This window comes from Ochotona curzoniae, unplaced genomic scaffold (genome assembly GCF_017591425.1).
Source record: "Ochotona curzoniae isolate NIBS_2020 unplaced genomic scaffold, NIBS_Ocur_1.0 contig_1302, whole genome shotgun sequence".
In the NCBI taxonomy this organism is placed as follows: Eukaryota; Metazoa; Chordata; class Mammalia; order Lagomorpha; family Ochotonidae; genus Ochotona; species Ochotona curzoniae.
The window spans coordinates 11,938,992-12,181,576 of NW_024465035.1; the positions used below are offsets into that span (position 1 = coordinate 11,938,992).

Consider the following 242,585-nt stretch of genomic DNA (forward strand, 5'->3'; position numbering starts at 1 on the left):
CCCACAATGGCCAGTCCTACATGATCTGGAGCCAGGAACCTGGAACTTCCTCCAGGTCTCCCATGCGTGTGCAGGATCCCAAGATTTTGGGCTGTCCTCAACTGCTTTCCCAGGCCACACGCAGCAAGCTGGATGGGAAGTGGGGCTGCAGGGATTAAAACCAGAACACTTATGGGAACTTGGCCCATTCAAGGCAAGGATTTTAGCCACTAGGCTACCACACCGGCCCCTGTGCTCTCAACTTCTATGAGATCATTTTTCTACAGTCCATGTGCTAATTAGATAATGTAGTATTTGTCTCTTCTGTGCCTGATCAAAATACTTTAAAACTACTATTTTTATGTCAACAATCAAACACAAGCTCAAAGAATAGATGGATTCTCAGAACTATTGCATTCAAGGTGAGAAAACAGCGATTCAAGGGTATTAAGATATATGCCTAAAGTTGTATGGATAAAAGGTGGTCTTATCTGTGTGATAAACCAAGTGCTCTTAGTTGTAGCTTAGATGGCCACACACACACACACACACACACACACACACACACACACCCCATCATCCTATATGGCTGATCATGTTAGAGAAATAAAAAACTGGAATTAGGTTGCATGCAGAACAATTGAGTTTAGGAAAAAGACTTTTAAGTTGCTTTGTTGGTGATGACGTTGTTGTTTTGTTTAGCAGCTCAGGCAATTTTAGCGTGTAAGTAGAGCTGAGAATCACTGCTGTGAACAATATTTTTAACATAGGAAAACATCCCTACGGAATATACCACAGTGAGCTGTTGAAAGTACAGACATAATTTTTGTGTGTTTTCTGTTTAAATGCCACCCTGTTCCAATATGGACTTGGATTGAAAAGTGCCAACTCTACAAAAGATAACAGTTTGGGAAGATGAGGTTTGAGGTTGCTAGGGGTGATTCAATTTACCAAGGAAACCAGCTGAGCAGAGGAACAATGTCAAGTGAGCAGCCCACGGCTAGAACGTGCTCTGTGGAAGGGCATGCTTTCTTTATTCCTTTAAGCAGAAATTAGAACAGTATTCCCTGGTCACTGGAAAAAGAGCGTTTCACTCTTTGTTGGAAGATGCATTTGTGTAACTAAGGCTTCTCTGATTCTTCCCGGTGTCCCTTAGCCCACGGAGTGTTACAGTGCTTTTTTGTTTTTTTTCTTGAGGAATGTGAACCACTGGGAACTTTCTAAGAGAAATGAACTAGTCGAAGATTCAAATAACAGAGCTAATACGATGGAGGTTAAAGATGTCTTCTCAAATAGATGCTCGACAATGTGAGAAAACTTGTGAACTCACTGTAGTGTGGAGTAAGTTTTTGCCACTCCATTTTTAATTCTTCTACAAAATTAGTCTAAATGTGTGCTAATTTTGCATCTGTTCTTTCAGGGTTGGTATTTGTTGTTTAACAATCAATGTTATTAACAAGTAATTTAAGCAAAAAAGATTTAGAAAAATCTGTGATTTTTATCTGAATCTGATTTTCTAACCTGTGCTTCAGACTGCATGCCAGCATGGCAGATTACATAAATTATATTGTGCAATAAAGAGATGGAATCTTGCAAGCGATGGATTTGTTCATTGAACCCAAGGAAAGACAAAGGGAAATTTTATGAACTCGTATCTCAGACCTGAGTTGCTGTCACCATCTCATTTGTATGAACATTACCATTGAAGGAATGTAAACGTCATCTCTCACCATAACTCAAAAGTTGCCTTCCAGCTTTTTATTTTTAGTTTTTATTTTATTTTATTGGAAATTCAGATTTATAGAGAGGAGAGACAGAGAGAAACTGTTTCAATCACTGGTTCACTCCCCACATGGCCACTATGGCCAGAGCTGAGCCAACCGAAAGCCAGGAACCAGGAGCTTCTTCTGGGTCTCCCATGTGGGTACAGGGTTTCAAGTTCTCAACTGCTTTCCCAGGCCACAAGCAGGGAGCTGGATGGAAAGTGGAGCAGCCGGCACACAAACCAGTGCCAACATTAATTTCAGCACATGCAAGGCAAAGATTTAGCTGCTGAGGCATCATACCAGATCCTAGTTTTTTATTTTTTTATGTGTGCTTTATTAAAGCCATTGTTCTAAAATTTTCAATTTAATTAATATCTTTGTTGTTTGGCCTGGCTAATTTCTAGTCAGTATTTGGGCACTGGCTTAGTAGCAACTCCTGGCTATGCTCTCTGCATCAAAAAAACCTTCGCTTGTGCCTCCTTCCCATACCTTTACATAGCATGGATTATACTACAGACATTCCTAGTTTAGACTGCAAGTTATTTAATGCAGATATTGATTTGAATCACTAATTTATGGTAGATTACTGTTTGTTACGTGTCATGCATTGAAGATACAAACAGAATCTCTTATTCAGCCTCTAGGAAGCTTATATTAGCAAAGAAGAGTCCAATGAGAATGGAATTTCAAATGGCATATCCAGAGAAGCTCTCAGTGGGAAGGTGATATTGGAAAAATTACCGGAAAGAAGTGAGGAGTTGAACAAAATAAGATTTTGGAGAAAGAGGGTGCAGGCCTTGCTGAAGCTCCAGCCTTAGGAGAATGCACACCTAACATTCCCCAAAGAGTAAGGTGGAACAGAACAAGATGGGATTATTTCAGTGGTGCTATTCCCGAGATAGTGAAAGTACCAGGTAGTTATTTGCTGAATGCTTTTAAAATTAGTAATGAATGTGCCAAGAACACAGACAATTTGTAAACTACTGGGCTATTCTCTCTGCAAAATGAAGAAATGATCACATGTTTCTGGAAGATTTGGAATTTAATGAACCAGAGTATCTGAGAATAAATGGGCCCTGTTCAATGATAATCCAGTTATTAGACCAAGATTCTAGCATAGAAGGTTAAGCCAATATGTCATGTGAGCTCCGGTTTGAATCCTGGCTGTTCCACTATTGATCAGCTCTCTACTAAGGCACCTGGGGAAGCAGTGGAAGGTACTCCCAAGTACTTGAGCCACACACACAGGTGGGAGAGCAGGATGGAGTGCCAGGGTCTTAGATCTATTCTAGCTTTTAACTTAAAGGTTAAAAGCTCATCTTTTTTGTCACACATCTGTATTACCAACAGCACTCATCGTTTTGCAGCTGTATTGTATAAAATGTGGATTGCTTGAACTGATGCAGAGAGATGATACTTTAATACGCAATGAGATGACATGACCACTAAGCGATGGATAAGTGTGATGAGTCACATCCCAGACAGGGCAGGGAATGGCAACGCTTTCATCACATGATGCAAAACATTGCAAACTTAAAACATCTTTTTAAAATTTCTTGAATGTTCTATTTAATATTTTGAAGTCATGGGTTACTGGAACTGTTGAGAAGAAGGGCTACTCTATGAAACTGTATTTTTGTATCATGAGCTCAGCCAATCTTATTTGTGGCATATGAAAAATTCAGTCTGCTCATTCATTATTTCCTCCACAATTTGTCCAATGAATTTGCTGTGGCATAAAACAAAGAATGATTTGGTAGATTATTTCCTTACGTAATATGCGATTACAATGATGTTTGTGTAAGTAGTGTTGAATATCTAGCACTCACCATAAATATATTATTATTTTATTAGTGACTGATAAAACAGATCTACAAGTGCTGGTCTGGATTTAAGTTATAAGACATAAATCTTTCTCCCACATAAAAGACAAGATGGAATTGCATTCTTTTCTATGAAAGCTTTGATCATTTTCTCAGGTATCTGGGCCCTGGGTAGTTTAGAGTACATCAGTTATAGTTTTGCAAGGCAAAAATGCCTAGTAACATGGCAGAGTTAAAAGCTGTTATGTAACAAGACGCATGTAGACCAATCTGGACACTAGGATCTGATTATCCGTCTCAAGGCAGCTCAGCAAGGACTCCTTTCCACAGCTCGGCTTACTTGGAGCTGATTTAATTGGCCTGCCTTGTCAAAAGCAGTCAGCTTTGACTTAAGCTTCTCTGAAGATGTTTAACCAAAGGAAAACCTCTGACCAGGCTGCTTTAATGTTTCCTTTGCTGCTTGCCTGGACTTCAGATGCATTTCTGCCTGACTGTAGGCCCCTGGCCTCCGCTGCCTTAGAGCATTTGCTATTCAAAACCTGTAATTGCAAATTCTTTCTCTGTTCTTTTGAAATCAGTCTCCTTAGAAGTTGTTCAGTTTTAAGATAAAGAAAATATCTTTCTGAAAACCTTGGAACTATTTATTTAAAATATAAACATTTGAAGGAACTCCTCTCTGCCAGTCTGTGACACAAGAGGAGCCCAGCCTCAGCAGGTTCCTTATTCCAAGTGGTAAACTAAGTCCTGATGTGAAGACACAAGAGATTTGCCTGTACTGTGGGTAAAGCCAATTAATAAATAGAGATGGCTAAGGAGTTCCCTATCAACACTTGAAAACCTCTCAGTGAGAAAGGTTTACCAATTCATATTGGACACCTGCAACAACCTCTTCACAGTTGTGTTCAATTTTAATCCTGCAGTGCCATATTTTTTTCATATTGCCATATTCTTAAAAGAAACCTTGTTTAACTTTTTCAACTGTTATTCTTATCTAGATATCTTCCTTTTTTTGTTGGATCCATCCATTATTTATGAAGCAGTATTAAAAAAAAAGCAAATAGGAATCTGAATTGACTCCCTCGTCTCTCCAAAAAGCTGAGGAGGCCTCTGATGTACGCGCTGGGAAGGGTCTTCTGTAAAGTGGCTTTGTAAACCAACCTTCCTTTGCTCTCCAAAGACCTCCTATTGATACACATAATGTTGGGCTCTATCCCCTCTTCTCTCTTCTATTCTCTCTCTCTCTCTCTCTCTCTCTCTCAAACACACGCAATCTATCCACTCACTTCAGTGAATTTCATACCTTTCTCATTTCTTGAGGAAAGATACCCCATGCCTGGAATACTCCCCACAGCCAGATCTCCTGCAGCAAAGGAGTCGTCACCCGGCTTCTGAGTGATTGGGAGATTCCCTGTGTATAGTCTTTTGTTGTCAGCCCTAGCCACAACCCTCTCACTGCAGAAAGTGCCCTTGCTTAAGACTCCTGGACCATCAGATTTAGCAAGGTGCCCTCTCCTGAGGGTACACTGACTACAACGGGCAGTGGGTATAAAAATCTAACTCAAGATGATTCTTCATAAGGTCCTTCCAGCTCCCAAGGAATGAACCAATGCTTTCATTGTTCCTACATACTCATTCAGCTTCTTACTCCTTCCCCCTCATTCCTATGTATTGATTCCAAGAACACTTTATAATAAGCACCCTGTCCACTAAAACTGAGTCTACTTCCCAGACAATGCAACCTGCAACAGGTGATTTTGAGAAGCAAATTAAATGCATGTCCAAATGCTGTGGAACCTTTGGAAGCATAGGTAGCTGAAGAATTAAAATATTGTTGTCCATACACAGAGCAATGTGTCAAGTGTTAAATAAATATTATTTAATTCTCAGATATTATATTTTGAAATGAGAAGGTTAAAGTTCACAGAGGCCAGTTTGGGAGTGGGAAGAGAGCAGCCAAGGTTTCCCAGCTAGCCGCTAGGCAGTTGTGATTGGCATTAAACCTCACAGTAACTGACATAGCTTCCAAGTTAGGTGCCATTTATGGACTAGAAAGATGTGACTAAGAGTACTAAGAAGAATACAGAAGAAACTCAAGGTGAGGAAAGTAAATTGGAGAGCAGCCAGAAAAAAAGCCCAGCTGCCTCCTCCCCAGCGGTTTGGGTATGCTACCTTCTGGGAACAGCCAAAGGTTGTCAGATCTATTAACCTCAGAAATGTCAATGGGAATCCAGATGCTCTAGTCCAAAACCAAATCCTCCCTAACAGACGGCCAGGGTTAACAAGTTGGTGTAGACACTAAGGCTTCCAAACATCCCAGCTGCACAAGGGCAGATTCAGATCAAGGAAAAACATTAACCCATGTATTTTGCATGCTTTAGATACTGGACCACAAAATGGCCAGCAGTTAAAGCAGTGTCAGCATTTACCCAACAGAGCAGGTTATTTCATCTGCTTAAAGGGGAATCCTGGTTTGGTGATGAGAGGAGCCATCAGAACAGTCTGCAGAAAGAAATCTTTCACCCAACCCTTGAGCATCATGTGGTTAGCAATTATCACGTGCCAAATGCTGACTTCCTGACTGGAGATGGAATTGAGGAAGAGGCAGGATTTGCCACTAAGAAGGGCATGGGCCTGGGAGGATAAATAGCCATGGAAAGAGGCAATTTTGCTTCAGGTAAATAAAGTGGTAAGGGAGATGGACAATGGGTAATGATAGAGAACAGAAAGAAACATTTACTATGCAATACCTCTAAGTCAAAGCCTGCTTGTCTAGGTGGTGGTCTGAGAGTCTGAGACTAGGACAATGGGTAGAATTTAGGGAGGAAATGTTTGGAAGGGTAAAGATAAAATTAATGATAAGTAGAGGCAACTGGTTTTCAAAGTTTAAAATAAAAAATAACATGACCATGGCTTATCTGGGTAGATTCGATAAAAATAAAGTGTTCAAATATTCTTCAGGGTTTTTTCAAGGTTTATTTATTTGAAAGGCAGGGTTGCGGAAAGGGAGAGAAAAACATAAGAGACTAAGAGATCTTACATCTGCTGGTTCACTTCCCAAATGCTCGCAAGAGTTTGGACTGTGCCAGGTCAAACTAGGAGCCTGGAATTCCATCTGGGAGTCCTACTTGGGTGGCAGGAGGCCCAAGCACTTGGGACACCTTCCACTACCTTCCTCAGTGCATTACTGGAGAGATGGATCAGAAGTGGAGCAGCGGGCCTTTAAACCGGTATATACATGAGGATGTTAGAATCGCAGAGAGCAGCTTAACATGCTGTACCTGACACGGGCCCTTGAATAGTCTGAAAAATGTCAACATTATGTTGTTGTTATGTCTTATTTTACACACTTTATGAAGCATGACAATATGATACAAAACCCCCTCATTCCACATGTATTTACCAAGTGCCCAGTATTCTTTAATTTCTGAAGTTATAGTCAGAAGACAGTATTGGCTTCTCACTAATTGAGTCTAAATCTAGTGCCTGCAAGAAGGCAGAAATCCTAAACATTAGAGTTTTGTAGTGGCGCTCACTCAGAATGGAACATTTCAGTCACCAAAAGAGCTTTTACAACTTTCTATGCTGAGAACACACCTTAGCATTGAAATCTGAAAACCTGGGTGAAGATCATTTCCCAAAACCTGGTGATTTCAATTTGCAGCCACGTTTCAGAACCAGTCGCCTACAACAGTGGTTCCCAGAACTGAGCTGCACCAAAGACACCTGGAGAACACGTGAAAGCACAGTTTAGTAGGGCCTTCCCTAGAGTTTGCAATTCAGGTCGGTTTGTGGTGAAACACGAGGAACTGCGCTTTTAATAAGTTCACTGGTGAAGGGACCAGGCTTTTGGAATCAGTTCCCCAGAGGATTGAAACTTGTTTGTGTTTAATTATCTTGCCAGAAAGTATGTTTTTCCTAAACATCTACACATTAAAGTACATTTCCCCAGAAGAGGGAGAGAAGAAAAACTTGCCAAGGATGGATGACTATTATCTTTAGTCTTCTTGGACGGTTTCCAGGCAGGAGGGAAGTACCTGGGAGAGCTTTGCTTGCCTTGAGCATACAATGCAGGGGATAAAGCCAAGGACCTGGGAGGTTCAGTTGCTATAGGGAGCACAGCTCTGCCACCTAGCCATGTAGCAGTCTTCAATAAGCTATACATTCTCCCTGTCTACCAGTTTGTTCTTACATAATCAGAGTTAAGAAATACTGGTATAGAGCCTGGCACTTGCAAGAGTTACATAAATATTGGCTGTTAGTACTCTTCTGTCACCTGCCCAACACCCATCTTGATTGCTTGATAATAATATAACAAACTATGAACATCTTCCAGTATGTTTTTTTTTTCACTTTTGATATTCCCAGGTTCAGATACCTACCCAAAGATACCAATAGAACAGTATTCCAGGGTATCATGTGACAGTTCTACAAAGAAATTCATGCAGAATTCAAGGCGAAAAATGTTAACTGTTCTTTTATAGTTTCGAAAGAAGTTATGTGGATAGAAAGGCATAGAGTCTATTCTCAAGGTACCTAATACCTGTTAGAGAAAATACCATGTTTGCAAATAACGACACATCAAAGCAAGACAAAGAACACAAAGAAGAATAAGAACACAGATGTGTATTCCAGAGAGGAGAGAGTGTACATCTGAACAGCAGGATAATGGCTCATGACGGTGGCTTCAAAGAGAGAATAGTTGACTGAGCCACAAAGGATGAAAGAACCTAACACAGAGAAGTAGTCATAGGAAGCACACACCAAGGAGAAGAAGCGGCATGCACACAAGAACACAACATTCAATTTTGCTCAGAGAAATGAGGAGCCAGGAGAAAGACCTAGCCATGACCTCAACGTTAATCTTACTCAACGCAGCACTGGCCCCGCCTTGCCTCCTGTTCTGGCAGGGGAATGAGATTCCTAAGTAATAACATTTTAGGGTGTATGGGTGCATAGAATTTTTACTCCTGTGATGAGAAATCAACCAAACAAGCCAAATCTATAATCTCCCATACAAAGCTAAATGTCCAACTGAGATATCCTGGAAATCGGCTTCACCGTGTTCTATTTTGTGTGTAGAAGGGTTCTGGAATTTCTTCCAAAGTCAATGTTCATTGTGTTTTCCCATCCCCCGAATGTATTTATTCAGCAGATTGACAGCAAATGTTTGGGTGGGACAAAATCAAATCAGGAGGTTTTATAATTGTTGACCATCCGAAAATTCTGACATGCTCCAGACACAAGCAATAAGGTTCTAATATACTTCTTTTTTTAAAAGATTTATTTATTTTTTATTGGAAAGACAGATTTACAGAGAAGACAGATAGAAAAATCTTGCATCTGCTGGGTTCACTCCAGAAGTGATCACAATGGTCAAAGCTGAACCAATCTGAAGCCAGGAGCCAGGAACTTCTTCTGGGTCTCTCACATGGGTGCAGGGTCCCAAGCCTTTGGGCCGACCCTGACTGCATTCCCAGGCCATATGCAAGGAACTGGAAGGGAAGTGGAGCAGCCAGAGTATGAACTGATACCCGTATGGGATTAAGGAGATGAGAACCTCAGCCACTTGGCTATTGTGTTGGGCCCCAGTATACTACTTTTTCTGGTGCCCACAAACCCTGGTCAGATTGTCCATAATAGATATGACTTAAACAAGAAAGGAAGGGATAGACTCTCATAAAATTCATCATCTGTCTGGAATTTGAAAGAGATGGTTGTTCAGAGCTTCAAAACAGGCAACCATCTGTGAAGGAGGTGTACTCTGAAGAAGGACTGGGGAATGGCCAAGAGCAGGAGAAAATTCTATCTCTAGTCCCTAGCAAAAGAGGAGATCTCCCGTATTATAACTATATGGCAAGCTAAAAACACTCTCCTTTCTTTTTCTGTGTTCCATGGTTCAGATATCAGTCATATTTTGTGAATAGTATAGCAAGGTCTCTGTAGTCTGTGGCAGTTTTATGAAGAAACAAATTTATGGCAAAATGCTCGGCTACAAATGCTAATAACCTTTCTACAGCTTCAAAAGGAGTTATGTGGGTAAATAAGATTTAGTATTTCTGAGAAACAGAAAGTGCACCCAGTCTATAAGAACCTTTCCTCACCAGCCCCCTAAGGTCTAGAATTTTATTCCAGGAAGCACCAACACTTTCACCCCTTAGAAAAATAATTCAATCTTAGTTTCTTTGACATCTCCACTTAGATTCATTTGCCAGTGTGGTTGGTTTGATAGGCATTGATTGGCTTGCCCAGTCAATGGAATCATTAAGTGCACACCATGCACCAGGCAGTGTGAGAGGGGCCAAGATGCTGAGGACACACATGGCTCCCTCACTCCCACTGGTTGAGTAGCAGAGTCCACTCTGATCACAGATTTGCATAGTTGAAGAGGGCAGCCACTCTCAGGTTCCTTTACAGAGTCCTTACTGACGCATGTCTTGTAATGTTTGATAATGTTTAACCAGTTGGGATAAAATACTCATACAAATAGGGGACCTGGAGGAAAACCTTTGGTTTGCTTAGTATGACCCTTCATTTTGCATTTTACAAATGAGTGAAGTAGAGGTATAGACCAGTTGGTGACTTGCCTAAGGCCACACAGCTTGAACTCTAGCTTGGTTCTTCATGATCTATGTCCAAGATTTTTCTTTGCTTTAGCTCATCCAAGGGCAAGAAAATACAATTTATCTGGATGTGGAAAAGTTGGGAACACACTTCCCTCCCCTTAAGTATGGACTGCCCTTGATGACTCCCCTCTGGAGGTAATGTGGATGAAGAGGATGTGCCTGATCCCAAGACTAGGCCATGAAATAGATTGCTTCTCCCTCTCTCAGTCTCTGATGGCATTCCCTGAGGACAATCAACTGCCACAGAGGACAACGGTGCCTGCCAACTGACACCTAAGTGAGTCATCATGGGATCGTGTCTGCCCCAGCAATCCTTCAGGTGACAAGAGATTTGTCTAATCTCTTGAGCACAATCAAGAGAACCCTTGAGCCAAATCACCCAATAAAACCAGTTCCAGATTGCCAACCCATCAAAACTGAATTAAAACAAACAAAAATAAAACCCAAAATTGTTACCTGGGGATATATATAGCACATATCTTTCTCTCCACTAAATTTGTTTGGTAACTCTTATCAAATACTAGCATGCTATTGAGTTTTTATAAGCTAAAAATCACAACTTTGCATGTTTTAGCAGAGTTATGATTATTGAACACAGCAAAAGGAAGCAGCAGGTAAATATGTTGGGCTGATGTTGACGACTGCTGCCTGTTTTTGCTTTTTAAAATCAGTAGCATCCTAACTACTTTTACTAGTTCCATTGACTATCACCTAATCCTGGTAACACCAAGTTCCACCACTCTTGCTTCAAAAATATTCATTGATCTGGGCCCAAATGGCCCCAACAGTGTCCCATCTGAATATCACAGAGACCTGTGACTGCTATCCCCTCTTTCACTTGCCTCTGGAAAGTAGATGGTATGAGACTGTCCCTCCTAGATCAAGGTATGAGATGTGACTGCTACTCTCCATCAAGAGTATATCAGTCACATGACTCAGCTGCCTAGATTTTTACTTCAATGCATGAGCAGGTGCTTGCGCGCGCACACACACACACGTTCATGCAGTGAAAGCCCTGGACCCATTTTAAACAATGACATGTACTCTCTACTCTTTATTCTCTAAAGATTCTTGATGGATCCCAATTTTCATCTCTTTTTTGGAACTAAGCCTTGAATTTATTAATTTCCTTTTCCTTTATTGTTCTTTTTATCAGGCAGATTTTTACTTTTAAAAAACATTCAACTATTATAAGCCATACAGTCTAAGAGCACCTAAATTCATTCACATTTTAAAAGTTGTCTGTATTATTCGCAATACTGACTGAACAGCAAAAATGAATGAAAATTAAGAGCAATTCTGTTCATCTGAAGCTTGACTTCGGTAAGTGCTTCGTTCTGAAGGTTACTGTTGAGAGTATAGTAAGATTACAGGATAGGAAATCAACACACAGAACTCAATAGCCTTTCTTTTTACTTTAAAAAAAAAATGTATTAATGCACTATATTTTCAGGGTCACAGCAAATGCATGGTAATTACTATCACGATTCTCAGAAATTCTCTTTGAATTAACAGTTTCAATGTAGTTCATATCTAGGTTTAAAAGAATAGTCTGTCTCCCTTCCTCTCTCCTTTATTTCTCATTTCCTCCCTCCCTTCCTTTCTTCCTTTCTCTGGTAGTTTTTGAGATAATATTTTTAATTTGCCTTGCAGTCAAAGGCTTAATGCTCCACTAAACCAGGACTCTGAGTCCTTGTAAAATGTAAAAGTCCTCCAAGTAAGTGTTAAAAGACTTTAATTCAGCTGCAAATCCATAGGCAAGTATTATAAACTTAGAAAAACTAGTCCAATGAAAAGATGTTCTTTTCATTCATATATATCAGATATATATAATTTATTATCACTGGTAATTAAAGTTAGAATAGTGTATCATTCTCAAAAGTTGGTTTGACAACAAAATAAAACAAAGTTTGAACTATATTTGCAGCAATACTGACACAAACAGGCATTTCTGTATTTTTTGTTTTTCTTTTTTGGTTTTTCTTTACTAATATTAGCGCAAACATATATGCAACAACAGGCAGCATTGTCTTTCTGCATCTGGCCTATTTCAGTCAGTATGATGCTTTCCAGGTTCATTTTGTTTTTATAGCTAAGTACAAGTCCAATCATACTGCCTTATCCATTCATCTAATGATGGACATCTCGACTGATTTCAGATTCTGTTTACTGTGACCAGTTCTGCCCTTATCATGATGGCACAGGTATCTTCTTTTTTTAATTTTGCTTTTGATGATGTTTACACAGTTGATCAGGGTGGGAAGGACTGATGGTTAGGGAAAAGTGAGTGTGATTTCTCGAGGTGGTATTTTAGGAGCCCAAGACCACCCTAAGATTAAATATTGCCTGTTTTCTTTTAAATTAGCATCTTTTCATAAAAGAAAACATTCATTTTCATTATTAGAAAGTATATATGAAGATTACAGTAGGAATTGATAAAGGAGTGATAATCTAATTCTGAAATTGTTAAATAATTAATCACGACATGTTCTTATTATAGGTCAGTGTCAAAAATATCTTTCAGAAACGTGATCAAGACCATTGGTCAGAATTAAATTAATTTCCCCAAGAAATAAGAAGCCTATTTTATCAATGTACAGTAATTTTATCTTTTCATTAAACTTTCACCAGCAGTAAAAATAAGTGTATCAGCGCTAATGTTCAACTTTTGCATAAGAATTGAATAGAAAATTCACATTTTATGCAATTGTTCCTGCGTAGGATGTCCTGAACAACTCGTCAATGCATTGTAAATTTATCTTCTACATTTTTTTTACCATAATAAAGATAATGTACAAAATGCCTAGCATTCACTACTTGACTGAGAACTGCATAATTACTTCCTAAATTATACAATTGTTCTATTTCACAAGTTTATTTATAACTCAAAGTTCACAAGGTAAAAATATATATACATACTTTAAACACGTAACAAATCTATGACAGAGTGTGAAGGCTTAGAAAACTGAAAGAGAATAACCTCTCCAGGGATCCCAAGATGTTCAGCAAAGTGTAGGAGGAGTCTTAGGCAATCACGATTCCTTCCTTTAACAAGGAGAAGGGCTATTGAGCAGCAAGAGAGAAGCCAAGGGGTTCGCTTGCCAGCCTCATCTATCTTTCCCTAGACCTGTCTTAACTTGGAGCCAGACATCATCAACACAGACTTGGGGTTTAAAAATTGCCAGTGGGGCCCGGCACGATGGCGCAGTGGTTAAGGTCCTCGCCTTGCCCACCCAGGATCCCATATGGGCGCCGGTTCTAATCCCGGCAGCCCCGCTTCCCTTCCAGCTCCCTGCCTGTGGCCTGGGAAAGCAGTCGAGGACGGCCCAAGGCTTTGGGAACCTGCACCCGCGTGGGAGACCCAGAAGAGGCTCCTGGCCGTTGCACATAGCATCCGCCGTTGCGCTCACTTGGGGAGTGAATCATCAAACAGAAGATCTTCCTCTCTGTCTCTCCTTTCTATATATCCACCTTTCCAATAAAAATAAAATAAATCTTTAAAAAAAAAATTGCCAGTGACTGGGCATAAAATGCCTTTGCTTACAATCTCACTTTAAAATATTACTTCGTACAACTGATAATTTAGATGTTCTCTACATAAAATTATTGTCTGCCTCTAAAATTTAATGAGCCCTACGTGATAAATTGTACAGTGTCTTATGTGCAAGATTTTCACGACACAAGGAACATTAATTTATCCTTCAGAATCAGTACAATTCAAAATACATGCCTAAGCATAATGTAAGAAAAAGTTTTTAACTTTCTATTTGCATGAAAATTGTATATTGTAGTTAGTATTGTTTTCAAATGAATCTACAAAACATAAGAAGAAAGGCATTTTTATAAAACCATGTTGATTGTTTAAACTTTTGAGCTTTATGAAGAATGCTTTTGAACCTGTTATCAATTGTTAAATATGTATTTATAAATACCCACTGAAAGATACACTACAACTTGACAACTTGATGTGTGAAAATTATTTGCACTTTCCAGTTTAGTCAAAAAAGACAGCTAATAAATTAAATACTTCTCCTTGTCTCAATTGAGAGCTTTACTATTTTCTTGATACTAAAATGATTCTATCTTCTTTTGCTAATGGGACTAATGTTCATACAAGCATAAAAATAACTGAACATGCTGTATGTTCTTTATTTTTATGATTATGTATTTCAGATACATGTATATAAAAATTGCATGCCATTTAGTTGTCGCTCAGAGTAACAATTGAAACTGGTGTTGTCAACTTTGATCTAAGGTTATATATCAATATCAGCATACATTTTAATCTATACTTTGTTACAGAGATAGTTCAAAAAATTTGTAGGAAAGGAAATTAAAAGATAAGTTAATTTCTCCCCAATAATCTTAAAATCTAGGCATAATTCTTTCATAATGCTCATTTTCCATTACCTTTTTTTTATTGTTGATTTTCCATTACCTTTATGAAGACCCCTTCATACATTTTCACTTGTCTGAAAATATTCAGAAAAAAGTGAAAAACAGGAAGCTAGCCTTGTGTCTTATCCGGTAAAGCCATCAGCTTCAATTAAAATCCCATATGAGCACTGGTTGGAGTCCCAGGTGCTCCAGTTCCAGTCCAGCTCCCTGCTGAAATGACTAGAAAAGCAACAGAAAAGATGGTACGTGTACTTGGGACACTAGCACCTGTGTGAGAGACCCAGATGGAATTCCAGGCTTAAACCTTCCCTAGGTCTTGCCATTGCCACTCTATGGGAAGTGGGGAAGTTGATGAAACACCCTCACTCTAAATCTGCCTAGATAGATAGATAATGCAAAAACATATTGATGTAGATATATATATACCATAGAAGGTACAAAATTGAACACTGAAGCCAGTTTAGATTATGCTACTTCTTACCAAACAGAGTTCCCAAGTGGTTCCAGGCCAACATGGGCCATAATCTTAGGTGGGAGCTCTTCTTCCAACTACCTTATACTGAAAACTCCAATTTCTGGTGTATCAAAAAAAAAAAAATGATCTACATCCCATGCCAAACAGGGACATAGAAGCAAAAGTTGCAGTATGGTGATCTAATGAGCACCAATTTAAATGACCAACAAAAGCTGGCACTAACTGACAACACCAAACACTGAGAGGATGTGAAGCCAAGAAATTTTCATTTATTTCTGGTAAGAACATAAAATGTTACAGCCACTTTGGAGACAATATGATAATCTGTTTAAAACTTAGTCTTATACAGCAATTGTGCTTCTTTGGTATTTTCCGAGATGGAAACCTATAATTACAGAAAATCTGCACTAAGAGGAGTGATGTTTGAAAGGGAAAGACACAACTTGGAATGCACCACATTATGTTTTAAAGATGCTGGATTCAACTCCTGGCTACTCTATTCCTCATCCAGCTTCCTGCTGATGTACAACCTGGCTGGGAGACAGCAGGTGATGGTTCAGGGGTCTTCAGTTGACTTCCTGACTCCTGACTTCAGTTTGGACCACTCCTGGTGGATATGGTCATCAGGCAGTGAACCAGTGAATGGAAGACTTTTTTTTTCCTTTTCAAATAAATTTAAACAGACACAGAGAATGAGAGAGAATGAGAGAGAGATGTTTCTAGCAGCCTTACTCATGTCAAGCAAAATGTCTGTCCATAAGTAAATAGCTAAACAAACTTTCATATACTCAGACAGTAGTAACAAGAGTGATTGCCAGAAGTTTGGGGGCAGAGAGATGAGCAGATGAAGCAAAGAGAACTTTCAGGACATCGAAACTATTCTGTATGTCACTTTAATGATATTTGACACTACACATGTGTTCCAAGCTGTGGGACATGGAACACTGAGAGTGAACCTAAGGTAAACTGTGGACTATCAGGGATGATGTGTCAGCGTGGATTCATCAGTTTTAACCCATGCACCATTCTAGTGCAAATTTTGATAAGAGGTGAGGAAGGGGTGGCTGTGAATGAAGATAGAGGAGCTTTCTATAACATCAAATTTTCCTGCAAATCTAAAACTTCTCCCAAAGACAACTTCAGTTTAAAAGAAAAACAACCTGGAAGTGCTCTTTTAATACCCAGAGCCATTTTCTCTTCATTTGAACCACAGTCAAATGAGCTTGGAATCTTATGTAGCAGAAAATCTGCAAGGCAGGAATATCATTCGAGGACCAACATATTCTAAAATAAGCCCATATAAAGAGATGATCTCTCCATTAGTGGTTACCTACTCTGAGGCCCAAGGGCCATCATTACTGGCTTTAAGGACTTCTGGTTTAAGTGTCCAAATTATCCTACAATGTTTTATCTGTAGACACCTGGAAGAGAGTATTAATGTTGTTTAATTTCTTTTTTCTTGAAGATTTATTCATTATTTTTTATTGCAAAATCAGATAGAGAGGAGCATTTTCTATCTGATGATTCACTCCCCAAGTGACCATAACAGCTGGAGCCACACTAATCCAAACCCAGGAGCCCAGAGCTTCTTCTCGGTCTCCCATGCATGTTCAGGGTCCCAAGGCTTTGGGCCGACCCTGACTGCTTTCCCAGGCCACAAGTAGGAAACTGGATAAGAAGCAGGGCCACCAGGATTAGAACTGGTGCCCATATGGATTCCCGGCACATTCAAGGTGAGGACTTTAGCCATTAGGCCACTGCGCTGGGCCCTGTTGTTTAATTTCATTCCCCTATTTAACAGCAGCAACACTGAAAGTGGCTGTACAACCAGTTTTTATTCTCTTTACAAGAAATGCTTTATCAAAAATCTTAGTGTTTTTCTGATACATAAGGATGTAAGTCTATAAATTTGCAACACACCTGAATTGAGCTTTATAAGGAATAGTAATAAAAAGTTAAATATAAAGGTCTGAGGCCAAACCAAAAAAAGAATAAAAAGACACTTCTTGTTTGATATCAATGTCTACCACATGCTGCTTTTAATAGAAATCAGATTTCATTTGTCAAACTTTGCTTTTCAATGATTATTATCAGTGACCAAGATGGTAGCAATAAAGAAAGGTCAAGAACCTAATTTCAATGGAAAAGGGGGAAAAAGCAGAAGCCAGAAGCCAAGGGAAATTAATAATACCATTCACACCTCATGTCCAAATATAAAATGCCTCCTAAGGACTGAACATGAAGTCATTTGTTCTTTATAGCAAATAATAAGAACTATGAAGTTTATGTATATATCAGGCTTTCATTTATTCAGTTAAATAGTCACTCTAAAATGTTTATTGCAAGAAATTTTGCTAAGTTGGGTGGGACATAAAAATTTGTGGGCAGCTTTTAGACTTGCAATGCCAGCATACTATGCTGGAATGCCAAGGTTAAAATCCTGGAAGGCAAGGAATGATAGCGCGGGACTTTTAATCCCTGCCATCCATGTAGGAAAGATGGATTGAATTCTTTCCCCAACGCAAGCTCTTGCAGACAATCAGGTTGTGAGCCAGCAGATGGAAGATCTCTCTCTGTCCGCTTAGCTCAGTCTCTGTCCCTATACCTGTTGATCTCTCTGGCTCTCAAAATACACAAGAACTTAAAAATAAAATTGCATAGGTGCATTTAGAATTAGTCTCCAACACCTTAGACTGTTCTCCAGGGAACATAAAGCCAACGCACACATTTCTGAATATATGTGGATCAATTACATGTGAATGATGGAAAATGCTAACTTGAGACGATGCACCTCGTGATGAGCTATACAGAGCCAAGCTAATGCAGGTAATGTTTTTCACTTGTCAATGTGGAGACTTACTATGTGTAAACTTTGACAACATTTGGCATTGTCACTTGTCATGTAATCAGTGTTGCTGAAAGATAAATGTAAATAATAAAAAACACTTTGTGAAATGTGTTAGAAACATGGACAATGGGGACCACAGCAAGGTTGTGCTGAAGACTGAGAGGATGGACGCAGAAGCAGGTGATGGAGAAGCCATTTAAAAAGGAAAGCCAATGACTGAGTGGGGATGGGTGCCAGAAGTGGGAAGAAGCGAAAAGGAAAACACTCAAGGGAACAAGCACGTCGTGGGCAACAAGGACGAGGAGTATGTTTCTGAGACAAGATGTACGAAAGGAGATATAGCGACCTTCTGTAACCCGGAAAATTCTAAGGAAAGCAGAACCTTTGACAGTCGTTGTTAAAAGAGGTTGCATTGAAGTTAAGGCTCAATCTGGCTAATACATGTCAGGTTACACCTGCTTTTAGGACATCCACCAGCTAGAGTCGGGACAGGGTTTAAAGGGACAAGGATAGAGCAATTGAGCGGCTGTCCCTGCTGTACAGGCATAAGAGACAGTTAACGTTAACTAGAACTTTGAATTAGGCATTTATTTCTGTTCTTCTGTTTCTTACAAACAGTCCCTTCAAACACAACAGTGGTGTTTTTGTTTTGTTTGTTTGTTTGGTTTTTAAGAACTATTCTTGTGAACCTTGCAAATTACCAGCTAGCCAAAGTTCATGGAGCTGGGGAACTTGATAGAAAAAGAAAGGGCACAGATCTAAAGCAAAGGGAAACTTAAGAGACCTTCTTTTCACTTCTTTGTTTCTTGGGCTTCTTTCTTATTCTCTCAGCTACCAACTTTAATCATAATGATTGGCATAAGTGAGCTGAAGTCATCATTTTCTTGAATACCCTCTCTGTTCAGCCATCCCGTATCTCACATATCTCTTCAAGAAACACATACCCGTACATCCCCTTGACAAGGACAGCATGATAAAAACATCATTCAGTGTCCACTGCCAAAAAAAAAAAGAAGCTTAAATCCCAGCTCTGCAGTTACAGGTTATATAATTTTGGACTAAGAAATTAACTTCTCTGAAGCCAATTTTCTTTCATTGTCAAAATGAGGAACATAGCACCCTTTATTATAGTATAAAAATTAAATGAAAGAATTCAGGAAAATTCCTTGTTGCATTCTATGGATCACTAGAGAAAAGCCAGCCAGAATTACTGCAGCAGATACGTGGTTCCTCTCTCATGTCAATCTCTGCTGCGGCTCTATCGTTATTAGAGATAAGGTTCACTTGACATGTGTAAGCACAAGTGTGTCCAGCCTTGGAATCAACTACACACAAGTCTGAAAGAAGGTCAGCAACTTCCTGTTCAGCAACAGGAGAGAGGGAGTTGGCCACTGCCTTCGTGGTATCACATCATCAAAAGTGAGCAGTCCCATCGATATGTCACCATTCCCTCTCCACCGCATCCCAGGGCATGGCTGATAATTCTCCCAGCTAGCCCCACCCCTTCCAGCGTTTTCACTCCTTCATTCCCCCAAACACTCCCATTTTTAATATTTCTCTTTTCTCAAGATAGGTTCCTCTGCCTCCAGACTGTCATGGACACCTATAACCCTCAACCACACTGCCCAAACTGAACTGCATACCAGTCCCTCAAGGTCAATTAACACACATGTCTTGGGTATCTGCTGCATGTGTACCATACGTATCTCCAAGGTAGCACATGAAGGCTTCGCTGTGGGAAGCTGAGGTCTCTGTAGTCACTCACATCACGTTCTGCACTGTGTTCCCTTATTCCCCTGCCCGACTCAGCACGCTGGAGGACAGTGATACACATGTACTTACCAGACACACACCCCCAAGCAATCTAAACGGATGACTGTCACCATGCAGATGGAGACTGTTCGCAGGGCCACCCTCATTCCATTGCAGGCTTTCATGTTGGTATGTTTGACCCAGATGTGCCCCAGAGGAATCTTAACTCTGACATCAGCACTTGACAACAGAGCAGAATTATCACCACACAAGGTCCTCCTGAGTAAGGACTGAGACGCTCAATCACTAGCATCCCAAAGCATGGAAGCTCAAGTTCAGGAAGGGGTACCCTCTGTCACTTGCACCACTTTCTGTTTTCACAATTCTCTCTTTATCCACATGATCAAATTCAAAGGTTACAAATCAAGCAGGTGCCTCAGGTGGTAAATCTATTCAGCAGAGGGACAAATGCTATGATAATGTGTTCTGGGGTTAGTTGCTAGAAAGGAAGATTAAACATGAAAATCTCAAACTCCAGATTCATTTGATCTTGCCTCAGGATTCATGGAACCTTGAAACTCTAGTGCCACATTAAGATACTTCATAAAGAGAGCAACTCCTCCTTAGGTACCTTCATGAGGGGCTTGGAATCCTGAACGAAGTCCCTTCCCAGCAGTCCAGAGCTCTCGTCTCTCTGACAACTTGATGTTAAACATTTATCAGGCAAAATTCTCTGCTTTCCGTGAATCTCGCAGACTCACAGCACCCCTTTTTGTCAGAGCCTGACGATGAGGGCACAACGCGGCCACCTGGGCTTTTTCAGGAAATGAGAGCCAGAGGGAGCCAAGCCTTCTTGCACCAAACTGCTTCATTAAATAATTCATTGAACAACTTCTGCCAAGACCCCATAGCTGCTTAATTACTTGCTTGCTCTCGTCTCTGTCTCTCAACTTTCTTTTAATTGAAAATCCAAGCCAGACTTGTCACAGACTGGGAACTCAAATCACTTGAAGTCATCGCCTTGACTCCATCTTGTTAGGTATCCAGCCACTGAAAAATGTATGATGGGTGAAAAAAAAAAAAAGAAGAAGAAGAGATGCAAGAAAAGCAAATTTGCCAACAATGTCTAATGAGGGAAACAACACTTGGAAGCACAATTCCATTTTCTCTTTAACAAGCAAAGCAATAAACTGCAGTCATACAAATGAACAGGGAGACTCAGAATCATTTCTGCTAAATGAAGGTTGCACCACTAGGAGCAGTCAGTAAGAGAACAGGGGTAGACAGCCAGCAGAAGCAAGAGTGTCTACAAGCAGTGCCTTAAGAACAGGGAGAGAGGACCCAGATGAGCAATTTAAATCCAAGATGGGAACTCAGTGTTGGGCTTGTGGAAAGAAGACTTTGAATTATGTCCAAGTTCATGGAATTCAGGCTGGGTCTTCAAGATGCCTGGAGTCAGTGGGTTCCCTAGGAGTGACTAAACAGGTTTACTTTGAATCTCACAGTCTTATTCATACTTCTTATCCGGAGTTTCACAAGAGATTTTCTGCAAAAGAAATGGCCCATTCTGAAAACATATTAAAAAAAAAATAAGAACACTTGGAAACAAATAAAAGCATTTGGATATATGTCCATGCGGAATCTGAAACCCTGGTTCTAGTCCTCTGGTTAACTGGTTTGTTTGTTTGGTTTTTGTTTGTTGTTTGAGTTATGAAGCTATATGATCAACCCATGTGACAGTTGTTCTCTCAGGGCCAGTCTCACCAGATTGTACAGATTGGCACAATTACCGAGTAGCCATTATTTCCAGGCTGAGAGGTGCCGGTGGGGAGCTGTCCAGCCCTGTTGCTGTGGGAGAGAGCAGTGAGTTTGCTCCACTGTCACGGCACCCTTTAACCACTATCTGGTAGCATCCCCTTCATCCCCACCCAGCTCAATATTACCAATGGGTGACCCAGGCAAAGCTCTGAGACAACTTTCCTCCCTGCCCCCACTAACAAAATGTGAGAACAATCTTCAGGGGCAACGTTGTAGTGCAATGCATGCACACGTCAAAAAAGGAAATAGAGCAGAATGTTGTACTTCAAAAGGCAACAGTCAAACCTTCCTTTAACCTATATCTTCCTAGATTTTTTTTTTTTGCTCGTAATTGCCCTCTCTATAAATGGTTTGTTGATCCCTACTATAAAAAAAAAAAGGTGCTGTACTTATGTCTCCGGCTTCCCTCTTTTTGCCTTTTATAGTAATTTTATTATTATAACTATTCCATGGGGTTTTTTCGATATTCTATTTCTCATTCTAATGTTAAATGTTTTGATCTTCAAGACACAGAATTTCTTAATTTCCTCTAACAAAACTGTGTGACAGGAACCATTGTGGAAAAATAAAAACTGAAGCCTCAATTTAGCTCCATCTCCAGGTCCTGCTGCGGAAATCAGTGAACCAAAACTTAAGTCACTCTGATAGCTTTGCAATGCTAAATAAAAATGTAAGGCTAATTGAAATTCAAAACATCAGCTTCTTGTTCTTGTCATCAGGATTCAGAGAAATTAAACCAATTGGCTGTAAACAAATAGCCTTGAACAGCTCTACTTGCTCTAAAAAGAATGTTCACGTAAAGCAGGCAGCTATGAGAAAAGGTCAAAATACATCCTCCTTTGTGCTTTATAAACTGTGCTCTAACTCCTGCAGCCAGGGCTTCTTAGCATTTGGTCTGTGGTCTCTAAGTTTCTGAACTATTCTTTTGTTTGCATAATAAAACTTCGACCACTTAATCCCATCGGTTGTTTTTGTGGCAATGCCTTCATCTTCCCACCACTTACCTGCTTTTTCCAAAATCACCCAACCTGTATGCAAACTTTTACATCGTCAAATATGACAGCAAAAATTCTCTATACCATCATCATAAATGAGACCACTGAGTGTTGCCCGTAAGTGCATGAACACTGTTGGCACTGCTCCCTTGGTTGAAATACAGAATTTGGATTATGGTTTGTTTCTGCACAGTCCAACATTACAATTCTTATCGAATGGAAGGGAGAATGTTCTTTGTGAAAAGATCTATTATATTTCCATTTCTCCTGCTCTTCAATTTACAGAAAACCATGCCACATCCTCCATTATTTTTTTCATCATCCAACTCTGACCCACTATTATCAGTTACTTTTTTAAGTGATTCCTGGAGTGCGTCAGTTCTTGGATTTCCTTTTGAGAAAGAAAAGGACTTCCACAGGCCCATCATGGTGGCCTAGTGGCTAAAGTCCTCACCTTTCATGTACTGGGATCCCATATGGACAGAGGTATGTGGCCTGGTGGCCTTGGTTCTCAGCCAACTCCCTGCTTGTGGCCTGGGAAAGCGGTTGAGGACGGCCTAAAGCCTTGGGACCTGAAACCGTGTGAGAGACCTAGAAAAAACTCCTGCTTTTGGATTGGCTCAGCTGTGGCCCTTGCAGCCACTTAGGGAATAAATCAGAGGACGGCAGATCTTTCTCTCTGTCTCTCCTCTTCTCTGTCTCTCCTCCTCTCTGTCTCTCCTCTTCTCTGTCTCTCGTCCTCTCTGTATATCTGACTTTCCAATGAAAACAAATAATTCTTAAAAAAGAAGAAACAGAAATACCACTTCCACGTTCCAGCAGAAATATCTCCCATATATTTGAACCTGTGTTTCTATTTCTAACTTATATGCGTATTTGGTGCATTTTGGGATTTCCACTAGGTCAAGTTCTGTCTTAATTTCATAGGGTTTTATTATTATTATTTTAACCATGTCTTTCTATGTTGGGGTTTTGATGCTAATTTTGGAGAAGTACATGATGCAACTTTCTTAGAAATGATTCTTGGAAGTGTTAGATATAAAATCTCACCAAAGCAGCAGGACTACCAAGACCAGAATGGTGATAAAACCAGAATTTATTGAAGTCTGCTCCTGGGTAAGGTGGTGCTGACCAAAGGTAAAGGTATGTGTTGTCTTCTGATTGGTCAGCTCCATTTAGATGAGTCCAGGTAGTCCATTCTCAGCTGGAACATTCAGCGCCACATAGTGGCTTTCTGCCTGCCCCGGGCCCTCTGGGTTAACAGGGAGTAATTTTCCTGAAAATTTACAGTATCTGAAAATGCCATTAATATCCTATTCTTCATTAATAGAACAGCAAATTATGAACTAAAGAAATGATTTTTCTACAACTTTGAATGTATAGTTGCGTTTTCTACTCACATCTGGAATAACTAAGAAGAAAATTTAATGTTTGTGTAATTGTATTCCTTTTTTTAAGATCTCCGTAGTTTTAATACCATTCCTTTATGATTGGAATGTTTGGACTTCAAAAACCAGTATTTCTGTAACTTCAATTACTTTGTTTATTTATTTATTTACTTATTTATTTATATTGGAAAGTCAGATATACAGAGAGGAGGAAAGACAGAGAGGAAGATCTTCCATCTGCTGGCTCACTCCCCAAGCAGCTGCAATGACCAGAGCCAGTGCCAATCCAAAGCCAGGAGCTTCTTCCCGGTCTCCCACTTTCCCAGCAGGTGTGTGTGTCGGGGGGGGGGGGACACCTCAGTTTATATGGGAGAATTACCAATACCCTCCATGAAAAAAAATTGCCTTATTTACAATTAGATGTCCTTTTCTGTTATCTTAATTTAGGAGAAAGCTCTGTGCATTCACTGTTTCTTCTTGAACCAGTAGTTGCTTAACATTGCTTTGTAAAACTTTGATCTTACCCAGGGGACAATGTCCTTCAATAATGTGAATAAACCATTGCATCAGAAAAGAAGGTCTAAATTTCAAAGTATTCCAATTTTTCTAAAAGAGAACTTAGTTGCAGTAAGTAATCAATACGTAATGCCTACTGACAATGGTATTAGTCATTTAATCCCACACTATCTTATTTTTTTTCTTTTTCAGATATGGCTACATTAAAACAAAAAGCGTCTTGTTTGAGGTTTTGTTGAACGTAGAAGGATTGAACTGGGATTTCTCATTCTGTCCTTTTATCCTATTTGACACAACACAAACTGCTTCTCCAACGGCCCCTTGATTTACTAGCAGTTGTGTAATCTGACATTCTAAAAGCGAGAAGCTGTCTCTTTGATCAAACTGTAAAAAGCCTCCATGATCTCACCGTGCCTTAAAAGGAAAATAAAATGTACTATGCAATTATATCATTCATATAAACCTTCATTGGATTCTCTAAACTTGTGAATTATCAATTATTATGTTACAAGGATTGGGATTTTGGAAGATTAAATATTTTGTCTAGAGTAAGACATGGAATAAATATTGAAGCAAGTGTTTAAATGTCAGTCCTTGTAATTCTGAACTAATTCTGTTTACTAATGATCCATGGGCACTAACTAAAGAGTTTGCAACTCTCCCTTGGTGTTCATTGAATCTAATTAGGCCCAGACACAACACCAAATTCAGTCAGTTCATTAAATTTGTTTATTTCAACTTTCATAATTGACAGAATAATGCCCCATCACAACACTATTGAAGTCTAACTAGTTTAATGATTCATGGAAGTCATGAGGGCACTGTTCCTGACAGCGATAAACCAGAGGGAAATCAGAAACAAATCCTACCACTGCGATCCATCTTCCACAAGACTGACAGCGGAGCAAATAGTAACATTTCCTATTTATTTTCTGTATCCATTTTCCTACCGGCGAACAAAATCAACCTTTCCTCAAGATACCTCTTTCAGTGTTAGGTAGATCAATCTATCCAAAGTGTGTGTTAATCTCTCATCACCTGAGAGATATCACCATGTCAGTGTGAAAAGCTTGTTTCTGACACTGTCGTCGGTGGAGTATATTTTGATAATTCTTTTAGGAATTACCCATGTAAGATGATGGCCCAAAATCTCACACTTGCATCTTGAATCTAAAGAAATTCAGTGTAAAAAGAAAATAAAAGGGGAAAAGGCTATCTTTTCCCATTTAGATGTGAAATGTTTTAGAATTTATTGATAAATCCGTAAGAGTTTAAACCTTCTTCTATTCTTCTTGATTAATATGTTTGCTGTAGGACTAGGCTTCTACCTGAGTTTTTAAATCCCAGAGGAAGATAAGAAACCTAAACTAATAGTTCCTGAGTTTGAGTACCCCAGAAAATTGATTCAAAGGAAAGACATTCATAAAATGCTATGCCTCAGTAAATTTCAGCATAGCCATCAGGAGAAGTATAAAAACTGACTCCAATCTATTAGTGTGCTAAGTGTAGTTTCATCTAATTGAGAGAGTGCTATTGCCCGTCCCAGGGGAATTCAGGGAGGGGTGTGAACTCAGCCTTTCACGAGAAGAAAGAACTGACTGTCCTAAGATATTTTGGGGGTTTCTCAGAAACTTCTGTAGTCATTTTCTTTTATAAGGAAGCTGCAAGAACATGCATGAGGACTATCAGTTATATTTGCTAAGTTAAAACAAAAAAGAGCCATCAGTAGTAAACTGTCGTTAGAAGAGACGGCACAGTCACTCAGTACTTGCTAAGTGAGGTACTGTTTTCTGCAGGAACAATTTCTACAGCTATATTCATTTTGTACATTTAAAAGTAAGTCGTGCTAATAATAATAATTGAAGTAACCTGTTAGGTCCTCCGAATCCCTTGTCTCTGTGCAAACGATACTTGGACTGCACATAACTCCTGGACTCTATGTCCAGTAATACTGTGACCAGGCATAAATGGACAGTCACTTGCTTCAGGAAATACTCAAGGTGGAGGTCAAGACTAAGAGACAAACAGCTAATTCATCAAACTAACAGTCGGCTCATAGGACTTGCTCTTACATCTTTATCTCACAAGCTCTGTCATCAACTTGGCTCAACAGTTCCTGCCTGTCTAGACTCATCTTGAATCACTCCTTATCTCCACACAACCTTAGTCTCTGAAGAAGTCTTTACATGATTCCTTACAGCTCTGTCAAAGCAGTATTCTTCCTTCATGGAGTCTGTTATGACAGTTTAGCTTTGCAATTCAATACGTTTTTCTGATGATTAGTGGTTAACAGTAGCTGCATTCTTTGTTAGCAAGAAGATTGATTTTATTTCTGTAAAATGTAAAGTTACTAAAAGAGGGAGAGAGACAGAGAAATTTTTCATCTCTTGGTTCACTCCCCAAATGGACTAACAGTCAGAATCAAGAACATTGGACCCTGGCAAAAAAAAAAAAAAAAAAAAAAAAAGTAAACCACAGGTACACAAGTACAGCATTGTAAAATAGGTAAGGATGAAGAAAATGGTCAAAACTGCCAAAGGAAAAGAATTTGAGTGCTTCAAAATAGAGAAAGTAAGGTTGACTTCTGATTTCTGTTGACTTCTCTACAAATACAAAGATAAGGCAATGAAGCAATGATTTTGTAAATTCATAAAAAAATAGATGTAAATCTTAAACTGTTTATCAAGTATTTACATGAAAGCCATTAAAGCAAAATATAACAATCTTCAAACACAAAAGTGGAAAGGAATGGTAAAGAAAACACTTAATGTTTACTCGTTGCTTCTGAGCTGTTCCATTCTTTGTTTTTTCCACTATATGGCCCAGGAATTTTACACATTCATACTTTCTATCCTTTCCTTTATTTTCTCACCTTGAATGCTTTATTTTGATTTGTCTGCCAGTCAACTAATTTTTGTGCTGTTTATTAAGCTCCTTTCAAATCATAGCTTGAGTTTGTAATGTTCATTGTTGCCTTTCTTATTCCTAGGATTCCTATTATCACAACTGTTCCACAGCCAACACAGTTTCTTGCTAATCGCCTGGGAAAGGAGCAGAAAGTGGCTCAATGCTCAGCCCCTGCACCCATGTGGGAGACCTGCATGGTGTTTCCAGCTCCTGGCTCTGTAACATGACCTTCCAAATACAGCAGCAACAGCAACAACAGTATTTTAAAAGAAAAATCAGACTCTTCTCTCTCTCTCTCTCTCTCTCTCTCTCTCTCTATATATATATATATATATATATATATATATATGCGTGTGTGTGTGTGTGTGAGCAAATATGAAAAACAGATGCATTATTCCAGTTACTACAAGACTAGATTCTTAAAAACCGTGTTCTAATTTTATGAAATTCTGGAAGAAGCAAGAGCAGTAATTCAAAATAGATCAATGTTTGGCTGCATTTGAGGTAGGGGAAGCAATCGTTGTGACACATTTTCCCAAAGCAAATAAAATTTATTTAAATTTTCAATTTTTCCCCAGATGTTTACTAATGCATCCTAAAGGTTCTGAATTAAACCAGCATATGTTTTGTTTTCTGGGGGAATAAAGGGAAAGGAAATTTCTAGTGACTCATGTCATCTCCCCTGTGTGTCACGTTCAAGCCCATTGCGGGAGGGGCAGGCGCTTGGGATTCCCTCTTCCGTATGGGTGGCTGAAGAATTGGTCCTGAGCCATTCTTGATCAATCCACGGATCTCTCTCCAGACCAGCAAGTATGGTTTCCAGGTGGCTGCCTGTGCTAAAACATAAATGTTTGCTCCAAAAGGACGTTGCAATCCTGAACAGATGCTCCAAACAAAATTATATTCTGTGGGAACATTTTCTTCTCTAACATGCACAAAATTTTTTTTTTTGCCAAGAAGTCAAAACAAAAGCTATGTAGTAATTCACCTTTCCTATGTACTCTACCCCAAGAGAGCAAAATAGTGAACAAGGGGAAAAAATTCTTCTATAAAATACATAATGTAGAAGGAAAGATGAATTAGAATATCCCCATATTACAACATCTAAGAAGACTGTAGGGTAATTTCAGCTATTTATCAAGGACTTGTGAAACCATGGAATATAAGATTATAGCAAATTTTATAATGAATTGATCAGGTTGAAAACAGCTAACCTCAGGAATTGATGCTAAGATCAACATCACCGGACCAAAAAAAAAAAAAAAACAGGGTTATGTGTCTTAGAATGATGTAACAAGAAAAATAAACCCATCTCTCTAAATAGATTGTTCTAGTGCCAGATTAAGAAAAAGCATGTTTGAACACAAGCACATTGTGTCCAGGAATTGCTTCAGAATAATTCAGTGGTAAGAATGGGAAAGAGTGAAAGAGTGAAAAAGATACAGCTAGAAGAGCCACGTGTGAGAAAAGTTGAACGTAGGGAATGGACAAGGATTCGTCACCCAAATTCTGTGTATATGTGCACATGTTCAAAAAGCTTAAAATGGTTTTTGAAAACTTCTAACAAGACTAAAGATGCAATTAGTGTGGATTTGCTTCTGATTATTTGAGAGCAAATGTAGAGAGCTAATGTTAAGTGTTGCCAGAACATTGACAATAAAAGGATTCCCTGAAGCCTTGTCTGATAGACTATGCTTGAACCTTTTATTTGGCCTACGTAGCAATTGAAGTCATCATTCTCAGACAAAAATATCAGTTAAAGAAGATACTCCCCAAAGAAAATTCTCAGCAACATGTTAGTGTCTACATCTTCTCTTTTAAATGTTCACCCCCATTTTTTATTGCCTAAGATCTCAACTGTCTTATAAATTGCAATTCACTCTCTGTCCTTTTAGGGTGAGATGACATTGAGTTTTATAAACTTAGACATTAAACCTACTCAGTCACAACTCCAAGCAGACACAGACGGCTCATGATTCATTCCATAGGGGAAAGAATACAGTTCCTGACTGCTTCGACTGGTGTATACAACAAATCTTTTTCTTGAGAGGTTTGGTCCACATTTAGGGATCAGCTAATTGCCACAGCTTGATGAGTTCTGTCTCTTCAACTTGAGCTGAGGATGCTCATTCTCTCCTGGCAATTAGATGGGTGAAAGCTCTCTGTAGGCATTCATTCAATACAGCACGGATTTCAGCTCAGCAGGCCTGAGACTATAAATAAAACACTCCACTTGATTCCTTCTTACTGTGATCTACCATACCAACCTGTTAGGACCAGTGCTTTGTACCAAAGCTCTTTCACTGTAAGGATCATTCAATCAGTACTAGACAGGAAGAAACATCATGGAATGTCTTTTGAAAATATAAAAGCCATGCAATCTAGCCTTTCCCCCAAAAGGTTTTTCATGAGATATTTTGGCCTTCAGAAGAAAAGAAAGACTGGAAAATCACAAATTCAAGTCAATTTAGGAATCTTAATTAGACTAGCATAAACAAATCTAACACACTGCTGGGCTTCTCCAAACATTGATTAGGTTAATGTGCCTAAGAGATTGCTAAAAAGAAGCGCTGCTCACATGCTCTCTTAGTTTTACTTTTCCACATATTTCTTTCTAACTCAGTTCCTTATTTTTTGAGGGCCAAAAGACTACGGCCTGGGAAAGTTGTGTCTCTTCGGGCGCAGTGGCTTAGCAGCTAAAGTCATCACCTTGAACACACTGGGATCCCATATGTGCGCTGGTTCTAATCCCAGGGACCCCACTTCCCATCCAGCTCCTATCTTCTCTTCTTCACTACTTATCCCTTGACATCTTAATATAGTTATTATTCTAATTGTTTTAGTTTTTAGTTGACACACCATCTTTACAATGTTAGAGCATACTTACTTGCCTTTATAGTGATTCTTCACAGTGAGTCTTCTGCTTTTTGATATCTTTTTCTTACTCTTTGTGCTCTTTCTTTCAGCTTCAAGAATTCCCTTAGCATTTCCTGTAAGACAGGTCTAGTAGTGATGAATTCTCTCAGCTTCTGTTTGGTAATGTCTTTTTGTCTCCCTCATGCATGAAGGATTATTCTGTGGGATGTATTATTCTTGCCTGATGGTTGATTTGTTTTCCCTTCAGCCCTATGAAGCCTCACCCTACTCCATCCTAGCCTGTGATATTTCTGCTGAGCCATCTGCAGGCAGCAGGATTGGGACCCTTTACACGTTACGCACTTCTTTCTCCTGCAGCGTTGAGAGCCCTCTGTCTTTACCCTTGGGGTGCTTGGTGATAATATGTCTTGGGAAAGGCTCAGTTGGGTTGAATCTGACTGGTGCTCATTGGCCTCCCTGGATGGTTATGACTTTCTGCGGAGTCCTGTCATTATCTCTTTGAACAAGCTTTTTGTCCTTTTCATGTTCTCAATTCTCTGTTGAACACACAGGTATTTTCTCTTTCTTACTATCCTTCAGTTTCACAAAGATTGATTATTTTTTTTCTTTTTCTTATGCAACTGCATTTTTCAAATAACCTGACTTTGAACACATCGAGGCTTTCTGCAGCTTCTTCTGTCTAGGATATTTTCAACTGTATTTTTAGTTTTGCTAAGTGTATTTAGTAGTGGATGAATTTGCACTATTTCATGAGTGTTCAATAATGTCCCTGTGTTCTCTTGAAGTTCATTAGATTTTCTTTAAAATCTATTTTGAAATCTTCCTCCAAGTGTTTGAAACTTCAATTCCTTAATGACTGGTTTCTTACACCTTCTTATTTTTTTTCCTTTGGGTTAAATACTGGTTTCCTGGAAGCTCCTCATGTCTGTTGTTGTGCCACACACACTGTGCACTGAAAGATCAGTAACATCAATCAGGCCACAGTTCTGGCTGTCCTTCCAGAAAATCTTAGAAACGTGTTTCCTTTCTGAGTCTGTGAAACTTCTATTTCAGCAATGGACTGTGCCTTAAATCAAGGCTTGCTACAGTTTTGTTAATGGCATAACTACTGCTTCGATATCTTTTTTGAAGGTTTATTTATTTTGATTTGAAAGGCGTGTTTTGCTGTGAAAGTGTTTAAAAGGAGGATACTGGTTCATCCTTATGAGCCATTTCCTGGGACTGGGGTAAGGCCAGACACCCAGGCCGATGGTTATCTAGGCCAGTGCTAGATCACATCCAGAACTCACAGCTCACAAATCCCAGAACAGCATAGGTGGTAAAACTAAAGCCCTCTGCATTGATGCCTGTCTGCTTCAGAGGTGGACGCACAGCCAAAGACAGACAACTCTTTCCTTTCTTTAATGTAACTTTTCTTGTTGTTTTAATAAAGCCACGTTGGTCTCTTTTCTGAATTCCGTAGCTTTTGTGAAAGGGGCTTGGTGCATGAATAGCTATGCATGTTGTCTTCCCTCTAGGAAGGGGATCACTGGAGCAGCTGTGTTGCTCTAGTCCCCAAAGATTACTGTGAAAATGGTCCAAGGCATTATAGAAATAGAGAGATGTCTCCAACAACAAGATCTGAAAGTATCTGAAAGTTAAGCAGAAGAAGACTTTTCTTTTGAAAGTAAGAGTGTTTCGGGCTAGAAGGGATCTGTGTGGGAAAGTGGAAACAATGGGATGAGAGTGAAAGGAGCAGCCAAATGACTGTGGCACAGCATGAGGTCGATCTCCAAGGTGTTAAAAGAGGATCTTTCGGGCACTTAAGGTTGATACAAACTTGAGAAATGTGAAGGAGAGGGACATTATCCAAGTTTGGTTAATAAGCATTTGTGTTCTGATTAATCAGTGGGGATAAAACAGTTGGCCAGTCATGAAGCCAAGTATGGGAATTTGAAGGGCCAGTGTTTGGTCTTGTTGCATGTAAACAATGGGGCATTTGAGAGTCTCAACTGAGCTATATAGGTGGAAGGGTGTTTCTTCGCAATAAGTCATTTACCAGGACACCAATGGTGGGTGGAATTCTCACTGCTTTACTGAAGCAAAGTCTTTCAAACTTTTACCAAGTTAGTGACCTCTTCTTTCTGAGCGTGTGCATACTAACATTTCTGCCTTGTGACTGTGGTAGGAGACAACAGGATGTGAATGCCAATGATATGTAACCATTTCTCAGGCTCTCCCATAAAATCCTCCCAGGCATCATTTTTTTCTCTGTAAGTCAGCAAGCTTGGAAGTAAATTGTCACAGATCACAAACCCACAAAACAAGAAAAGTCAAGTTCCCAAATTCTTCACCGTGTCTGCTTTACGGGAATACTGAGTCTCTACATAGTGGAGGAATAAAGTTCAGTTTTGGTAAACTGCTGAAATTGTTTTTGTTTTGTTTGTTACAGAATGTCACATCACTTAACTTTTCTAAACCTTGCAAAATTTTGGTTTAAACACATGCCAAAAAATGTGTTAGTACTGTGACTGGTACATAACAAACAGTTAATAAATGCTACCTATCATAAATATCATTGTGTGTTAGCACAGAAGGGTTAGGCTGAAGAAAGGGCATTTGATTTATGCCTTGATATACTGGTAGTATTTCAACCAGCAACGGGCTTAAGGGACAGCATTTCAAATGGGATTTATGATGTGTGAAAGGCTCAGAAAGGACAGGTTCAAGAAATGAGACTGGTCCAGTTTCATTGGAGAGTTGGGAACCTGTTAATTATCAGGGGATGGAGAAGTGCAATAAGAATCAGCATCAATAAAAAACATGATGCATGATCATTGGAATCTCCCGTGGGGAATCCCTGGGAATCTGTAGAACACACACTTCAGGGTTACCCCATCTTAACAGCAAATGACCTGAAGTTATGGTCCCCCCCCCATGGCACTGGTTAAGAAGTGTAGGCTACCCTCCTAGAACTATTGCCCCTGAGAGAACATAGTTTAAATCTTGGTGCTACGGCTGGCATTATGGTGCAGCACCTAAGCCACTGCCTGCAATACTAGTATTCCATATGAGCACTGGTTTGAATCCTGACAGCTCTACTTCTCATTCAGCTCTGTGATGATCCACCTGGGAAGGGAGCAGATGATGGGTTAAGTACTTGGAATCCTAAATTCCACATGGAGACTCAAGTGAAGTTCCTGGCTCCTGGTCTTAGCTTGGCCCAGCTCCAGCCACTGAAGTCATTTGAGAAATGAAGCAGCAGGCAGAAGGCTCTTTCTTTCTCTTTTTCTTTCTCTCTAAAATGGTGCTGAAACCTGGAAATGAGAGAAGTGAGAAAACACCAGTGGTTTTTTTTTTTTTTTTTGCTTTCCAACCAAAGAGTCCCCAGGAATACAACCTTTCTGTTCAAACCTCTGTTTACCTGGAAGAGATTAGAAGCTGAATACAACCTTCACTTGTAAAGAACAAGTCCCAGGTAACATTCCCTCCTCAAGGTCACCATCTACCACAAGCATTTCAGCACCCTGGGAGGGCCTTCCCCCTCCTTCACCTTCTTACTTCCTTCCACCCTCGAGAACCTAAGAGAAACCGACAATTTTCTCCAAGTAAATAGAAGGCAATAAAAACGCACTCACCACAGTCCTTATACTAACTCTTTCAGTATCATCTTCACATCTCCTCATCCACTAATTCAGTGAGGTTCTATTCACATTTTTCAGACATAATTTTAGGTATAGTTTGAGTTTGCTTTTATTTGTCTGAAGTTATTCTAAGAATTTTCACAAAATAGCCTTTGAAAGAGGTCAGAACCTCTTCCACCAGGCCTCTTAAAAAAAAAAAACCCATCTAACCTTTTAGAGAAGAGCAGTAAGAATGCATAATGTTGTGGATAAGAATAAAAACTTCATAAATTCTTTTTGTGAGTGAAAAACAGATCTGAAATTGAAGTTCTGAGTGTGTTACTTTCCAGGTTAATTGCTTTGATTTTAGACAGACACATTTAGATGGTTTCATCTGAGTGCCTCCCTTGGAGAGAGTGTATGCTTAGATTATTAATCAAGTGTGCATTATGCTGGAGTAGTGTTTCAATCCTTTAAGAATCTGCAGTGAGAGGATAGCAGCAGAGGGGAGCCCAGGGCAATATGCCCCATGCGGCGTCGTAAATGTTGCTTTCTGTGTACTTGTAATATAGAGAAAAGTTGAGAAGTCCTCCTTGTCCCCTAGGGTTCCTACCTCCCTCTAGGAGCATCCTGAAAATTCTTTCCTCTCCCACAGTGGCAGGAAGGGCAGACTAGTCCAGATGAATGCTCGCAGCTGCCACTTTCTCTAAAAAGAAAAAAACCTCATCTGCAAATGTATACACCTTGATAAGACAGCATCACCTGACACTAGGATGAAAAATGTCCTGCCTTTGCTTCTTGACCTTTATTTTCAGACAGAATTATCCTAGACTCTTGCCTATCATAACGCTGGAGGTGTAATTAATGTCCAGTATGGGCAGATGCAAAGACAGGTGGATTCATGAGTGAATGTAAATATAAATGATTGAATGAATGAATGAACCAAAAGCTATGCTCCCTTCCTCATCAAGATCTGTATAAAGCACTAAGTCAAATTCTGCATCCTATTTTCTAGCCTAGGAATTATAGTATTTTAGACTGGCCCAAAGATTGTTCTGGAATATTCTAATTGACTGAACAAACTCAAAACGGCAATACTTGTCATGGTTCAGACAACACTGAAAAACTAGATTAAACAGTCTGAACTATGAAGGAAAATGTCAGTCTACATAGGGGAAAGGTCTGAGATGTTTGCTTATGGCTCAAATTGTGAAGCAATTGATTGCAATTTTTTTTTCTGTAATTTATCAGTTACTTTCCCCCCCATCCCAACTGCCTCTTCTAACAATTACCAAAACTTCTACTAGTAAAGAATCAGTGTACTGATGAATGTAAGTAACCATCAAATTCATCAACAATACATATAGTTCCTATATTGCTGCTAATTCAGACAGATCCAATGTGGAGGCCTGCTTTTCTTTTTCTTTTTCCTTGAAGAATGAAAGAGTCATGTTTTTCCTGTACCTCAAAGGAAGATTTGAAAAGTAAACAGCAAGTTATTTAGTTGTACCTGTTCTAGGTCGGAGTTAAATTAGCTGTTGAGCTTTATTGGACAAAATGGAGAAGACTCTTAAGAAGAGTTCATATAGGAGAAAGCAAACTTCCACATTAGGGCTGTCTGAACCGGCAGCAATAGGAACTATCCTAGATCCTGTCTATTGTCTCATTCAAGGCTAACATGCTATAAACTGGAAGCCAGGAGCAAGACAATGTTGTTTTTCTCTTTGGTGTCAGTAATTACACTAAGAAAATCCCAGACCCTTTGGGATCTGGATCTATTAAAGCTTTCAGACTCCAGGGCACAGAACTCATGTGATTCTCATCTTCATCATATATATAATTGCTGCACTGCAGAGTGCCCAAGCTAAGTTGGTTCTTTTTTATTGAGCATAACCTAAGACAGGTTCAGGATAATCAAACCCCAAACTAGTGGGGGTTTGTTTGTGCACAGACTCTGGCGATATACAGCTCTCCTGTATGATGAAGCTCTAAGTGGACCTTGTTGCCTCACCCTGCCCAGGATCAGTTTCTTAGATTCTGCAAGTAGATCCAATCTGCTTCTCACAACATCTCCAGGGTGACAAATACATGTATTAATTACTGTCCAGCTGTATATTTTAAACTGAATCTTGCCAATCGAAATCCAGGTCCCATGTTCAAATAAAGCAAACGTTTCTCTTTGGCACTTAATTTTATGATGGCTGCTGGTTTTCCTACCCCCATTCCACCAGTCTCAATATTTCCTTCCAGTTTCTTCTTCAAGTCACCTCAACTCTGGATCTTCCCAAGAATATATTCCTTCCTTGTAGACTTTGGTTTGTCTGGTATAGGGTTGCTAGTTATTTATATAGCAGAAGAACGAAAGAAGGAAAGACAAGAATGCAAGAATGGAAGGAGGGAGAAAGGAAAGTGATAGGGAAGGAAGAGGTCATTAAATTAGACATTAGACTTCTCAGTCCTTGGGTATCTTTCCGGCTCCCACTGGCCTCCAAAGCTTTTCCAGTTTGCATTTCTACATCATATGATTTTGTTTCTTTCTCACTTCTGTCCTGTCTCAAATTCTTGGTTTATTTCTCAGGCAAAATATTTACATAAGAGTTTTTTTCCCCTTTATGCTACTATTGGCTTTTTAATCATCTCCTCTAGAGTTTCAACTTCTAGATCATACATTGCAAATCTTTTGCCCATACACTTGTCTAAATCAATATGGTTTACTCCCTGAGACACTGTGCTTCCCATCCAGCTCCTTGCTTGTGGCCTGGAAAAGCAGTTGAGGATGGCCCAAAGCCTTGGGACCCTGCACCCGTGTGGGAGACCTAGAAGAACTCCTGGCTCCTGGATTAGGATCGGCTCAGCTCCAGCCATTGTGGTCATTTGGGGAGTGAACCATCGGATGGAAGATCTTCCTCTCTGTCTCTCCTCCTCTCTGTATACCTGCCTTTCCAATAAAACTAAATAAATCTTTTTAAAAAATAAATAAAATTTCCATTTCCAGGGTGAATCATTATTTGTTTTGTTTTGAAAGAAAAGTTTGAGAAGCACTCTTGCTAGTAGAAGGAGATGCTATTTTATTCTCCTCAAATTCAGTTTGGAGTACAACAATCATTGACTTTACCCAGGCAACAATGTCACATGGCCAATCCCTTGCGATCTCTCCATACTCAACCAGTGTACATATAAAGATCTGCCTTATAAGTCCTTTAGGAATTTTTTCCACCCCTCTTGCTTTTCGTCTTTCAAGCATTCCTTCATCTTTCACCTGAATTCCTTCAAAAATCTCAATACTGACTGCCTTGCCTCAGTTCTTAGGCGTCTCTCCTACCCACTGACATATCAATTCCCTCATAGTCTTTAAAATGCAAATACGTCTCACCAGTCTGCTGCTTAGAATCCCAGGGTGGCCCTCCATCATCTATAATTCATCTGTGTCACTTAGTAGCAAAGGTGAATCCTGACATGAAAGGGGAGCTAAGTGATCACAGAGTTGGTGCCTAACTTCACGGTACAGCCTTAGTTCAGAAACAGCTCAGGAGGAAAATGATTTTGTGGAGTTCCTGGCATCTAGGTACTGCCACTTAGCAATTAAAGTTTTTTTGTGAGAACTGAGCAAAAATAATAGGCGCTTCTGTGGACTTGGTTTCTTTTCCCTTCTAATTAGAAGTTGATCCCAGAACTTAGTAGATGAAAGAGCTAGCAGCGATGTGTCAAGTACCTGAATTTACACATGTAGGCAAATATCTTACTGTCAGAGACACCTGTCTGAAATGGATACACACATAAGATATACACGCTGATTACTTTGGAGCTATCAGAAATTCAGAGGCCGCTTCTTCAGGCAGTTTGGCCTACGCCAGTTATTGCAGACTCCAGTTCATACTATCTCTCAATTATTCATTATTCCAAAATTCTTATCTTACAGTAAAACAATCCCAAATTATCTGCTGTGCTTTTATGAAAACATTACTTTTTTTTTCCTGACTGTGTGTGCTTTCTGCTTCCTGAAATATGAATTATATAAGTCCAATTGACATAGCTTGTGCCCTAGCCTTAAAAAAAATGCATTTTGCAGATCTCCAATTATCGGGACCACTATAGTTTGAATATTAGTTTGAATGTCTGCCACAAAGACCCCATGTGTTGAAGGTTTAGTCCCAAAAATATTACATAAGTGCTTAATGTTAATGGTTAAGAGATTAATGATGAAAAGTTGATCTAATCATGGTGTCTGGGAGTTGGGAATAATGGACGGTCTGTAGGTCACTGGTGACATGTCCCCCAGAAGACCATTCTCCCAAAAAGGTAGATTATAGAAGCAGAGAACACGGTCTTGTGATCCTTTCCCTCCATAATGTCTGACATCCATCACCCTGCTCAGACACCAAAAAAGAAGTCACTCACTCCTGGTTTGTTGACTTCCAAAACCATGAGCCAGATTAAACCTGCCCTGCTAAGTAGCTTGTCTTAGGTATTGATTGATAGGTGTGAAAAGTTGATGAATACAGGGACCTCACCTACACGGCCCCAGCTGTTGAATTCTGAAACACACAGCACTGAACTCATGTTTCCCAAGCTGCCCCACCGTGGCAACGACTCTAAGAGTTCCTTAGACACGCAGACTCCTCTGACAGCCAATGTGGACTTAGGGACTCCTTGATGAACCTGCTGAGCTCTCCGTTAACTGGATGAAACTCCAGGACTCTTTCACCACCCTACCTTCCTTTCTTCTCTCCTTCGGTTGACGTCAGATTTACATCCACGTTAGCTTCCCTGCCTCATTTCCTTTCACAGGCATTTCTCCCAATATGAAGCTTGCATATTTTATTTTGTTTTGGTATCTGATTCTCAGAAAACATCACCATGGGCTCTTGTGCCACCATCTTGTGCAACTCATGAAATCTTCATGAAGTCTGAAACAGGTGTTTCACAAACCTCTAGACTGAGCCTTGTGAACTACCGAGTCACAAGTCCTCAGCTCCCATCTTTACATCCCCTTTGACTGGGAGAACTCCATATACAGGGTTCTTTAACAAGTTTCTTTGGGAAATTAAAAATCTGTTAATTTTGTTGCAGAACATTTTGAAATCTATGTATAATTTTTTTCGTAGTATTCATATCCCTTGACCTTGTAAACTCATTCTTTCATTATCTGTCACCATGTGGGTTAAGCCACATTTCTTTCTGTGTGACTCATCTTTGTTGTTTATAATTTTTATATGACTTTCTTCCCTACTGTGAAAATCTTGGTGTAAAGGTTTATACATTTCTGTATTTGCATTAGCCATGTTATCACACATGCCTGGAATACATTCAGTATTAGCATTCAAGTGAAATGCATTTAGTTTAGCTGAGTTAGTGTTAAATAAGGTAATATAGCTAAACGTTGGAAAATTAATTTTGGCAGATGGATTGAACCCAATGAATAGAAGACTAAAATTGAAGTTTTAGGAAGGATATTTGTCTAGCAAATAGGCTACCTATTGGAATGCTCATACAAGTTCCATCTCTCTCTCTCCCTTTCTTCTTTTTCCTCATCTTCTCTCTTTCACACATTTTTAAAAATTTAACTATTATCATTACAGCAGTGTTTCCTTAATGATTAATTACACAAAGTTGCACAAAGCTGCACAAATTTGCAAAAAAACATAGAACCAGTTCTATGACCTTTGGACCTACCAGTCAGGTCAAAGAGTCTGAATATGGAAGAAAAAGATTTGCAAAGATTTCTTTTACAGAAAATTGTTACTCTCTGTGGGTCTACCATCTAACTACCCTCATGGAAGGATAGTTAGTCCTGCTGCCTTGGAAAAAATTTCTCTGGAACTATTTGGGAAAATCTTCTCTCGCTGGAGAATTAGTGCACTGAGATTTTCCAGGGGAACTGATCATATGAGGAAGTAATTAATTTACTCAATAATACTGGAAGAGAGCTGTTTCCATGGGAGCCCTGTGCTTTTTGAGTTCAGTGGACAGTGATGCCTGAATTCATCCCATGATCCAAAAGTGGGTTGTGTAGAGAAAGAGACAGCTATTGAGAATTCTAACGGGATCCCCAACGTGATTACGCTGCCCAACAAGAACAGCAGAGGTAAGTTTCCATTTCCCAAGGGTGGTTAAGGAAGGAAGGAATCCCATAGAACACCCTGTAATCAAATGTACCATCCAACTTCAAGCAACTGTGAGAGCAGGACTCCACAGAAAGCCTCCAGTAAATCAATCAAAGTGGCACACAGGGGATTTATAGACCGTCTTCTTGACCCAAGAGCCAACTGATGGACTTTCCAGTTTGAGACAAATGTTCCTGTTCTACTCCACACTGGAATCCCAAACAGCAAGGGGTGAGGAAAAGAGAGAAGCACTGGGAAAAGAGAGGCAGATGAAACCTTCCCACCTCACTTTCCCATCCACAGGCTCAACACCAAAGCCAGGCAGGGAAGATTCAAGTTTTGATGGCAAGCTTTAATCAAGCATTTTAATTACCAAAGGCAAAAAAAAAAATTATGTTTGTACCTGCCTGTTGGTTAGAATGAATAAGAACATAACAGACCTAACAGAGTATTCATATGGCAAAAGTGTATCCTCTAAATGGTGTAAGACTGGTAAGAATGAAAATAGATAAATCATGGACTACAAGTCAAAAAAGGAAATGAAATCCTGGCATTTTGAAACAAAATTGATAGAACCGGAGATCATTATGCTAAGTGAGAAAAGCCAGTGTTTTCTCTAATTTGTGGTAGTTAATACATATAGTGTATAAAAATTGACTTTAAAAAACCATTTGGTAGCTCATCACAAATATTGCTTCACTGAATTCTACCACATACATAACAGGACAGCTTTCTTTCTCCACAAGCAAACAGACAGAAGAAAGTATGGAGGCCAACCTGGACATAGACTGTTCCAGATATTGCTGCACTTTTCTCTTCCCTGCTAAAAATCGAGCCTGTTGGAGAGCAAGGATGCTTCCAAACGCCCAATATTTCTGATCATTAAGTAGAAGTGGATAAAAGTTTTGTGTAGCACAATGGATCGCATACTGTGATCTTTGGACCTGAAATGTTGGTACCACCTAAAATCCGGTTGGAAATGCAAATGACTGGTGCCGCTCCAGGGATTTCTTTACATCACAAACTTGTGAAGACCAGCCGTATCCAAGTCTATGCTTAACAGCCATGCCTGCTGATTCTGATATAGCTAATGTTTGGGATCCACAGATGTAGAATACTTTGACATGAACTCTTCAATTAAAATGCAGCAATTTTACATAATTTCAGCTCTTTTATTTATTTATAATTCAGACAGTAGAAAGCATACTGTCTGAATAGGGAAAATATACCAAAATGCAGCTGGGGGTCACAAGGGCACCACTAATGAGCAGAGAAGTATAAGGGCAGGAAAACATGCAAACAATTATGTCAACCTCCTTTGACAAGTGTTTTATTTCATAATAAGCAGTCAGAGGAAAATAAACATAGTACCAATGCATCCATTCACACAGATCAGCAAAATGTCACGACTGACAATTCTTCATGTACAGTTGCTTTTAAAAAGTAGTTAAATTCTCCAACAGACATTTCACTGCCCATGTAAAACTCAGAAAGGGTTTTCTATAAAATCCACACAACTGAATTACTTACTAAATGACCCGGAAATTCACAACTTGTTAAATGCATTATTTCCCCTACATACATTCTCTCTCTCTCTCTCTCTCTCTCTCTCTCTCTCTCTCTCACACACACACACACACACACACACACACACACACACATTATACATCCACTTGCTTGCTCACTCTACAAATGGCAACAACAGCTAGGACTGGGCCAGGATGAGATCAAAAGCTTCATCCAAACCCCAAAAATAGATTCTAGGGCCCCAGAATTTTGACCATCATTGGCACTTTTTTCAGGCATACTAACAATGAGTTACATCAGAAGTATAATATAGGGAACAACGGGGAGGAGAAAAGTGGCAGGGAGAAATGGAAGGGAAGGGGGAAAGCTCTGTACCTACAAAGCTATGTAACAGAAAATAAGAATTGAAGGAAAGGAAAAGACGGAGGGAAGGAAGGAAGGAAGGAAGGAAGGAAGGAAGGAAGGAAGGAAGGAAGGAAGGAAGGAAGGAAGGAAGGAAGGAAGGAAGGAAAAATGGGAAGAAGAAAAACAGGAGAAAGAGGAGAGGAAGGAAGGGAAGTCAAAGGAAGGAAAGACAAGGGAAATTTGGACTGGAACTGGCACTCATGCTGGATGCTAACATCGCAGGTTGTGGCGTAATCCTTGAGACTCTAATACTGCCCTGAACTCAGATTCAAAAAAATAATACGGCCCAGCATACTACTCTAGCAGCTAAAGTCTTCACCTTACAGGTGCCAGGATCTTATATGGGCACCAGTTCTAATCCCAGCTGTCCCACTTCCCATCCAACTCCCTGCTTGTGGCCTGGGAAAGCAGGCAAGAATGACCCAGAGCCTTGGGACCTTACAACCCGCGTGGGAGACCCACAAGAAGCTCTTGTCACCTGACTTCAGATTGATTTAGCTCAAACCATTGTTGGACAGAAGATCTTCCTCTCTGTATCTCCTCCTCTGTATATCTGACTTTTCAATGAGAATAAATATTTAAATAAATATTTAAACAATAATAGTAATAATAATATATTTACCTACACAGTGTCATTCATTGGTTAATCTGAATTTTCAGACATCTAGTTACTTGCACCAGCATAATTATAGCATTAATAACCAGCATGCAATGTCCATTTTTACATGACAAATACATTGTGCCTATAGGGATTTTCTCAATAAATCCTTATTATAATTTGTTGAGCGAGTACTATTATTATTCCTATTTCAAAGGGCAAACTGACATTAATTAATACTCAAAGTCACCTAGCTGATAAAGTGGCGAGCCACATTTTCAATCTAGGTAGCATCTTGTCTGTTTCCGTAACCATTACACTATATCATTTCCTGTAATAGCCAAGGCCTTTTCACAGATTAGTTTGTAATAATATGTAGTCTTCCAGTTGCACACAGATGGTCCCCCATTCTCTGTCTAAATTATATCAAGCCCTACATTTACTATCTACTCCTTTTGACACTTAGACAAGATGCTCAACCTCATTGAGACTAAGTTTTTTGGCACCATACCTGGCACAGAAGAGTTCTCCAGGATCCTTAGAAAGATTTAGCTGAAACTGTCTACTGAAAAAAAATTGGAACAATTGTATATACTCCAGAAGGAGCACCATTCAGTAGGTGATTTAAAGCTAGCTAATGCTGTGTCCAGGTACCAATCATCTCATCTGGCCCTGAGGAGCATTGCCTGTGGCCTCTTGGGCAGCTCTACCACACTGTAAGGAATAATGAGCCAGAATACTTTGTATTTCTTTCTGTACTGTGTGTATACACACACACACCCATGTATATACATAGTGTGTGTGTGTGTGTTTCTTCTTAATCTACCTACTTCCCAAAGGAATGCACTTCCAGGAAGTAATCAGCAGCACATTGTTTTGATTAAACTTGGTATGGAGAAACAATATATTTGAAGATACACTAATGGTCAGCATACAACCAAGCAAGTCTCCCAATTCCCTTGTAACTTCAACAGCTGCCTGAAGCTGAATTTACTTCCACTGACTAAGAACAAACAGTGGAGGGGGAAAAAAATCTGCCTGTCAAAGCAGAGCACAGCTCACATCAGTTCAACATAGTGGGAGGAAATTGTCCCAGCTCTTCTCTACCTAGCAAACTGTGCTATCAATTCACATTGAGAGTTTATCTGTAATTGCTTTCCAAATGTTCCTTTCGGCTCTGTAAAATATTTTATTTATATGAAGAGATAAGATAGACAATTCCTAGGAAGACGCAAAAAACTCTTCAAAAAGAGAATGAACACATCTGTTTGCATCCTGCTGGCATTACTCAAACCATAAACATTAAAACAATGAATTATGTATGGGGAAATAGCAGATGACTGCTTGATCAGACTGCTTGGTAAGAATCCTGAAGACCTGTTTCCGGTTGTTCGACTTCACTACAGTCAGGCAAAAGCTTCCCAGCTATGCAAATGCTGATGGTTTCTAAACTAAAATATTCTTCTTCGGGTTAGCTAACTGATTGGGAAATTTCATTGGAAAAATTTACCACATAAAATTACCACCCCCTAAATGTTGTGCTGTCCTTTTCAGAAGCTTGAGAGTCAGCGGAGAGTAAAAACAAATCATCTAATTCAGCAAGGGACAAAGCACCTTGTTCAGTTTGAGTTCTATCTGATGATGTCAGAGAAGTAGCAGATGTTAACAGAAGTTCAAGAGAAGAATCTCTGACAGGGGGTCTCTAGTGTGAGTGTGCAGTAGCCAAACTGGCATGTGTTCGTGCAATGAAGAGGGATTGCATCAGTTACAACTTGCTGTGACACAACCCAGCCCCAATTCAGTGGCTTAAACAAAGCAATCGTTATTTCCCTGGAGTGCTTCCATTGGCTGGCAGTGGGCTACTCAAAGTTGAGCTTGTCTGGGAATAGCTGTGTACTGTATGCCATCTTGACAATCAAGACAACAGGCTGAGCTGGACGTGTCCTTTCCACAGTCAAAGCAGGCATTTGAAAGTGCAAACGTGACCAGCCATTGCCCAGGTTGATATGATGTACCCCAATTGGTTAAGCCTCCACCTGCAATGTTATCCTGTGTTAGAGAAGAGTAACATTTCACATTCTGGCTAGATACAGTTCTGTGCTAATGAGCCTGGGAAAGCATCAGACAATAGTCCAAGTGCTTGGGCTCCTGTCAGTCACATGGGAGACTGACATGGAATTCTTGGCTCCTAACTCTGGCCTGGCTCAACGCTTGCTCTTTTGGTCATTTAGAGAGCCAATAGAAGATAGTGTTCTCTATTTCTCTCTCTTTTTCTCTCTCTCTCTCCTCTCTGCCACCCTCCCTTTGAAACAAATAAAAATAAATATTTAAATAAAATCCAACCTTTTCCTCTTTCCTCTCTTCCCTACTGCCACAAACCCTGATGGAACTGAATAAGATTCTCCTCTAAGTAAGCAAGATCATTGAGCCCGAAATCGAATGAGAAGATCTGAGGGAAGTATGTGTCTTGAAATGCCTTCTTGGAAGGACTTGCCACCAGCCCATAAATTGAATATGTAAGAAGAAGTCTTGTGGCTTATTCTCTCATCCTCTCCTTCTGTCCAGTTACCTTTCTGGACTCAGCCATATGAGTTACAGTAGTCATTTCCCATCAATGAGCCAACAAAACCAGCACACTGAAGACAACAGAATAAATGAACACTAAAGAACTTCAGTCATTGGTAAGTTCAACCTCTAGATGACCTTTTCTTGACTTCCTGTTGCAAGAAACAATAAATATCCTGTTATGTATGCTATTTTTGTTTCATGATTTAAAAATACAGTGGCCCACTGGGGAAAAAAAAATCATAGATCCTAAACCATAATCTTACTTACATCTTGTGTGAATTGCTAGGGAAACTGGCTGAAATGCAGATTGCTGATACGGCAGCTCTGCAGTGGGGCCTAAAAATCCGCATGTTCAACAGGCAAGTGATGTGGATGCTGCTGGTGCGGTGTGCATGCAATCTACCTCTACACCTTGAATAGCAATTTCCTGCAAAAATCTTGACCTTTTCATGGCATTAAGTCACATCATTTCCCTACACTTCTGTTTCCTCAGAGTTCTACCTCTGATGATTCAAAGAATCGTCAAAAAGAAATGCATTTAGTTCCTCCACAGATGAATATATGTATGAGAGATAAACTGAAGTAGTATGAATATTGTGATTTATGTCAAACTTCCTGCCAAATGGTTGTGAATCTCATTATTTGATACAAATTGCATCTAGGATGAGGGCAGAGTCTAGCGCTTATTTTCATGACTATTCAATTACTCAACCTACAAAGAAATATCCTGGGAGTGGAATATTAAACTTAGCTGCATTTGCAGCTGTTCCTTGAAACCTCATTATGTAATATACATGCTAAGAAGAAATTCAATTAACACAGACTAAAAAAGATTCAGAGCAACGCATCCTCATCCACATACCATCCTCTTTTGATGAGATTTAACAACGATTGTGCTTACTTTTTCAAACATTCCATATGCTTGCAAGGATTGCTGCAATGTGTTACCTCCTACCCCAGGTGCTCCAGGCAATCTGCAGGCATCTTAGTTCACCATTAAGAATGGTCTGCTTTCATGTTCAAATGTTCTTCTATCCTTCCCTGCCATCACTGCCCTTCAGTTATCAACTGATAGAAAATAAACTACAGGGCCCAGCATGACGGCCTGATGGCTAAATCTTTTCCTCCCATATGAGTGCTAATTTATAACCCAGATGCTCCACTTCCCATCCAGCTCCCTGTCTGTGGTTTGAGAAAGCAGTGAATGAAGTCCCAAAGCATTGGGCCCCTACATCTGTCGGAGACCCCTAGGAGGCTCTTGGCTTCAGGTCAGCTCAGCTCCGTCCACAGTGGCCACTTGTGGAGTGAAACAGCAGATGGAAGGTTTTTCTCTCTGTCTCTCCTTTCTCTGTAGGGCTGCCTTTACAATGAAAATAAATAAATCTTAAAAAGGAAAGAAGGGAGGGAGGGAGGGACGAGGGAAGGAAGGAAGGAAGGAAGGAAGGGAGGAAGGAAGGAAGAAAGGAAGGAAGGAAGGAAGGAAGGAAGGAAGGAAGGAAGGAAGGAAGGAAGGAAGGAAGGAAGGAAGGAAGGAAGGAAGGAAGGAAGGAAGGAAAAGGAAAGTACAGATGCAAATTTCAGTTTGCCAAGCTTTGTGATTTTATATAGTGTGCTTGCAATGCAAGGCATTTAACTGTTCCTCTTATCCTTAAGAGCTTTGATGGCTACTCTACCATAAAGTGGTCACTCTTGGAGTAGATTCTAAGTATCTCCCATCTGATATGGTTTTCTTCTTGCATCTTCTGAAAGAGAAGGTAAAGAACTGAGTCTTTATATCAACAGTGCTCGAAGACCCCTGGATCTGATGGGTCATAGAAGTAGCTCTGGCACTCCCTCCCCTTAGAACTCTTCCTGATTTGTCTCTCAGGCTTACAGTATCTTTCCTCAGCATTTCTACCTTTGTAACAACATCTTTTGTCATTAGACTGTGAGCTCTTCAGCCCTGGGAACATGTCATTCACCTCAGCTCCTTCTATGTGGCAAGGTTCATAAAATTAATATTGTTTAAACACCTGATACAAAATAGATGGACAGGGCCCGGCGCGGTGGCGCAAGTGGTTAAAGGTCCTCGCCTTGCACCCCCGGGATCCCATATGGGCGCCGGTTCTAATCCCGGCAGCCCCGCTTCCCTTCCAGCTCCCTGCTTGTGGCCTGGGAAAGCAGTCGAGGACGGCCCAAAGCTTTGGGAACCTGCACCCGCGTGGGAGACCCGGAAGAGGCTCCTGGCTTCGGATCGGCATAGTATCGGCCCGTTGCGCTCACTTGGGGAGTGAATCATCGGACGGAAGATCTTCCTCTCTGTCTCTCCTCTCTGTATATCCGCCTTTCCAATGAAAAAATAATAAAAATAAATCTTTAAAAAAAAAAAAAAAATAGATGGACATCCTAGTTGAAAGATGGAAATAGGAGTAGGCTAGGGCAAAGAGAAGGCTATCACCAGGAGTGATAACAACAAATGGGTTTTAAATATAATAATAGGGTGAAGTTTCCTTATCAAAGGAGAGTAAGCACAAAAAGAATTCAGGCTTCCTAGAGAGAAATTCTTACACTTTTCAGAGTATACATATGGGACACTCAAATAGATGCAATTTCCAGAATACTTGCCTATATCCTGAGATATAGCTCTAAATAAGTAATCCTCGTTGGCACTAACATCATCACTATAATAACTACTGTCACAACAACAGTCACTACAACTTCTCCAACATTTATTATTTACTGAATATTATACCAGGGCTGTATCCAGTGGCGGTGATTATTAGCATTGTTAGAAGTCACTCAGGAACATCAGAAGGTGATGGGATTCCATCTTTTCAACATTGTCCTCCGCTGTAGACAATGTGTATGAACAAACTTAAAGGCAGGGAAAAGGGACAATGATTTCCCCTGAGTCTTGTGCATTCTCCCATGAATAAAGCGAGGCAACAAAGGCAACTGGCTGCAATAAAGAGAAAAATAAAGGCTGGTATTTATACAATTGCCCAATCAATCCTCTGAGAGATGTTTCTTAGCCTTCAATGTCTAGGGCCTTGTATTGAGCTAGAGATTAGTTTTATAAACGATTTCTTCTCACATTCAGACAGGAACTCCTGGGGGTGTCTGCAGAGTGGGGACTGCATTTCTCAGTCACTACACTTCTGAGTAAATGGTAACTATGTCTTCTAATGAACAGAAGAGCACAGAGCTGCTTTTTTTTTTTTTAATTCATGAATATACTGCAGGAGCATTAATTACTATGGCCCTTAGGATCTAAGGCACTTGTGCAATCTCTTCATAGTCATTATCAAGACTGCATGATATTTAATTGTGTATTAGGCCTCTACAGAAACTGCAGAAACGTGCCAGCCTAGCTGGAGGAGTTTTCATCCAAAACAAATGAGCATAGTTCAACCTATTCCACATTAAGCTCGACATGCCTGTGTTAATCTTAAGTTCACGGTCATATCCTTGGGATTTTTTTTTATGGGGACTTATACAGATAACCACTCCTCACAGCCACCATCTGGAGAGGGCTGTGCTGCCATCTGTTCTAGGCCATGGTCTTTAGTAGTAGGCAGGTTAGTCTGGTGAGGAAATAACGAAGAGTACAGGTTAGGATCTTTTCTGTCACTGGGCAGAAATAATTGGAAACTACTGCAAGATGGACTCTTGTTATGTTAAAACATAAAACACATGGAAAGACAAAGAGCAAAGAGGTAACTATTAATTAATTAAGCAAAGAGGTAACTATTTAAGTTTGTTTCTGACATGTCTAGAAGTTAGGGAAATTCTATGTCCAGGATTTTGGTGGCCATGCCATCCCATCAAAGTGGACATAGAGATACAGATTTTTTTTAAGAGGGGAGAGCAGTGAAATAGAGCAAATACTTACTTCTGTCAGTAACTGGTTTGGGGGTTATTGCTGTTTTTGTAGCAAGTGGGATTTACTTCCCAAATCAGAAAACATGAGGACCAAGTGAAGTTATTCTGTGAGAATGGAGACTAAGCAAATGGCAAGGGATGGTAAGTAAGTCATTAAAATAAAAGGCAGTCAGTGACATTCAGCGTAGAAGTTAAGACACTAATTCAGACACTTGTGCCACACGTGTTAGGATCTAAGTTCAACTCTTGGCCTTGGCTGCTAGTGCCAGCTTGTGGTTAATACAGACTCTGCAATGCATTAACCCAGGTAGCTGGCTTCCTGTCACCCACACAGTAAGCACTAGAACAGGACCCATAAGCCCTTCAATTTGTATAGTTTGTCCTTCCAGTCTGTCCTTCCAGTCAGGTGTGGCCCACGTTACCTGCCTGCCTACCTTGTATTCATGACCCACAGCATACCTGCCAGCAGTGAGCGTTGTGCATGACCTATGACATGATTGGGGGATCTAGCCAATTACAATGCTGTTATTGAGTGGGAGGACTGCTGGGAAATGCCACACCCTGCTCCTTCCCCTTTCTTAGTCTACGTAAGTTTGTGCTTGCTTTACAATAAGCACACATGCTCAATCAGGATGTCTCTGGTGGTTCTTGCTGTGATTAAACATTATCACCTCACCCCCTCGGTGGTCATGGAGTTCTGATGGGTTCCGCAAACCCCAAGATGGAAGTTTCAGAAAGCTTGAATTACATGTCAAAAATATCAAGCACACCTACCCTCAGAACACCTCTTGTTGATATCTTCAGAAAACTAATTCCTGGGGCAGGTATTGTCTTATAGTAGCTAAAGGTGCCACCTGTGACACGAGCATCCTATATGAGCACCAGTTTGAATCCCAACTGCTCCAAGTCTGAAACAGCTCTCTGCACATGGACTTGCAAAAATCAGTAGGAGATAGCCCATTGGATTTCATTCACCTACATGAGCAACCCAGATGAAACTCCAGGCTCCTGGCTTCAACCTGATCCAGCCCTGGCTATTATAGCCACCTAGGGAATGAACCAGAAGATGGAAGTTTGTTCTCTCTCTCCCTCCTTCCCTCTATATATATTTCTGATGATCACAGAAATAAATAAATCTTAAAACTAAATTCTTGTGTTATATTATGATTTCTGGCCACACAAAAGAATAAGAGAGAAGAATGCTTTTTTTTCCTTCAAAATGTTTTTTTTATCTAAGATACAGCTACTTGCAATGCTATGATGCTTGTTTGTGGCAAAATATGAATGAAATTTGCTTTTGTGCAGTAGTTATAATCATTGCAAGCGTTATGATTAAAAATCAGAAGCAAATGCCCTTGAGAACAATGTTCAGAGGTTTCATTGGCCCTTGCTCATACAAACTAGAGTATGAATGCTGGCCCCTAGAGATCTCTGCTTCACTCTGCAAATGCAAAGCTGAAAATAGAGCAGCATGGAAAGCTATGGAAGGAGATATAAAAAAAGAGCAAAGAAAGAAGAAAATAAATTGACAGTTGTATTCATGATGGTCTATTGTCAGCCTATATTTTAAGGGAGATTTTGGAAGGAAAAATGAACTGTCCTATCCACTACATGCACTGGAGCCAAAGAGTTAAATCCAAACAATGGAATTAGGCACTGCAAGTACAGCCAGTTTGAAAGTTTCAGGTGTTCTGCATGCTGCCATGGCAGTTATGGGACCAGAGCAATATATTTAGGGCATTTTTCCAAGCATGACCCTTTTCCAGGCAATTGGAAAATCATTTATTTAAATTCTGCCTATGTCTTGAATCAAAACTGGATTCAAAGTGGGTGCTTGGCCTAATAGTTACCATGCTGGCTGCGATGCCCTTGTAATATCAGGGAATACCTGGATTTGATACCTCATCCCAGCTCCTAATGCCAGCTTCCCGTCCTTGGAAGGCAATTCGGTCCTTGGGAGGCAGCAGTAATGACCTCAGTCCTTCTGTTATTGCTATGAATGTGCAAGATCTCATTTGCATTCTTGGATCTTGATTCCAGGCTGGCCCCTGGTAGGGATTTGAGCAGAACCAACAGATGATAGCACTATCTTTAGCTCTAGCTCTATGTCATCTGTACCTGTATCTATCACCTATCACTAAATCTATAACTTTATTGTGCCTTAAACAATATATTTTTAAAAATAGAATAGCCACAACTCGGTGGAATAAAAAGCAGACCCTGGACCTTACATTGCTTTAGCATTCTGCTGCCTAATAATCTACTCCAAAACGTGGCGGCATAAAACAGCACTGACATCACTTTTCATCATTCCAAGGACATCATTCCAGGTGGAACCCCACTTTGTAACCACCTCCAATAGTGTGAACATGGCAGAAGCTCACCCATGTAGCCACATTCAGCTGGGAAGCCCCAGATAGCTTCTCATCCTCCAGGGTCTCATTCCTCATTCAGCAGCATTATCAGCATTATTATTACACATGGTGACTGGCTTGAGAGTGGGGGTTTCCTAAGAAACTGAGATCTGTTCTAAAAACGGACCCATGATTTATTTCAATCAAGTCTAATGAGATCCACAGACCAGGACACAACTGTCAAGAGAAGAAAGCTTTGAATGACTGTCTCTGAAATGCCTCAAATGAGAGCCTCTGGCCACAACCATATACTTCAAATATGCTGCCCAAACAGAAAACGAACCACAAGTAACAGACCTCAGAGGAATGAGCAGTAGCTAGGTAGAATGCAGCGTGACTTCTCCAAATCTTTATGTATTTATCACAGATGCTTAAAAATAACCCCGAGGAGTGTGAGTCCGGGGGTTATGTCAGAATGCTATGGATAAAGCATCATTCTTTTCCCTTTGAATAACTCGATCACTCTGATGATAAGGCAGATTTTGCTAAACTTTCACAAAAATTCTTCTCCAGGCTAAAATCATGCATGGGGAATTTCAAATGGGGAAGGCTCATTTTTCCTAAAAGGTTACAGGTCTAAATTATAAACTCAAGTCAATAAGTTAGACGGCTAAAGATTCTAAAAATAGAAGTGGATAATAAGAATGCTTCCTCAACCAAAACCACAACCTTCCCTCTGCTGCACTCGGAGAAAGCATGGGAAACTAATCTTTCTCCTCAAGTGGAAAAATGGATAATAGAAATCTACAAGACGCCTAGGATCTTGTGCTCTGAAAATGCACTCCCATCAATATCATTTATTTTTGTCTGAAGTCTTATTTTCAGGTCATTACATTCAAATACTGAATCAGGCCATATCAACCAAGACGTTCTTGAAACAAAAAAGGAGAAGGAAATGCGTTTATTAGCGCTCAGATTTATTTTTTTGCTTCTATCAGCAATGATGATCATATACACTGAAGGAGGCAAGAGAAAGACTCATGGAATTTTAGGTAAGCAATTCAATAGAGGTTCTTCAAAAGATGAGAGGTCAGGAATTTTCTCAAGCCAACTGTGGACAGGACCGAAAAACACAAACGTCTTCATCAAAAGTGTTCTAACCGGTAAAATAGACATTAAAAGGTTTCCAGTTTTGCCCAACTTCAGTGACTAACCTATATGACTTGGTCATTTTACTGATAGAAATAACTGCATCCAGAATGAGGAGTAAAAAGCTCACAACTCTGTGGCTAGCTCTGGGGAGAATGTAGAATGCAGCAATCTTTGCCAATCATTGTTCAGTCATTAGTTAAATATAATTTCATTCCTTTTAGTCTAGGTGGCCAGTATCAGATTTTTTTAGGATTTTCCATATGAATAAATTCATGAAACAGAGAATACATAAATGTTTCTTGTTTGGGGTTTGCTAGTAGGCCTCATTCCTACGTAAGGTGGTAATGGAGACACATCTAGACACCTACTTTTCTTCCTAGAAGCTTTAATTCCAGTCCTCTCTCAATCTCTTCATCCTCCACTTTCCTTTCTTTTCCCTTTTCCTCTTCCCATCGGCCCCTCTCTCTTTATTTCTCATGCTTGCACAAAGAACTGGCAGATTGACTTCTTCCCCTTCTCCCCAGGACTCCCCACAGGCCACCTAGTCATGAGATGGCCAGCGGATGGCCAGTCACACCACAGAGCCCCACAGGACACAGTTGTCCTTTGAAGATGCCAGCTGCCCTTCTGTTTCCTGCAAAGTTGACGCAGAGAGACCCACATGCTGACACTCCATGCTCCCTGAGAATCTAGCTTTGGAAAAGGATCTAGTTCAGCAGGGGCTCTCTGATGTTGCCTGGGAGTTGACTGCAGTAGGCAAGGGTCAGGAAAGGGAATGTATTCAAATTTCCCAGGTCTCCTCCCCTTGGTATTGCCCATCCTCAACTGGCAGAACTAAGCAGCTATCAATAGAGAGAAAAACTGCCTGAATTCTGTGCTAAAACCAGAAATTTGGAGCCAATTTTAGTTATTCCACATTGAGTCTATTAGATGAAATCTCATACAATTGCCAATGTTTGACCTCCTACACCTTAAAAATGGTCAAAGTCAACTATCATGCAACTTATTCTGTGTTGCGTGGCGTAACTGAAGGACAAAAAGGAGAAAGAAAACCTTTGACGGTCTATTCACCGTGCTGAGGGCATCATTCCTATACTCAAAAACATTCAGTGGCTCTCTGTTCACAGTAAAGTTTACATTCTCAGCCTGTCAATAGCACCTATCCTGTCCTCTCAATCGCCGAACCTTTCTCTGCTCTGTTTCTGAAGCTTTGCATAAATCACAAGCATTTGCCACTCTCCTCCAAATAATTTACACATTCAATGTAGCATTTGTTTTCCTTAAAAGCAGACAATAACAGAAATAGTGCTAGAGAAATTGACATACTATTCACAAATTCTGAAAGACAATTCTGAATAACTGTTCAAGGCATAGTCTCGATAGCAGATCATTGGATCTGCAATCAATAGAAGGAAAGCTACGTCAAAGCCTCAAAGCAAAGGACACATCCAGGGGTTGAGGAAACTGCCCAAAGTACCTTGGTTTGAAGAAAACATTTCTCCATGCCTTAGAGGAAGGTATTCATGTTGGAGCTTTCTCCAGGAGTTGCTCCATCATAACTGGTTTCATAGAAAACTGGTCTTTCTCACACCAGGACCCTTCAGAATAATGGTGAGTTACCTGAACGACAGGCAAAATACAGATTATCCAAATTGACTCAATATCATCCAAAAAACCCTTAAGAGATGCAAGAAGGGAACTGTAGAGTCAGAGCTGAGTGCTACATTTGGAGTCAGAAGAGACCACCAGCTAAGGAATTGTGGGTGGCCTCCAAAAGTTTGAAAACAAGGGAATAGAATTTCCCCAAGAGCCTAATGACACTTTAATTTTAATCCACTGGCACCTGTTTTGGATTTTTGAATTTCAGAACTGTAACAAAACATTTCTGTGTGGTTCTAAACCACTAAGCTTAAGGTAATTTGTCACATCAATGAAAGGAGTGAGTGTGGTAGCTTTAACGTCACACTCCTCAGCAATCTGAATTTCTCAAGACCCCATAGATTCAACCAAGGTAAAACCACACGAATGAGAGCTGCAACGCACAAGTCTGTATCAAATTTCATTTCAATGACACATTTACCCTCAAATATAGGTTGACATGTGCTACCTTTAATTTAAAAATACAGTCACACTAGATGAAATTCATAAATAAGAAGTCATACGAGGGCAGGGTGAGCCGTAAATTCTATTTGACTAACTCTTTTGTGAGAAAAGGATTAGATATACAAGGAGAATATCGTTTGACAACAGAGGAATGGCTTGAAGTAATGTATCAATGAGAGCTCTTTAAAAACTTCAGGAAAAATGCATATTATATAAAAGCTATGCATAGATTTTTTAAAAATTGTTTGCACCAAAAATACACTTATTGTTAAATTTTATTCTCCATAAACTTTCCAGGTATCATGTACAAGCCAAGGAACATCCCAGGGATTATAGAGGACACTCCAGAAGCTAAGAAAGAGAGATATGGATTAGATGCTATAGTGGGACCTTCAAAAGAAGCATGATTCTGCCGGCAACCTCACTCTGGACTGCCAGGCTCCAGAATTATGAGAAATTTCTTTTGCTGTATGAGATGTTCTACCTTTGTCTATACCCACCATAGCATGATACACTTAAAAGCAGAATGTTAAATGTGTACCTGTTACTGAAGGACTACATGACTGTGATAAAACAGGAGGGTGGGGGAGGCAGGGTGCAGGAATGAGAAGGGAAGAGGAATTCCTATAAACACAAAACTGTATCATGCAAAACAATAGCAAAAAAATTTAAAAAGAAACTTCCCTTGTGTAAAACCAGTTATTTCACTCTTTCGTTAATTAAGAGCAATGCTAGGAGACCACCAATGTGCTATCTGTGGAGTTGTTCAGACTGTTGGTTCACCCAGTTAGACCCTCACCCGATAGTCATTGGTTTGTGTCCCAGCTGCCCCACTTTCCCATCCAGCCCCCTGCTTGTGGTCTGGAAAAGCAGTATAAGATAACCCAAGGTCTTGGGACCCTGAATCCATGTGGGAGACCTGGAAGAAGCTCCTGGCTCCTGGCTTCAGATCAGCTCACCTCTGACCATTGCAGCCACTTTGGAAGTGAAACAGCGGATGAAAGATCATTTTTTCTGTCTCTCCTCTCTGTAAATCTGGCTTTCCAATATAAATAAAGATTTTTCAATATTAAATGTATTAATAGTATGTGCAAAATGTTTACACCACGTTCCAGCATATTAGAAGTGCTAACTATGGGTTATCAATATTGGCTCATGAGCATTACCCTGTCTAATTCATGTGTAGATTGGTAAGTGAGCAGAGTTGGGGAAGGGGCTGGGAGATTGGGGGTGGGATTCTCAGGTGAAATGCCTGATTGTTGGACGCCTGGACTGGCGTGAATTTCATGAGCTGTGAGGAAAAGGAAATGGCAGTGGGTCCAGGGTGGGACATTCAAATAACTCCTTACAAGTACAGCTGTGAAAGTGACCCGGGTTAGTGCAACAAAAGCCAGATGAATGGTACTAACTTCTAAGGAGAACATCAAATACCTCCAGGCGTGTTGTGCTGAGCAGAACATTTTGCTGTTGTCAGACTTGGTTTAATCCCTTTGCCTCTAATACCCACAAGCAGTCGATTTAAAAAAAAAAAATTTTTCCAGTGCCACTGCCAGCTGTGCACTAACATTTCAGGAAATTAAAAAGTAATTACCTCAATAATGGATTAGCTACTGAGTTTAATCACTGAAAAAGTATTTGGCTTTCCCATTTATGGAATAATAAAAATGTTGCATGTCTATGGAGCCCATCATTTAGAGGTCTCCATGAATGTCAGGTCTTTGTGAAAATAGAACAAAAATAGCAACAGAAACGGAGTGGTTCAATGGAGTCACAGGATATGTGCTATAGGAAAATAAAACTGATTGCTGATGCAGAGCTAATTCTGCAATTATTTGGGTATGGGTGGGTAATAACAAACAAGTCTGACATCCTGGAGCTCTCAGTAGATTGAATCAACTTATTAGGATATAGATAGTAATTTTTGAAATCAAATATGCATTAGATAAATAAATCTTTACAAAAATTTTAACAGACAGTGCAATGGTTCAATTGGCCATATGGGTTCCAGTTTGTGTCCAGGCAGTTCCACTGCCCATCCAGCTCTCTGCTTTGGCCTCTATTTAAGAAAACAATTCCTATGACAAAACCCAGTCAAGAGGCAAAGAGACGCTGTTAGTCAACATTAGGAAGATGTTATAAATCTGTGATGCAGAGGATGCCAACAAGCAGAGAGTGAATCACTAGGACCAACAGTAGAGGCTACCTATAGCAAGGCTGTAGGAGCTCTAACTGAGGATGCTTCCCATTCTGTCTCAGGGCTTTGAGGTTCAAATTCTTTGTTCTCATTTTTACTCTAATGATTTCTCTTATTTGCTCACTTCCACTTAAGCCCTTCTCTGTTCTTCCAGAGTAGTCTTACCTAAGCCTCTGCGAGGACTGATACAGGGGACATTTACACAGGTATCAACGCAAGCACTTGGAGCTTTCATTTGTAGCTCATTAACTGAGCAGAATAGCAAAGCATCTGACTAGGTCCGATGGACATAGGCTTCTATTTTCCTCTACCGTGCCGGCTCTGCTTCTCTCCATGTAGCTTTATCCTTCAGGCCGATTCCTCCTATGCTAGAAGGAAGACAGTCATCAGGAGTTCCAAATTGGCATTGTTTAAACTCAGTTTGCTCTCTGTCTCCAAGGGCATCGATCAACCTGGCAACATCTCACTGTGGCAAAGGATCAGTGACCATCTTATCAGTCCTCCATACGGTGTGCACCCCCTTTTAAGAGGTGCTAGGCCCTGTGATTTGACTCTAGGAAGGTTTGAAGGAGCGGAGGGAGAATTTCTCAAACGATCCAAAAGAAGGATAATAGGAAAATAAGCTGTGGCAATAAGAATGCTACCTACTATAAACTAAAGGCTTGCATTTCCTTAGCTTGGATTTCCAGAACTCTCAACCTAAATATGATTGTTGATGGATAGTTGCTACAAATGCAGAAAATACCCCCATCCCATTCTTAGAATCATATATTCTGGTCCAAACTTTTTATGCATGAAAGCTTTGATTATTGTAAAAGAAGTAAGAAAATCGGGCCCAGTGCAATAGTGTAGTGGTTAAAGACCTCACCTTTGCACGGGCCAGGATCCCATATGGGCACCAATTCTAATCCCTGCAGCCCTATTTCCCATCCAGCTCCCTGCTTGTGGCCTGGGAAAGCAGTCGAGGATGGCCCAAAGCCTTGGGACCCTGTACCCACGTGGGAGATCAGGAAAAGTTCCTGGCTCCTAGCTTCGGATTGGCTCAGCTCCAGCTGTTGCGCTCACTTGGGGAGTAAACCATCAGATGGAAGATCTCCTCTGCTTCTCTTCCTCTCTGTATATCCACCTTTCCAGTAGAAATAAATAAATCTTAAAAAAAAAAAGAAATAAGAAAATCATGGTGGAAAGAGAGGAAATTTTTTTTAAAAAAATGAAAATGTAGACAGATTTCTCTGCACCGCTGATTTCTTGATTCATTTGACTTTAGGGTCCCTCTATTGAGGGATCAATAAAAGAGAAACATGATGGGCCTAGCACAGTAGCCTAGAAGCTGAAGTCCTCACCTTGCACATGCCAGGACCCTCTATGAGTGCTGGTTCATGTCCCCGTGGTACTGCTTCCCATCCAGCTCCCTGCTTGTGGCCTGGGAAGACAAAGATGGCCCAAAGTCTTGGGAGACCCAGAAGAAGCTCTTGTCTCTTGGCTTTGGGTCGGTCCAGCTCCGGCCATTGCAGCCACTTGGAGAGTGAATCATCGGATGGTAGATCTTCCTCTCTGTCTCTCCTCCTCTGTAGATCAGACTTTGCAACAAAAAAGAAAAAGAAAAAAAGAAGAAAAAGAGCACATCATTTACAGTCTGGTCAGAGACAGTGAACTGAAGTCTTATAAAACTTCATTCCATTGTAAATTTTAAGGGAACACAAGAGGAACATAGTTGCATTAGCTCATGATTCTGCAAACAATAAGGTCTAGAATGTACAAAACTACATAGGTTTAGCAGATTTTTTTACATATAAATCATGAAAGGAAAAAGAAAAGGACAAAAGGAGAAGCTATAGATGTAAATTGGGACTTTCATATAAATCCTGGGCCAAAGCAAAAATGTGCCAATTCAAGCCTTGCCTTAGAAGGGTCACGTGCTTCCTTTTGCCTCCCTGCACTTCTGCTTTCATCATGAGGAGTTTCTCACAGATGGTCTCTCCAGGCAAACTACAATAGCAATAGACATGAAAGCCATCTGACCCCAACGTGCAGTGAGGAACAGCTCAGAGAAACGTGCAACTTGGACCCACAGCAATGGCTCAGGGTTAAATACTCACCATGCAAGTGTCAGGATCCCAAACGGGTACTCTTCATGCCCCTCCTGCTCCACTTCCCATCCAGCTCTCTGCTTCTAGCCGAGGAAAGCAGTAGAGGACGGCCCAAACACTTGGGACCCTGTATTCACATGGGAGACCCAGCAAAAGTTCGTGACTCCTGGCTTCAGATCAGCTCAGCTCTTGTTGTGGTCACTTGAGAAACAAACCAGAGACTGGAAGATCTCTCTCCCTGTCTGTCCTTCTCTCCATAAATCCAATCTGCCCTGCAAATAAATATAAATCTTAAAAAAAAAAATCTCTCACAACTTGAAGCAAAGCTGACTGCCAAGCACAGTATAAGCAATTTGAGCAAGGGATATATAAACAAGAAATATTAATTATTGCTTTTAGCCTGCACATGTGAGGGGTGATTTTGCTGTGTAGCAATAACTGATTGATAAAGCTTTTTAGTACAATGTATGATCTATCAGTCACTCTGCCTTAGAACTGAAGCTTTGGCATGACTTGTTATAACGATAAACTGCAAGTGTGCCACTTTCCAAATCACACTCGCATCCCTGTTCTACGCTGCCCCTCATCTCGCTATCGCAGCCTCAGAAACAGAAAACAAAACATAGTATTCAGCAGTGTATTTCACACATGTTCATTTCATCTCCATGCTGGCCCAATCATTTATTCCATTTCCCTTTCCCCGGCTGTGTGATCTTGCAATTTCATCCCTTCCATGACTTGCATGAGTGAAATATGTGTTGTTACTCTCCACAGTAGCTTTGGTCTCTAGCTGGGCAAGTACTGGGAGTAAGGTGAAGAGAAGAGAAAAAAAAAAAAAAGGGAAAGGAAAGCCTTATTCCCATCCCATTTTAAACTGCAGGCCTCTTACAGCCCACTCTTACCTGTGATTCATTTTTCCATGTTTTGTCATTCCCAATTTTTGCAATTTCAAGACACTGCTGAGAAATATGCCAGGCAATAAAGAAGATCCGTGTAAGGAGAAAGCTGTCTTACCTAACCAGACACATCACAAGGTAGTGAGATTGTCAGCAATCCTCTGAAGGTAAACACACTACAAGAAAGACATCAGCCCAGCTGCCAGCTGCCACCTGCTTCACCTGCACCCTAGAAGTGGGGCACACTCCCTGGCGGGGGCAGGTTGCTGGCCAGAGAGGACTGGAAAATCCAATACCACCACCCAGACACAGAGTGTCCCTGGTGATAAGCCTCCTTCCCCTAGAGTTTACTGTCCTCTTCTTTTTTTTCTTGGCCAAGTTGCACTCTCATAGCTACCCTGGCTGTACTCAGAGTGCTTCTCTGTGAAGCAGTGCAAACGTATCTATGGAATATCCCATCTCTTGGATTCCAGGAGCTTCCTGAGTGGTCACTTTCTCACAAGAACTAAACAAAATGTTTAATGTAGGGCAGGCCAAAGCAGCCTTGTAGGTCAATGTCTTCAAATACAGAAACATTTAACAGGAAATTGAAACATTAGTTGGATGTCCACTATCTGCAAAAAAAATAAAATGTGTATCGCCTTTATTGTGAGTTTCAGAGAACCTTATAAAACATATATTTTAATGCTCATTCTACCCATGAGAAAGATTGAGGTGCAAGGAAATTTAGTAGTTTTATTTGATATTACAGAGAGAATAAAGGCTGAAACTGTTCCTGGCACAGATAAGAAATTGTATCAATTTCACAGATTTGCTCGAATGAGAATACGTATTATTTTATATGACGTCATCTGGTACTTGGGTAAGCAGGAGATATTCGTGTCCCCCTCATCTTCCTACCTTTCCACCTAAAGCATGAAAGTCTTTTCGATTTTTCTATTCTTTCCTTCCTCCCTTACTCTCTTTTCTTCTTCCTTGATTTCTTTCTCCCACTCCTCCTCTTTCTCTTTTCTTCTGTCCTTCCTTCTTCCCTAAAACCGACACTGAGAATCTGCCAGAGGTTGTGGCAAGCATTGGAGGTACAGCCCTCAAAGATAAAAACAGAGATGAGAAGAAATTCTTCTCATATCACACAAATGATTCTAAACATTGACAATATCATTTGTCATACTGTTTTCTCATCCAGGATTCTTGACTACTCCAATGTGGGTGGCAGCCTCATTTCCTTTCCCCAGACCTCAAAAAATCATAATTTCCATGTAGAAAGGAGTGGATGTGTGTTTGGTAGGAGGATTGATGGGAGTCAGCTGAAGTCTTCCTTGTCTTTAGTTCATTATGTCAATATAACTTGCAATCTGTTTAATTTTAATTCACCTCTTGTCTGCAATAATGATGATAGGATGCAATCCATTCAGATATCAGTTTAAATCAAGGACTTGTTAGCTTCCTAATTAGCTCATTGTGGCTGCTATGAATACAAAAGGCAGACCAAATGACAATCAGTTAAACTTCATGTTGTCTTATTTTTCATGATTAGGCTCTTCCTATCCCATTGAAAACCCTGCTGAAGGCAATTTCAAATTATTCAGATCATGAAGTTGATTACTGATGCCCTGCGAGTGCAGAATACCACTCCTACCTCCAACTGTCCCTCATCCCTTTTCCTCTAAAAACTCTGATGAGCCAGCCCTCTGACCCAAAGCCACTGGTCTTCAATCTCAGACTCGTACCAGTTATTCACTCATTCACTCAATTAACAAGAATTTATAGATCATCCACTAAGTGTCAGCTCTCAGCTAGAGACTGAACATAGAGAAGAGACATCCTTATCCTAATAGAATTTTCAGTATAGTGAGGGAAGTTAATAAGCCACGAGGGGATGACTGTATACGGTAGAAGAAAGGTGATGCAAAAAGAATGAACAATTATGATGCATGAAGCAGAATGTTTTGAGAGCACTGATATTAGAAGAAAAACATCTTCCGTTTGTAGTCTGTGGCTTTTCAGCCATCAGCTGTCTCTAAGGTGCTTTCCCATTGCTCAGTCTTCCTTGAGTTTCCATGGTCTTCCACTCAAGTCTTTGCTTATCCACAGCCTTCAACTTTACGTTCAACAGTAGGTGCTGCTCTTCCTGAGTCCCATTGGAAAGAAAAGGCAGATTGTCACACCCTGTCCTCTGGATTAAATAACAAAGAGGATGGAGAAAGTTCACATTCTATGCTGTTGCTGTCAGACAAGCCAAGGGCTTCATTTCCTCCTTAAAATTCACGTTTCGCTGTCCTATCAGGTAATCCCTTGAGGTTTAAAAATATCAAGAGGAAATAGATACACAAGTCTCGACACCATCCCTTTGTTTATGTAAATGCTAATGACCATAGCCCTGCAGACAGGAAAAGTGAACACAGCTAAAGAGAGTGACTTCTTGACTCCCACAAAGAGTGGGAGTCTTGACTCAGTGACTTCTTGACTCAGCTGAAGGTACAGCATGCCTGCTCCTTGGCCTTGAGCATTGTGGTAACTAACACAGCCCCACTTCTGGGAGGACATAAGTGTGAAAAACTTGCCTAGCTAAATACTCACATGGGATCCTTGAGGCAAGTAGGAAATATCCAATAACCCGGGAGTGTGCATCTTAGAACCAACACAGCGATTTGGTTTTTAAGAAAGCTAGCCACATAAGAAATGAAATTTAGAATACAATCAAAATGAATGGAAAGCTAATATAATAAAGTGTATCAAGCGTTCTAAATAGATTTGGTCTTAATGCACTTAGTGATGCCTTGTAATTTCGTAAAAGTTATTCATGCAAATGTGCAAGTCTGAGAAGTGTAGGTAAAGCAACTTTAAACGTCAGTGATAGCAGATTTGGAGCCAAATGTTGCCTCTAAAATCTACTCCTGGTTTATCTTGAATAAGTCCAGGTTGCTAGACCTTTAAATTAAACCACCAGAAAATCCCCAGTCTGGAAAAGGATGAGCGATGTTTCCCATCCTGTCTGCACATTGTAATCCCCTGAGAAGCTCACAAAATACTGAGGTTTTGGCTTGGGATGTAGCCTGGTCTTCGGGATTTATCAAAGCTTTTCCCAAAAGATTCTCATTTGCGGCAAGGTCCAAGTACCACCAATGGCAAAATACAAATGAGATTATAAATTAAAAGCAAGATAACTGCACCACCTGTTTTACTCTTTGCTGTCCATCTCATCACAGAAAGAATCCAGAACAGTCACCTCTAATTATCTAATCATCTGACGTATACAGTTTATTCATATCCAGGCAACAATACTGAAGATGAAACTGCTTGCCTAGCAGACTCTGGGGATTGTCTGTAGACAAACATTTTTCTAGGTCATTCACCATATCCCATGACACATAGCTGACAGTGCCTGTCATTCCCAAAAAACATATGATTGAACTTCAAGGTGATGTTGATAAGGTAATCATAAAGGATGATGCTCATGTACAGAATTATTATTTGAGCCAGTTAGGAATTAAAGATGTGTATTTTCCCCTTGTGAGAACACTGCATGTCCATGTCTCTAAAATTAAACATTAAATTAGCTTAAGAAATAAGAAGTTTAAATCCAGTCATGGTAACTACTTACTTAGCTCATCACCCAGCAGCTATCACCCAATTATAATATTCTCCAGATTGAGATAACTATTCTCTAATTATAGAATTCTAATAGAGTCTAAAATATTATTCCTGCTTGGACCATTGACATGTGAAATACTTCATTCTGTAATCTAGCCTACATCAAGTTTTCAATTTCTGCTTTCTCCATTCTTCATTAAATAATATAATAATTTTGAAAAGCAAAACTAAAAGAAGTAAGCGTGTTAACCTGAGGTTAACCTCATGGTTCTCAAACAAATACATACACAATGACGACGGCAACCTGGAATGATAGATGGACTTACAGTATTCAAATCTCAGCTGTGGATGGAAAGCATAGAAAAGCATCAATCATGTTAATTTAAAAATGCAAAGCATCCTTTCCTACTGCTCACCAGCAATGTCAATGCATTTGTTCTTGTTATTCAGATGAATCAGTTTACACTCATGGTTGTGAGTGGTTATGCATTTTAGCTCTTACAATAAAAGATCTCCAAGATATTTGAAAGATTCCTGAGCTTGGTGCGTTTGACAGAGTGTGCTCAGGTAGGTATGTGATAGATGAGAAGGAAGAAGAGGAGGCAAAGGGATCATCGGCAGCAGATAAGTCTGGATGTTTATTGGATGAATGAGATGCTTAGGGGTGACTCTGTGAACCAGGGCAGTTGAAAACTTGGTCCATCTTCTGGCACTTTCCCAAGTACATTAGCGGGGAGCTGGATAAGAAGTAGAATATTCATGTCTCAAATCAGTGTTCATGTGGCATGCTGTATCATAGTCTGAGATGCAATCTGCTAGATTATAATGCTGTCTGTATATTTACAAAATTATAAAGGCTTTATTTTTGAACACACAAGAAAGTGGCAGATAGAGCCATTCTTCATTCAGGGAACCATAAATGAATTGAAACTGATAGTACGTGGAGAAATCATAAAAGAAATGACAACAGCAAGGAGCCTAAAATAAGCTCCACCCTATGCCGGCAGAGTCAAGAAATGAATGCCACCTTTTATCCTACTTATTCCATATGCAAGTGTCTCTGATGACAACATCTGATGTTTCCTGTGGACATGATTAAAAGTGGAGCATCTGGGACATGAAATGGCGCACATATGGGATTGGTGCTGTAGGCGGAGGATTAGTTAGCTAAGCCATGGCGCTGGTCTGAATAACTCAAACTTTGGAACCCTTATAGTATGCTAAGTGGTTCATTAAGAACACTAGAAGCATTCTCTCATTTCTCTGAAAACTCGCAGAACAGCCTACAACCTACCTGTTCTTAACGAGCATGTGGAGACATTTGTGTGCTTGTGATACGCAGACCCCTATGTGAACTAAGCTGCCGGCAGCAGTTAACAATTGATACAGTTCCACACACACCAAAATGACTTTTGTCTCTTCAGTGAGAGTGAAAAATAGAGGGCCTTGACACTGTAGTCATTTTCTCGCTGCCAATTATAACCCCAAAGCCAGAGGTGCAGGTGAGGTGAGGGAGTCTGGGCCCGGAGCTGTATGTTAGTGTTTTATCTGAGGGGAAATGTCAGATGGAAAATGTGAGGGGCACAGGTCCTTCCAAAAGGAAATAGAGCCCATTCTGGATGCTCCAACTGAGATGAGCACCTGATTGACCCTGAATGCATCTTCTTGAGTCTCTGCACCTGCGCATGATGCCTGGCAGGTGTGCAGTCTATAACATGGAAGAAAAGAAAAAGGAGGCAGGAAGAGCATCCACATTTACTGTGTATGCCGTGTGTCCGACTGTAAGAATCATGATCATGAGGATCATCCCTTCTGTTCGGATTTCTTTATTTAGTTCAAAGGCAGAGCAACAGAGAAAGAGAGAAAAAGATCTTCCATCCACTGACTCACTCCCCATCAGACGGAGTAGCCAGAACTAAGCCAGGTTGAAGCCAGTAATCAGGAACTCACACCAGGTCTCTTATGCAGTTGTCAGGGGCCCAAGTACTTAGACAATCTTCCACTGCCTTCTCAGGTGTTTTAAAAGAAAAATGAATGGGGAGTAGAGCACCCAGGCCTCAAACTAGCACTGTGATATGGGATACAGTCACTGCAAACAGAGGCTTAATCCTCGGCGCCACAACTCGGGACCAGTCTCCCTTTTGTCTCAATACTTGCAGAAGCTGGGTCAGGGAGGAAGGGTTTCCATCTGCTTCTCTCTCTCTACTCCTAGGACCAGCTGGCCAAGAAAGAGGATGCAGGAGAGATGCAATCTTCCTTGGTGCTATCGTAATCTGATTTCAAGATCAGATGACTCATTCTATGAGTCATCAGGAATCCCATGTGTAGGATACAATAACAATTCCCCATCTAACAAGACTTCTAAAAGCAGTTTTAGGTATTTGAAGCCATCAGCAAACAAAATGAGTACAAATCCTAGCCTTGGTGGCATTTCTCTATCTTGAGCCATCTCTATGGGTTCTTGCAGAGATCCGCTTCTGAAATCATAACGTGGGGTTGACAATCACTGTTTATCTACTACCTGTTTCGAAGCCACATCAGCACCAAAAGAATATTGGAAGCCTCTGGGAGAATAGTTAAAGAAAGAGCTTTTCCAAATGAGCCCCAGCATACTGCTCTCTGGGATCCACTGTGGGGGTTCACTCAGCCTGGCTCTTGGTCATCTCGTCTCTGCCGTGTGACAGTGCTTTAGTCATGTCTCTTACTCTGGTCTTCACCAGATGGAAACCACACCACAAGCTTTGTGGATAAGTATGATGAGGAATGAGTACCAGGATCTTGCAAGAGAGCCCCAGAAGCCCGAGCACCGGACTCCACCCTTTTCATAAAAAGTGGAGAGACCAGAACGCCATCACATTCACTCCATTCCCTCCAAAGAAATTCTCTCTAGACCTTTTCTACCTTCGCCTTTTCATGGGTTTAACTTGTACAGAATAATTCTTTTAAAACTTATTTATGTCTAATGGAAAGGTAGGTTTACAGAGAGAAGGAGATACAGAGAAAGATCTGTTCTCTGGTTCACTCCCCAACGGCCACAACAGCCACAGCTGGCTCGATCCAAAGCCAGGAGCATCTTCCAGGTCTTCCACATGGGTGCAGGGTTCTAAGGCTTTGGGCCATCCTCAACTGCTTTCCCAGGTTATAAGCAGGGAACTGGAGGGGAAGTGGAAGAGCTAGGATATGAACCAGTGCCAGTATGGGATCCTGGCTCATGCAAGGCAAGGATTTAGTCACTGAGCCATCACGGCAGACCCAGATCAATTCTAAACAAGGAAGCAGAACTAATACAATTCAAGATGTGCTGATCAATGTAAAATAGTAACCAGATTTCAAAGCCTTGGCAAAAAATAAAAATCTAAAATGCAAAACATTTCCTGAATAGGTATTTGTATCAACTGTATTGACATGATCACATTTTTGATATATTGGACCAAATAAAATGCATTATTACAATCTTCATTTATTTGAAAGCTGTAGCTTTTTCTTGAGTGACCGAGAGTTAGACAGAGAGCTCCCATTGGCTGGCTCACTTCTCAAGTGCCTGCAATGACCAACCTTGTTAGAATGCAGTCCAGGGTGACAAGAAGCATGCTATCTGAGCCAACACCACAGCCTCCCCAGGTACCATTAGCAGGAAGCCTGAGCCGGAACAGGGCAGTGAACTGGAGAACATGATGTGGAACACAAGCATCGTAACTGCCAGTCAAACACCTCCCCCTTTTGACCTCCGTGCAAAAAGAACCACTGTTAGAGAAGTCAGAATTACATATGTGGCTAATCTGTTTCAATTGTATTGTATCGTTACATATGAGCAATCTGACCACACTGGAAGGCTGGTTTTCGTTTGGATATAGGCCTACATCTCAGCATCTCAGTGTATGTGCAGGAACTGGACATCTGCTGTATTGTTTCATTCCTTCTGGGAGCTTAGCCTTAAAGGACCAGTGTGTTATTGCATCATTGTTTCCTAGGCATTTTCCTGGAAAGAAGAGAAATAGTTTTCATCACATCCTTTAGGATACTGTCATCCACTATTAAAAAAATAAACAGAAAATTAAACATTTATATTTAGTGTCTGTCTAACATATCCCAGGGTTTGATATGCCAGGGAACATCAAAATCCAGGAAACAAGAGAAATACAGCGAGGCCTTGGTCAGCAAGCTCAGTAATTTTCCCATGAGTGCCAAGAAATGCAGTTAAGCAGCAGCCACCATCTATGAACCAGACTGTAACACTACAGCTCTATTCTTCCTCTCATTTAACATATTTCAGTATTTTATTGCCCCACTGACTAGATTTCATTTCTTTTTTATTATATTGTATTATGTTTTCCCTGCTACAATGGTAATATAAGTACACACTCCAAAACAAAATCAGAGAGAAAGGTTAGGAGAAAAAGCAAAAATTAAAGGATACAGCATTGTCCAAAGCCCTTGGAGTCATAAAATCAAAGTTCTTATGGGAGATCTTTCTGACTTCCAAATAAACTTGGACAAGGCAATTGACTGCCCTGGGCCTGTTTTCTCTTTGGTAAAACTGGAATTATCATGCTGCACCACAATACACTTTGAGAATTGAGAGAAATAATTAGTCGGAAGAATGTTAAGATGAGCTACACAGAAACAAGAACTGGTGAAATCTTTGTATATTTATTTCCAAATATTTCTCCAAGAATAAAAATTTGATAGTAGTGAACATGGTAAAGGCATGATTTGTTGTGCTTTTTTAAAAAATTCTTAATTTGAATGAACTAATATTTATCAAAATGTTGCATAAATAGAACTCTGGCATAGCATGCTTCTAGCTTCCCTTCTTGAACACCTGACATAACCATGGCATAATTATCAAAATGAAGACATTTATATGTATTCAGTTCTTTCAGCTAACCTACAGGCTTTATCTAGATTTCACTAAACGTTGAGCTAAAATCCTTTTTCAGACTTTACCATTGATAAATGTCTTGAGGCAAGCAGTTTGAGACTATGAATATGCCCTGCTTCTTCCCAAACTTCTCTCCTTAATTTCAGCATCCATAGGGATCTTGCCTCATCTGCAGTGATTACTAGGATGTCCTAGTGATAATTTGCCAGCTCCTTCATTCCTTCCACATTGATACATTGGAAGTGTTCCATAGGGAAGAGATGCCCCTTCTGCCACATTTATTCATCCATTCATCTGCGTTTTGCTATTTTGTTCATTATTTTGTTGCTCAAGTTGTTCCAATTTTGGTCAGGGGGATTTGTTCACTTTGGCTCCTGAGTCTTTTCAGTATGTCCCCATTCTGTTTTGAAAATATTCTTAACTTTTTCTGATATTCCTGGTTCATGGTGTGTGTGTGTGTGTCTGTCCACCATAAGCAGAGCTGTTTCCCTTTGTCTTTCAGTCCCTTCTCACTGGTACAATGGAGACATGATTTCTGTTTCCTCCCCTCCTAAGCCATCAGGGTCTGAGAGGAGTTGTGCTCTCCTCCCCTCCCTCAGCACCAGGGTGGGTTTAGAAAAAGAAAAGGCACAAAGCCCTCCAGTGTCTGCAGCTCCCAGGAAATGCAGCACCACGCAGGCTCGGGTTCCACAGTTCATCGGCAGACTTTCAGCAGAATTCCTGCCGGTGTGCAGTGGTGATCACCCTGCAGGCGCCTGTCGGCCTTCAGATTTTTGGCAAGGTGATGGCTCTCATATCTATTCAATGGGACTTCATATTTTGAGGAATTGGTGTCTTATAAAAGTTGGAGTGACTGTCTTTCCAATTCTGGGTTCTGACTGTGACATAAGAGGCCAACTGACTAGGAACTGAGATGCGTGCTTCTTGGCAAGTTTCCTCGTTCCGTGGGTCATGGGCCAGTGCTCATTAACTTAACCTCCCTGCTTACTAATCATCCTGCAAGCATTCACAACTCCCCAAGTGCTATTAGGCTGAACTTTTTAGAATCACAAAATTGGTTAACCTTTAGACCTCTCTGTAATTATTCAATAGCTGCCTCTTGCTACACTGGTTAAAGTCCAGGGAATCTTAGAATAACATGATAATAATCAGTAAAGATTCTGCTGCAAATAGGGACTGAAAGAAAATCATTGATGTATCCCTGGCATGCCAAAATATACTAGGTTTTGGTTAGAGAAGGAAAACTGTTCAATTAGTATTGGAAAGGGGCCAGCAATGTGGCAAGTTTAGCCTCCGCTCATGACACCAACATCTCATACTAGAACATTAATACCAGCTACAAAACTTTAGATACATATTCTCACCAATGTACCTAAAAGGGCAGCAGAATATTGCCCAAATACTTTGGGACCCCATCACCCATGTGGGAGACCCAGATGGAATTCTTGGCTCCAGCTTTGGCGTGACTCTGTGCCAGCCACTGCAGCCATTTGGAGAAACAAATAAATGAAAGGTTTCTCATTTCTTCTTCTTTTCTTCTTCTTCTTTTTCATCTTCTTTTTGTTCCTCTTCCTCTTTCTCTTCTTCTCTTTCCATGCATGTATGTGTGTGTGTTTGTCCATGCTTTACAAATAAACAAAAAAATGAATATTTACTCTGCTAGTTACATGTTACATGTACAGTAGTCCAGAAGGCTACCTGGTTTGGAATGACATGGGTTTTTACTTTACGATGTCATAATCAACACATAAATAGTGCTATAAATTGCGCTGAGTGTTTTGCACACAAATGCATAAGAACATACCCAGGAAATTGGGAGGCGGGTACAGATGCTTCAGGAATATGCATGAGGAAGCAACCTCCTCCCCTCTTGGGATTTCTCCGAAAACAGAAAAGAGGAAAAGCATATTTAAGCACCTAAGGGTAAGCAAGTTTCCTCAGAATCGGTTCCCAAGAAACAGAAGTAGAAAAAGTGGCAAGAGACACAAGGAAGGGAGAGAAGCTAATATAGGGCATGTTGTCAAGGAGACCAATCCCATGGAGAAACTCGGAGCTGTGTGCAATGTACACTTACTGCTGTTTCAATCCTGCTGGATCCCAGTGAGGACTGCTGGGGCAGAGGAGGGGTTCAGGAGGTCACTTCCTCTGTGCTAGCAGTGAAATTTGCACAGGTAGATGGACCCCAGGAGAGTGGACCCTTAGAGAATATTCTAAGGAACTCTAAGTCTAAGTGAATTTTAGGTGGAAGTTGCTGGCGTGCCCAGCATAAGATATGACTAGATTGCTGCCAGCATTGGGTACAAGCAGTAATATTTGAATTGTGCCTTGAAAAATGAGTGTTATCAAAGAGTAGGCTGTCCCATGTCCTAGGAGAAAGAATCAGCAAGAATGAGAGATCACTGAATTTTCATACGTTTGTGCAAATAATTTAGAAAGTACACAATGAATAAAGATGACATTATAAAAGCAAGATGGCATTTGTGATGATGGCTTAACTCTGCAACACACTGAAAAACAAAACACTTGGATGAATGGGCCCAGGCTTCCCAATATCCCTCCTCCCACTCAGACATCTCTCATCAGCATAGCATGGGCCATAGCTCTTAACTAACTTTCCAAAATCCATCTACCTTATTTTTTTGTCCCTTTTAGATGCTACCATCTAAATAAAGCAAGTTAATGAAAGAAACCACCTGTGCTTTCTTTACACAAGTTAATACCCTGTGAAGACACTCATCACTGATGTTTATAACCAAGAAGAGACTCGGAGACTCCATAAGTTAAAGCCTTCATTTTGCAAGTGAGGAAAATGTGATTTGGAAAAGATGAACTTAGAAAAGATCACACAGCAAATTACTGGACCCTCCCCCATCTTTCAAACATTCAGTCCCCATGATTCAAAATGTTCTATGCCAATTCCTACCTACTCACATCTGACTTACCTTTGAGGTCTACCTCAAACGCTACTGAACCCTCAATTAACTTGCAATTAACTTTCTAGTGCCCATTGCAATTAACTTTCTAGTGCCCATTGCAATTAACTTTCCTTTCTCAAGGACACAAACACTGTGACAAGTCCCTTTACGTCAAGTTCTAACACAGCAAAAATTATACTAATAGGAAAAAGATCAGCAAATACTAGTGGCCTGACATGACATGGAATTAAGTAAAACAGATATGAGATAAGTTTTGGGAATGATGTACATCTTCTATACTTTAATTGCAGTGTCAGAAACAAAATGTATACACTTGTGAAAATGTGCTTAACTATACTCTTGCAACAGGTGCATTTTATTATATGTAAATCATACCTTAATGAAGTTGATTAATACAAACCAGGCACATAATAGGTGAAAACAAATAAAGGCAGAGATCTGGATTGAGAAAGAGTGTGTGGTTTGAACATCTAGGAGAGTGTTGGTAGCGTGTGTTTGGCTATCTGAACTTAGCTCAAGGCTTTTGAGATTCACCCATAGGATATTGTGTTATTCTTATTGCTATATGGCATTTTGTTTCAGAAATTTTATAATTCTACCAGTAATGTTGGAGTGGCCAAACATTCTTCATTTCTGTCTATTGACCTAGAAAAAGATGTAGCAATGGAACTGATGAATCCAGTCAATACAGTGAGCACCAGAAGATGGTTCACTTTTAGGTTCACAGCAAACTGATAAAAGACCCAAATCAAATCACGCAACCAAGCCACATTGGTATGTCTGAGCTGCCTCGCTAGCCCTACCTAATAGAGACGTTTGGAGGATGACTGAAGTGGAACTAAGAAGGAGGACAAAGCCATATTCCTTAATATTCGAAAATATTAAAGTGACATTTCATGGTATCATATTGTTAATTATTTAGATTATCCCTACTGAGAGGTGGTTAAGCTGCTTCTTAGTTATGCTTACTTCCATTTTGTTTGAGAGAGAGAGAGATCATCTTGTCCACTACTTCACTCCCTAAATCTCTCAACAGTCCAGACTGACCCATGCCTCAGTCAGAAGCCTGGCACTCAATCTAGGTTTCCCATGTGAGTGACAGAGACCCAGCTTCCTGAGCCATTCCTATCACTTCGCAGGGTGCGCACTGGCAGGCAGCAGAAATCAGGAGTGGAGCTTAGATTTTAACCTAGGCATACTTGGATGGGTTAGGAGTATTCCAAGCAGTATCTTCATCTTTGTACCAATTACCAGCCCTGTTTCTTATCTGAAAAGCAGATTCACAGAAAGGAGAGACACAAAAAAATAGGGGAAGGGAGGGAGAATATTTTCAATCTGCTGGTTTATTCACCAATGGCCAGAGCTGAGTCAACCCAAACCCAGGAGCCAAGAGCTTCTTCTGGGTCTCCCACATGAATGAAGGCTTCCAAGGACTTGAGCCATCTTCTGCTGCCTTCACAGAGCATAAACAGGGAGCTGGATTGGAAGTAAAGCAGCCAAGATCACAACCAGCATCCATATGGGATGCCCAGCCCAGGCACAGGATTAGCATGCTGAGCCACCACAGCAGTCCCAGCAAACTTTTCCTACAAAAGGCCAACATTAAATCTGGGTTTGTGGGCCAGACTGTCTCTGGCACAACTCTTCAGCTCCACCAGGATAGCTTAGAAGCAACCAGAGATAATATATACATGAATAAGCAGCTGTGGCTCAATCTTGTTACAAAAACAACAAATGGGCTTGATCCTTGGGCCATAGTTTGCTGAAAGCCATTGCACACGAAGGTTTCCTTGACCAATCAGAATGCTCACATTGCACTGAGAAGTGAGAAGCTTCAGGTTAGAAAACATTTATTGTCCTTTAAGGATAATAACCACACATAAACCCAGAAAAGGCAAAATTAGAACTATTTTACTTTCTCATTGTGTGAGCCTATACCTTACGTTTCTTTTTGCCCTCCTTTGGAAAGGGCAGTATAACACAGCAAATGGTATTTTACTTAAAAAAAAAAAAAATACCGCGGAGAAATTGTCCTAATAGGTGACAATGGCATTCTTAGAATGTTCCTACTTTAGCCATTGTCATCCAACTCAGAAACAGAAAGTACTGCATTTTTACCTCCCAAGGCTAACGGCTAATAATGTACACTCAAGGAACAAGCCCAACTAAACCGTTTCTGATTTAATAGAACTTGTCCTACCATTCTATCAGACTCAACCAGAGGGCTCTGCTCAGTCTGTATTCTTCTCTGAGTTGGCAGTGGTGTGACGCTGGACACGTTTTTGAGTCCAGAGTGGAGCCTTAGAGTGCTTCGCTCTGTACCCTTTCTGCAATAAAACTCCACAGTTCAGCAGCTCTGCATGGAGGGATGCTTAGCTGCTCCCAGAAGTTTCTGCCCAGAGATGCCTATTTCAGCTGTAATAGTCACAACAGCAAGGACACTAGTCACTTTGTGGCCAGCTGCTGCCTACTCAGAAAGCTATTGAACACCCATGGTAGTTACTCAAGGCCTCCTAAATTGTGGACATGAGCTTTTTTCATTGATGACCTCAGCTGAACTCAAGTTAATGCAATTTCAATTAAACTAGCATGCCAGTGAACAAGAACTGCAATTTTCTCACCTGCTGTTTAGATGGCAAAGAGAGCCCATTCGAGAGAGAAAGGATAGAATTTAATTTTACGATGACATTGTGCTTAGGGGCACAGCCGAAGCCCAAGTTGTTTTAGGTGAAGTTCCTTTACCATTAAATTTCATTTTCAAAAATATTGCTCTAGCTCCTTATATCTAAGGAGCCAGGTTTCTGCATTTCCCGTCTAGAGCTGTGGTGTCTGTGTTTTGTGCATGAAGCAAAGGGAGGTATTTGGCACGAAGGCAGAGAGAGAACTAATACACAAGCATTCCAGCATTTCCAGTGAGTTTCAGTTAAGGGAAAATTGCTCATTATGTGGAAAGCCAGAGTTCCGAGGCAGGAATGACAGGCTAACATTTGCACCAAGCATCATTATCCCTCTCTCCTGATTTGAGCCTCTTCTTTTGGGTCTCTAGGGGACCTCTAATGAGCTCTCCACAAGGCAAGATTCCTATTATCAGCTCCTAGCTGACCTGGGAAATAACTGAGCTTTCTCTTGCGAGGCTCCTTTCTCAGAGAGGAAACCTCACCTCCACTCTGTTCTGCGAGCTCAAAGAATTGCTGAGGGTACAAAAGATTGTGTGCCTTGTCCAGCTTAAAAAAGAAAGAAGCCTGTGTTGGCAAAGAAATCGAGTCAAGTCAAGGAAGATGGAGGGAAAGCGCATGGAGGTGGGGCTGGGGGAGATGCCTATCCTTTGGGTGATTTCTGATACCTTTCTTTTCCAACTATCTTGAGTGTGTGAGGTTGTTGAGAATCTAGATAAGTATGAAATGCCATCTGATAATGTTGATGCCCAGTAGTGTTTTGGCTGTTATACCACAATTATCAAGAATGGTGAATTGTCCTTGTATGTATAAAGTCATGTTTTCACAATCAACATCAGAAAAACCATGGTTATGGGAGCCGGCATTGTGGCGTACCTGATGTAACTTGCCGGCATCCCATATGTGCACATTTCCTGTGGTGGCAGCTCCACTTCTGATCCGGCTTCCTGCTGACAACTTGAGAAAAGCAGCAGAAGATAGCCAAGGGGCTGAGCCCTTGTCCTTCCCAACTCTGAGTTCCAGGGACAGGCATCACATCTTCATGCTTAGTGTCAGTCAAGTTGGTCTGCTGAGAATTAGTTCTGACAGATTAATAACGTGAAATTTTCTATGAGATTGGACTGGAAGAGTATAATCCTAGCGTTCCTACAGGAAGGGAACTCTCCTAGGAGTAACAACACCAACTCAGAGAGCCAAACCCAGAAATGAAGAAATACCTAGACACAGTGAAAAAGGACAAGGAAAAAAGAACATCTGTGGATGCCCTGAACCCTTGAAAATAAGAATGCTTCAAACTCGTTCTATCCTGGAGATTTCAACAATACGACCCAATACATTCCTCATTCCTACTTGAAATAGTTAGCATTCCATCTCGTGCAACCAAGAGTGGCACAGGATGCCAGTCTGTCAGCAGCCCTCTTATTCAAGTAACAAAGGAGTCCTTGTGCAAGCTGGGTGATTTAAAAATTAGGGAAATTGTGACAGGCATCGATCACAATGATTAATGCTGCTGAGCAGACCAGCATTGTGGTGCAGTTGGTTATACCACTACCTGAGGTGCCAGCTCGAGTTTCAGCTGCTCCATTTCTGAACCAGCTCCCTGCCAATGCTCTTGGAAAAGCAGTAGAAGATGATCCATGTGTCTGGGTCCCTGTACCCGCATGGGAGACCCCAGGGAAACGTAGGTCTCCTGGCTTCAGTCTTGTCCAGCTTCAGCTATTGTGGCCATTTGGGGAGTGAACGAATGGATGTAAGATGTCTCTGCCACTGCCTCTCTCTGCACAGCTTTGCCTTTTAAGTAAAATAGATTTTTTTAAAATGCTGCATGAATGCCCATATTATTCATCAGAGTAGCTGTTTTCAAGACCCAGCTCCTCTGCTTCCAGTCCAACCTCCTGCCAACTCACACCCTGGGAGGCAGCAAGCAATGCTTCAGATCCATCAGTTTCTGCCAACCTGTGAGAAACCTGGGTTCAGTCCCAGGCTCCTGGCTTTACAGTGATCCAGTTCTGGCTGTTGCACACACTGAGAAGTGAATCTCTCTCTCTCTCTCATCTATCTTTCAAATAGCTTTCTATAAAATTTAATGAAGAAATTAAGTCTTATAAAATCAGTTACCTCATATTTCACCTTATAAGAAATTCCAGATGAATAAAACTAATCATTTCTATGTATTTAATGCTTCCTTAATCCACACACTGAGCTAATCCTATATCATAATTTAATTACCAACTTTAATCTTCATGATGATACAACGAACAAAGCATTGTAGTCTCCAGAGGCTCAGAGTGGTTAAACCATGAACTTTAGGCAGCACAGCCAAGATGTCTCTTTTACTCTGTCTTAAAGGAAATTCCTCAGTCCATTCATTTTTTTGTTGTTGTTCTTAAATCCATTTACTTTTAGGGCCAAAATTTCTGATTGATTCTCAAGCTATTGAATTAGCAATATTGAGTTCTTGGGCCATATTGAGTAGGCTTACCAAAATCCTTGACAGAAGGCTGGATCTTAGCAAAAACCTTAAAAATGGGCTGGGGTGTACACATTCCAGGGAGACTCGGCCCCGGCAACGGAGCAATGGAGCAGGCTACTTTTGTTCTTTTGAGAAGAGTAAATAAAACACCCACTATCGGGAGGGGCCCACACCATGGTGCAGTGGGTTTAGTGGCTTCGTTGACACCTGCATCCCCTAGCAGAGGACCAGTTTGAGTCCTGGCTGCTTCACTTCCAGTCTAGCTCCGTCCCTAACGCACCTGGAAAAGCAGCCGACTACAGCAGAAGCACTTGGATCCCTGACACAAAGAAGGCCTGGTTTCTGTTCCTTGCTCCTGGTTTCAGCCCGGTGCCACCTAGATCAGCAGACAGAAGATTTCCCTCTCTCTTTCTCTTTCTTTGCCTGTCGTTCTACTTTTCAACTAAATAAACAAGTCTTTGAAAAACAAAGAATACCCCCTTGCATATATTTCATGTGGCTATCAGTAAGACATAGGAAGTGGCCACTAGTGCTTAGAAAAGAGATAATAACCATGATATAAAGCATGTGCTTTAAAAAATAACAGAAGTTTTGAAGTTTCGCAATGTTAGCACTTTTATCTTTATTATATAATCTTAGAGTTTCGCTTCGGGAGATTGGAAGAACACATGGGTCCTGGATCCACTAGAGTCTAAAACATAAATTAGGAGGCACCAAAATGCTCGTTAATTTGGTCATGACTATATTCTCAGAGGACAATCAGTGAAAGACATAGGAGAAAGTTTTTCCTCTCTCGAAGAGGACAACTGAAAGTCAGTATGATCTTCCTTCACACCAAGACAACTGGGAGATTTCTCAAAGGCTGAGAGTGTTTTGTTTGTGGTAAAGAAAAGGCACAGGGTCCTTTAGCTCCTTTTCTTCCTGTTTAAGGAGTTCTCCCCACTTCCTGGGAAATTGGAGATGTTTAGGTAGTTTTGTGATCCTCATGATGCCTTAGCCAAGTTTCCATCCTTGGTCCGAGATCACATGGGCAGAAAATCCGCGGAGCTGAACTCTGAACTCAAAGCTATTTGAGCCAAGCATTGAAATTCTTAAGTAGGTTTACTAGTTACAGAATGTGCAAATAGATGTAGGGATATTTGGGCTTCAGGTGATGTGTTTCCTGAAGCCTCAGCATCTTACAAAATATGAAGTGTAGTTTTCAAAGAGTTTGTCGAAAATATGCATTATACAACAGAGATAGACATGGATTCTAAAAAAAAAAAAAAACACCAAAATATGCAAAATATGCTGTTGTTCCCTTTTTTCCATGAAATTTTTTGAAATCCTCCTTATGGTCCCATGAAAATTATAACAATCTCCAAGGGTTATGTAAACAACTTTTTGCACATCCAAAAGTTGGTTGAAATGTCTTGGGCAACACTGTGTGTGGCTCAAGAGATAACGCCAGAGTGTGCAGAAAATAAATCCTTGACATTTTAGTCTTTGCAGTGTGATAGCAAACAGCCTGTCCTACAGAGGCAGCTCCGTGGAAAGAGAAAAAATGAACATCAACTTGTGTGCTTAGTCTCAGGAAGAGGGACACACCTCTTGACACTTGGGAAGCACTTGCTTTTATTCATTGTCTACGGGATTTTTTTTTTGTAGCTATATCAAGATGTACTATATAATTCACTTATTTTACAATCAACTTGTTTCCATTTGATAAAGTACTTAAAATAGGAATAGCAGCTGACATGCACAGAGGTTGAAGAATGCCAGGGACAGTAATGGTGATCTACAGAAAGCTCCTCTGGCTCCTGGAGGAAGAACAATTTCCATTCCTGCTTCTTGTGCCAGAGACTTAGGTCTGTTTGTCTATTTTCTGGGTAAGATTTGGTTTGCAAATAGTCTGCGGCAGGCATCTGTTGGAATTGTGGGTTGGGGACTGAAAATGCTCTGGAATTCAGTGCCTGCGGCCAAGGGCCTGTTCGGGAGCTTGCCACACACAGTTCAGACCGAGTCCTTCTCAAGGCTGTGCTAATCTGATACAGGCACTTGACATTTCATTGCCTTAACATTTCAAGTCTAACTATATGTGTGTCCTTTGTTACTGTATTCTCTGGTGCTCACTTCCTCACGTGACCTTGATGACCTTTGCACTTAAGTGCAGGTTTTAGCTGTGATTCAGCAAAGATGATGGGATGCCTATTCTTTGATTAGAGTGTAAATCTTAGAAAATTGAGAAATAGGCCTCCCCACGGACCCTGAAGCAGCAACTGCCTTGATGTGGATCATAGGAGAATCTGATCCTTGCCAAAAATCCCATGAGCATGGAAGGTCATCCAGAAACTCATTGGATCTCAGCCCTGGTCAGCAAATAGATTGGACCCAATAAGACCCCAAAACAGAGAACCAGTAAGTTGAGTTCAAACTGCCAACTTATAAAAGTTGCAATAATAAATGTGTGCTTTTGCCAACTGCCGAGTGTACAGAAATTTGTTACACAACAGCCAAAAACCTAGAGCCGAGTTTGACCAAGTGCTGTGTTTCAGCCCAGAGAAGTGGGAAAAAGCAATGGTTTTTGCCAAGTGAAGCTGCAATCACTTCTCAACTTTGCCCCATCATAAAAACACTGCTGGGTTAGGCTGCTGTTAGAGATGTGGAAGATAACGGAGGGGAACTTGTGCTATGTGGATCTACCCTAGTTTAGCGAGACCACAGACATCACTGCCTCTGACCACAGACCCATGAGCCAGCCTACCGAGATCATCCAATCCTTGCTGAGATCAGCAAAACACCCAGCTGGCTCTCAGGCTCATGAGAAATGGTAAGTTGTCATTTTTAAACCTAATTTCTGAGGTACATCTTTAAGATTTGTCATGATGGACAACTACTGCAGGGCCCAAGCAGTCACAGCTGAAGGACATAACAGAGCTTTCGTACCCATCTGTCTGCCAGTTCGGATTTACTTTTTAATCAAAATATGAAAGCGTAAAACATGGTAGAGGTGAAGAGAGGAAAGAGATGAACATTTACTGCAGACTCTTGACAAAGGAGAATGTTCCGGTAACTTGAAAATACATTTTTATTCTTTTCCTTTAGCGCTATACAGAGCCATATTTAAACAATTAGGAAAAACATAATTGCTGCCTGTATTCTTCATGTAATTTCTCAGAGAGGCATTAGTTTTTTCTTCTCTTTGGAGTCATCCAGTTGAAAGCCATTTTCCAGTCTATGTGTGTTGAAGCAGGATGCAGTGGAGATGCCTTAGAAAGACAAGAACCATGTGCATAGTGGACCTCACCCACCTGCCTTCCACACCACACCCCATTCTAGTCCTGCAAACATTCACCTCACACCTTAGCTGGGGAGTGATAGAGGACAGAGGGTCGAGCCAGGTGGGAAGAACTGGAGCAAAACAAGGGGTGCTATCTTCCAGACTTCAAGGGTAATGAGTATTGAGAGCATTTTTGCACTCTGCAGGCACAGAATTTTGATGAAGCCTTTTGCTGCCCAGGAAAAAAGGAGCTCTGGGCAATTGGGGATTGGGGTCTTCTTTTCAGAAGATGGCCTTATTTATTTATACATTTTTGATCCTCACAAACTCACCATTGGGAACAAGTGAATATGGGAAGAATTATAATTCAGTTTCCATTTGCTAAATGTCAGTAAACAAAAAAAGTCACTTTAAAATGATTTTTGTTGTTTCCCTATCTGGAAGCATAAAATGATGATTGTTTCTAAAGCCAACAATTAGCTGGTTTACTTGCAAACAATCCAAATACCTTGCAATGTTTATTTTCTAATCTAGCCAAGTGTGAACATCTCCCATCTGCTGTCTTTATCCATTTTAATTCCGTATATGATTGTCTTAAAATTCACATTGTCAAACAAAATGGGCCTGAAGCACTGGATGAAAGTTGGGGAAGAAAACATGACCTACAGACAGAATAGCATTCACTTCAAAGGCAGATTAAAAAGTGCTTCTTTGAGGAGGTCAATGTTTGGGCAATGCTTCGTAGGGACTCTGTCCAAAAAATTTGACCAGTAGGTTACAGTACACTCACAGGGTCCTTCTGCTACTACTCTAAGCCAGTAACTTGCTACTGACAAGACCTGGCTGACAATGCTACCATAGCTGCATGGTGAAGAGGCTCTCTCTGGTCAGCTGCTTTCAGGAGCCCTGGTAACAGCAATCACTCAGGTTTCTGGAGCTACATAGAAGCTGCCCCTCGCCAACCACACATTGGGCACTGGATGAATGTCTGGGTCACGCCAGGCACTGGGGAAGCAATATGCCTTGTCTTTATCTTTTGACTTCTCAAAATAGTTTGAGCCTGGAATTTGCCCCACCTCTTTGGAAGCTGCATTCTTCATCTTTTACAAGTCTCTGTACTTATTCACCTCCCTTGGTATAAAGTTGTCTTTATACAAATGCTTCATGTCTTTTTCCATGAGATGAGGGTTAGATAAGGAATCCCTAAACAAGCTCTATTCCCTACTCCCAATTTCACAGAAATAGGAGGTGATCACAGAGAACGTGAAAGGTAAGAATTTTAGCTAAAATTGAACAGGCATTCACAAGCTGTCTCTCTCCCTTTTTTCTTTCCAAAATCCTAGTGCAACTAAAATTTGAAATACAGAGCCACATCATAGGCTAAAAAGATCGTTTTATCATTGGACCTTTGTGGTCTGATTATCAGGTGAAAAGGCCACAACAAATCCTTTCTGTTCAATTTGTTATTTTTGGTGCAAAGCATTCTCTCTCCCTCCCTCCCTCCCTCTCTCTCTCTCTCTTTCTGTCTTATGGGACAAGAACTCCATACGCTTGCAAAAGCCTCAGCTGCTTTTTCATTTGTCAGCTCACTGTATCAATGCTAAGCATCTTTCCAGACTTGTTGTCTGTCTGTCAAAATGACTGTCAGCCATAATTTTCCATAGAGATGCACCTGCTGTCTTGGCTCAGGGTAAACAGAGGAAAGCTCCTTCTGAAGGGATGTGCTTCAACAGTCACTGATTTGCTGTCTCCTGTTCCTCCGAGGCATAGGAGCTGGGGCCAGGGTGAAGCTTTCCTGTACTGACAGGATGAGGTGAGACATCACACACTCACATGAGCACCACTTTTCAATTAAGAAGAAAGCTTCGTTAACTTTTAGTATGAAAGCAATGAACTAGATTTTAAATCACATGCTATTAGTCAAATGCTGCCTGCCTAGCTAGGTTTTTTGTTTTGTTTTGTTTTGTTTTTGTTTTTGTTTTTAAAAACCAGTGTACCTTCACATACAAAAGTTGCTGCCAGGACTCTGGAGGTTGTGTGATCTTCATTTTTGAAATGATTATCCATGGACTCAGAGGCCATGCAAACTAGGAACATCCACCAGGCACAGGTCAGAATCACAAAATCACCCACGTCCTGCTTGCAAAGCTCAAAAGAACATGCCAGCAGGACTATCATCCACCACAGTAGTCATCTTTGCAGAGTGCAATCTAACTGTAATGACACGTAAGAGGCCCTTTGTCACAAAGATGCTTCTAAGGTATGTGTCTTCCCACCAATATGAGCAGTGACATCCAAGCGTGAACCCAGCGTGAGCAGCGTGCTTCAGTCGAAAATACGATCTATTCAAAACTATGTCAGCTTCCGCCAAAGGATGATTAATATCATTTGAAAAGTATCATACGTACATATGTGATATAATATATGATATGACATAATATAAAAATGCAATCTCATAACACATTTAGTGGTGGAACCTGAGGAATTTTGCCCAAACAGCCAAGGCTTAGGGAGCTTGCCTAAGCCTTGACCGCATGCCAGGGTGCTGCCCAGCTGTCTCAGCCCATACTTCGCTGCATTGCCGCTCAGAAATAAAAGACAAAAATAAAGATCATTTGAAACAAGTTGTTCCTGCCTGCAGACAGAAACCAGGGACCTTTCTCAAAGAATCTAGCATATTCATTGTACCTGCTTCCAAACTATCTTAAACAAAAAAGAAAAAGAAATTAAAGAGAGAGAGAGAGACACATGTCTTGCAACCCAGCAAAGCAAAAGGAGAAATGTAGGTTTCATGTATATTAACACTGAATTAACTACCTAACATTATTATCTTTATACATGGTACATACAAGTGAAATTCATTGTGATATTGCTAGAATTTCCACATAAACAACGCACCCTGTGAGTTTTCTTGATCATCAAAATTCACAGTAGTTAATGAGTTATGCATGGATGATACTTACAATAAGACCTTTATAGTAACTCCCTGTTAGTTCCATCATTTGAATAAATTTCAGAACAGTGTTTCTTAACTCTAATCTGCTTTAAAATGCCACCATAGACTATGGGCGCCATGTTCGTGTGTCCTTTCTGGATCCAAACAGCATCTCTCTGAGTTTCTGAAACCCACCCACAACTGCAGGCCCAAGTGTCCCTGTTTCTACTAGTCCCTGTCCCCTTCCATTTAAAGACTCCGCACCTGGAAGACAAAGATGACGACGAGGAAACAGCTGGCTGCAGCCACTCCCCTGGGAACTGAACATTTTGTTTTCCAAAAAGAAAATTAAGGTTTCCACTACAGATATTTAGATAGAGCTGGTGGATCAAAATAGAATTAACTGAAGCACTTATGTATCCCAAACAATCCAAAAAGACTGATTCATAATCTATCCCAAGCAGATATTCAGTAACCTGAGACTTAGATGGATTTGATGAGTGCGCAGGGATGTCCGCCACACAGTCATTTAAGTTCATACAAGGGAAAAAGAAAAAAAAAAAAGTACCATTACCACAAGATGAGACTTATAAAGCACAAGTAATGACTTCACCGCACTCACTAGAAGATGGTTTGGGGAATCAAAACAAAATGACCATTCTTGTTCTATTAAGAGGGGAGGTGCTCCTCATTTGACAATGAATCAATAAACAAACAAATAAATAGCTTTCAAAAAGCCTACTTCACCCATGTGACTGCATGCATAAAATGACATCCCTACCAGCGCCTGACTTTTGCATGTAGACCTGGTCATCCCTCAAGTAGATGCAATGGTTGGACTTGCTTAAGGGAAAATTCGGTGAGTCCAGTCATTATTTCAGCAGAATAATATGTCTATCTGAATGGGCCTGAGGCTACGGTTGAAAGGACATTCATTCGCTTCTTTTTGTTAATTCTTAAAGAATAAATGTCATTTTGAATGGTCTAAATTAGCTGACCGACATCTCTCCCTTTCAGTACACACATTTGAAAACCCCTCCGATGAATCGTTTCTTGGAAAGGTGTCGCTTCGGACTACTGTGGTTTTCTAAATTGTGTCGGTGTGTTTTCCCGACGGAGCATGGATTCAGTTGTTCAGACTTTCACTGCTTGGCTTAACGGAGATATGGGTTCTTAACCACAATTAGAACGTGTGCCCCTCTAAGCTGCATTTCCTTTAAAATGAGAAAATACCTACTTACACACACTAAAAGATGTGAAGGATAACAAAAGACATTCTAATTACGTTAGAGTAGAAATACAAGTTTTCCTGGGTAAATGAATCAACGCACCATTTTGAACATGCATGTGAGTTTCACTTCACTCCTCATTGGAAAACTAACTAAACATCTTTATTACTGTACTTTATTATTTGATTTAATAGTGAACTTGTAATTATATTTTTTGGTGGTCTTCAGTGACTAGTGCATGATTCAGGTGGACTTGAATATCATCTAAGCATTAACCAAACTAATTTTAAAAATAAGACACATTTACATTAAGACTATTTTGTGCTATGCAAAAAAGGTGATTGTGTTTCCATCACTATAAATAATATTGAGTTAAATTCTGTTCAGTCATGTTAGATACGCATCAACGTACGTAAAGATAACAAAACTCTGAAAACTAAATTTTAAAAAGTAACTTCAGGTTTCAGATCACCAATTTATACAAACATGAAGTGTTCTTTCAGGATTTAGCAGTGCAGTCTGATTTGGCAACAGGAGAATTTCTTGACATTACATCGGACTTATAAGAAGCTAATGGGAGAACGTTTGCCGAATCTAAATCTAGAAAATGTTGGTCATGTACTCTTCCTACACAGGAATCAGACAGTAGTATTCTAGTTTTTCTTTCTTTGGGCCATGTCGGTGAGTAAAGAATAATCTTATATTTTATTCTATAAGCTCAGTTTGAATTTCCAAACAATATAAACCGATAAGCATTGTAGATAATTTTTGTAAGAAAGGACTTGAAAGAAGGGATATTGCATCTCTTTTATAAATTCTGTGAATTCTTCAAAGTGCTCTAAAAATAGCACAAAGCTGATCAGCAGCAAAGCATTAGTCTAATCAAAACTTCTTTCTCCATATATATATACATATATATACATATATATACATGTATACATTATATCTAACCTAAATCTAACTTAAACCTAACACTTAAGAGTTATTCATAGAGGCTGTGCAAAATTACAAATACTGTCTACATTGTATCATGGTTCAAGGCCACCAGCACCCAAGTGGTTAAGACAGAACCAACTGTTACATTTTTAAAAATCAACTATACCTTTTTAATTTCTTTTAAGATAGAGAGAAATGGTGTATACAGTATGCCATTCTGAGTCCTATAGTTTTCTTTATCTAGAACAATCGCTTTTATACAAAGAAAATTAGATACCTTTAAACATTGCTTTAGCAATCCTGAGTATAAAATATTCATCTGAAAAATAGGACTTTCTTTTTTTTCGCCTTGGAGGAAAGTTCTGGAGCGTGAGGATACTTAGTCCCCTTACAGATGGATTCATGCTGCAGACTCTTCTCCCAGGGAGACAGGGACAACCCCGCCGTCTGGGCATCACACACCTTGGAACGGAACCCCTGAACATTGCAGCTGTCATCCATTCCACCACACAATTCCAGCAGGAGGTCCTACAGGCCCCATGGCATTCTGGTCTTTTCTCTTTCACATCTTCCTGGCAGCACCCAGGCTCCGGGCATCCTGCAAGTAGCGGCTGAAGTCCAGAACTTGAACTTTGCTGGGAAACCCGAGTCCATTTGAGATGCGGCATTTTCATCTTTTCGTGGGGTGATTCTTGGTCCCCCATGGATAGGAGTGGTACCTGGGAAAAAAGCAGAAATAGACACAGTTCTCTGCAGTGACAAGTATTTTAATTCTCACATTCACTTTCAAAAGCCCATGGTTCGGACATGCATTTGAATAAATCACAGTGGGTTAAAAAAAATGCTTTTTATTAAAATGGGAACATTTTTAGAAAGATACCTCTTCCGATGCTCACTGCCAGCAGTCCTTTTTTAAGTAATCACTCAATAGGAGCTAAAACCTTAAAATAATTTTATATATCCAACAGTCAATTTGGGAAATGAAGTAATGCAGGCTGATTTGATGTAGATTTTATCTCGTTTGTTATTTCTCAGCACATATTTAAGAGAATACTGTTGTGTACTCAAAAAGATGATATACATCTTGTCGTCTACTGTTCCTAAAACTCACCTGTTTTACTCACACAGACAACGATACAGTAAGGCATTAGGCCAGCTCCTTCTGCTAAGGACCTGGATTTCTGTGGATGGGAACTATCAGTCCTCATACGCTGCTGCAAATGATCAACACGGCCTATTTTCGGAGGCCAGCCGGGCCTCTTCTGATCTTTTTATTATTATTTCCTTTATCGTTCACTCTTAACTCCCCTTTCCCAAAAGCCCTTGTATGAGAAACCTCTCTTTTGGTCAGGGGTCCTAGCTGTTATTTCTGCACTTAGCTTTTCCTAAAGCTGTATTTTGCGGCTGACACATCCTCCAAAACCAACAGCTCATGCATTCTCCCAGAACTATTTTAACATTCCAGAACTCTTGCCCCAAAGACTGCTGATGGATGAGACATGATCCCTCCTCTTTCACCAAATTCAAGCCCTAAAAGCAAAGTTCAAAGCACACATATGTGCTCAGACACTTTACGCACCGGTGTATGTATAAGCTTGAAGGGACAGTGTTAAGTTGTAGTCATGGATGATAAAGGAATGAAGCTGGCGATTCTCTCTGAAAAGTGTTATTTCATAAAGATCATTCTCTAACGCTCTGCGGTGATGTGACTATGAGAACCACAGCAGGACTGGGCGGATCCTGGAGGACGAATGGGAAGCTTTTCCCACATCCTGCCACACAGCCGGAACAGAGTATCTCAACTTGTGTTCCATGTATGGGTGTGATGAGGAAAAGACTCTGATAAACAAACATGGCTAACGGATTTTTGTATTTTTTTTCCCCTCAATGAGATATCTTGGGACATTTACTGCTCCAGAAAAGGAAATGGCTGTTAGCATTCTTCCAAAATGGTCAAATGAGGGCTGGTTATGTGGCACAGGGCTGGTTAAGCCTCTGCCTTCAAGGCCGGCATCCTATACGATGACCAATTTGAGTCCTGGATTTTTGGGATATCGATTGTGTTGGCCCCTGCAACTATTCAGGAGAGCCAGACAAAACCCAAGTTCCTCACTTTCAGAGGGTCCAGTTCCAGTTACTGTGGCTACTTCGAGGATGAACAGCAGATCGAAGATGTCTCTCTCTGTAACTCTAATCTTCAAATAAATAAATAAACCTTTTTTTAAAAAAAAGACCAGTCCTCAAGTAGAAACTAAAAACTCAGAAGTTCCTCTACAGCTGGTGGGAGGAGAGCAGTTGCAGAGAACGGTAACTTCTACTAACAATAAATCTTTGGAAAATGAGAATCATTCATCTTTTCTTTGCAGTCACAAGTCACAACAGAACTAAATTTACAGAGGTGGAATTCTGGAAATATATTATCAAACCAAAGGAGCAAGTAGATGAACAATCTCCATGTGATTCATAAGAAAATCTCATTGAAATGGAAGAAGAAAAAAAAAGATAAAATACGGAGACCAAAGTAATCTTTAAAAAGCATCTAATCTCCATATAATGACCTTAAGCTGGTGTTTCTGAGTCCTCTTTCTCTTACCACAGGCATTGGCTTACTGATGACCTCTGGAATAATTTGTCACTAAATAGCTTCACCAGGTAGAAAGGAAGGCAGATCCTCCAGACACAAAGGCCATATCAGGAGACACACTCCACAGGACTCTGCCTGCTCGACAGCCTTGAGCCTGCTGCAATGTGCTGGATGTTTGCAATCAATCTGATGACTCAGCTCTGAGTGGGTGACTTGAGACAACTCATGTGTATTGGGCACACAGCGCCCTTACCCCTTCAGGTTGCTCAGATTCCCATGCTAGTGTCTGCATTACCTTTCCTGCCGAGTATTTCTCGGGCCTCTAGAGCCATCTCTGCTCACCTTTAATAGCACATCAGAAACACCTGGGAATGAACACTTCCTGTGCGGAAAGATCTCAAACTGACTGAAGCTGAGGGCTAAGGACCCCCACCATCGTCTCTCTTTGATGGGCTAACTCTAATGCATGTGTTAACCACTGGCTTTCAGATTTCCATTGTGGGATACAGTTACAGCCACGCACAATGGTAACCTCTTTGGTTAAGAAACCTCTGTTAAATCATTTCCTCTTTCCCATACTCATGTTTTCTTGAATTACCTCTCCAACAAACTAATAATCACATGTAAATTCCCAGCCCAACAGTAAGAATGCAGGAACTAAGATGTGGTAGACACTGGGTATGTTTTAAGAGAACCAATAGTAGTTATATGAGAAGGTCATATAGCCCTGGTAAACCAAGGTTTCTTACAGAGAGTAAGCAGGTGGCAGCGCACAGCAAAGAAGTCCCTTTCCCAAAGGGAAATTTGCGTTATTTTTTTTTTAATTCTAGCACCATATATGAATAATGATTCAATTTCAGGGATGGAAACCTAGACTTCCGGCTCTTCTAGAATATGACAAATAGATGTTTGATTAAAGAAAATATCCTGGAAATGCTTTTCCAGTCATTCCATTCATCAGTTATTTATGGAAGTAAATCACTACTCAGGGATCACCCTTTTCAGTTTCTACAGAAAACACAGTAGCTATTGCATCACTGGACGAGCAATGATGCCCTACCCACAGCTCTATTCAATCAGACCAAAGATACTTCATAGAAGTTTTTAAAATAAAAAAATTTAAACAACCTCTATAATCAAAAATAGAAAAATCAGATCTACCACCCAATGGTCACCGGTCACCATGCATCTCCCACACATGGGTCTCACCTGCTAGAGGTAAAATTGTAATAGCCACTTTCCTCTAGAACTTCTTCAATCACAGTCTGAAATCGAAGGGGAAAAAACGAGAGAGAGAAAATCAGGCTAGCAGTGAATTAAAAGCAACCAAAACTCATCGCAGGCATTGCAAACATCTCACCTGCATCTCTTCATATGTTATTCCTTCCTCTAAATCCAAGCTGGTGGGCAGGCCTGCAACAGATAAAATGCAGAAAATCTGACGTTCTGTTCACAATCCCTTGGTCATTATTGCGACTCTAACTGCAGTGAAAAAGAGATCAGGCTCTTAATGACACAGACTTTTCTAGGGCAATCCCAAAGAACTTTGGCCTTGACTAGTCAAACTCTGGATCTCTCTAAGAGCTAGCTGCTTTGGACTGGCCATCAAAAAAGCAATACACAAATATTTGGGGGAATTGCCCATGTTATAAAGGCCAATTAAGACAGTTGGATGTGTGTTTGTGTTAAGGAAGGGAAGGAGTGATTCCCAAAAAAGTTTCTGAGGCAGAAATTTTAAATAATGTTTCCTCAATCCATATACAAAATATATATTTGCTCAAAAGAAAAATTCTTTAGGGACACAAAAACAGAAAGTCAGGGTCTCGCTCGGTAGCCTAGGAGCTAAAATCCTTGCCTTGCATCTACCAGGATCCCATATGGGCGCTGGTTCTAACCCTGGCAGCCCCTCTTCCCATCCAGCTCCCTGCTTGTGGCCTGGGAAAGCAGTCAAGGATGGCCCAAAGCCTTGAGACCCTGCTCCCATGTGGCAGACCTGCAGGAGGTTCCTGGCTCCTGGCTTTGGATCAGCGCAGCTGCAGCCACTGTGGCCACTTGGGGAGTGAATCAACAGATGGAAGATCTTCCTCTCTGTCTCTCCTCCTCTGTATATCTGACTTTCCAATTAAAAAGAAGTAAATCTTCTTAGAAATAATAAAAAGCTAAAGATACCAAATATCTGTGCCTTTCAGGTCACCTAAAGGGAAACAGCAAGCACTCATTCCAGAAAACATTTTGATGGTTGGTGAGAACATGGCATGCCAGCAGCAGAAACCAAACAGCCCAAGTTGGTACCGAGCTCCAACTCAGATCAATTAACACAGACTGCAGGTAGAGTTGTCTTGCCACTTTGGATAAAGAAATCAAAAATCATTTAAAGACAGAAGGAGACGTGAAATATGAGTGCAGGCAGCTCATCTGTAAAGCCATGTTGAAAGGTGTTCCCCGCCGTGCCAGCAGGCTCTGTCATCTTTGCTTGTGCCCAACCTGCTACCCCAGGTGCCAGGCCTGGTCAGCTCTAGCGTGGAGTATCCAGCTGCTCTGGAAATTGTATGGCAACTCCCAGGCTTTTGAGAGACTTGCAGGTGCATTTTTCATTTCTTTGGCATTCCTATAATAAGGAGAAGTGGGGCCTGCCAATGATGAATACACCTGTCCTGGAGAGGCTTTTCAAAGCAAATGACTTCAGACAATATTTGATCTGCATCCTTCAGATGTCTCAGAGAGAGACTATTTTAAATGAAAGTCAGCCTGCCTCGGGGTTGGCTTTCACTCAGCAGTTCAAGACTTGAAGAAAGTTTGATTATGTCTCCTCGAAATAATTTGCTAGGGAACAGCAGCACAATGCATGCTTCTAAGCTGGAGTGACGGCAAGTCTTAACTGGGAATGGCTCACTGCTAGCCATGTTTTCAAGTGACATAACTATAGTTTATGGGACTCCAAAATGACTTAGAGACTCTTGAAGCTTCCTCTTCAAATTTCAAATAGAGTGGGTGGCACTGTGGTGGAACAGGTAAAAGCCACCACTTGCAAAACTGGCATCATGGATAGGCCTGACATGGATGGGGTCCTTGCTGTTCCACTTCTGATTCAGCTCCTTGCAGAATGCCTGGGAAAGCACTGAACAGTCTGAGTGCTTGTTCCCCTACCACCAACATGGGCTACCTGGAACAAGTTCCTGGCTCCTGACTTTGACCTGGTCCAGTCCCCCCTGTTGAGCCCATTTGGAATGTAAACCAACAGATGGAAGAACTCTCTCTCTCTCTTTCTGTAACTGCCTTCCAACGAAAGAAACAAATCTTCTCAAGAAAGTGAGAATTCATATGTAACAAGAAAAGTTCTGGGACCTGACACTGGTACTAGCCCCTGCCATTGGCCTGAAATATTTTGTTTATTCTGGGATCCTCATTATAACTTCAGGATGCAGCACTATTTATTTTTATTTATATTTAATAATAAGTGACTAGGTGGTTTTTTTTTCATTTCCATTTTATTGGCAAGGAAATTGGGAGTTTAGAGAGGTTCAATAGCTTTGTCTAAGGTCAGTTATACTATGCACTCCGGTTTGCACAATCTGCACCTTTAGTCCACGGGTGACACTGCCTTTCCTTGTGAAATGCATGCTAAAAAGAACAAAATAAATAAATAGGTCTGATGTGGAGTCTTTAGGTAAGCTCCAAGCTTCCTGCAGCTGGAAAATTTAAACTTTTTTCATGTCTGTTCTTTCATCTCCCTAGATGCTCTCGGGTATTTGATTTCCCATCATCAGATAAGCACAAAGAAATAAAAGGAAATGCAATTCACCCACACAGATCCCTCTCTTGTTTGTGGTATTAATAAATGATCAAGGGACTTGCCGCCACAGGGGGAGATACATCTCGGGGAATTTCGAGATTCCTACCATATGTCCCTTTTTAACTGTTGCCACAGAAAATCCAAAGAAGCCCTATTTATTTTTTTCCTTTTAAATTGAAGATAATCTTTCAGGGATTGCTGTTGATCCAGATTATCCACGGCGCCCACCATTACCTGTAGGGTCACTGGGGGACAGGCTTTTTCCATCCGACGAATGACGTAACAAATGGTAATCTGCTGTGAAAAAGTTGGGTTCAATCGGTTCTGGAGACCCCTGAGATAACTGAAACCAAAAAAAGCAAAAGAGCCTCTTATTTCACACGTGGGGGCGGGCGGGGGGGGGAGGAGATGGCAGAAGCCCTTTGAGAGGGTTTCCAGCACCCTGCATCTCTGCACAGAAAATTTAGTGCTATATGATTTTCATTCCATGGTAAACAGATAAACATCTCCTGCCTTTCAAAATAACCTATAAATTGGAAGCAGGCAAATCACAGTGAAAGCAAGTTAGACAATTCCCTGGTCACAAGGAGGCAGGAGGGGAAAAAACACTTTTACTGCTTTATGAGAGCAAACTAAAAATGGATACAAAAATAATAACATGAGCCTAGGATACCAGGTTGTTATTTTTTATCAGGTGTAGGAAGAATAAACTCCAATTATTCAAGAGACCAATAGGTTTATTCCAAATCATGTTCCTTTTTCATATATCTGCTTTGAAAAGTGCCTTGTTGTTAGACCAAGGAAAACAAGTTTCTTAAAAGCATTTTTCTAAATCACTATTTAATTAACTTTAACCTAGAAATATCAATTCTCATAAACTACCCTGAAGGAAAGAGTAATTCTCCAAATGATAGAATTTATTAAGATTCTGACTATTCAAAGTCCTTCAGTAAACCTAAATTTTTTAATGGAATTTTAGGCTGTACATGGGTTTCAACTTTCTTTCACCTTTAATTTCCACAAGCATTTGGTCTGGCTAAGTTTTAGATTCTCAGTTAATATACTTTGAGATGCCAAGTCATACTAACAAACCCGAAATGACTGGCACAATTTGGACTATGCAACAGTAATTACCTTGGATTCACATATTCTGTTCATATGTTAAATCACTGTGAGTCATTTGGGAAAACAGGGAGTGTACCCTATAATCAAACAACACGCTTACTCTACAACACTTCCAGAACAGAGGCCTCATGCTCAAGGATTCACACAGAGGAAGGAGGACCTATGTTCATCAGAATGTAGACACAAGAATGCCCATAGCACCTTCATGTAAATTCCCAAAGGGAAAACTCCCAATGGCCTTGGGATTGACGGATACACTAGGATGCATTCATGTCATGGAATTCTACAAAACGATAAAAATAAACAACTATGAATACACAAAGCAGCATTGATGAATGTGAATTAAAAAAAAAAAAAGCCTAAAGCAAACTACTTAATGCATGACTTGACTTAGAAAAATGTTCATGATCAGACCAAACTAATCAATGGCAATACAAATCAGCATAATGATAACATCGTGACGGGATGGGAGGTCCCACCAGATAGCAACCTTTTGCAAGGCTGAAAATGTTCTTAAATTGATGTGGGTGATGACCACTCAGCTGAATACATATTATGTACAAGTTCATACAGCTGCAAATGTGCCTCACTGCACGCATTATACATTGTTATACTTCAATAGGATATTTATGTTAGCAATCAACAACAAATCTTCCCATCAATACGTTTTTAATGACTTATCTATTTAATTGAAAATCAGAGTTACAGAGAAAAGGGGAAGACACAAAGAGTCTTTTATCTAACTCCCAGATGGTTGCAATAACCAGGGATGGTGTAAATTGAAGCTGAGAGCCGGGAACTTCATCCAGGTCTCCCAGCTGAGTAGCAGGGACCCCAGTACTTGGGCTATCCTCTGTTGCTTTTCCCAGACCATTAGCAAGGAGCTGGATTGGAAGTGAAGCAGCCAACACTTGAACTGGAGTCCAAATGGGATGCCAACATCGCAAGCATCAGCTTTACCCACTATGCCACAGCACGGCTCCAGTCACATAATATTTTATATTCTGAATACAATGCACTTATGTGTTTTTTAAGTTGTATGTTGCTACATACCTACCATACACCAGAAAAATATATAGATCCATCTTTCTCATTCTTAAAAATTGTTTTTCCTTACTTCCATGTTGACTAATTAAAATTAATAACCCATCTGTTATAGACAAGGTATTAAGACCACAGGGCTGGCATTGTGCTATATCAAGTGAAGCCGCAACCTATAATGCTGGCATCCCATATGGGCACCAGTTTGAGTCCTAACTGCTTAACTTCTGATCCAGCCTCCTGATACTGACCTGTGAAAGATGTACCAGGTGTTCACGCCCTTAAACCCACACGGGAGACCCAGATGAAAGTCCTACCTTGTGGCCTCTTGGCTCAGTCCCTACCATGCAGCCATTTGAGAAATGAACAAGCATATGTAATTCTCTCTTACTTTCAAATAAACAAACATTTGTTTAAGCAATCATTGTACAATGATGCATTGCCTAAGGCAGGAGAACCATGTAATCATTCCCTCAGTAAGTTTCTCATCGGGACTGTGGGTGTCATGGAGTGAGACAGCCCTGAGGATTCTGTATTTCTCAGAGCCCAGCTGCCAGGTCGCCTTCAATAAGCTTCTTAGTACGTCCAGTAATGTTGAAAATGGTTTCCTGGTATTGATCTTCAAACATTTCATGTAGGTTTTTTTTTCCTATGATTTAGTATAGGAGTAAAAACTAAAAAGTTTATTTACATTTATTAAGTGTATGCACTGCATCCTAAAGATTTAAAACCTCAAAAAAGAAAAAAAAACAGTATGTTGATTATGACCTAAAAAGATCAAAACTGCCACTTTAAATCCCTTAAGGCATTTCAAATCCCTTTCATTGATTTGAAACTTGGGGACATGGAGTCTCTAAGATTCCCAGGACTTAGTGTAGCATTAGCAGTCTCTGTTAGCTCAGGCACAGCAAATCCTGAGTAGTGGGACATTAAATGAATGCAAAACCAAAATTTCATCAGTCTTACATTAGAACCCAAGTTAAATTACTTATATTTTAGGGACACCCAGAACTACTACATTTCTGCAGTTTAGTTTACAGAGATATATATTTGTTCAGCAAATATCTGTGTTTGTCCCTGACTATGTGTCGGATGAGGTGTTTTATCAGCTGAACAGAACATACAAATGTCTTGGTTTCTATGCAACTACAATCTGACTGGGAAAATAGACTGATGCGCACGAAATATCAAGCAGGTGCAACGCGTCATTAGATGCGAAATGAGGCGGTGGGTTCTAACTTGGAGAATGAAGGGGCTACGTGGAGACTGACATGGTTTTTACAGGTTCCACAGGGCAAACACCAGAGCTGGGTCTTTAGGGGATGGGTGTACATGGACAGAAGGAAGTGAAAAGGACACCCAGGTAGGGATGGGAGGATTGAGGGCACAGGCTGGGTGTTACACATTAATGATCAAATGACAAAAGGGACAGAACATGAGTCCATATTATGGAGATACAGGGATTCAGGATGACATAAGGAAAACAAGTACCACTGTGTCCAATGAGGTTGTTTTGTTTTAATCAATTACTAATTGCAATCACTAAGCAATGAAAAAATTCCATTGATGGCCAAAAGTTGCACTCCTTTTTTTAAAAAAAAAATGTTTTAGTTTTATTGGAAAGTCAGATATACAGAAAGGAGGAGACACAGAGAGGAAGATCTTCCATTTGCTGATTCACTCCCCAAGTGACCACAATGGCTGCACCTATGCTGATCTGAAGCCAAGAGCCCGGAGCCTCCTCCAGGTTTCCCATGCGGGTGCAGGGTCTCAAGGCTTTGGGCTGTCCATGACTGCTTTCCCAGGCCACAAGCAGGGAGCTGAATGGGAAGAGGAGCTGCTGGGACACAAAGTAGTGCCCTATGAGATTCCGGGGCATGCAAGGTGAGGATTTTAGCTCCTAGGCTACCATGCTGGGCCCCAAAAGTTATACTCTTGAAGCCTGCCACCTGCTTGGGAAGAAATCTATAAATGAGATAGATGTCCGCCTGGATGCAAGTCAAGCTAGCGCTGTGCCGAATGCTCTGAAGGACAGGCCCATGCCTTGGCAAAGTAACTAATTTGACTTAGCCAGAAATAATTTTTCTAAGAAAGTAAAACTTACACTACGAACTGAAAATAATGAACAACAATAAACACAGAATGCAGCAGTGGTAGGTTAAACACTAAGACAGACACACGATCGCATGGATGATCAATGCACTGTGGAAAAGGAGCTGTGCCTGGCATGAAGCCGGCAGGGGCAAGGGCGATATATGAGATGTGACGGGAGAGGTGGACAAATGAGGATCCAACAGAATTGGAAATGTCATGGTGGGGATCTTTGCATTTTATACTAATATCTCTCTCTCTGTGTCATTCTTTATCCCCTGCCCTGTGTCTGTGTGGTGGTGGGGGGTGGAGGGGGTGTATTCCATGGTACATCCTGGAAGACCACTCTGTGTGCACTGCAACGGACTAACCAGTTCGAACGAACTTGGGAAATCCCAGTGCGTGTGGAGAGACCATGACAGGACTCCTACAAACAACAGGATGAAGAGATGTGAAGATGATCGCTCGGGAAACTCGAAGCTGCTTCTAGGAGCTTTCAAATATGAGCATTAAAAAATATGATCATTTACAAAACCAAATGTTTAAGATATGTCAGTCTGGAAAGATGGACTGGAGAATAAGATCAGAAAAATAAATAAATGAAAAGAGTGTGAGGAGCTTCTTCCGGGTCTCCCATGTGGATGCAGGGTTCCAAGGCGTGGGGGCCGTCCTCGACTGCTTTTGCAGGCCACAAGCAGGGAACTGGATGGAAGGTGAAGCAGCCGGGATGTGAGCGAGTGCCCATATTGGGTCCTGGCTCATACAAAGTGAAGACTTTAGGTACTAGGCTACCATACCAGGCCCCTCCACTTTGCTCTTAACTATTACCCTCCAAGGTAAGCCTTCTCCCCACTTTGCAAAGAGAATGAGAAGTAAATTAACTTGCCAGGATTGCAGCTATTAAGTGGCACAACCAGGGCCAGAACTGTGGGTGTCTGACCATGAAAGGTCAAGTCAACTCACCCGTGCTATGAAAAGTCCCCTGTGACATCAATGGCTTAGAATTCACAGCCAAAGTACAGCAATGAGACCTAATGACTGAGCAGAAGGAAAGCTGAAGCCCCAGTGATTCCCATGTGGTCACAGGAAGGAAGGAGAAAGAGAAGGTGGTGATTTATTCTGGACCTGCCAGATGGCAACGTGACTGCTCCCCAAGTAGGTGGCATCGCAATGTCTGTGACCCGGCAGCCCTGCAGTTGGGTGCACTGATGGCCTCTGGCCATCCTGCCCTAGCATTGCACAAGGCCACCCTGGTGCAGGGCTGTCCCTGTGGTTCTTGCACAGAAGAATGGATGAGATTTTTCCTTCTGAACAGACATGAAAGTGCTACTCCTCCCAGAACTAGTATCTACTATTACAAGAAACAATGTTTCTAAACTAAGCCCACCAAGTAAATCTATGAGAAACAAATCCTTCCCCCATCAAAAAAGAAAAAAAAAATCCACTGATTTTTGAGCAAGTATTGAACCAGCAGTTAATTGGCCAGTTGAGAATAGAATATTTTTAAAGAAAAACCTAACTAGATAAAAACACGGAAAAGCTATTAATCACTATGAGATTTCCCAAACTACCCCAATCTCTTTCCATATCATAAAGGCTAGGTTTAGTGTGCAACAGCCATAGAAAGCATTTGGAATCTAATCAACTGAGGTAGGGATGCGAAAGAAATGGAGTCCAACAAATGAAATTTGGAGCCAGAATGAGAAATGTTCTTCATATGCTCCATCCCACTGTGTTTTCCAGTCCTCTGCTCTCACTTCTTTTGGTTCTCCTCGTCTTCTTTGACTGAGCTATGCCGTTGCTAACACATTGCCTAAACTTTTCATTTTTTCTTACAGCTCCTTTTCTATCTATTTTCCTATCACGTTCCTCTGGGTCGTTTTTCTCACAGAAATGTCCAGTGTTCGCACTCAAGGTTTTCTTACATTGAAACATACACACATTCCCCCACATATGAAGCAAGTACACCGATGGGATGACACTCCAACATCAGCCCCATCCCCACTTTCTAAGCCCCCCAGGAAATGAATCCCACTGCACTCCCACTTAGGCAACAAGCCACCCTGCCACTGTTTACATTCCCACTGAAGTCTGTTTTCCTAACCAAGAATTCCAAAATCGGAAGTTGGCTAAAAGATCACTGTCCTGTGTTCCTGATAACCAGAAGCTTGCCCTCCCAAGACTTTGACTCATCCACTGCAAAGAGTGGATGACGGCCTGTCCCACCTGGATGGGATGGCCTTGCAACAGGAGCCTCTTGACTGCTCACACAAAAATGCACTGGGCGCTGCTGATTCATGAAGCATCCATGGGTCTCTGCCAAAGACTGGAAAAATATAAGGCATGCTCATTACAGACACACCAAGTCATGAGTAAAAGCCAGAGGAACTGAGCAACGTGCCTGTCAAGATTAGAGTCAGAAGCCTGGAGTTAGGAAGTCAATTTGACTGTCTGTGTTAAATAAGGTAAACCTGGCCATACTTATCTGCCCTGTAGTGCAAACTGGGAACCTACGAGAAGTCGCAGGAGGGCTGAGGCTGACAAGAAGCAGTTGTGTGTGATCGCCCTGTTACAGGGGAGATGTCATTGTGTCTCGTCCTGATCTTCTTACTTAAATAACGGCTCACAAATGGCTATCAACAGCGCTTGGGCACTAGTAGAAAAGCAGTGTCTTAGGCTCAGGGTATAAGCAATTTGTGGTAACTAAATAGCCTGTCCTCCTAATAAAAACAAGTGCCAAGACTGTCAGACCATTAGTTCCCAGTGGGTCGGCATTGTGTTCTGCTGCACGAAGGACGAGCTGCATAGCCATAGCAGCCATCTCCTGGTACCACTGCTTGGAGGACACAGCCTCTACTCTGCCCCAAGCCATCAGCTCAGACACCATGTGCTAACAAGATGCCCCAAGTCATCAGTGAGTACTATAAATGTGGGAATCTCTGACCCTACTGGACCCTACTGGCTCAGAGTGGAATCATTGGGGATCCGGTCCCTAGGGATTTTCCCCCATGGGGATTAACTCATGATCAGCAACACAGGGTTGAAGAGTTTCAGACGCTTCTAATATGCAGCAGATAATAATAATCTCAGTGCATTAGAATGGCCGCATCCTTAAAGGGCTTCCCAGCTGGTTTAAGCATGGGTTGAAATGACATTGTTAACTTACCATGCAATGATTCTCACTGCCAACTATGGGCTAGAATCACCTGGGGCTAGGGATTCCCCCCAGATTCCCATCGTACTTCTGAGCCAAGCTGAAAAGGCCACCCTCTCTCCCCAGAAGAGACAGCTAGGGTTGATCCTTTGATCCAGATGCTCTCCCATAGAACATGACCTGCCCAACTGGAAGTGGCAGCATTTCTATAAGAGCTGTTTCCAAAATGTGAACATCCAGGCACTGGTCTGGGAGGATTGTGGTGTCAAAATGAAAAACACACACAACAAACTCTTCATTGCAGAAGTAGTAATAAATGATACAATTAAAAGGAGTACTAAAAGGGAACATGATTTGCCCTGGGCATGGGATTGGGGGTGGGAAGGGTGTCCCAGCTACCTCGATGCAGCAGATGCTTCTCTGCAGAGGTTTGGGACTCATAAAACTAGGATTTCTGCTAAAATATGTTTGTGTACAAACCGGATTATCCTGAACAGCATTTTAATAAGAATCTGAAAACCTAGCAACCTTCCACAGGAGATTGGAGCTTCTGTCACTTTGAAATATATGTATTGGTATTCATGGTACAGTGTGTAAAGATCATAAAATAGATATCTGAGGGCTCCTCCACTCCTCTTTTGATCTCCTCCAGCTCTGTCTCGACTGGGAATCCAGGGAAGAACTCTGCCGAGGTCAGGCTGGAGCTGTGCTACCTGCAGCTGCCCATGTCTTCCCATCTTCTTTGTGGAGTGTGTGTGTGTGTCTAAGCAATTGCCACAGATACAAGACAACAGTGCAGAAATATATTGTGTGCATTTCTTACCAGAGGATCTATCCTATTTTCTGAATAATGAGTTTATGCTTACTGCTGGATCCATTAGAGCAAAAAGGGACCTCAAAGGGGAAAAGTTCACTGGCAGCACGACAATGCCAAGATGCAAACTGATGAAGAAACTGCTAAATATAGGAAGTTGGAGTGGAACCAAGTGCCCTTATCCATCCAGGAGGACCTGAATTGTTTGTATCTCGAGCCTCATAGAGACAGCAGAGCCTTCTAGAGTTTATAGCCACTTCCAGAGACTGCCGAAACCGCTACAAGTAGGGCAAAGGGATTTCCTATCCTCTGAGTCATGAGACAAAGGTGGAGGTTGTTCTTCCCCTCTGATTTAGTAACTTGGTTTCTACACATCTGAAGAGAAATAGCTGGCTGCCAGCATCCGAAGTTGAGGAAACTATAGCATGCTGAAGACAGAAAGAACCTGTCAGAAAGCATGCCCTCAGTGCTTTCAGAGGCTGAAGGTCACGACCTCACGCACAGAGCCGCCTTTTCAGAGTGGCATACCGCAGCCGAAGGTCTTGTCGAAGACCACTCTAATAAGGCGAGTGGCTGGTGTCCTCTACCAGAGACTCGATCCTACACATTTCTAGTCAAAGGAAGCAAATAACATTTCTCTTTGAGAAAATACTGTGTGCAATAATACTGAAAGAACTGTTCATCGTGGCAGGATAGCAGCCACAGGAAGTAAGGGTGAAAAATATCTGAGGCAAAAAAAAAATGCATCTTAAGATAACATCCTTTGATGGACAACACAGCTTAAACTACAGAGCCTAGCGGGTAGAGAATGTTTCTCTCGTGAAATGCTTTTTGTAAGCCAAAGAATTCCTGCACAGAGAACACCATACCTTTTTAATTTCAGATTTCAAATGACAAGGGTTGCTCTGCTGGCTGAAGAGGGATTTCTTGAATCTTTCTATCACTCTTCTTTTCAAATTGTGGTGCAAAGCTGGAGGAAGCTGCAAACAAAACAAAAACAGGAAAACGACCATTAGAACTAAATGGCTAACGCTGTGCAGCTGACCACTGGGAAGCTCTCCTTGGGGTCAAGGGTGGGAGTGGGGGCTGTGTATGTGACAGTATCTAGTCAAGGGTACTAAGAACCTAAACTTTTATTCTGGATCATTCGGAAGGCATAAAATGCATTCACTCTTCTAAGATTTGCCTCTGCTTAGCATTCTTTGATTTATTATTTTTGTATTACAGCTGAATCACTCATTAGTGGCTTGCAGACATTGAACTTTGTAAACAATGGCCTTGACCCGAAGGACTCGCCTAACTCAGAGCTACTGAGCTTAGAGTAGCAAGCCCAGAACCGGGCTAAACACCTCTGCCCTGGCCACCGTGTTGGTCCTAAGACCTTTGAACTGGGAAATACATTTGCCACATGAAGCTCAAGCTGAAGGTCGCCTGAGATGCTCCTTAAAATGTTTATCAGGGAAAGATCAAGTCCTAACAACTAGTCTTATCCAGAAGAAAAAGAGAACAGATTCAGACATACTAGTGCCTGGCCCGGATCACTTTGATTTAGTGAGCAAATGCAGAAAGGCAGTGTAGAATCAGAACCGAAGGTAACTGGATGCAAATAAGGATATCAAAAGACCAATTTGCAGTGTGTTGCAGGCAGCATTTCTACAACGAAATCAAAGATCCTGAAACCCACAGAGGAACGAAATGAGGTTTGAGAGAAAGACAAGAGAAAAGAAAAAGCATCAGAATTGCAAAAGGCATTAAAATAATATTTCTTTTTGGTTAAGTTGTTAAGAGAGAACTTGAAAGAGGAAAGACACGTAAGAAACAAAGAGGTTATGTGGGAAGAAAACTGTGGTAGAAGGTGCTCTCTACACTAGAAGAAAAAAAAAAAACCCTGGGAAAGCAGTAGAAGATAGCCCAAAGCCTTGAACCCTGCTCTTACATAGGAGACTTGGAGGAAGCTCCTGGCTCCTGGCTTCAAATCAGCTCAGCTCTAGCCATTGTGGCCATTTTGGGGAGTGAACCAGCAGATGGAAGATCTTTGTCTCTCCTTTTCTCTGTAAATTTGTCTTTCCAATAAAAATAATGTGGAAAGAAAGAAAGAAAGAAAGAAAGAAAGAAAGAAAGAAAGAAAGAAAGAAAGAAAGAAAGAAAGAAAGAAAGAAAGAAAGAAGGAAAGAAAGAGAGAAAGAAAGAAAGAAAGAAAGAAAGAAAGAAAGAAAGAAAGAAAGAAAGAAAGAAAGGAAGGAAGGAAGGAAGAAAGAAAGAAAAGAAAGAAAGGAAGGAAGGAAAGACAGGAAAGGGAAAAGGGAAAGCTACAGCGTCTTACTGGAATCAATCTCACGCTGCATAGCACTTCATCTTTAAGGCTTTCATTCAACATTTTTAACATTTTGGTCAGAATGAAGACTCATGAATAGTTCAGTTGCAGATAATGTCAATGTAATGGTATAACAGCAAAATACTGAGAAGCAAATATGAGCTGCACACTCAAAGATCACCAGGTCACCTCGAGAGCTATGATGGGTACAGATGGCAAGCCAGTGAAGGAAGGAGAAGGATGCTCACCTCTTGACTTTTCAAGCCGTCACTCTTAGATGATCTTTATGGATCTGTCTCCATGGAAACTGGCCAGGAAAGGCCACTCCCAGCCAAAAAGAAGAGATGGATTTTTGTTTGGGCTTTAAAGTTCAACTGTTAGCTGTCAGGTGGTTCCCTGGCCCTGCAGTTCAGGGCAGTCAGCATGTGTGTCTGTGGAACGTGGACTAGTGCCTGGAAGGTGTTCTGACGCTTATGAACAAGGTGTCCCTTTGCAATCAGTGCCAGAAGAAGCGGCTCTCGGTGATGTCTTTGACCCCATAGCAAATCCACTAGTACAATGTTTGCGCTTGGATGTCCCTCCATTATTTGAAAGACTTTTGGTCTTGTTTAACACGGTACGTTAAAATTTCTCAGAAGGGAACCATTTCTTATTACATTCAATATCATCTACGTTAAGGTATTCTGAAAGCACCTCTTTGAAAACCACAGTGGTTGTATCTGAACTTATAACATGGAATGCCATCTTGACAAAAAATATAAGATCATCTGTTATCCTGGCAGTCTATAATAATAAGATATTTACAACACTTTCATGGCTGCTCTACAATACTTTAAAATCCAATAAAGAATTGGAATATATCCATTAAAATAATGCTTGCTAAATTACATAAAAATTTAGCACCCATTAAAATAATGCATGCCAAATTACATAAGAATTTAGCAACACATGTATGTGGAAATGATACTTCAATTTCACATGATATTTCTCTTGGTTTAATCATTAGTAATGGGGCCAACATTGTGGTGCATCAGGTTAAACCACGACTTGGAACAGTGGTATTCCCACATCAGAGTACTGCTCAGGGTCCTGATGAGTCGGCTTCTGACCTCATTCCCTGCTAAACCTCCCGGGAAGGCAGCAGACGGCAGCCCACGTACTCCGATCCCTGTCATCTATGTGGGGATCCAGGCTGCTGACTTTAGCCTAGCCCAGCCCTGGCTGTATGGCTGCCACGTGGAGAATGAATCCAGCAGATGCAAGAGCTCTATGGCTCTATGTTACTCTGTCTTGCAAATAAATATTTTTAAAAATATACATATAGTAAATAAAGTAACAAAAAATTACTTAAATCTATTTCTGTCATATTCTGAGGGATATTTTCTCATAGCCCCATATCAGTGTTTAAATTAAAATGCAATTTTTAAAAGAATACCTTTACTTGATATGGTATATGGTGCTTTATTAACCCACTCCTTCGGCATATTTTCCCCCTCATGTCTATCAGTTAATCTGACAATTCTATGGGATAGTCCAAGAGAAAGATTGACAGCAGAGAACAGACCGGCATTCAATTCTGGATTCTTGCATCTAAAAAGGCAGCCCTCAGGGTGATTGAAAAGAACACCAGATTTGGGATAAAACATAATAAGAGACAGCTTGTTCTACCCCGGCCTGATAAAGATTGCCGAGGCTGCAGGAAGAAGTGAACGAAAGAGCAAGGAGAACTCCAAAGTGTGCAGCATCTGAGAAAGGTCCTGGCCCCCTCTGTACCACGTGGGCCCGACCACTCCCAGGCATGCTTGCTGGCCAGCTAGTGTTCTTGGGACTTGTCCTTGGCCAGTAGGCAGGATGCTGAGCTCTGCCAGTAGAGGGCACTGGAGGGACACTGGTGGAAGACAAGGCTGTCCTGGGGTTCTGGGAAGTTCTTGTCACCCTCCCCACTCAACACTTGTGCGACTCTTCCGAGGTGATACTCACCCACATGCCCTTAAACTTTCACCATCCAACTCAGTGGCACCAACCCTGCATTGGCTTCTGGAAAATTCCAAGGAGTCATACCACCCAGACAAGGCCTCCCCTTCTGATGCCCAGCATACCAGCCTCTGATTGTCATAAGCTCCACCACTTGGGTCAGTTTCTCTGAGTTTCCCGAGAAGTACAGCCCTCAGCCTGGGGCGAGGGTCATGATCCAAGGCTTGGAAAGGTTCCATGACAGTTCAGATAGCCGTGTTGTGCTGATAGAGCTGATAATCACATCCAAAATGTAACGGGATACATCGCTAAATTATCAGTGTCAGCTCAGTTCATTAAGTATCTCATGTGAAAATAAGGAGGGAAAAAAAAGTATTCTAAAACTTGGACATCTCGTGGGTCAGATAAAACGCCCTATTTGATACCCAAACCACCCTGAGTTTTCCTTGTCAGTGGCAGCGGCTTGTCACGCTGTGTCTGACAAGCTTCCCTTGCATGCAATTTCTATGGCCTCCACTGAGGCAAACGTCTTCAAAAGAATGTTCATTTCTCATAAGACCCACAGTTAGGATCGAATCTGTCACAAGAGTCATGTCTCAGTATGATCCGAGGCAAAGAAGTACATGCTGTGACTCAGCAGGACATAGCTGGCACACCAAAAAGCATTGCAAGATTTTACTCTCAAATATCAGCAGCAATCCAGAGAATACATCCATGAGGGGATTTAAAAATAAGAGGCCAGGGAGGGAGAGCTATGATGCTAGAGAAGATTTTGTCAGTAGGGGTACAGGCACCAGAGACTACTGTATATTCAATGTGTTAGCATTTATGGCTCGACATGGTAGTTGAGGTAGTTCAGCAGGGGCCTGTGTGAAGGGAAGGTAAAATGCCAGCGACTCTGCGACATGTTCGGGAAGGAATTCAAAGGCTGATGGGAACAGGTGTGTTTGTCATGCACTCCCTGCACACCCACTCTGTAGCCACATTCAGCAAGGACAGACAAGGGTCACTCCCCTCACTGAGGCACTGTGAAATGCTTCAGAGGGGAGCGTGGTAGCATCTTCCAAATGCCCTGTGGTTCTTCTCCTTCGTGGGTTAACGATGATATCTAAGGACACGACATTCCACTGCACCCAATCGCCAGTGGACAAGGAACAGTGCAAATCATTACTGATAAATTGGTAGCATTCACCAGCGCTCCCCCTGCCTCCCCCAATGAGCAGCAAGGGTTTACTGTTTAGTTTAGAATGCCTTGGTCCATGGAGATCTTGGATGTGGTTAATAAAGTGTCTCCAGAAAGGAAACAGTCAACGTTCTAGAATATTCCTTGTTCTGCACAAGAGAAAAGAAACTCTGAGTCCAGCAGACACAAGCCTGACCTGTGTTGTCATTGCTGGAGGGGAGTTTCAGAGTCTCTCCCACAATCCCGAGCCTCGGCCAATTCAGAGGTCCCAACACCCATGAAGAAGGATCTAGAAATATCGTTATAAGAATACACAGCACATTTCCTCCAGGACATTCCCAAGGGGACTGAAACCACTCCCTGTGGGTAGAGTCCACTAGGGAAAATGGAGATGTGCAGGCATGCAGAGAAAACTAGGCACTGACTCCAAGTAGATGGTGATGCCATGTCTTATAAAGTCACTTCATGCACCCACCAAGATGCCGTGATTGAGTGACGTAGTTGGGTTGTACGAATCCACATTTGATCTACAGTGGCCCCTGTAGAGCTGCGGTTCCACTGACCTCGTGTTATTTACCTGTAATGCCTTAGTGGGTCATTGCAATTGCCTTAATTAACAACAGACAACATTACAAGAATTTGTCTCTGTTTTTGTATACTGACACATCTCACAGGCTTGAAGCAGAGTCTGACATAGGGTAGTCACCTAATAATTACATGTCAGGTGCGTAATTGAATGAGTCAATTGGATGAGAATAGGGACACAAAACAAGGCTTTCTATTCAAATGTCTATACACGTTAGTCTACAAAAACTTATTTTTTAATGATAGCATATACCTTTGGTAAACAAACATTCAAGTTGTTTCTTGTCAGATTTCTGTCCATAGTTAAGAGCTACATTTTAGCATTGATTAGCACTCAGTAAGTCCCTGAGACTTACAACCAGGAAATCTTAACAATCCTGGATTGTTTGTGGTTTTGGCTTTCACCACTCTGAGAGCGCCTGGATACAGCCGGTCATCACAGGATTAATGAGAGCACCATCAAAGCTGCTTATGGAGAAAGAAGCTCAGCTGTGTCCCCATTTGTATCCACACACTGAGAAAAAAAAAAAAAAACGTGCAATGAGATCTGGTGTTAGTTGGGCATCCGTGGCGAGAGAGGAGACTAAGAAAAACACCTGACACGTTGGCTCTGCTGCCAGGCCACCGTGCACCTACACGAGCAGCTGGGAGAACAAAAGTGCAAGTCTTCACTCCACTGGAACTCCCACCGAGTTCCTCCGCAAACATGGAAGGGAAACAAGAGGCTAAGGCACTGACCTGTGTGATGTAGATGATTTTGTGCAACTGAATTAATATCTGCTGAATGGGATCACTGATCTGACGTACTTTCCTCTGGGACACGGCGATGCCTGCAGATGCTGGGGAAGGTGGGGGGGGGGCGGGGGAGGAGATTCTGTAATCAGTCAAGTTGTCTTTCAAAAGTGATTATTGGTAGAAAATGGGGCTAAAGTTCTGAAAATAAAAACATCTCAGAGCAAACACTCTCATCTTGGCAATGAGACAAAATTATATAGATTGACTGTAGCACATCAATATTTTAGAATACAGAATAAGCTCTTTCTTCACTTCTCAGACTTGGAACACAATGATTCTTGGTCTTTTGGATATTTTGTTTTTGTCTGCGGTTACAGTAGGCTGCCTCCAGGAGTCAGTGATGGCATGGATACTGTAGCCACTGACTTCAAACTATCAGGCTCTTCAATTGTAAATTCACTTGTTCTCCATAACCTATCCTAAAATTAATGTTATCACAACTACTACAGACCCAGAAAACAGGGACTCTTATGGTGAAAAACAACAAATCCTCTAAGCTACAATTCAGTAACTTTCAAATTCTTAGTAATGACAAATTGTCACTTTCACCTGTTTCTGTCTCGGTTTCAATTGGACGCATTTACAATTTGTACTGAACGGTCATGCTGAAGTCACAACAGTTTCCTAAGTATAGACCCGCCAAGGGTCCCTTCTTAAAGCTCCTTGAAGGACTGGTCTTGATCCTAAGATTAGCCACAAGGCCACCATGCCTCCTCTCACCTGCAGACCCACCTACATGCAGCTCATGGAAAAGATTCCAGAAACTTGGAGGTACCTGACCCTCCTTACTCCCTTCACTTGTATTGCACTTCCAGAAACAGGGCTGTATTTTTGAATTTCCTTTAGAAAAAACTTCCCAACACCATCTGTTCTTCCCTCCATTCATACAACAGTGAGCCAATATGAAATGGAATCTCAACGTTCTCATTGTTCTAGCAACAATCAAGATTCTTTGAAAATGATTCTACATGCTAAGAACGCGTTTTATCATAAACATTTGCTTTTTAAAACATCGAGGAAATCTGATATGATCGCTTAGAAGAGTCTACTTATTTGATTGTAAGAATATGAACGTTTACATTTATAACATAAAACATGAGAATGAAATTTAAATATTTAAAGAGACATTATTTCTTAATGAGAATCTTTACTTAGTTGGAAGTGGCACATGAAATAATTTAGTTCTTGTTCCTTTGCAGTGAATATCTTGTTTTAACTCTGGAATTTAAAGGATCTACTTCCCCGGGATACTACGACCAGCAACTCGACAATAATTATTTGATCATTGAGATGAAATCTAATAAAACACCTCTTTAAAATAATTATTCATATGTTCACTACTTCATGGTCTTAATGTATAAATGTAACAATTACAGGTAACGACTTAAAATCTCACAGTATGCCAGAGAGTTCCTAGGTTTCTGGTGACATTTTGAGTGAGATATTGCATGGGGCTGATTCTACCTTGCCACAAGCACGTGCTCATCTGTGGCCCTATATATAAAAACAAGAGAAAGTTAGCTAGAATGCCTGCCTGCTGAATCCACCAACTGCGCACATTAATGTGAACGTTACGTTTCTTTAGGTCTTTCAAGCTCTAGCCTCTCAAATCCAGCAACTCTTTTGAAAATGGCTTTATTCTCTAAAAATGAAATTTCAAATATTTAGCTACACATTCCCCTTAGAAGACAAGAAAAAAAAATGAACAAACAAAAAACCCCAAATGAGGCTCCCTGCACCCAGTACCCATCACAGCCCTCCCCCTCAGACACGTACCCTGGAACAGGTCAGATTACAGGCATTTTTCTACCTACTCACATATACACGCGTGTGCCTCAGAACAGGATTTTTCAACCTTTGGTTGAGTCTTGAAATCAATTGAATGCATCAGGACAAACAAGCATTTTCAAAAATAAAATGAGTTGACATGGAATAGGAAAGTTCCCGAAGGCATGGTATTAGACTAAAACTCCACTCAGTCAAGACATACTTGAAGTAGGTGTCATTTCATCTCTTTCTGTCTTCCCTCTCTTCCTGCTTTCAATGGTCTTCTTCCCTCTCATCTTCCCTACCTCCCTTCCTTTTAAATGAATGGTAACATGTAGCATCACATGAACATTCTGCAATGTGGGGGCGAGGGGAGGTAATTTTTATGGAACACACGCACAGTTTTGGCTTATTCTTGTCACTCAAGGACAGTACTGCAAATTCTGGATGCACTAGCCTTTACTGAGCCACGGTCTAGTTGGGCATTTCTTGTATGTTTAAGTTCTTATAACTGATGCTACAACGAGTGTACATGTCTCATCGTGCATATTCGCAAGAATTCTTTAAAGGCAGACAAGGAGAAGCAAAATAGCTGAGCGTGCACAGATACGCATTTCTTTCTGGAACAAGTACATTTCTAAATGGCTGAATCATGTTAACACTTTGACCAGAAGAGAATTCACTTTTCTACAACCTGATCAGAGCTGCTGCGTAGTACCAAACTTTTCCAATTAGGGCAGCCGAATCAAATGTATTTATTTTTTATTTTGAATTTATGTGAATGTTAGCGGTATTTTTCTGAATGGAAGGGTATCTCCTTCGTGAATGTCTCCCTTGTATCTTTGTTTCCTTTGTTCTCACTGATGCAACCAGCCTTTACATATGCTGAATACTAGTCTGACTCTTGCATTTCGCATGGTAAAAGCACTTTCACTTGATCCATGCCCTGGAGGTCACTTTCACTTTGGGTGACTCCAGGAGTCTCTTAGATGTCTGCTGCCAGTGCATCACGGTGACCTGGACTCCAGTATCAGTTGCTCGGTGCTCTGGCAGAATCACTGACCCGGAGCATGGGTTCATTGTGTAGACAGACTAAAAGCTCAAAAGTGGGAAAGGTACTGCGGGAGTCTGTCTACCCCCTTTATGCAAACTCAATTTCCTGGACAGCTTCTGCTGGGCCTAGCGAGCTCCCTGCCTATGATCATGCTCAGTCATCAAATACATGCAGGTACTGTCACACATCCGTGGTCCACACTGCTGACAAAGCCTTTGCAACAAAACTTCCACCCAGGGAAGAAGACTGACAAGAGCTGACCATGGTGTGGGTCCTATCAGACATTTAAAAAAAAAATCACCAAGACACTGAAAGTTATCTGCAAGACTACTTGATTATTTGTTTTTCTGGTATTAATCAATAGATAATAAGTTTAATTTGGGTAATGTGTTGAAACTTAAATTTTCAATTTTCATTTCTGGATTTGTTACCTAAATCTAGAATGCGTTTGATCTAACCCGCAGAGCCTGGCTTTTCTCCATTGAAAATTGTTTCTTACGCCATGTTTTAACCACTAACCAAAGCACACTGACTCATTTTATTCCTATTAACAGAATTTTCTCTCTCCGCCCCCCACCACAATTTCTTTTAATGAAGACCAAGACTCTAAAAGAAATATGTGTAAACTATGATGTGTAAACTTCATATATTCTCTGCTACTGATTAAAAGTTTACCCAACAAAACTAACAGGAAAAGAGGAAATATGGCCTTCCAGCCACTTTCATTCAACTACCTACATGAGAAAAATGTATTCTGTATGTGGAAAGCAGGAAGACTAACTAACAAATGCTTGCTTCTCTGAACACTTTCTAGTAACCCAACTTGACCCTAATCTAACACCTCTGAGTAATGTCACAGTATTTTTAACTAACAATGTATACCAATACGGTGCAGACAGCTTGCAGCCCCATGGCACTAGAGGTTAACCTGCAAAAATGGTACATCAATATTCCTCATAAAGAAGATGAAAAAAATATATGACATGATTTTATACATGGAAAAAAATTTCACTAGCCTTATGCTTAGTTTAGCTATCTTGTTGCAGCTTTTTCTTTCCTTCTCAACTGCATAAATTCCTATCCTACAAATGCTCTTGCAAGTAACTCTTTTGTCCTCTGCCTGGTTCTATTATTAATGTGTTCAATAAGATTTGTTTTCTAAAGAATAACCGAGAGGTCTGTTTTGTTCTCCAACAATAACCAAACCAATAATTAGCTCTATAAAAATAAGTATTTTAGATGCCACGCTATCTTATAATATTTCCAGATAGTCTGGTAGATTCATGCTGAGAAGTGTCCATTAATTACGAGCAAGGCGTCAGACACAGTGGAAGGCAGGCAGGTGACCAAAATAGAAAACCGAGATAGCTGGCTTTCCAGGAGAGTGGATTTCCACAGCGGTCTTTGCAGAATGGCTTGGTCATGACCTAACTTAGCTGATTGCTCTGTTTTTGAAGAAAGAGAATTAACAGAAACCTAATGGTTGATCCAATGACGGCCTTCTGAGTTACATCCAGTCTGAGTTTCTAAACAATTAACTTAGCCCAAATGATAGTTTGCTGGCCATTAGTATCTACACTGCTGTAAGGGAATATATTGGTAAAGATGATTACATGAACAGCACTGCATGATTTGTGCATTACATACTCCACAACAACCTGCATCGCTTGATATCCAGTTTCTCATTAGCATCGCCCCCCACCATCACCACCCTCAATATTTAGTCTGTGTGATGATTCCAATCAAGGCCTCTGCAGAAATACTCAAACTATGTTGAAAATCCATTAAAATCAGAAATAATGGCCATTTCAAACTAGAAAAGCATGCCTTTTCCCAATAATGCAATTTATTTTGTTCTCTATATTACAATCATCATTCAAGTCACACGGATCTCTCTTTTATCCCTCCTGAGTGTATCTTTCAATCCTTCCTTTCTTTGGATCTCCCTCCCAGGAAGACACTTGGATGCCACGGGCATGAGCTGCCATTTCACAGCTGATTTCAGCTTGCACTTAATCTTTGATCAGTAACTTTTGCAAGACTGTCTCACAGAAAACACATTACCTTGAAAACACTATTCTAAAAAAAAAAAAAAAAAATCCCATATCTGCAAGCAGTATTCTCCTGGGGCCAGGTATATCCATCCTTGCTTAGTGCCTCACTGAGCTTAAAGAATTCATGGTAAAGGAATTCAGTTATCTCCCACTCCTACCCCAATCGAAAGGCTAATACTTAAAAATAGATAAAATATTGGATGAGTTTCTTTTATCCAAGATGCCTGGAGTAGTAAGTTGAGGCATTGTCATATATTGTGGCATTTTAACGAAAGAGAAAACCAAAAAAAAAAAAGACACTCAACCAGTAATGTTACACTAGCCAAAACCTGGCGTACTAAAAAACCTAGTGTACAAAAACTAGTGTACATATTGCTAACCCACCAAGCCCTTCAGGGAAAAAATGCTGTTATGAATGAATTAGAATTAAACTGTGACTGGTTTACCCTATTTATATATGTGTGTCTAATCTCACTGCTATAAAATCAACCAACAGCAATCATTTTAACTTCAAGTTTATGTTATGAACTTACCTTTGACAAAATAAAAGGAACAAAGCAGGGTCAACATGCTAGCTTAATAATAAAACAACCTTTTTCTGCATCTATACTGATATTTTAATGGCCCCAAATGGTCAGTTCTTCCAAGGCAAACTTTAAAAATATGGAGACGTGGGCTAATTTTACAGGAAATAAATTCCGATAGACTGTGTTCAGAATGCATATTACCTCTACAAAAGAATATTAAGACATCAAAGTAAAAATAGCATTAAGCAATAATTCAGATTAACCTAAATCATAAAATAAAATTTATCCTCTAGAATCAAACACATTAAAATTAAGAATTAAAGAATTAAGAGTTAAATCTTTTTTTCTGGCTTGTCCAAGTTTAACTAAACACTTTACTGTAGCTACTAGAGTTTGTTCCTGTTTGAAAGAACAGGAACAAACTCTAGTAGCTAATTAGCCTAATTAGTACCTTCTTTTCTTCCGAAGCCATGATCGTAAACTTCTGTATTTAAGGATCCATCATTTTTAGCTATTAAAGCAGTTATGTGCTATAAATCATCTTACTCAAATAGAAATAGAAATAACTAACAAATTACCTGTGGCATAATAAAAGAGAAGGGAAAAAACCCCATAAATCATTCCCATATCATGTGGGTGTAGCATTTATAGAAACATCAATATAGAATACAGCTATGATTTAAAAAAAAAAAAAATAGCTACACACTTGAAGCTTGGCTAATTACCATTTCCACCAGAGCAAAAATACAAATTCTGCTGGGAAAAGTGCATATTTCAATCAAGAGATGAACACAGAAATAATTTTGACACTATCAATTTCCCAACATAAGGATAGAAAATTCTCCCTCGATTTGTATTCAGAAAACACCCCGCCCCCAAGCATCATTCAGCTATCTCAGGCCCAACTCTCTTGCTGCCCACCCAGTGCACTCTTTACACCCGTGTGACCTTGTCGGTACTACCATGATCTTTGAGATGCCGGAGAATCCCAGCAGGGAGGCTGTGGGACTGCCACCCTGTCACTAACTCAGCCTCTAGATCCTTAACGTGGGCCCTGACCATGAGGGGTGGCACTTTCAGAAGCAGGTCAAGAGGCAGCAAAGCTGAAGAAATAAAAGGAGGGGGAAAAAAAAATCAAACTGTGGCATCCATTCTGTGGCTGGGAGGAATGGGTAGTTTGGTTGCTTCAGGTGGAGTTACCTGGTCTTGGTCTGGCTCCTACGGTGCTTGTGAAGTCCCTGAAAACAAAATTAGGGGCTGTTAGAAAGTCTTTCCCGGATGTTGACAAATATGTATACTCTGCTAGAGTCTACATTATAAAAATACAGGTTGTTTCCGTCCCCTTCTCCCTCAAGACAGTCTCAAGGGTTCAATAAACACGCTCCAACAGCAAGTAGACTGACATTTTAACCAACCCCACTTGTTCACAAGCTCTAACTGTGACGAACAGCCTAAATCTTAGCGTCCTGAACGATTTTGTTACACTTAAAATCAAGATACTGATGGTGCACTAAAAAGGAAGTGCCATTTAAAACTTTACGCATGAGAGTTTCCACTAATTGGTCCTGCTGTCTTAAAAAAAAAAGGAAAGAAAAATTATTGCATTTCTTATAAAGTGAAATAATCTTTGCATTTTAAGGATTATTGTTATTCTTCATAGTGCTTCTAGTACCATGAACACCCATTGTTTGCCTTGACTGCCTGATCACGTTGAAAGTTTCTCTTAATACCTTTTACCCTGTGGATGTGGGATTTGAGGTCTTGGGGATATCCATTAGAAAATAGAAGAGGAGCCTGGTGCCATAGCCTAGCGGCTATATTCCTTGCCTTAATTAAACACACTGGGATCCCATGTGGGCATCGGTTCTAATCTTGGCAGCCCTGCTTTCCATCCAGCTCCCTGCTTGTAGCCTGGGAAAGCAGTCAAAGATGGCCCAAACTCTTGGGATCCTGCAGCATATGAGAGACCCAGAAGAGGCTCTGGGCTACTGGCTTCAGATTGGCTCAGCTCCAACCGTTGTGGCTGCTTGGGGAGTGAACCATTGGACAAAAGATCTTTCTCTCTCCTCTTCTCTGTATAACTGTCTTTCCAATAAAAATAAACAAATCTTTTTTAAAAAAGAAAGAAAACAGAACAGAACAAAATAAAACCTCGGCCTTGTTTTTTCCTACTGTAATGGGAATTCCCCCATGTTGCAATAATCTGTTTAAATGAAATAAGAAACCTCTACATTATCAGAGCTGTACTGCAATTTTATGTGACTTGGCAAAGACATAATGACAAGATCATGAGAGGTACTTGATGAGCAAGGATGAGTGTAAGAATTCAAAAACAAGTGAAGACGGCTGATACAAGTATTGCTTCAATCCTTTCATGCCAACCGCAGAATTTTTAGTTAGGTACATGCAAACTTAAGCTATTAAGCATAATGATGTCAAGAGAGTGTTGGCTACAGCAGCCAAGCTGCCACTTGGAACACGTGTATCCAGCACTACAGAGCCTCAGATTGCGTTCCAGCTACACGCACAGTTCTAGTATCCTGCTACTGTGGATGCTTGGAGGGAGCCGACAGTGAAGCAGGTGCTTCATAGTCCCCGCCTCCCATGTGGAAGACCTGAATTAAAAGCTCTTAGCTTCTGGTTTTGGCCTGGTCCAATCTTGATTTGTGGGGATGTAGGAAGAAAACCAGCACAAGAGAGATACCTCTCTCTGTGTGTCTACATATCTTTCAAACAAATAAAGTAAAACTACTCATTCGCAATATTCCCCATCCCAGGGCTGCTACCACATTTAATATAACCTTCTAGATTCTTCCTCAGGAGCTGCTGGCTATTGTCCTCACACATATAGCATTATAATCACATCACATGGCCGCTAAATTTACAACTTCACAGACCTAACTTAAAAGTTGAATGAAAATGCAGTTCTCAGAAGGTTTTTATTCGCTAGTTTATGGTTCTTCCTGAAGAGCTGGTAATGGTGCCATCAACTTTGCTCATCTTCTATGTATTTCTAAATTCTTATTTCATATGTTTTAGTGAATCTCTAAAAATAAGTACCATTCACTTATTTACTCATTCACTCAGCAAGTAGTTATCAAATATCCACCTGTGTAGGCACTGTGCCAGACACTGAAGGTGAGGTTGAAAAGAAACTGTCTCCCAGTGTTGAAAAGACTTTATGAAGATAGCAGGAAACACGAACACACACACACACACACACACACACACACACACACACACCTCTGGAAATTGCAACATAAAAAGGATATTGTCATTTTAAATTTCAAGATAGAACAGATTTCATAATGACTACAGTGACTGCTTTTAACTGTACCATTGTTGGATACACAGATGGATAAATGATCGAAATCATACTCAGCCCGAGGGAAGACTTGTTTAGATGTAATCAACAATATTTATGTCCAATAGAATATTACGACCAAAGAGCATAGTGTTTTCACAGCTGTACAAGTTAGATTCAGAAATGGGTTAATACCAAATAAAATTCCAGAAATATTTCCTGGCAAACAAAGCTTATAATAACACAATGAAGTCCCTGGCCTCTGGAAGCTTGAAATTGGCATTGACCAATAGCACTTCCAGCTAGCGAATGAATCTCAGAGAAATGGAAGATGAGAAGGATTCCAAAAGATTGTCACTGCCAGCTGTCTTCTGTGGTGGCATGATCTTATGCACAATTCAGAAGTCAAAAAGCAAACACGAGTTCTAGAAACAAGTGTTAGCAGCAACTCCCACTACAGGTTAGAACAGAAAAGCAGGAGTTAGTTTAGCAAAAGTTCGAGATTTTTCACCGAGTTGATGCAAGCAAGTGTTGAATTACTCCAATAATTATTATGTCTGGCCACGAAGGAGATGAAACTCTACAAGGTTATCTCTCAGAGGAATTTCTCTCAGTTTATCTCAGAGGGAAATATTTCCACATGACTTATATAGGTGCATAAAATTCAGTTATGGAAAGCGGACAATGCTATTTGCTGCTGACCAAACCAGAAAGACAGATTCAGCCTTTTGCGACGAGAAAGTTGGAGTACAATATTGATTAAAGGCTTTCTGAGGCTACAGAGGCCACACCATGGGAACTAATGCTTTAGAAGTTCATCCAGGTAGTGACATGTAAAAACGCGTCCTGTGTGAATAAACAGCATTTTTGGAGGGCTTTGTTCTCACATTCCGTAAGGGCTGTCATCTCTCTCTCCACAACATCAATGGAGTTAGTGTCATGTTAAGACGCCCTTGTCGTTTTCCACTCTGACATCAAGGACAGCTTGAAACAGATGAGCAACAAACCAGGAAGGCTTAGAACTGCCACAGAAAAAGACTAAAGGACTCTTATTGCCCACATATTTTTACTGCTGTTGTGCTAACCCTGCTAGGTTGTGAAACAAGCAAATGGGCCAGAGTGGCCAAAGGCTACTTATTAAATCAAACCGAAGTAAAATACACATTATGGGAAAAGGCTTGGGGGAGAGGGGGAGATGAACACAAATGAAAATAGGCAGGATTCGTGCTAAAAGGAGGCAAAAGACCCATGGGTTTAAAACAACACCAGGGTATTTTGGTTACATCTATTATGCTGGATGATCATAAACATCCACAATCACCTTTATTTGCAAATAACAGGATCCAAAGCACATTCTCAAATGCAATTATGCATGCATCAATTTACTAAAAAGTTGTGAACTACAGGAATCCCTGAGACCATAATACCCTATACCTCCAACCTGCCTGCCAACTATATTTTGTTGCCTTGACAACCAGAGGCAAGAGGCATGGAGAAATCTTGTTGCCAGAGCAACATTCTTTTAAAAAAAAAAAAGAGAGAGAGAGAGAAATAGCACTATAGTTTCAACCCTGTAGGCAAAATTTTACTCCTTTTAAGCAAGAGATAGCAGAATTTACTCTAAGGCAAGAGCCATTTATTTCTTATCAAGTATGTGTAGAGTGATACCTATGCGCTATTGAACTGTGGCCGGGGGAATGCAAAAATGAATCCAAAATAATTTGACACAAGCTTGGCACACAGTAATTAGTATGTATCCATTGAATAAATGAACAAATACTCAAGAAATTAGAAGCAGAGAGCAAAAGTTTACTAGAACCTGAGTATATGTGTGTGTATATATATACATGTGCTTATTACTGACATTGAACCCCTGCTTAACACTGCAAATACCAATTCCGCCATACAGAATTATTAATGATTAAAACGGTTCTTGGGAAAAAGGCTGTACTGACTGATATCTTTATTTAGTGGACCATGAAGTCTTTGATTACAATGTAAACTAAAACTGTCTTATCTCAAAAATGAGAGCAAGAGGAAGAAAGAGAAGAAGGAAGGAAGGAAGGGAGGGAAGGAAGTATCATTATAAGAATTGTAGCTATGAACTGCATGAAATCTGCTCTCTTTGTATCAATGGCATATTAGCATGAGGACTTTGCATTAGCTGAAACCCTGAGAATCAAACGCATTAATAAATTCCTGTAAAAATTTAGAAAAAGATAAAAACAGGAAACAGTAAAGGTATATGTATTGGGTCTGTCTATAAACTTCACATCAAAAATTGTGAAAGTCAGGACCATTGTTAATTCTAGACAACAGCGATGGAAATAGGAGCGACTGCTTCAACATTGAAAATGCTTGGGGCTGGCTATTTCGAATCAGGTCTTGTCTTGGTCTTCACATTAGTCACACTCCCTGTGAAGTGTCGCCTAGTGAGGACTGGGGTCACCACTCCTGATGCTGTGTTGCTTTCTCTGGCCTTGACCGCAGCACTTCGCTGAAACAGAAGGTGCCTTTTCAAGATCTATCAGGTCACGCTTTTCGTCCATGTGCCTGGCTCATTTTCTCAAGAAAGTCTACTTCAAGTTATTCAGCAGTCACTTTAGCTCTTCACCAGGCAATCTGTCAAATTCTGCTTCCTAATGTCTGACGTTGCCAAAAGTTGAGAATGCATGCTTAAGCTTCCTCTCCGTTAGCTAGCCATAGCCAAGTCTGAATTCAAACTCTGTGCCCAGATCGCATGCACACTCGTCTGTGGCTTCTCTTCATCTGGATCATGTTCCTTTTGCAACGTCCGGTCAAGATCCCCAGGACGGAGAGCTATCCTGAGTCTACTTCTAATTGCTACCGCTTCCATGTGAGTACGTGACAGAACAGCCAAAAAGCCTCTGCAGGCTGGAATTTCAATTTATTTATTCCATTATGTAGCTTTTATATCTTTTATGCTCACATTTCTCATTTAGCATCTAAATATTTTACAGGATGAATTCATATTTCACATTAATAAACCATGAAAACCAGGAAAATTCTAAACAAAATTAGATTGCAAATAACTGTAGTTTTATTTAATGCCTTTTTAAGAATTATAAATAACATTTTACAGTTGTCTCCTTTTAATTCAGAGAAGCCCTGCAGATTACCTGGAAGAAAGTCAAAAGGTTATTAATTTTCTCTACTTTCATTTGACATGAATCACAGGCTGTCTCTTTCATCATTTTTCTTCTAAAGTCTGACCTTGTCTTCCCATTACTCTGTGAGTTCCTTGAGGGATGAGAGCTTATCTTCCACCAACTAGTGTTCCCTGATGGCAATGTCACACTGTATGCGCCGCATACATTGCACAGATTTGCAAACATTACTTTAGATCAGGTCCTGTTCACCTTGAAGTACATTTTCCAAAGCAGCTCTCCTCGTGTGGGCCACTTTTTGTTCACTATCTGCTGACACAGGCGCAATGCCTCCCCTTCAATAAATTTCAGACTGAATTTTTTTCCCTTGAGGCTAATTCTACATACCCAATTTATCTTAAAATGTTCAGCTAACGTCTTGCTTCTTAGAGATCATCTCAAGTCCTAAAAGGTTTTTCTTGTTTGAATACTTAAACATCAACTGAATTCTTGCAAATATGACACTTTTTCAAGGACCCTTTCTAAAGAAAAAAAAAAATGAGTGATATTGTTTGGCAATGCCAAGAGTCCTAAACATAAAGTTTCCTGAGATGGAAACCTTCATTTTATTATAAAGTCTTTCAATTGAAAAATAAATTCATGCCATGATTTCCTATTGTAAAGCCCGATGACTAGCCTCACCCCAGGGACGTGGCTGCAGCCACAACTGATGCTCTAGCTGCAGAGAAACCTCGCAAGCAGGCCTTCTGCCCGTCTCTGCTCAGCCCCTCTTTCATTACTACGTGGGTAGTTCCTGGCTCAATGCATTTCTCCAAGCCAGCTGGTCCACTTTCCAGTTTACTGGAGTGTTATCACATCCATTTCTCATGTTTAACTGTACCCTCTCCAAACATAGAGAACGGCTTCCCTCCACCCCCATCTTTTCCCAGTCTACATTCTGGCTCCAAGCTACCCTGGGTCTGAACACCATTGTTTTATACCCCTCCACCCTCTCCTGTTCATTGACTTCTTGTCCTCATGATTCGAACTTATATTATATATTTCCAACAAAGCGAATTCTCATAACTCCCTCCTCACTTTCCCTGAAGTCATCCTTTTTTTCTTCCCTCTGAAACGTCTAAGATGATCATAGTCAGGCCTCTGTTCACCTAAACTCCCCAACACCATGTACGCTGCTCCTATCAGGGCACCAGAGACCAGCAAAAGATCAAATCTAGAAGTTCTGCTTCTGTCCTGTCACTGACATGATCAGTTGTCCTCAAACAAGTTTTTGTTGTTGTTGTTGTTGTTGTTATAAAAAAGAATATGCCACACACATCCCATCAATCCCTTGAGTTAGAATCTATGACATAATAAAGTTCTGACCAATGGAATGTGAGGACAAGTGATGAGAACCACATTTGAGTCATATCTTCAAATGGAAACACCTCCCCTACCTCCCCTACCTTTCTTGAAAGCTGAGTTGTAGCATGCGGCCCATTAAGCCACATTAGTTGCCATGAGGGCCGTTGAGTAATCTTGTGGAGCACACCTGTCCCTCAGTCCTGACCCATCCTTGAGCTCGGGGACACCGGCAGATTAGGTGAAGGACATAAAGCTAGGACAAGGTATAATGAAGCTAAAACTCAGTTCCAAGTTTACTGCCCTTCCCTACACGCAACTTGTGGGCAATCGCCTCTGGGCCCCTGCCTGCAACCTGGTGGGCGTGGCTTAGAGCTTTCCTGCCTATGATTTGAGGTACAGCTTTCAGGTCTACACATGGAGCGTGATCTCCAACATGACTAGAAAGTCAAGGGAAATAGATGTGTTCTATAGCCAATTACAGTGTCTTTAGTGGGTGGGGACCTGCCAGAAGATGCCCTACTGCCCTCCCCTTCCTTAACCTTTAAAACCTGTAACTTGCGCATAATAAAGCGGACATTCCTAACTGGCTTGTCTTCAGTGGTTCTCATGGTCAAAGAACACCATCGCCTCACCTTCAGTGACCTCGGGACCTGCTGGCAGTTTTAAACCCTGAGAGCAACTTGGCAAAATGTAATTGGTTCTGGGAAGGTAGGTTCTCATGGTCTCTAGTTTCACATGCCTAATGGTAACTTCTGGCTATTACATTTTAATTTATCCACCAGCAACTCAGCTCTACAAAGCCTAAAAACATTTCTAAGAGCTCAATTTGTACAGACCTTGTTTGGGATTGTCTTTCTCCTCCTGAAGCACTAAAACTTCTCTTTAGAATGCCTGAAACAGGGAAATAAAAATATATTATTTTCTCTGCAGGTATTTGTTTCCTTAAAGCTTTGTTTCTGTAGTTTGAACAACTGCCTATACAGTAAAGACTGTCCTTGTTTATGCAAATGTCAGCTGAAATGCAAAATTACACATGACCATTTAGGAGGGGAAATCAACATGGTCCCAAAGTAACCAACCACCTCCACAGAGACACCAATTTAAGCATCTATTCAAGAACCCAGACACCTTCACAAGAGGTGGGAAACTGGGTAAGAGATCGAAGTGCCTTGCACAAAAATAAGGAAAATCTGATTGAAGAAAGTAGGAAGGAAAGAGTCGCCCAGGGGTTGGCACGGTGACAGAGAAGGTTAAGCAGCAATCTTCAACTGGCATCACATATGAGTGCTGGTTCAAGTCCTGGCTGCTCTACTTCCAGTTCAACTCCCTACTAATGTGCTTGGAAAGCAGGCGAAAGTGGACAAGTGCTTAGAGCCCTGCCAACCACATGGGAGACTCAGGTAGAGGCCAAGCTCTAGTCTTCAGGCTGCTCCAACCCCAGCATTGTGGAAATTCTCTCTCTCTCTCTCTCCCTGCCCACTCCCTCCCTCCATCTCTGTAGCCTTCCCTTTCAAATAAATAAAATAATTTATGAAAGAATTGCCCATTATACCCTTCCCCCCAGTTCCAAGTAGTTCAAGATGCAGAGAGAAACCACATGCTTGGAGGAGGGAGAACCCAGAGAGAAGCCCACAGTGACAAAATTCAAAGCCACAGAGGGCACCCTGGCAGAAGTATGGACCCATACCTGATGACTGAGTACAATGGAGTGTTCATAGCCAACATGTCTCCACCATCCTTCCCATCACTTGCTGATTGACATCAGAACAAGACTACAGATTTCAGCCAAACGAAGAGGCTGAAAGAAGTTTAAGTCTGTTGGGGACTAAGGAGTTAACTCCTGCATGAGCAGTAGCAGTAACTGGGCTTGCGGCTACAGCAGAAGCACAGGTTGAACTTATAACCCTACAAAACACCTAGACTCATTGAATGGAATGAGCAGAATTGGACTCAGCTGTATGCAATTGCTTGGCTAAAGGATTTTGTGGCAAGGGTATATAAGGAGAGGTGAAAAAGTAATAGATACTTCGGAGAGACTTCTATCATCACTGGCCTCCTGTCGGTGCTTCATCCCCAGACCCTCTCCCTGTCCACATTACTGGCTCCACTGGCCAGAGCACAAGACAGTGCCTTGGAGTTCCGAGCTCAGCCTGCCACCTTGATATTTAGCACCTGCAGCCAAACTGATCACTGACAAAGTTACTAAGAACTCACAAGCATCGTCTTTTCAGTGGATGGTGCTGGGAAAATTGGAGACATACATATAAAAGAATGAAACTACACCCTTGTCTCTCACTATGTGTAAAAATCAGCTTAAAGGGGATTAGAGACCTAACTATAAGACCTAAAACTTAGAAACTAATAAAAGAAGACAAAGGCAAAATACTTCAGGACACTGGGATGTGAAAGAATGTTCTGGATGAGACTCCAAAAGCATAAGAAATGAAACCAAAAACACACAATTGGGATTTTTCAAACTAAAGAAGAATGTACAGGGCCAAGAAAAAGCCTACATAAAGGGAAAAATCTTTGCAAGCCATTCATCACACAAGGGATTCACTTCCAGACTATGTAAGAAATCCGACTTGATTATAAAACAAATAAGCTAATTAAAAATGGCTTTATGGGGAGTGAACCAGCAGATGGAAGATTCTTCTGACTCTCCTCTCTGTAAAATCCGCCTTTCCAAGTATAACTTCAATAATTTAATCCATACTGGTTTTTTTTGTTTGTTTGTTTGCTTTTTTTGGCTGTATCCCATGTGTTTTGATGTTTTTTTTTTTTATTTTAGTTTGGCTTATTCCAAATAATTTCTTTTCTCTTTTCGAATTCATCATGGACTCACGTATTATACAATGGCATCATTTTTCCCAAGAGACTTCTGTGTTTCCTTTTTGTCACCCATGTGTTGGTTACTCACCGGCGCATTTTTTCATGGTGCTGTAATTTGTTGTTATTGTTGTTGCTGTTCTAACTCATACCAGTTGTTGACCTTGTTTCATGGCTTCCTACTTATGGAAATATATAGTGATGGAGTACTGGGGTCTATCATATATAGATATGGGGGTATAATGGAACATGCATCCCTGCTTCCAGACGAAAGATGGATTCCCAATGAAATTGTTGGACATGTGTAGACAATGGGATGCTGCAATGTCTGACACTGTTTGTACCAACAGTGTCGGAGTACACTTAAATAAGAGACTGACAGAAATATGATTCCTTATGAAGGACTACACTGTTGTAACAAAATGGGAAAAACCTGACGGGGGGGGGAGTTTGGGGGGGAATCCCAGCCTAAATAAAATTGTACCATGTAATTCAAAATTCAAAATAAAAATATATTTAAAAAATCTGCCTTTCCAAATGAAATAAAAATCTAAACAACAACAACAAAAACTAAAGTAAGTTCAATGACTTTGCCTCTTTCTTTTCTTCTTATCCTCTTTTCTCTCATCATCCCCATGGTTATGTAACAGTAAACTCATTCCAAAATAGTCACTAATGACTAGAATTTTCCATGTAGCATGAGCTGCTTTTCCTGTGCTTATATTCATGTTTTCTCAATCACAAATCCAAATTGTTTTCTAGAATAGAAGAATTTACAGAAAGGAAAAAACTAGGACAGGATATTGGACATTCTGATTGTGTCAACAAATATGGACCAACTATTTGGATGGACCAATTAAGTTTGGAAAAGACAAAGGATGTAGCTAAACCCTTGGGGTTCCACTTAATCTTCAGAGGGACTGCTGAACTCTTTGAGATGTTTTTTCAATATAGTCAGTGAGGAGAGGGAATTCTTTACATTCAACTTATTTCAGGGAATTCCTGTATATTCTTTTTGATGTTGTGCAAGCTCAATCTTATTAAAAATTATTTTTCTTCTCATTTCAAACTTTAACATCGCTGTGCTTCCTGTTTCACATCTGTTGATTGTACGGAGAGTCCTATCTCTCCTTATAATCTCTACATTTTATCTAAAACTGTCTTTTCTTTCACATGTCTCACACTATGTTGTTATTGTTTCAGGCTAAGAGTCAGCACTAACATGTAGACCGACTGCAAACATCACGGTTTTTCAACATTCCAAAAAATGCAAAAAATTCTCTTTTAGTGTTTTCAACGTCATACACCCCTTTTCAGTCATCGGGAAGAAAACTGAACAAGAATTCCTGTATACTAAAAGTAATCTCTTCCACAGGCTTTTCAACTTCTCTAATCAAAAAAGAACCATAGAAAGTCATTTTCATTATTCAGGTCATTATTTAGCTGTCTTCAAATTAGTTATTTCAACTCCCCAGTTAGAACATCTATTTCCTGGCAGAAATAGTGATGTTATTTATTTGCTAGCCAGAGAGATGTAAAAGTCGGTGAATCAGTTGGCCTTTGGGTTCTGTTAGAGAGACAGACACATCTGTCCTTGCTCGTTACAACACTGGGAAGCAAACCACTGGCTTGTGTGGATGGTGATCTTGGCTTAATGCAAAATCTGTTGTGAAATCACTCCCCCACCCCACAAGTCCCACAAATGGCAAATTGTAAGGTAAGTAAAGAAAGCTTACTGAATGTAGATTCTTTCAAGGGACTTGAACTGGAGCTGCTGGAATTATCGGAAATATCCAACTCATCATCCAGCTCTGAATATATATCTGTGTAGTAACGAGAATACATTAAAAAGAAAATGAACTTGAAAACAGAAAGGAGCCAAGGACTCATTCACGTTTACACGCTTTCCCTGGAGTTACCTTTCTCGATATTTTCCAGATTGAAGGCATCCTCAGACAGGATTTCATCACAGGCCCTGTCTTCATCCTTAGCACTGGGGGCGTGGAAACCATCAGAGGGCAGGTCGACACTTTCTGAGAGTTCACTTTTCAGGCTGGCTGCTCCACTGCTACTGCTACTTAAGCTTGCCTTCTCAAAGATTTCCTAGAAAAGAATTCAGTCTTTCACAGGCTTTTCTTTTTTCATTCTGCAGGACTCAAAAGTTGCGAGAATCCACAATGAAGCACTTTAACTATTAGGATATAATTCATAGTTTATGCAGAAAGTGCTGCCATAGTTTTACCCATACACCTGCTAAGGAATTCAATCAGTCCATAAAGATGAAAAAAATAGGTCTACAAACTACCATTTAGGGAAAAACAGCATGGGTATTGGAAGAGCATGCAATGGCAAAGGGTTAAACAATTGAACGAAAAATGTGTACCCCTAGGCACTGATCTATATCCTTGAAGTTCTTTCCACAATATTTACTGTCAAGTTCTCTTACACCACAGTAGAAAAGAAAAGCTTATTTTCCTCAAAGCTTTAGGGAAATTAGTAGTGGAAAAGCTAGGCCATGGGGAAGAAAAGGAGTGATGCTCTGAATGATAAAAGCTATAGCAAAGAACACTTCAAACTGCTTAGGTCCCTACACACTGCCTGGCTGGAAGAGTCTCAGGTCTGGGGAGGACCTGCAACATCACCAATCTGACCATATGAGGCTACAGTTCCCTAAACATTAACATCAGACACCGCAAAAACTATGTGTGAAGTTCAGTTTTTAAAAGGAAGGAAGGAAGGAAGGAAGGAAGGAAGGAAGGCAGGCAAGCGAGAGAAAGAAAGGAAAAAGATTAGTGCCATTCATTGCTGGGCTACTCTTATTTTTATAAGGAAACAATACTGGGGAAGGGCTATATATGACTGAATGGAAAAAAGCATTCCCTTATTTCCTTCTTTAAAAGATTATTTGGGGCCCGGCAGCATGGCCCAACAGCTAAAGTCCTTGCCCTGAGTGCGCCGGGATCCGATATGAGCACCGGTTCTAATCCCGGCAGCTCCACTTCCCATCCAACTCCCTGCTTGTGGCCTGGGAAAGCAGTCGAGGACGGCCCAAAGCCTTGGGACCCTGCACCCATGTGGGAAACCTGGAGGAGGTTCCTGGATCCTGGCTTCAGATATGCACAGCACCAGTCGTTACGGTCACTTGGGGAGTGAATCATCAGACGAAAAGTCTTCCTCTCTGTCTCTCCTCCTCTATGTATACCTGACTTTTCAATAAAAATAAATAAATCTCACCAAAAAATTGTTTGCTTGTTTGTATTTGTCTGAAAGGCAGAGCAAAGCAGACCTGTGTCGGTTATGGGGGCTGGTAATCTACCCAAGTCTCCCACACAGACTGCAGAAACCAGAGTATTTGACCCATCATTTGCTGCCCCCCTCTTACTAGAAAGTTGGATCAGAAGTGGAGGTGGGACTTAAACCAGGCACTCCATCATGAGGTGTGAGTCTCCCAAGCTACAGCTTAATTTATGACTCAACCTACAGTGCCACAATTCCACAACTCCACTTGTTTCTTTGCGCAAGTAAATCTCAATACCTAAACCACCCATTCTACGGAACCGCTGTCTGGTACCTTCTTAGGCTGAGGGGTTACATGGTGGTGATAAACCTAAGAAACCGATTGAAGAGCAAAGAACAGAACGGAAAGCCATGGAAGGAGACAGGTTAGTACTGGGAGAGTGTGAGGAGCAAGCAATGAATGTGTGCCAACTCGACAGATCACATTCTTTTTTGTTTATTTCACATATATACTTCTCAATAACTAAAGTGATTGCCACAGCCTCCAAGAATAGGCTCCTAAAAACTTGTTGGTGTTGGAATGTACAGTTGAACAACTGAGATCTCACACGTAACTGTAATTAGAAGAAAACCCCAGAAGCCTTTTGTGAACTTATGTCCTCCAAACATTTTGAAAACATTTTGCTACATTAATTCAACTGGATTTAGCAATTCATTTATCTAAAGTGAGCAAAATATCAATGCCAAGACATTTTTCTTTAAGCAAATGAAGAGTAGGAGAAGCTGTGACTACCAAGACGGGCAATTTCAAACTTGCGAAGGTTTGACCTACAACTAGTATCCAAAAACCAGTTGGATGGTGGATCAGCAATCACTTGCAACTGCTGACACTACATACAAGGGAGTATATGAATGTATGCAACTCTGATAAAAATGAATTCATAATCAGGAAGAGAATCTTTTTCAGACTCCCTGAATATGAACAGTATGATAATATATAATGTATAAGTTGCTTCGGCTGAAATCTACATTTCCAAATAGCTTCTTTTTTTTTAAAGATTTATTTTTATTATTTTTTTATTGGAAAGCCGGATATACAGAGAGGAGAGACAGAGAGGAAGATCTTCCGTCCGATGATTCACTCCCCAAGTGAGTGCAACGGCCGATGCTATGTGAGCGCAACGGCAGATGCTATGATGCTATGCCGATCTGAAGCCAGGAGCCTCTTCCGGGTCTCCCACGCGGGTGCAGGGTCCCAAAGCTTTGGGCCGTCCTCGACTGCTTTCCCAGGCCACAGGCAGGGAGCTGGAAGGGAAGCGGGGCTGCCGGGATAGAACCAGTGCCCATATGGGATCCCGGGCGTGCAAGGTGAGGACCTTTAACCACTTGCGCCACCGCGCCGGGCCCAATGATACCTCTTCTAACAAGAACCTAAACCTGTAAAGGGAATTGGGTTTTTTTTTTTTAAGATGCAATTTAGGGGTAAAATTGGGCTACTAGAATCTACTTTATTATCCTTGAATTTTTCCAAGGAATAGGAGAGGAAGTTAATTAGATTTTTTTGGCACTAGCATCTTATAGGAATGAATAATGGAACAAATTTTGTGAATCAATATGCAGCAAGGAGAATACAGTGAAAATCAGACAACAAAATTATCTCTAATATGGAAATCATTGCCATCACAGAAAATGCTTCCTGTCATAACGCTGGCATAGGCACAATCATGTTTAACTCACTTTTGCTCATTATCATGTATTTTTTAATGTGTGTAGCACATCATAATACATTTTTCATTGAATAGCAATTCTAACAGTAACAGACTGGCATTACCCAAATTAACTGTAACACTTGGGGAAGAGTTAAAGTCTATTTTATTAAAAATAGTGCAGTTTTTAGAATTTCCCAGAATGCTAGTATTATAAGGAGCAAGAAGAAGAAAGTCAAGAAATAAATTACCAAGAATAACACTAAGTATTCTATAGATATTTTACTTCAGAGCCATAAAAAGTGCACCATTTCTGTTGTGTTCTAGAATATTCTTGTTCTACTGGCTGTATCTACATCCAGTTTTTATCATTTGTCTAGTTATTAACTACCTTTAAATCCATATGTTTAAGTCTGCCAGATTCTTTCAAGAAATGCATCTGGCTGTTGTAATTTTTTTTTTAATCAGTAGCAAACCACATTCTATGCTTTACATGGATGATAGCGCAAATAAAGTTCAAAATAGGAGACTGCTCATTGACTGCATAGTATTATACAGAAACTTAGTCCCCGAGCTGCAAAATACTCTAAAAAACTGAAGAAGTCATGTAGTTCAGGCCATAGCTAAGGGCACTGCCACTTCAGCAGGTGCAGAAATAGACTTTCCTTTAGGCCTTCCTTCCTCTGGTAGGCTGTGCACAGGCAGACACGTCAGCACAGGAAATAAGCAGTGAGCCTGTGTCTTATCCGTGGGAGACTTCTATTCCTGCACAGCATTCTACTGTGTCTTTTTTATTGTTATTATTCTTTATTTTTCATGATACAGTTCCTCGGGATCAGGAATTTTCCCCTTCATCCTCCCACACTGCCTCTCCCTTGCACTCACTGCTCCCCCTGTATTGTAACGATAGTCCCCCTCAACAGCAGTCACAAGCCCATCATTCTACTCTTTCAGTGTACCCTGAGATTGTAGGTATACCGAATGGTATAAAGTCCAGCATTCCAGTGTCAAGATAGGTTTGTGGGGCGTCTAAGGCACTGCTTTAATTTTGTGAAAGCATAGAACATTTCCAAAACAAGTCATGATCGCTCCCAATATTTCTTTCCTTGCATCATTACTTGTTGCATTTTCACAGCCTTGGGGGAAATTCCATCAACAATTAACCAGACAATAGAAGCAAAGATGTTCACTAAAATATTGTCCTCTTAAAATACATCATTTTCTACATGGCTTAATTTAATGTTTTAATAGCGGGCTGCAAACACGGGCCTTCAGTAGTGTGCTCAGTAATTGTGAATGGCATATGGTATAACAACAATAAAGCAACTCAGATAAGTAATTCACACCTTTTAATTTGCACCAAGAGGATAAGAATCTGAATGTTTACCATCAGTCCAATTCTTATAAGCAACTTTAAAAATATCTGGAGAATGTTAGAAAAAAGTAAATATCTTCCAATAAAGTTTGCGAAGAACATATGCAGATTTTATTAGATGCAGCAAGCTTGCCATTAAAAAGATGAATTAAAAGCTTTGTGAATGTGAAAAACAGTCTTTGCTGGGACCTATTCTCCCAGCTGCCTTGTCCTCTAAAATAGACTAAAATTTCAGATGACACAAGTGCCACAGTTCAACTGTTGACAATATGAGATCATCGCAGAAAAAAAATTAAAAAAACGAATTTGCCAAAGGTTGAAGTTCTAGAACTCACTACATGAACATTAACTCATCATCTTAAGTATGAGATCATTTTTTTAATTATATTTTTGACAATCTTCACATGTTCAATTAGGGTAAAAAGGTTCAAGGGCTATAGGAAAGTGGACAAGGCCATCACTTCCACATTGTTTCCTTCATGTTTAAAAGGAGGGTATTAAGGGAGAAGGCCCACCCAATCTCCCACCCTCCCCAGGTCCCAGGTGTAGGGCACGCTCTGAAGTTCTTGTTCAAGTGGTTTTGATAGTTCCCCAGTTATGAATTCCCACCAATCTCGCCACGCCAAGCACTATGAGGTCTCTGAAGAATCCACTGATTGACATAGTCCACCACAGAGTCTCCGCTTGCCCCGTATTTCGCTACCAACATATATCTGAGATGGTTGATTGACCCGCTCTGTCCTCTCTCTCCTCTTGGTTAGGGTTCTGAGTCCGTCCTTTCAATTGGGAAGATCCCCAAAGAAATCTAACCCATTTACCAAGATTGGATGTGAGGGGGTTTTCATTTTATTTTGTTCTGATTGTTGAAAGATAATGGTTAAGAAAGAGAGAGAGTCCTAGACAACAGGGTAGAACTGAATCCATTAACTGGCAGGTCTTAAAGCAGGGCGGAGGCTCCCCTGTGCTCAGTGAGAACCTGATATTAGGGATATCATCTTTTGTTTCCAACAAAGATTTCCCATTGCTGGCCCGCCCTATGACGGCCACACTCGCCTCACCAGTCCTCAGCATAATAGAAGCCAATTCTTTCTAATAAAGCTTTCCACGTGTCTCTCCCGCTGGATCCTCCATGCTTCACTCATATTTGTGTAGCAATCTCCTGCACACAGCATGGTAATCACAACCCTAGCTTGTTGCCCTTTAGAGGTCTGTAACATTTAAAATCACAACAAGGCTACCATCACCACCCCCAATAAAAATGTCTCTTAATGAGTCTGGTAGACAGTCCAGAGATAGCATACTGATTGACTCATTTGAAGAAGTGACTAGAGGAAGGGACTGGCACAGTAGCCTAGTGGATAAAAATCTTGTTTTGGATGCGCTGGGATCCCATGTGGGTGCTGTGAGAGTACAGAAGATGGCTGGGTTAGCACTGGTGAGTCTGACAGCTCATCGTTGCACACGGGGGCCACAGGGAAGACCGATTAGACTAAGAATGCTTCCAGGGAAGTCACAATCAGCCCTTAGAGGAGCAGGCATAGTGAGCCCAAGGCGGTAGCTGGAAGCATCACGGACTGTTGTGTGGGCTTTCATCATGAGAAGAAAGGAAGCTGTGAGTCACAGACGCCACAAACATTTCACAAGAACACAGGTCAGCGTCCCAGAATCACGGAGATGAAATCAAGAGAGGCCAGCCCAAAAAAAAAAAAAAAAAAAAAAAAGACAACACACACAGCTTTGCATCTCTCGCAGCGTGATTTGGATGCCTAAGCTTTCTCTTGCAGCTAGCTACCACACTGGGAAGAGGATGAAGCAGACAACTCTTGAAATGAGGGGGAAAAAAAATACTTTCTAAGTGTAAAAGTGGCTGATATCATTGATGCTGGTCACAGCTTTCTTTTACTGCCATCAACAAGAAGAGCGATTCAAAACAAAAATGGTGTTCCCACTTTTCACAATCTGTACACACAATCCATATGAACTGGAACACCGTGCAGCTAAACGGAGCTAATTTATGAGCAGAGCAGAAGAGAGGCAGATCACCCAGAGAAGACGCCAGGCTCAGGAGAGACAACGAGGAAAAGCATTCAAAGGGGCGGGAATGGCAACAGGAGAGAAGGGTGCGATGGATGTCAGGAAGAAAAAAACAGTCAAGGAAGCAACATATCACACGAGCAAGAATCCGTCTCTCATTTGCAATTTGGTTATTAGATATTTTGTAAGAATTCAAGATTTTAGTCCGTATTACCCGCAGAATTGAATCCAAACAACTTAATGAGGTGTTCATGATTTCTCCCATTTAACATCAGCATACTTTCTTAGACTTTTCAAATTACACACATGGAAACAGGCCTTGCAACTCAGCATATCCAACAGCCTGGGCCCTCAGGGACTAGGAATATGAATTTGAATGAATCTCGCAACTTTTGATTTTCCTTTCTGTACGTATTAAATCAATCATAAAGCAGGTGCCGGCACAGCAGCGGAGCAGGCTAACTGTCATCCTGCAGCACTGCCATCCCTTAGGGTGCCGATTGGAGTCCCAGCTGCTCTAATTCTGACCCAACTCTCTGCTTATGACCTGGGAAAATGGTAGAGAATGGCATGGGTCCTTGGACCCCTGCACCCAGGAGAGAGACCCAGAAATAAGCCCTTGGCGCTTGGCTTCAGGTTATTTCAGCTCTGGACAATGTGGCCGTTTGGAGGGTGAATCAGCAGATGGAATATACCTATCTGTCCATCTGTCTGTCTGTTTGTCTCTCTCTCTCTCTGTAATATCTGCCTCTCAAATAAAAATAAATAAATCTTTTTTTTAAAAAAATAGGGTTTGGTACAGTAGCCTAACTGCTAAGGTCCTTGCCTTGCGTGCCTACTAAGATCCCATATGGACGGCAGTTCGTTTCCCGGCGGTCCTGCTTCCCATCCAGCTCACTCCTGGCAGAGCAGTCAAGGACAGCCCAAAGCTTGGACCCTGCACCCATGTGGTCACCTGGAAGAAGCTCTTGACTCCTGGTTTCAGATCAGCACAGCTCTGCACATTGCTGCCACTTAGGGAGTGAAGCAATGGATGGAAGATCTTTCTCTCTGTCTCTCCTACTCTCTGTATATCTGACTTTAGAATTAAATTTTTAGAAAACCATAAAATAATATAATTTCCAAATTTGATTCTTGGTAATTGGTGAGCTAGGCTGAGATATCTGGAGTTTCGGTATTTCTACTATTTCCCATCCAGGGATGACTTCCTGATCCAGCTATCTAGATTTTATACTCCCTGTGTGTACCGGAACTTTCCTATCACGCACATATCACGGATCATTAAAAACTGTCTGCTGCCTGCGTGTATCTGTCTTGCTCTCCCAAACAGATGAACAGATGTGACCACTGTTTATACACTTTTGTAACCTTCACAAACTCCAGCAGAAAGCCTTATATCCAGAAAACATCAAACAAAAAACACTGCTCTTTCATTAGTAATCGTAGACCAGGAGCATTTCCAATTTTTCAGTCTTTGTGCTGCTGCCTGATAGGCTGCTGGATATAAAAGCAGTTCTGGAAATGGAATGGAATGAAGAGAACTTATCGCTCAGCTTTTAAAAGGGGGCTGGAAAAGATAAACTTCCTGTCAACTGCTACTGGAAAAGAAGTGTGGCATGCTGCAAGCTATTGTGTTCCAAGAGCAGGGTGCTCTGGAATTACTGCTCAGTCACCCTGGAACATCGTATACAGAGCAGTATGGGGAAATGTGCTTTCTTCTCCCAAGTAAATATTGACCCAACACTGGATCCATAAAACCCCAATAAGAGAAATTAAAAGTTTCCCATTGATTTTCTGGGCTTCCCCCGCCCCCCACCTCATGCTGAATTTTTAAATTGTCTTTCTTGTATTTCTTGAGATACACAATAACTTCTAGAGAGCAATGATTCTGTGTGTTCAACACCTTGTGAGCGCTGCCAGAACAGCTGACCATGTTTGTGAAAATTTCAGTGCCCAAATAGCCTCTACCTGTCCTTTGGAACTATTACACGTTTAAGAAAAAGCTGCATCTTATTTCTTCTCAAAGTGATTCAACTTTACATTTCCCCATGTAGGTATTAAAAAAAAAAATAATGATCTCCCTTTAGTCTTTGTATTGCTTCGTTTTTTTATTACAGGTTTTAAAATTTTTACTGATAATAATTATATAAGTTTCTGGGCTGCAAGGTGACATTTCCATACACGTATATGGTGTATACTGGTCAAAGTGGTGTAATTAACATTTCCCCTTCTTTGACATTACTTAATGACAGGAATCTCAAAGCTCCTTTCTCCCAGTTGCTCAGAAAATATAAAGTAGTTTATTGTGAACTAGAGTTGCCCACTCTGCTGACGTTAGGGACTTATACCTTCAACCTAACTCTAATTTGGTACACTCAACCCAAACTCCCTCTTTGATCCCCCAAAGTCTCTAACTGAAAAACAAACATAAAACACTGTATCTTATTTTAATCTGCTTGGCGCTTATCCTTCTCAACGTTGGGCTCCCTTGCAATTGGTGATTTCGAATTATAAAAACTGGAAAGCTGAACATCCTTCTAAAAGGAAAGCCTTCTTTCACATTCATGGGGGCCAAGCCATAGCACACAGACGTCAACTTCATCAATCAAGTTCTCTGCCTCTTTGGAATACATGTACTTTTGTTGTGGCCTTTGCTAGCCTTTTATGAGAAATGCAGTAGTTAATAGTAAGTTCCATTTGAAAATAAGCATCCTACTCCCCAATAGGAGCCACCAAGATCTCTTATGAACTATTCGCTTACCCATCAACATGTGTAATTCACAGTGGTTCGCCCTACTGGTGCTGCTGAATTCTAAAAGTTCTACTTTCCTTTGACTATCATTTGTCATTATTCGATTGTTTAATTACATTATTGATATTAACTGCCCTGAGAGAACACTCTACTTCATTTGAAATGAAGCAATCATACTACTACCAAAAAATTTTATGCCCTTTTTTTTTTGCCAGTGGTGGTGCTGATACAAGTTTTAGAAAAATAATCATTGTTCCCCTGTGAGGATAATGCCAATTAATTTCTTGCTGCCTTTTGATGAAATGTAGTCATAATTTTCTCCTTGATTCTTTAATAAAGTTGCATTTTTTTCCTTTTAGTTAACATTTGATTAATCTTGAGTTGGAAAATTATCAGTATACTTAAAATAGTGCAAGAAGGAGAAAGTTACGTTATGTCTCTTTAAAGAAGCACTATAAGTTTTGCTTTGAAGTAAAGCATTTCTTGATGGTTCATAAAAGACCAAATGCTTCATGAAGGCGTTTAGGCTGACTAGCAGCAGGTGCTTAATAAATATGTATTATTCACATGACTGACACTTGCAAATTTCATACTAGTGACTGGACAAGTTAGTATTAAATTAGTAAGTTGTATCAACAAACTATTTTTTTAAGATTTATTTATTTTTATTGGAATGTCAGCTATACAGAGAGGAGCAGAGACAGAGAGAAAGATCTTCCATCCATTAATTCACTCCCCAAGTGGCAGCAATGTGCAGAGCTATGCTGATCTGAAACCAGGAGTCAAGAGCTTCTTCCAGGTGACCACGTGGGTGCAGGGTCCCAAGATTTTGGGCCATCCTTGACTGCTCTCCCAGGCCACAAGGAGTGAGCTGGATGGGAAGCAGGATCACCGGGTATGAATCAGCACCCATATGGGATCCCGGATCATGCAAGGCAAGGCCATTAGCAGTTAGGCTACTGCTCCACGCCCAGGGACTTACACTTATAACTTATGTTATATTCTTCAAACATAAGCACTGCTGATTTTATGTAACACTATCTTACAATATCATGTTTCTCTTTAAGTTGCACACTATATTTAAGTTCATTCATTTATCTGATACTATCATCCTGTTCGGAAGTTAATAGCTGTCCCCCTTCTTTCATTTTACAAATGGGCATGCAACCTCTGGATTCTTAGACTTCAGAGCTTTACCTGTTTCACCTGGCCATAGCCTAAGTGCTTACATATCTACACTTGAAATGTGCAGCTGCCTTTTCCAATACCGGTTAGTGAAATGTTCTAATCTCTAAGATTCTGTTCAAATTCATGCGGGAAAGGTAGAGAGAAACAAGTAGCAAGGGTTAGTTATTACAGAATTAGCCCTAAATAACTAATTATTACATTTGGGGGAGATGGGTACAGAGAGCATTCCTTTTTTCTCCAAATGTTTCAAGTTTCTGTAAAGCTGAGAAGTCAAAATTAATAAGTGGTTCTTCTCAAGGTAGTATGCTAACAGTTAGAGGATGTTTGCTGTTACATTTTAAACCAATACCTAACTCCCTCATCAGCCACACAAATCTAATATAAAATCTGATTTTTCACATCCAAATGGAAATTGACTAAGTAGATTCTCAGTACAGAACTTAATCAAGGCTGCAAATAAAATATACAAAAAATCTCTTGAATTCTAGTCTGCTGACGAAACTATGCTCAGAACGCAACACAACATACGTTTTGCTTAGTTTTTATGAACTTAGGTAGTAAAATAACAAACCAAACAAGCTCTCACTGTCAGTGTCTGCAGACTTAAATGCGTTCAGTGAGAGCTATAACTCCAGTTGCATGCTCTGAGGCATAAACCACAACCTTAGACAATCATCACGGGTTTGCTGTAAAGTGACAACTGAGTTCAATATTTAAGGCAGTGGAGATGAACGAGCGTTGGCCTCAAGGAAAACTAACTCTGCTGGATCTTGCTGGATTCCAGGTACCTCTAACATCCACTAAACAATAATGCCTTCCTTCTCTTCAGACAGTAGTTCAAGACATCCGAGCTTCATTTGCTTTGGGGCTGATTTCCGAAGTACATTAGTTCCTACAGAATCTAAAAAGGAATTCAAGAAGCAGGTATCCTGACCAAGAATGGCTGGACTATCTGTGAACTTTGTTCCACTCCTAAAATAGGGCAAAAAAAAAAAAAAAAAACAACTTTGCCAAATTGAAGGACTCTTAACTGAGGCTATGCTGGCTGGGCATAGAGCGTGAGAAGAGGTGGGTCATAGAGACTGACACAAAATACAGAGACAGAAAGAAGAGAAGAGGCGGTGAGAGACCCATCAGCACTGTCCCACGAACATGACAGGTGTAGCTGTGTTCCTCTTCCTCAAACTAGACCTGCAAATCCATTCAGGTATCAGGACACAAATCTGAAAGTTCCAGGATTATATTTAAATAGTGAAACACGAATCTAAAGGTGATCAGTAAGAAAAATGAAATGACATATTCCTCTCGGAAGCTTTAAATCTCCCCCACAAGCCCAAGGAAAGAAATTACACAGACCAATGCAGGAGAAAGAAAGAAAAACGTGGAAGGCAAACGTTCTTTTCTTCTCTGAATGAACTTGTAGCTTTTTCATCTATATTCCCACAAGATTCAACCAGATTGCTGGCGAAATTCAGCGTAGAGTAGACACTCACTGCTGTTTATATCAAAGCCATAATTTAAATTTAAAGAATTGCTAGGAGAACCTTTGGATACCTCTAGGTTTGCTATACCCGATAAACTTTGGATTAGTTAATTGAAAGAGCCAGTATATATCAAGTTGTTTGAGCCTCATTCATAAAGCATAGAAATGGATTTAAATTATATATACATATTTCATCATCTAATACTGAAATATCGCATGCAACTACTATTTTTGTAACTTTAGATTTTCCTAAAAACAAATATGAACAACTTCAGGCAGCCTAATGGGATGCATCTCCGGGAGAAAGGTAGGCACTCACTTGAGAAAGCAGAGCCAGCTCATGGTGACACGGGACAGCATTCCGGCTGGCTTCCATAAAATACCTCTGGGTGCGCCTCCGCTCTCGCTCTAGCTTCTTCTCCAGGGCCAACTGGGATGTAGATAAGTTGTCTAAATACTTCATCATCACATCTGATACCATGGAACTGACTTCTACGATGTCTGGACGGGCTTCTGCATCTGGAGTGAGGCACCTAAGAGAAGGCGAGCTTAATGAGAACCTTGCTCAGTGTCGGGGCGAGATCACAGAGAGAAGTGACGATGACACTTCACTGCATGTCCACCCTGGTGTGTGTACTGTGGACAAACATCAAGCATTGCTTTGACTCTAAGATTTGACAAGATCTGGGGAAGGAGTTGGAGGCAGTCATGTTTACCCGTTGGGCCAAAAGGCAAAAGTCAGAGATGGAGCACCAAACTCCCTCGGGTCTCAGCATAGGCTGATGGGGACATGTGCTGCTGTGTGGGTTGGCTGCTTTCTGAAAACCCTGCCAGGTCACCGGTCAGTGAATCGCAGATCCAATAATAGAGACTCTGAAGGTCACCTTTGACACACCAAAAGGAATGGTGGAAGATTTCTGGGGTAACATTTTGACTTTTCCCCCAAAGCATACAGGCAATTGTAATACAGCTTGATTAACAATTTTACCAAACACTAAGCCAATCAGCACAAAACACGACTCAGTTACTCAGAGGGGTAAGATAGCTGCAGTGCCAGAAATAAAACCAGATCAAAGTTTACAATTGTAAAAGTTGAGGTAGGTGTTTAGCCTGGTAGATAATCAGAGCAGAGTCCGGGGAGGGGTTCCTTCACGCCTCTGGCTTCCTGCCAGCGCAGCCCCCTGGGAAGCAGCAGAGCTCACCCAAGTCACTGGGCTCCTGCCAGGCTCAGGGCAGACCTACCAGCCAAAACACGGGAAGGCCTGACCAACACTGGCGTTTGTGGAGCACATCAAGCAAATGGGAGTGAACTGCCTCTTTAAAAAAATAAATAAATAAACCAATGTAGGAATTTACCATGCCTGAAAAACGAAGACTGAATTGAGAATGAGAAGATTGTCTTCCAGCGTTTACAGCAGAGTTTATACAGGATAACAAGGAAAACGTTTGACCTTTTTGGTGATTGGTTGTCAACATAGTTTCATTCTCTTTAAGGCAAACAGCTGTTGAAGCTGGTTTGCCCGCAGCTGGTCGGTTGGATTTCCCTGAATTATGCAGACAAGGATGCACAACTTCCATCTGATGTTTTGTTTGTGATTAAGAAAGCATTTCAGGGAAATCAGAATGACTTACATTTTGGTTATGTGATTACAGAAAGTAAGTTTTTTGGGTATTTTTTTTAACAAAAGTAATTTTTAAAAAGAAAAGTAGACAATGTAAGGCTTAGCAAGTACCAGGGTCATGTCTGATGATTCTGCCCAAGTTCAAGCACAGGATATGGAACAACCACCACCACCACCCCCTCGGCAGATAAAGCACATCTCTGGTTACAGCATGACCCTTTGGCGAAGCCCTCAGCCGCCCCCCCTCCCCCACTATCCACCAAAGAAATCCCAACTCTTAGGCCTGGCACTGAGGGCCTTTCCTCCCAACTCCTGTCTTTCTAGGTTGGGACAAATCACTTAACCTTCCTGCTCCTCCGCTACTCGTGGGAAACTGGATCAGCACACCAAACCTCTCATGTGGATTTTAAGGACTACAAGAATGAAAGGATCCACTCTTAGATAACGTGACCTGTGTGGTTGCTCAGAAAATGCTGTCAAGAGCCTGTACTGCCGCCAAATTGTATTAACGGGTCTTTCTTTTTCAAAGAGGAAAAAAAAAAACAGATTTTTTGAGGTATACTTGCTATTTAATGCCCACAATTTGATCATAGGTATCTATACTTGTAAAACCAGCACGCCATTCAAGGTAACAGATACTTCCGAAATTTAAAAAATAGTAATGTAGGCAAGTTTATATATTGATTGTATGTTGGCATTTTCTATGTTTTGGGGGGCAGGAAATGACAATCAGCACAATAAAAGGAATACTAACAGAAGTATTGCTAATTATCCATGGAACCAACCATTGGGGCATTAATCATGCATGCGTTAAATACTTCTAATATCCACTGGAGCATAGGGTATTTTTTGAAAGCCAGACATTCCTGGATGAGTTAGGAGTATTCCAAGCAGTGTTTTCATCTCTGTGCTAATTACCAGCCCCGTTTCTTATCTGAAAAGCAGACTCACAGAGAGGAGAGACACCAAAAAAATAGGGGAAGGGAGGGAGAATATTTTCAATCTGCTGGTTTATTCACCAATGGCCAGAGCTGAGTCAACCCAAACCCAGGAGCCAAGAGCTTCTTCTGGGTTTCCCACATGAATGAAGGCTTCCAAGGACTTGAGCCATCTTCTGCTGCCTTCACAGAGCATAAACAGGGAGCTGGATGGGAAGTAAAGCAGCCAAGATCACAACCAGCATCCATACGGGATACCCAGCCCAGGCACAGGATTAGCATGCTGAGCCACCACAGCAGCCCCAGAAAACTTTTCCTATTAAGGGCCAAGAGTAAATTTGGGCTTGTGGGCCAGACTGTCTCTGGCATAACTATTCTGTTTCTGAATTAGATGACAATGACTAAAGCAGGAACATTTTAACAATGTCATTGTCACACCATTTGCTGTGTTACACTGCCTGTCCCCAAGGAGGGGAAAAAAAAAAAAAAGGAATGTAAGAACGGAATTAAAACTGAGTTTATTTTAGTAAAAAAAAAAAAAAAAGACTTTGAAATCCATGAACAAGAAAGCTCTTAAAAAAATTCATGAAAAGTGAATATTAAGGCAAATCTCACTGTGTGTGAATTTCAATGTTGGGGTTCCCCCAAATAAAACTACCTTTAATTCAATTTTCCCACAAACTCTTTACAGGGCCCTCAAATGCTATCTTCTTCTCGTTCAAATTACGTCATTTCATTGAAGTCATGTATGCTTCTCAATAAAAGTTAAATTGCCTGAAATTGGGGAGAAGTGTCTAATTTTCACGACTTGAATTTGACTTGGTAACTCATCACCACTTAATGCGATTTCCACCTTTACTGCTGTCTCCAGACGTGGTGTGGGCATTATTAGTACACAGCTATTCCTCACAGCAGAAGTCAAAATACAGCTCTGAGCTAATTATCCTTTCTTATTGAGTTTATTAACCATGACTAAAATACACATGAATCGAAATCAGGTTTTAAGACCTTACTTTATTATTTTTATGTGCTTATGTTTTGAGCTCTAAGGCAGAAGATCTGCACTATATGATATGATGAACTCACATTTAATGAGGTTCATTCTGTGCGTTTATTATACACAAAGTAGGGTAAGACATTTGTCCAGACAAGGGCAGCTACAACATTTTGTAGGTTCAAAATGAAAATTGAGGGCTTCAGTGCAGAGGGAGAAAAATCAATCTCTCCCACAGCCCGAGGTTCTAACTGATGGCAAACTGGTCACTGCTAGGAAATCCCAACCTCCAAGAAGATGAGTCATCCTTGGTACCTGGGTTGCAGCTGGAGTGGAGGGGACTAGGCCCTCCCTGAGTCACCCATCAGATTTGCCATGACGCTGCCAGCTCAATCACAGATCAAGCCTTTACCCTACCCTGATATGTAGCACCCGAACTCTCCATCTGAACCCACACTCACACAGGGAGAGGAGAGGGAAAGAGGAACGCAGTCCTTCCCTTGTGACATAGACTCAGCAGTGGTCACTGGACAAGGACAGAGAGATGTGGAGGTGAAGGCCAATAGTTACCCAGGGAGCAATGACCCTGACCCATGCCACAAGGTAGGGAGCTGAAAGAATGACGATAGGAGCTGGGACTCCAAGACCCCGCTGTAAGATCCTTATTCCATCAGGCTTCCTTTCCAAAACACCGGCACAAATACAAAATTATTAAGACTGTCAAGGCTTCAAATACAGAGTCTTAAATCCCAAGACCAGGACGGGGGGAGCACAGACGCTCAGCATTAATGAAGTTAAAGCTCTTCGATTGGGTTGAGGCGCATGAAGTGAGCCTTCTGGAGTAGTGGCATGCTTGTATAGTCAAGTTCTTACTTTTGTCCATAGTCACAAATAAAGCTAAATTGTGAACTTCTACTTTCTAATTACATCAAGTTCTTCATCTCCTTTTACTTAATTATGGTAAGAAAAAAAATTGAAAGGGTTATCAATTGCTGACTGACTTGAGGTTGGTTATGATTGCCATGACAGGAAGAAATAAAACAAAACCACTCAACATCTAAGCCTTGCCTTTAGTCCAAATATTTAAGATTTTAGCCTGAAGATATTTTAATTTCTTCAAGGTATCATTAAGAGGCCACTTATTAGCTGATTGTTGAACGTGTCTTGGCAAATCAAACAGCAAAGTGTATAGTTACACATTGTGATAAATGGGAAGTAGAAAGGTTCCTGTACTCCCAGCATTTCGTCCTTTTCTTCTCTCCCAACACTAGGATCTGAGATGCACTTTGGAATTGTCGAAGGCATGGAGGCTCTAGATCAGAAAGCGGGGTTTGGAATCCCAGTCTGACATTTATTAGCCCTGGTTTTGGACAAATTATTTCACTTCTGAATTTTAGATAGCACATCTTTAAAATGGGGCTGCTTTAGTATCTAATCAAACTGATACTGTAAAAGTACAATCCACTGTGCTTTTCTCTGCATCTGTTCCAAATCCTATGGCTTCCATCTTCTAAACACTTCTTGAATGCATATCTTTCCTATCTAATATCACTGCTATTGATTCATCATCATGTGTCGGACTATTGAAATGGTCTCCTCAGTGCCACAGTCATATCTTATCCGCTTCTGATCTGTACTGTAAAAATATAGCACTGTGATGACTCCACCACTCATCTACACGAAATCCTCAATAGTTCTTCAAACTGTGTAGGATGAACTTCAGCTTTCCATTATGCCATACAAGGTACCCCTAATCTGCTTTTCCCTTCCTCCACTTGTTCCCCTCTCGCAGCAACAAATCACCACAGTCTCCCACCTCCACCTCCCCAATAACCACAGCCATCCTCTGCTGCCCACTCTTCTGTGCTTATTCTGACCCATTTGCCACCCTTTTTCCAGACACCATCCCTTAACTGCTTGTTAAACTCCTGCTCTTTTCCAATTCCCAATTAGACTGTTTTGACTGCCCTCAGAAAAACTTAATGACCCCTTTGTATATGCTTTCAATCCACTCTTTACATTTAAATATGTAAAAACACTGTGTAATCATTGCCTCATCACCATCTGCTTTGCCACTAGACTAGAAAGTTCTTGAGGGAAAGAACAGGTGTCCCCTCACTATGATCTTCCTAGCAAGTAAAATGGCATGAAGCAGTGAAGAAGCATCTAAAGAATTGGTGTCAGCATTGTGGTACAGTGGGCTAAGCCACTGCCTGTGATACAGACATCCCTTTTGAGCCCCTGTTTCAGTCCCAGCATTTCTACTTGAGATCCAGATCTCTAATTCACCTTGGGAAGCAGGTGGTGGTGGCTCAATGACTTGGGTCCTAGCCACCCAGGTGGGAGACCAGGATAGAGCTGCAGGCTCCTAGCTTTGGTCTGCCCCAACCCTGGCCATTGTGGCCATTTGGGAAGTACAACAGGGTATGGAAGACCACCTCCATCTCTTTGCAACTGTACCTTTCAAATAAATAAATAAGTCTTTTTTAAAAAAAAATTAAATAAAGGATATACCTGTCCATAACCCAAAGTACCTGGCTGTGTACTCTGAGATTTCCAGACATATCTCAATCACAAGTTCAGAGCCTCACTGCTCTGAAATGACTCCTTACTAAGCACTGTAGAGAAATGCTTAACAGCAAACAAATATTCCTCATAAACAAATGATTTAATGAGTAAGTAAGTAAGAAATAAACTGCATTCTGGAAAATAACTTGTCATGTTCTCACCTCACCCTCTCTACTGTGAGAGACCCCCATGGAAAGAATTAGAGAGATACAGTACCCAATCATATGTATTTCTTGTTTTAAGAAACAAAGAAGAAGACTGGACAATGGCTCAGTGGCTAAATCCTCACCTTGCATGCACCAGGATCCCTTATAGGTGCCAGTTTGTGTCCCAGCCGGTCCACTTTCCATCCAGTTCCCTGCTTGTGGCCTGGGAGAGCAGTAAAGAACGGCCCAAAGCCTTTGAACCCTGCACCTATGTGGGTGACCTGGATGAGTTTCCTAGCTCTTGGATCCTGGCTTCAGATCGGCTCAGCTCTGGCCATTGTAACCAACTGGGGGATGAACCAGCAAATGGAAGATCTTTGTCTCTTCTTCTCTTTGTAAATCTGCCTTTCAAATAAAAATAAATCTTAAAAAAAGAAAGAAAAAGAAAGAAACAAAGAGGGACCAGAGCTGTGGCACATCAGGCTAAGCATCTATCTGTAATGCTGCCACCCCCTATGGGCACCAGTCCAAGTCCCATTGCTCCGCTACCATTCCAGATCCTTGCTGAAGGGCTGGTCAAAGCAGCAGAAGATAGCCCAAATGCTTGGGTTTCTGCACACAGGCTGGTTTCAGCCTGGCCCAGCCCCAGCTGTCGTCATTCAGAGAGTGAACCAGCAATGGAACATTTCTGTCTGTATCTCCTCCCCTTCTCTGTCACTTTACCTTTTCAATAAAATAAATAAACTTTTTTTAAAGAAAGCACAAAACAATGAGGTGAAGATAAAGTTAAAATACTAAGGTCCTTGTCCTTAGAGTTACCTGAAAGTATCAACTTTATTAGTTGTTATAATTGCCTTGGAAACAAGGCACCAGCCTGCTTACGCAACTAGGCAAAGAGAGAGAAAAACAAGGCAATTGGAATATTTGGGGCTTAAAAGGCAATGTTCTCCCTTTTAAAAAAAAATAAATAAATAAACAGACTCACTTAACAATGCACTGGGAGGTAAAAATAGTTGTGATCAGAACAAGAAGATATATTTAAGAAGATATATTTATTTTCTGTCTCAAGCTCTTCAGGAATGCTAAGCTACTCTTTTCATGTAAAGCCTGGTCCAAATGAGAAGCTTCTGAAATAAAAATGTGCTTATGTAAACACAGGAAACCAGAGGAAGGAGTCTGTACATTACAACGCAAACTGTGTTTGCTGCACCTGACAAGGATGGAAAACAGCAAAAAGAAGACGTGTGTGATCACAAGCAATACCCAGTTTGAGAAGGATCACAGTGAATCTGCCCATCAGCAGTTGCCTTATGTCACAAAAGCTCTGTGAAGTTACCAGTGATTGCCTTTCAGCCTGATGTTTTGCTGAGTCATAAAACCCGTTGGTTTCCATATTTTCTTTGCACCAATTTCCTCAAGAAAATAGGACACTTAAAAAAAAAGTAGGAAATGCTGATTTCTTTTTTCCTTTAATTCTTCTGGAAATTTTTCACACCGAAATGCTAAAGGAACCTTAATATGCAATACAGTCGGTTTTGCCTTTTGGTCAGGTTTTCTAAAGATAGAACTATCTGTAAGGCAGACCGAAACAATAGGGATGCTTGAGTAACATCTGCTGCAGTACGTGCGCACCCTGATGTCTGAATTTAGTGTTGGCTGACTTTCGGCAACTTAGTGTTTTCCATTAATCGCACCCTCAGAAACATTTTGATCTGGAGCCCCTGACAATCACTCATCCCCTGGAACATTCCATTAACCATGAACTCATGACTGGCTCCCCCATGCTGCCTCCTCCCCTCCGCAGCACATCTCTCTCCTTCCGACACACACTTCCTAATGCTGAGCTGACCACAGTCACCTCTTCACTTCCACCCACTGATCTCGGCTCTATTTTCTGAAACTTCATGGCACGTATCCAGTGATTTTTTTTCCAGTGTCATGCCATTCTCCCCGTTAGCGGTCCTCATTTTGAAACCTGTTGTGATTGATGCCTCCGAATGTGCTGACTTCACCTCCACTTGTATTGTCTACAGCAAGCAACACTTCTCACCAGCACTTCTTGGTGGACAAATAGAACTTCTTCTTCCTCCGACTCAGAGCCCCTGATTCTGTTTCCCAGGAAGTGGCCAGCAGGAGCCTTGCTGTAGCGGAAGTACACTAGTCCAGGCTGCTGGTATAACCTTCCAGCTCTCTCCTCCCCACTGGAGTGGCATTGGCAGTACCTGGTCTATCTGGCTCCACTGCCCTCCTGAGCTGCCAATCATTGCTGGCTCTCTCCCTCGCTTTGCCTGCTACCTCTCCACTTTCTTTCCAGCCCTCAAGTTAACAAGCTCTCCCTCTCTGCAAAGCCTTCACAGATGGGAGCATGTATGTAAAAGCTTTTGCCACTTTGTTTACCCTTGGAGAATTACCAATTGCTAGGACCAAGCCCAAACCAAGTGTGCAGAGACCATGTGAGCTGATTAGAAGAGTCCTACAATTCAAAGCAATGAAGATTTGCTCCAGTGCCATGTGGTGAAGAAATAACCTTGGGCCAATCTGCATATCCTCCAGAAGGCCCAGAAACAGCCATCAGCCAGGTAAACATGTGCCAGCCATTGCTCTGGACAGCAAAGAGTCCAGAAACCCAACTACCTGCACTTGGGTTCACTAACAGAAAGAGGCAGACACTCAACAAACAGGCAGGTAGGTGTGTACATGACACATCAGGGTGATGCGTGCTCTGCAAAGTCAGGAGCCAGGAACTCAATTCTGATCTCCCATGTGGAAGAAACCAAGTGCCTGAGCTCTTACCACTGTCTCCCCATGCACAAGCAGCCAGAATGAGAAGCCAGAGTGGGATAACAAATCCAGGCACTCAGGTTTGGGGTATGTGTGTCTTAAATGCTGGGCTTACACCTACCCCCAGAAAAAAAATCCCAACAAATTTCCAGTATCTTACACAGCATTTTTTGCTTGTTTGTTTCATGTGTCCTGTCTTTTTCCATATTTGTGTATGGTTCTGTGGTTTCTGTTTTAGTTAATTAGCAGCTTTTCAACCTATTGGTCTTACTTTCAGAGCATCTACATTTTGCAAGTTAATACAAAGCCATCCAAATAATCACTTAGTGACCGCACAGTGTTTCAAGCAAATGGAATACTCCCCATCCTGGCCCCTCAGACAACTGATGTTGCAGAGACATCCTTGTAGATTTGGAATGGTTAAGGACACCTCCTCTTTATGAGTATTCACCCTAAAACAATCTGTTTTCCGGGTGTGTTCAACATTGTGAGGCTGGTTACCTGCGGATGGTATCTGTCACTTTTTCAGAGTAGATGCCTTCTGGCACGGGCTCATAGACTGCCTCCACTATCTACAAAGCAAGCACAGCACGGGGATGAGAGTCAACAAAGCCACCACTCGGCATCTGCACATGCTCACCCTTTCTGGGCCGTGACAATAAAGTTATTAATTAAGCAATATAACTTCATACACAAATGTGACTCAGAAATAAAAAATATCCCAAGTTAAAAAAAAAGACTGTCCATGAAACAGTTCTTGAACATGAAACTATAATATTCTCTCCAAGCTGAGTTAAAGTTAGCCTTGGAGTTATAATAAAATGATGTGCAGGATAATATAATGCGTTGGATTGTGGGGAGTCCAAAGTGCAAGGAAAAGTAAAGGACCAAAAACAGTGGGATATATTTAATTTTATACTTTCCTATGATAAATGAAACCATTACAGAGGAAAATACACCCTAGGATATGATGTATATATGTAGAAGAAACCACAACATGCAGTTAACAAACTAATGCCTGCTTTGAACTAACAGTTGTATAAAAGTCTGGGGGTGTTAGCAACGACAGCCTTTTTGCCTCCCTGTGCTGCTTACTTTGGTAGCCAGAGACAGCATGTTGGTGCTGTAGAAGGGAGGGTCCAGGGTGGCCATCTGGTAGAGGATGCAGCCCGCAGCCCACACGTCCGCCTTCTCCCCATACGGCTCACTCTTCAGTACCTCGGGGCTGAAAATCAAGGAGGGAGGTTAACAGACACCAAGCAAGGGGAGGGAAGGTAGAAAGATCCAATGTTCAAGCTGTAGCTAGGAAAGGGAAGAAAAAAAAAATAAACTTAAGTATCTTTGGAAATCTCACAGCCGCAGTTAATCAAGCAGTACAATCAGGCTGCGCCAGTCTCAGTGCTAAGCACCAATAAACCACAGAAACAGTATTGAGTGGGAGCCCGAGGATGTGTTTATTTCCAGAAACAACAACCCTTCTGCGGTCGATGAAACCGGCCCCCGTTTCTTACTGCTCTGAAGCCTCTGTGTGTCCCACCTTTGCCGAAGCCTCTTCCTGGGACGCACATTACCCTCTCCTGTCTTTGCTTGTGTGTTCCGGCCCTGAGATTGGAGAAGAGTCCCTGTTCCAGATCAGAGCGCCACCTTTTCCAGGCATCAGGTGCCTCTGCTTGTTCTGCTTGGAGTGTCTGTCAGCCATTAGCAGTAAAACATGTCGCGGGTGACTCCCACCTCCTTGTCAGGACCCCTCCTGAGACACGTGGAACAAATAGCCAACCCATAAATTTGAAGCCTAAAGGCGCACCAGTGCCAGAGACCACTGCCCTGTGCACCTGAGGGTGAATGCTCATGGCTCAGCATTATCATGGGAATGATACAGTCTCCCCTCTTCCCTGTTTAACTCTACTTTATAATGGACAGGGAAGACCATGCTTAAATATGATGAAGAAAACATATTTGCCATGTTCACCTCTTCTGAAATTGCTTCACAATGTAAACAACCCAAAAAATGAAGTTAGACTGTGGAAGGTTTGTCATTTAACAAAAAAAAGAAAAAAAAAATCATAGAGAGAAACACAGTTTCTTTGGAAATTTTAGGCTAACAGAAGCTTTCTCTTTCATATTTGTGAAATGAAATACAACACAGTACTAAAAATGAGACATGGTACTAAAAACATTCAATATACACACATACACACACACACAGCCCTAATTGAATGGTTTGATAATCCAGTTATGTAACTGGGCACTTAGGTGTATATTCAGAACTCCAATAGAGCTGCAATGGAGTGCAGCACATGATAGCATTCTGCAGCAGTGGGCAGATGCGACTCCTTTTAGGCTCCTTGACCGAGTCTCCACCGTTGCTAACCGCAGCTGTGTGCCTCAGTAAACAGGCTTGCTAGCTGATTGGCTTAAGATGTAGTCTGAACCGAAGTTGACCGGATACTTTGTGCTGTGCACCGCTCCAGTTGATTGAATCAGGTGTAGTGTGCACAGCCTAAGTAGATTGGATGATTTGCATTGTCCACGGCTTGGGTGGTTTACGAAAAAAGGAAAAGGAAAATTCCTTGGCTATTGTGCACCAATGGAAGGTTAAAAACCCGTGAGTTCAGTCTTGCAGTACAGTGGTTCCTGGCATGGGGCAGCAGCTTCCCCCCACACACCTCCAAGCTTAGCTAATAACAATTTCTCCTGACAGCCTGCATTTGGTCTGGCATGATCTCTCTCCTTTCCAGAACAGAGCTGGGACTAGCAGTTAGCTTTGACAGTGAGTTAAGGTACAAAGAGACTAGTAAACCACTATCAAAATAATCACAGTGGATATAAATCAGAATTGACTATTAGAAATAACCAATAAGTTGCTATTTTACATCCCTGATGTAAGATTTATAGTATGCATTTGCAAGATGTCTCATTTCCAGGTCACTCAGGTAATCACTTTCTTCATGTTTCACATTTTATTTGCTTGAGCAAGAGAGAGATTTTTTGTCAGCTGATTCACTCCCTACATGGCCTGGACTGAGCCAAGCCAGAGCCAGGAGGTTAGAATTCCACTCAGATCACCCATGGGGGTTGCAGGACCACATACTTAAGTCATCTTCCATTGCTTCCTCAGATGCACAAGCAGGGAGCTGGAATCAACATAGGGCAGCTTGGAGGTCGACCAGATACAGAATGCTAGCATCACAAGCGGTGACTAAACACACTGTATCAGAATTCTGGCTCCACATTAAATGTTCTCGTGTTCAATAATATGATAAAGGGGGCATCGGGCTGAAATAACTAAAGCTCTGTTGGCTCTAAGTATACAAAAACATGTCCGGTGGTCCTTCCATAAAGTACATAAATGCCGCATCAAGATTCAAAGTCCTCCATATAAACAGGCAGTGTCTTCATCATCAAACTCCCCCCACCCCGCCCCAAGTAAACAAATTCCATCTGTTCTCATCTCAAAGGCAACAAGTGCTCTGCCCGCACATCCTCAGGCCCCTTTTGCATGTCCTGATCATGGTGCGATTTCACTCCCATTAGTCAGCATCTAACTTCTTTGGAAGTCAGTTTTTCGCAACCCCCCAACAAAAGAAAATCTAAAAGGGAAAAAAACATCTGTAAGACTAACCTGCAGGGCCTACCTAAGCTTGTGTCCCCACCCTAACACAGTTCCTCTGTGAATGCAGGATGCTGTGTGGTCTCAAGTTACTTTTCCAGCTAACGGGCCAGAACCAGCTAAAACCAACATAGCCAAGGGACCTCCAGGAGACCTCAGATTTCATTGTAACCTAATTTCCATGCTAAGTGACATGCCTACCAGCTGCCATGATGGAAAATATTAGGTCATGAAGGAAGCAAAATGGGGACTCTGGGAATAGCCATGCGTCTTCCTCCCACCGTCTTCTAGGCATGACTCCACAGCCCCTGGAGTGTTAGGATGCTGACTTGTGACTGAGGCTCCAACTTTCCATTCTTTGACCACTGACTGAACTGTGACTTCAGCTTTAGTTTTGGTTCCACAACACTGAGCACATAAATGCCCACAGAGGGCAAGAGCACCAGCATCGTGTCATAACAGGGTGACCTGAGCCTTATTTTCTCATTTATGTCTCCTCCTCCTTTTTCTCCTTGGAGACCACAAGGAATGACCACAAGGCATTCCCTCTACACAGGAATGCCACCCGCTACCCCCTTTCCATGAGCAACGGGAGACGTTCTGGCTCTTTGGAGCTGCCTGTCTCTTTCTGATCCTAAACTCCCTGTGATCATCCCCAGGTGTCTCCATGTAGGTCCACCTGCTGGGTGATGAGCACTACCAGCCAGCCAACCACTGGATGCCAGCACAGCCACTGCCAACCAGGTGGCCACAAAGCCTAGCTGAGCCCTGCCAACACTCTGCAGCCACCTCAGTGGGAACAAGCCCAGCATGTGGCACATAGCCTTGAGAGGAAAGACAAAGCAATCACATACACATTAAGCCACTTCTGAAATGGTTTGTCAAAACAAAGCTAACTGATAGAATAGCTTTCATCAAATTCTCAGAGTTATCCAGGGGCCCCTGAAAAAGACAGAGAGCCACTTTTCTGGAAAATAATGAGACAACACAACTGCCAAAGGCTACATAGCTTCTGGGATGAAACTTTTCCTGGGGGAAAAGAGCTTCATCGTGACTACCAAAAAAAAACGACTAACAGAAATCAGAGTTGGGTTCCTAAGCGATGAAGAAGATTCTACAGTGGTCTGAGTTGCTCTCATCAGCCTCCTGCCAAAATTCTTCTGCTGCAGTCCCAAATCCCAGGACCCCAAATGGTAACCATATTTACAGGTAGGGTCTATTAAAAAACCGACCAGGCTGAAATGATGCTACGAGGTGGGCCCTCATTCACTATGTCTGTTGCTCCTACAAAAAGAGGAAAAGCTTCCGGGAGCTTATGGTCACTGAGACAGCCACCGAAAGAGGCAGCCCGAGCGGGGCCATGTGCGAGTCAAGCAGACAGCTCAGAGGAAACCAACCAATGTTGATCTTGGCCTTGCAGCCTCCAAAGCTGTGAGGGAATAACTGTAGAACACATGAAAATTCAACCAGATGTTTTCTTTCACTCTCAGATAGAAATGAGCCTTTGGAAAAAATTGCAGATGAAGGCACTGCAAATATGGTGTGTGTGTGTGTGTGTGTGTGTGTGTGTGTGTGTGTGTGATTACCTAGAAAACCACGGCCAAAAACTCACACTGTCTTATATCAATTTTCAGTTTCTCCCACCTAACGAGCTCAGTCACCTGTTGGGAAGTCTAGAAAGTTACAACTGGAAAAGACTCATCTGAGAGAAAGAAGCTAAAAAGTGATTACATGATTGGTCATCTAAAATCTCTTACTGATAAAATGGTGCACATCTTACATCAATAGGAACTCTTCTGACAGAATAAGATATCTACAATTAGGAGCAACCCTGAGACAAAGAAATTTAGGCAGCCCTATAACTCCAGCATCCCTAAGAGCAGATTCAGATCCTATCTGCTCCATTTCTTTTAAGACTTTTATTTTTATTGGAAAGCTAGATATACAGAGAAAAGGAGTGACAGAAAGAAAGATCTTCCATCTGTTGATTTACTCCCCAAGCGGTTGCAATGGCAGAGTTGCACCAATCCAAAACCAGGAGCCAGGAGCCTCTTCTGGGTCTCCCACATGGGTGCAGGGTCCCAAGGCTTTGGGCCATCCTCATCTGATTCCCAAGGCCACAAGTGGGACTGCCAGGATTAGAACTGGTGCTCATATGGGATCCGAGAGCATTCAAGGAGAGGACTTTAGCCGATAGGCTACCGCGCTGTACCCTCGGACCCCAGCTGCTCCATTTCTAGTCCACTTTTCTGCTAATGTGTCTGGCAAAACCAGTGGAAAATGACGCAAATATCTGGACTGCTCCCATCTGCATGGGAGACCCAGATGCCGTTTCCGGTTCCTGGCTTCTGCCCAGCCCAGGACTTGCCTTTCTGCTGAAGCCATCTGAGAAGCAAATGGGTGCATGCAAAATCTGGCTCTTTCCCCTCCCCATCTCTCTCTCTACACATCCACCTTGAAAATAAAAAAAAATAATAAAGTCTTTATCTAAGAAACCTGCAAATAAGTGTGCAAAAATCATAGCCATTTATGTTGTACTTCAACTTCAGAAAAGTTTTTTTTTTTTCAACTGAGGATAGTAGAGTTAGGTAGATGGAAAGAAATTATGTATAACTAGCATAAACACTCTAATTAAGAATGATTAAGTATAACCCATAATTAGCTACATTTGAGAGGTGGCTGTTCTAAAATCTACATAAACATTACCCCTGTCATGAAAGGGGAATAAACTGACAAATTAATACTAAAAACAAAGTTAAAAAGAAACAATAATTATCTAGTTAAGAAAAAAAAAAGACACTGTTTACATTTTAAAATTTCATTAGTACTCCTTCCCTACTATATAAACAATTGAGTTGCTAATTGCTGCCCTGAAGGATAAAAATCAAGCTGGAGGAATCACAATTCCAGACCTCAAGACATAGTACGGGACAGAGGCAACCAGCAGAATGGGAAAAAAAATCTTTGCACGCCACACAACAGATAGGGTACTAATATCCAGGATCTACAAAGAACTTCAGAAACTCAGTGGCAGGAAAATAAACAACCCTGAGCAAAAAAAAAAAAAAAAAATGGACAGAAGAAATGAGCAGACAATTTTCAAAAAATGGCTAATGGACATATGAAAAACAAAATGCTCAGGCTCCCTAGCTATCAGGGAAATGCAAATGAAAACCACATTGAGATTCTACCTAATTCCAGTAAAACTGGCCTACATTCAGAACTCTACTAACAATACTGGCTGGCATCGATGTGGGGGAAAGAGTGCTTCGCTGTTGGTGGGAGTGTAGGTTAGTCCAGCCATTATGGAAGTCAGTTTGAAGAGTGCTAAGAACATTGAAAATTGATCTGCCATATGACCTAGTTATCCCACTTCTGGGAATATATCCAAAGAAAATGAAATCTGCATACAAGAAAGTGACCCGTGCTTTTCTATTTAAAGCAGCACAGTCTACAATTGAAAAGACACAGAAACAATGCCAGATGCCTGTCGAAAGAAAAACAAAGAAACTGTGGCACAGCTATTCTATGTAATCCTATCCAGCCTTTAAAAGGAATGAAATTCTACCATTTGCAACAAAGTGGTCCCAACTGGAGACCATTATGCTAAATGAAATAAGCCGATCCCAAAAGGACAAATACATGTTCTCTCATATAAGACAGCATTTATGCAAAATACAAGATAAAAAGATATATAGGTAAAATGTCTAGAGGAACTACATAATGCAGGCTATTATACTGAACTGTAAAGACACAGTACAGTATGCATCTTTACTCCTGAATAAAAGGAGGACTCCCAATGAAACTGTTAAATATACCTTGACAATGTGATATTAGATTTTCTACCATTGCCTATACCTACAATCCATGGTACACTTAAACAGCAGAATGTTGGACTTGGGACTGTTGCTGAAGGACAAGACTGCTGTAACAATATGAGGGGAAAGAGTTAAGGGCTATCACTGGAGAGGGTGGAAGGGGAAATACCTGAGCCTATAGAACTGTATCATAGAAACAAAAGTAAATACATAAATAAATATAAATTGGAGTCGGTTATCTCTGCAATGATATCAACGCTTCTCCTATCATGAAGTTTGAGGACCATTTCTGCAGTGTCCAAAAGGGCTGAGGAATTCTAGCAGGACCAAAGCCACACTGCTGCCTAAGGGATGTTCCCCTCAGCCCTCCCCAAGACCTCTATTCTTTGCATTACTACGGAAGACATATGACAGTCTTCATCCATTACCTCTTGAGTGCCACATTCCACCTAAGCTCCTCTGGCACTGCAAACTTCACTTCAAACAGCCATTTGGCTGTTAAACATGTGTGTGTGCCACATGAGCTGTTTCTTAATCTCAAATGCTCAGAACTGAGTACTTCGCATGCCTTTGAACCTTTCTGAAATCCAGATCCAACATTTTCCCCTGCATCTGTCTTTTCTGATTTTCCCAGGGCTCTTGGGTGCCCACTGTGCTCACACCAGTGACCAACAGTGAAACTGAACCATGTGAAACTGACAGAAGGTAAAATGAAATCATGACCAGCTAAGTGTTCGTAAGAACCAGCCTGTATCGTCACTAAGGAACAGAAGGAAAATGAAGCCTGCAGAACATTCATCAGTGGAGAGGTGTGCGCATTTGGAAAATAAAGCTTTGCAAGAAATCAAAAAAAAACTATCATTGAAAAAGTACCTCGCTGACAATATAATGATGTAGCATCCTGGAAGTGGTGTTTGGAGACATTATAAAGGAAAATGTTCCCTTAACAAACATTAGGAAATACTAATAAAAGAATCTTGAGGGGCTTGGGACATCGTAAGAGCTAAATGATTAGGGACGAGATGCTTTATTGAAGTAATTCATCCAATAATATCTGCATCACTGGGTAAAGACAGAAGAGGGATTTCTGCCTCCCACTGCAATGTATTAATTGTGAGTCAACTGAAAAAAGTACATTTCGTTCCCAGGTATTACCTATTGCACTCTCCTCTCCCTAGATCACCTTAAAAGAACAGGAACGAGAACTAACCCATCACTGTTGACTGAAAGGGAAATAAAAATGCAAATTTTGAAGACACAAAAACCATCTGTCTGAGAAAATGGGATCCACTACCTTTGCAATCCAGGAAGCAAAATTTGCCTGATTTGATGCAGATAAAAATCTGACATAATTAGATTTATATCTCAATAACCGTCATTTACTTAAAACTGAAAATGCAGTCAAATCGAGACTGATTTAGAGTAGAGCAGTTTGCAAATCAGGGTAGATAGAATGTGTGTGTGTGTGTGTGTGTGTGTGTGTGTGTGTGTGTGTGTGCGCACACAAATGCTTGTGTACATTCTGGTTACAGATGGTGGGAGTGAGTAAACTGCTGCTGTAAGATGATTCAAAAACACAACGACTGTGGATAAGGAGAAGGAGAGAAAGAGTAGTGGTTCTATGCATTTTGGACTCACTAGTTTACCCCTAAATGTTAGCAATGGCTAGGGCAGGGCTAAGTCAAAACCAGGAGCCTAGATCTCCGACCAGGTATCCCACACACGTGGCAGGGGCCCAAGTACTTGGACCATCCTCTGTTGTTTTCACAGGTGCATTAGCTTGGAGCCAGGTGGAAAATGGAGCAGCCAGAACTCTAGCCTGTGCTCAAATAGGATGCCAGCATCACAGGCAGAACCTTAATCTACTGTGCCACAAGGCTGGCACAGAAGGCAAACTTTTCAGAGAAAAATAGAACTTGAAGATACATTTGAGAGCAATGGAGCAATATATTTTGCTACCAAAAGAATGAACGCACTTTCAATATTGATTTCTACCTCCACCAGCCCTTTAGCAGTTCCTAGAGTTGGCAACTTTCTTCAGCTAAAGCAGAGGACACTAAGTTGAAGATGAATTACTCAACTACTGCAATACATGAGACATATGTTTGCTAAAACTAACCCATATTGCTACATAAACCACAACATCTCTTAAAAGTTAAATTTCACTGGATATCCTATATTACCTGGAAAGGCTACACAGAGCACTGCTCATTTACTTTCTTTGGTATGGATTTCCTTTCTAGGCATATGTTAGGTAAACATTAAATACTATTTCTGCACTTGCTTCAGAAAAAATTGTAAAACAGAGCATTTATACAGAACATTTGGGACATTTTTCCAAATACATTGAGCTTTGTTTCTCATATTACATTAAACCCTATGATGATGTGTCTTAACAGCTTTGAAACCAACTACGGAAAAGTTCCGTTACATGTTAGTAGTATCTTAAAGTGCAAAACATATTTAAGTATGTGAAATGTTAAACTATACCCAATCTTCACAAATGGTTTTGCCAAACATTTCAGTAAAGGTTGGTGATAAATCATAACATTTCAGTAAAGGTTGGTGATAAATCATAAACAAACCAGCATGCCAACCATCAGAGTAACCGATCCCTTAACTTCATGGGCAAAGGTGCACTGAGCCTTGTTTCTAGACGCCCAACCTCCTCACTGAGTCCAACACTGGCCTGGGCTTGGGAAGATGTATGATTCAGACCCAAGTGCCACTTCGTGAGACGAAGAAATGAGACACTCTAGTTGGAACAGTTGTCAATCAACAGTTTCTTGGGCCTGGCATTGTGGCACATATTTTGAAATAGTGGAACCCCATATCACAGTTCAAGTCCCAGCAGCTCCACTTCTGAACCAGCTCTCTACTAATGTACCTAGGAAAACATCAGAAGGTGACCCAAGTGCTTGGGACCCTGCACCTCTGTGGGAGGTTTAGATAAAGCTCATGGCTCCTGAGTTTGGCCTGGGATAATCTTTGCTATTGTGGCCACTTGAGGAGTGAATCAGTGCATGAAAACTCTCTCTCTCCCTTGCTCTGCCTTCCAATTTCTGTAAACAATTCATGATTGTTACAGAAAAATCACCTTATCATTTCACAGATTAATGCAAACCTTCCTTAAGTTATGGAAGCATTTTAAACCTAATATACCCAGGACTCCTAATGGTAAAAAGAATAGACTGACATTATGTTATGTAAACCCTGACCTGTGACTACCACAGTAGCTGAGGATCTGCCCTTAAATGACCTGTTGTTTAAACAGGAAAAAACAAAGAGCCCAATCAGATTCAATTTTCACCTCCCCACTAGAATGAGTGGATGTTGTCCAGATGGCACAATTCAGTACAGGTCATTTTGTGTGACACCACAATTTATAGTCTGTCCATGAGATAATACAGTGCAAGCGCCATGAAAAATACTAAATACTTCACAAACGCACCATGCCATTGCTATTACCTGCAGAGACTGCTCACCTTTCATAGGGATCCTGACAGGAACTGGATGGCAATGGAACAGATTGAATGTGGTGGTGAAGATGAGGGTATCATGTTCCTCAGTGGAGAGAAAATCTAAGGGCACAACCAGTTGACCTTCAGGTTGTTCACTTCAGAGTCCAACGGGCTAAGGACTTCTAGCATCATAAGTTTAAACACTCAGTAGTGAAGACAGTGGTGCCAGGCTGCCTTTTCAGCAGACCCAGTCAGGGACAAGTATGGAAGGCCATAAAACACCAGTGGTAGGCCCAGCATGGAAGCCTAGTGGCTAAAGTCCTTGCCTTGTATGTGCTGGGATTCCATATGGGTGCCGGTTCGTGTCCTGGCAGCGCTGCTTCCCATCCAGCTCTGATGCCTCGGACTTAATTTATATCTGTTAAGATTATGTTAACTATTCAGGATTTTTTTTTTTGTTTTGGACCAAATTACCACCCATTCATATTAACCCTGAATGTAAATGGATCAAACTCATCAATCAAACATCATAGATTTGTAGAGGGAATTTAAAAACAAAACCCATCTATTTGTTGCCTACAGGAGACATCTCTCACCAACAAAAATTAGTGGAAACTAATCTCAAGGATTTTTTTTTTTTGGTTTCATCTCTTCAAAACACTTTCCCATTAAATTCTTCACTGACTCATAGATCTTACAGTAGCCTCATTTTCTTCAAGAACGTTCTTGATTTTCTTTTTCATTTCTTCAGTGACACATTAGTCAGTCAGTAGTATGTCATTTAACTCCATGGCATTTTTAATTTCTTTTTTTCTTCCTGTTGTTGATTTTGTTTTGTGGCTTTTCACTTAAGGGGATGTACTGTGTAATGGAGACTCTCATATCCAGATGTGAGGATACAACGCAGCATGCATTTGTACTTCAAGATCAAAGGTGGACTCCCAATAAAACTATCAACTATATCTTGACAAAAGGATACTGGACTCTCTGTCATTGTCCATGCCCACAATGATGGACATATGACTGTTTATAAAGAACTATTCTATAGTAATAATATAGGGGAACTCAGTGGGGCAGGAATAGGACTTGGGAAGGGGGTAAGAGAAATCCCAGGGACTATGGAACTATATCATAATATGATAATGATAACAATAAACAAATAAATGAAAGAAAAAAGAAAGGCAATATAAGATTACAATGCAAAATAAAATACTGGCTTAACACTTTAAGCGCCTATCAATAAATTATGAATCATTGAAAAATAAATAAACAAAATTTTCTATAAAATACAACAAACAAAATTGTGTAGATTGGTATAAATGTGAGTATATAGATCAAGGAAATAAATTTGAGACTCCAAAATTAATCTCCTATATTATTGACCAAATGATTTATAACAATGTTACCAGAACAATTCAATAGAGAAAAAAAAAACAGCTAATTTAACAAATGGTATTGTAACAACCAGATATACACAACCAAAAAGGGGGGGACAGAGATTAGAAATCTACCTCATCCCATGTACAGAAATCAACTATACAGAGGTCATGGACATGGACCTAGATACAAGAGTTAAAACTGAAAAACTTCTAGAATACAGCAGAGGTGGATGTCTTTATGATTTCTGGATTAGGCAATAGTTTCATAGAACAACACTTACGCAACCAACTCAATAAGGATACAGAGAGCCCAGAGAATGGCAATAAATGCCTTTAACTTCAACAGCCATGAGATAAGGCAAATCAAAGTAACACTGAGACACTGCATCACATCCACTAGGATGGCTGTCATCAAAGAAACATCAACATAACCGTTAACAAGCACGTGGGAGATCAGAACCCTCACATGTGGTTGGTTAGCAAAGTAAATGGTGCCGTCACTTTGGGAAACAGCTTGGCTGTTTCACAGAAAACTCCACACGGGGAGCCACCGCCATGGCACAATGAGCTAAGCTGCAACCTGCACTGCCAAGATCCCGTATTAGAGCATGGTTTGAGTCCCTGCTGCTCTGCTTTAGATTGAGATACTTGCTCATGTGCCCGGGGAAGCAACAGAAGATGGCCCAGCTGACTCACACGGGAAACAGAGAAGGAGTTAGTGGTCCCTCGTTTTGACGTGGCCAAGTCCCAGTTATTACAGCCACTTGGGAATGAGCCACCAGGTGGAAAACATACCTATCATCCATCTGTCTGTCTATTTATCTGTTTCGTTTCCTTTTCTCTCTCTGACTTTCAAATATGAATCTTCTAAAAAATGTTAAAAACAATATTTTAAAAGAGCCATTTAAAATCCAGGGCTAGATGATAAATTTCTTATTGGATAAAGCAACAAGCCTTTTCTTTTCATGTAAAATTTAAATACACTAGTTCAAAAATTAAAAAGAAAGAAAGCGGAATGGGGTATAGAGAATGAGATGGACAGAGTGGGAGGGAAGCAAAAAACAAAGGAAGGAAATATCACTGTAGTTTTTAGACTTGTATCTATTAACTTTGTTGAATCCACGAAAATCTAATTAATTTTAAAAAAACAGAATGGAAGTTTGATGCAGGTGTTGAGACAACACTTAAGATGCTCACAGCCCATATCAGCATGCCTGGGTTTGGGCTCAAGCTCCTTTCTTAATTCCAACTTCACCTTAATGTGCACAATGGAAAGAAGCAGGTGCTAGCTCTCAAAGCACGTGGGTCCCTGCCTCTCACATGGGAGATCTGGACTGAATTTCTGTCTCCTGGCTTTAGCCTGGCTCAGCTCTGGTTTTTGAGGAATTTAAAGAGTGAACCACTGGATAGAAGACTTCTCTCTTTCTCTCCCTCTCTCTTTCTCTATCTCTTTCAAATAAATAAAAATAAACAGAGCTGGTGTGCCAAAGCATTCACTTGTTTTACTTATAAAATATTTCATAACACAATATAAGTAAAACTATTGAAATAATGGAATAATGATTAGCTCTGTTATATTAGTTCTAATTTTTAAGTGTATACACTTTTTAAATTCTTCTAGCCAACAAGAATCTCTTTTATACTGATAATAAAACAACATAAAATGCATCACTGTCAGAAACTTTTGGCAGAGAACTATACAATGTGTTTTTATTAAGCTACTGTTTGTGATTTTAAAATGGAGCCAGCATTAAGCATCTCTTCTTTGTGTAAAAATCTCCACAGGTATTTATGGCTTTCAAAAACAAGCAAAAATTTAAAAGCTGATTTATTCCTATTCAAAGTATTACATCTAGTTAGGAGCTGAAGTGCAAATAATTACAGCTTTAACAGTTGTTCCTGTCAAGGAAGGTCCTTTGGAAAACAAGACCCTGAACAACCCCGGGTTATCTGAATGTGTTCATTCAAGAGATGAGTGTAAATTGCTCTCTGCCTAAAATACTAACAATTTGCAGCCTATTTTTTTTTCAAGAGCTGGACATCATATTCAACCATTTCCAAAGATTTTGTAGAACTCTGTCCTCATGAAAAGGTGCACAGCATCTCATAGTACAGAAAAAAATAACCAAGGCACTGTGTTTTAGGGAGGGGAAGGGTTTGAGCCCCTTCTTGCCCCTTTCACGCCTTCTCCTTCCTCCCTCGGTGGCTCCTCCGCATCCCTGGCCTCTCCTCAGCTCACATTCTTCCACACCACCGTTCTAACTACCTCTCTCTCCTACTACCATCCTACTGCCAACCACTAGTGCCATTCCCTCTACCCACCATTCTCTCCCAGCTTGCATGTAGTTCTAGCTATCACTGCTCGTCCTCCCCGCTGAAGTCTCACAAGAGCCCTTAGCACTCCCCTGAGACCTCTCTGATGGCCCGTGTGCAAGTCCAAGGGACACTCTTCAGTCCTGGAGGTGAGATCACGCACAATCACCACACAGAAGCAATGGCAGTCCTCGGTACTTGGTGGTCCTGCAGTAACGGAACGCTGCTGGCTTCTCCCATTCTGTGGGTTGCCTCTTTGGTTTCCTTTGCTGTACAGAAGTTTCTTAGTTTGATGTAGTCCCATTTGTCTCTTTGGACTATGACTGTGTGTACTTTTGGTGACTTTTCTAAGTCTTCATCTTTATCTTGTAGAGTACTTCCTATGTTTTCCTCTAATAGTTTGATGGTTTCTGTGTTGATGCTGCTATTATTAAAAATGCACGGGAATCCAACAGCAATTTTTGCACTGCTCTCACATTTTGCTAAGGGAAGGTAGCATTGGAGAAAGTGTGTATATAACATACCCTCTTTTAATCTTTATGCCACTACTATTACTATTGCACCTGTTACCACACAAGAACTCTGTCTTGTATATGTTCTCCCCTTTCTTACCCCAAATCCAATCCAAGCCTTGCTGAGGTTAGCAGAAGGATAGTTTAAGAATCTAAGTGCTACAAATGCAAGAAGGGCTATGATAACACCTTTTTCTGATTACTAGCTTAACAAGAGGATTTTCAAAAGATCGGAATGCTCTCCAATATAGAAAACATATTTCTAGGATTATCACAACAGCTCAAAATTATCTGAGATATTCATTCTTTATTCACCTGAGAAAACATACTAACTCCCCCCACCCACTCACTGCCCCAAAACATTCTAAATAAAAAAGAAAGAGTGAAAGAGGAAGAACATAGGGTTGAGCTATCTACTTGGATAATTATTGAAGACTCTGTCTTGTGTCCAGGCAGTTCTTAATGCACCTAGCCGGAGCTGAGCATTAACCATCTCCATCAAGAGTCAACTTCACAGCAGCCACTGAGGTCTTGGCAATACCTTGGGAAGCCATGGGAAAATGGGCTAAACAATTCTGGGTCATTCTTTCAAGGTCTCAGCTTACTACAAAGTATAATCAAAGCTCAGCAAACAGAAATAAATTCCACTTGGGCTCAATGTTAGTCACCTGCCATTAGCCAGAAATCCTAAAAGCAAATGTTATCTGGCCAATGAGTATCTACAGTACTAAAGTCTTGATTCTTACAAAAAATCACATATAGAAATAGGAAAGTTTTAAGAATACTTGAAGGAGAAAAACAAAGCACTTCTACCAAGTGTTTCGACATAGGTTATTTTACCAATTAATCTGTGAGTGAAATTAGCATTTTCAGATTTGATTACTGTTTATAACCCTGATCTATATTTTTGAGGAACAGTGATTCTTCCACTTACTTACTTATTCTACTCCATATTTGACAGAGGATTAAATTTATGATTATAAAGAAAATTTAAAAACACACTATTGTAAAAGATAAAAGATAGGGAAAGGAAGAGAATAGAGGTTGAGAGTGAATGAGAGAAGGAGGATTGGGTCGGAATTATCATTAGGGTCTTAAAACCATATATAAGAAATACATTCTTAAATTGGTTTCATTTGTACAAACGATAAGATAAAAAATAAATCTGTATTTAATTTGAAAAGGCGGCCCTGCATTGCATTTTTTTTTATAATAATGATATGTACTTCAGACGGAGTCATAGGAGCTTTCCAGGACATCAGAAGGTTGTATAAAATTTTTTCTCATGCAAATCCAGAACTCTAAATTAAAAGGATAAAGGAACTATGCAGGATGAGGGATAAAATATGGACGAGAACCTCTCGGTCAGTGAGAAATCGGTAAATGTCAGGGAGCGACCCACCCTTTAGCACGGCCACTAAAATCAAACAAGAATGCCAAATTATTAGAGAAGGAATGCAGCTGGAAGTAACAGGTTATGGGAGTTGTGACTTTCCGGCTGTGCCCAGTTCACAGGCCCCAAAGAGTCAGAAGAATGTGTAAATCATCTTCCTGGGAGATATTTACCTCCCTCTAGCTGCCATGAAGATCGCAGAAAATGAAGAAACAAATGAATGCTCGTAAGGTCTTGGCTTCTAGAAAGGACTTGCTTAAATGTTCCTTTTCAGGTTTTCATAACCCTACAGCTTTATGGTCTCCATTAAGAGGACCTTAACAGGAACCAATTAACTGTAAATACAGTGAGGGATCTAGACAATTAAACAAATGGATTATGTGCACCCAGGGACTACACTCCAGTCATAAAATGATTATCAGGCACTGCCTACTTTGAGTCACAAACACAAATTAAATTCAGACCCAACAGCCTTGAAATTTCTCATTATATATCAAATGCCATTTGCTCTTCTCTAATGGTTTATTTGGGGAAAAAAAACAGCTGGCATTATAGGTTCACATCACACATTTTGCATTTGTATTCAAGCCAAATTCTACCAGCTTCTAAAACTCAAATACATAACTAAATAATTATTGTGACTTCACAAAGAAGGATAATACAATCTTTCAATTATAACATATAATCATACAAATGCCTTTTCTCTAAATATAAAGCCCATAAAAGATGTAGTCTGCTCCTTAAACACAGACTGATTTTTTAAAAAGCCGTCAAGCAACTTTAAAGTAAATATTGTTGGGCCCGGCGCAGTGGCGCAGTGGTTAAAGGTCCTCGCCTAGCACGCCCGGGATCCCATGTGGGCACCGGTTCTAATCCCGGCAGCCCCACTTCCCTTCCAGCTCCCTGCCTGTGGCCCGGGAAAGCAGTCGAGGACGGCCTAAAGCTTTGGGAACCTGCACCCGCGTGGGAGACCCGGAAGAGGCTCCTGGCTTTGGATCGGCATAGTATCGGCCCGTTGCGCTCACTTGGGGAGTGAATCATCGGACGGAAGATCTTCCTCTCTGTCTCTCCTCTCTGTATATCCGCCTTTCCAATGAAAAAATAATAAAAATAAATCTTTAAAAAAAAATAAAGTAAATATTGTTTGTTTGCTTGTTTGTTTGAAAGGCAGAGAGACAGAAGGAAGGAGAACAGGGAGAGATCTGATATCAACTGGTTCACTCCGCAGATAACCACCATATCCAGGGATGGGCCAGGTTGAAGCCAGGAACTCATTCCACACCTACCCAAGGATCCAAGTAGCTGAGCCATCAATCACTGTCTCCCACAGCGAGCACTAGCCGGAAGCTCAAAGCTCAAAGAGCTGAGCTGGAGCTCAAACCCCAGCACTCCAATGCCTGATGTGGGCATCCTGAGTGGTGGTTTAACTGTTGCCTCAAACACGGGTGCCCCAAGGAAGCACTTGATAGTGTCTACAGAAAGTAAGAACTCGCTGTGAGGATATTTTTGCTTCTGCATGGCCGTTATTATCATATTCATCTTTTTAAATGATGAGAAATCAGGCAGGTACCTTATCGACAAAGTCCTATTTGTTATCCTACTTGCAAAGCTAGTGCAGGCAACAGCAGTCTCAAAATTACAGTAAAGTAAGAAGTCTTTCTAGGTGAGGTCTGAAGGAAATGATTCTCAAGTCCTTCTAACCATGAAGAAAAATCCAAGAACAGCTGTTAGGAACTTTTTTAAATGGCTCTCAGCTATCAGCATAAAATAATACGTGCAGAGAGCTGGGTGGGGGCAGGCGGCAAAGAGAGATTATGCTTACAACTTCTCTGCGGCGTCTGCAAAGATTTGGGGCACACTGAGCATGAGCTGTGCTGTGCCAGAGCTGTTTCCATGGTGAACTTGAAGCAGACGTTACAGGTAGCCCAGCTGCAGCCCTGACCTTACGCCTTAGCACACCAGACCCGATGCTAATTGTCTGCAGGTTTTTCGGATTATTTGCTTGACCCCCTTGACGTTCACTGACTTTCAGTTTGACAGTCCTGGAGGGCCGGCAATAGAAAATGGACCATAAGAACAGCACATCTGAGAGAGCTGAGTCGGAAACCTGCCACACTCTCCTTTCAGGAGCATGGTAATTCTGAGTTATCTGCTACATTAACATCCAAGTTTCTCAACAGGCTCAAGTTCTGATTGTCCCCAGTAGTCCCCTGCCAAAGAAATCTGTCTTCTGCCTACCCTTCCTTGTCTCACGTTGTCCCCAGAATCAACCCTTCACACTTGAATATTTGAGAGCTTACTTTGTAGGGTAGTCCAGACAAAGACAAGTAAAAGAAATCTCGCCAGGTTGTACAGAGAGGAATTCACCAATACATTTCTGTAAGTGCAGGAGGAGTCACAGCTGGATCTCCAGGAAGATGGAATAAAAAGCCTGACATCACCAGAATTCATTCCTGTGGTCTCCAAGGATTGGTCTCATTCTGCCAGACTGGCCTCCCACATCCTACAAACACGGCCACCACAAACCTCTGGGCCACCCAGTAGCAGCTCTTGGCACACACAGTAGAAGCTCAACACATTTCCAAGAAAAAAAAGTTTTAACCAGGCAGAGGGGTACAAGCACCCCATGTGGCACCTTGTGGATGTAGCAGGTATGTAGTTGCCAAGCTATGGAAGCCTTTAGGGTTTAAGGATTCGACTGATAATCCCCACCCCCAAGCATCAGCACCCAATCGGCCAGCTAAGAGTTTCCAGCCCAGCCAATCACTCAGCTTCATGAATTTACATCAGTTAGCCCAGAGGAAGCCAACTCAAGGGCTATGCAGCCAACCCACATAAACTTGCTTTTGTTTTTTTTTTTTTTAATTTATTTTATTTTTATTAGAAAATCAAATATACGTAGAGGAGGAGAGACAGAGAGGAAGATCTTTCATCTGCTGATTCATTCTCCAAGTGGCCATAATGGCCGGAGCTGAGCAGGGTTCCAAAGCTTTGGGCCATCCTTGACTGCTTTCTGAAGCCACAAGCAGGGAGGATGGGAAGCGGGACTGCCAGGAGATGAACCAGCGCCCCTATGAGATTCCGGCGCATGCAAGGTGAGGACTTTAGCCACTACGCTATTGCACCTGGTCCCACACACTTGCTTTAAATCAATTTTTAGGTTGGATTGATACACAACAGATAATTCCTTATAACTAACTCCAGTAGATACCTCCTTGTTATTACAGAGTTTGCTCATTTCTTAACTATGCAACAAATTATTTCATTGTAAATACACGAGAACTTTTTCTTGTTGTAGTTTGTTTTTGTTTGTTGCCAAAGCACCTCACTCCAGAAAAGCAATGTAAGAGGCCAAGGTTGAAGCACAGTGAGTTAAGCTTCTGTGTACACTGCAGTGTCCCGTGAGAGAGTGCTAGTTAGAGATCCATCTCTTCCACTTCCAACCTGCCTCCCTGCTAACGCATCCTGAGAAATCAGTAAAAGATGGTCCAAGTGCCAGGACGTCTGCCATTCCTGTAGGACATTCCTGATGGCATTCTGGGTGCCCGGCTTCAGCCTGGCCAACCCCAAACCACTATGTAACCAGTCAATGCAATGTATCTCTCTCCTGCCATTCTGCCTTTCAAATAAATAAATCCATATTTCAAAAAAGAAAAAAAATATGCTAAAATAAAACATTGCCTGGAGGAAATATAGTGACAGTGTCAAAAGTTTAAAGTGAAAAATTAGACAAATAACCTGAATCAATATGAAGAGATAAGGCCAGTGCTGACAGACTCATTTACTTTAGCAGTGAAGACTATCTGAAGGCAAGGAAATGAAGATACAGACACGAAACATAGGTGATTTTGAATTCCTAATTGATAAAAAAAAAAAACCCTCCACGGCTTTTGCTGACAGAATCAACCATCATAGGGTCCTTTTTTTTTGTGTTTTGGGCTGCTGGGGAGTTTGGACAAAATCAGACTTTGAAAAATCTATGTATCATAAGATGCTGGACTTTATGCTAGGTATATGCTTGCAATGAAGGAATCTCAACTGAACTTGAACTGTGGTTATGCAGCAAGGTGGAGGAATCCACTATGGGGGGAGGGTTGTGGGAGGGGTGGGGGGAATCCCAGTGCCTATAAAACTGTATCACATAATACAATGTTAATAACAATTAAAACAAATAAATAAAACTTTGAAAAATCTATGTATCACGCGCATGATGTTATGCATCATAGTCAAACTTTCAATTCTGATTAAGCCAAGTGTTTAGCATCGCCAGGGACACACAAAATGAAAAGTAGGAATTCTTTAATTATATACCATACAATGTTTTTTTCTGCTAGCTGTATATTTCCTGTGGTGTCTGTGCGTGTCAAAATTACAGAAAGCGTTACATTTTCTTCACTCAGAATTTTTTTTTTCCTTTCCAGAAACCTGAGAACCTTTTTGAATTGAGAAAGCGTTAGGGAACATTATGCAGTCTGCTATCAGTATGTGAAACTTAGTTAAAACTTTTTAAAACTGCTGAGTGAGGACAAAGCAATCAGAATTAGGGTTAAAATTAAAAATGTTTAGCAAAATTAAAAAAAAAAAAAAAGCTTAGCAGATAATGCATGTATCAATGAAGGTTACTTGGAATGTTTGTATTCTAAATGATCAATCAGAAACCCCTAAAGCAAGCATCAATCATAGTGCAATATTTGTCATTCTCAACTTATCAGTCTTCGAGTGTTCAGTGTTTCCTCTGTAGGCAGGATAGCGTGGTTAAGGACATTCACTCTGGAGTCAGGCTGTCTCGGTTTGAGCCCAGGTCCCTCCAATTGCTAGTTCCGTAACGCTGGTGAGACCGCTTTACCTTCCTTAAGATTATGTAAGATAGTCGCACCTGTCTGTAAGAGGATTAAATGACAATATTTCTAGACGAGTGCACCTACTTAGAAAGTTCTGTTTCCATGAGATTTGTTTATTTTGAAGGGTCGTCAGATTCATAGGAGCTTCAGTCTGCTGGTCCATTCCCTAAATGTCTACAGCAGCAGCAGAACGTGGTCAGGGTTAAGGAAGCAGCTTGGACCCCTTCTGGGTCTGCCACACGGGCGACAGGACCTCAGCCCTTAAGGTCTACCTTAGTAAAAGCTGAAATCAAAAGCAGAAGCAAGGCTGCCACCCACGCACTCCAACCCAGGATGCGGGCTGGTTAAGGACCATCCCCACGGTAGGCCAAAGCTCTCTGTGTGACTGTTTGATAAGTAAGATGTTACGGGGAGGGTTAACCCTACTGCATCCTCTCTACAAGTACGTTCCATTTAGCAGCTGTATTTAAATTCATCAGACTGTGGCACCTATACCCCGAGACTTGAATATGTAATATTATAATATATAAATATATAAAATATGAAGTTTTATTTATAATATATTTTAAAGCCTGAGTTTCATGCAAAGTTCTTTCCTCATGAACCTAAACAACAAAACAACTCTGTGTGTGTGTGTGTGTGTTTCTGCACATGAGCACGTGTGTCAACAGAGATGTGAGCAGAAAAGGAGGTAAGGTTAGTGCCCTGATGGGGGAACAAAAAAGCAGTAACAGAGCCGGTTACAGGCAGAAGCTCCCTTCTGCTTGTTCGTTCAACACGCACTGCAGAGTTCTGTCCCTGCGGGTGTCCCCTCTGTGCACACTGAAAGTACATCCTTGCCTGACCTATATCCCAGCTGTGTGCACCTGGTTGCTAGAAAACCCTGGAGTCTGCCAGTCGCCAAAACAGCAATCCAGACACCAAGCAGGGAGCCAAAGAGGAAGAAGAGCTCTAAATAGCGCAGCACAATTAACTCTACTGTTGTTAGCAAACAGATCTGACTCTAAGTCACAATCCAGTCTACACACTCGAATGAATACTGTCCTTTCCAACCCTAGACCGCTCGCACGTAGCCATCACTGTCACCCAGCAGGTGCTCACCACGTGCCAGCCAGGCACTGTGACTCATCTCACCTAGTCTCACAACATTACTGAGATGAGGACTACTATTACCCTCAAGATGCAAATGAGAAAATAGAGGCACAGAGAAACGCAATCATCTCTCTCCATGGCAGAGCTAGCATTTAAACCCAAGCAGTCTGATTCCAGAGCTTATGTTCTTAAAAAATGACCTTCTAACTTGCATATCAATACCACATTCTGATCCCAATTATGCTCTTATTTTTCAAAGTCCTCTTTTGCAGTTTCTCTCGGGGCCAATTTATCAGTCACAGGAGAATACGCGCCTCAATACATTATCATCATTCCTCATTTTTAAATGATAACATTCTACTCTCTCCTATTATTCACTGCCCCCAACAGCCAGGACAATATAAGGATAAAATTAATAGAAAAACTAAAACAGACCTGGTCATCAAGGTTCTTACTGCTTCAAACTAAAATCCTTTGCTTCAGGCTCCGCTGGACAAAAAGAAATTCAAAGATTTGCTAGTTTCTTAGAGTCTGATAAAAATGCCCACTGAGCTTTAATCACATTAAAATTCAGAATGACTTGTTTTCTCTTTAATTATTCAAAATATTTAGATTCTGCTAGGCTGCTCCTCTAGGCCCTGGGCAAAACAAAGGAAATGAAAGTTCAATACCCACAGAGCACGTGTCTCAGCAGTAGAGGAGACACAATAAACTAGTTCAAACACAGATACTCTTCAACTTGTGATGAGGGTTTATGTCCCGATAAACCATCGTGAGACGGAAATATTGCAAATTCACTCAAGAGTAGACCTGCTAAGCATCCCAGTTTAGCTTGGAGCATCCTCTCTCAACGCAAACGGACTGCACGGCTGCAGTCCCTGCTATTGCCTGGCATCATGAGACAGCACCATCATACGTCTTTAATCTGGGACAAGATCAAAATTTTAAAATTCACGTAGGTCTCCACTGGATGCATCTTGCTTTTCTACCATTGTAAGACCAGCAGAAACAAGCGAGAGCATCTTAAGTCAGGAATCACGCGTCTGTGCGATCTAAGGTGAGGCAGAAGCAAGGGCTACTGAAAGTCCTATGGGACAGTCAGAAGAGAGCTTGCTCTTCCGGCAAGCGACTGGAGCAAAGGTCTCTACAGGAGTGATATTTAAGCAAAGGCCCATGTTAGGCAGGGACGTAAGCTCACAGCTTTTTATAAGACCTGTCCAGAGAGGAGCATTTTAGACCTGCATCAACAGCAAGCAAATGAAAACGCTGTCAAAGTAGCTACCAGAAGAGTATTTAGGAATAAATAGAGCCAAGCAAATGAAAAATCTCTAAAGTGACAGTTTATGAAAGAAATAACAAAATACAAAAAAAAAAAGGAAAGTTATTCCATGCTCATGAATTGCAACGAATGCAATGAATGGAACCAAGGCAATCGCCACCAAAATTCCCAGGATATTCTTCACAGAATTAGGAAAAAATATTAATATATATGAGCCCACAAAAGGCCCAGAATAGTCAAGTAATCGTAAGCATAAATGCGTAAATGATAAGTATAGCTGCAGACATGGCACTGCCTTAATTCTAAACATGCTATAACATTATAGCTATTGAAGCAGCATGGTACTGTCATAAAAATCACTCACAGATCAATGGAACAGAATAGAGAGCCCAGAAGAGAAATGACTGTCACTTTAATAAGTGGTATTAATCAATTGGATATATATATATATATTTCATAATAAATATTTATTAAAACAAATATTTATTAAATAAATATTCCATTATTTTCTGCATATATATTTATATATATAAAGACCATAGTTGTATATTATTGTCCTTGAAAATGATACAAACCTCCTTAAAAATGAATCAAATTCAACGAAGAAAAGGAGATTTTACTGATTTTCTAGAACAACGACCAAGCCACATGCCTGAAACCCAATTGTCTAGCAGAAAAATAAGGAATGCTCCAAGAAATTCCCTAAGAAGATGATGAAGGGAATGTATTCCATTGGATAAGCTAATATTGGGGGAATCAAAAGCCGAAGGGACGTGCACAATGAATGATACTAGAACATCAAACTCCTCTGGGACGCAACTGTACAGACCCAGGGAAGCTGCAATCAAATTACAAAATTTGGAAGTGAGCATAGTGACATTGCCTCTTAGGACACGCATCTCTCCTTTGAGAATGACAGTTGGAACCCCGCATACTTTGCTAAGGGCCCACCCATGCATCCTAGCAGGCAGCAACTAAGGTCTCAAGTGCTTGGGTCCTGGCACCCATGCGGAGGGACCTGCATGGGTTCCAAGTTCCTGGTTTGGGCCTGGCCTTCATCCACTGCTTTGGGCATTTTGAGAAGCAACCAATGAATGCAAGTTTTCTTTTCTCTCTCTGTAACTTTGCCTTTGACATGAATCAATAAATCTTTCAAAGAAATAAAGGAAAATGTGAATCCATCTTCTGGCTAATAAAGCAAAAACAGTTCCATGCTTTGGATTTGTTCCTATGTACTATACAGTCTCTCTCTCTCACTTGCTCGCTCTCACTCTTTCACTCACAAAGAGCTGATATTATCATGTTAGCAATTCTAAACTTAATTAAAGTCTTAGTAATAACATTCTGCTTAGCCAAGTATAATCAACTGAAACTTAAGCTCGTAATTTATTTTTTTCCGTAACTTTCTTTGTTGACAATAAAATCTGTTGCTGAATATGTGATTAGGTAATAAGGTTATAATCAAATTTGCATTATTTTTGAAAAGGAATGCAAGGTGAAGCAAAAGGAAATATTCTTTCCTGACAAGTAGTACGTGTGTCAGCCTTATTGTTAAAAAGGTTCATTCTACAGATAAACTTGAGGCTTTGGAATAGCCTGGCTACCAAGGTCTTGGTAGGTTCTCACAGAAATATCTTCAAGAAAAAAAGATGTATGGAACTTTTAGGAAAATGAATGAAAATCCCTTCTCCAAAATACCGAACATCCTTGTGTGCAACAATAAAATGGAGCTGTTGTTTCCAGTTTCCAGTCTCAGGAAGAGTCACACTCATCTCTATCATCAGGACTCAAGATAGATTTAAAAGGAAAGGGAAAGTGCTCTGATTCCTTGATCTACTGAATCACATTTCAAACAATTCTGGGAGATACGCTGTTCTACTGATTAACGTGTCTGTCAATGTCAGCATGTTCAAGCTAATTACATGTGATCAGCAAAAGAGAGCTCTCCCGACACAACGATGTGCGATTTGCAATGGAACTCTCAAAGCACACTATAGAAGTTGTAAGGGTATCAGTTCATCAAAATATAGACACTCACACATATGTCTCAGTAAATGTCACCATTTATTCATTCCTGCAGTAACACTTCCTCAAAGCCTATTATGTGCCAGGGACTGGGATAGGTAATAGGAAAGAAAAAAAAATCATTTTCTTGCCTTTGAAAATTTATATGTGGGAAAAAGGGAAAGAGTTCTAAAAACAAGAAAGTTTAATAAACTATCCCAAGTTTCAGGTCAGGCAGCAGTATCTACAGGTTCATTGTCAGATCAATTCAACAATTACTGCACACCTACTGTATGTCAAAGACCATTTCCGTTTTTACCTTATAAAATGAATCTCCATGAGAAGAAAAGCTATCTTAGAAAAAAAAAACATCATATTTTGTGTTAGCTGTTTCAAGTACGAACACATATTAACCCACAATTTTATTCACATGTGTTAACCTCGGTAGTTGGGAAGAATCCATTAAAGAAATTTTCTTTCTCACGGTTTTCTTTACTTCACTAGTCAACAATAGAAATGGCAGCCCAAGCCAATTAAATATGATATCCGAGAGTCACAAAATAAACGTTCTTACCAAGAGTACAGGATTGTTCCGACAACGGACGTCAATTTACTGTTTTCTTGCTTTTGCTTTGCCAGTCCAAAGTCAGCTATAATTGACAAAACAAAGCAACATGTTATTCCATTGTCCCACCCTGAGCATTGTTCCTTAGCATTTGATCTTCTGTGCAATATTATATTTCCCAATAGAAGGCTTTTCTTTGTTCACCCTCTGTCAAAATGCCCCCACGCCAATCTTCCACACCACTCCCACTCTTGATTGGCATACACACTATACCGTTATGATACGTATTTTGACAAAAGAGTTTATCATTTTTAAAATATCTTTAAAAAGCCTAGCAGGCTGTGACACAGGGTAAACCACATGTTCTAATGTAATTTCACTTTTGAGGTTGTCTTTGACGAGCTTCAAAGAAAATGAACCCAACGTGTTCACAAGTGGCAGTTACAATATCTCCTCTGGCCGACATGAAAAGCAAGCAAAGGAAGACCCGAAATTAAATGACTTTGATTTGCACCAAACCAGAGTAAATATGTTGCTCAGAGTCAGTTCAAGATATACTTGTACATCAACAAATGACTTTTATTTTTATCACTGCATAGAATATATGTGCATTTAATATTAGCACTGACTGTATTCAGACACCTCTCTTTTTTAAACCACTCAACACATTAGGTCGAAGCAGTGACAACAGATAGCCCTCACGTCCTCGTTGTACATCTCAAGAGGCTTAATTACCAAGATTGCACAAAAAGTCGGTGCTGAACCGGGGCAAGAATTCAAGTTGTGATTCCTAATTAGATTTGATGCTCACAATATCGCTTTGAAAAGTCCAGCAAATGCTTCAAGAATTTCACACCATGAACTATAAAACATGATTTGATTATTTATTAAAACATTATTTGATTATATGCTAAAATGTATTGCAGTTGGAAAAACACTCCAAGGTAACTTCATTCCAAAATAATAACAAATGCATATTATTAATAACAATAAATACTCATTAAACAACAAACCTAAATTTACATGTTTAGATGAATTGCCCCTATGAGTACTCACGGTGATTCTCAAACATAAGTGTTATTTAACATAGAGTAGGGGCTTAAAAGCCAAGACCGTAGAAGTTAGTACAGTATAGCGCAGCATGGTTTAGAATCATACAGTAGTAAATAATAAAGAGTAATCAGTTATCAATCATTTAAAGGAGGTGCTATGCATATGAAAACATATGTAGTATAGTATTGAACATCTAACATATATTCAATCACTGCATCTTCACGATCACACATTTTGTTAGAGGAGACTGAAGCTCTGAGTGAATCAGTGACTTATCTAACATCCCACAGAGAGAAATCAAGAGTGAAATATTAACCTCAAGTCGCCTGATTCTAAAACCCGAAATCAGTATCAGAATATAATACCAGCAGCAACAATAGCAACAGCAGAACCAGACTGCTGTGATGACTAATTCAATCACACGCGTAAGAGATAAGACCGATTCTGCACAAACTCTACCAGAAAACACAAAATGGAGAACACTTCCCAATTCACTTCAAAAAGCCGACATGACTTTGACACTAAAACTAGACAGAGACATCACCAGAGAACTACTGAGCATGATCCCCCCATCCACTCACAACGAGAACGTGCAAGGTGTTACCGCTAACAGCACAATGATAAGCAAGATGCTCTTTCAAATGCTGAAAATGAAAGGGATTCCCAATGCTCTAAACAGGAGACTCGGCTGTTCACAAACCTTTACTCATCGCAAACAAGCGACTCCCCCAGCCACAGAATCCCAGCCTTTGCTCGAGAGAACATGGTCCACTGAGCAACTGAGAAAAGACCAATCTAGGTAGAGAGTAGAGACAGAAAAACTATTGCTGGACCATGAAGACAATGCAGGATTCTACAGCCATATTCAGATAACTGACCTCCTACAATTTCCAGACTTGAAATGTCCACTCCAACAAAACAATGCATTGCCCCAGTACTTCACTATGGGCATGTCGGTGCCCCCGGACACACCTTTTTCTTTTTCTGAACTGGCTCCCCTACAGGGAACACTAGGAGACTTGGTGGTTGGCTCTAGAAGCAGATCTGCTTTGATCTTGCCAGTCTCAATCTGTCATTTGGGTGATTTAAGTAGGTTTCCTAACTTGTCTAAGCCTCCTCGTCTATCAAGAAGCACCTGTGCCTCTCAGCATTGACTGAGATGATTCACAGACGCTTTCTGTGTCCCGTAAGAAATGCTCAAAGGATGTCACCATGAGCGGTTGCCTTTTTTCCTCCAAAGCGCAGCTAAAATTTTTACCATCTTCATTATGTCTTCTCTGAATAAAATAAAAGCAATGAATGACTTTGACAATTCAGTTGAGACACCTGTTATCATGCTAGGCAGAGGAGTCGCCCAAAAAGCTAGTATGGGAAAGCCAGAAAAGCAAAGCTCTACTTTACAACCCATCCCATTCACAGCTCTGTACACCTTCCTGATGTGCCAGCAGATGCAGTGATCTTGGGATTGTCAGAAACACTCAATGCCAAGTATGGAAGAAATTTCCAGAAAGATGCTCAGACACCTTTCCCTCAGCAGACCCCAGTCCAATTAACGCTGCCCCTTCCCAAGGTCGGTTGGACTTCTAATCGCTTTCTAAACTTCTTCCTGGCCTTCCACACAACGAGAATCAGCTTCTCATCACAACATCATTTCTAGTTCAACAAATGGCACACGAATAAAAGCTAAAATGGCACTTCCTGTGCCAGGGAACAGGCAGGGATTTAATACAGTTGGACCAGGGACCCCTTTCACCACATCCCTTCTCGCTACTCCGAAACATCATCCCTGGGCACACGTGCAGGTGGCCCAGGGAAAGGATTCCCTGTTCTCCGCTGCATCGCCATTTGCTTGATTTGACTGATGGAGTTATTCCAACAGGGCACTGATTAGGATGGAAAATATGACCCTAGGTTCAAAAGTGCTTTTAGACGTCCAGGTGGCTTCATCCCCATGTACCCACACAATCCGTCCAATCAGTTAACTCTAGGGTACTTCTCGGCAGCTGGGAGTCTTGTGGGAAAAAAACAACGTCCTCACACTATGGGAGATCTTCTGAAGTCATTTTTTTCAGAACGGGATTTGTTTGTCTTTACTAAATTAATAGGAATAATGAAACTTTACTTGTAATATTAAACAGAAGAGTTAAGGACCAAATCATTACACAGAAACTCTCTCTTTTTCACAAACACACACACACAAACAACTTCAGTACACCCAGGAGACTGGGAAGATTGATGAAGAAGTGACAAGCGTGGTATCATGTCTCATGGAATTAGTCTGCATAAGCACACACACACTCAACACTCACCATGCTACCTCAGAGAACACACTTTGGGAAAACTCACAGAATGAAAACATGTCCAGAACACATCAGAGAATTAAAATACACTCTAACATTCTTATAGAAAAATACATGCTAAAATGAACTTTTATTCTCTTTAGTCTTCGGTGTTTTATGAAACTGTTATTCCCTTTTTTTCCCTCAGCTGGTAAACACCTGGTGCCTTCATATTTGTCCACCTGCTTTACTGCCGTATCAGAAGAATATAACCACTCCCTGGTCTGAGGCTAGGAGCTAATCCTGTCTGGCTCTAACTTTCCCAGACTTGTTGTTCTCAGCTTGTCTCTGAAGCCAACTTAAAATTATAGAACCTTGGAATTGCAGAGTAACCCACCAAAAAAAAATGTGAGAGTCTTCGGCATATTTCAAAAATTGGATTTGACTTCATTCCTTTCAACATTTCCTCTTTACTTTACAAGACCCTATGGAAATATGAAGGAACTGTGATGGGCTTCACAGAAAATGCTCTTGCTTTCTGAGTGATGTGAGAGCAATGTGTTGACTGAGAAAAGTTCTGTAGCCATCCTTCGCACAACAGATGTTGAAAGCGAGCAGAGCACCAGTGACGCAATATTCTGTAATCTTCTAGGAGAACTCAAATTACTATGTAAGTAGATGATAAAAGATAGATAGAAAGATAAACAGATGGATAGATAGAGTTGATGGGAAAGGAGATCTATGAAAGCCACTAATAACTCATTAGATACACATGTGACTAGAATATTTTACATGTATGCAAGTGATGTGCCATATAAGAAAGTGAGGACCAGCATTGTGAAACCCCTACCTGTGGCACTGGCATCCCATACTGACATCCATTCGGGTCCCAGCTGCCCCACTTCCCATCCACCTCCCATCTGATCTACCCAGGAAATCAACAGACGACGGCCCAAATGCTTGGACCCCCACATCAACACGGAAGACCCAAAGGAAGTTCCTGGCTTCAGGCCAGCACAGCTCTAACCATTGCAATCATCTGGGGAGTAAATCAGCAGTGTAAGACCCTTCTCTTTCTCTTTCCGTCTCTTCTCTCTCTGTAATCCTGCCTTTCAAATAAAAATAAATAAAACTTTATAAAGAGAAAAGAGGACTTTGTGCTTCCAATCAGAAAAGCAGTACTAATCCACTTTTCCTATAATGGCATACAGATTTCTCAGCAGCTATTTAGCCAACCGATAACAATTAAAATCCCCTAATCTTCTAAAAGAAAATTAAAATACCAAGGATTCTGGCAGTAAGAGATGGGTCTAATTTGATTTCTCAAACATTGGTTGCATTTTTAAAAGTGAAATCTTTCCTTTGTGTTATTTCTTGATGATTTGAGAGCGGGAACTGCTCAGTCAACACATTGCTCTCACGTCACTCAGAAAGCAAGAGCATTATCTGTGAAGCCTCCTTGATCTACAATACCCACCACGCGCCTGACCCGCTCCAGACCCCGTGTTCTGATATAACTGCATGTCCTCTTCATTTGAAGCCATTGCTTCTTGAAACTAAACATAGGCTAACACACACAGCTTCTGAACAGTGTCTGCCCATGCCCCTTATGTTGCCATTATAATTCTCCCCATATTTCCCTGATCAGATCATAGTACTTTCATTCTGAAAAACATCTCTGAAGACAAGTCTGGTCAAAGTCCCAGGTCCGCACACACACACACAGGCCCCCTGTACCTCTACGATTATTTTGATATCATTTAGAGGCATACTGCCGTTTTCGCGTCTCTAATGCTTTGTCTTGGCTACATTCCTGCTTCAGCCACTCTTACCTTTCCTGGTTGACTGCTCCCACAGAGGTCCTTAAGCCAGAATTTACTGTATTTTCCCCTTGTGCCGATGAGTTGCGACAGACCCTATCCGTTTAGTTGTTCACCGACATTCTCTGGGACAGGTGTATCCTCGCCTTATTAATCCTGGCTTTCTTTGACTAGTGGAATCTGAGCGGAAGTGACACACACTTGGGGGCAGAAGTTCCAAGAGCAGACCTGCGGCTTGCCTTGGCCTCTCTTTGCTACAGAGGACAGAAAGGAGGGGGCCTTAGCCAGCCTGGCCACTCAGCACAGCCCGCTTACCGACCAACAGTGGACAGTCTCCCTTGGCGGACTGTCAAGAGCTGGATAATAAATGTTTCAGATGCCATGGCTCACATATGGTCTTTGTCACATCTTCTTCTTTTATTTTTAAACATAAATATATAAACCACTTTGACCTCACAGGATATGTGAGGGCACTTCAAAAGCTTCACAAATGAAAAGATTTTGCTTTAAAATAGTTTTTTGGTCACATTTTCCACAGACTTTTTGAAGACCTCTTACATGCATGGAATTTTTTTTTTTAATTCTGGAACAAACTAGACATATCTTTTCATTACATTTCCCCTGAACTTTCGGAAGTCCCTTTGTCATAATCAAGCCATGACTGGATTTGTCCCATAGGCTGTGATCTGCCACCATTTTAAGCTTCTGAGACTCCCGGGCTGCCTGGTACTGCAGCAAAGCTATCCTGATGAGAACAAGGCTGTTTTGAACAGTCAGTCTCACCTTCGCCATCCCATCATGTAATTAGAAGCTTCACAAAGACAAGGGACTGGTCTTCCATCCCATCTTGCTCATTCCTAAATGGGGCAGCCCAGGCAATGATTTCTGAGTGAATAACTCAAAGTCTTCCACACATGGCCGTGAGCTCAGGTGGCAAAAACCCAGGGCTTTCCATCCTATGTTCCTCCCTGCAACACGCTGAATGGGAGAGGCGGTGGAAGAGCAGTCAAGCCTCTGATGAATGCTACATTGAATAAAGGAAGTTCGCGTTTAATGAGAACAACCAGCAGCAGCCAAATATCAGTGAAGAAATAAACACATGGACAGTATTTGTAGGATGAACATATGACCCCCCAAGACACAAGAGCCTATGCCCAAGAGCTATAATTTATAATTGAATTCGCTTTTTTGTTCCTTTTCTTTCTATTTTATTTGGGAGCAGTAGAGCAGAGAGAACACGAAGAATTTACACTAAATATGGCTACTTGAAAAGACAAAAAGATACTATGTGATGATTTTTAAGGTGAAGCTCCTTTTTACCCGGTTGCTTTCAGAGTCATTCTGTAACTCAGCAGCGCTAGGTGGTTCTCCCTCGGCAGGCTGCAGCACTTAGAGAGGACTGTGTGCTTTGCCCGGTGAACCACTGAGCCACAGGGCGTTTCCTTGTGTGGCCTCAAAAGCTACAGATCAATGCAGGTCAAGGAATATGCTCTCCAAGACGGCTTGTCAGATGGAAATAGACTCAAAGGTTTAAAACAGATAACATTCATAAAACTATACCTCCCTGGCCATGTTCATGTTTTGTGCTACGCTTCTTTACGAGAACAAACTCTCAGCATGCCTACGATCAACAACTACAGACCAACCTCAGTATTTAAAAAATGAAAAAAGGAAAAAGAAAAATTGGTTTTCCCTAAGTTCTTTTTTGTCTTTACATTGTTTCAGTCCCGTGTATCCGAAGTATAATTTAACAATTCTGTCCTTTCTTCTGGAAGTAAAACTTTCTGGAAGAGAAAAATACAACATGACAAGGCTTCCCCCTAGTGGTGACAGCCCTCATTACACACCGCAGTCAGTCAGCTAAGAAGACAAGGCTTCCCCCTAGTGGTGACAGCCCTCATTACACACCGCAGTCAGTCAGCTAAGATGACAAGGCTTCCCCCTAGTGGTGTCAGCCCTCATTACACACCGCAGTCAGTCGGCTTCCATAAACTTGATGAATTACAGCTGTCTTTCAACCTCCCCAAATATGGAAATTTTATACACTTAAAATTACATTAATGCTGAAAGACTGTAAATTTTGCTACCACCACCCTTAAAAATAAGAGTATAATGGCCATTTTTATATCAACAGTGACACTGAAAAAAATCCAGGAATAGTATTATATTAGATTTTTCAGATAGTCGTATCAAATCTTTGTAGATTAAATTTTTGATCATAAAGCCTTTTTGTATTCAGCGAAAATAACTGTAGCACTTCAATGTCCTCTCCATACAATTACTTTATTAGAAAGATACTGAACTAGGATATGATTCCAAGATAAAATTTATCACTGCCTCTTCATTTGAAATCGGGAAATTACTGACTCTTATAAAGCTAAAATGTCTAGAAACGCATGTACAGCCAACTAATCTTTGACAACAGTACTGAAAATAATCCTGGCAGTAACGTTGGTCTCTTCAACAAACACTCTTGGGAAAATCTGATAGAAGCCTGCAGAGGCAAGAGGAAATAGCTCAAACCCACACATGTCTCACCTTCTACAAAAATCAGCTCTGAATGGATCAAGGACCTAAATCTGCACCCAAAAGCCATCAAACTACTGGAAGAAAACACAGGAACCCCCAAGGTAGAGGCATAGGCAAAGACTGCATAGAAAAATCACCAAAAGAATAGGCAGTCCCAACCAAAATAAGCTACTGGGACTACATCAAACTAAAAAGCAAAGGAACCAATCAACAAAGTGAAGAAGCAACCAACACAATGGGACCAACTCTTGTCCACCTCACAACTGATACAGCACTAATAGTCGGGATTTACAAAGAGCTTCAGAAACCCAGTGACAGCAAAATAAACAACCCTGTGAAGAAACAGACAAGGGCATTGAACACTTTTCAAAGGAGAAAATTCAAATGGTTAACAGACATATACAAAACAAAATGCTCAGATTCCTTAGCCATCAGGGAAATACAAATGAAAACCGCATTTAGGTTCCATCTAAGTCCAGTGAGACTGGCCTACATTCCAAACTCTACGAACAACACCTGCTGGCGTGGATGGGGGGATGAAAATGCCCTGTTTCACTGTCGGTGGGAGTGTAGCCTAGTATGCCACTATTGAAGTTAGTATACAGAAAGCTCAGTGAATGGAGAATTAACCCGCTGTACACCCAGCTATTCTACTTCTGGAAATATATTCAAAGGAAATGAAATCTGCATATGAGAACGTGGCCCTGCACTCCTATGTTTACAGCAGCACAATCTCCAATAGCAAGAACATGGAAACAGCCTAGATGACAGGGTAAAGAGGAATGGCTAAACCAACTGTGATATATCTGCTCTATGGAATACGACTCAGCCGTTAAAAAGAATGGAATTCTACATTTGCAAACGGTCCCAACTAGAGGACATCAGGTTCAGAAAAAGAAGCCAATCCCAAAAGGACACATATCATATATTCTCTCTGATACAAGGCAACCTACACGCAAAATGCAAGAGCAATCGATGTTAGGTAAACATTTATATGCATATATTTATCCAGAGAATCTGTGTAATGGAGTCAAGTCTACCAGGAATTAGAGACACACTACAGCATGCATGTCTACTTCTGAGTAAAGGAAGGACTCCCAATGAAACTGTTAAATGTATCTTGACAACAGAATGCTGTGCTTTATACCATTCTCTCTCTGTACCTACCATGTACACTCTGATAGCAGAATGATGGACTTGTGACTGCTGCTAATTGTTACCTTATAGGGAAAAACATTTTCTCCTTATAGGCAAAAAATGGCGAGAAGAGGGTGGAGGCATGTGGAAGGAGAAATCCCTGGACCTAAGGAACTATATCATGAAAAACCAAAAAAAAAAAAAAAATTTATAAAAAGGCAGTGGTACTAGAAACTTGTTTTTCTCTAAAATTTTTGGCATTCTGATATATGAGGCTTCTTAAGGAAAGTAAATGTAAATATGAAAGTTAATAAATTGATAAGGAAATCAGGCGATTTCTACCAAGGTTTAAACTCAGTACATTCAAATGTAACCAAAAGAGGCAAATATAGCTAATCTCAGTAATACAATGAAATGTGGGTTTGGCTTATTACTCGGGAAATACGGGCTGAAGATTACACAGATTTTGAAGCAATCCAAATGGAAATCCAATATCCAATATATAACAACTCTTAATAACATAAATTGTAATATCTACATGTAAATGGGTAATATTCCTAAGGAAACCCAAGTCCAATTTGTTAAAAGATAAAAATTTTAAAAAAAAGAAAAAAAGAAAAAAGTTTACGGTAAAGCAAGTGTAAGTTAGTGGTAAAGCAAATGTATGTCTAAGGTGAACTTCCATCATTCTTTGACCTTTTTCTTCTTTCTTGCTGTTTCCAAGTAATTTTGCACTGAGACTTACACTGAGCTTTTATTTTAGGTCGCTTTTATTTTAAAAAAACAAATTCAGGATGTTCTACTTGTAAAAATCTAGGTCATAAAATGAATTATTATTCCTGAAGATGTGTGAGTATGGTGCACGCGCACATTTAGGATCATCTTCATGAGAAATCAGATTTTTAAAACGAAAGCAGTTAACTTTGGATGCTGTCAGATGTCTCGCTCATATCAAGAACATCAAGAACAGGAGGTCTCCAAAGCAGGTGCCTACGGCAACTCCCCGGGTGACTTCATATATAGTGGTTTTTAAGCATTTGCTTTTATATTTTATTTCTTCAGAAGTTATTATGAACTAATGAAACTTCATCTTCTAGCAAAAAAAAATGTATCAACTGTATACATAAAGATATCTGTATCGGCAGCATCTTCTCAAAAGAAAAACATTTACTAGTGCAATGTCATGATCAAAACCTCCTGGATTCCACTGGTTCAGGAACTCATCATCGGTGAACTACCAAAACGCGTAAGAGGAACACGCCTGCTCAGAAGTGAAGAAGGTAGGAGAAAGGGGAACAATCTAAGTTTAAATTTTAAGTCATGGTCGAGAACTAGGCAACTATGGGGGAAACTGTAATATATGTTCTAATTGGTAAAGTTTTATCTACTCTTGGGCTCTCTGCCACGGAGGAAAGCAGTGCGATAAAAACCGGGTGTTGAAAGGACACCAACGAGTAAATTTGCTTCCGGTCCTCAGTATGGATATCTGTCATCTCTGAGGCAAAGTGGTACGCCTGCCTGGTTGTCATAAAGCTTTTCCTGAAGAGCCAGTATGCCACAGAAAGAAAACACCTGGAAGACGACGGCTTGGGAATTAAATACCCAAGCATCCAAAGGCTACGTTTTTCAAGATAAGCAAAATGCAACTTAAACACTTCAAACTGCACTTGCGGCCTTCCAGTGTCAGACACTAATCACACAAAGATATCTAAGGGAATTAGAATTTGATAAAATTAAAACTTCACCTCCTCGGTCATACTAGCCATTGCCCAAGTGTTCAACGTATGGCTCAAAGTAGTTGATGGCTACCGCACTCGAAAGCCCAGAAGGAGAATCTTACCCTGAACATTCAAAGTTCTACTGGACACAACTCTAGAATAAGGATTTAAAAAAAAAAAAAAAGTTATTCAGTTGGAAAAAGTTCAGGCTTTCATACTTACTAACTGTCACTTTGTCCTTATCCCCCAACATAATGTTGTTTGGGGTCAGGTCTCTGTGGACAATCCTCTTCTCCTTGTGTAAATACCGAAGAGCTAAGCAAAGCTTGAAACAAAGATAAAAAAACAGATTTTTATTTCCCCCGATACATATATAACCATACATACATATGACCAGTGACGACTTTCGCATATGCTTCTGAGAAATGAGCTCAGAACTTTAGTTGTTCTTTAAAAAAACAAAAGTTTGCTATAGTATGAAAAATGTGTTGATAATAAGAACATACCTGTATAAATATTTTCCATAGTCTTTCTTCCGTAAAATGGTGTTGTTTTTCCTTCAAAGAGCTAAAATGCTCTCCCAGTGGAACACCTTCTATAAGTTCCATAACAATATATAATCTATCATCTATATAAAAAAAAACAACACAGAAGTCTTACAAATTTATGCATACCATATAGGACTTCACAAACAATTTACAAATGAGACGCAGAGCTTCCCACGGGGACGGCAGGTTTATAATGCTACAGAAGCGAAGATGTGCCGAGCTGGGGGATCCACTCAACCTTGGACGAGGGCACTGGGGAGAGGATCTTAGGGAACTGAAACCCAAGCCATAATCACTAATTACTAGAGTAAGTTCATGCCGTCAAATACGACCGCTTTCTGTGCAACCAGGATGAGAAACTGCTGGAATATGTCAAAGAAAAAGGTCCCAAGTCATGGGTTCTTTGAATAAGATACCAACCCAACTTTCTGCCTGATACTCTAATATACACTATCAGATCCACGCAAATGTTTAGAAAACCGCATTTAACTACACTGTTCTGTAACCTCACGGAACTGTCTTGCTGAATTTTACACTGGAGTCACGCCATGATCTTGTCACGACACAGCCGAAAATACTACCGGTGTCAGAAATGTTTATTGTGTCCCCTCAAGTGCAGAAAAAGCTGGAGTTCTGTTGGTTTTACATCTTGGGTTCCTTTGAACGCAGAGAATAAGTGAATTTTACCTCCTCTTTTATAATCAATAGTGAGTCATTAGCAATGGCACATGATACGGTGCATTTTTATGATTTCTGGATACACACATGGATATGTATGTACATGATAATTACAAAACTGCAATCATACTATACACATTTTTTAACATACTCTTCTTAAAAAAAATTTTTTTTAATGTATTTATTTGTGAGGCAGAAAAAGAGAGATCTCCACCCTCACGTGTTTCACGGCCCCAGACAGGCACCAGTGGAACGTGGGCTGGAGCTGAGAACTGGAAGCACAATCTAGGTTTCCAATAGGAGGGCAGGAACCCAATTGCTCTAAACCATTACCACAGCCTCCCAGGGTCCCCAAGAGGCAGGAAGATGGAGTTGGAAGCCAGGCGGGGATCACACCCAGGTGCTTCAATCCAGGCAGCTGGGCTGCTAAGCTAAACAACTGTCATGACACTGTTTATTATTATTAAATAGCTTTCTATTTCAGAACTGAAAAAGCTGCACCATTCTTTCTCTTCTTTGTGTGGAATTGCACCATGTAGATGTACCATAAATGATTTCATCTGCACATACAAACTTATATTGTTTCTAACTTTTCACAATTCCAATAAATATTAAGCACATTCATTTATCATTACTTTTTTTTAACTTACTTTTGATTCTCCTTTATTATAACTTCCTAACTTATCCTATTTCATACTTCTTGAGGCCACCTCATATTTGGGGAGGAAAATGTCAGGTTGTAAATAAACATTTTGGTTTCTGTATAAAGCAAGCTGTGGGGCTGGCATTTTGGCACAGTGGGCTAAGCTGCCACCTTCGAGGGCGGTATCTCCTATGAGCACGGGTGGTGTTCCAGCTGTTCCAATTCTGATCCAGCTCCCAGTTAATGCACCCAAGAGACCAGCAGAAGATGGCCCAAGTATTAGGGTTCCATGATCCATGTGGGGGACCCGGATCTGCAGGAGGACACAGGCCCAGTCACTCTGGCCATTCGGAGAGTAGATTAGTGGATGAAGATTCTCTTATATTCATTTTCATTCTCTCTCTCTCCCTCTCCATTCTGCCTTTCAAAAATAAAGCAAATAGATCTACTGCAGAAAACAGGCAACTTGTGCCACTTCAGAGTTTGTCAGAAGTCAACTTTGATCTCTCTTTGACACTAACTTAAGGGAAATCACTGTAAGGTCAAAAAACCAAGTGGCTAAAGAAGCAGAATTTGCTGCAGAACTTCCAGTGGTTTTTTTGGGTTTTTTGAGTCATCCAGAGAACTGGAAAAGGGTAAAAATTTTAACAAAAAGTAGCAATAGCTCTAAGAATCTGGTAAGGAAGTCCCAGCTACCGCCTTGTGTCTCTTTATAACTTCAAGTGGAAAATGATTCTGAAATTTCCTATGCATCCCGAATCATTAAGGTCTATCGATATTTATATTATCTCAGAGGCAATAGTGCTGACTTTGTTGTTGTTCTGTTTTGTTTTAAAGCAAGTCCGGAATTCAGCTTTATTTCTGCATTCCACCAACCTTGCAGAAAAGGAGCCTGTAGTCAAGGCTTCATCGCCACCTTGTGGCAAACAACTGAATGTCATGCAAGAGAAATCCAAGATTCATTTCTTGTGGTGTTTTCGTGTGTGCGCGCGCGTGTGTGCGCGCGTGTGTGTGTGTGTGTGTGTGTGTTTTAAAAGATTTATTTATTGTCATTGGAAAGGCAGATTTCCAAGAGAAGGATGATTCACTCTCCAAGGGTCGCAATGGCCAGAAATGAGCTGATCCAAAGCCAGAATCCAGGAGCTTCTTCCAGATTTCTCCTGCAGGTTCAAGGTCCCAAAACTTTTGGTCATCCTCCGGTGCTTTCTCAGTCCATACACAAGGAGCTGGATGGGAAGTGGAGCAATTGGGACACAAAGCGACACTCATAGGGGCTATCAGGGCTGGTGGAGGATTAACCAGTTGAGCCATTGCACCAGCACAACCTCCCCCCGCCCCACACCATTATTTATTTTGGAGGTGAAAATGATTCAATAAAGATAGTTTTCCATTTTTTTCCAAAAGAAAATTATCCTTTTCTCTGGATTCTGCTGTGTGGTTTTTGTTTGTTTTTGTATAAGAGAACAACAATAACTATTTTGGTTTATTCATGAGATATGTTTTATTTGAGGCACTAAGTATGTCATGGGTCATATTAAGTCTATTACTGCCTTACCAATCAAAAACTAATCTTCAAGATCATCCACTGTGAATTCCATCTTCAAGAGATTTTTTTTTTTTTTTTAGAGAGAGAGAGTAAGAGAGAGAGAGAGAGGGGTGGGAGAGATATGATGAGCAAGACAGTGGGATCAGGACCCAAAGACACACACGAATCCAGATACTGTGTGGGACATGGTGCCTTCTCCAGTCTCAGCTGGCATACTGACCGCCAGCACAGGAGCCCAGCCCCACTCACAGTCACACTAGCAACTTAAAAAAGCAAATGGTTTACTTTACAATGTTATCAAATATGGGTAAGAAATAAAGATACATTTCTTGATGAGGGAGAAAAATCATGAAGCATCATACTTACTTTCCAGAAATGTTTTGTAATAACGAACAACATTGGGATGATACAGCTATAAAAAAAAATAAGTAACAGACATTTATTATACCACGGGAAACAACCAACTTCTTTTCACGTCTCAGTTGATCTTCATATTTTAAAACAAAGAAATGTATTTATTCTATATATATATAGAATAATAGTTTCAAGAAATCATTTATTTGAGGATTTTATGAATTTTAAAAAGTATTGCCTACAAAATTATAATAATAATCCCTTATCCACTCACTTAATAGAGAACTGTAGAACTAGATGAAACTCTTAAGAATTTATTAGCACTTCTCCAACATCGCAGAGACATCATTTAAAAAGAAAACTGAGGGGCCAGTGTTGTGGCTAAACACTGCGAGGCTGGCATCCCATACAGGCACCAGTTCAAGTTCCAGCTGTGCTCCTGGAAAGCAGTGGAGGATGGACCAAGTCTGTGGGCACCTGCCCCAACCCCGCTCCCCCCAGGAGACCTGGAGGAAGCTGCTGTCTCCTGGTCTCAGCCCAGGCCAGTCCGGGCCATCTGTCACCATTTCAGGGAGTGAACCAACAGGTGGAAGATCTCTCTGTCTCTCTCCCTCCCTTTCTGAAACTCTGTTTTTCAAATAATTAGAGAAAACTGAATTGAAATAATTTATATAGCCAGCATATTTATTCATTTCTCTTTACCTCTCTCTACCACCTTAATATTTTAATATCGTTTATGTTTACTTAGACCGTTTCTATGTTCTCCCAAATGATTAACATTAAATGGAAATAATCTGGGTTAACTCATGTTGAATCATCGTTGAAAAAGTCTTCTTTCCTGACTGAACTTCCATCAGGCTCCTCCAAATCCTCTTGTCGACTCAGCACTTACCTTGACCTGACCACTTTCAGCAAGAATCTTGCCAAGCTAAGTTTTGAGAATCCGTGCCATCCCCCATAGCCCATCACTTTCTTCTTTCCGGCACTGTTGGTGTCTAACCAACTCCTTAGCCGTTTTCTTCCACTGAGTCCTCCACCCTACCCACTGGCTATAAACCTCCAGTTGTATTTGATGAACTCAGAGTTGGTTTAAACCTGCCTCTTCAAGGCAACAGTTTGACCTCTATTGCAATCTCATTGAATAACATCATCACTTTCATTTCGAAAAGGGACTGGTACAAATTTCCCTTTTACAAAAGCTTACTTATGGTCCCAGAGTGATAGCCTAGCAGCTAAAGCCCTTGCCTTGCATGCCCTGAGATCCCATATGGACACCTGTTCTAATCCCGGGAATCCAGCTTCCTGCTTGTGGTCTGGGAAAGCTATTGAGGACAGCCCAAACCCTTGGGACCCTGCACCTGCAGAAGAGCTCCTGGATGCTGGGTTTAGATGGGCACAGCTCCAGCCGTTGCGGCTGCTTGGGGAGTGAATCAACAGACAGAAGATCTTCCTCTCTGTCTCTCCTCCTCTCTGTATATCTGACTTTCCAATTAAAAATAAAATAAATCTTTAAAAAAGAAGAAGAAGCTTACTTAACAATGGAAATGAAAACTTTCTTGTCTAAAGTTTTTTGAAAGACACTTTCCTCAAGAACGCTACAATGGGTGTAGCTGAGTTTGCAGGTACAGTGGCATGAGCCTGCACAAGAATTACCATTTACCTGACAATTGTTTGAACATCCTTCTGGTCTTTCTGTATTCCTTTTTTAGAGGGACATTGCCCGCTGTCCTCCAAAACTGTGCCGTCTTCTGCTGTCCACGGCAGTAGGGTAGGAGCAGGATGCGACCTCCGGCCAGGGACAGATCTCTGTGCCTGTGCTACAGCCAGGAGTGGGCCTAGCCCTCAGAGCTCTCCAGTGGCAGGGGAGGGCTAGGGGAATGTGTGGACCCTGGGGTCTGAGCCCTACCCCTGTGCACTCCTCCCTGCCCCTTGGATAGAAACATGTCTGTGACAGTTCCAACCACAAACAGAAAGACACGTGCCCCTGGAAGTAGCCAAACGACTGCCAGAGGACACTGCCAACCTGCCCACTGCATTTAGCACGGATACATGCAAGATAAATAACGGCCGTGGGAGGCCTCCTGCACAAGCTCTGGCATTTTGGATTCCTCTGCTTACTGCTGGTTAGTCTTAACAAGACTGCTCTCCTGATCTAGTCCACCACAACCTCCTCTGCTTAGGGTCAGCACGGGTTCAACACTCTCGCGAGATGGCAAGTACATGATTCTGAGTGACTAAGAAGTCCCCGGCAGATGCCTCTTCCACAACCCTACTCTAAAGCTCTGGGGTGGTGTTGTCGTTTTGGTATGTGATGGAACAAATAGGGTACCTCATCGAGTAGCAGGGGACCGACAGAGTTTAAGCAACATAAGGCTACATGAATGATCAGAACCCAGCTCTAAACTTGGCTCTCTCGCAATGACTCAGGTCCAAATGAAGACACTGGGTTGGTTCAGTCTAAAGCCTTCCTCTAACCTCATGGTCTAATGAAACAGAACTTCCTGGGCTATCTTACATATAAGAAAAAAGAGCCAGATTATTTTTATTTTAAACCTGAGCTTTTTAAATTTATGAACTTGTAAAAAGTCAACTATGAAAGAAGCTGCCAATGATTACAACTGACATTAAAATTTATCAATTAGGACAGAACTCTAGATTTTGATGGATCAAGATCATCATATTTATGATATCTTTATGTACCAGCACAGATGCTATGCAAATTTAACGAGAGCAGCTGGGTCATGCAGCTGATTTCAAAAGCCCAGATGACTTGCATCCACGCCCTTGATATCAATTATAGAAAGTGCTTCTGTGGTTCCTGTCTTTTCTCAGGAAAGAAGCTGGTGGGAATTTTGTATGAAGCTGGCTCACAGGCAGTAAGCAGAAGAAAAATACAAGAGCTCCAGTTTGTTTCAATGATGTTGATCTAAGGAAAACATCCCCAGAAAGACATACCTGCTCCTTGATTATCGTTAACTCAGAAACAATATTTTTTACACTGCTGTCACGGTCCTTTTTATCCTTTCCGAATGCCGGGTTATGTAAATTGACCTCTTTCATTGCCAAAAGGTTTTGACCACTGCGTTTTCTAACCTGGAATAAGAAAGATTAAAAAAAAAAGATATACAGAGTAGTAGCATTGGAATGGATGGAGTAACAAAGCCACATCATTAAATAAATTATGTAATTAATCACAAAGCATTTAACATTCTGACTGTATCCATGCTAAACATAACTCAAAATATTAAGTCTCCTGAATGAGTCTAATACTCAATAGAATGTTACTAGCTAAATACTGGGAGACCACGTGAATCGGGGTTGACCTCGATGGGTGGCAGGTAAAGACACTATCTTCAATTTCATCCTCCCACATGGGCACCGGTTTGAGTCCAGGCTGTTCCACTTCTAATCCAGCTTCCTGTTGGTGGCCTGGGAAAAGCAGTAGATGACCCGAGCACCCCTATTACCCACACGGAAGATCTAGAAGAAGCTCCTGGCTTGTGGCTTCAGCCTGGTCCAATGCCATTGCAACCACTGGGGAGTAAACCAGTGGATGAAAGATTTTCTCTCTCTCTCTCTCAAACACACACACACACACCTGACTTTCAAATAAACAAGCAGCTCTTTTTAAAAATAATAGAGAATCTATTATAATTAGGACAAGTTCTTTCAACTATTTGTGTGAGAGAGAGAGTAACAATGTTTTCTTCTTGAGCTGAGACGTAAGGCAATATCAGTATCATCGTCACTGCCTATTGGACAAAATATTTGAATAGTTGTGTCTCTACGGGTTCATTATTTTTCAAATGACCAGGGCTCCAACTAAATAGGATATGATTGTGCAAGCGTGACATCTGATTTGTGTGGGACCATCGTGAGTGTTTCCCCTAAGGCAAAGTCACCTTGTAAACACAGCCAAAAGCTCCGCTTCCAAGATGATCCAAAATCGCGTAGTTGCCTATGTATTTCGAAGGGACTTTATTCTGATTAATGCTTTCAACATTTTCCGCAATTTGCTTCAGGTCGTCCTCCTACCCAAAAGAGATCAAAGCCGTGGGTTGCTGCGATGCAGTTCACCCCCAACCATGTGGCAGCCCGAGCAAATCAAACCGAACTCACCGCTAAAGAATTCAACTTGGCCACCAAGTCTCCATAAGCACTGATATCGCGGACATAGTGCCCCGTGTCGATGAAGATCTCAAACAAGTCGGTGGGGAAAAGCCTGCAGGGGAACACGCACACACCTGTAAGGCAGGGCTGGGAAGTCGCTTCTCATTACCTCCTTTTGCGAAGTAGTTCTCCCAAAGGTTAATGATATGAAACCAACTTACCTTCCCCAGGTTTAGCCACAAAGTAGGGAAATAACAGCCCCCAACTTGCCTCATCAGATATGCTACAGCCACAGTGCTTGAGAGTGGAGGACAAGGTAAACCTAACGTGATGCTATTTTTAATGTTGCAATAAAAAAGCTAGATATGAAATGGACTCTACTTTTATCTGTCTAGACTGCATATTATCTGTAAGATATGTTGAACTGTAGGTGTTAAACATATGAGAGAGGAATACTCATTGGGTATTCCTGAGTGCTACCAAATTTCATAAATGTCATTCGATGCAGTCCTCATTTTAACTCTAGGAAGTCACCATTAATTTGCTTTTCAAATTCTTTATGGAAGTAAGAGAAAAAGAATACAGGTAAATGGAGAGATTGATGCATCATTTCCAAAAGAAACTTATTTTAGGAATTTACTAAAACGTTTTCAGTTAGCTAAAATTGGTGGCTTACAAGCCTTGAATAAAAAAAAAATCCATAGGATAAATAATTTTATTTCCTTTTCCACTAAATTCAAATATTTTATGGAGATGGGTAACAACGTAAAGCATTCCATACTTTGCAAACAGATAATACTGAATTAACTCAAAATTTCATTTCTATTCTGCGTTAACAACAGAACCCCAGTAAGAATAAAAGAGAGCTTTACCTTGGGCTAAGCCACCCAAATGCACAGTGCTTCCCTGTCAAGACAACGACTTGTTGGTCGCTGTCATCCTCACAGTCTCCTTTCTGATCCCTCGCACCCACAAGGAGATGAGACAAATAAATCCCTGTTGACCTAAGAGGCAGATTGTCACATCCACTTGGGAATGGACAAAAACAACCTCCTATGTTGAAGCCATCTGTTTAAAATGGTAATAACTTGATTTTTTTTTTTTTTAAGTAAGAAGCAGGGCAGTCACGGGTCGTTGAGAAGAGTTTGTGCCGACGTCGTGACCAACTCTCTTTGGTCAGCATCCTGTTAACTCTCACTATAGTTGCCCTAACTTGGTTCTGTCTGGGGGATCTGTCATTTTTCATTCTGTCTTCACCTGCTGAGTCCATCTCAAGAGAAACCAGTTCCACCTAAACAATCTCTCCAATCCAGTAAATCCTCAGGTTTACTTTAAGATCATACCTTTTAAAGAGTGGCCTGTTTCTTTCCATGCTGAAGAGAAACCGCAAGGCTCGGAAAGCGTAACACTGGAAAATAAAAGCATATCTGAGTGTTCAGTGGTCGCTCCGCGAACTAAAACATTCCCCAGGCACAGAACGGCTCACCAAGTAAACACGAAAGGGACTTTTATTGTGAGTGGCTGGCCTCCGTCGGAGCCAACGCTTATAACCGAAAACAGAAAACCCCCGGCACCTGGATCGGCTCTGGCCTTTCAAACTGTTTACGTTGCAGAGCGCTAGCGACCTTGGCCTCGTTTCACTCGGGGGGCTTTGGCATTGATGCCTTTCCGGACGGCGCACACCCAAGCGCAGAGACAAGAAATAAAATCCCTACGCTGACAAAATCCAACGTCCCGAAGATTGCCAGGAGCTCAAGGTTTATTTTGCTTGCAGCCTGCTCTGTATGCCTCAATATTTATATGGTTTCTGTGAGAAAATAAACACTACCAATGCTGACATATAAAAATAGCCAGAGGCGCGCTGGACCCAGACCTGACAAATTGGTCCCCTGAGGAAGGAGTCCTAACCAGTCCCCCAATAGAACAATCTACACTGACTCCCTGGAACACTCAAGAGAGGCCTGGGAGGGTTTCACTAAGGAAAATAAACGCCGGGAGATTTTGCAGAGCTGGCCGAAAATGCACACACACACACACACACACACACACACACACACACACGTGCCCGAGCAAGCCCCAGCCTGCTGTTGCACCCAGTGTCCACCCCTGCTCAGCCGAAACCGGATCTGGCTAATAAAACCAGTCATCTGGACGTAGACGAGCCACAAGCCAAAGTGACCAGACAGATGACCAGACGGCACCCAGGTGCTAGGTTTGACCCGCAGTGCCAAATACCTCCCAGGCCACCTCCATTACGACCGGCTGAGAGCCTCTTCTGCCGCGCTAAATGTTTGCAGGATGGAATGTGACTTGGGTCTCCAGCACCGCGTTCCACATCTGGGGCGCACTAAAGAAATCCAGTCCCACGCCTACGTGTTGTTCTTGGTTAGCACCTGCTTCCAGCACCCACACGGCGCTGGAGCCTCCGCCAGGGGGAGCAGGCGTCCTGCAGGAGAGCTCTGAGATGGCGCTGGAGCCCAAGGTTGCCTCCCCAGCCCCGCAGCTAGACGACTTGGAGTAAAGGTTAGCTGGGTGAAACGACTGCCAATTTACTTTAAACCTGGACTTGACGTGTTAGTGTCAATGGGGACACTGGCATCTCAGTGCCTGCTCTTCAGGAAAGTCCACTGGTTTCGTCTGTTACCGTTGGGGCCTCATCTCCCGGGAAGCACACTTCCCCGGTGACACACCCCGCCCCACTTCTCGGAGCACCGCTCTGAACTCTCCGGCTCCTGCTTTTTCCATGCTGTTCCATCTGCATCGCAATGCCCTTCCTCCGTGTGCCAGAGCCACTAGCTAACTCCCCTAGTATCTTTCCCCTTATTCTCCAGGCAAGTTGATCTCAGCCATCGTCATCTCATTTGTGATCATCCTGACCTCATTTCTGCCCGTGGTGCATGCTTAAAAACGGCAAATAATTTTTTTTCTCTATTGTTATTTTTTTTGGTACGGAAGTAAAGAATATTTCTTTATATAATTAAAAAAAAAAAAAACCTTTCCTGGGTTCTGCACAAATGCCTAATGGCTAAATCCTTGTCTCGCACGCACCAGAATCCCATAGGGACACAGGTTTATGTCCCAGCTGTTCCACTTCCCACCCAGCTCCCTGCTTGTGGCCTGCGAGCAGAGGATGGCCCAAAGCCTTGGGGATCCCGCATGGGAGACAGGGAGGAGGTTCCTGACTCCTGGCTTCGGATCAGCTCAGCTCTGGCCGTTGTGGCCACTGGGGAAGTGAATGAGTAGATGGAAGCTCTTTCTCTCTGTATCTCTTTCTCTCTGTAAATCTACCTTTCAGTAAAAATAAATAAATCTTTTTTAAAAAAACTTCCTAATAAGTACAGAAATAGCACAATAAGACCCAATGCTCCCTCTCCGAGTAAATACTGTTCAGTGTTCGCAACGTTTTCACTCCAAGCGTTTCCATTCTTACCTCCTTTGCTAGATATTTCTCCCTCAGCACAGAGGCCAACACAAACCTAAGAATTCTAAAACTCACACGTGACATAATCAAGTTTCCCCAGAGTTCATTAACTTGATATTGAAGCACAGGGGACGTGTTTATTACCTGTAAGAGATTCGTTTTTGCTCCATTCTTTTGCTGATTTGGTAAAATTAATTTTGCAATTGTATACACGCCATTTTCCTGGAAGAATAAAGGAGCTGAGTTACCAGTGACGAGTGACCGTGCCGTGGAGACACGGAAGCACAAAGACGGTCCAGACTGTCAAAAATGAATTATACCAAGGAAATGTTCATTTTAGCATTTAAATAAATGTAGCAATACCAACAATGACAATGTAATAGTTTACTAATGATAACCACCACCTTTCCCAACAGGTCGGTTGTCTGTGAAGAGTCAAGTCTACAGTTAGGAAAGCAGGTAAATTTATATGGAATCTGCCCAGATTTCTTTCGGCTGATTACTGGGTAAAGAAATAGAAGTTGACGCACAGTAAGAAATGGGAAGAATCCTCCACGTTCATGGAATGCAAGAAGCATTATCATCAAAACGCCCGTTCTGCCCATGCAATTCAGATTCAGTGTGATCCACCCCAAAATACCAGGAACATTCTTCTCCAATCTAAAGTCATATGGAAGCAGAAGAAACTTCAAAAAGCTAAAGTCATCTCAAACAACAAAAACGAAGCCAAAGCAATCAAAACCAGATTTCAAGGCATTTCAGGGCAATTATAACGAACAGGGAAATGGAGGAAAGAAAACAAATGGAGGAAAGAAAACAAATCGGTCTGGATTATTCCTAGCAAGTATGAAATATATGATGTACTGGCCCCTGCAGTGTCACCTGTGGACCTCGTGACCCCACGGGACATTACCTGCCTTGCGCCATATAATGTTCGCAGCTGTTGTGCGATTAGCTTCTAGCTTCCCAGTTTGGGAAAACGAGTGATACTGAGTCGCTTTTCCCAGGAGCTGAGCCAGTAAGAGGTGATGCCAGAAAATGAACCTCAATCGAGTTCATTCCAAATCCCCCCGCCCAACAGCCACCCCGATCCACTGAGCTTCCCACGGGACATCTGCCACAGGTGCTCTGAATGCTTGCGAACTTTCAGCAATTTATGTATTTGGGAGTGAAATTTGGATGTATTTTAATTGTTCTCACCTGGACCACCTGGTGGGCGTTGGTGTCGTTGAGCACGAGCTCCGTGAGGGCAGCGCAGCAGGCTGCAACGAGAAAGGTCAAGTGCGCAGTGAGCCCAGTCCGTCCCCAGAGCAATACTCTGACGCGGCAGGGGGATTGTCAGCAAGGTGCCCCCTCCGGAAGCACTGATTCCCCCGCTCGCCCAGCGCGCCACAGGAGTGATTCCTGACATTGCACTCCGTTGCACTCCACGCACTCCATGTACTCCATGTATTAAGTCCCACAGCTTGAGTTTTATCCCTCCAGCCTCCAATGGCCACCGTGGCAGCAGCTGGTGGCATTCTGCACCTCGCCCACCCAGACACATGCCAGACATTGCAGCAGGCAGTGCCTGTTATAGATAACACTATACAGCTGAGTCCCTGCTGTGCGTGCAGACTGCGCTGAAGGTGCCAGGGATGTCCTCAGGTACCTCTCACCGGAGCTCTCTGACCATGCCGCTGTGCTCACCATCACACTGGCCAAAACTGAGGCTTGGGGGCAGGCCTGTGACCAGGCAGTCACACTGCTGCTTGCAAAGCTCAGATCTGCCATTGTTAGGGTGTCTGGGTTTCAGTCCCAGTCCTGGCTCCTGCCCGGGAAGAGGCAGTGACGGCCTGAATAACTGGATCCCTGTCACCCCACATGGAAGGACTGGATTGAATTCCTGGCTCCCAGATTCAGGGCCCACCCCTGGCCAGTGAGGGGTTTCTGAGAGTGAATCAGAAGATGGGAAATAATATCTCTCTCTTCTCACGCATGCACTCTTACCCTTCTCAAAATTAAACTTAAAATTAAATAAGACTCATAGATGTTAAAGAACTTGTCCAAGGGTTAGCACCATGGTGTAGTATGCTAAGCCACTGCCAGTAGTGCCAGCAACCCATATGGGCACCGGTTTGAGTCCAGGTTGCTCTTCTTCCAATCCAGCTCCCTGATAATGTTCCCTGGGAAGCAGCAGAGGATGGCTCCTGGTCCCTGGCTCTGGCCTGATCAAGCCATAGCTATTGTGGCCATCTGGGGAGTGAACCAGCAGATGGAAAACATGTGTGTGGTGTGGTGTGTGTGTGTGAGAGAGAGAGAGAGAGACAGACAGACAGACTCTGAATCTGTAACTTTATCATTCAAACAAATAAAACAAATCTTGGGGAAAAAATGCCCAAAACCATGTGGCCGCCAAAGTGGGTGGGGTCAAATTCACTCCTTATTCTTAACTCCTTATCTTTTTCTTTCTTCCTTTTAACTTAGATATTAAATAAACCATGTAAAGCAAATACATGTTAGGTGTACAACTCAATAAGATATGTCAAGTCTATGTATTCTGAAGCCGCGCCCCCCCAGAGGACCACTGGGGCTCTCTCTGCTCGCTCCAGCCCAAGGCTCCCCTGTGTCCCTTTGAGGACTTGGTGTCTCCTGTAACCCCACATGCCAGTCACTGCTCTCTGAACCCTGTCACTGCCACCCTCACCCACTCTTCGAGGAGTGCCAGAGAGAGTGGCAGCTCTGCGCCAGGCTCCTACAGGTACCAGGGAACCTTCATCCAGGAAACTCCCCACACGAGCACTGTGGCGAGACAGGGGCCTTTGGAATGAGCAGGAAGAGCATCCAGAGGGTCCAACTCCCTTGTCTTGAGGAAGCACCTCCAGGCTTCAAGAGGACAGGGTGAGGGGGGGAAGAGCGACTGCCTGCTCCTGCCTCTCACTCCCCCAGCCCTCCTTCGCCCCCTCAGCTCTCCCTGGCCTTCAGTGGCCCACACTGGTGAAGGTCTACTCTACTCCCTGCCTTAGGGTAGCCACCAGACACCAGCTTAGTCAAAAGCCCTCACGCTGAACTGTGGCCCTTCCTGTCCCAAGCACCAGGTGCCTCTGTGTACCTGTTTGATGTAGCCCACCAAAAAGAAAACTTCACACAGGCATCGCTGTTATTCCTTCAACCCAGGACAGCACTTTTCTCTGGCCAGCTTCTTCAGCCATCATTGCTGTCCCCCAGAGTGTTACCCGGAAACTAAATCAGTAACCAGCGCCAGGATCCTATGCGACCTCATTGTCCTAACGGGCATTGTAAGCTCTGGATCAAATGCCTGTCCTATTATTCTCTTTCTTTATATCAGACTTCCAGGTTAACTTTTCAATGAGTTCAGAACATGAACAGGAGAGAAAGTTTGCTGTATAACTCATCTACAAACACAGCACTGGCTTATGGCAACCGTATGGGTTTAACGCGACATTTTTGCAAACTTATTAGAAATACCTAATTGACTTTACCGTCCTCATTTTAAAACAGAGAGGCGTAACACAACATAACAAATTGCATAGCATCACAATATAAGCCATGGTCACATAGCATGAATACCTGCTTGGAGAGAGAAGATGTTTTCTTGTATTTCCCGAGGGCTTAAGTCTTCGGACAAATGAAGCTGCTGGATCCGGCCTGCCGCGTTTGCACTGGACAAGCTTCCGAGGGAGGAGCGATCAGAAACAAAATTTCTGTCTCTGAAAAAGCAAGGTAAATCCACAAATCAGCTTTCCTTTGGGTTCAGTCTTTTCTCCTGCATTATCTGCACTGTCTCACTTTCCTTGCAATGAGATGTTTGCGTGTGGAGTGTGGTAGCATTCACTCCTGTCTCTCTCTCACGGCTGTCCCCTGTTTCTGCAAGGGACCGCCCTTTCCGTGCTCTCCCCAGCCCACTCCCTTTGCGAACTTTCTTCTGTTCCACTCAACTCACAGGAATACATCTCAGTCTTTATTGTTCTCAACTTCCTTTTTCTGTAAAATTCTCTTTTCTACAATACCATTCATTTTTTTTGTCTCTCTCTCTCTCTCTGATCTCAATTATCTATGAGTTGACAACTGCTGTACAAGCCTCGCCTTTTACTTCCTAATCGCCTTCATTTCCTCGAATTGTTGGGTTTTTCTCTGCATTCTATATAATTTTTCCACCTTCTCTCTTTCAGTACTCTTGGTGATGTTCTGACATCCTGTTTAACTCCGCAGTCCTGTGGATGTTAATCAGCCCTTGTAATTTTTACGCTACAATCTCCTACCCTACCCATTGTCTTATTATCTCTTCATTCATCTCATTTCACGAACTCAGGTTCTGCTTACTGTGTTTGATAAAATACGGCATTTGTTTTTCTGTGTCCCTAGTTCACTGTCTTCTACAATATATGAACTTCTCAAGTGCCCTTGGTCTGCTTTATTCTCTTGCTTTAAATCAGTCTTTTCACTTGTGTTTTTAAGATTAATTAATTAATTAATTTGAAAGACAGAGGACACTCCCCAAATAGCTGCGACGGCCAGAGCTGGGCCAGTCTGAAACCAGAGCCAGGAGCTTCTTCTGAGTCTCCCACATGAGCGCAGGGTCCCCAAGGCCATGGGCCATCCTCCACTGCTTTCCCAGGTCATTAATAGGGAGCTGGATCGGAAATGGAACAGCTGGGACTCGGGCTGGTACCCATATAGGATGCTGGTGTAGCAAGTATTTAGCCTGCTATACGACAACGCTGGCCCCCCACTTCTTTGTGTTTTATGCCCACAGCTCTATCTGAATGTGCCAAATGTAACACAGATGGGATCGTCTTGATTTCTATCCCTGATCATTTGGGTCCACTAGTATCCCTCCTTCAACGGCTACGGGCAGGAGCTTAAAGAGGGTCACAATTTGGCGATCTTATCAGTCAATTACATTGTCTTCCAACTCGAACGGTAGGGAATCTCTCCGACTTACCAAGAGCTTGGAGCCCTCTGGGGACTTCCACTGACTGAGGACTGCGGATGATGGGGCATGGGCAGGCTCTCTAAACGCCGCCCTGACAATACTGACTATTCATACTCAAGCCACCAGGCTACCTGGCAGCCCCCACCCCAGGACCGTTCCAGGCAGCCCAAGCACAGGTGCAAGCTGTGAACTGATCAGTGTTTACCCAGCTGGGGTCATAAATTCCCTCTAAGTTCTAGAAACATACTTAACACTGAATAAGGGTTAACTAGTGTCATATTCCCAAGGAAGCGCTTTCCAACACTAACGCATGGAAACAAGTTGCAAAGCAACACCTTCAACATGAAATATTTTTTTCTGTTATGAATAAATAAAACTGAAACAACAGAGAAAAACAGTACATTATGCTAGACTTAACTCTAAAAGAAAAAGGCAGTTTTTCTTCACTGAAGTATTGCTAAGTGATCGTAGAATTTTTATCATTAAAAATAGCTACTTTCAGGCCCAACGCAGTAGCCTAGTGGCTAAAGTCCTTGCTGGGATCCCATATGGGTGCCGGTCCATGTCCTGGCAGCCCCACTTCCCATCTAGCTCCCTGCTTGTGGCCTGGGAAAGCAGTCGAGGACAGCCGAAAGCCTTGGGACCCTGCAGCCATGTGGAAGACCAGAAAGAGGTTCTTGGCTCTTGGCTTCGGTCACCTCAGCTGGCAGTTGTGGCCACTTGGGAAGTGAATCAATGAATGGAAGATCTTCCCCTCTGTCTCTCCTCTTCTCTGTATATCTGACATAAAATATCATATCTGATATAAAAATAAATAAATCTTTTTAAACAATAGCTTACTTTCTGTTAGGGCAAACCTCAGCTGTTGTAATAGGTCTGATTGTCATTCCTAAGTAATCTATAATCAGTCATCATTATCACCATCAAAATTCTACAACTTCAAGCAAAAAATACTTATTTATTTAGCAACTGCAATTACTTTGACCTAAGGGCTAGTTCACTATGTCACAGTATATTTCAAAGATTTATCATTTGTATCTTAAAACAATGGAGGAGCAGGTGCTGGGCTGAGCAGACACACTGACTTGCCACATTGAAATGCCTGGATTGGAACTCTGTCTCCATTTCTAATTCCAGACTCCCACTAATACACAATCCAGGAGGGAGCACGAGATGGCTCAAGGTCTCGGGTCCTTCCTCCCACGTGGGACCCCCGACGGAGCATCCAGGTCCCGCTTTCTGATCCAGCCCTGGTCCCCGTGGGTCTCCGTGGAGTGCGTCAGTGGATGCGAGACCTCTCTGACACCCCCTCTTTCTCTTAAAATAGCCTCTGCTTCTCAAATACATAAAATAACTTTTTTTAGGAAAAGAGTACTTGGCATTTTTATGTGGATTTCGTTAAAGCAGACAGATCATCCGTGGTCTGCAAATGTCTCCTTTGTTCCAGCAATGGCAGAAACCATGAGCAAAGCTACAGCTTGGCTCTGCCCTCATGCTTCGAAACGTTCCCTGATAAAAGGTACAAAATCTTAATACTGATTTGGTAACATCTGGTTATATTAAAATTTTTAATAGAATGGACTTTATGTCTATATTACTGATCATACACACGATCCCTTTCACACAGCCATATTTATTTTTAACTCTGATTCAGCATCTACAGGGTTGAATTATGCTTTCTTGAGTAATTGAATTTTCCCACAGATGAGACCAAAAGAAAATCTATATTCTTACTCGATATTTCATTAAAAAAAATAGTAGTTGCTTTGCAACATACTTTCAAAGAATTTCTATTTGAAACGATTTTAGCAAGTTAACAATAAAACTATTCCCCATGCTCATGAATAAGGATATCTCTGGAATCTTACTCCTTGCAATCCTACTTTTAGATTATATGGACTGGGCGTTGAGACACAGCAATAAAGCCAGCATCCGGCTACTCCACATCCAATCGAGCTCCCTGCTAATGTGCACGGGGAAGCAGTGAAAAACAGCCCACATGTTTGTGCCCCTATATCCACATGGGAGACCCAGAAGAATCTCCAGGTTGCTTGGCATGGCCCCAGCTGCTGCGGCCACTGGGAGAGTGAACCAGCAGATGAAAGATCTGTGTGTGTGTGTGTGTGTGTGTGTGTGTGTGTGTGTGTGTGTGTGTGTGTAACTCTGCCTTTAAAAAGCGGTGTGGGGGAGAAAACATTGGTATCTCTAAAACATCAACAGATGGCCAGCCCCCATCCCTAGGTGCTGCTAGCGTTTGACAGCAAAGAGCAGCCTCCTCCCCTATGGAAAGAAGAAGAAGGAAGAAAGAAAAAGAAAAAGAAAATATCCCAGCCACTTTCCTCCATGCCTGAACCTCCCCGCCCTGACCAGGGGACCACGAGAGTATGCATCTCTCTCAACAACGTAAACAACATTAAGGAGACCCGACTCCGACTCACCCTCGCAGAAGGTGCAGGAGCTGTTTGATGCCTCCCCACACACGGATCTCCACGCTGGTCTCGGGGTCCTCGCACACCTGCACCAGGATCCACACGACACTCCAGAGCAGCTTCAGGTGGTCGGAGTGCAGCAGGCTCAGCAGGACGGGGATGCCCTCGTAGAGCTTCACCTGCTCCTTCACCTGGGGCTCTGCACACAGCAGGCGCAGCAGCTCCGCCGTCAGCCTGGAAGGGCGCGGGCACGGTGGGACAGGCAGAGATCCACAGCGTCACCAGCAGGTGGCTTTCCCACTGCATGCAACGCAACACTGACATCTTCTACGTCTCGGGTCGACACAGGCTTTCGGTCAAGAGCCACATCACAGTCAAGTGTTTTTGTGTGTTTGTTTGTTTGTTTGTTGGCTTTACAACCTCTGTCACGGCTACTCGGTTATACCAAGACAGCAGGAAAGCTACCGCAAACAGCACACAAAAGCGAATGGGCACACCTGTGTTACAACACATCTGTATTTACGGAGACACGCGACACAGGCCCAATGGAGCCTTCAGGTAGTAGTTTGCTGGCCACACTTCTAAGTTACACCCTTATGGCACCTTTATTGGGCTCACCAGAAGCCTACCGATCAGCAGGTACACACCCAACTACAAACTCTGGGACTAGCATTGCTGAAGCTAAATAAGCAAATGGCCTTATTCTGGTTCTCAGGAACTTAGACTGCAGTTGTGAAAATAAGACCCTCCTGGTAAATGTCAAAGTGCTGTGGTTCAGAGTAGTCCAGCGCGAACTATCCCACGCTACCAAAGGATGAAACAGATCAGGGCCTGGCACAATGGCTCAGTGGCTAAAATCCTCACCTTGCATGCCCCGGAACCCCATACGGATGCTTGCTCATGTCCCAGCTGCCCTCCCCTTTTGGCACATTCTCCAGTCCCCTGCAGCTGTGCCCACCATATACCATCCTCTAACACACCCAAACTCATGCCTTGGCATGAGAGCATATTCTCATTTTACTTGTTCCCTCCCTCCACTGACCCGTCCCCTGTTTCTTCCAGGGATGCTGGCATGGCACCTCCACTAACTGAGTGGGCCCTGCTCTCTCCTTTGCAAATGCCCTGTGAATCCACCGGCTGCCCCATTCAAATCCCCACACTGAAACGTGATTGACCTGTCCGACTCCACCCTACATTACAGCTTCACGTGTGGACCGCCTTTGATTTTCCAACCCCTGGAACACCATGGCGCCTTGCTTGTTGAGTAAGTTCAGAGAAGGGAGCAGACTCCCGTCTGTATTTAACACTCCCACAAAAGCTTGAAGTGAGAGTGAAAGGAGAGCCCCAAAGGATTTACTATTAAGTGTCAGGGCTGGTTTTCTATCTTCCTTCCATCTTCAGAAACTTAAAGCATTTTACACTAGATTAGCAAGTGGTGTAGATTAGAACTCGAAACACAATACAACCTAACAACGATTTGCTTCGAAATAGCTCTTCTTTTGAGCAATATGCAATCTAAATGAAAACAAATCCATTTTTTTTTGTGTCAGATTCAATTTTAGAGCTATAATAAGTGACCACAATATGAGTCAGGAGTCAGTTTTATTTATGTTGGCACCTTAAGCAAAATGAATTTTTGAAAGCCAATCACGTACTCCACGCACAATTTGTAACTACACAGAATAAAGCAACCTTATCTTTTTTTTAACCTAAAAGCACAGATGCAAATAAATGCATTAAGCAAAAACATTAACAACACAATCGTAACATTCACCTAAAAGTGATGTGGAGTGAAAGATAAAGCAGTATACCTCTTTGCTCTAGATTCTTTATGTAAACTTAAACAGCAAATAAATGCCAAGCTGACTCACAGCGTTCAATTCACAACAAAAACAGTATGAGAGAGATAATAAGTGCTCACATGTAACAGAAGACATTGTCTTTTTCCCCCTGTGAGCAGCCCCTACCTTTTGGAAAGCAGGTCGTATTCATGTAGAATCATCAACAGATTTTCCACAATGTTGAGTTCACTTATCTTTTCCCTACATTCTGGACTACAAATTGGAACATGTTAGTAAAAGCACAGCTTACTATAACCACTTAGTTAATATCTTGGCTTTAACTACATCTCAAAGAAGAGGTGGGTTTTTTTTTTTAGAAAAAAAAAATCATGTTATTTACCAAAACACACTGACCCACTTATTGCCTGAAACATATACTTAACATCTTTTCTTGAAATATTTCAGGCCAGATGGAAACAGAAAACATTCAACCGTCATTTGCCTCTCTAACTTGCATTTTAAAACAACGCTTTCCATCCAAATCCTCTTTAATACACAAGTGTTATTTCATGTTTATTTTTTAATCACGTGAACTAGGTAGGTAGAAAATCAACTGACCTCTATTGCCCCACCCTGAATTAGTCTGCAGCTGGACAGGAAAATATGGTAAAATTCACTTACCTTTCTGCTAAGCTTGCTAGAGCCAGAAGGGCACCCAGGAGGACATTTGTGTCTCGGGCACTGAGTAGATTTACCAAAGTCTGAAAAGCGAAAGAAAACAAAGTTTCATCACACGTGCACTGCAAGCTTCTTGAGCGGTATAATGTTTGCTTCTAAAGATCAAAGAAGTTGAACTTTCATTTTGCTCAATATTTTAAAGTATCTGTGAAAACAAAAACAAGAAACACATGTAAGGTTCTTTCTTCTTTTTTTGTGGTTAGTATAGAGGTTTACTTTTAAAGATTTTATTATTATTATTATTATTATTATTTGAAAGGCAGAGTAGAGAGGAGAAAGAGAGAGACACGAGGGAGAGATCTGTCAGCTGCTGCTTGTCTCCAGTGTTGTAGCGCTGGGCCAGGCACAAGCCAGGAAGCCCGGACTCCAGGGAAGCAAGCCGTTGGGTCATCTTCTGTTGCTCTCCCAGGAGCTCTAGGACAGAGTTGGACAGAAAGTGGAACAGCCAGGATTCAAACCGATGCTGGGCTTCCAACTGGTGCTCATGTGGGATCCTGGTGTCACAGGCAGTGACTCACCCACTGCGCCACAAAAAAAACACCAGCTGAAGAGTTTACCTTTAAAAGGCATTTTTTAAAAACAGATATACCTTTAGTTTAGTTCTTTGCTCAGGACACTGTGTTTTGGAGAGTGCCTCCCTGTAGCCCAGGGACCATCACACGACAACCTGCTTGTCACACATCCCTGGGAATCCTGCTCTGCCGCTTCTGACCTCTCCCCAGGGAGAAGCATCAGTTCTAACACTGGTGGCCATCGGTCATCCACACACAGCTTTCTCTGAGGCAGGCCTTGTGCAAGGCAATTTCCAAATCATTAAACTGTTTCTCAGACTGCCACAACTGAAGCTTTCTCCCCCTGCCCAAGCTGAGGCGAGACACACCAACACCCCAGTACCAGCACCGAGTATTGCAATGCTTCCCACAGATTTGCCAGCGCTGTGGAAGGAACCCATCAGGTCTCCCGTGTATTATCCCAAGCACGTGACTAGGCGCAACATCAGCCAGAGCTCCTCAGGGCAGCTGCCCTCGGTTCCCATTCACCCGAAGTCTGCTCTCTATGGCTTCGGAACTCAAAGTCTTCCCACCCCCCATAGACCTCTTCACACACCACTTACGCACACTCCGGGTCAGAACTGCAGCTTCGCCAACAGCTACTGACACCTTTTGATGTTCTAGGCATCCGTTACATGCCATTTTCCCCCTCTGTAATTTTACTTTTTTGGTTGTTGCTTTTAATTTCAAATAATTGTACTACTAGTATGAACTCCAGTGACTACAGTTCCTTTGCAATCAAGACAACACGTGAAAGGGGCAGCAGATGACAAGCTTAAGTTGGTGTGTGTCCATCAGCCTAGCGGGAAGACCCCAGGAGAGCTCCCAGCCTGGCCCAACACAACAGCAGGTGTGCAGGGAGGGCAGCGTCAGTGGATACCTACCCACTTCCCCGCCCCTACAACCAAATAAGAATAAATGATTTCAAATGTTGTCTTGATCAGTGCAACAGAAGGCTGCTGACATGAACACTGTGCACCTGTTATTGGCTTATACGCTCCTGCCCTGGGTCACGAGCTGTATATGATGCTACAGTGCAGGATGGCCATGCGCCCATAGGCACGGCAAAGAGAACTCAAACTAAGTCCCACGTGGATACCAGCCAATCAGGCTCGATTGAGTTTGTTTTAATTAAATCTACATCTGTTCATCTTAAAAGCTGAAGACATCTGCTTGTAATATAAGATTACCTCAGCCATGAGTCTGAATCCTAGGAACACACCTGTACTCAACCATTTTAGATTTGCAAGCAGTGGCAATTGCATGTGGCTCAAACTAGTGCAACTGCACAGGACATCTAGAATCTATGTGTACACACACACACACATATATATCTTTTATTTGTTTATTTTTATTTATAAACACATACCTAGTGCTAGATTTTATATATAGCTGAAGGTTTTTTTTTTAAGTAGAAAGTAAATTAACCCATAAATTTGGCACTAACTAAATTTCCCAGAGAAAAAAATTAATTTCCCAAACCTTTATTTTCCTTTACTCCTTGGACCGGTACAGAATGTACATAGATTCCCCACCTGAGACCTGGCTAGCAGGTCAGGGTCGTGACTGCACAGGCTCAGGTGTGTGAGCCCGTGCGCATGGGACTGGAGCACGCTCCTTCAGGGACCACTCACCTTGTGGGCTCCGCTGCTGGTGACCCACTCCCTCTGGTCTCTGACAGCAGCAAGCTTTTGAAAAATATCTATAAAGGAAGGAAATGATTCAAAGAAGTATCTGGAGTTACAAGGCATGGGTTCCTGCTAGAACCCTGGCTCTGGCTGAGACATAGAAACCTAGAACACACGCAGCCCAAGCACAGCCCGATACCTCCCCCGCTCAGGTTGAACTAGGGCTTGCTTTATAACATTAGTGAGTTCATGGAGTACAGCAAGGACAACTCTCGCTTTTGGCTCAAAGTTAGCCAGGCCCTTCCCATCATTTTCAAGTTCAAAGCGAGGCCTGTTCTTCAACAGGGGGGAAAGCCACCCAGCAGGATGGACCCAGCAAGGTTCCACAGTTGAGGGAAAAAGGCATCCTCAGAGAGATGTCCCTGGGGCCTGGGGCTTGCTGCGACTGTTGCTCCTCTGGCATAGGCACAGGTGTGCTGCTCCTAGAGCCTCTGGACCAGTCTGTGCCCACACAGTGAAGATGCCAGCCTCTCCCACTATACCAGGAAGTATGCAGCTCACCCTTCCTGGAGGGAGAGCAGGTGAGTACCTCTGGGTACTACCTCAGGGTACTATGAAGCGGGAACTGTGATGAACCCAATCTTGTACAGGGAAACTGAATATTCTCCGGCACTTCAAAGATGCAAAAATTATATGTATTAAAGCTGTGCTGATTAAATTGGAAGCCTTTCTTACACTGTAACGAATGTGCTTTTCCAGGCAACATTTGTAAGTTACAAGCTTTTCTTCTGGGTATTTCTTGCCGCTGATTATAACAATTGGCACCGGGCTCCCGACATCCCAAAGGTGTATGAGAACAAACCCAAACAGCCAAGTTCATCTTCCTCTGCAGCAAACGCCACACTGCGTATTCTACCAAGGTCACAAAGGTGGCCTTGTCGCCGACGACGACAATGCTTACATGTCATGTTGACCAGCTTATCCACGCTGTGCTGCTCTTCTGCGTAGCCCAGGTACTCGTTGGCTGCCATCTCCATGTACTGCAAAGGGCCACATGAACAAGTTGGTCAGACAGTGGGCGCGGACAGCTAACAAGCGACAAGACTTGCAGTTCCTAGAAGGAACTGTAGGTGGCGAACTAAATCCACCAAATAATAGTGCTCCTTCTGGACCAGCCTAGCTCAAGCAGAGCAGGTGGTTGCCTGTCTGCATTCTCCCCCTCCCTTCCCAAGCCCTGAAACTGATGGAGAGACCATGTAAAAGACAACATGAAGTCCCCCAAATCACCAAGATGACTTGTAAGTGAACGAAGATGAGCAGCGATTTTCTCCAGCGTGACTCCAGGTATCATTTTTTATAATGCACTGTGTATATTTTATTGACCTTATGTGTTACAATATCCAAAGCTATACCTAGCTGTTATGCACCCGGGACAAATAATGAAAATAAAATAGGCACAGGTGGATTGATCACTTCCCACTGGGTGACTGGCTGGGATAAGAAACAGGGCCAGAGATAAACATCCAACTTCTGAGAGTGTAACGGAACTCCAAGTTGAATAAACATAGGGTTGGCATCATGGGGAGAGTGGGTGCAGCTGCCACCTACAATGCTGGCACCCTATACGGGAACTGATTTGTGTCCTGGCTGTTTCGCCTCCTATCCAGCTCCCTGCAAACATGCCTGGAAAGGCAGCAGAGGGTGGCCCAAGTTTTTTGGACCCTGCAACAATGTGGGAGATCTGGGTGAAGTTCTTGGCTTCATCCTGACCCAGCACTGGCTACAGTGGACATTTAGCAAGTGAGCAGGCAGATGGAAAATGTTTCTCTCTCTCTGGCTGTAGCTGTGGCTTGCAAGTAAACAAATCAATCTTCAAAAAGAAAAGTGGATAAGTAGGTCCTTTACAACATAGTCTTGTGAAACACTGTTTTCACTGAAATACAATAAATAGCAAGTAATTTAAAACTGAGCCTTAAAAACAAAAATTAGACATGAATCAATTTCCCCAGAATGAGCATGTAATAAAACACCCTTGATGCTAAGTTCCCATTAAACTTAACCTTCCATTCATTCAGAATGAATTTGTAGATCCGCAAGTTTATTATGAAAATCTTTCTTTCCACACACATGACATGTTTTAGGAGACTGGGCTGTGTCAACTCAATGACACACTCAGAAGTTCTGTTACTGCATTAAGAAACCCAAGCCTTTGAGCTTCACCCAGTTATTCTCCTTCAACAGTTACCAAATAGAAAAATAAAGTCAAAATCATTCCTCACTTTGTCATTTCCTTATTAATGAGCATAGCTCTTTACTCCGTGTGGAAGATGTTCTGAACATCTTTGCAATCGTTTTCTTTTTTCTCCCCTGCGTGCTGATGTGTATGACGCCAAGCACTTGAAAATCTGCCAGCCAACACCTATCCTTCGGCGTTTCTAACTAGAGACAGGGGGCCTTTTATAGCGCCTTTTGGTTTCAGCGGGCTGGGGGCCCAGGACACAGTTATCCAGAATAAACTGTCCCTCCCTGCTAGGAATATTGTGTTTCACCTTCACACTGCTCAAACAGGAAACCACCTACTGTCGTCATGTAGCTGCTTGATCGCTGGCCAGAGCGTGCCACGGAGGCAGAGAGAACAGACCAGCCAACGCCAAAGGAGCCTCACCTGAGCGAGGTTCTCAATGCCGCCCAGGCTGTGCAGGGTTTCCTGCAGAAACGGAAACCACAGAACATGGGTCAGCGATGAGGGCAGGGGAGTACTGCACATCACACACCACTTCCTTACTGAGATTCATAATTGTTGATTTAATGTTCACAATCTAGCATAAATATGGAAGCTTTAGAGACAAATACAGAAGTCAGGGGTCACAGTAAGAGAAGGAATTTATGGAGTCGGCACCATGGCATCCCACATGAGCTTGAGTTCGATCCTGGCTGCTCTGCTTCCAATCCAGCTCCTCATCAATGGCCTGGGCAAACAGTGGAGAGGTTGGCTCAGGGCCTTGGGCCTTGCACCTGTGCAGGAGACCCAGAAGCTCCTGGCTCCGGACTAGCCTGGTTCGGCCATCTACAGTCATCTGGGGAGCAAACCAACTAAAGGGAAGAGCTCTCTCTGTCTCTCTCTCCCCTCCTCACTTCCCTCTTCCTTCTCTCTAATTCTGACTTTCAAATAAAGGCAAATACATCTTTTTTCAAAAAGAGCACATGCGAAGGAGTTTGTGCTTGGAACCACAGCCTGCACGCCCATGTTTTCACATCATCCAGTGTTAGTTGGGAGGTGCTATTAGCGATCTCTTTCATTCAACCCTCTAATACTGCAGATGTAAAACAAATTAGGGCCCAAAAAGGCAAGTCTTTTTGCCTTCTTGACAGGATCTGGAGGAGTGTCACATTGCCAAACTCCCAGGACCTTCCCGTGGGTTTTTGGCCGCTGTGGTTTCTGGAATAACAGCAATAGTAGCAAAAGTCCCTGGGAGGGTATAGAAACTCAGACTTCCACCTTACCCACCCAGATATGCTCCATCACAGTGAGAGCTTCAACATGCTCCCTAGGTCATTTTTATGAACTATGTGTTTTATGAAGCACGTAGGCTACGGGGCTTTTGTTTCAAATCATTAGATTACTTTGTCTTACCAAACCTATACTCTAAACAAGTATCAATATAATCTGAGCACAGTGTCTTCTAGCCCAGGACTTCACATTCAGTTCCAATAGGTATACACTGCATTGCATCTCTCATGGTCCCCCTGAACAAGCCAATGAGAGAAGGGCGGAAGAGGGTACAGCTGTGAAAGGGGCTGGCGTGGAACCAACGCTACAAGCAGTAAGTGTCTTGGGGTTATCCCGGTTGGCATGGCCCAGCAGGCCAATGCGTGTTCAGGTGGCCCTCACCTGTTTAATCAAAGCTGCATTGTCATCTCTCCGCAGACTGAACATTCACACCAGGAAGTTATTTGAAATACAAACAGTAGGCAGCCTTTGTATTCTGAGAAAGCCTCAAGGACGAGAGAACACGGGCGTGCGGGAGAGCCTTGTGCTCACGCCTATGACAGCGGCAGGTGGGGCGTCGGGGGGAAGGGCACAGGTTCTCAAGGTTTCCTCGTGGCGTGTGAAGTGACTTCGGAAACACTGGACACGCCCGTTAATTCAAGCAGGGATTAAGTATGAAGAAACATTTATAACATGATTAAACAGAACGCTGGGCCAGCAATGTGCCGCAGTGGGTTAAGGTGACACAAACATTCTGTATTAGAGCTCGAATTGTAGTCCAACTCCCTGCCAGTGCAGCCGGGGAGGCTGCGGAAGAAGGTCCAATGCTTGGGCCCCGCTGACCCTCGCATGGGAGACCTTCATGGTTCAGGACTTTGGCCTGGCCCAGTTCTGACTATTATAGTCATTTAGGGAGCGAGCTACCTGATATAGCTCTCTCTCTCTCTCTTTCTCTCTCTCTCTCCATCCTCTCCATCTGTAGCTCTGTCCTTCAGCTAAATAAATCTTATTTTAAATGATATCAAAATAATCCTATGTGCACTTACTAATTTGAAACTTCATATGCTATTCATTCTAGAAGAGCTATGGTTAAAGAACCTAAACAAATATTGTATACATTAACTCTAGTTAAGGTAGGATGATTTATACATTAAAAAAATAATAAAGTAATATTTAAAACCACTTCTATTTTATACCTATTCAACAATATTTTTTTCCCATTTCTATTAGATAAAAAGCTCTGCCTAGGCTTTGAGTAGCATACAAACCCACAGGTGACAGGAGTCTACTTCACTGAATTTTAGGCAAATGGAGATACAAATTACCAAAACTTGAGAAAGAATAAGATGCGCACACAAGTAACTTATGAATGGAAGTACCAGGGTGGCCAGAGTGGGGACACATCACTTTCTGCTGAGACAACTGAAGAAAACTTTCATCAGAGGTGGTTTCTGAATGCAGACTGGCAGGATGGATAGATTTGCTGAGTAAAGATGAGAGAAGAGGGGGGAATAAAGCAGACCCCGAGCAAAGAGAAGAGCAGATCCAAGGTTGCGTAGAAGTTGTACAGAAAAAGATATCCAGGTATTCTTCAGCTGAGCAAAGCGGATTCACTATCCCATGGAAGAAAAATTCCTGGAGCAGTGGGGTCACCCCATGTGGGACAACTTGGACATGAGCCGACCTTGAACTCTTTCTTGCAAACCATAGAACCCAGAGAAAAATGGATGAGCAAGGAGTTTCCCCCTCTTATCCTCCCTCCCTGACAGCTTTGCAGTGAACTGGAGAAAGTGTAAGCTGCAAGCCCCCTTGGAGGTCAGTGGCAACAAGACCTGGATGTCAGGACAGGGGTTCTGTGATCAACAGGAGACAGCTATGATCAACAGGAGACAGCTGGGAAAGACTGAGTGTAGGTGACTACGGATGATGACCTAAGAAATGCAGGAAAGCAGACAGGATACCCAAGCCAGAGAAAACAAGTTGAAGGAAAAAGATCAGAACCTGGAATAGTTCACATGAAGAAGTATATTTCAGGCTTGGGGTTGAGAAGACAGCAAGGGAGAAAACAATGTTGAGATGATTGGCCACAGTCACGGTTACTTTGAAAGGCTTAGCATAACAAGACATCTATCTATTCAATAATATTAACAATACGAGGCTAGGCCAATGTTTCCAAATCTATGTCTTAGAAATAGTCTTTTCATTTTATGCAGGAAATTAAATTAGGTGTTCTACACAGAAAGAGGAGGAGAAAGAGAGAAGAGGGAATGGCAAAAAAAAGGGGGGGCGGGGAGAGGGCAGTGTTCAAATCAGGCTGGGAAATGCTGCGTTGTACAGAGTTTAGCAAATTCTTCATGTGAGGAGTTTCTCAGTCTTTGATACACCGCTGCTGTGTGCCCTGTCTCCAAGGCAGGCAGCGGCATCCATCTTTTCCCAGGACCACTGCCCTAAGCAGGCTCCCTATCACAGAACACCAGTCACTCCCCTTTCAAGCACATTTGAGAAGGACAGCTCGAAAACACAGGGAGGGAGGATGAGGCTTTCAGGCTCCCACAGGACATCGCCATTGTGTATGGAAAACCCGAGCTTCAAGTGTGAGATGAGCCAACTCCCTCTCCCTCCTCCTCCGGTAGGGAGGGGAGGAAGGTCAGGAGATTGTTCTGCTTCCTGGTGTTGTGATTCAACCAATGGGGTTGCACAAGCCCAAGACCGCAAAACCGAAAAAATCCGTGACAACAATGAATGCATGCAACCGGGCTTAGCCACGCTTCTTAAGTGATCTGAAAAGCAAATTCAAGGGCATGCTTAGGTGACAACGGGGTTTTCTGGGTAGCCTTTCTGACCCCAGTGTCTTTCTCCTTAATTAGGAGCAGATCAGCAGATGGGTTCTGTAATTCTGAACTTCATGATTCAGAGGAATTTCCCAGTTCACCCTGAAGATGCTCTTGCTTGCCCTTACTCCCTGGGATCTTTCCTTTTTAAAAAATAAAGCCCAATAATATAACCGGATTTTTTTTAAAGTATTCTCTGTTCAAAGGGAGTGTATTGTGCAAGATATGTGCTGTGAGCACAGCTCTATGTTACCCTAGCCAGTGACGGCATTTGCATCGGTGGTGCTCTCTCCACAGGCCGGCTCTGCAGCTCACTCAGTGAACGCTCCCCATTAAAAGCCTTTCAAATGGAATCTTCCATCTGAGCCTTTCACTCCTCTGTTGCAATGGCCTCACCGGCTTCTCACTGCCCGGCCCTGGTCATGACTTCAGTGTCCACTGTGTACTACCCAGGTGGCCGCAATGCTGCAGCTGAGCCGATCTGAAGCCAGGAACCAAGAGCATCTTCCTGGTCTCCCACGTGGGTGCAGTGGACCAAGGGTTTGAGCCGTCCTCCACTGCTTTCCCAGAGCAGGGAGCTGCAAGGGACAGGAATCGGTGCCCATATGGGATGCTGGCGTATGCAAGGGGAGGACTTTAGCCAATAGGCTGCTGCGACAGGCCCTGTGACTCTGACTTTAAGTGAAATAAACAAATTAAAAAAAAAAAACTATGAGGGCAAAACTTCAACAATCAGGTGTTTCTGATGCATAGGAAAGTTAAAGTTCTGCTGCTTTATGCAATCCACTATCCATCCACCACCTGGGGCTGGAAGAAGTAACTCCTGAAGAAGAGCTGGGAAAGCATTCCTTCACAATCTCAGAGCTGAAGCACTAAATCCTTGCTGCTCAAAGCGTGCAAAGGGTCAGTAGCAGCGACACCCCTGGCAACTTGTCCCACTCGGACAGAGTCTTAGGCCTCGGTTTATACCACACCGGAGCAGAACCTGCATTGACAAGATCCCAGGACATTCCCCGTGTACATTAGAGCTGTAGGGATCTAGAACAGCACATGCAACTAACTAGTGAGAAAAGAGTAAGATTCTTGATGTGAAGAGCCTCTTCTGAGATACACGGGAGGTCCCTGCTCTGCTCTCACTCATACTTGGGCTGTGAATTAGGAAGGGGTTGAAGTCTGAAGCAGCTGCTCAAGCTGCAAGGCATGCCTTTCTCATGCTATACCATAGGAAGACACACATGTTCATGCTGACTTTGATGGTGTGGACAAACTGTCCACCTCCTTGAACTATTGGTTGAAAACTCCAGGCAACCATAAAAACATACACCAAGAATTGGATCCACCTACTCCCGTAGGACATATGGCAGGAATGTATAGGTTCTGTTGTCCCCATTAAATCACTGCTTTCAAAAGTTCTCAAATAGAATGTGAGATACTTCTTGAATTTAGAAATTATCAAGCTGTGAAAGAAAAAAAAATCATCATAATCCACTTCAAAGAAGAGCACACCCAATATTTTACTTCTTCTTCATCTAAGTCAAAAAGAATTGTCAGCCCACCTGATAACATGGATCCCTCATTAGAAGCCTCAGACAGATTAACACTCTCAAAAAATGAATGGACGGGGCTCGATTAACCCACTCTCTGAAAGAAAAAAAGAGAGAGAGAACAGGTTCATGTTTAAATGGCCAGTAGATCATTTTATAAACAATGCAAGATTATGAAAGGAGAAAGAAGAATGCGTAAAGGATTACCCACTTAGTTTACCTGAATCTTTATTTGCAATGGGGACTTTGGGTACTAGAATACTTGGCCCATCTTAATTCAACACACACACAAACCATCTTTATCATGAACAGAAGTCTAAAACTTACTCAGCACATGGCACCTTAACTGAACCAATAATATTTCCTAGCACCCTAAAATGAAATAGCTAATAAGTCCCAATGATTAGATAGATCCAACTTAACAATAAATTATTTCCTAACAATTTGGAGTTCACTTGGAAAAGGAACATATGTTTCTGAAAAACCCACAATGTGTGATTAACGGAGTACGCATACCTGTGAACATTCATGAACTTCTGAACCTAAAAAAAAAAAAAAAAAACAAGGCAGATGCTATGGTTCCTGCTTCCTCTTCCCGCTGACTGTTCACAGGATACCTGCTTTTTATCCAAACCACCACTGGAAACCTGGCTTCAGAAAGGTATGCTACCAGCTGAAATGCTGAAACTGTCAACGGCCTTGGGCACCTGGCTCTGTGTCTGCGCTTTCCTCGGGGATTTAAAAGGCCCATGGTGCCCTGGAGTTCTCTGCATCCCCAGAGCTGCACGCTACGTAGCTCAGCAAATACAGTTTTCCTTAAGTCAGTTGCACCAGATTTAAACCCTCAGATGAAGATGGTAAATTCAAAATGAATGATGCTCTCAAGAGAGAGATCTACTAGGGCGGGTTGCTTATTTGATTATTTGCTTTTCACTCGTGTTTATTTGAAAGGCAGAGAACTACAGAAACAGTGTGAGAGAAATTCCCCACTCTCTGATTTACTTCCCCAGTGCCCACAGCTGCCAAGACTGAATCAGACCAAAGCCAGGAATCTAGAACTCAGTTCCAGACTCCTGCGTAGGGCACAGGTCCATGATACTTGAATTATCATCTGCTGTCTTAGAGGGCATACATTAGCACGAAGCTGGAATTAAGGAGCAAACAGAGTCTCAAACTCAGACCCTCTGGGTCCAGTGAGATAGCCTAGTGACTAAGCCCTCACCTTGCAACTGCCAGAATCCCATATGGGTGCCAGTTCATGTCCCAGCTACTTTACCTCTCATCTACTCCCTGCTTGTAGTCCGGAGGACGTACCTGGCTTCAGATCAGCTTAGCTTCAGTAGTTGTATCCACTTGGGGAGTGAACCAAAGGATGAAAGATCTTTCTGTCTCTCCTTCCCTCTGTTTATCTGCCTTTCCAATAAAAATAAACAAATCTTTTTAAAAAATTAAAACTTAGACCCTTTGTTACGGGGGAAAAAATCCAGGTTCCTCTAAAAATAAAGGCAGAATTTAACTAACCCCAGGGTTGCCAGCCAGACCCAATTACTTCCGGCTAGTAACCATCCTGTGGTTCACCCTGGCTTCATACTGCACACACGCTACACTGATTAAGGAGCCACATGGTAAAGTTGAATTAAGAGCAATGATCTGGGAGTGGGAATTATCGTTCAACAGCTTAAGCTGCTGCTTGGGCCACCCACATTCCAAATATGCCTGGGATAGAGCCCCGACCTGGTTCCAAGGCAGACTCTTGCTAACATACACCCAGGGCTCAAGTACTTGAGTCCCTGCCACGCACATGGAAGCCCTGGATGGTGCTGCTGCCTCCTAGCTTCAGTGTGGCCCAGTCTTGAGTGTTGAGGACATTTGGGGAGTGAACTGTCAGATGAAAGATGTTTCCTTTGCATCTAAGTATTTATTCATCCAGTTTTCCATCTCCTTACTTTTCAAGTAAATAAAAACCAATAAATAAACTTTAAAAATAATAATAATAATTTGTGTGAGTACTGAAAAAAAAAAGGAGCAGTGATTCTAATCTAGAGGGGGAAATGGCTTTAATCTTGAAAAATAGGGAGCAGGCAGAAGGCAAAGAAGATTTCATCTTTCAGGTGCCAGGGTTAGCTAAAGATAGCATGTGGCCCCAACGGTAACAGGGATGCTGCATCCCAAAGATAGAAATAGGAGCACGCTGCAATCGCTGCTGGCACACCAGGGGCTGAACGCTGACGACTTTTCACTCTTTAAGAGGAAAAGTCACAGAATGTTCTAAGAGATGATTCACCCTACAGACATGTGTTCACTTAGTATTTTTCCGGTGAGCTGTATACAGTCCTCCCAGGGAAAGGTCATGACCTTTCCAACGTATCCTCATAGTGAAATACTTATAAAAAGGTGTTAATGTCCTGTTTTCTGCACACACATTCACACACACACACACACATTCCAAAATGAGCCTTTTTTTTTTTTTACTGTCAAAACGGTAAAAATAAATAAATGAGGACTTCTAGAAAAAAAAAAAATCTCAAGAGTTGAAAGTTCTATTCCAAGCAAAGGGCATTTTTGGTTTTGTTTTGTGATTTTGGGACTGCAGCCCAAAGCTATTAATATTTCTATGTGATTCTGGCTGGGCTGTTGCAAATGTAAATAGAATTCTTGGTGTCTGAGTCCTCTGGCTGCTCCACTCCGTGTGCTGGCCTCTGAAGACAGAGTTGGCCCCTGCTTGGCGCCCAGCCCTTAACCCCCAGCAAGGACATGGCACCTGCGACGGAGTTGCGTGGTGTCAAAGGGGAAATACGTGCGTTGTAAGCTGATACACACATCTGTCTGCCAGGAGCAGCAGAGCGAGGAATCACACAATCTAGTGCAACCAAGGAATGACTGGGGACTCTGGAGATAGTCAGTACAGACCGTCTTTCTTCGACTGATACGGAACAGGCAGCAGAGTTGCCAAGTGCCCGGCCTTATTTTACACACAAGATTCAGAGCTGCATTCCAGACCCTCCCGGCCAGTGCCCCAACCAACCCTCCCCCTCCGCCTGAGTCCGACACTGGGCTATCTAGGACTGAAAAGAAAGAGATTCTCCAAATATGTGTAACAGGAATAGGAACATTCTAGAGAGTGGGAGTCTCCTGAGGCAGCCCTGAAAAACTTGTCTGCAAAGAGAGGGTTGGTCTCAACACAGCAACCTCGCAGAAACCGACGCATGAGCAGGCAAATGCTTATCCCCTCTTGTGACTGAACTCATGCCAGTGCCCTCATGGTGCTATGAACACATGGCAGTGGGATAAGCTCCCCCAGCCTTTGCCCAGGACCATTTGCCATTCTGCTGTCAGCATCAGATGCCACCTTCTGCTATCAACAGACAAGAAAAAGTGGCACCTGCGATGTGCTGTGTGGAAAGATAAAGGGCAGGTGGAGTTTCAAATTCATGCAGAGCACAGAACACGCTATGTGACCTGAGAGCTCCACGTGGGAATCAGTCACGAGGCTGTTGGGTCACCTTAGGAAGCTGCGATTACGGCAATCAGCGAGAGCTACCCGTCATCTAGCAAGGATGGACTAAATCTGCCCTGAGGCAAAGGACCACAATGATTCCCTCTGCGCAGCATGCCTCTCTCCGTCTCATTTCCAAAAACCAACCCTTTCCATGCTGCACTAATAATAATAACAATAAATCAAAACGAGCCTGCTACCTTTAACTCAGTGTTTGAAGGTAGAAGTCAAGCCTGTTTCAACTCTCCAATTTATACGGTTGAGTCAGATTTTTTTTTTTGATAGTTGAGAAAATAAAATTCCCATCAAGGGCCTGGCACGATACCCTGTGGCTAAAATTCTCACTTTGCATGCACCGGCATCCCATATGAGTGCCAGTTCTAATCCCAGTGGCCCCGCTTCCCATCCAATTCCCTGCTTGTGTCCTGGGAAAGCAGTCGAGGACGGCCCAAAGCCTTGGGACTCTGTAGCTGTGCAGGAGACTCAGAAGAGGCTCCTGGCTTTGGATTGGCACAGCGCAGCTCCAGTCATTGCAGCTGCTTGGGGAGTGAACCAACAGACAGATCTTTTTCTCTGTCTCTCCTCCTTCCTGTATCTCTGACTTTCCAATAAAAATAAAATAAATCTTAAAAAAAAGAAAAACTCCCATCTAAATACATGTGCAAAATTTAAAAGATAATTTGAGCCCCGGGTGTGGTGGTTAGGACACCGCAAGGTTAGGATGCCCACGTCCTCTATAGGACAGCCTGGTTCAAGTCCTACTGGGAGGCAGCAGTGATAGCTGAAGCACTCGAGTCACTGTTAAACATGTGGGTGACACTGCCTGAGCCCTGGGGTCCTGGCTTTGCCTGGCCCTGTCCTGGCTGCTGGGGAGTCAATCAGCAGATGGCAGATTTCTATAGTTCTCTGCCTCTGTTTGTGTCTCTGCTTTTCAAACTGTGACCTCAGTGAAGCAAGGGGATGCTCTGAGCAGCATCATGAGAAGAAAGCTGAAAAGGAACAGGCCGAAAGAAGGTGTTCAGGCATACATTCACATTCCTGAGACTTTGAGGACCTTCCTAAAGCTTTAACTGCATCCAATCTAAGGCAATGACTCAAGGCTCTCGCTCTAGGGAGGTTTCAGACTTTGCCGAGGGGACCAGCCTTCCCTTTGCTGGGAAACATTCAAAGGCACCTGCCAGACTCTGTGTGATGACACCAAATCACCAAGACAGCATCCCCCCCATCGACTTCATGCATCACAGGGATGGATTCAAGACACCAAAGACATTCTGGCCACATCCGAAGCTCTGGTCCTCTCATCTCACCTCCTTCTGTGATGGCATCAGGACAACCAGCACTGAAGGCTAGGAGAAGCTCAAAAGGAAAACAGCTGCTAACCTGGTGCTCAGCAATGGATACTCTCATTGAAAAACAGGTAACTGCAGCAGTCCTCTTGGTGAGAAGTTTCCAAAAAGTTTTCAAAGCACTTTCTGTAGCAATTTCTATGAAGGTTATGATAGTTCGGCCAGACGTTTCTCCCCAGTTCAAGGAGTTCCTTCGTGTATGTGAACACCTAGTTCCTCACCTAGTTCTCCCCAAAACTCATGTTCAAATATTTTAAAAGGGGAGCAAATATTTCAGAAGATTAGACACAGCAAGAATACTAACTTCTCCACTGCAAAAAAGTGAGTGAGTTTGGGGGCAAAAACAAAAAGTCATGCTAAACGGAACAGATGTCTCTCGAACTGAAAGGAGAGTGGTGGCGGCCTACTCACTTCTACAAAAGTCACAGGAAAGGGAAGAGGGATGGTCTGAGTGTTCTAGGACAACAAGACCAGGAAAGGCCAGCCAAGAAAACCTGGTTTAATATTACCAAATTTCCTGTTTAGACAGGAAGAGAGAAAATATTATCTTAAGGACCTGGCACGATAGCCTAGTGGCTAAAGTCCTTGCCTTGCAGGCACTGGGATCCCATATGGGTGCTGGTGCTAATCCCAGCTGCTCCACTTTCCTTTCAGTCCCCTGCTTGTTGCCTGGGAAAACAGTCGTGGATGGCCCAAAGCCTTGGAACCCTGCACCTGCGTGGGAGACCCAGAACAAGCTCCTGGCTCCTGGCTTTGGATCAGCTTAGTTCCAGTCATCGGGACCACTTGTGGAGTGAACCAGGAGATGGAAAATTTTTCTGACTCTCCTTCTCTCTGTAAATCTGACTTTCCAATTGAAAAAATAAATAAATAATTTTTTTAAAAATTATCTTGAAAATAAATTAAGAAGCTAAGATACATTTTATCTCACATCTTACAATGCCAAATATAAAATTTTATACTTCTCTAGCAACCAGAACAAAACAAGAACAAAGTCTGCTGGCACTCTGGGCCTATATTTTTTTTTTTCTGAAAAAGGACATTATCCAACCTCCTTGAATTCATTTTTATTTTTGCAGCATGGAAAGTTTCATTTTTTGAATATTTATAAATGAGTCTTTCTTTCCCTAATAATTTCTTCCTACCTCTGTTGTTCAAGTCTTATTCTTAATGTCTCATCTTGTCATCAAGTGGCCTAATTCTGCTAGAGCATCGCTTTTCAGATTCTATTAGTACATTACCATCCTTTCAATAGCTTCATGAAATCCCATGTTTTCAGCCAGATTTGCAAATGCATTTCATGAGATTATTTGTATCACATCAGTGTGGAATGGGCCAAGAAAGGGGAGCCCAAAGAAACAAATAGAAGAGATGTTTGGTACAGGTCAATTTTATAAACGTTCAGTTAATTAGAAAAAAAAATGTCAACATAGTGACAACTTTCATTTTCCTTATCACCTCCTAACAACCTGGTCTTGGATACCAAGCACCCTGTCCTGGCCAATGAGATGGAAAAGAAGTGAATTTATTTTCTAATTTCAGAATCTTCTATAGACAAATGAAGTTGTGGAAGAAAGAGTTCCCTACTCTGCCACACATCCAGATCAGCGAGCATTGTGTAACGAAGAGCAATCTCAGGTTCAGGGTCAAAATTTTCCCTTGACCTTTGAGATTTACCTTGAGGTATTTGCAGTGTTACCTTATCCGACTCTGGATTAACAAGTCCTGTCTAATTCTAAATGCCATGGGGCAGTTCCATTTCTGAGAATGAGAGGGATTGAGTGCAGGTCACACTCAGGCAAAGAACCCAGAAAGGAGGCATCTACCAAGTAGAGCTTCAGGGAAGACCACAGATGGGGAGGGTGGAAGAGAAGAGCCGTAACAGCGTCATCACCAAATGGGCAGAACTTGAGGGAGGAAGTAGAAGGGGTGGGTAAAACTAAAATTCCTGTAAGTCACAACACAAGTCCTATATGTTAATGTGTACATCTTGTCCATAACCAGGATTGGACCAAAGATTAATGTTCCCAACCCCTGGTTCCAGACAGTCTTTAGTCATCTAAATACAAATTATTTACATGTACCACTTTTCTCCTTGTGTTGGAACAGTGGATAGTTGTCTGAAAAAAGTACACCTTTGAGTCCCCAAGAACAGGAAAAATGCTTATCTCGGTTATCTGAATTCTTGCCCCCTCCTTTTTCCTCTACCTGTTGCTTCTTTCCTTTCTTACATAAGGCAGGAATTCATCAACTTGCTTGTGAAACTGAACCTAAGCTTCCATCCAAATTTCAATCTGACATTCTAAGGAAAGTGGACGAGAGGCCATAGAAGAAAAGGCCTTGAGATGTAATTCTGTAATTCTAACATAACAAAGGAATGAGAAATGGGGTCTTAGTCATCTCACCAAGGTTATATGGGGTGAGGGACAATGGAAGACCTTTATACTTAAGCTGTCTTTTACCCAGCCCTGTTTTTAGAATAGAGCTGAACATAGCAATCTGTCAGCGGACAAAGGATGACATAAGAGGATGCCCTGGATGCTCTGCATTCCTGAATTCCTTCTCCTACTATGAAAGCAAAGAGATCTACAACGATCTCTTTCTGATCTTAAGATTCCCAGGGGCTGCTCATGTTACAGGATGCCTCATTCATCACTGAGAATTTGCAACAGCCCTGCAAAGAGGTTTCTGGACTTTAGGACTGTGAAGATGTTCTTCAGTTGGTGGATGTCAGCCCTTGCCAGGTCGTTTTCCCTAACAGCTTCTACATCTTGCACTTTCCCCCAAGTGCTGACCTAACAAATGGCCATGTGCCATTCCATCCTTTTAAAAAAGTTAAAGAACACTTATTCCTAGCACCATTTCATGCAGAGTTCTTTTGCTACTCGTTGTTCTACCTGGTTAAAGCTCAAGAAAAAACAACCAAGGATAAGTTCAGATCCTTCATGGTTCTCAGTAAAGGTCCAACAATCTTTCAGTGTACCATCAGAAAGTGAGCAGGGAAGCCAGGTGCACAACCCTGATGAAGATCCCAGGCTTGTTGTGTCATCCAGGCCAACTGAGGTATCACCACCATAAACCAGGCACAGACACATGGCAGTTGCAGTCCCATTGTGTATCTTCTTCAACTCATCCATTTGGCAGTTACTGTCCAGAGCTTAAACATGTGGTAAGAATGGACCCTATCCAAAAGATCAGTGTTAACTCGTCCTTCATCTATAACACAAAACATACCTGTGCTGGGACCGGGCACAGCGCAAAGGCAGGGATATCTGGTCTGTCCTCAGAAGAAGCTTCCTTAGGAGGCTACTACTGAATGTCATACACTCCTCCCTCCTTCCTTCAAGACCAAGACTGGAAGAGCCCCTTTCATCAATCACTGCATCCACTGCAAAACTGTGCCATGAGAATGGTGGCCATGGTGTTGTTACCCAACACCTCTTACCCAAGAACTCCTCCTTGAGTATATACAAACTCAAAAATAAGGAAACGAAGGGAAATAATGCAACAGGCACGCTTACTTTATCTGTCATCATTTCAGCTTACTACAGTACCTAACCAGAGTAAGATGAAATGCAAAACCTAACTCATTCATCTCCTAAATGGCCTTTGCTCAGTTTTATCCTTTACATACATGGTATTCAACCCTGTAAACCGCTCCAAGTCATACTGTGGATATGAAATACACAAAACATGCTATTACTGAGTAAACACCAGTTGTTTTTCTGACAATCTCACCTGCAAATGAGTCTATTTTTCACCAGTGCTGTGAAGATCTCCTGAAATAATTGATGCTGGGGGTGTTTGCTGAAGTTCCTCTCATTCTTGTAGTTGATACTGAGATGAAACAAGAAGAAACGTATTTTGTCTTAAAAATTATTTAGGCTGCCTTAAAGTCACAAGTGTAAATAAACATGATCTTTATTAAGACAAATATTGCAGAAATATTGGGGTTTGCCATAGTGCCCAGGGCAAGTATCACTTGTCAGTCTTTGTTCTTTTCTGTCTTCCAGATGCCACTGCGTGGCACATTCCCTTGCTAGCCCAGCAAGAGCTATATTCACCTCCTAGCACAGGAACACTGGAAAATTAAATATGCAATAATTTTTAAAGTATTTTGTGTTCCTCTTTGAAAATACGTATTTTTGGTGGATGAGCATTTGGCCAGCAGTTAAAGTAACGGTTGGGATTCCCTCTTCTCACAAGGCATTATAGTATTCGTTATTTGCAATGGTACTTAGTGTCACGTGACCTGAGTACCTCATCAAACTGGAAGAATCAGATCCTGGAAGGGGAGTGGCCCAAAGAATGTGCAGTTTCCAGGAGGTCTACTTGGCAACAGATATAAACACGAGCTGACACTTATGCTGTTAAAGGTGAGGTGCTCTCCCTGCAACTGAAAAACTCCATTGTTTTTGACAACCACCATCTTTAACCATCACGTCAACTCACAGCAACCACTTCCTTCATGCGTTCTCACTGTCAGCAAGAAGCCAACAGACTAAAACAAAGCTAGGAGTCAACCTAGCCAGGCCAACAACCTGGAACCACTTCCTCATTGAGCAAACCAAGTGCATGTCAGCAGAGTGTCCCGCAAGTCCCAGGTCAGTTCCCCCTGTGACCATTAAACCTGTTATTTGCACATCATTTCTGGGAATGGATCGAGCTCCAAGTAATTAAGTTTAGAATCTCCTTGGTAAATTTTGAAGCACGTTTCAAGTTTCAGTCTATGATTAAAAAAAAAAAAATCAGGCTGATGAGAATAGATTGTTGCAAGTAAGGGATTTCTTACCTAAAATTTTCAAGTTCAACAGCTTCTGTGGATTCATGCCATTGGCCCCGGGCTCTTTGTCCACCCACCTTGACGGCGACCTCAGACCTTGTCATGCTATTTTGGGCACTATCGAAGTTAATGGCTGGAAGCTACAGAAATAGAAGCACAAAGCGCATGAGAACTCACTCTAGCATAGGGCAACGGAAGTAACACAATGGGGAAAGGGAGAAGGGAAAGTGAAAAAAAACAATAAAGATAATAGTTAAGTCCAAAGCAGTGATTTTCAAAGAGCTGAGCACCCTTTGACTTCAACATCTACAATGTCTACTTGAAGCTGCTCTGTTTTCCTCCGTACTTTACCACACCACTCATCACCCTGGACAGCAATTTGAATCTTTTTCTGTCTCTCTCAATTTTACTGTGACCCCTACACAGGCAGGAACTTACCTGGTTTTTGCTCAGTTCTCATTCCCAAGCACTGAGAGCAGTACAGGGGATCCAGCCCTGGGTGCGTAGGTTGGGGAGCATGAGGACTGGGTACTAGCAGTCTTTGAAGCTATTGTTTTGATTTTGTGGGCAGGGCAGACAGACCACTCATTTGGAGAATGAACGAATGGAGACTAGATGGGAAAGTAGATTCAGTCATTCCTAGTTGCAAATGTCAGAATTTTAGTATCAGCAAATGTGAAGCAACCAACCTTTTGGGACAGAAGCTGTGGAAATTCGGGGCCCTGTTCTTAACCCAGGCCCATAAGGTACTCAAACGGAAAGCTATAGAATGAGTGTTAACTTTATTCCTCGTCTCTTTGCTGAATCATTTAGTTAAATCACTTCCAGATGTGTTCACCCTCTTGGTACATGTGTCTCAGGCACATTGTAAAGCAGGTGTGGTGTACGACACTAGATGTGTTAGTAATTGTGTCCTCTGTCTTCAAGGAGCTCACAGGTCCGTTGATGGATCGGAAGGGCAGGGGTTGGAGTCAGATAATGAGCATCAGGAACACGCTGCAAAATTAGGAAGCAGGAGCTTGTTTTTCTAGAAAGTGAAGGAGAGATGGGGAGGGCCATGGACACAGATGTCAAGAGCAATCCCGAGCACTTCAGGCAGGCTGTCACTTGGTTTGGATGGTAGAGAAGAAAGAAGTATGCAGGCTCTAGATACTGGAAGGTATCTGTAGCCTGGACAGTAGGAGTGGGAAGGAAAGAAGAGACTGAAGCAAAGGCTGCACCAAGCAAAACTCTCCTATCAGTTTGACCATGTGCTCCTGCCTCAAAGTCTCTGTCCATTGCAGGACCGAGTATATAACTCACAAATGGGCCTTCACACAAGGCTGTGTAAGTTCTAGCTTTGCTTATTGCTACTTCCAAGAGAATTATCTGGTCATCATTTGCACCTGTCATTTTCCTTCTTTCAGTTATTAAACTATCTCACATTTTACCTAGGATATGTGTCCCATGATTGGAACTGAAGGAAATGGAAACCAATCCACATTTCACATTTCATTCAGGATGGTGTCTTCCCTGTTACCATGATTACCCGTGCCTATGTCTATTCTTTCAAAGGTTGTCTTCCTGTAACATCTATCAGGACGATTTTCACTGGGACCAGCACTGTTGTGCAAATGGATTTAAAAAACACTGCTTTTGATGCCAGCATCACCCATCAGAGTACCACTTAGAGACACTGAATCCCAGCTGCTCCACTTCTGATAGAGTTCCCTGCCAATGTGCCTGCGAAGGCAGCAGAAAACGGTTCAGGCCGCCCAAATGGAAAACCTGGATGTAGTTCCCAGCTCCTGCCTCCTGGCTTCAGCCTGGTCCAGAACTGACTGTTGTGACCTTTGGGGGAATTAACCAGCACTTGGAAAATCTCTATCTAATTCTCTCTCTTCCTTGCTCTGCCTCTCCAATTAATAAATCTTTCTAAAAATATTCAAACACTCTTTTATTTCAAGGCAATTAATGTATTTGTCATGAATTTTTCCTTTCATCCATTTCTAAAATTATTTTTAAAGAGTTTTTATTTCCTGTGACTCTAAATGTGGGAGGAGAGATCTGAATTCTAGCAGGCAAGATTTACGAAAATCTCTAGCAATTGGCAACTGGCATCATAATTTCATCATGTTCACTAACAACTCTAAATCAGCCCTTTTTCTTGAATTGTTTGGCTTTATTGGGCTGGAATTATTCTTCTAATGCAATATTGAAATACTGCTTATTAAAATTTATGAGTGCAGGTTTTTGGAGGAAAACTTTTTAAACCGACATGCATTTGAACTATTCAAAGTTGGGTTATGATTATTATAATCTTATTTATGTTGAAACCAGCATCTCTGTGTCCAAATGTCTGTCCCCATTTTTTGTCACATCATGGGACTGTCTTACATTAGAATATTGGTCTCGGAGCCAACACTGTGTTGCAGTGATGCCAATGTCCTATATGGGTACCAGTTCATGTCCTGGTTGCTCCATATCCAATCCAGCTTCTGGAAGCAGCAGAAGATGACCCAAATATCTGAGTCCCTGTTACTCTTACAGGAGACCCAAATGAAGTTCCAGCCGCCTGGCCCAACTCTGGCCTGACCATTGCACCCATATGAGGAGTGAACAAGTGGAAAGAAGATCTCTCTGATTTGAAACACATAAGCAAATATTTCTTTGGGAGTAGGGGAAGAACACATTAGGCCCTGTGGTAAGCAAGAAATGCAGAGCTGAGGCCAATGTTGTGGCACAGCTGATTAAGTGGCCCCTAATTCACCAGCATCTCATATGACAGCAATGATTCAAGTCCTGGCTGCCCCACCTGTGAGCTAACTGTCTGCCAAAGTGCAGAGGTCAGAATGCAGCCCAAGTACTTGGGCCCCTGCCACCTACATAGGAGACACTGGTTCCTGGACCATCGTGGTCCAACCTGGTCCGGCCATGAGCATTACAGCCATTCAGGGAGGAAACCACCGAAGGAAGATCTCTGTGTGTGCACATGTGTGCTGTGTGTGTCTGCCCCTGCCTTTCAAATAAACAAAATGTCTGAAAGCCAAAAAAAAAAAAAAAAAAAGAAGTAAAGAAAAAATAGAGATCTACAGAGAACAATCAGGACAATGCTGAAACACAATGAAAGCACGAGGACCACAGCCTGGCTCAGCACAGATTCAGAGAAAGGACATTCACTTCTCTACAGTTCCCTGCCTAAACCCATGAGGAAGAGTTCTTCTGTAACTGGTAATTGGCCATCTTGGCCCAATTACAAATAAACAGGTCATGTCTTAGAGCAGAAATTCAGGTGAGTGAAACTTAATCCCAGGATTCCCTTAACTGAAGGATGATAGAAGTCTCAGAGTCAAATATGTGGCCTCTTTGTATAGTTTGTTGGTTCTTTCGGCCTGCCCCTGACTCCACGGTCACCGTTTGTTTTCCCTTTGTCTTGGGCTTGGTTTTAATGCATGATAAAGGGTTGTACTTTATGATCCCAACATTCCTTCTGGACCAACCAAGGTATAAATAAATTCCCAAGTTAGTCTCTCTAATACCTTCCTTCTCCTATAAATGTCTCCACATAATTTCCCAGCTAGAACAGGGTGCTCACAATGACATTTATTGTTTTGGAATGACAACGCATAAAGGTTTTATATACAGAATTGGACGTGAATTTGTGAACCTCAGAATCTGCATCTAGTTGAGGACAATTGTTTTCCTTTTTTGCTTAGAACCGTCTACCTTTGGAATAATTCAACCATTGCAAATACACACTTCTGTTGTTGTGAAATACTTTACCAAGAAGTTTGACACGTGAACTTGTCAGACAACAGATTGTAAGTTCTAAAATTGGCTAAGGGAGGGAGGAAATCATCAAATTAAGTTTGCCAGATGTTAACACAGAAGTGATGTTGAAAGGGAACACAGTAGATCTAGTCAGCATGAACTTCAAAACTGAAAAATTAATGTCAAAACAACCCCACTAGTATTTCTTCTGCCATGGCCAGGGGATTATTCATCCTTTTACAGTGATCCAGTTCTTAGGTCACAAGTCAATTTAGCAAAAACTGTTCAAGAACTTTCCAAGCAAAGGCAACAGTGCAACAGAGGCAAAAGTCAAAGTTGCAGGGATTGGGCAATGTATGATATGATCCTATTAGGAAATCATATGTAGACAGCAGATTCCAAGGCAAGGAAGAAGAAAATACTACACCAGTGCAAGGAATCACTTTGGGAAGAGAGATGTCACTTACAAAATGGAGGAGCTATGCAGGTAGTATTACAAGATTTGGCCTTGGAATTAGGCAAGATTTTACAGGAAAAGAAAAAAACAAAAACTAGAAGAAAGTATTAGTGAGAGCAAAATGCAGAAGCTGTTGATCTGATGGTTACACTGCAGAACACACAAGAATGTGAAATACAACCAGGACTGCGTGCTGTCGTCTTGGTTATTTCTCCAAGACAGGATGAACTTGGTGTGGGCTGTCATCCAGAAAGCACTGAGAGCAGGAAGTCAGCACGATCATTTTGGCAGGATAAAGGAAGGCAGAGGAGGAAGGGTGACTGCTGAAACAGACAAGAAGCCAAGAGTTCCTGAGGACTCACAGCACGAAGCGCATGGAAGAAGGGACTCGCAGGAGAAAAGAAAGTTTCAGGCCATGTTTCTTTCACATCAATGATCACACCGCTATTTCTTCAATTGCAGTTTAATTTCCCAAGTCAGTCAAAAATATCTCAGTGGTTAGAAGTATCTATTACGAAGTGGGGCCATCAGCATTCAGAACTATCCTTGGCGCTACTAATTTCTCTGTGCCTTAATCTCCTCAACTGCAGAAGAGTCGCATTTGTAAGCAGGACAATGCAGGTAAAATATTAGGTATATAGCCAGTAGTCCCCAGATACAAACTATCATTATTTTACCCTTTATACACGATCAAGCCATTGGAAAGACCAGTCCTTCCGCAAAGTGAGTAAATCTACCACAAGCAGCACCAGCAAGTCATGCAGGCATCAGTGTGAGTCTGGGCTGTTCCACTTCTGATCCAGATCTCTGCTGATGTACTTGGGAAAGCAGTGGAACATGGCCCAAGTGCTTAGGCCCCTGCACCCATGTGAAAACCTGGAAGAGGCTTCAGGTTTTTGCTTGGCAGAGCCCCAATCATTACAAAAATTTAAGCAGTGAACCAATAGGTAGAACACCTCTCTCTCTTTCCCTCTCTCTCTCTCTCTCTCTCTCTCTCTCTCTCTCTGTAATTCTGTGTTTCAAATAAATAAATAAATACTGGGGGAACAGAGGAAGTTATTCTCCAAGATAAATAAATAGATAGCAATTTCATCATTCTCTGGTAGAACTGCTTTTACAAAAACCACGAGCACTAAGTAACCAAGCACATGAACTTCTAAACAAATACAATGGAATACACTTTTTAGGCACATCATCTGGATTTAAGCTTCATCCCTGCCCTTGATAGTTGACAGTGCTAATAAGTGGCTGCTATTACCACTATGATCAGCAGAGCATCTGTTTTCCAAACCTCCATAGAGGGTCTTTAATCTCATGATTTTCCAAAGGCTTACAAAACCAAAACCAAGAAGAAAAGCTGAGGGATAAATCCAAGCACAAGTACCATTTTTTCCATGTCTACAAAAATATTAAGATGGTATTATAAAAATATAGTCACAACTCAACACTCTGCCTTCTTCTGGGTGGGCTACCATGTGTGGCAGACCTCATGACCTTGGTATAGCAGCAAGGGCAGCGCTGGGAGGAGTCAGGGGTATACAGGTGCATGTCCGAGAGAACAAAAAAGGGTTGTGGCAGCCAAGTCTTGGTAGAGTAAGCCAGAGTCCTCAGAGGGAGAAAGAGAAGAGGTGTGGAAGAACAAAGAAACTTGATACTTCACATTCATAAAGACGTTAAATGGATCTGTGCAAAAACCTAAGATTTCTCTTTTAGAAACACACACATGCTCTTTGGAAAACACTACCTGTTGTTTGCTCGACTGAACGTTCAAAAGGCACCGAAGTCTCTTAAGGTCTGAATAGTCCCTAGGAGAAAGAACAACACAACATCAACCAACAAAAAGCCCCAGGAGAACACGGTCATGTCCCCCGCTATGTCAAGGCCACGTGAAGGCCTCCTTCATAGACCAAAATGGGTATGTTCCAACCATATCCTTTAGAACTCTACAAATGATCCAGTGTTTCAGTAAACACTGTAACCCAGAGGAGCAGTTGTCAAGCATCTATTTTATTTCTCAGAAAAGCCACTGAGTCTGTTCAGTGCCCGCTGCCTTCATTAATAATTACCTGGTGCCGATCGCTTGCTGTTGCTTATCGGTTGATTTTTCTGTGGTCTTCTCCTTTCTGTCTTGATCAGGCATTGTAAAACATCAATGCCCCAGAATTAACATTGCATTCCTTTCAAAGTAAAACGGAGAAAAATCAATCTTTATTTGGATTGTGTGTGTGTTTTCAGATATTTTGAATAATTAACATAGACAAAATTGACTTTATACATCTATTTCAGCAAGCAAATACTAACATTTATCTCTAATGGAATAATAAATTGCTAATATAAAGAATATTGACTATCATTCAAAGGACTCTAAATAAATTTAGGGTACCATTTCTAGTAATCCAAGTATATTTTCTGGGTCATCCTTAATTCAAGTATTTTAACGCACTGCCTGAACAAGTATTGCTCCATAGGTCAAAAGTTGTCACAATTTGCATTTCTAAAAGATATCCCTGAAAAATCCACCAGAAGCTCAGCTGGTGTTGGATGCCGTCTCATTTGTCTTCCTGAACTAGTGTCTTTAAGCACAGGCTGGCAGTCCAGAGGATTCTTTATCTGAGGAGTCCCACTGCGGCTGGTGCACAGGAGGTTGCTGCATTTCTAGAATTCCTACAGTTTGCAAGCTGCTCTCTGAGACCCCTTCGGGGCCAGCAGCAGTCATCCAGCTGTTCTGGAAAATGTGGGCCAGTCTTACACAGGCCCCCGAGCCCACCCTACTTCCCAACAGTGAGACTGGCCAGCCCAGGAATACACACAACTAGGCTATTTCCACATTGTGGATTAAACTCTGCAGCGTCCTCACGCACCTCATATTCCTCCCTGTCACCTCCCTGGGGTTAATTCCAACTCCGTTTCCTACCCTCACTTCAACAGAAAACAATGTGTTTGCTTTCGTTTCTTGATTTCAGATTTAAATGTTATTATTTCTGGAATAGAAACACAAAGAAAAAGCACAACTAAACATCCTACTGGTTTCATTTGATTGAGTGTAAATTTCCCAATCTTGCTTCAATTTCACAGTTTGTCTTCAATGTGTGGTTCGGGCATGGAAAAAACATGCATCATTGTATTATAATTGCATGACTCAATTTATTATGAAATCTATGGTCAAAATCCAAATGTTTCAAAGGTACTGAGAGACAAAAGAAATGTGCCAGTGAGGGCTACACTGCAACAAAAACTCATGAGCTTTAACTTTGTAAAATACATGGCTGATCCCAGCATTCTAAAATGATTTTTTCAATTACAGTTGTCACATTTGTGACAAATAGCTGAGCTGAAATCCAGAATTGGGAACCTAGGCTGTCATCACAGCTACACAGTAAGAAAAGGTACAATATTAACACGTATTAGCGTTATACTCAGTTTATCCTCCACACACTCATTCATTCAGTAAATACTTCATTGAACACTTACTATGTCTAGTCTCCAATGGAAAACAGACATTCACCACTATGTAATTCATCAGGAACAACCCACTTACGAAGTTGAATACGTTTTGTGAAATGTTCATATAGAAGTTCAATTCATTATCTGCTCTGCTCCAAAGCAAATTAAGAAGAAAGGGATGGAAGGAAAAAAGAGAAGGGTGGAAAGAAGGAAGAATGGAGGCTCTGCAAGCTAGTGTTTCAAAGAGAAAGATCCAAGGGCTTTTAAACATCAATAGAAGAAATGGCCCTAGAAGTTCTAAAATCAGTGGACATCTCGTCAAGACAAATAGAATCTAGGAGAATCTAGTTTTGCTGTTCCCTGAGTGATAGGAAATTCCACACACACTTGGTTTGTTGTCACTTGTTACTTCAAACTCCAGCTCGACCCAGAGCTCCAAACAGGTTGAGAAGTGGGGAATGCAAGCCCCGGAGATAAGCACATGCAAATATATACAGCAGCCCGTGGACTTCCTGTTTGAAGGTGATCACAGGTTCGCCACCATCAACCGCTGTCAAACATCTGATTTCCTTGCTTAATCTCCATAATTTTATTGACCTGGTGCATGAACAGGAAATAATCATCTAATCGTTTTCTCAGTTTGAGATTAGTATGTGCCCTATGAGCTGGAAGAGTGAATCCAGACAGCTCTCTGGAAATGTTTCACTTAATTAAACAGCAAATACATTCACCAGAATCAGTAAAAACAGACAATTGCTTCTGGGATTAAAAAAAAATCCTTTCCACTTGATGCCTGCTAAAATGAAAACTTTGAGAGGTTAGGAATGCTTTAACATATTTAATCTACTCTATTTAAATTAACAAAAAAGGTTTACACCGTAATAATGTTTAAGATCTGAAATGAGCTGGGAGGTAGAAGGAGGTGGTGGGGGCCGCGTGAAGGCAGAAAAGTCAAGATGGTCAAAGGCAGACAATGGATTATGAAAGTAATTCCAGATTAAGTTTTATTTTTTATTAGAAAGTCAGACATACAGAGAAGAGGAGAGACAGAGAGGAAGATCTTCCAGCCGATGATTCACTCCCCAAGGGGCCGTAATGGCTGGTACTGCACCAATCTGAAGCCAGAAGCCACACTAACATGTATGCTGATACGGATTTTTCTTCCACAACAGAAAAACTGGAGTTATATTTTGGGGCCTTTTTTTAATATGAAGGCATGTGCGTAAGAGGTTTTATATAAAAGGCAGTAGTAAGAGGTTTTATATAAAAATCAAATGTGGACTCAACACAGTGGCCTAGTAGCTAAAGTCCTCACCTTGTATGCACCAGGATCCCATATGGGTGTCAGTTCGTGTCCCAGCTGCCCCACTTCCCATCTAGCTCACTGCTTGTAGCCTGGGATGGCCCAAAGCCTCGGAACTCTGTGCCCATGTGGGAGACCCAGAAGCTCCTGGCTTCGGATCAGGTCAGCTCTGGCTGTTGCGCTCACTTGGGGAGTGAATCAGCAAATGGAAGATCTTCCTCTCTTGTCTCTCCTTCTCTGTGTATATCTGACTTCCCAATAAAAATAAATAAATCTTTTTAAAAAATCAAATGCATGCTACTTTAGGAATGGCAACTTCCAGGATCTTAAGCTGTACACCATAGTTATGAGACTAGATACTGTCTCAGATGGAAGAGGAAAGAGCTTTGGAAACCTCATGACATAAGCAATGGGTTTGGTGTTAATAGTCCTGATCAGGTACTGACAGGAGCCCAATTCTGACACCCTGTTTTTTTTTTTAATTTATTTTATTTTTATTGGAAAGGTGGATATACAGAGAGGAGAGACAGAGAGGAAGATCTTCCATCTGATGATTCACTCCCCAGGCGGCCGCAGCGGCTGGAGCTGAGCCAATCCGAAGCCAGGAGCCTCTTCCGGGTCTCCCACGCGGGTGCAGGGTCCCAAAGCTTTGGGCCATCCTCCACTGCTTTCCTGGCCCACAGGCAGGGAGCTGGATGGGAAGCAGGGCCGCTGGGATTAGAACCGGCGCCCATATGGGATCCCGGGCGTGCAAGGCAAGGATCTTAACCACTGCGCCATCGCGCTGGGCCCACCCTGCTATTTTTAAATCTTTTTTTTTTTAAACTTTTAAGGAATCTCAACAGTAATTCCTACCTCCCACGGCCATTTGAAAATTAGGTTAATGCTAAAACCTGTGCCTGGAGACACACAGCTTATTTACCCAATCTCTTGGTGTTTGCAGGATAGAAAGGGTTGCAGATAGAAAGAAATCCCACTGTGGTAAAAGCACTTGACTGACTGTGATCAACCTAAATTATACAGCGTAAACCCATTAATTAAAACATAATACGCACGTGTGCTGTAGATTTCAGATCCTCTACCTGGAAGTCTTTTTTTCATTCCATGGTTGCCTGAGCTTCTCTGTCTCTTTCTCCACATATAAAGAAAGACTTATTTTTACTTGATAGATTTACAGAGAGAGAAAAAGGGACACAGAGAGAAAGTGGAAGAGGAAGAGAGAGATCTCCCATCCACTGGTTCACTCCTCAAATGGTTACAATGAACGGAAGTGAGCTGATCCAAAACCAGGAAATCCAGTTTCCCACGTGGGTGCAAGAGCTCAAGGACTTGGGCCATCCTCCACTACTTTCGCAGGTCATTAGCAGGGAGTGAGATTTGGAAGTAGAACAGCTGGAACACCACCAGAGCCCATATTGGATGCCAGCACTACAGGTATAGGATTAACATACAACACCACCACTCTGGCTCCTACTCAAAGATCTTTAAATGGCCCAATTATTGGTAAATATGATGCAGAAAGTCATATGAATCATAGGATGAATCTTGTTTTCCTAGTATTCACTTGTCTGTATCTTAGTAAAGCTTCCATTTTATTTATGATTGGAGGGGGGATGCTGTGATGCACCAGAAAAAGGTCCCGCTTGGGCTACCCACATCAAATCCACATCCAACATCCAGACATCTAGGTTTGAGTCGTCACTCCATTTCCTGCCCAGTTCTCAGCTATTGTAGACAGCAGTCTTAATTTTGTCCCTTATATTCCTATTTTTTTCTTCAGTAGGAAATGTGTATGGAGTGAGAAGAGAGGCAGTTACTACAAGAAAGAACTATAGAATAGGCAGTGGTGCGATGGTTTAATCCTGCAAGTGCCAGCCTCCCATATAGGCACGGGTTCATGTTCCAACTGCTGCACTTCCAATCCAGCTCCCTGCTTATGGTCTAGGAAAGCAGTCGAGGATGGCTCAGAGCCTTGGGAACCTGTGCCGGCATGCGAGACGCAGCAGAAGCTTCTGGCTCCTGGCTTCTGTTTGACTCAGCTCCTGCCATTGAGGACATTTGGGGAGTGAACCAGGGGACAGGAGATCTTTCTCTTTCTTATCTCCCTTTCTCTCTGTAAATCCACCTTTCCAATAACAATAAATAAATCTTTAAAAAAAAAAAAGAATAAGCAGCGTCAGGAACATAATGAATGAATGAGCAAAGGTGGACCGGGGATGGCAGAGGGCTGTGCAGTTCAGTCAAGCCTGAGACAGCTCACCATCCCAAGGGACTCAAAATCATAACAAGACAAACTCCTCACACAGCAGCTCCCTTCAATTGCCAGGTAAGAAAAAATTAATGTCCTGCAAGAGAAAAAATATGCCCCAGACCACACAATGTCTTCAGCTGTGGTAGAACTCAGCTGCAGGGTCTACATCTTAGTGGAAAATCCTAGCGTAGGTACCGAAGTGAAATCTTGTTGACACTGGCTGTAAGTCCAGGGCAAAGGGAAATACACAATAGGAGTTGGAGTTTGCATAACTTCACCTCCTGGACCCTGGGGTGTTTTCAGATATGCATCCATTCATCCTGGTGTGCTCATGTGAAATACGTAGGTGGTGGATTTTCGTATCATTGGATGGTAGGAAATAAAGACACAGTTGGTACAGAATGTCCAGAGGCAGCAGTGGGCAAAATATTATCCTGGCCTTGTTCTTGAGTCAACTGACTTAGCACCTTCCATGTGCAAATTGTATACACTTTAAGTAATATTGATTTTATATTTAAATAAGTACTTGGCAATCAAAAACGCAAGAGTTTACCTGACAGTACACTGGTTCTCTCCCATTCATCCTTCCAAACAGTTAATTCTTCTGGATAACACCAACCCAAACCGACCCTAAGACTGCAGCTGCAAAATTCATGATTTCATGTTTTTTTGCCCTTGTGAACCCCTAGCTTTTGTTACAAAGGTGAGTGTTTCCAGACAGGAATGTAGACTCTGCCGAACATCTCAATAATCACGCATACTGAATGTCTGATAGGCTCTGCTTGTGCCTCGTGCGGTTACTAACCCAACTCAATCCGAGCTACAGTTCATAACGTAAAACAAAGGAAGCTGAGACTCACATGCAACAAGCAGTGATAGAAAAAAATGGCAGAAGGCAGGGAGAGAAGTGTAGAAGATAGGAAAGAATTTATATTAACCAATCAAGGAAAATAAAGTAGTGCAATGGATTTATCTTTTTTCATGGACTCCAACTATGATTACATTACATTCTATTTCCAATTTGTGTGTGTGTGTGTGTGTGTGTGTAGGTGACAAGATATTCATTCATTCCTCTGGGAAACGTTGGGTTCCTGGTATAAGACAGGTAGTGAGGACACAGCCTCAAATTTAACACACGGTCAAAAGTGTCTTCTACTTTTAGTGAACATGGAAATAAGTCACAAAGTCTATACAATTCCAATCCAAAAGAACTTCTTTTTACAAGTAAAGGACACTGAATAAACAAATTGATGTTCAAAAGCAATAATGTTTGAATAATAATAATAATAATTCACAATTTTCATGGCATTGGCAAAACCGTGTTATCTGAGCCGTGAAATAAATTCAGCTAATAACATTTCATTTTAAATGCATTGTATTGCTTACCTTGCCCTGACACTACTGAGCACTGCAAGCACATCTATCCGGGGCCAGAACTATGGTCCAGTAAGTTAACCCTCTATGTGCAGTGCCAGCATCCCAGAGGGGCACTGGCTCTTGTCCTGGCTGTTCCACTTCCCATCCAGCTCCCTGCTCTGGCCTGGGAAAGCAGTGGAGTTGGCCCAAGTTCTTGGGCTCCTGCACCCACACGGGAGATCTAGAGGAAACTTCCGGTTCCTGGCTTAGGATTGGTTCAGCTCTGGCCATTGCAGCACATTGGAGAGTGAACCAACAAATGGAAGAGGTATCTCTTCCTTCTCTCTATAAACATGCCTTTCAAATAGAAGTAAAAATAAATAAATCTTTAAAACAAAACGTATCTGTCCACACTCAGTGTTGATGAGAAATCATAAATATGTAAATATAAACTATACAAAACTGCTGATTATGGGGCTTTTCTCCAAGAAAAGAACATTCTTTTATAGCTCGGACTAATACATTGTGTTAAATAAGAGAAGCAGAAATGACAACAAACACCCAGCACAATGGCTCAATTGTCTAACCTTCCCTTCCAAGCGCTGGAACCCCAAATGGGTGCCAGTTCTAATCCTGGAAGCCCCGCTTTCCATCCTGCTTGTGGCCTGGGAAAGCAGTCAAGGACGGCCCACAGCCTTGGGACCCTGCACCCGTGTGGGAGACCTGGGAGAAGCTCCTGACTCCTGGCTTCAGATCAGCTCAACTCTGGCCGTTGCAGTCAGAGGATGGAATTTCTTTCTGTCTGTCTCTTTCTCTGTAACTTTGTCTTTCCAATAAAAGTAAGTAAATCTTAAAAGAAATGCCAACTAAGAAAAGGGAAGAATTAATTTCTGAATGAAATGACAAGTCAGATGAAGTCAGCAGACAACTGCCTGCAGTTGTTGAATTCAGAAGCGCCTCATTAAGATAGAGAGGAACAGTGAGCAATAATATTCAAGACAAGCAAGCTATGGGATGGAGAAAGATCCTGCAAGTGGTTTGGCGAGACGGCCTCGATGAGTTGAGTTGCAGGCGTGCAGGGAGCCGAGGGCTGGAGCCAGCAAGTGGATCTCCCAGCACCTAAGGAATTTAGAAGCCACGGTATCTTTGAGATTTAAAAGCCAACACGTGGATCATGCAGCTTATCATCGCATTTTATTATTTATTGGTCAACAGTTTTGAATAAAGAAGACTCTACCTGAAGTAATATTAGAGTGTTCACGGGATTCAAGTGAGCATAGGCAGATCAGGGGACATTGCATTAGGCAGGGAACATGTCAATATCATTTCAAAGATAACAGTTTGAAATAACACAGATTCCTTTGATGTGAACCTCAAAAAAAAAAAAAAAAAAAGCCATGTTCCTTTTCCTAACTGCCACATCTGTCATTTGGACACCAAGCCCTGACAACTCTGTGCCAAACACGGTTCTCATCCGTTCACTTCTCTACATCCTCGCTGCCAACATCCAGGCCCAAGGCCACGTCGCTGCTCACCAAAACTACCATGCTCACCTCCTAGCAGTCACCCCAAAGCCAATTTCTCCCTTCCTCCCAACAACTAAACATTGAAAGAAACCTCATACTTTTTTGATATCAATGTGACCAATTTAGCTTTTAGGAGCTTCCCATTTCTCTTCGGGATTAAAAAAAACAATAGGCATGGGATATGAGCGATTTCCCTGTCTTATTTTTTTTTCTAATTTTTTAAGGTTCAATTATCTTTTTTGTTGTTGTTGTTGTTGTTGTAAAGTCAGATATACAGAGAGCAGGAGAGACAGAGAGGAAGATCCTCCAAGCGGCCATACGTTTGGAGCCGAGCAGATCCGAAGCCAAGAGAAAGGAGCCTACCCTGAGTCTCCCATTCAGGCAGAGTCCCAAGGCCTTGGGCCGTCCTTGACTACTCTCCCAGGCCACAATCAGAGAAATGAATGGGAAGCAGGGCCACCGGGACTTGAGCCAGTGCCCATATGGGATCCAAGTGCATATAAGGCGAGGACTTAAGCCACTAGGCTACTGCACCAGGCCCTCGCCGTCTTCTTAACCAGCTCCCGTGCCTACTTGGCCCTGTATCTTTGTCCCAGAGCCACTTCTCCTGGTTGTCCTGGAGTTTTTACTGCTGGTAAAGACGAGCTTAAGAGAACCGTCCCACGTGTCTCACTCAAGGATCCACACTCTTGGAGGTGACTTCCTTGACAGTCACAGCTCTGACAAGCACTGCTCATGATGGAGAGGCAGATTCAGACAATAATTCAACAAATGCAAGTGACCGCCCCCTTCGGTTGACTTTCTCAAGCATAAGGAAGACACGTGCTTTGCTCCTCTCCAGTAGCTAGAACATGACTCTGCAACATTCCATGTATTCAATGCTGTGTGAATTTAATGAATCCATCATAAAATCTGACTGTAAAGCACCAAGAATAATGGGAATATCATTATTTAGATACGGCACATAAAGACAACGGAATACATATATAATGTATTAGCAAATGACACGTGTGCCCTAGGTGATCAGTATCCAGTGATTCTAGAATGTTAGTCTGGTAAAAGTCTAGCAAAGACAAAGAAACCACAAAGAAAATGATATACATTTGTGCTTAATATGGGCTACCTCCAAAACACACCAAGGGGACAGTGAGATTTCCTAAAGTGTCACATTATGTTGGTTAAGCACAGAATTGGGCATCATAGGAATGGCATAGCCTGGTGCAGTGGCCTAGTGGCTAAAGTCCTAGCCTAAAATGTGCCGGGATCACATATGGGCACCAGTTCTAATCCCGGCAACCCCACTTCCCATCCAGCTCCCTGCTTGTGGCCTGGGAAAGCAGTCGAGGATGGCCCAAAGCCTTGGGACCCTGCAGCCACGTGGGAGACCCGGAGGAGGTGCCTGGCTCCTGGCTTCGGATTGGCTCAGCTCCAGCTGTTGCAGTCACATGTGGAGTGAATCATCAGACGAAAGATCTTCCTCTCTGTCTCTCCTCCTCTACATATCTGACTTTATAATAAAAATAAATATATGTTAAAAAGGCAGGGAATTGCCCAAGTAATTGGGTCCCCATAATCCAGTGTGATGACTGGATTGGGTTCTGGGTTTCTGTCTTCAGCCTGGCTTGGCTCAGTTTGCTCTGAGCATCTGGAGAGTGAGCCTGCAGATGGGAGCATGTTTATCTGATACATGTATATTTATTCACATCTCTGTGTCTCAAATTTAATTTAAAAATCAGAAATAGGGCCCGGCAAAGAAGCCTAGTGGTTAAAACCACACCTTGCATGTGCCAGGAATCCATAAGGATGCCAGTTCGTATTCCAGCTGCTCCACTTCCCATCCAGCCCTTTCTTTGCTTGTGGGCCAGGAAAGCAGTAGTGGATGGCTCAAAGCTTTGGGACCCTTAACCTATGTGGGAGACCTGGAGGAAGTTCCTGGCTCCTAGCTTCAGATCGGCTTAGCTTTGGCCATTGTGGGTGCAGGTTCCTAAGGCTTTGAGCAATCCTCTACTGCCTTCCCAGGCCACAAGGTGGGACCTGGATGGGAAGTGGAGCAGCTGGGACACAGACCTATGCCAAAAGTGACCCTAGTGCTTGCAAGGTGAGGATTAGCTTCTGAGCCATCTTGCCAGGCCACAATAATTACATGTTTTTAGCATACTTTCCAAATCTGGAAGATTTGTTCTCTGAAAAACCTAAGACTCATTCTCAAATTAAAATCTTAAACCCTGTTCTCAAGTTAACACTTCCTATTTTCCCATCCGTTTTTTTTTTCTGTGTCTTATCTAACACACATTTATTCATGGCACTTCCTGCGTACCCACTGCTATTCTAAAAATTTGTCCAAATCACCCCATTCTCAGGTGAGGAAAAACATGCAAAAAAATTAAGTGATTTGAAAGAGGTTATATATTTAGCATGGGAGAGGTGGGATCTGAATTCAAGCAGGCTGGCTCCAGAGTCTATGTTCTACACAGTCCGCCTTACTGCCCCAAGAACTGTTCTAAACAGCACCTTTGTCCTGCTCCCTGCTGTACGCACAGGTGCCTGCAGGAACCGCTAGGTCCTCTCTGCCTGTCCAAGTGCCCAATTTGGTTCACCCCAGATTTAGCCTCAAAACACCAGCTGCTCAGTCAGGCAGCAGGAACAATCTAGGACCTTGTTTTATATCCTAAAGATTTTGTGTGTTGTGCTTTCAACTCATCCTAACCTGGCATGGGAATCTACACCTATCAGAGGGTCAGTGAATATCTGCTGAACGAGTGACATTCTCACTTAGGTCAGAGCTGCTGCTATTAACAAAAGTTCACGAGGGTTGGTGCCAAGACACAGTAGCCTAAGCCTCCACTTGCGCCGCTGGCACCCCCATAGAGACGCCAGTTCAAATCCCTGTGGCTTTACTTTCAACCCAGTCCCTGCTAACATGCCTGGGAAAGCAGTGAAGGATGGCTCAGGTCCTTGCCCTCTGTACCCACATGGGAGACGTGGGAGAAGCTCCTGGTTTCTGGCCTTAGATTGACCCAGATCTGGCCACTGCAGCTATTGGGGGGAGTGGACCAGCCTTTGGAATATCATCTCTCTGTCCTCTCCTTGTCTGACTCAAATATTTTTTTTTAATAAAGTTCATGATCAAGGGGTACAATGACAGGATGGTATGCTAGAAATTGCACTTGAATCAGAAGACTGACATTGACATTTTTGTAAACTGGAGGTGGAAAATTCACACTATCTTCAATGTGGTTGTTTTTACACATGTGAAAATGAACTCTGTGCTAAGCATCAAATGCTTGGCATTGTATACACGCATAAATACTTCACAACAGTCCCACGAGGTAGATGATACTATCAGTTCATTCTAAGGATTAAGAAGCTGTCTTGGGCCACACTTCTCACGACTCCACGGCGTGGCTCTTGTCGGCCCTGCCACTCTCTCCTGATGTCCATTGTTTTAAACTCACAGCATAGAACAACTGTTACCATCATAATAAAGATGGCAGGAAGTACAAACTGAGAATTGAAATATCGGTTCCAGCCAACGAGAATCTTGTTATTAAAGTAAAACCTGCAAATCTAACAGCTTTTATATACAAACGCTTCACTGGTCAGAAATTATGTCCAGCTTTTGGGGAATAAATAGGCAGCTCAAGAAGAACAAGAGCTTCCTATTTTAAGAGATTAATTCACTTAACTAGTATTTGTCAGAGGCAAGTGCCACGGCAGAGTAGATTAAGTTTCTAGGTGCACTGCTAGCATCCCGTGTGGGCACTGCTTCACGCTGTCGGTCATGGCTGCTTTACTTCTGGTCCAGCACCCTGCTAGCGACCCGGAGAAGCAGTGAAGGGGGCCCCGAGCCCGTGGGCCCCTGCACCCACACAGGAGACCCCGAGAAAGCTCTGGGCTCCTGATTTCAGATGGGCCTGGCTGTCAGGAGTGGGGCAATGTGGGGCATGAACTAGCGGTTACCACATCTCTCTGTGTCTGTAAATCTGCCTTTCAAATAAAAATTAAATTTTTTTTCTAAGCATCTGCCGAATACCTGCCACATGCCCGGATTGTTGGGAATGCAACAGTCAATGCTGACACACACAGAGGAGCGAATGCGGCATTCCCTTCTGAAAACAGACAGTCTGCTGCTAGTATGTCTAAATACTGGATTAAAAAAACGGGGGATATTTGAGGATTTTAAGCAGGGGAGGAAACTATACAGGCTTTAAAAAAAAAAAATCTCTCCAACAATGGTGAGGAAAACGAATTTAGATGGACCTAGGCTAGAATCTGGAAAGCCATACTGGTTTTGAACGTAACCAGGAGATATTAAGAATGGAGATGGTGATAATGGGATTGATGCAGCATCTGTGAAAATGGTACAAGCTTAGTACCTGAGGAAGATACCAGGAAGGGGTTGGTATGTGGTTTTGGCTAACTGACCTAGTGATGGTAGCAAGTCAGGACTCCAGGGGCAGTGAGCCTGCTGGGACCAGGAGAAGATGGCGTTTAGGGTTGTACATGTGTGGCCTGCGCTGGCAATAGGATGCTGTAGTGTGGCCTCTGCAGCTGGAGGCTTTGCAGCCATCAGCAGTGATGCCAATTAGGGTCCCGGCAGGAAAGCAGGCGGGCAAAGGCAGCACTCACAGGAAGACAGGGCCAACAAGGAGGCGTCTCCCCAGGTTCTGGAGACACTCTGACTAACCGGACCGGCGGCGCCCACAAAGCTCGCGGACCTCACTTTCCCGCCACCCAGCCGGCCGACGGACGCGGCTGCGTGAAGAGACAGTGACTCAGCGAGCCATGACAGCCCCTGCTCCCGGCTCCCGAGGCTTGGGGACGCTCCACAGGGACCCGGCGGCCTCTCCCCGCGCGCCGACAGGTGGAGTCCCGGCTCCCGCCTCACTCACCGCGCCGGAGGGACTGTCCCTCCCTCAGAACAATCTCCAAATCGTCCTTGTCATCCTCGCTACTGCTGCTCTGGACCAAGGGTCCGCTGGAATCTCGACCAGCCTCCACCTTCCCCTCAGCTCACTCTCGGTCCCCTCAACCTCAGGGGCACCGAGGCCAGCCGCACCGTTGGTTTTTCAATCAAATCCTCGTTCGGGCCATCAACCGGCGCTGGCTGAGCCAATGCGCACACTCCTTGCTTTGTCCCCTTGGGGCGTCTTGGCCAATCGGGTGCAGCCATGCTGCTAAGTGCCCAGCGCCACGGCGACGGGTGACGCTGCCAAGGTTGCTGTAGCAACCAGAGAACGCTCTGGGTGCAGCCCCAAGGCTGCAGGACGACAGATAAGGCAGTGCTTATGGCTGTGATGTAGCAGCACCGTGCCTCAGGGCTACTGTCTTTTGCACTTGAAATAAAATACGAGGGAAGGAGCAGCTTCACGCTGGCGTGTTCAGTCTCAATAACTGGTGGACTAACAGCAAATCAATTCCCTTTCAAGACAAACATGACCTCTGAAAAGGAATTCAACAAATATCTTCTATACAACAAATGAGAATACCAAGCAGTGAAATGTGAGAGAGGTCTGTATCTTAGCCTTTCACTAACTGGAGCTCATGGCCTTGGGCAAGTCATTTAGCCTTCCAGGCTCAGAAGTGTCAAACAAACAAAACAACCAAAAACAACTCCTGACTCGCCCAAGATAAAGAAGGTATTTGATATTCTGGAGCTTTAAAGACCATAGAAAAGAACAAACTTATTCAATGTTTAATTACGCATTGGGCTGTTACAAAATCCCACCTATTATTTCATTTACACTTCACATCACATGTTTTTCATCCTAGTTTAGACTTAAAACAGAAACACAGCCATAAAAAGTTTCCTAAATAGCCGGAGCTGGAAGTGATGGGATCAGTGTAGAATCTGCAGGTGGGGTGGGAGCTCCTAGAGCACCTTAACCACAATCCAACTCCTGCACAATTTCTTCTAGTCTAGGGTAGGGCCCTATTCAATTCAAACTGAACACGTGTCTTTAACATAGGAAAAAAATGGAGATGGGGCCAGTGGTGCGATGGATAAACACGTCTGATCA

General features: G+C 41.8%; 1 protein-coding gene across 4 annotated transcripts; it reads right to left on the minus strand.

Moving 5' to 3' along the window:
• Positions 1-84,675: 84,675 nt before the first annotated feature.
• NEK10 (NIMA related kinase 10) lies at positions 84,676-228,866 on the minus strand. 4 transcript variants are annotated; one of them, XM_040965349.1, is made up of 37 exons: positions 228,752-228,866; positions 228,430-228,490; positions 222,488-222,618; positions 221,434-221,532; positions 212,866-212,950; positions 207,654-207,695; positions 205,950-206,028; positions 204,995-205,062; positions 202,753-202,832; positions 202,258-202,344; positions 200,300-200,524; positions 196,496-196,635; positions 194,126-194,187; positions 193,070-193,147; positions 190,848-190,912; positions 189,514-189,616; positions 189,297-189,425; positions 188,350-188,487; positions 185,407-185,452; positions 182,132-182,253; positions 181,848-181,950; positions 171,099-171,174; positions 145,918-146,047; positions 145,324-145,394; positions 136,093-136,306; positions 123,918-124,101; positions 123,735-123,821; positions 120,006-120,060; positions 112,594-112,631; positions 112,356-112,496; positions 107,456-107,485; positions 105,935-106,035; positions 100,010-100,120; positions 91,150-91,258; positions 88,483-88,535; positions 88,332-88,387; positions 84,676-85,257 (listed from the first exon to the last, which is right to left on the minus strand). In XM_040965349.1, exons 1-37 carry the CDS (start codon positions 228,823-228,825, stop codon positions 85,209-85,211), a joined length of 3,522 nt encoding a protein of 1,173 aa, XP_040821283.1. In that variant the 5' UTR covers positions 228,826-228,866; the 3' UTR covers positions 84,676-85,208. The 4 variants fall into 4 exon arrangements, with proteins under 4 accessions (XP_040821283.1, XP_040821292.1, XP_040821299.1 ...); XM_040965358.1 differs by lacking the exon at positions 112,356-112,496; XM_040965365.1 differs by lacking the exons at positions 107,456-107,485; positions 112,356-112,496.
• Between the last annotated feature and the right edge of the window lie 13,719 nt (positions 228,867-242,585).

What these genes read in the sequence shown, in the direction of transcription:
- NEK10 (XM_040965349.1), bottom strand. Translation starts at nt 228,825, where the DNA reads ATGCCTGATCAAGACAGAAAGGAGAAGACCACAGAAAAATCAACCGAT. An exon ending in GTTGAACTTGAAAATTTTAG is followed by an intron (nt 221,533 to 222,487) that starts GTAAGAAATCCC and finishes GTTTCATCTCAG; the next exon opens with TATCAACTACAAGAATGAGA. An exon ending in CTTTTGGCTGTGTTTACAAG is followed by an intron (nt 188,488 to 189,296) that starts GTGACTTTGCCT and finishes TTCTTATTCCAG; the next exon opens with GTTAGAAAACGCAGTGGTCA.